At 44.0% G+C, this 273,407-nt stretch overlaps 1 protein-coding gene and 1 non-coding gene across 8 annotated transcripts; both read left to right on the top strand.

The window, feature by feature from the left end:
* Positions 1 to 32,569: 32,569 nt before the first annotated feature.
* On the top strand, positions 32,570 to 270,752 carry CLYBL (citramalyl-CoA lyase). 7 transcript variants are annotated; one of them, XR_016038854.1, is made up of 11 exons: positions 32,570 to 32,654; positions 153,774 to 153,957; positions 194,460 to 194,672; positions 225,213 to 225,401; positions 229,327 to 229,428; positions 231,130 to 231,223; positions 232,524 to 232,691; positions 237,379 to 237,503; positions 257,380 to 257,499; positions 258,517 to 259,579; positions 260,299 to 262,233. XR_016038854.1 is itself a non-coding variant. In XM_088842634.1 (10 exons), the coding sequence occupies exons 1-9, from the start codon at positions 32,593 to 32,595 to the stop codon at positions 257,473 to 257,475; spliced, it is 1,233 nt and encodes a 410-aa protein (XP_088698760.1). In that variant the 5' UTR covers positions 32,570 to 32,592; the 3' UTR covers positions 257,476 to 257,499; positions 269,816 to 270,752. The 7 variants fall into 7 exon arrangements, 6 of the variants coding, with proteins under 6 accessions (XP_088698760.1, XP_088698759.1, XP_088698757.1 ...); XM_088842634.1 differs by lacking the exons at positions 258,517 to 259,579; positions 260,299 to 262,233 and adding an exon at positions 269,816 to 270,752; XM_088842633.1 differs by lacking the exons at positions 258,517 to 259,579; positions 260,299 to 262,233 and adding an exon at positions 266,641 to 269,809.
* On the top strand, positions 108,720 to 108,792 carry TRNAG-CCC (transfer RNA glycine (anticodon CCC)). Its single transcript has one exon. It is a non-coding gene; the product is annotated as a tRNA-Gly (tRNA).
* Positions 270,753 to 273,407: the final 2,655 nt, after the last annotated feature.

The raw sequence follows: 273,407 nt of genomic DNA, 5'->3' as shown, positions 1-273,407 counted from the left end.
ACACTGGTTCTCTGTTCACTGACAGTCGTTAAAACAAATCAGCACTGGCAGAGCTTGGCCAGCTTCTCTCTGCACTTAGTTTGAACTGTTACCCATGGAACCAGCTCAGACATAAAGCTACAAAGAGGCTAATTGAAATCAGAATGCTGGGTCATTTCTCTTTCAAATAAAACAGATGGCCCTCCTTGCCACACTTCTGTCAAATCTGGGGTTGGGGGGAGGGAAAAGTGTTTTTAACTCCCACACAGGCTTACTCTGGTCCTTAAAGGCGTTACAGGCAGCTACTAAAGGAAGTGTGGTGGGAGATGCAGGAGGGAGGGCTTTTTTAAATAGCAGATCCTGTTTCCCTTTATTTTGAAGATTTAAGAAAAAGCACTTTAACAGGGATAGTCTGTATTCACAGTTTCAGTTTAGATTCTGAATATTTAATTTTTACTTACTCAGAATTTTTCTTTGGAAGAGGTAATCCACACACATGGTTAACAATTCAAAATGTATGAGAATATAGAGAGAAGTAAGTCTACTTTCAACCTCCAGTCACTGACTTCTCTTGCCTGGAGACAATCCTGGTTAACCATTTCTTTCCAGAAATTGAAACTTTGTTCTTAACGTATCGACTTGAAACCTCTATTTTGGTTTCCTATTTAACTGACAGTATTAATAGTATTAATAGTTGGTTGTGAGTTTTAAGAAAGCAGCTGTGGAGATTGTATTTTTATTGGGCAGGGTATGTTTGATTATATTAGTACAAAGCATTGCTGTTACAAAGTCACCTCATTGATATTTAATAGATTAGTAAGGTGGTATAAACCACCTCTTAGGACCTGTTTGGGAAAAGAAATTTGAGAGAAACTTGAGAAAATTCTCTTACTCCAAAGCGAGGTAGTTGCCGCAGCTCCACTGCCCAGAGACTGTACATGACAAGAGATCTCAAAAGACCCCAGCTCACAAAGGGGGTGTCTGTAAAGGGTTGAGGTTGTGTCAAGCAGGCGTACACCAGAGTGGGTCCCCGAAGCACGTGGGTGCCTTGGAGAAAATTCTCCCATCCTGGACACAGAATCTGTTCAGTTCAGTTGCTCAGTCGCATCTGACTCTGCCACTCCATGAACCACAGCACGCCAGGCCTCCCTGTCCATCATTGAGTCGGTGATGCCATCCAGCCATCTCATCCTCTGTCGTCCTCTTCTGCCCTCAGTCTTTCCCAGCATCAGGGTCTTTTCAAATGAGTCAGCTCTTTGCATCAGGTGTCCAAAGTATTGGAGTTTCAACTTCAACATCAGTCCTTCCAATGAACACCCAGGACTGATCTCCTTTAGGATGGACTGGTTGGATCCCCTTGCTGTCCAAGGGACTCTCAAGAGTCTTCTCCAACACCACAGTTCAAAAGCATCAATTCTTCGGCGCTCAGCTTTCTTTATAGTCCAACTCTCAGGTCCATACATGACCACTGGAAAAACCATAGCCTTGACCAGACGGACCTTTGCTGACAAAGTAATGTCTCTGCTTTTTAATATGAAGTCTAGGTTGGTCATAACTTTCCTTCCAAGGAGTAAGTGTCTTAATTTTATGGCTGCAATCACCATTGGCAGTGATTTTGGAGCCCAGAAAAAGTCTGCCACTGTTTCCACTGTTTCCCCATCTATTTGCCATGAAGTGATGGGACCGGATGCCATGATCTTAGTTTTCTGAATGTTGAGCTTTAAGCCAACTTTTTCACTCTCTTTCACTTTCATCAAGAGGCTCTTTAGTTCTTCAGTTTCTGCTATAAGGGTGGTGTCATCTGCATATCTGAGGTTATTGATATTTCTCCCGGCAATCTTGATTCCAGCTTGTGCTTCTTCCAGCCCAGCGTTCCTCATGATGTACTCTGCATATAAGTTAAATAAGCAGGGTGACAGTATACAGCCTTGACGTACTCCTTTTCCTATTTGGAACCAGTCTGTTGTTCCACGTCCAGTTCTAACTGTTGCTTCCTGACCTGCATACAGACACAGAATCTGTACCTAAGAGGAGATGACTTCTGAAACAAGGCGATTTTATGAGTATTTAAAGGAATCAAAAGAAAAGACCTCAGCTCCTGTGGCCCCTTGTTACTGATCTTTGGGAAAGCGACTTAAAAACAGCCTACTTCCTGGCTAAAGTGTGCAGTTGGCAGTTTGTCTTGACGCTCAGGCGCGCGTGCACATGTGCACACAGACACACACACACACTGTTTGCCTCAGGAGCTGGGTGCCCTCCCAGCCCAGTCTTGTGAAAGCTTAATTTCAGAAGAAGCCACGATGTGTTTTATTTCTGCCTCAGGTGTGAACTTTTTTTCCCCCGCATCTCTGTCAGGGTAGTGGCATTTTTAACCCTATGGTTAACAATGAAATGAGCTTTGATTCCTGGGGGCAAGAAGTCCAAGGATCAGTGGGAACAAATGGGGAGTCGTTCCTTCCCCGCACCCACATCGTCACTCCCCTGGGGTGGCCGACTTCACGCTCCCAAGCAGCCCCTCCGGGTGTGAAGGGACCCCGCTTGTTCTCGCTCACTGTCCGCAGCTTGGCTGTGGCTGCGAGCCCAGGCGCACCAGAGCCTCAGACACTCAGGGCTCAGGCTTCTTCGGGCAATCCCCCAGGCACATCCTGCTGTGTGTGCCCTGGCTGCCAGGACAGTCCCAGGAGGAGACCCCCACCAACCGAAGCCCAAGGTGCTGGTGGGGAAAGGGCTCCAAGGAAAGCAAGGAGAGACCTCATACCTGAGTGTCTGTGAGCTGCCCTCTTTCACTAGGAGATGTAGCCTACTTTCAGAACCACTAAAAATCTATAAACTTATTTCGATCCCACCTGATCGACACTTCAGTTCAGTCACAGTTGTGTCCGACTCTGCGACCCCATGAATCACAGCACACCAGGCCTCCCTGTCCATCACCAACTCCCAGAGTTCACTGAAACTCATGTCCATCAAGTCGGTGATGCCATCCAGCCATCTCATTCTCTGTCGTCCCTGTCTCCTCCCACCCCCAATCCCTCCTAGCATCAGACTCTTTTCCAGTGAGTCAACTCGTCGCATGAGGTGGCCAAAGTATTGGAGTTTCAACTTTAGCATCAGTCCTTCCAATGAACACCCAGGATTGACTGACACTTAGACTCAAATATTATTCAAGAGAGCAGCAGAGGATGAGATGGTTGGATAGCATCACCGAATCAATGGACATGAACTTGGGCGAACTCTGGAAGATGGTGAGGGACAGGGAGACCTGGTGTGCTGCAATCCATGGGGTCATGAAGAGTCAGACACGACTTCGCGACTGAACAAGTGTGAGTCAACGTGTGTGAAGTTCTCCCAGCAGGTGACAAAAGGCTAAAAGGGAGTTGGATACTGATGTCATTGTATATTAAACCACAGTTAACCTCTGATCTTCTCAATGTTCTAGTTACAAAACCCAGTGGTTTGGCATTGCAATGTTTATCGTAATTTTATCCGATTTTCTGCAGCATTTAGATATTCTATATGTGCATTTTGAAGACTAGTACATGATTCATTTTCTTAAAATCCTAGTGTGACCATACAGGAAGGAGAGGAATTGCTGGAGCATGTGAGCATTGTTGGGAGAGGGAGACGCTTCTGGCAAGAAGCAGCTAACCACTGGTGCAGGCAGAGGGTTTACATTGCTGACTGGTGGTAGAAGCAAGCCCTAGTCCCCTCCAGTCAAGGCATGGGACCAGGTGGAAACCACTGGAGGTTGACCGAGAAGTGTTTGTTGACTGCTGGTTGAGAAGCCCGGATCCACTGGCTCTCTCATGAACAGAAAACAAGAACAAAACACAGGATAGGAGGTGACAGTCAAATGGCAACTGTTCCTGAGTCAAACGGTGGGGAGTTGCAGGACAGTGACTTGATTTCAGTCTCTGAGTCTGACTCCCACCCTCCTGCCACTTGCTCTGTAAACTGCAGGGCAGCTCAAGGTGTCCTTGGCTCATGCCTTTCCTGTCCTTGCCTACATCGGGCAGGGCAGGGAGCCAAAGTTCCACCTGTCTGTGAGCACCCCGTAAGCACTCGGAGGGGCAAGCCTTAAGTGGGCAGGATGCAGGGGGAGGGAAGTTCTGGAACCCAGACCAGGCAACCAGCATCCCTCGGAGAGAGGAGCTGTGCCACAGACTCCCTCGTCTTCAAATGGGATTTGATGAGCTCCTCAGTCAAAGACCAGGCTTCCCTGGTGGCTCAGATGGTGAAGAACCTGCCCGCAGTGAGGAAGACCTGGCTTCCATCCCTGGGTCAGAAGATCCCCTGGAGAAGAAAATGGCAACCCACTCCAGCATTCTTGCCTGGAGAATCCCATGGACAGAGAAGCCTGGCGGGCTACAGTCCATGGGTCGGTCGCAAAGAGTCAGACACGACTGAGCGACTAACATTTTCACTTTTCAATCAAAGCCAGGTTCTAGAACCTGCTCAGGGCCTTGATGGACTAGGATGTGGCTACCCACTCCAGCGCTCTTGCCTGGAGAATCCCATGGACAGAGAAGCCTGGTGGGCTACAGTCCGTGGAGTTGTAACGAGTCAGACTCGATTGAGCATCCGCATATGCATGCAGGGCCTCAATTCAAGAATGGCTGAGCCAGGCCGAGCCTCCTGATGGAGTGTGACTGGAGTGTGACACCCCAGACAGACTTCTCCCACAGCCGGAAGCTGCAGATCAGGGTCCCCCAGGGCCCATCCTGCTGCCAGACAGGGCTTGTGACACACAGTGCCCACGAGGGCACAGGAGACCTACTCGGAGTTTCTTAGGATTTCTGGCAGGTTCTGAGGTTTGGCTGGGCTTTGGCGACCAGTTATTTCCTGAGGAAGGATGTACCGAGCAGTTGTCTACTTCACATAGAAACATAGGCCTTTCTAGGGAATAAATAAAACATCTCCTTTCTACCTTTTCTGATCTTCTCCCTTCCCCCTTCACATCCAGCAGAAGCACCAGAATTCCTCAACTGGCAAAGAATCCAGCACGTTTCTGTAAGGAGAACTGGGACACAGCTCGCTCGCTTTTTTTTTTTAATTAACAAGAATATGTTCTTTTTCTTTCTTTTTTTCTCTGTCTCTTCTTTTGAGAGAATTGTCAATCTATATGCAATTTTAGGGAACAACACAGATGGCCCCGGATTACATTTTGCCCGGGTCCCCTAGTAATGACATCTTGCAAAGACATCACACAATATCAAAATCAGGCCATTGACACTGATTTGTGAAGATGCAGAACGTCTCTATCACCAGGATCCCTCGGGTTGCCCTTTCATAGCTACCCCCACCTCCCTTAGCCTCCTCCCACCATTAACTCACTCTCCATCTCTAGAATTCTTCCACTTCAAGAATTTCATTTAAATGGACTCAAGCAGTATGTGATCGTTAGGACTGGCTTTCTTCACTCACCGTCAGACTTTGGAGACTCATCCCAGTTGTATCGTGCATCAGGTCACTATCTTTTATCGATGACAACTTTCCAGAGTGTGGATGTTCAGAGTTTGTTTCCCACATTGAAGGACATTGGGATCGTTCCCAGTTTGGAGCGAATATGGATAAAGCCTCTCTGTCTGAACATTTTTATGCTGATTTTTGTGAGAACATGAGTTTTCATTTCTCTGGGATAAATGCCCAAGAACGAAATCACAAGGTCAAATGGTAGTTCCACAATTAGTTTTATAAGAAGCTGCCAAACACGTCCAGAGTGGCTGTGCACCATTTTACATTCCCGCTGGGAACATGGGAAAGATCCACTTCTCCACATTCTCACCAGCCTTTGGAGACGTCACTATTTTTTATGTTCTGATAGGTATGTATTGACATTGTGGTTTTAATCGGTATTTTCCTTATGGCTACTGATACTGGGTATCTTTTCATGTGCTTAGTTGCCATCTTTGGCATAATGTCTGTTCAGGTCCGTTGCCCATTTTCTAATTGGATTGTCTGGTTTTTATTGTTGAGTTCAGCTCTCCCTTTTTAAAACAGATTGCAGGGTGGAGATGGGGAAGACCCAGTAATTCTGTTGGGTCTTTGCTCATCCCCTGGATCTCTTAGCCAAGGATTATTAGCAAGGTGGGGGTGTGGTGAGGGACTTGCATTTGAATCCCTATTTTCTGCTCTCAGTGGGGTGACAGGATGTGTATTCACAGCAGCTTAGAAGCAGGGATGCGCTCTCTCCTCCAGCCTGCTCTCTGAGGAGGGGCAATGAGGGAAGGGAGAAATGACGGGCTTCATGTTTCATGATGGGCCCCGTGATCTCCGTCTGTGACCACCAGACCCAGCGAGTCTTAAATCAGTGCCTCTCAAACTTCCACCTGCCTGTCAATCACCTGGAGATCTTAAGATACAGATTCAGATACACCTGACCTGGGATGGGTCCAGAGAGTCTGCACTTCCCATCAGCTCCAGATGGTGCAATGCTCCTGGTTCCTGGCCCAGGTTTGAGTAGGAAGGGCCTAAAGAGCCCCTCCCTCTTACAAAGGAGGAAACTGAAGCCCAGGTAAGTTAAACAATTTACCCCAAATCACAATTTACCCCAAATACAAAGTCCACAACCAGCTCTCTTCCCACTTCCATTACCACCTTCACTGGCAGCATCCCATGTACCCCCCACCACCTGCTCAGGGAGAATGACGTTCTTCTCAGGAAGCGGCCAGAAAATCCTGCCCTGGGATGCATTTGAGTCAGTGAGTTAGTGCAGTTTCCCCCCAGGGATTTCTGCAGTTTGGGTCTGGTCTTGAGTGGTTTCGTGTTCACTAAGCAGATTCCAGGCTATGTCAATACATAGTGAGCAGCTATTCCATAAACCCAATTTCATCAAATCAGCAAACTAAAAACTTACAGGGCGTGTGAGAGTGGTGTGTTTAGGGCTGACTTGTGTGCCTGTCCCCCCTCTCACCCCCCAAATTCATATGTTGAAGCCCTAACGCCCAGTGCCTCAGAATGCAACTATATTTGGATAAAGGTGTTTTAAAGAGGTAATCAATGAGGTCATTAGGGCGGGCCCTAGTCCAATGTAACTGGTGTCATATGAAGGGGAGATGATAACACAGGCACACACAGGGGGAAGACAGTCATTTGCAAGCCAAGGAGCGAGGACTCGGGAGATATCAAATCTGCCAATACCTTGAGCTTGGCTTACGGCCTCAAAACTGTAGGGAATTAATCTATGTTTTGTAAACCACCCAGTTTATGATGCTCTGTTATGGCAGCCCTACAAAACTAACATACCGGCTAATAGGAAGGGGAGAGAGGGGAGGCAGCAATATTCCTTGGCATAGCCTTCAGGAAGGTGTGCTGGAGGACGGCCATCTTTCAGCAGCAGATTACTTCCTCATCCATCCCCAACACTGCCTTGATTTTCTCCATAGTTACCAACCTCTGTGTTGAACCTTGAGACTCCAGGCATCCTCGCTGTCCCCCACTTCACCTCTATTTACTTCTTTACCTGTTAAAGTATAAAATCCTCGAAGGTAAAACATGACTCTCAGACAGACATACACTTCTAGCTTGTTAAAGATTTAACTTACTAATCAATGAGAGAATGAATGCGGTTAAAACCAGGTCAAATGAGATTTGGACTTGCAGGGATTTATATTCTCCCCTGGATAAGATTCTTTTGCATTCCTATGAACAGGACTCATTGGCATGGCTCGAAACAGAGAATGTTTACCTGACTATCCATTTTCTACACGTTTACCTCTATCTGTACAGAACTAAATACTAGTCCAATCAAAGGCAATCAGAGGTGCACACATCCTTATAGAGTCTGGTACTCCTGAATGATCTGGGGGACAGCAGACCAGCATTTTATTGGAAGGATACTAATAGTTTCTCTTGCCCATTTCCAAACCTTTGGCCATTTTCCTAGCATACCTATTTTGCAGTGTGTAAGGGGGTCCCTGGGAGAAGGCAATGGCAAGCCACTCCAGTACTCTTGCCTGGAAAATCCCATGGATGGGGGAGCCTGGTAGGCTGCGGTCCGTGGGGTCGCTACGAGTCAGACATGACTGAGTGACTTCACTTTCACTTTTCACTTTCACACATTGGAGAAGGAAATGGCAACCCACTCCAGTGTTCTTGCCTGGAGAATCCCAGGGACGGGGGAGCCTGGTGGGCTGCCGTCTATGGGGTCACACAGAGTCGGACACGACTGAAGTGACTTAGCAGCAGCAGCAGCAGCAAGGGGGTCCCTGAGAGTGAGTTCACACCCAGTTTGGTGGGTCAGGGGTGGGCGGGGAGGAAACTCACTCAATCCTGACCTCACCTGGGGTCTGGTCCAGCCTGTGTCTCATGGGCCAAGCTAGAGTCATCCTACCAGCTGACCTCCCTCCAAGGCCACTTGAGCCCCACTCGGGGCACGTCTACGTCCTTCCATGCGTCCTAAATGCATGCTAAGTGGCTTCGGTCGTTTCCGACTCTGTGCGCCCACATGGACTGCAGTCCGCCAGGCTCCTCTGTCCATGGGATTCTCCAGGCAAGAATACTGGAGTGGGTTGCCATGCCCTCCTCCAGGGGATCTTCCTGACCCAGGGATTGAACCCACGCCTCTCTCATCTACCTTCACTGGCAGGCGGGTTCTTTACCACTAGCGCCACCCGGGAAGCCTGCCATCTACAGCCCTGGGGGCCCACAGTTGCTTGCTGCCTGAGGGGGAGAACAGACCCTCTGCCACTGTTCCAGCATTCTCCTTCTCAGCATTTGCCACTCTGTCTTCTTTAATGCACTTGTGAAAGTGCTGAATGTGGTAACAGATCATCCAGAGCCGGCCCTCAAGGTCTACATCCACTTGCTTGGTTCCGAGCTGGGAAAACCAATATCTTCTCCTTTAGTAAAATACTTCTTCGTTCATTCTGACATAGGCAGATAAGAGCTCACAATGGGGCAGAAAGAGGATTTAGCAGAATAAACATTTAACCATATTTGAAACATTTATTCAACTTGAGTGCCTTTTATATGTTAGGTTTTACAGTAAGTGCTTAGATAGTTTTTTTTTTTTTTTTTAAAGGGTCAACCTTGGACTTCCATGATGGTCCAGTGGCTAAAACTCTGTACTCCCAATGCAGGGGGCCCAGTTTCAATCCCTGGCCAGGGAACTAGATCCCACACGCCATGACTAAGAGTCCTCATGCTGCAACTAAGACCCAGCACAGCCAAATAAATATATTTTTTAAAAGGGTCAACCTTCCCACTCTAATGGGGATAATAGCCAGGAAAGCAGATAACTAGCAAACTAATGATCTGCCATACATGGCCTTCTGATATCCCCATCTTTTAAAGGCTTGTCCCTTGGCCCAGATGCCTCCTAGCTAGAAGCTCTTAGCACAGTCTCTGAGTAACCCGAATACCTGTCGCCGTGCCCAGTGATGACTTGTTGGAACAGGCTATTGCCACGTGGGCAGGGTCTTCCCAGTCTCAGCCTGGAAATTCTGTGTGTCATAGTTGCGTCAGTTAATGTACTTTGGGGGAAACCTAGGTTTGATTAGGAGAGGGAAAACAGCACAGGGTCCTGGGGAGATATTATGGGTTAATCGTGTCCTCCCAGAAAGGATGTGTTGAAATCTACCCCTGCCCCTGGCCCCACCCCACAATGTGACCTGATTTGGAAATAGGGTCCTTGCAGATGGAATTAGCTAAGTTAAGGGCATACTGGCGTTAGGTGGACATGTTCCAACATGACTGGTGTCCTCATTAGAAGAGGAGAGAGCCACGTGAGGACAGACAAAACGGGAGATGCCACGTCATGACTAAGCGCGCCTGGAGTGAGGCCCCTGCTGGCCAAGGACTGCCAGCAAGTCTCGAGAAGCTGGGAGAGGCGAGGAAGGACCCATCTCCACAGGTTTCAGAGGCGCCCTAAGTTTGGATTTCTAGCCTCCAAAACTGTGAGAGAACATGTTTCTGTTGTTTTAAGCCTCCCTTCAACCCCCCTGCCCATTTTGTGGCAACTTGATCCTGCAGCTCTAGGAAACTCAAACAGCAGGCAATCAGTAATCTCCCTTATTCAGCAGGTAATAAAACATGCTCTCTGGTGTTCCAGTGGATGCAACTCTGTGCTTCCAAGGCAGAAGGTGTGGGTTCAATCCCTGGTTGGGGAACTCAGCTTCCACAGGCCAGGCAGATCCACTAAAAGATTTTTTTTTTAGTTATTAAAAAATTAAACAAAAAAAATGAAGTGGGGACAGAATTGAAATTAATATGTCCACCTGAGGGAGCTCTAGAGCCTTCGCTCCCTCGTTCCTATTTTGACTTTGGCCTAGATGAGGGATGAATAATAACTGTTTTCCGGGGGTGACTGTCTTAATCACCTTTCAAAATGATTTTGCTTATTTTCAGTTTCTGTGCTATTGAAATATGGATTCAGGCCATGAGTGCCTTTATCGCATGGAAGGCTTTTGACCTGAGGTGTTTGGTTAAAAGGGCAGGACTCTGAGGGCGACATGCTGACTGACCCGCTAACCCACTGCGACCGTCCTAGTCAGGGCTGGGCCAGTGTGATTGATGGCAGCTTTAGTGAAGAAGACTTGTCTGTCTGCCTGCAGCTTTTGACCACGGGGTATTCCCAGGGGACAGGAGGAGCTTTGGGGGGTATTTTTTCAGGGGACAGGAAGCCACCAATCTACTATTCTCTGGAAATTACTATCTGGACTGACAGCGGAGATGTTTTCTCGGTCTCTCCATTACTTCCTGCCAAGCCTCTGCGGTGTTTGATTTTTTTAGCCACTCACTTCTTCTAGAAGCTCTGATGGCTCTCAGTGTGGCTCCTCAGACCACCAGCAGCAGCAGCATCTGAAAACTTGTTAGAAGCCCACATCTTCAGGCCCAAGCCCAGACCCACTTGACTGGAAACTCTGCAGAGGGTTGGGGGCCACCCGGGAAGCTGAGGTTAAATGAACCATGGAGGTGGCTCTGAAGCTCCCTGATTGTCTGAAAACCAGAATTGAATCCGTTGCCATCTGCTTATAGCCTTGTCTTAAGGGACTTACCAATCTTTCTAGCTGTTTCTTCACTTCCGTAACATCTTACAGAGAGGCCACAATGAATTTTTTGCCAACCCAGTACATATTGACTCATTGGAAAAAAAACGTGATGATGGGAAAGATGGAGGGCAGGAGGAGAAGGGAGCGACAGAGGATGAGATGGTTGGATGGCGTCATCAAATCAATGGACATGCGTTTGAGCAAACTCTGGATAGTGAAGGACAGGGAAGCCTGGCGTACTGCGGCCGTAGGGTGGCAGAGAGTCAACTTAGCAACCGAACAACAAACAACAATACATATGCATATATATACATATACATATTCATACATATGTACATACATAGAGTCTTGGGCTCTGGATCTCCTTCTGTTTTTGTTTTTCTCTCCTCCACAGCATGACCTACTCATGCAGCTGTATGAAGCTCTTGTTCTTGCAATCTCCACAGCATGCACCCAGCACAGTTGCTCTGTCCTTCCCTTCAATAAAACTGGTCTGATTCCAACAGCCTGCTCCCACAAACTGCTAGGATGCATCCTTGTACACCTTCTCTTACAGACCGGGGTAAACTTCCTGAGTTGCATGCAGGCATGGGATTGCAGGCTCATGGGGTATACACACATAGAAGGTTTGCTGAGCTCTACTGAGCTGTTCTCCAGAAGACAGCAGAGTCTACCTGCACATCTGCATTGCGTGCTAATTTCCACCTCCTTAGATCTTTCTCAACAATTGCTATCATCTGACTTTCTAATTTGTCCTATGGTGTGGGTGTACAGGAGGAATCTCCTTTTACATAATTTGCATTTCTCTAGATGGCTGGATGGCATCACCGACTCGATGGACATGAGTTTGAGTGAACTCCGGGAGCTGGTGATGGACAGGGAGACCTGGCGTGCTGTGATTCATGGGGTCGCAAAGAGCCGGACACGACTGAGCAACTGAACTGAACTGAACTGAACAGTGAGGTTAGGTTTCCCTGGTGGCTCAGTGGCAAAGAACCTGCCCACTAATGCAGGAGATGCAGGTTCGATCCCTGGGTCAGGAAGACCCCTTAGAGTAGGAAATGGCAACCCATTCCAGTGTTCTTGCCTGGGAACTCCCATGGACATAAGAGTCTGTTGGGCCACAGTCCATGGGTTGCAAGAGTTGGACATGACTTAGGACATGACTTAGTGAGATTGAGCGTGTCTTCATATTTCCCCTTTTATATCCTTGGCCTATTGTTCTACCAGATTTTCATTTCCTTGTATATTCTAGACAAGATGTCAATACACTTTACTGTAAAGGCCCAGACAGTATTTTAGGCTTTCCCGGCCATCTGTTCTCTGCCGCACCAGTTCAACTGTGCTGCTATAGCAAGTAGCAGCCATAGATGGTGCATAGTGAATGAGTGGGGCTGTGTTCCAGTAAAGATTTACCTACAAAACAGGTGGCAAGCTGAATTTGGCCTGTGAGCCTCGGTTTTACGACCTCTGTTCTACATGTGACTTCCTTGTTGGATTTTGACATCACAGCTCTCTTCTGATGTCTGTGGTGTCCTTGGTTGATCATTTCATTTTGATGCGTTCAAATCCATCTGTTTTTGTCTCACAGTTTAGAATTCATGAAGTTCTTCTCAACCTCAAGGTAACAAATGTATCTGATTTTTTTTCTCTCTTGGTTTTATGTTTTTCATTCATTCGTTCAGGCACTAAATCATGTCTGACTCTCTACAGTCCCATGGACTGTAGCCCGCCAGGCTCCTCTGTCCGTGGGATTTCCCAGGCAGGAATACTGGAGTAGGTGGCCGTTTTGTTCTCCAGGGGATCGTCCCAGATCAGGGATCAAACCCACGTTTCCTGCATTGGCATGTGGATTCTTTACCACTCAGCCACTATGGAAGCCCTTCCTATTTTTATCTTTCACAGTTTAGACTATCCAAAATTGACCCTGTGTGTGGTGTCTATTTTTCTCTATATAGTAAACTGGTTTCCTAACGCCACAGATTTGTGGTGCTGGGAATCATACATCAGTTCCCATATGTAAATGAATCTGTCTTCATTCTGTCCCACCGGCTCACTTATCTGTTCCTCTGCCAACACCACATTGTTTTTTGGGCTTTGTCCTGTTTTGTTTTTTCACTGTGGCTTTGCAGTAGATCTTCGTATCTCACAGTGTGATTCTTGTCATGTTTCCTTTCAAAAGCCCGTGAATCCACGTCTATTTCAACAATGCAGACTTTATGCCTTTTCTGCTGCCATTTAGCTTCAAGGCCTTTATAGGAAGAAGCATGAAATATGAACTCAGGCAAGCTCTAAGAGTCAATTCCCTATTGAATGCTGTTCAGCTACTATTTCTTGAATACCTGCTGATTTAGGACTCTCAGTTTCAAGAGCCCCAAACCCAGCTCAAACTACATTAATTAAAAATGTAGACCCAGGGTTTCTCTCTCTGCAGATATTTCCCTTAGAATAATGTTTTTAATCAGATCCAAAACCTCTTCAACTTGTTTCTTGAGAGGACAAGGTTAGAATCTGGATTTCTAACACCACTTTTGAGGCTCTTACTGCTGAAAAAATAAGAAAGAAATTTTTTCTATAGTGCATTAGAACAGAGATGTTAAAACTGATTCTTGAAGCATGCTTTAAATTTATCTAAAACAATGATTATTTGAACAGTTTAAATACAAATGTGTGTTCAAATCAGTATCGATCTGTAATTATTATATTTTGTGCATATCACCCTTTTAACCTGTGCCTAACACCAGTACTTAATTTTTTTTCTAATGTGAAAATATTATTGCCTATAAAGGTTTTCCAGAGCCAAATGACGGCAGTGAAAAATTCTTTGGAGGTTACATGAGAAAATTTATTGGAGGAGATTCCCTGGAGGTCCATTGGTTGGGACTCCACGCTTTCACTGCTAATGGCACAGGTTTGATCTCTGGTTGGGGAACTAAAATTAATTGGAAAATAGGTTTGGATTATGCCAGAATCCCATGGACTGAGGAGCCTGGCGGCTACAGTTCACAGGGTCGCAAAGAGTCGGACACAACTGAAGTGACTGAGCACAAGCATATTCTATTTCTAAAGTCAACTATTACAGAATCCTCAATAATATGTTTTGAATTGACTTTGTCTCAGAACTAACTGTTACATGATAAATACATTAGCTGGAGTGGGAGAATATATATATATATACTGGTGTTTGTTCAGTTCAGTTCAGTCGCTCAGTCATGTCCGATTCTTTGCAACCCCATGGACTGCAGCACACCAGGCTTCCCTGTCTGTCACCAACTCCTGGAGCTTACTCAAACTCATGTCCATCACGTTGGTGATGCCATCCAACCATCTCATCCTCTGTCGTCCCCTTTTCCTCCCTGGTCTAGTGGTTAGAATTTGGCACTTTCACTGCAGTGGCCCAAGTTCATTTCCTGGTCAGGAAACAAAGATCCTGTAAGCTGTGCAGGCAAAAGAAAAAAAGTAAATATATATATATACTCACATAAATGTATTACACACACACACACACACATGCAAATACCAGCTTATGTGACTGGGAAGTCTAGTAGATGGCTCTGTTAGATCTAGGGGTGCAAGCAATATCCCTGGGGCTCTCTCTCCTTCTCTCTGCACCTCTCATCTTGGCTACCTGCATTCTCAGGCAATTTCTTTCCCCAGAGCAGCCTAATGGAACTGAAACATTCAGTCACTTGTGCTCAACTGTTCAGGACACCGTGGACTGGGGCCCATCATGCCCTCCTGTCCATGGGATTCTCCGAGCAAGAATACTGGAATGGGTTGCCATTCCCTTCTCCAAGGGATCTTCCCAACCCTGGTGTCCCACACTGCAGGCAGATTCTTTACCATCTGAGCCACCTTCAATATATTCGAGACTTGTAGTGTCTTTATTGTTCCTAATATTAGAAGAGACATTTTTCTCATCAAAAATTCATATCCACCCCACCAAAGTGGACTCTCATTGTCTGATTGGATGAATCATGGGGGGCAGAGAAGGTGGTCACGTGCATGACAGCCCCTTGGATTTCAAGGGAGGGGCGTTCCCCAAAGCAGAGAAGCTGGGCAGACCAAGATGTCCATCTCCTCTCTGCCTGCTCTGTTTCCATAATCCTGACAACTCTGAAGACTGAAGGCTGCTGCAAGGGAGGACACTCAGGCTCAAAGAGTTTGTGTCACTTGGAAGAGCCCCATGATCAGCAAGAAATCAAGCCAGGACTAGCGAGCCTGTCTGTCTGTCCCCATTAGTCTCTCCTCTACCCAACACGGCCTTGTGTTTAGACTTCTGTTGCTTCAAACCCACTGTGGCACCAAGTGAGCTCGTTGTTTTTCCCAAGATCACATCCAAAGTCCCCCGTAGATACTGCCATTTTCTGTCTGCAGGTGTGAGACTCTGCTGTCTCCTTCCTTGAGTCAGACTGTCCTTTCACCCTCACGGCCAGCCGTCAGTCTCATCCTGTGCCTGCCACCTCCACGCTTGCTCCGGGCTCATCGTCTGACATCCAGGTGACGATCCTGCCTCTTTCCCATCCCAGTCCGTCCTGCACACAGCCACATGTTAAACTCCCTATAGTTTCTTTTTAACAAAAAATGCTTTTAAAATATTTAATTGGATGCACCAGATCTTAGCTGAGGCACGCAGGTTCTTAGTTTCAGCATGTGGTATCTAGGTCCCTGACCAGGGAGCAAACCTGCATGGATCCCCTGCATTGGGAGCGTGGAGTCTTAACTCTGGATCACCATGGAAGTCCCTAGGTTCTTAAAAAAAAATTTTAATGATTTTTTTGGGGGGAGGGTGGTTAAAAGTGTGTCTCAGTTTGTATTACTGCAATGACAGCAGTAATACAAATACAGTAGTACATACACAGCACAGCAGAGCCCTCGAAAACTCAGGGACTTACCACATAGGTATTTATTACTGGCGAGCGTTTATCCGTCTGCTGAGGCTCAGCCACTCTGGACTGAGCTGGGGGCTCTGCTTCCTCTTGGGGCAGCTTTGTGTCTCCTGCAGGTCTGAGGGGGCAGCTCTGCCCCACAGGACCTTCCTCCCCCTGGCACCTCCTGTCCCTGGTGGACAGTGATGCAGAAACTCCTAAGACTTCCCAAGGCCTAGAGCTGGAAACTGACACACCATCACTGGCCAAGCTCAACGTCAAGGGACCAGGAGAGATACTCGACCTCCGCTGAGCCTATGGAAGGGTTTGGACGCAGAGAAAAGGGGAGACCTGCAGTCATTAACCCAGTCTGCCGCAGAGTCCACTCTAGACTCTACCATCTGGATTTCAGAGTCTTCCATTGTCTGGTCTCCCTCCAATCATCCACCCTTTGGGCTCTTCATCTGGGACATGATTCATGGACCTTGGGAATCTTATAGAAGCCAGACAAGATTGGGCAATTCCAGACAGCAAACTATATTCACACTGCAGGCCAAACTTAGCCTGCCCCCTGCTTCTTTCCCACCACACACAAAAAAGAGGGGAATTTTATGGGTCCGCTCTTTATTGGTAGGCTTTACAAAATAAACAAATGTTAACAATTTTTTCCTCTAGGAAATAAACTAAGCCAGAGATCTTCTTTATGATTTTTTTTTGGTAGTTCTTTGGGGAAAAACAAAATCTCAAGGAATTATTTTCTCAATAAACAGTGGCAACAGTTTATTTTTGTTGGCTTGACTTAAATCCTCCCCCACTTTCTTTTTTTGGATTGAGAGATTGACTGCAGAAATGAGAAAGAGACCATTTTTTTATTCTTTTTTTTGTGTGTGTGGTTTCTCTGGCTGGAAAAGAAAAAGTCTGCATTCTTTCTGTATTCAGTGTACTTCAAAGATATAAAAATTTAGATATCAGGGTTATGGTTGTTCTAGATTTCAGTCTATTTATAACTTCCTCATATTTCACATTTGTTTGACCTCAGGTTAAAGGAATGCTTTTGAAAAGTATAACGATTTGATCCTAGCAATGGATGAAGCAAAAATACTGGGGTCAATAAGTTAAATTAAAAGGCTTAAAATAAAAAAAGAAGAAGAAAAACTAAACTTTGCAAACTTTAAGCTTGGATTACATGACAAAAGGAGAATCTCCTAGCTGTGTTCCTACAAAAAGTTTATGGTGTGAAAAATATTTTTCAAAGTTAGGCAGAGTAAAGAAAAAAATTTGAATTAGAAGAGACTAATTTCCTAATACTCTGAACTCATTTTCACATCTTACATAAGACCCTTCACTAGATTTATTTTCAATATTTTTATATATGTATTTTATTTATTTTCGCTTCCACAGAAGGAAATATATGAATATTTCCATGGGTGTTGGAGTGTTATGATATAACCTTAAATATATGTTTTAGTAACTTATTGAGAGCAAAGAAAACAAGTTTTAAGGCAGTATGTATATGTGATGTGTTTGTTAAGAGTGTTGTTCCGTCGCTCAGTCGTGTCCGACCCTTTGCAACCCCATGGATACATGTGTGTGTGTGGATCATCTATCCATATATGGAGAGAGAGAGAGAGAGAAATACACACACACACAATGGAAAAATGCTTAAGAACCTATCTATAAGGAAACCATCAGAATATTAATAATTACCTTTGAATGTTAACTTTCTCCCCATGCCCCTGTTGATTTATGTCCATATGTTTCAATCAGTCTATAATGAAAATATATTGAATACTAAATGGGATTTTAAAAGAGAGAGATGGGCTTCCCTGGTGGCTCAATGGTAAAGAATCTGCCTGCCAATGCAGGAGACATGGGTTTGATCCCTGGTCTGGGAAGATCCCACATGCCAGGGAGCAGCTAAGCCCGTGCACCACAAGTGTTGAGCCTGTACTCTGGAACCTGGGAGCTAGAACCAGTGAAGTCTGCACGCCCTAGAGCCCGTGCTCCACAAGAGAAGTCACTGCAATGAGAAGCGTGCGCATTGCAAGAAAGAGTAGCCCTGGCTCATCACAACTAGAGAAAAACCCACGCAGCAGTGAAGACCCAGCACAGCCAAATATAGATAAATAAAATTATTTTTAAAAAGAGAGAGACATGTAACAGTTGGGCCTTTTCAACCTCTAGAATCCTAAAACTCCTCTAAATTTGAGAAAACTAATGACAAAACCTTCAGAAGAAGCCTTGATTTTGAATGCAGGAAATCATCTGGCTAGCTGTATTGCTTCATTAGGCAGAAAATTAGAATGAGGACTATTATACATGAAAGAGGATGAATTTGGGTACCAATGATTGTTTCTTCGCCAGACAGGTCCTCATTGATCCCTAGACTAGTGTACAAAGTACAGAAGAGTAAGTGCCCCCTTCCCCCACCCCTCAACAAAAGAAATATCGGAGCCCAGAGTTCCCTCCAAGTCTAGGTTTTTGCATCAGTTTCAGGTGCAACTTAGAGGAAAATAGTCAGAAGGCCAGAGTCACACAGATTAATATTAAGGTATATTAATTAATATCTAAGGGAGATATTAACATATGCTTGGAAATTTTCCTTATGCAGCAATACTTGAAAAAATAGCCACGTTCAATGAAACGTTATGCGTAAGATTAAATACTAATAATATGCATAGGTTAGAATTCGGCAGGGCATCTTACCTCTCAGAAATCAAGAGGAAGGACAGAGATATAATGTAAATTGCTCATTATTTGGGTTTCTAAATGTAGATCAGGAGGAACACTGGGCTGGAAGAAGCACAAGCTGGAATCAAGATTGCTGGGAGAAATATCAATCACCTCAGATACGCAGATGACACCACCCTTATGGCAGAAAGTGAAGAACTCAAAAGCCTCTTGAGGAAAGTGAAAGAGGACAGTGAAAAGGTTGGCTTGAAGCTCAACAGTCAGAAAACAAAGATCATGGCATCTGGTCCCATCACTTCATGGGAAATAGATGGAAAAACAGTGGAGACAGTGTCAGACTTTATTTTTTTGGGCTCCAAAATCACTGCGGATGCTGATTGCAGCCATGAAATTAAAAGACGCTTACTCCTTGGAAGGAAAGTTATGACCAACCTAGATAGTATATTAAAAAGTAGAGACATTACTTTGCCAACCAAGGTCCGTCTAGTCAAGGCTATGGTTTTTCCCGTGGTCATGTATGAATGTGAGAGTTGGACTGTGAAGAAAGCTGATCGCCGAAGAATTGATGCTTTTGAACTGTGGTGCTGGAGAAGACTCTTGAGAGTCCCTTGTACTGCAAGGAGATCCAACCAGTCCATTCTAAAGGAGATCAATCCTGGATGTTCATTGGAAGGACTGATGCTAAAGCTGAAACTGCAATACTTTGGCCACCTCATGTGACGAGTTGACTCGCTGGGAAAGGTTGGGGGCAGGAGGAGAAGGGGACGACAGAGAATGAGATGGCTGGATGGCATCACTAACTCTATGGACATGAGTTTGAGTGAACTCCAGGAGTTGGTGATGGACAGGGAGGCCTGGCGTGCTGTGATTTATGGGGTCGCAGAGAGTCGGACACGATTGAACTGAACTGAACTGAACTGAACTGAACTGAAATGTAGTTCACTAACATTTAGATATCGGAGAACATTTCACTGGAGAAATGATGGTAGTTTATGAACAAGGTAGTCTCACAACTGGCTTTGAGGATCTACAATGTGTGAGCTACTGTACCTATTGCAAGGAATACAGAGACGAATGAGGATATGAATGAGGTCTTTGCATTCAGAGAGCTCAGCTTATCAGACATGTAAGTTCAAGATGTGCTTTGTCCTTTTGTTTTAAGCAATTCTTAGAGCAACAAACAAAAATGAAGCACCATGACCAGTGAATGTTACCCACAAGGACAGGTTCTTTTGTTAGATGGACCATTTTTGCTCTGGATCAAGGCTGTTTATGTCATCATGAGATGGGGAGCAAAGGTTTAGAAAAGGGGATTAAGAAATCATTCAGAGCAATTACATCACATAAAATTCCAAATGCCCAGTTTATCAGGATGAATCTAAGTTTGGTTCCTGTTGCTAAAAGAAAAAAATAAAATAAAAGCGACTCACATGTTACTTACAAGCAAACCTTAGGGCATACCATCTATTATCAGCAATAAACAGATTTGATTCTTTTGTAAACGAGATTGTCAGGGCCCAGGGGATTTGTCAGAGCCTGGATAATCCTCAAATCGTCTGCCTGCCCTACCAGGGACATGAGGAAATTGTCAGTAATAAGGCTGGTTAGCAGCCTTCTTGTCTGGTGCATTAAAGATTATTCCACAAAAGCCAGAGGGTCTTAACCAACCAGCTTTCATCATAGGGTTCAATGTTACACATTTTATCAAGTCTCCTGTCCACAGAGGCTGGGAAGACTCTGTCAACTGTGTAAGTCGCTGGGCCCTGAGTCTGGGAATCAGAGGCTGGGACTTCGGGAGTTTTCAACCCAATATGGTATATGAAACAGACACAGAGCTCTGTCGCCACAGAGCTGTGGCCACAGAGACGCCAACATGCGTAAGGTACCCCGCTGTCCACATGCAACCGTGGCACAGGGGTCTCTGTCAGGCTGAGGTAGGGACCTGGGTCTAGCTGGCTAAGACTGTGGTTTCTCTTCTTCTTTTTAACTTGTTGTTCTTATGATTTAAATTTAATGTTTTGAATAAATAATACATGTAAATGGTTCAAAAGTTTTAAAATTGCCGAAGGGATACGGTGGAAACCTTCCCCATTCCCATCTCCATCTGCCTTGTCCCTGCTTCCTCCAACAGGTAACCCTATCATTTAGAAGCATTATTTTCCCTTTCGGGCTTCCCTGGTGGCTCAGATGGTAAAGAATCTGTCTGCAATGCAGGAGACCCAGGTTCCATCCCTGGGTGGGGAAGATCCCCTAGAGGAGGACATGGCAACCCACTCCAGTATTCTTGCCTGGAGAATCCCATGGGCAGAGGAGCCTGGTTGGCCACCGTCCATGGGCTTGCAAAGAGTCAAACACAACTGAGCGACTAACACACACACACATTTTTCCTTTCAGAGTTTTTTTCTTAATTATGCAGTCACAATGTTAATAACAGAAATTTAAATATAGTCAAAGATACTTGGATAACTCCAGATTTTGAAAAAACAGCCTAGCCCAACAGTATAACAATGCATCTCTGTACAGAACATTCCACAGATCAACAGAAAATACATTTAAGCACACACAAAAAGAAATATTTAAAGAGAATCTCTAAGCAGCATTTTATTTCTGCAAAACAGACATATCAGTTCAGTTCAGTTCAGTCGCTCAGTCGTGTCCGACTCTCCGCGACCCCATGAACCACAGCACGCCAGGCCTCCCTGTCCATCACCAACTCCCGGAGTTCACTCACACTCATGTCCATCGAGTCGGTAATGCCATCCAGCCATCTCCTTCTCTGTCATCCCCGTCTCCTCCCGCCCCCAACCCCCCCAGCATCATAGTACTGATTAAATATGCACAAGTGCTTTTCCTTTACAAAAATACAGCTCAAGCTCTGCACCAGGAGAAGCCCTCACAATGAGGAGCCTGCACACTGCAACTAGAGAGTTGCCCCAACCTGCTGCAACAAGAGAAAGGCCTCACATAGAAGCGAAGACACAGCGCAGCCAAAAGCAAAACAAACTGAAAAATTAATAAAATGTGAGCCGTATCTTTCAGTCTTCTTTTCACACTAAAGATAGAATATAATACAATTGTTCTGTGCCACGTCTTTTTTTCCCTTGCAATGGATTCTATTAAACATAATGAAACTGCTTCTGTATTAGTACATTCATATATTAGTAAAAAGAATAAGGACATAAACTATTAAGGAAATTCTTTTTATGGTTGCATACTTTTCTATTGTTTCATGTACGTACTTTAAAAAATTGGCCCCATGATGAGGAACATTTAGATTTTTCCCTAATATTTTGCAATAACAATCATGATACAGTGAATAACCATGCACATTAGTTCTTTCACGAGTTATTACTATTTACCTTTCATAGGGCTACCTAGTAGTGGCCAAGACAGGGGCCTCTCTCCTTGGCTCCATAAGTTAATAAACAAAATTTCCAATATATTTTTAAAAATTGAAGTATAGTTGGTTTATAATATTGTATTAGTTTCAGGTATACAGCAAAGTGATTCAGTTATACATACACACACACACATATTCTTTTTCAGATAATCTTCCCTTATTGGTTATTACAAAATATTGAGTATGGTTCCCTGCTATATCGTAAGTCCCTTTTGGTTTTCTATATATATGTAATAATGTGTATATGTTAATCTCAAACTCCTAATTTAACTCCCCACCATTCCCCTTTTGTGAAAGTGAAAGGCACTCAATCCTGTCCGACTCTTTGCGACCCCAAGGACTATACAGTTCATGGAATTCTCCAGGCCAGAATACTGGAATGGGTAGCCTTTCCCTACTCCAGGGGATCTTCCCAACCCAGGGATCAAACCCAGGTCTCCTACTTTGCAGCGCAGATTTTTTTTTACCAGCTGAGACACGAGGGAAGCCCAAGAATACTGGAGTGGGTAGCCTTTCCCTACTCCAGGGGATCTTCCCGACCCAGGAATCGAACCGGAGTCTCCTGCATTGCAGGCAGGTTCTCTACCAATGGAGCTGTCAGGGAAGCCCTTTGGTAACCACAAGTCCCTTTTGGTAACCGTAGGTTTGTTTTCTACATCTGTGGGTCTATTTCTGTTTTGTAAACAAGTTCATTTCTATCATTTTTTTAGATTTCATATATAAGCAATACATGATTTTGGTTTTTCTCTGTCTGACTTACTTCACTTAGTTTGATAATCCCTAGGTCCATCCCCATTGTGGCAAATGGCATTATTTCACTTTTCATGACTGAGTCATAGTCCATTATACGTGTGCACCACATTTTTATCCATTCCTCCGTGGATGGACATTTAGGCTGCTCCCATGTCTTGCCTGTCGTATACAGTGCTGCAGTGAACACTGTGGTGCATATATTGTTTTGAATTAGTTTTTGGCTGAAGTTGAAGCTCCAGTACTTTGGTTACCTGATGTGAAGAACTGACTCATTGGAAAAGATTCTGATGCTGGGAAAGACTGAAGGCAGGAGAAGAAGCGGATGACAGAGGATGAGATGGTTGGATGGCATCACCGATTCAACGCACATCCCTTGGACTGCAAGGAGATCCAACCAGTCCATTCTAGAGGAGATCAATCCTGGGTATTCATTGGAAGGACTGATGCTAAAACTGAAACTCCAATACTTTGGCCACCTCATGAGACGGGTTGACCCACTCTGATGCTGGGAGGGATTGGGGGTGGGAGGAGACGGGGACGACAGAGAGTGAGATGGATGGATGGCATCTCCGACTCGATGGACATGAGTTTGAGTGAACTCTGGGAGCTGGTGATGGACAGGGAGGCCTGGCGTGCTGTGATTCATGGGGTCGCAAAGAGTCAGACACGACCGAGCAACTGAACTGAACTGAACTGGGAGAGTGAAGGACAGGGAAGCCTGGCATACTGCAGTCCATGGGGTCACAAAAAGTCGAACATGACTGAATGACTGTTCCAGCAACCAGCTATTCCGCTCCAGGAATGGGATTACTGGACGTAGTAAATTCTTATAGGTAACAAACGTCCTCTTTTATTTCCTAAATGTGTGATTTGTGAAGAGTCAGGCAAGGAGTCATTTCAAGCCTGGCTATAACTCCTGTGCCTCCTCCATTCTCAACTTTTATCCTTATGTGACTCCTTCATTTCCTCCCATCACTCAAAACTAACAACCTGGCCAGGTGGCTCAGTGGTAAAGAATCCACCTGCTAATGCCGGAGATGCAAGAGATGCAGGTTTGATCCCTGGGTCAGGAGGATGTTCTGGAGGGAGGGGATGGCAACCCACTCCATTATTCTTGCCTGGAAAATTTCATGGACAGAGGACCCTGGTGGGCTGCAGTCCATGGGGTCCAAAGAGTCAGTCATGACTGAGCACGCACAGCATTTGCCCTCCCCCCTTAATCTCATCATTTTCAGCTGCATTTGAACAGCTACCATTTGTCTTCTCTCAGAGGTAGGACAAAGTGGTGCTGAAGAACTTCTTACCTCTCCTTAGCAAGTCAACTTCCCAGCTATTCACTCAACATTTATTTAGCATCTCTGGGTCTCAGACATCATTTTAGGCATTGAAAACACAGTGGCAAAAAAAAGTAAACTCAGTTTCCACCTCCATGGGGCTTACATTCTAATGGAAAGCAACAAATGAATGACAGTGATGACAGGCAATAAGCAAATAAGTGTATAATGTGACTTCAGGCAGTGATAAGTGCTTTGGGTCTCAATTTAAACAGTTCGGGAGTGGAGAGTCCTTTTCAAATGACATACAGAGCAAAGATCCCAAAATTCTGGCTTGAAAAATTACTGAGGCTGCTCTCTTTAGAAACTTTCAGTCAAGGAGGTTCTGGTCAGAGCGAGAGTTTGATGATTCTGTCCGACACTGACAGAGATGTTTGTGGTCAGCTGAACCAACTGTGCCGCTTTGGACTTGAAATTGGCTGGTTTGTACAAAGCAGTGTGCTTGGGCAGGTTTTATTTTTACTGGATGTATTCGCTTCTTCCTGCTGCTGTATTAAATGGCCACAACCTTGGTGCCTTAAAACAACACAGCTTTATTATCTTACAGTTCTGGAGGTAACAAGTCCTCCAATTGAAAAAATAAAGCAACAGGGAAAATGAAGCAAAGGATAAAAATCTTGGCAGAGGATGCCTCAAGATTGAAACTTCCCGTTTGACAAATTAATTCTAACCGTCTGTCAGGTGCCAGGCCGTGTTCCAGGGGCTTGGGATACATCAGTGAACAAAACAGGCAAAAACCTCTGTTCTCACAGGGCTCACATTCAACATAAGCATCTCAAATAATATCGAGGTATTTAGAAGTGCTTTGGCAAAAATCTGTTAGCCTTTGCCCTGCTTCATTTTGTACTCCAAGGCCAAACTTGCCTGTTAATGCAGGTATCTCTTGACTTTCTACTTTTGCATTCCAGTCCCCTAGGATGAGGCCTTCTCTGATAGTTCAGTCGGTGAAGAATCCGCCTGCAAAGCAGGAGACCTGGGTTTGATTCATGGGTTGGGAAGATCCCCTGGAGAAGGGAAGAGCCCACTCCAGTGTTCCGGCCTGGAGAATTCCACGGACAAAGAGTCAGAGATGACTGAGCGACATTTACTTTCACTTTTTCCCCTAAACTGAGAGATTGAACAACAACAAAGGGCTTTGGAAAAAAGGAAGTGGATCAGGGGAAGGGCCCAGAAGGGAGAGTCCCAGAGGCAGTGTGTGGGAGGTTTGGGGGTGGGGGTGGGGGGTCGGGAAACCATCTGCCTGAGACACTAGGGGGCGCTGCTGCACAGTTTCAGAGGCTGAGATTAGAAAACAATCTTGGTTATACAAATCAGTATTTGGGAGCCAGAAGGAATTTTATAGGTCAGCTAAGTCTAACTTCCCCACCTTATAAAGAGAAAGCTGAAGCTCAGAAAGTCCACAATGTGGTCTCTAGTTATTTTGCATTTGGCCTAAATTTGACAGACAGTCTCCTCTCTCCCCAAGAAAGCCAGACACAGTCATCACGTTATCAAAGGCAGCGCCTGCCAGGAGGTAAGGCTGGGAGGGTTTTGTATTAGAGCAGCAGGAGGCCTGGATGGTTTCAGAGTGTAGTTCTATCCATACCAGTGTTGAAAAATTATTCCACAGAACTTCTAATATGCTTCTTTCTAAGTGCAACATTCTGAAGTCTTGAATCAGTGACACTGGCCCTCCAGCCTTTGAGACGCAACTTTGGTGAAAATAACCTACATGGGCCAAAGGAAGGGGAAAATAGATTATGATAAAGAGCCTTTGGTGTTTGTAACAAAGGAATAATGCAGCTTCATTTTCCTAATCGGTACTGCTGTGAGTGGTTATTTAAGTTATTTAAGCTTGAAATGATTACTGAAAACCATGGGTTGATTATTAGTGTTATTCAGTATCTCCTGGGGTGTGACTGTTTTCCAAAAGTGTAGCTGAGCCAATACAAGAATTCAGTACCTCGAAGATTAACAGTGAGAGTTATTCGAGTTTCATGACAATTATTAAGAACAAGTGGTGGGACTTCCCCAGCAGTCCAGTGGTTAAGACTCTGCCCTTCCAATGCAGGGAAGGAGGTTTTGATCCCTTGTCAGGGGACCTAGGATCCTGCATTCTCTGCTGTCAGAACAAAACAAAAAGACCACGTGGTAACAATGTACCCTGTTTCCATTCCCTTAGGTTGGAGGGCAACGTTGCTTGAGACTTGGGCATTCCTGTGGTTTACAGTCTGGAGCAGTCCTCTCTGCTTGCTCTGTTCTTCCCCTAACGTCTCAGGCTCACTCCCCACATCCAGTTTTATCCCTTCTCTGCAGAGCCTCCTGGTTTCCCTGCCCCTCTCACACAGAAGGAATTGCAGCATCCTTTCTATTTCCGTATTCCCCTTCCCATATGCACCAGCAGACTCAGAGCTCACCTGTTTTTCCCACTTATCTGGCTGCCCCTTTCATGCTGCTTTTTAAAATCTTTTGTTTTTCTAAAGAATTAAAAACAGAACTACCATATGATCCAACTATTCCACTCCTGGGCATTTATCCAAAGAAAATGAAACATTAATTAGAAAAGATATATGCACACCGATGTTCATAGCAGCATTATTCACAATAGCTAAGACATGGACCCAACCTCAGTGTCCATTAACAGATGACTGGATAAAGAAGATGTGTACACATACAGTGGAATATTACTCAGCTACAAAAAAGGATTTTTAAAACTGCTATTTGCAACAACATAGATGGACTGGAGGGTATTATGCTTTGTGAAGTAAGTTGGATAGAGAAAGACAAGTAAATACTGGATGTTTTCACTTATATATGGAAACTAAAAAATAAAACATGAATGAATATAAGAAAACAGACTCATGGATATGAATAACTTTAAATGGCGGGTAATATATAAAAATATTGAATTACTCTGTCATACACCTGCAACTATTTAACACTGTAAATCAAGTATACTTTAAAAATAGGTAAATGAAATCTTTTTTCTTATTTGGAACAATATGAACTTCATAAAATTCACCATTTTAACCATATTACATGTGCAGCTCAGTGGCATTAAGTACAGTTACACTGTTGTACACCCATCACCATCCACCCCTAGACCTCTGTTCATCTTTCAGAAAGAGTTCATCTTTCTGAACTCTGTACCCATCAGACACTAGCTCCCTATTTCCCTTCCCTCCAGCCCCTGGCAACCCCCATTCTCTTTCTGTCTCTATGAATTTGACTACTCTGGGAAACTTCATATAAGTGAAATCGTGTGTAGTACCTATCCTTTTGTGACTGACTTATTTCATTTAGCATAATGTCCTCAAGGTCCATCCATGCTGTAGCTCGTGCCTGAATTTTGAGATCAGGAATCATGTCAATAAATGTTTGTCTGAGTTGGAAAAGAATGAGTTGGATATGAAGGTAAAGTCATGAGATCTGTTCAATTCAGTTCAGTTCAGTTGCTCAGTCGTGTCTGACTCTTTGCAACCCCATGAAGTGCAGCACGCCAGGCCACCCTGTCCATCACCAACTCCCGGAGTTTACCCCAACTCATGTCCATTGAGTCGGTGATGCCATCCAACCATCTCATCCTCTGTCATCCCCTTCTCCTCCTGCCTTCAGTCTTTCCCAGCATCAGGGTCTTTTCAAATGAGTCAGTTCTTCGCATCAGGTGGCCAAAGTATTGGAGCTTCAGCTTCAACATCAGTCCTTCCAATGAACACTCAGGAGTCTGGAGCTAATCTCAAAAGAGAGGAAATAAACACTGACTGCCCCATGTCAACAGGGTGAGTCCACAGGACCTGCTGCTTCACCTCCGTCTTCCAGAGCTCATGCGAATATCTCTTGTGAATAACCCCAGCCTGGTATCCCACAGGCAAGGAAATTCTGGGAGAAGTGGTCCCAGCCAAGCTGAACCAACACTGTAAAAACCATCACGATGCTATTAGAGTGATGGCTCTCTCCACACAGGAGAAAGCTCCCATATTGGCCAGATAGAGATAAGGACCAAACCCTCTCTCGACAATTTTACATTTCTGATGACTGGAAGAATTTTCCACAGATGGTCTCTGGCTCCATGTCCTCCAAATTCTGTTTCTCTTTTACTATGCATGCACTGCTGGGACCAGGTGCCCAAGGGGCATGTTCTTATTGGGATATGACCTCTGACCTTTGCATCTTTATGCACACGAGTCAGTACAGTGGGCAGCAGAATTCCTGAAAGTCATTCTTAAATCAGAACTGCTCATAATTAAACATGGAAGTGACTGCAAATCACACAAAAGTATTCTATTAAATCTAAGCCAAATATGTCCCACCTCAGGTTTTCCTTAGCTGACCTCCCAAAATACATGCAGCCATTCTAACATCATCCAACATCAAGGAAATCTGAGAGAGGCAACGGTTGGAGTAGATGAAGAAAGTGTCTTAACCAATGGTAGTTAAGATATCTTACTTTGGTACAGTTTACAAAAACAAATGCCCTTGTGCCCTGGTGGGCACTTGGAGGGGACCAGTGCAAGTCAGTGGCCCTGAGGTTAACTGGCTTTGTATAAATTTGCATCTGGCTCTTTCCATGCAAGGCATTATTTGAATTGATTTTTCTTTTAATTTTTTGTTAAGAATATTTTTAAGCATATGTAAACTGAGGAATACATAATAAACCCCACTCCCACCCATGTACCCATTTCTCAGCTTCAACAGTGGTCATCATTGATTGGTTATTCTGGTACCCAGCCTTATCACCCATAAGCCCATTGTGCTCTGGAGTTGTGATGCTTCTGTTAGCCTTCCCTCTTATATCACCAGATTGCTTAACTCAACAAGGTCTCACAGAATTATTCAACCTACTAAATTTCATATTTTTAGTGCCCTTGGAGCAAACACAATTTTATTTTTCTTTCAGTTTTGGAGGCTTGAGTAAAGACAAATTTGACTAGCTCCAGGAAAAGAACTAGATCCCTTTCTCTATTATATCTGGAAAAATAGTTTCCTCCAGGAATCTGTATACTAGGTAGATGAAAACAATCCTTAAAATCCACAAGTTAGTAATCTCACAAGAGCTTCAATAAAACCACAGTAGTCCTGGTTAGAATGGGCATAGCTATAATTTCTTCAAGCAGAATTTGAAAGAAATTGAAATCAGTTAGCAAAAGAGTCATTGGAGGTTGTATTTTACCTAAAAATTTCATAAGGTCTGGTGCATTTTTAGTACGGATAACAACTCACATGGCAGTTCTCAGAATTATAATGAGGCTAGAGGAACATTTTCATCTTATATTTATTAAATACCTACAGGTGGCAAGTCACTGGGCCTCATGCTGGGGGCACAAAACAGTGACAAGATATACTGGGTCCCTGCTCTCAGAGAGGTCACATTCTATGTCTATAGACAGTGTTTCTAGAGTAGAGCACTAGCAGCCTTTCTATGAGTGGGAAAGTCCAAACATCCCCTAGCCCTACTTTCTAAATGACAGCCACACACTCCACAACCCATCCGATTATGGGCATACTCCCTCCCGCCTTGAGAACCAGGGGAGGAAAGGCAACAGTAAGAAAGTAAATTCACAAGTTGGTAAAGAAACATTGTGATGAGGGCTGTGATGGAGACAATCAGGCGGCTGAGCCAATGAAACAGACCGGGAGGATGCTCCAGTGTGGGTTATTGGCTCAGGCTCTTTGAGCAGGTGGCAGGTAGGGTAAATATCCGAGAGGATGTGACAGTCTAGCCATAAGAGTTCTGGGGATTAGAAACAGCATGTGCCCTGAAGTGGGAGAGAGCTTATCAAGCTAAAAAAACAAAAAACTTCCCTGGTGGTCCCATGGTTAAGATTCAAGCTTCCAAAGCAGGAGGTGCAGGTTCCATCCCTTGTCAGGGAACTAGGTCCTTATATGCCATGGGGCTTGACCCCCCCCAAAACCCAAAACTCTCCTCCCCAAAAAACCCACAGAAAGAAGATAGGTGGGGCTGAGATGAGGTTGAAGAGACAGGCAGGGGCCAAATTAGAGTGCGGGCTTCAGAGTCATGGTGAAGAACTGGGGGTTTCATTCTAACCGCTGTCAAAGTTGATAAGTAACAGAAGTAAAACCAGCGAATGCCCGAGGTAGTAATTGGTAAAAGTTTATTGTGGACAGACCGAAAAGACGTCTTGCAAACTGGAAGCACTCAAACCAAAGCATGGAATGAGACTCAGGGATATATTGTTACAAAGCAGCTCATTTAGTGAGAAAGTAGTGATTGCTTCTTCTTCACAGTGATTAGTTATGATATTTATGGTATTAGACTTTTCTTCAATGATAAGGAATTGAGCAGCGGTTACCTCATATCAACCTTGGGAAGTAGTTCAAGTTTTGCTTGTGATTTCCAGAGGCGTAAGCAAGAAATAACCTAAGTCAAGTTATCTTGCAAAATAAGTCAAATTAGGCTTTGATTGTGCAATGAAACTGTGTTTGCCTACTTAGAATTTTCAAGGTGGGTCTTCATTTGTTTTTTAACACTTCTCATCAGATGTCACTAAGGAGTGTTAAGAAAGGAATTGGTGTGATGATAACAATAATAAGTAGTTGAGGAGAAGGGGACGACAGAGAATGAGATGGCTGGATGGCATCACTGACTCGATGGACATGAGTTTGAGTGAACTCCGGGAGTTGGTGATGGACAGGGAGGCCTGGCGTGCTGTGATTCATGGGGTCGCAAAGAGTCGGTCACAACTGAGCGACTAACTGAACTGAACTGAACAGTACTGAGAGGTCAACGGCAGCCCAGTCCAGTACTCTTGCCTGGAAAATCGCATGGGCGGAGGAGCCTGGTAGGCTGCAGTCCGTGGGGTCACTAAGAGTTGGACACGACTGAGCAACTTCACTTTCACTTTTCACTTTCATGCGTTGGAGAAGGAACTGGCAACCCACTCCAGTGTTCTTGCCTGGAGAATCCCAGGGACGGGGGAGCCTGGTGGGCTGCTGTCTATGGGGTCACACAGAGTTGGACGCGACTGAAGCAACTTAGCAGCAACATTACTGAGCATGTGTTCTGAGCCAGAAGAGGCTGTAAGCTCTTTATATACATTAATGCAACATATCCTTATAAAACCTTATAAAATCCTATGAGGTGAGTATTTCCTTTTTACAGGAGGAAACTGAAGCAGGGAGAGGTTAAATAATTTGCCCAAAGTCACACAGCTGGTAAGCCGTTTAATACCTTCGTATTCTCCTGACTGTGAAGCTAGAGTTGTATTCGCTATCTGGCAGGAAGGAGTCGGAGTGAAGGGTGGTGTGTGCCGCCCGGTGTCTTCAACAAGCATTTCCCTGGCCCAGAAAACTGCCAGCAGTAGCTATTCTGACCCTATTACTGGCATAAATGCCCCGTAAAGGATTAACTGTTAACCGAGGCACACACAAGGTGAGGCTCACAAACTTTGTTGCTGCTGCTAAGTCCCTTGAGTCGTGTCTGACTCTGTGTGACCCCATAGACGGAAGCCTACCAGGCTCCTCTGTCCCTGGGATTCTCCAGGCGAGAACCCTGGAGTGGGTTGCCATTTCCTTCTCCAATGTGTGAAAGTGAAAAGTGAAAGTGAAGTCGCTCAGTCATGTCTGACCCTTAGCGACCCCACGGACTGCAGCCTACCAGGCTCCTCCATCCATGGGATTTTCTAGGCAAGAGTACTGGAGTGGCTTGCCATTGCCTTCTCCGACAAACTTTGTTAGGTAGTATTTAAACAAAACCAACAAAGAAATCCCTTGAACATCTGGCTGTGTTGGGCTGGGAATATGCAAGGTCTCTCAAAAGCCGCCCTAAAAACCCAGAAGCGCGGGCAGGGTTGGATTCAGTCACCCAAAGACCTGCTCAAGAAGGAACCCCTCACCCACCTTGAGACTTTGCCTCGCGTTTCAGCCTGGAATCTGTTAGTATCCAACCTGAAGTGAAGTGAAAGTCGCTCAGTTGTGTCAGGCTCTTTGCGACCCCATGGACTATATAGTTCATGGAATTCTCCAGGCCGGAATACTGGAGTGGGATCCAAGAAAGAGTCCCTCCTCCAAGGGATCTTTCCAACCCAGGGATCGAACCCAGGTCTCCTACATTGCAGGCGGATTCTTCACCAGCTGAGCCACAAGGGAAGCCCAAGGGAAGACCCTTGAGAGTCCCTTGGACTGCAAGGAGATCCAACCAGTCCCTCCTAAAGGAAACCAGTCCTGAATATTCATTGGAAGGACTGATGTTGAAGCTGAAGCTCCAATACTTTGACCACCTGATGCAAATAACTGACTCATTTGAAAAGACCCTGATGCTGGGAAAGATTGAAGGCAGGAGAAGGGAAGACAGAGGACAGGATGGCTGGATGGCATCACGGACTCAATGGACATGAGTCTGAGTAAGCTCCGGGAGCTGGTGACGGACAGGGAGGTCTGGCGTGCTGCAGTCCATGGGGTCGCAAAAAGTCGGACACGACTGCGCGATTAGACTGAACTGAACTCAGCCGGGAAGCTCCGACAGCCCGAGGGAGCAGGTGCGCAGAGCGCGGGGGCGTGGCTTGCGGCGTGGGCGGGGCGTGGAGAGGGGCGGGGCTAAGCGGAGACAGACAGGGCGGGGGCGGGGCGCGCGCGTCGGGAAGATGGCGCAGCGTCTGCTGAGGAGGGCGGCGCGAGGAGCGACGGCGGCGGCGCTGCCTAGGCTGTGAGTGCAGGGCCCCGGTCCCCCGCCGCTCGGCCGCGCTCGCCGTGGTCGGCCTTCGGCTCGGGGCTGCGCAGGCGCGGCGTCCTCGGCCCCTGGCGGGAAGCCCCGCGGGCCGCGAGCGCCGTGAACCTCCCGAGCGCGCGCGCCCGACCTTCGCCGGGGCCGGCAGCGCGGCGCGGGGGTCGTCCGCGCCCGCACGGTGTCCGCGCCTCGCGCGGGGGTCCGTTGCCTGAGTCCGGAAAATGGGTGCAAACGCTCCCCCTCTCAAACCCGGAAAACAAAACTCGCGGCCCCGCACAGGGACGCCGTGAACGTAGGCCCGGGAGGCGGCTCGCCACCACCTGGATGTTCGCGCAGCGGTTCCCAAACTGTGGTCTCAGGACCCCTTTACTCGCTGAGAAATTGTTGAGGACCCCGCAGAGTTTTTGCTGATGTCTGTTGATTTTTTTTTTTTAACGGCATGAGGAATTTAAAAGTTTAGTCATTTAAAAATTACAAATCCATTTAAATTGAACGCAGATTGCATCTTTAATGAAAAATATTAAAAAAAAGAAAAGTGGCGTGGTTTTATATTTTTAAAAAAATGTCTTCAGTTTAATTAAAGACAGTTGGAGTCGCGTATCACCTGTCTTGGAGAAAGTTTACGGAGAAGTTTCCAGGCTCATGCACAAGCCAGTTGGAAAAGGGAGACCTCGAAGACCCTTTCACAGGGTCTCAGGGCGCCACCCCCTCACCCCTGTTGTCCTCAGATGACGCTTTGAGAACCGCTGGTTGAGATTTGCTTGTTTTGACCTCATTCTCTTCCCTGATCACCATGGAAAGAAGCTGGGTGACTCATTTATAAATATGAGGAAACCAAGGCTCGCAGAGGCTGACTGACTCTCAAAGCAGAGAATGGCAGAGTTGGGTTCAGAAACCAAATCAGAGGCTCCTGCTCTGGAACTTGGTTACATCTGCTTGCTCCATGCTTTCTGACTCACTGGTGTTCCATGCCAGGAGCCACCTGGCTTGTGCATCCCACCTTCCCATTTCCTAGATCCTGGCCTGGTAATGTCTCTGGGTTCTGGGTTCTGGGGTCAACAGTGAAGCCAGAGGAGCCCGTGAAGGGGTGTACGCAGACCCTTCCACAAAGTCCTTTTCTGACCTGTGAAGGGGCCAGCCTCTGTGGCCTCTTCAACAGTGGGTCCAGTGACCACAGCCGGTCACTGACTTCTAAGGCTCCTGGGGCTAAGCTCATAGCACTTCATCCCTCTTAGCACACTGGCCTGTTCTCAGCACTCTTAGACACCCCACCAAGGGCATGGCAGTGGGCTTTCACGCAGAGCTCTCCCCAGGTTAAATTCTGTGGGTCCTGGTGCCTTCAGCACACGGGGATGGGAAAAGTAAACGTGCCCAAGGTCAGCTTAAGAAGGGCTGCCTGGAGGTGTCTTACTTTCTCTCCCAGTTGTCTGGCTCTTCCGCTTCAAGCCGGCGGACTGGCTTCTGGTGGCTGCCTCTTCTGTTCCAGCGTCTGCAGCGGTGCTGACAGGCAGTGATTGACCCTCTTCCCGACCCGCCAGCGTTTCCCTCTGTTGCCGTGGCGTCCCGGGTGCTTCCCTGCCCTTGCTTTCTCCAGCCCAGCAGCTCTGTGCTGCTGCCGACCAATTTATAGAAATACCCTGCCCTCATTGGGGGCACATAACTGCCCACTGCTAGGAATGTCTTTAAATCCTCTCAGCTGGCAGGGCAAAGAAACTTGTGTAAATAGTAATCCATGCATATATATATACACATCTAGAAATATTTCTCATGTAACCATCTGTATCCATATTAAGCTACAGGTGAGTTCATACTAGATTCTAATCCATTACCACATGGAGCATTCTAGCCTCCTCACCTGGCTTGTTTGTAAATTTTCACCCCAACCCTGAGAAACCTGGCTCCCACCATAGACTATCCAGTCACTCAATTACTCAATTTCAGTGTCCATGTAGCAGTATCTGACTTGTTAGGCCATACTTCACGGGAAAAGACTTTAAAGTCCAGTGCTTAGGTACAGTTCCTTTCCCTTTAGTCGTAGAGATTCCACTCATTTCCACAGTTACTTGGGTTAGCACCTTTTCTTCCCAGCCCCTTCAGGGAGGTGGTTTCATACATTTGTAATACAGTAAGACTCTCTTTTCCCTTTTCTTGTCTAGTTGCACTAGCTAATGGTTTTACGAAGACATTAAATAGGAGTGATGAGACTCCTGTTTGCCTTGGTCCCAGTCTTAGGGAAAGCATCCAGTTTCCCACTGTTAAGTCTGATGTTAATTGTAGGTGTTCTGCAGATGGTTTTTATTCCCCATTTACTGAGGTGGTTTTTTTTTTTAGCTTTTTTTTCTTCTTCTTTAGCTTGTTGATGTGGCAGATTATATTAACTGATTTCTGAATATTGGGCTAGCCTTGTGTACCTGGTATAAATCCCACTTGGTCATGGCCTATAGTTCTTTTTATGTATACATTGTTGGATTTGATTTGTGAATATTTTTTGAGGGTTTTACATCTATATTCATGAGTGACGTTAGTCTGTAGTTTTCCTTTCTTGTATTTATTTGGTATTGGTTTCTATTAATATATGTTTCATCTCTTTTTTGTTATATTCTTTTACTGTTGCTTTCTTTTGCATTAAGTGAATATTTTCTTACATGATATTTTTTATTTCTTTAATGATTTTTTTCACTGTTTTTTTAGTGGTTGCCCTCAGGCTTGCTATATGCCTCTTTCAAAAATTGTGGTAAAATATGTATAACAAGCTTTGCCATCTTAACTATTTTAAGTGTACAGTTTAGTGGCATTATCATATTCACAGTGCTTTGCAGACATCATCATTATCCCCCCAATTTTTTCATCACTCCAAACAGAAGCTCTGTACCTGTTAACAGTAACTCCTCATTCCCCAGCACCTGGTATTCTCTAATCTACTTTCTGTCTTAAATTTGCCTCTTTTAGGTATTTCATATAAGTGGAATCACACAATATTTGTCATTTTGTTTCTGGCTTATTTCACTTCGCATAATGTTTTCAAGAGTCTTCCATGGTGTGAGCATGTATTAGAACTCCATTCCTTCCTATGGCTCGATAATATTTAATTGTTTGTATATTACCATATATATCTTATCAGAATCTACTTTTGATTTATACTGACTTAACTCCAGAAAATAAAGAAATGTTATATCTATATAGTTCTGTTCCCTTTTGTTTTTTATGATGATTGTTTTACGTATTGTATGTATATAGAAAGCTGTCTCATCAGTTGTTATCTTCTTCAATTCTGGAAAATCTTTGCTTTCAGGTCACCAGATGACACACAGTTCCAGTCAGAATTTGCACTTTCTTCAGGGGTGTCACATGAATCCAGGAGTCTGTTCCTTGAAGTTTGGTGGCACAGTGGTTGGTTAGCAGTATTTGATAGGGGCCTTTCCAGTAAGATTGAAGAGAGTTCTAGAGGTGTCTTTTCTAAAAGATGAAATCTCCAGGTTGCAATCAGTGTGTGATGCTTAAGGTCTTCATTTCCTGAGGGCACACTGTAAAAAGATTGCTCGACCAAAACATGGTTACTTTTAACAGCACCAGTTAGGCCTTTGCAATATTGGAGTATCTCTGCTTTTATCAGGTATGGGTCAAAAGAAGCAGGAGTATTGGACATTCTGTGACTGTTCCAAAGGATGCGAGTTTATGAGTTCCAAAGAGGTGGATCTGAGATTTAGAAATATCAATAGAATACTTTTGGCCAAAATAGTTGGAGAGTCTCTACAGATTTTTGCTAATTGAGTCTTAATAATGATGTTAGTGTGTTTAACTAAACAAGATGATTGAGGGTGGCAAGTACAATGAAAGTGTTGTAAAACCAGACAGACAGCACATACTTGAAGTGCCTGGCCAGTCAAAATGGATTCCTCAGTTACTATGAAGTTTGAGAGGAATTCTGCAGGGTCCAGTGGGAAACATACAGGCCGTGAGTGAAACACATTTATATCCACTAGATGGAGTAAATGTATAAAATTCACTTGCCAGACCTCAGATGGTTCATTAAACAGGTTACGCTATCAGGGAGCAGTAAGAATGGCTTCCCTGGATTGTACAGGTGAGGCAGACGCCTTTAGTGGCCGTGTTAATGTTTCCCCACCAGTATTGATTCATGAGGGCTGTCATCTGTCAATTGTTGTTGTGTAGTCGCTCACTTGTGTTCAACTCTTTGCCACCCCATGGACTGCAGCCTACGAGGCTCTGCTGTCCATGGAATTCTCCAGGCAAGAACACCAGAGTGGGTTGCCATCTCCTTCTCCATCATTTGTCAGTAGACCAGTGGTTTAATGCAGGTATGGGGGTGAGGAGTGGGGATTTTAGTATCTCTGGTAGCACTGGGTTGTTGTTTTGTCCAAACCAGAGCTTTCTCTTTTTATCAAACCAACAGTTATGTAATTTCCGTATTTGTTTTCCTTTTTCTGAGGCCAGTTGTTGGGCTTTTCTAGCCAGTTTTTCTAAATGATCATTTGTGGAAATACCCCTTTGGATCATAACAGAAGTTTGGCTGCTGTTGGTCCCTTTAAGGGCAGCATTCCTTGCATTATTATCAGCAAGGTGATTTACTGTAGCTTCTAGAAAATCAAACTTAGAATGTCCCAGAACTTTGATAACAGCAAAGAGTCGGACACGACTGAGCGACTGAACTGAACTGAAAGCAGCTGGTAAGAGTATTGTATGCAACAATTCTTGAATACAGAATTGTGCAGCCCATCCCCATGGGCCAGTTTTACATCACCCCCGAATTTCTACCATCCCCCAAGTTCTCTTGAGCCCTTTTGCAATTTAACCCTCACTCCTGCCTCCAGCCCTGTCATCCTTTTTAATGTTCATATTGTCAGTAGTGACTTGCTCTCTCTGCCTGATGTTTGTAGTCCTTTTTTCTCTGCTGTTTGCTTGATCAGTCTGGCTAGAGTTTTCAGTTTATTGATCTTTTTAAAGAACTGTTTTGGGTTTTATTGATTTTCCCTTATTTTCTGTTTTCAATTTCATTGATTTCTGTTCCAATATTTATTATTTTCTGTCTTCAACTTGCTGCTGCTAAGTCACTTCAGTCGTGTCCGACTCTGTGCGACCCCATAGACGGAAGCCCATCAGGCTCCCCTGTCCCTGGGATTCTCCCGGCAAGAACACTGGAGTGGGTTGCCATTTCCTTCTCCAATGTGTGAAAGTGAAAAGTGGAAGTGAACTCGCTCAGTCGTGTCCGACCCTTAGTGACCCCACGGACTGCAGCCTCCCAGGCTCCTCCATCCATGGGATTTTCTAGGTACCTTGGGTTTAATTTGACCTTTTAATAACCACTCGAATGGAGGATGGAGATGGGAGAAGAGTGCAGAGGGGAGAAACTGCAGGGCATAGAAGAGTGAAAGCAGTGAGCGAGCAAGGGGAAAAGCCTTCATAGAAAGAATGGTAAAAAGGAGGCCGGGGCTGAAAAGAACAAACTTGAATGAGCATTTTGAAAAGAACTCAGAATTCTAAGAATATGTGCACTTTGTCACCTGACTTGGTTTTAAAAGCTCAATGCGAAGTGTTAGGTATTTTTAAATGTTTGTTGGCATCATTAGAAATTGACTTTAGTTGCCCAAATGCATAGTGAGAAGCTAAATGGGATGCTGTAAACAAAAAATGATGTTTTGGGTTATGAGGCAGAAAGAAACTTTAGTTCAGGGAGATAGGGGGACCAACTGTCTCAACTTGCCTAGGACTACTGTCCTGGTTTTAGCATTGAAGGTCCCACATTCCAGGAAGCTCCTGTGTTTCAGGCAAAGAAGGATGGTTATTTACCCTCGAGATAAAGGAAGGGCTTTATCTCTTCATAAAGAGATAAATGAAGGATGGAGTAAAGATGATCTAAGATGGTAGACCAGAGGTCCAAGAATTGGAGCTAGAGCCTTCTAGAGTGGCCTCCTAAAAGAGTGGGAGGGGTGGACTACAGTCCATGGGTCACAGAGAGTCGGACATGACTAAGCAACTGAAGGTTGGGATGGGAAAGAGCATTTGGAATGCCTTTTTTGAGAAAAAAGAGCCTCTGCTAGGAGTAGGGCTGTAGAGAAGAGGTGAGAGACTCTGAGGAAATAGGAGATCCCATAAGAGGGTGGATAGACCAGGCAAGGCAGGGGACATGCCTGTGGCCTGGACAGAGGAGTTGGTGGGAAACGAGGTAAAACCAGAGTCAGAACTAGTGGGCAGTAACCAAGCTGGTGAGCAGGAACTGAAAGCGATAGCTCGGCCTGTGCTGGGAGATGCATGTGTGCGTGGGTGGTGCCTCCTGGAGCAGATGTCGCTGGAGGGAAATTCCCAGCCAGGGGCTGTGCGCCAGCAGGGCTGTGCCAAGTCTGCAGATTAGCATAGGCTTTGCTGGTGGACCCATTCCAGCTGTGTAGGGCTTCCACTCCCGTTGTAGCGTTTGTACATTGCCTGTAGAGTTTTGCTGTGGGCTAGAACCATCTGTGTGGGTGCAGACTGAGAGGGAGGTCACTGGGTTGGCCAAGGGAGAGGCTGAGGGTAGGGAGGAAAGGCTGGAACCTGAAGGTGAACTGAAAAACCTAAAGCTGCTCGCCTCTGGGCCCACAGATCCAGAAAGGCATGGAGGACAGTTTCATAACTTGTGCTTTTCTTTATTCTGCTCTGAATAACTAGCCACCAAAGTCTCTGTCCTCTCAGGGGACTCCCCTGAGCACCCCTGCTTCGCGGAACGTGTGAGTGGCATCAGCACTTCTTATGGCATAAGTATTCTTCCAGAAATACTCCATAATGGGGCATTGAGGGTGGGTATTCTCTGAAGTTCCATCGGAGTCTGAGAAGGTGAGCGCGCATGCGTGGTTGTAGTCGAGCCTCACACGGTCAGTGAGGTAGCGTCTGGGGTGGCTGACACTGCCGAGCATCGGCACTTTTCCTGAAGTGGTTATTTTCTCTAGCAATGGCTTTGCAACAGCCAAGGTCTGATGGATGTAATTTCTGAAAACAGCCTCTGGTCACAGTTTCCTTAACTAAATGTTGCAGTGGCGGCTCTGCAGGAGCTGCCATTTTATACATGACTGATTCCCGGTGGGGAAGCCCACCGGTGCATGTGGCTGAGAGTTTAGGAAGACAGGGAGAAGAAAGCTGGGCTCCTTGGGGAGTGGCTATTGGTGGGGCTTGATGAACATTCTTAAGACCGGAAGAGTTGTTAATTGTAAAAACAAAATGCTTTCTTGCCTCTGAATGCAGCTGGGCTGTGTTCTGTTCTTACATGTTTCTTATTTATTCCTCTGTGCATTGCTCATGATCTTGACAGTTTTAAGTTTAAAAACTTTACTAATCAGTAAAGAAAATTCCAAAGAAATAGTATTTGTGTTTTCGTATAGGTCACTTGGGTGTACATTTAAATCCATTATAATTCATAAAAGTTTTATTTTATTTCATGTTGTTACTTGAAGATACCTTATCAGTTAAATAACTCATTTGAATGATGTAGACAGTAAGTGGGTCCCAGAATTGACATTCCTTTCTTCCTTCCTTTATGTGGCTGCATTAGTTGCTGCACGCAGGCTCTTTCTTTGCGGTGCAAGGATTCTCTAATCGTGGTGTGTACGCTTAATTGTTCCGCAGCATTTAGGATCGTAGTTCCCCGACCAGGAATCGGACCCGTGTCCCCTGCGTTGCAAAGAGAATTCTTAACCACTGGACCACCAGGGAAGTCCTGCTTCCTTCCTTTTTTCTTTCCTTCCCTTCTGTGTCTCATTTTCCATTCCTTCCTCCCTCCTTTCCTTCCTTTTTCAATTATAAGCCAGATTTAAGATTTTATTTTGTTGCTTTCATTTTATGTTTTGGTTAAAGTTTAGGATCTCCTGGAGTAGGAAATGGCAACCTACCCCAGTATTCTTGCCTGGAAGATTTCATGGACAGAACAGCCCAGCAGACTACAGTCCATGGGATGGCAAAGAGTCAGACATGACTGAGCATACACACGCTAATCTTTGAGCATTGGTGTTTGCTGTTGTTCCACAGCCATCACATGTATGTTTCTCTGTATATAGCCGCAGCTGTTCATTGTGTCTATTTCCAAGTTTTTTTTTTCTTGAGAAATGCACAGATAAATGTCCCTGTATTCAGGTCTCTGTGGCTACTCTTACTGAAGTTCTTGGAGGTGATTTTCTGTGTGTGAACTTGCTGGGTGAAAGAGTATGGACATCTTAAGCCTTTTAATGCTTGTTGTCAGACTGCCCTCCAGAAATGGTGCTGGATATATCTGGATTGCAGTATGTCTTTTGGAGGCCTACTTGCACATTTTCCTTGGCATCAGTAGACTCATGCACAGTAAAATAAGCAGAGACTGTCTTTCCTGCTGGTCAGACAGCTAGTGGTGCCAGGTCTAGAGAGAACCGCATCTCCTGATTATAACCACTGGTGGCTTTTCCCTCTGTGGCCTCAATGTCATACTGACCCAGCCTACAAGTGTTTCTGTAAACCGCCACGTAGTTAAACTTCTACTAGTTCTTTTCAGAACTACACTGCATGTAACATCTTCCTCTAAGGCTTTGAGACTGACAAAAGTGCTTGATTCCATAATAAAGGAACCCAAACCAATTTCCGTGAGAAAGTAGATTCCATTTTAATAGGCTGCTTGATGTGAACAAGTCTGTCTGAACTGTTTCCCCATGCCATATTCTTTAACATAAAAAGTTTCCCACAGTAAATTGATAACTGCTAAAAAGAGTTTATAAAACTATACACATAGTATGATTTCAATCTTTTTGACAAACTTTGTATGGGATTGTATGTAATATACAAGCTATACACATAAATGCAAAGTAAAAGTTCCTAAAATTTATACTCCAAAATGTTAAATGTAACCATCATTTACCCCATGCTGTATTTCTGACCAAGAAAGCAGAGTGACCAAAATTCTCTGTAAGTATATTCAGGTCTCTTCAAATATTGATATTTAGACTCCCAAAATACTGAAAAATTGTAAAGACAGCACTTGCCACCCCTAGTAAAATTAGCGTTAAAATTTAGTGGTAGATTGTGTTTACCTTCTAGCTGAAAGTTGTACATTGCTAAAAAAAAAAATGTGTATTTTAAAAGGTGAACCTTCTAAAAGTTTATATTATAGTCATTTTACATCATTGCATACATATGTATATGTTGCACAACCTTACAAGTAGCGCAGGCTTATTTTAAAGCACTTCCACTTGACTTGTTGTCTTACTTAATCTCACAGGATTCTTTATGAGCAGGATGATATGCCCACTTTACTTTTTGGCCGAATACCAAAGTTTAGGAGGGAAAAAAAAAATCCGTGCCAGATGCTGTTTTCATACGGAGACACTGGAGGGCGCTCTAACAATGAACGATGCACGTTGTCTCCTGAGAGGCGCGCATCTTAGTAAAAGGAGAATTGGTTTTCCTGTTCATTTTAAGGTGAAGGAAAGACACATAGGTGTAGAAGGCATATTTCTTTCTATACTGACCTATAAACGGGCCCTTTGACAATTTCAGTTCAGTCGCTCAGTCGTGTCTGACTCTTTGCGACCCCATGGATATGACAGTTTATGAGACATTTATGAAGTAGCTCTGGGCTTCTTTATTGTCCCCTCCCTCCCCTTGCCCCTTCCAGCTACTCAGGGTTGTGGGTCAGCCCGCAGCACTCTGTCCCTTTAAGTCTGCTCAGATGTCACCCATCGGAGGGGTCTTTCCCAAGGAAGCACACCCTCACCCGCTACACGCCCTCCGTCTAGTGTTTTCTCCCTTGCACTCACTTCCACCTGCCGTTTTGTACGCTTATCTGTTTGTAGGTTGCCTGCCCCCACCCCAGCCGGCATGTTCCTGAGAACATGGACTTGGTCTCTTTATCCCACTGCTATGCACCTGGGCCCTGAAGCAGTACCTGGCCCACAGTAAATGCCCGATATAGATCTGCTGGATGAAAGATACTGCATCTGGAGATTAGTGCCTTTTTTATTGTGGTAAAAATATACATAACATAAATTTACCATTTTAAGCATTTTAAAGTGTACAGTTCAGTGGCATTAAGTACAGTCACCTTTTTTTTCTAACAACCTTCACCGTCATCCATCTCCAGAACTGTTTCCTCATCCGAGACTGAAACCCTGTACCCACTGAACAGTGACTCACCATCCCCCTACCCCCAGTCCCCCTAACCACTAGCCTCCTCTCTGTCTTACGAATGGCTATTCTGTATTCTCCTGTAAGTGGAATCAGGTGATGTTTGTCTTTTGCATCTGGATTATTTCACTTAGCATAATGTCCTGAAGGTTCATCCATATTATGGGGAATCAGAATTTCCTTCCTTTATAAGGCTGGATAATATCGCATTATGTGTCTCTACCACATTTTGTTTATCTACGAATCCATCAGTAGACCTTTGGGCTATTGCCACCCTTTGGCGATTGTTAGTGCCTGTTTTAGACAGAGCACAGAAAAACCCAGTGTTAAGGGTTTGAGTCTAAAGTGGGTTTCTTTGAAACAATGATAACATCTTTAAATTATACCAGTGAGTCACAGTTCACCCTTGGGTGATTTCTGTCTTCACAAAACAGTTCAGATTAAAGGAGAAAGTATTCAAGCTCCTAAAAATTGGAGTTGGTTTAATATCTCTTATTGGTGCTATTCAGGGTTTTCTTACAAATGTCAAAAAAGAAAAAGCAGTTTACAAGATCAGATTTCTAACTCTGTTATGAGCAGGAAGACCCTGGATAAATCCTCTAGGGTTCCAGCCCAGCGCTGACCCTGCTGTTAGCCCTTGACCTCATTCAAGGCCCTTGTCTAAACTGATCCTTATTTTCTCACAGTTAAAACGAAGAGGGTGGACTAGATGCCTCCTGCCTACTGACATTTGGTAATCTAGGAAGGAATTATTGACCTCAAGCAAGAGGACTTTGGAGAATTCAGAAATATGAAATACATGGCTTTTTGGAGCTATGGGTTATTTTGGTCCATTTGAGTTCAATTTGACCAGAGATTGAGGATAATAAAAGCTCTGCTTCCCCTAAATTTAGGGGCACAGCCTGCATCGGTTGATTTGTGCTCTTCCCTCCTGCCATCTTGGGAGATGTCTGTTCGTGCGTTATTCATCCTCATCCTTTAGGTCCTCAGGTCAGGAGTTGTCTTCACTGTTTCTCTCTCTCTCTCTGCAGTAGGGACCTCTGGCAGGTGCTCTGTCCAAGCCCTCAATCAAGTGACTGCTGACTGCTTCAGTACAGAGGGGCTGTGATTCTGAAGTAATTGGGGTGTAGTGGGGATACAGAGCCTAGAAGAACTCAGGAGTAAGAAGAGGCATGTGTCCTAAACTAGCGTTATCTGCAAGAATGACTCGGAAAAGTAAAGATGTGATTTCTGCTTTCATCCCATCCCGCTTGAGTTTCCTCCTGCCCACAAATGCCCCAGTGCTCAAAGCGAGGTGTTCTCGGGTCCCATGGTCCACTGGTCACCTAGTGATGCCCAGGTGAAAGTGCTAGTCCTTCAGTCGTGTTCGCCTCTTGGTGGCCCCATGAACTGTATTCCACAAGCCTCTTCTGTCCATGGAATTCTCCAGGCAAGAATACTGGGATGGGTTGCCATTTCCTTCTCTAGGGGATCTTTCCAACCCAGGGATGCAACCCAGGTGTCCTGCACTGCAGGTGGATTCTTTACCATCTGAGCCACCAGGGAAGTCCAGTGATGCTCAGAGACTGACAAAACCAGAGTGTGCAAACATTGTGTGTGTCGCCCCACCCAGGTGTTGTACATTTTAACAAATGTCCTACCTGCCAGAGTCAGCCGGTAAAGAGAATCTTTCCTCTGCCAGGGAAGCAAGTGTGGACATCAGCGAGGTGTCCCTCCCACCTCCCCCATCCTCTGGACAAAGGTCCAGCCTGTGAGTTTGGGTCATCAGTCTCTCCTGTGCTGTAGAACAGTCTGGATTCACCAGGGGCCTGCCTGAGACTGGGGAGAAGCCTTGCTGTCAGCAGCCCGACAGTCACACTCGCGTACCCGCTTCTTCCGTGGCTTCCTACAGCGGGCCTCCAGTCCTCTTACCCGCCCCCACAGATGGCATCAGTTGCCTGATGCCTTCCAGCTGTCTGCTGCCTGGACCCCTCGGTATGGCGGCACAGGCCACCTCATCCCTCACCCACCCTGCCAGTGTTCCTCCCAGCGCCGCTCGCCGGGGCCATTCGCCCAGAACCCTCACCTTCTCCACACCCGCCAGCCCCGTCCCCTCTCCGATTTGCTCTCACTCTTCCTCCCGCCTCTCACCTCAGGACCGTCAGAGATGCCACTTCCTCCTCGAAGTTGCCCTTCCACTAAGGCCGCAGCCCTCCACCCCTTCCCTCTGAAACTCAGCCCCGCTAACGGCTCTCACGCCTCAGTCCCTTCGTTAAGGGCCTCTGGGGTCCAACTCCCAGTCGTCTCGGGCGCCCTCATCTCTTCCCACCCATGCCCCTTCGGTTGCCAGGTCGATTGATTCTCTTCTTCAGCTGTCAACTCTTCCCCACTGTGGTAGTTTTATTGCTGTAACATTATCTCAAACTTAGTGGCTTAAAACAGCAGAGTTTTTACTTTACATTTCTGGAAGTCAGGAGTCTGAAGTGGGCTCCAGTGGGCTGAAACCAAGGTGTCAGTGGAGCTGCACCCTTTGTGGAGGCCTGAGGGGAGGGTCCGTTTGCTCCTCCGGCTTCTAGAGCTGCCCGGATACTTTGGCTCGTGGACCCTTCCTCCATCAAGAGTCAGCAACCGTGGGCCAAATTCTTCTCAGGCTGCCTTTTCGCTGGTTCTCTTGCCTCTGCCTCATCCTTCTACTTAAAAGGATGTTTGTGTTTATACTGAGCCTACTGGATGATCCAGGCTAATCTCCCCATCTCAGGGTCATCTGATTAGCAACCTTAATTCCACTTTGCCATGTAACCTACCACATTCCTGGGCTCCAGGGGTTAGTCCAGGGATGTCTTTGGGGGCCATTATTCTGCTTACCACATCCACTCTCCTAGCTTCAGGTTTGAGCTCGTGGAGTAGCTTTGTGATTGATTGCCTGTCTCACCACCCTCCTCACCTCCCTTGTTACATGCCGCCTGCATAGGCACTAGGATATATATTCTGTTATCAAGACTTGTTGGGTCTGCCTCCAAAAATGTCTTGTGGTTCTGTCTCTTTGTCTCCAGTGTCACCTTTCAAGTGGGCATCTCTCATCTGGACCTCTATGAAGGGGGTCTTGTACATCTACTTATACCCCTCCAACCCATTTTTTTAAATTGAGGTAAAATTTACATAATATAAAATTAACCATTTTAAAGTATACAGTGCAATACATTTAGTGTTGTACAACTATAATCTCTATTCCAAAACATTTTCATCACCCCAAAGGAAAAGCCTGTACCTGTGCGTAGTCATTCCCTATTCCTCCTCCTTCCAGCTCCAAGCAGCCACTACTCTGTCTTCTCCTCTTCTGGATATCTCATATAAATGGAGTCATGCAGTAGGTGGCCTTGTGTGACTGGATGTTTTCATCTAGAATAACATTTTTGAGATTCATCCACATCTGTATCATGTATCAGTATTCTCCTCCCCTTTATTGCTGAACAGTAGTGCTTTGTCAGTTCAGTTCAGTTCAGTCGCTCAGTCGTGTCCGACCCTTTGTGACCCCATGAATCACAGCACACCAGGCCTCCCTGTCCATTACCAACTCCTGGAGTTCACTCAAATTCATGTCCATCGAGTCGGTGATGCCATCCAGCCGTCTCATTCTCTGTCGTCCCCTTCCCCTTCCGCCCCCAGTCCTTCCCAGCATCAGAGTCTTTTCCAGTGAGTCAACTCATCGCATGAGGTGGCCAAAGTATTGGAGTTTCAGCTTTAGCATCAATCCTTCCAATGAACACCCAGGACTGATCTCCTTTAGAATGGACTGGTTGGATCTCCTTGCAGTCCAAGGGACTCTCAAGAGTCTTCTCCAGCACCACAGTTCAAAAGCATCAATTCTTCGGCGATCAGCTTTCTTCACAGTCCAACTCTCACATCCATACATGACCACGGGAAAAACCATAGCCTTGACTAGACGGACCTTGGTTGGCAAAGTAATGTCTCTGCTTTTTAACCTAGATAGTAAGCAACCCACTCCAGTGTTCTTGCCGGGAGAATCCCAGGGACAGAGGAGCCTGGTGGGCTGCCGTCTATGGGGTCGCACAGAGTCGGACACGACTGACGCGACTTAGCAGCAGCAGCAGCAGCAGCAGTAATCTAGGTTGGTCATAACTTTCCTTCCAAGGAGTAAGCGTCTTTTAATTTCATGGCTGCAATCAGCATCTGCAGTGATTTTGGAGCCCCAAAAAATAAAGTCTGACACTGTTTCTGCTGTTTTCCCATCTATTTCCCATGAAGTGATGGGACCAGATGCCGTGATCTTTGTTTTCTGAATGTTGAGCTTCAAGCCAACCTTTTCACTCTCCTCTTTCACCTTCATCAAGAGGCTTTTTAGTTCCTCTTCACTTTCTGCCATAAGGGTGGTGTTATCTGCATATCTGAGGTTATTGATATTTCTCCCAGCAATCTTGATTCCAGCTTGTGCTTCTTCCAGCCTAGCGTTCCTCATGATGTACTCTGCATATAAGTTAAATAAGCAGGGTGACAATATACAACCTTGACGTACTCCTTTTCCTATTTGGAACCAGTCTGTTGTTCCATGTACAGTTCTGACTGTTGCTTCCTGACCTGCATTGCATTGTAGGTAAATGCTAATTGTAGTATTGTAGGTATAGGCTATATTCTATTTATCCATTCATCAGTTGATGGACATTTGAGTTGTTTTAACGTTTGACAGTTGTGAACAGTGCTGTTGTAAACATTCATACATAAGTATTTGAGTACTGGCTTTCAATTCTTTTGGACGTATACCTGGGAATGTAATTGCTGGGTCACGTGATAAATCTATGTTTAACTTTTAGAGCAACCACCAAACCGTTTTCCACAGCGGCTGCCCTGGCCACTGGGCGGTTCCACTGGCGGTGCACAAGCGTTCCAGCTTCTCTGTATCCTCGCCAGCGCTTGTTATTTTCCATTGTTTTCCTTGTCGCCATCCTAGTGGAGTGGTGTCTCCACGTGGTCTCCTCCAAACTAGTTTTAAAGGCACAGGTTGGTTCATCTCACTTCACTGCTTAGCATCCTTCAGGCGCCCTCCTGTGGCCCTCCAGGGCCTGTCTGGTCTCACCCCTTCCCTGTCTCACTTCTCACCTCCTCCCACCCTTCTCACACACTCATTCCAGCATCATCGGCGTCTCCTGCTTCCTTAAGTGAGGAAGGCTTTGAGGACCAGTGGGGTTCAGACAGTTTCCCAAGACCCCAGACCTGAGACAGAGCCCTGGCCTTGCACTGACTAGCCAGCTCCTTCCAGTCCCGTCATCGGTAAGAGGGGCCCGTGATACCACAGAGCGTGGTTAGAATGAAATGAACTGGCGCTGGGCATGGCGCCTGGCTCATAAGAACACCAGTAAGCAGTGGGCATAAGAAAAAGAAACAAGATAGATGCATGGAGCCACCGCCCGCACTCCCCTCAGCCCGCGGCTGAGGCACGGCCGCCCTCACCCCCTGTCCACCTGCAGGGCCTCTAGTCCCTTGTCACGTTTTAAGTTTAGTCTCGGGATGTGATTGGGTGCACTTCTTGCTTACGTTTGGTCTCTTCCAGGAAGCTGGAATCTCTGCGTTCACCCCTCTGTGCTTGTGCCCAGCACAGCGTCTGACGCATAGTAGGTGCTTAATTTAAAATTCCTGCATGAAAAATAAAGCCATCAGATGGTCACAGTAGACAGAATTCATTACTAATTATCCACTTGACATGAGAGGGTGGAAAGACAAACTTTTTTGGTGTGAGTGTGGGTGTATGTATGTTTTCCTCGATTATAGATTTGTCTAAACATTCCTGCTAATTTAAGATGTCAAATCTGAAGGTTCTTTCTTGGCTTGAGTTTTTGAACACAGTCCAGGGCTGTTTGCAGCCTCCTCGGTATTCTCCTTTTTGGGAGAGTTTTTGAAATCATAAAGGGGGTGTCTTCTGTGTGTGTTTGTCTACAGGATTCATTTACCAGCGCGAGCTGTGGGGAGGGGGAGATGAGATCTTGCTGGTAGTACGTGGCTGTGACCCAGCACGGGGGGTCACTGGGAGAACCCCCTCAGTCTGAGTCTGTGGGGTTGAAAGCGCCTCCTCAGCCAGTGTTTCTGTCCCAGTTACATTCCGTTTATTTCAGAATTTCTCACCTGTGGAACACACTTCTTTTCTTCAACTTAGCCTCTGGAAGGTGTATTAAAGAAAAGTCCATGGTCTTTTAGCTCAATGGAGGCACTTTAGCAGCTTTCATTCGGAAATCTTTTCTGCGCTTCTGTTTTTTCCCCCTGATGCTGCTGCTAAGTCACTTCAGTCGTGTCCGACTCTGTGTGACCCCATAGACGGAAGCCCACTAGGCTTCCCCGTCCCTGGGATTCTCCAGGCAAGAACACTGGAGTGGGTTGCCATTTCCTTCTCCAACGTGTGAAAGTGAAAAGTGAAAGTGAAGTCACTCAGTCGTGTCCGACCCTTAGCGACCCCACGGACTGCAGCCCACCAGGCTCCTCCATCCATGGGATTTTCTAGGCCAGAGTACTGGAGTGGCTTGCCATTGCCTTCTCCGCTGCCCCTCATCATTCCCCTCTCCCTGCCCAGATACCCTGGGGTGTCAGTTGGAGTGGGGTGTCATAGGAAGTGTGCACCTCCCGCTTTGATTGTGGACTCCTCCTGGCCAGCACTGGAATTACTGAGTTGCTGTTGGAAAAGAGTCTCATCTTCTCCATCCAGAATTAAGGAAGTCATGGGTTGATTTGGGGCAGAATCCCCCCATTCGGGAGGCCCACTGCGCTGTACGCTTCTTGAGGACAAGGTGCCACCTTCCCGGATTCCTGTCCCAGTGCAGCGCCTCGGTGGAGTGGAGTGGCTAGCTCGCGAGTTTCGGAAACCAGCTGGATGGCTCCACACGTTCTGTTGTGTATGGGAACCACTGAGCATTAGCAACTAGCCAGTGACCAGCCGTGATGAGCAGTTTTTAGGCTCCACAAATGTCTAATGTGCTAAGTGAGGACCCCAGGCATCAGCTGAAGAAACGACTTTTAAAAATGGAAATAGGACTGTTGACACAGGTGCCCTTTACTAATTAGTGTAGTGTGTTTGAGGAATTAGTGACAATGTTAGCATTTCCAGGATTGTTGTTAATGAGGGATGAGGAAACTTATCTTTTTATTTCCACAACCATATGGTTTACTCTGCTTGATGTGCTTCTCTTGCGCTCTCTCAGTGCTTTTAAACTTGGTTTTTATTTTAGTTAGGACAAAAGCATTTTTTAGCAGGGCTCATTGATTTTATTATGCAGGTAAATGGGAATATTTTCCTCCATAGAACAGTTTTCCGACAGGAAATCCTGTAACAGATCAGTGGTATTCCTTCTACGTAAACGTCCCTTTAACACACGTGTCCTAATTATTCAGTCAGTCATTCACGCTTTCTCCTGAAAAGAACGAGAACTATGTCACTGCGAGGTCCTAGGCCGCCGCTAAGAAGGGGCAATGGGAGAAGATTTCCCAAAGGTCTTTTTGGTGTCAGGCACCTGGAGGTCCTTTATTTGGTATGTTTCATGTCAGCTAGGGACTTCATTCTAAGAAGCGTATTATTTAAATGAAAAGAGAGGGGGAGTGCCTTCAGAGGACTTGGGGTCCATTCACAGGGAAGTGGACCTCTGAGCAGCTCTGGAAGGATGACTGGGGAGGGGAAAGCCTTCCTGGCCGAGGAACTGTGTGTGCAGAGCCCAGCAGGGGACGTCAGACGGCCCCTGTGGAGTGTGGGTGCCTGTGGCAGCAGGGCTGGACGTGAAGCTAGCTGGCCAGTTGGTGTCAGGCTGTGAAGGGCTTCTAAGACCAGACCAGGATTTCAGATTTACATCCTGTCGGTAACCCGGAGGCAGTGGCGATGTTTCAGTCTCGGCCTCCGTCAAGTGAGTTCTTCACTCTGTGCTCTGGTCTAGGCGGTAGTCTCGTGTCATTTCAACTTCTTGCCTCTCTCGTTTCCTTTAATTACATTCAAAATGTGCTGGGACACCTAACAGGAATAGAGAAAAAGGGACGAGGCTCTGCAGCCTGTGAGGCAGGCCAGCCCATCCTCTCCTTCCAAGGCACTTACTATATTTAAATACTCCTAGTTACTGGGAGCCTTCAGGTGACTTCATTTCTCTGAGCACTCTACACTTCGTTTCCCACATCTGTAGTTAATTTCTTAAGAGACCTTAATGAGAAACTTCAAACAGTTTAAATGTCAATTACCAAAAAAGTGAGGTTTTCAAGTTCCAGTAATCTGCCTATATTGGTTGTTGGAACGCAATCCCAGGTGGATGTAATTTAAGACAGATGCCATTCCAGAGCTTCAGTTACAAAGAACTTATATATTTTCAGGACTAACAAACTGGGTCTGTTGTCACTACGCTTAGAGGACTGTCTACAGTTCTGGCTTATCTGGCAGGAGCTCGGTTCACTGCAGTCACTCTGGCTCTGTGTTTTGGCTGGTGCTTTTGAATCTGAAAAGATCCAAAAGCTGCTATATATATATAAATGTGTTAAGAATACAGTAGATGTTGCAATAAATCCAATTTTTAATCCTACACGTTTGAGAGGAAAAGAGTATTTGTGCTGTTCTTTATTGTAGATTTATCCTTAATGAAAGGGTTAATCTTAAATTTCTGTCTGAGAAATCCTGATCTGTTTGTTTCTTGCCACTCGCATTTTTTCCCCTCTGTGTTCCTTCCTTTGCCTCTATTTTTGATTAGGATAAAATGCCCGAAGAAAGAGTTGGATATGGTGATGAGCTTATTCTAACAGAAAGTGAAACAGAAAGCATGCAGAATAAATTAACCTTGTATTTTCTCTGCAGGTCACTTAGTGGGTGTTACATCCTTTGTCGTTTGTGCTACAAAGTAAATAATTTTTGGCAGCTGGTTTGGTTTTCACCACTTCTAAGCCCATGACAAACGATCTTAGAACTTTGGTCTTAAAAAGGGAAGCTTTTTGTGTGTGAATTTTGAGTTCAGCTGTTTTTTGAAGGCTTTTTAACATACAAGCCATTTATGTGGAATTTTGTTTTGAATGTGAAATTTTTTAAAAGTTTGGAAGTATTTAAAGCCTGCCATATTGAACTGTTTTCACATTTAGACATTTAAGTTAGTTTGCCTTTTCTATTTTTTAAAAGGTACTGAGAAACATCCTCAGCTCCCACCACTAAGCATTCATTATTTATTAGTCAGCTGCTTTTGAAAACTGCGAAATTACTCTTAATTGTATAGTTTTAGGCTTTTTAATTCCCCTAGGAGAAATAATGTTATAAATATTTTTAGATTTATTAATTCCATCTACCCATTTATCCATTTAGCCTGTCATAAATCACTTTCAGAGGTAAGAAATAGTCATACACAGTTAGATATATCTGAGCATGTGCATTTCGTGTATCTTCGGATAATCAGCCCTGTTGTGAAGGTTTCTTTCAGAATCAGCTCATTACAGCATGTGGTGTGTGGGTGAAACTTCAGGTGAGTGCAGAGGCTCTGAACTGTGTGGTGCACAGTGCCCATCCGGGCGTTTTCCTTGCATGCTGACACGACCTCTTTGCTGAGTAGAATGATTTTGGTGGTGGGAGACACTGGCATCGTATACTGGGTTGGCCAAAAAGTTCGTTTGGGTTTTTCTGTATCAGCATATGGGAAAACCCGAAGGAAGTTTTTGAACAACCCAGTATGATATGTACGAAATGGATGTCTGGCTTACCTGACTGAAATGTGAAATGGAACATTTTCCGGTAGTTATTTCCCAACACGCAGATTGACTGATAACCCCTAAATGTATAGTCATGTCAAAATGTCCGGGGTCAGTGGTTTTATCAGCTTTGTAAGTGTAAAGTTAGGAAGTGAATTTGAGTTCCCTCTCTGTCCTGAGGGACTTGGTGGTTTACTTCCGTTTTCTCTGAGTAACATAGTAGAGCCTGTTTGGGTTCATCAGCAGCCTTGGGAGTTAAAGCCATCATTTGAAACCCTGAGTGGAAAAGTTGGAAAAGTCAGGAGGCCAGGAATAAGAGACACGTCTTCATCCTTTCCCTGGTGGCCCCTCACCTGCGAGTTCACACCAGGGTGGTAATAAAATTGTAGGAGCTCATTTTATGTGAAACCATTAGCAGCCTGAGAATTTGGGGCAAGCTTCCTCTCATAGTTTAAGACACTGGAAGGTGTCATTTATAAGCACGGAGGGCCTGAAGGAAGGCAGAACAGGCTTGTAAACCTTCGCTTTAGGCTCTGGACGGCGGTCAGTCCATAATACAGCTTCTAGTCTTGGGTTATCAGAATCACAAACGTGCCTTTAAGCATTGCGGGCAAATCCCGTGAAACATCTGATTGCAAAAGCCGAGACAATGGCCACTTCTTTCCTACTTGTTGTCAAGTTGCATTTTCTGACTCTGCCTTCGTGAATGAGGGTGGAAAGGAAACGGGCCCTGCTACAAGTGAAACAAGTACAGCTGAATACTTTTCATTAAATTAAAAATAAACGTGGGCTCTGACGACGGTTGTGTCACGGCCAGTATGGGGTTTTACCTTGGAACGGGTATTCCTGTACAGTTCTGGCACCTTTGTGTGGCTGACTCTGAATTCCCAGGCTGGGGCAGGTGTGTGTGACGGGTAGAGGCCTTAGCGAATGGAGAATGGGGAATCATTTCCAGCTTCCATTGGCTCCTGAGGTGGAGAGTCACCACATGGGGATGGGATTCAGGTTCTTGGATGCTTGTGGGAATGACAGACGGCTCTCACGGTGGGCCGGCCCAGCTTCAGAATCCCTACTAATGACCCTGAGAGTAGTTCTTTAACTGAAACCACGAGGAAAAGCAGAAGCTTTGGTGAGAATTCAACAACCTGTCTATTGAGAAAAGTCTGCAGAATCCACCTGGACGTAATGATATGTGTGACTGGGGTGACCAGGGTGCTCTAGGCTTCGCCTCCCGACGCACATGTGACTTTAAGTCTCAGTGTGTCCAGTCCCCGCTGCCTCCCCTCCTCCAGGAGTAACATACTTAGTCAGTTGCTTCAGTCTGCTCAGAGCTGTCCCTGGTGCTCGGCGACGCCCTCCTGTTCTCAGGTCCTGTTACGGTGGGAGCCTCAGGTCCTCCTGCAGCTTGTCTCTTTCTCTGGCCGGTAGGAAACATCCTTTCTGATTCCCACGGGTGACCCAGAGGGACTCTGACAGTGGAAACTGTAGGCATTCGGTAGTATTTCCATCCTTCAGATCAAGCCCAGGTCTTTCCAGAGACACAGATGGGTCTGGGCTGCAGTGAGGTGGCCCCATGCCAAGAGACCAGAATTATCTGGGAGAAGCCACTGGTCCCTCTGGTTTCTGTGGCTCCAGGTTCCTGTTTTCAGTCCGGTTTCTTCTGAAGACGTCTTCCTTTCCCAAGGAGGTTTCATGCTGATCCTCTTTTGAGGCTCTCAGAATGTTGGTATGTGCCTTTCTGCTTGGAGCTTGTGTTTATGCATCTGAAGGGATCTCTGCCAGTGTGCCTGTTACGAGTCACCAGGTGGTCTTCTTCATGATGTGGCAGAAAGCATGTCCTCTCCCCACTGGCCCTTAGAGGTGCCTGGAGGTGGTTGGACGTGGCTTCTCTCCTTCGGTAGCTGTGCTTGCTGCCCCTGTGCTCCACATCACTGTGAGGTGGGGACCCCCAAAAGTGGATTGTTGCCATCAAGCTGAAACAGGCTCAGGTGCTGGCTACACAAGCCTACCGTCTCCTGCCAAAGCAGCTTGGGGCATTCCTAGTGTAAGTATCATGTGGGCTACCCAGGCACCGCCTTCCCTAGACGGAGGATGGCGGCTATTGTCCTGCTGAATCGTGCAGTGCCTCTTTCAAGACCACCCCTTCTGTTGGCCTCCTCCCCTTTCTTTACCCTTAGAGCCACTTGTAGTACACGCCTTAATGTGTTTGTGAGGATGGTCTTCTTGGGGTTGGGAATAGCTTTAGAACGGCTGATGCTTAGTATAGTCTCTGAAAAGAATTCCAAGTAATAACTCAGGTACCAGGCTGGTAGGAACCCAGAGGTTTCAGAGGAATTCTTAAAAGTGGCAGAGTTGTGGGCAGGGCTCCCACGCGTGTTGACCGAAGTGTTCTGAGTGAGGTAGGTTTGATGGAATCTTACCTGGAGCAGAGACCTGTTATTTGTGACTCCTGTTTCCTTCTCTCTTCTTTTCTTTCGCCTTCCTCGTGACCTCCCATCCCACTGGAGCGCTCATTCCCAGTATACTGTTCTCTCTTTCTTGACTCCATCTCTGCCCTCTTTTGGATCCAGGGTTTTGTTTTTTAATGTAATTTTATTTATTTTTGGCTGCACTGGGTTTTTGTGGTGGTGCATGGGCTTCTCATTGCAGTGGCTTCCTATTGAGGAGCACAGGCTCTAGGTGCGTGGGCTTCAGCATTTGGGGTGCACGGGCTTAGTTGCCCCTTATGGCATATGGAATCTTCCCCGACCAGGCTTCAAACCCGTGTCACTTGCATTGGCAGGTGGGTTCTTACATCCACTGCGCCACCAGGGAAGTCCTGGATCCAGTTCTTATTCTTGGGGAGGACTCTCAAAACTCTGTTTTGAGTTCTTTCTACAAGCAAAGACCATGCTTTTATACTGTAACATTAGCATGAGGAAAGTATTCTTTTGGCTGTTGTACAGGTGAAGAACGTGAGATACACAGAAGTAAGGTGAGTTACCCAGACTCACAGACCTACTAAAGAGTAGAGTAGGAGCCAAATGCCTGTTTCTGCAGCCTGCTTCAGTTCAGTTCAGTCGCTCAGTCATGTCCGACTGTTTGTGATCCTATGGACTATAGTCCACCAGGCTTCTCTGTCCATGGAATTCTCCAGGCAAGAATACTGGAGTGGGTTGCCGTTCCCTTCTCCAGGGGATCTTCCTGACAAGATTTAAAGGAGAACGTTTGTGGTTAACTTTCTTAACATGTATAGCATGCCTTGGATCTGGTTTTCTTGGCTAGTGCATAGGTAAAATGGTAGTTCTGCTGGCAGTTAGGAAAAATGCATGGTTCTGGATTCTCTGCATGTCCTTACCCACTTCATTATGGTCACAGTGGCAATATGGAGCATCAAACCTTTAGATATGCAGAAATCACTATGCTTTAGTCATCCATTCTTTCATAAATGTTGATAACTATAACAATAAATACTTGGCCAAATCCAGTTCTAGAACATAAGTATTTAGAATCATTCTTAAAGGAGTGCCCCAGTGCTTCTGCAGTTGTTTAAATGCATTTATGTCAATATATAACAAATGAAAGCCCAAAAGAGAAGAAGAAAACATAAAACCTATCCTTTTAGCTTATTCAAGGTGATTGTATTTTTAGAATCACAAATTGGTTCCCACAAACCACACGTGACTTGAGTACGTTTATAGAAATGGCTAATTGGACAAAATACTTAAAAATGAATTTATCTGGGAAAATTCCAGGTGTGTGATTGATGTATGCTTAGTTGAAAATTTATATTTTCTGTGTACTATAGTGTTTAATTAAACGGAACAGTGTGATTTTAATCTAGCTTTTGATACTATAAAAGTAAAATTTGAATTGGTTCATTTATTTTTGGTGTTCTTTTAATCATGAAAATAATGCTTAAAGCACCTATTAAACCAATTATTTTTTCAAAGGCAATTTAATAAACTGAACAATTGCGTGGTAAACTATTTAGTATTTTGTTTGTCTCATTATGGGTTTTAAAAATCGCTTAGCTTAGAGCTGAATATATTTCACTATTGTTTTTTATGTAAATTGTCATCTTTAATGTTTCACTAGTTTCACCATGTTAGGCTGAAGATATTTTTGGTTGTATCAAATATCCTTATATATTTAAATCCATATCTACTTGCTTTAAACAGCTTGAATTACCGCTGACTAGTGGAAAATATTTTAAGCATAAAATTGTGTTTTTTTCCCTACCATGTTCTTTTCAGTTGTTGATAGATGTGAAAAACATTGAGCAGGTTTCCTCCGTCTCCACCCTTTATTAAGCTGTGCGTCCAAAGAAATATTCATAGGAGACATGCTGCAGTGTGTCAGAAATTCTGCTGCATTACAGACGCAACATCATCTAAAAGGAAGAATTGAGTGTGGGTTTGAAGTTGACAGGTGATGAAAGGAGCCCTGAAGTTGTCAATTAGGAAGTGAAGGCCTGGAACCGATAACTTAATGGGCAGTGCCCCCTGCTATTTTGTCTTCAGGACTGTGGGATTGTTACTGCTCTGGAAATAGGTATGCACGTACCCAGACATAGACATACACACATGAATGTGTAGGAATGTATGGTGGGAGGTACAGATTCAAACTAGTCATGCTGATGTGTTTCTTAAAGATGCGTCCCTTATGAGAGGACTTAACAAAAAGAACAAGTGCCTCGCTTTACTTTGTTTCACATTTATCATCTTTTTATCATAGAATTTTCATTGGTTGGCTTTACAAACCATGTTGCCAAACAACAAATATATCATTTTTTTCCTGTGGAGTTTTCTCTGAAAATTCTTGCCTTCAATTCTGCTGAGAGTCTTTTCATAGATCACCAATGTAAGCCTATGCTGCTGCTGCTGCTAAGTCACTTCAGTTGTGTCCGACTCTGTGTGACCCCATAGACGGAAGCCCACCAGGCTCCCCCGTCCTTGGGATTCTCCAGGCAAGAACACTGGAGTGGGTTGCCATTTCCTTCTCCAATGTGTGAAAGTGAAAAGTGAAAGTGAGGTCAGTCAGTCGCGTCTGACCCTTAGCGACCCCACAGACTGCAGCCTACCAGGCTCCTCCATCCATGGGATTTTCTAGGCAAGAGGACTGGAGTGGCTTGCCATTGCCTTCTCCGAATGTAAGCCTATAATCATACATTATTTGCAGTTGATGTAACCCCAGTTGACATAGTATGCTTTGTGCTGATTTTAAAATAAGGGTACAGGGAGGAGATATATGGCTTCCCTGATAGCTCAGTTGGTAAAGAATCCAGCTCCAATGCAGGAGACCCTGGTTTGATTCCTGGGTTGGGAAGATCTGCTGGAGAAGGGATAGGCCACCCACTCCAGTATTCTTGGGCTTCCCTTGTGGCTCAGCTGTGACGAATCCACCTACAATGCGGGAGACCTGCGTTCGATCCCTGGGTTGGGAAGATCCCCTGGAGAAGGGAAAGGCTGCCCACTCCAGTGTTCTGGCCGGGAGAACTCCATGGGCTCTGTAGTCAATGGGGTCGCAAAGAGTTGGAAACGACTGAGCGACTTCCACTTTCATAGCTGATTCATGTTGTTGTACAGCAGAAACCAGCTCAACATTGTGAAGCACTCATCCTCCAACTAAACAAATTTTTTGAATGTGGGTAATTAGTCATTTATAACCTGTAGGGTAAAATGAGTTGTTAGTGGGTAAAGTTAGGAACCCAAATGAGCCGAAGCTATTTAGGGTGTGGTACTGACACCATGAACTTCCCAGGTGGTGCTAGTGGTAAGGAGCCCACCTGCCAGTGCAGGAGACCTAAGAGACTCAGTTTGGTCCCTGGGTCGGGAAGACCCCCTGGAGAAGGGCATGGCAACACACTCTAGTATTCTTGCCTGGAGAATCCCATAGACAGAGGAGCCTGGAAGGCTACCGTCCATGGGGTCGCACAGAGTCAGACACAACTCAGCTGCCTAGCACACACTGACACCTGATGCTCTGTGCATCTTAACATTACTTATTATATGCCGCTCATCACTTTATTTATTTAAAAAGCCCTACAACAGAAGAAGGAAAGACAGCACAGAAATCAAAGGTTCAAGATGAATTCAGTGGAGTGAGATGTTTCCAAGATCGGTGTATTTTCCTTTTTGAAACATTAAGTCAAATTAAACCATTTAAAATTTAATCTTGAAATAATGCTCCCCAATCTTTTGAATGGAATTTTAAAATAAAATGAGGCAGAATGCAGAAGATGCATACCTGTGGTAATGAAAATCCATAGGACATATCTCATGGAGGACCCCTCCCCCTGAGAGGAATGCCTGTAAGGGTCCCAGGGTCTCAGACACAATGCAGGATGGTTCTGACAGGTCATTGCGAAGAATCCTCAAGTTTGGTTGGAAAACTCACACTCTTTGGGGAGGGGTGGGGGCCTCACAGGCTTCCCAGGTGGAACAGTGGTAAAGAACCCACCTGCAAACGCGGGGCTCGCTCGCTGGGTGGGGAAGATCCCCTGGAGAAGGAAATGGCAACCCACTCCAGTATTCGTGCCTGGAGACTCCCGTGGACAGAGGAGCCTGGCGGGCGTCCAGTCCACAGGGTTGTAAAGAGTCGGACACGACTGAGCGGCTGAGCACACACACACAGGAACCTCACACTCTAACCCTTCAGTACCGCAGCTTTGGCTCCTGTGTACGTCTTGTGAGTGTGGCCCTGATCACTGGGAATGTCCCGTCATTCTCAGCTTCAGCCAGGTGTGGGAGGGCTGGCAGTGGTCATGGTGTTAGTTGGGGCTGGGGTCGGGGGCGTTGCTCGAATCCATCACTAGGGTGAGACCCAGAGTGCTGCCTCCTGTCTCATCCACTGAACTCAAGTGCTCACTGGGCCTTCGTGAGGACTTTGCCCCGGGACTCGTGGGCTCCTCTTGGGTACTCATGTGACCCTGGAGTCCCCAGGGTCATTCCTTCATCCAGAGTTAGTAGACTTTTTTCTAGAGAGGAAAGTAGTAGGTCTGTACCAAAAGGGCTAGAAGGCTCGGGATCCCGTGCATTGTCCAGCTTCTGAGGCAGCTCCTCGTGGGTGGTGCCGACTGGTTCCTCTGTGAGCCACAGTGTGTGCGGTGCGGTGGTGACAACAGCCCAATCATTGATTAAGTGGTAGCTCAGTGTTCTGCATGGAGAAGGCAATGGCGACCCACTCCGTTACTCTTGCCTGGAAAATCCCATGGACGGAGGAGCCTGGTAGGCTGCGGTCCATGGGGTCGCTAAGAGTCGGACACGACTGAGCGACTTAGCAGCAGCAGCAGCAGCAGTGTTCTGCATAGCCAGGTTTCTTTCTTTTAGAGTTTACAGATCTTCTGTCTTTTCGTCAGTGTGATTGGCGGTCTCTGTCCTTGTTCCCTGGTAATAATCTGTAATTATCTGTATCCTCAGCTTTTCTGCTAATACCTAACATCTTCGACAAGGTAGACAAGGAGGAGGAGAGAATTGAACAGGTGGGAGCCTGAACCAAGGGACGCATGAATTTCTGACATACTTGCAGGAAATTGTCTCATTTTAATCCTGTTACTCACAGTCACATTAGAAGTTAACCATACGATATGACAAGTTGCGGGAATATACCTCAGCACCCACCACTCTTTGCACCTTGGCTCCTCCATTTGGGCCGTTCGGGGCAGTGGTGGTTTAGACTGTTTCAACCCATCTGAGGGCTCAGTTGCTCAGTCATGTCTGACTCTTGGTGACCCTGTGGACTATAGCTCACCAGACTCCTCTGTCCATGTGATTTCCCAGGCAGGAATACTGGAGTGAGTTGCCATTTCCTTTTCCAGAGGATCTTCCTGACCTAGGTATTGAACCTGGGTCTCCTGCATTGGCAGGTGGATTCTTTACCACTGAGCCACCTGGGAAGCCCATCCCAACCCATAGCGAGCTGTAAATATATTTATTGGGTCATGATGAGCATTTGAAAAGATAAACCAGGATAATGTAGAAACTGTTCTAGTCAAAGTACATCACAGGTTAAGCTTTATTTTATAAAAATGTTTATTTCTTCTAATATGTGGGGGACATGTGTGTTTATGGGTTATCCATCAGAAATGTTTTTTCTTGAGGGCTGCAGTAAAAAGTTTTGTTTTTTAAAATGCTGCCTTAGGGAAATTTCTGGTCCAGGGAGATGGCTTTGTTTAGGGGAATGAGGCATCCATAGTCTACGAGCTGTGTCCTGGGTGTCTGTTCCTGCGGCTGTGGAGTTCCCGAGTTTACACTCAGCATGCCCTTCCCATGAGCAGGTTGTTGCAGAGAGTGGCGGGTGTCATTCAGCATTCTGGAACATTGTGGGGTCAAGTGGGCTTTTCTGAGCCCTCCTGAGTGCCTGGCCATCCTTTGTAATATCTTTACCATTGGGAAAAAGTCATTTTCAGTTCCAAAGAAGCAACCTCTTGGTGAATTTCTTTTTAAAACGGATTTGATGAATCTTTTTGAGCATAAACATGTCGTACATTAAGCTCTGCTTTTATACACTTTCTGCTTTATTTAATAGTAAAATCTGTTTGTACCTTATGTGGTCTGTCACACTTCCCTTACCTCTTTAAGTCTCACTTCTGATGAAGAGTGAGGTGTTACAGGAACTTAGGAGGGGTCTGGGGTGCATAGCGTTGCTGATGGTCACCTGAGGAGGGAGACTGCTAAATCCCAAGGTCAGAACATCTGTGTATCTGCGCCCCAAAGAAGTATTGGTAGAAGGGCATCTTCCTGCACATGAAGGATTTCCAGTCCACTTCATCAGGTTCTTTTCACTACTGAAGCCAAGGTGGCCTTATGAAGTCTCAGTATAAGGCGCTCTTTGCACTCACAGGGGATCTGCCTGCTCTTCTTTCCGTGACATTTGTTGAGCATCCTCTCTGTGCGAGGCCCTCTGCTAGTCCTTGCGCTCCAGTGGTTAGCGAGGCAGGCACGAGCCTGCTTTTGGGCCGTCGCACACTCTGGCCTCTTGTCCCCTGGGCTTGTGGGGGCCTGAAGACCACTCTGGCCTCACCTAGGTGGACCCAGGTGTCCAGTATGTGACAGGCTTATAAGAGAGAAGGGATTTCCTTTTGGGGAAATGCTGTGCATACTTTAAAGGACTAAAGCCTTAGATTCTGGGGGGCCCAGCTCAACAAAACAGTAGTTGGGGCACAGGCTTGTCCATTGACCATGTCAGAGAGGACATTGTGCATCACATCAAGATTTGTTGCTCTGGTCTCTGAAAAACCCTCTTAGGAAAGCCTTCCTCCCCACCGCTTCTGTGCCTCCCACTTCCATAGAATGTAAATGTTTGTGAAATCTATCCATGCCACACCACCGCCGCCACCACCACCACCACCAGCCCCCCACCCTGCCGAGCACAGCTCCATACTAGGAGGAACTTATTTCACTGCCCATTTTTCCTGAGGTTTATAAAAACAAAATGTGTGAAGGGAATGTATGCTCAGTCTCTTGGGACTAATTAAACAAACAGATTCAAGGAAAGAAAGCAGAGAAAATTTAGGATAGCTCAGATTAAAAAATGTAATTTTCGGGCAAACAGCCGTCAATTTTTCCACTTGAGTGTTTTTCCAAAGGGCAGAGGGCAAGAAGCATCTTCCGTCCTCTCAAAGCTGAGACACATTTCAACATGGAGATATTAGAAGCAAATTTGGTGCCCAAGACAGGTGCCAGATTTTAATTACAGTTGGCGTTTCTGAGCATGCTTTTGGCAGAGGGGGCCATCTTGTTGGAAAAGCCATTGATTTTGACACTAGCAGTATGGGTGCCCCGTTGAAAACGATTGAAAATAATTTCCCTCCTATTTTCCTCATGTTGATTGTAAGCGAAAACTTCAGTGGTTAATATTTAAAACTAGATATTCTCTGTTCAGAGAAAACAGTTGTTCATGGGAATTTTCTTGGTGACTTGGTGTGTTAGCTCTGGGGGTAATAATTTCTATCTTAGAGCCTTTGAAAAACCCTAGTTAAAACAATAAAAATGGGATGTTTCATTACAAGAAATGAAGTTGGCATGCACCAGGTTTTCCATTAAGTTCCAGGTCACAGACAAATAAAGAAAGTATGTTAGGGGGAAAAAATCCTTTTTAAAAATAATTAGGGAGCTGTCTGTTTTGTTCACCAGATGGAAAATCCGCAGTTGTGGGTGGTCCATGTTGGAGAGGGCATCTCACAATTGGCAGGACCGTGCCTTTAACTTTTCAAGTCCTAGGACAAAAACCTGAACGCCGTTGACTGTTCAGAAGACTCCAAATATGTATTAGCCCCTCTAGGCTCTGCTTCCTGAATTTTACCAGTTTTCTCAAAGAGTGTGTAGGTAAAATGATTATGGAATGCCAAAATAAGGAGTCCATTGTTCTTTGAATCCTGAAACAGCATTCTGTCAGTCCTTGTTTTCTGTGACTTCTCTCACTGTCAATATATTATGATGATAATCTGATTAGTGGAACTGCCTGTGTTACTATTTAGAAGCGCCTTTTTATTACATTAATGTATTCCAGTTCTGATAGGATGGCCAAGTGTGTCTAAGGCTTAAGAAATTAGCCGTGGGTAGTTACTTATTGAGGAAGGATATTGTACTGTCGTCTGTGTTTCAAGTCTTTTATAAACTTGCTTTGATATTCTGACAAAATTAATTCCGCAAAAAGATAGGCTTTTCTTACGGCTTTCTTGGATTGATAGTAGAAAGTTAGCCGTCTTGCTTCACAAGGAATTTTCAAAAAACTAGTCATTTTTTTACATGCATCAAAGTCCAATTTTTTTCCAGCTCAGTCATAGGTATGATGTGGCTTTACATCAGACTTTGCAATGAATGTTTTATGTTTGAACATAAGGATGTATATATGTTTATAGTAATATTCATTCATTCATGTAACCCTTCTCAAATTAAAAAAAAAAAAAACACCTGTTAATGATTACAGGAGAGTTAAATTAATAAAATCATTTCAGATGCCTAAATGCGTAAATTTTCAAATCAGGTAGAAAAAAAAGCCCTGGAACGTGAATCATTTTGCTCGGACAGCACATGTTTGGCTTTGGACAGACTCTCATGCTCTGCCTGTGCGTAGTAAAAACGGCAATGATTTATTAGCTCCATATCCCCCCAGCACAGATGCTGCACAGTCTGTCCCTTTTCTGGGCACTAAACAGTGGGTTTTAAAAAACATAATTTCACTCAAGTTTTCCGCTTGCGTTCTGTGTTGTGCTATTAATAGCACCCCTTTGTTGTTCATGCCAGCTCGCTTCTAGCATAAGACAATGATGTGCAGGAACTGGTTTTAGCCAAAATACTTCTAATTGGCACCCATTTTTCATATGATAGTCCAAATGAAGTTCTGTGAAGAATATAAACAGTCTTAAAAATTGTGTCAAAAAAGCTAAACAAATGTAACAATTAAGTAGATTTCAGTGAGATGTACCTTTACAATGTCATCCTTTCTTTGGCAAATCTTAACTTACGTGTTATTAAAGGAGATAAGGGGTGGGGGAAATTTTGAAACCATGATGAAGGATTTATGTGTTAAATGTTCTCAAATCTTCAAGAAAAAAATGTTTGAAAAGGGGAAGTAACAGAGAACAGAGTGTTGGTCCACTTTTACCATTTCTGTCTGCCTGGGAGTCAGAACCTGTATCACTGAGTTCCTACTTAGGGGTGAGGTTGAATCTTGGTTTGGCCAAAGGTAAAGGTGCCCTTCTGAGGCGTAAGGTAAGCGGGGAGGTACTGTCCTGGCCATTCCACCCCTCAAGGCCTTGGCTCTGAAGCCACGTTTCCTTGCTTTGTGGCTGATGCCTTTGGAATTACCCTTTACTGCAGCCAACCCCTTTGATTTTTTATATCTCGGCCATGGCTTCTGCCTTCTCTTCCTTGCGGCTGTCTTGGCCCCTTGCGGCTGTCTTGGCCCCTTGCTGTTGTCCTCTGGCTGGCCCCTCCTCCCTCCTGTCCGTCTTCCAGAAGGAGCTTTCTGAGCACAGAGCTCATTGCTCAACTCTCTACAAGTTCAAGTTGCTCCCAACACTGAGGACTGAAGATCTTACGTGGCCGTACCATGTCCTTTACACTCTGACCCCAAATCTCCTTTCCAGAATTATCTCCTTCCCACCCCTTGTACCAGATCCTCTAGTCACGTTAAAATTCTTACTGTAATGAAGCAGCCCCATTTCTGCCATTGCTCATGCTGTTTCTTCTGCCTGCAGGCCCCTTCTCCCCATTTTCCACCTGGTGAAATTCTGCAGATCAAATATCACATTGCTCCTGCAAAGTCTTACTGATCACCCATGCCCACCCTCCCTGGCTCACGCCCTTCCCCTGCACCCCTGTGGCTTTGCTCACGTGTGATTGTGTTCCGTGCACCCTCTCCTGTCCCCCATATCAAATTAAACCTCCTGGAGGGAGAGAGAGTCCTTTAACTGCTTTCAAAAGGCAGCTGTCTCCGTGCTGAGTGCATGGCAAGACCTGAATACTTTTTGAATGAAATGAAATTCTGGGTTTTGACTTTCTATCAGGTAAGATTCTTGGTTAAAAACTTATGGTTCCCAAGGGGGAAGGCGGGGAGGAAGAAATTGGAAGATTGGGATTGACATGTATACACTGCTATATATAAAATAGATAATAAGAGCCTACTGTGTAGCCCAGGGAACTCGACTCAATACTCTGTATCGACCTATATGAAAAAAGAATCAAAAAAAGTGGATCTATGTATATGTATAATGGTTCACTTTGTTGTACAGCAGAAATGACACAGCCTTGTAAACCAACTATACTCCAGTAAAATTTAGTTAAAAAAACAAAAAGATTCTTGGCCTTCCCTGGTGGCCCAGTGGTTAAGACTCCGTGCTTCCACTGTAGGGTGCATGAGTACACTCCCTGGTTGGGGAACTAAGATACTAAGATCCCGCATGCCTCGAGGGAGCTGTGGCCAGCGGGGGGTGGGTGGGAGGAAGAAAAGAAGAATTCTTGATTAAGCTACAGATTGAATCTGGCTTTCAGGAGAAAGGGGGATTTATCGGAAGGGTATGGGGACACTCATAAAATCAGGGGGAAGGCAGCTTAGTCATCTTGGCGTCAGCACCACCCCTCCATCTTTCCCAGCTCAGCCACCAGGGTAGATGCGCTGCCAGCAAAGGACGCAGGGCCCAGGACGGGAGTGTCTGACCGGTCTAACCGTGTCCGCCACTTGGCTCTGAGAGAGCCGGGCACCTTGATGATAATTCCAGCAGACGAAGCTATGGGGCTTCCCTGGTGGTAACTCAGATGGTAAAGAATCTGCCTGCAACGCAGGAGACCCGGGTTTGATCCCTGGGTTGGGAAAATCTCCTGGAGAAGGGAATGGCAACCCACTCCAGTATTCTTGCCTGGAGGATCCTATGGACAGAGGAGCTTGGCGGGCTACAGTCCGTGGGGCCACAGAGAGTCAGACATGACTGAGCGACTAACACTTAAGCTGTGAGCAGGATGAGGCAGATTCTCAAGAGGTGGAGTGGATCTGGGGTAGTCAGTAACCACTAAATGTTCACATGGAACTCATTTCCATTTCTAGCATTTGAGCACCCAGACTGGCCTTTTTGTGTGACTTTCTAGGGAGTCTGAGCAAGCCTTTCTTCTCCCCAAAGGGAAGTTCTTTTGAAATGCAACCCTGGGAAGGGTTGCTAACGCAGCCCCTGCCAGCCAGCATCACTTTGCCAAACATAGACACTGGGGGCGCAGGGTCGAGAAAGCAGGGAGGGCGAGGTGCGTGGGAGACTGCTCAACGGGGTCACGTCTGCTTTCCCTCTGTGTGGAGACAGTGGAGTTCTTGGCTGGGCCCTGGAGGCAAAGAGGCCCCTGAAGTTTATTTCTCCTTGTAAAGCAATCAGTTGAAACAATGGCTACCGCTCAACCAAGTGGGAAGGACTGAGGTGGCCACCTGGGGTCATGAGCTGGGGGAGACACAACTTAAAAGATGCCGAGCAGGTGGTGACAGAGTACCATCTCCAGGATAAGTAGGCTTTGAATGCACATGGAAGAAGGCAGATAACCCTGGGAGGTGGGACTCTGTGAGCACAGTCACGGAGGCCCGAGGGCGTGCCTTGTGCTGGGAGAAGATTAGGAGATGAGATCAGAAAGTCATGTTTGGGTCAAATTTGGGGAGCCTAGATCACTAGGCTAAGGATTTTATCTATGTGTCTTGAAAGATTGAAGGCAGAAGAAGAGGGTGACAGAGGGTGAGATGGTTAGACAGAATCACCGATTCAATGGACATGAATTTGAGCAAACTCTGGAAGATGGTGAAGGACAGGGGAGTCTGGCAGGCTGCAGTCCATGGGTTGCAAAGAGTCAGACACGACTTAGTGACTGAGCAGCAACAACAATCTATCATCTATCTATCTATGGTCAGAGCACGTGGGATCTTAGTTTCCCCAATCAGGGATTGAACCTGTGCCTTGTTCAGTGGAAGCGCAGACTCTTAACCGTTGGACCACCAGGGAAGTCCCTAGGCTAAGGATATCAGACGTGACTTTGTAGGCAACTAGGAGTACCTGCGAGAAGGCAATGGCAAGCCACTCCAATACTATTGCCTAGAAAATCCCATGGATGGAGGAGCCTGGTAGGCTGCAGTCTGTGGGGTCGCTAAGGGTTGGACACGACTAAGCGACTTCACTTTCACACATTGGAGAAGAAAATGGCAACCCACTCCAGTGTTCTTGCCTGGAGAATCCCGGGGACGGGGGAGCCTGGTGGGCTTCCGTCTATGGGGTCGCACAGAGTCGGACACGACTGAAGCGACTTAGCAGCAGCAGGAGTACCTGCAGGGGTTTCAGAATGCAAGCATCGTGATACGTGCTGTTTTTAAAAGAGTGGGATTCAGTAACGGGACACTGAGGAGTCTCTCTCTTGAGGCTGATAATCTAGGGACAGAAATAGATGGAAAGTAAAGTCCTCTATGGGGGAGCACCTGGAAAGCTTGGAATCTCGACTGTAAGTCGCTCACTGTTAACTCCTTTGCACGTGTCTGTGGCTCATTTACTCATCCAAGCGTAATGGCATTCCCTTGCCAATATTATAACCAACTGAAATGATAATGTTTCATTTTGAAGTTTCTTCTCAATCACGTACATATTTGAAAATTTAAAAATCCCACACATGAAGCTACTGTGATGATTTTCTCCTTTCCTTGGCTTTCCGTTTGTTTTCTAGTTTTGTGTTGGTTTTGGCCGTGCTGCACAGTGGTGGGATCTTAGTTCCCTGACCAGGGATTGAACCGGAACCACCCTGAAGTAAAAGTGCAGTCTTAACCATTGAACCACCAGGGAAGTCCCTCCTGGCTAGTTTTTGTTAGCCTGCTTGTTTACCTTGGAATCCCACAACGATCCAGTGTCCAAGGAGATCAACAGAATAGCTTTCGTTTACTTGTCCCTTCTGCTCAGAATTAGATTGAGTCAAGTGATAACATGCCAGACACAATGGGCTCAGTGCCCATTTCATTTAGACGCATCCAGTAACTGTAGAGTTTCAGTCAGGATACAGGTTTGGGTGTTGTGATTAAAAAAGGCCACAAAAAAGGGTGCCTTTATCAAGATAATTTCTCTGTCACCTCTGGGAGTAGGTGGAGGAGGACTCACACGGAGGCTCAGTGAGGACCCAGGTTCCTTTTATCCCATGGCTCTTGTATCCTCAGCACACGGCACACGTCTTACCCAAGACGGCTGCTCAGGCCCGGCTCATCACACCGGAAATGGGAGGACACACTCCTTCCTTATAGGGGGCTCCATGTTTCTGCTCACTCTGGCCAGACCTCATCAACCAGAACATCGTCCCAGAATATACCCAGACATAGGAGGGACTTGGAAATGTCATCGTCAGCTGGGCGTCTGTAGATGGTCCATCTTAGTGCGCTGACAGTGTCAGCAGTAGCCTTGGCACCCCAGACCAGAGGGTTAACTGAAGGGTGGGGCAGGCCTGGGGAATGAGGCCTGGAACTTGGGCACGCACCCCGGCGTGTCCACACACATGCAGGGCTGGGCCAGGGGCGTGAGGAGGAAGGGCTGGCTGGACTGTGCACCCTCACTCCCAACCCTGCGTGTGGCAACCCACGTCTTCTGACCCAGAGTCTTCTCCACCCATTTACGTTATGCTGCTTCCATGTCACCGCAGTCTTGCTCATTAGCAAGGTCTTCAGAGCAGTCACAGAGCAGCGGGTACAAGTGCGTGGAGCACAGAGCCTCCAGCCTCAGAGCGTGGTGAACCACACTGAGACAGTCACAGCTGTTTTAAAAAACCTTTTATTTTGGATTGGGGTAGAGCGGATTAACAATGTGGTGGTTTCAGGTGAGCAGCAAAGGGACTCAGCCGTACATATACATGGATCCATTCTCCCCCAAACTCCCCTCTCATCTAGCCTGCCACATAGTATTCAGCAGAGTTCCACGTGCTGGACAGTAGGTTCTGAGACGAGTTACAGCTTTTATTTTTAAAAGCTCCGTATCTGTTTACTTGGCTGTGTCGAGTCTTAGTTGTGGCATACGAGGTCTCCGTTGTGTCACGTGGGACCTTTCGTTGTGGCACACGGACTCTCTAGTTGGCTCACGGGCTCCAGAGTGTGAGGGCTGTCAGCAGCTGTGGTGCGCGGGCTTAGTTGTTCCACGGCTCATGGGATGTTAGTTCCCCCACCAGGGGCCGAACCTGCATCCGCTCCACTGCAAGGAGGATGTTTAACCTCTGGACCTCTAGGGAAGTCCCAAGTCACAGCTTTTAAATAGTTTGCTTTTTTTTTTTTTGGTCTGTGCCACACAGCTTATGGGATCTTAGTTCTCTGACCAGGGAGTGATTTAAACAATTTTTTTTTCGGTCCGTCCCACACAGCTTATGGGATCTTTGTTCCTGTAAGAACTAAGGGGTTGAACGTGCACCACTTGGCAGTGGAAGCACGGAGTCCTAGCTTTGAACCACCAGGGGATTCCCATAAATTAAGTAGTATTTTAATAAAAGTAAAATGTCTCAGGTCCTCCCTGTCAGTGTTCAACAAGCAAAACTGAAATGCAGGTCTTATTAAATAAAAGTGCTGACATGAATCCTACAGGATTAAACCCAATGGGTAATATATCTCAAACCTCACACTGCCACATATGCGCCAGACTTGTACTCGCTGCTCTACGTATTATACTTTTATACCTCGAACAGTCCTGGATGCTTGATGCTGTTATCAGCCCCGTTTTATAGATTAGGGAACATGTTCATTGAGGTTGAGAAACTTCAGAACCTTAATGTGTTCTTAAGCATTCAGCTGTGCTCAGCAGGCCTGCTTAGCATGGGCAGGGGGATCGTGGACAGTGCTTTGGGTCCTTTCAGTATAGCTCCCAAGGGGACTTTCCCAGGTAAAGAACCCGCCTGCCCGTGCAGGAGACACAAGAGTCATGGGTTCAATCCGGGGTCGGGAAGATCCCCTGGAGGAGGCAATGGCAACCCACTCAAGTATTGTTGCCTGGAGAATCCCATGGACAGAGGAGCCTGGTGGGCTAAACAGTCCACAGGGTCAAAGAGGCGGACATGACTGAACACACACACACGCGCGTGCGCACACACACAGACACACACCCACAGCGATGCACACCAGTGTCATCCCTTGGTGATCCCTCCCTCCTTTCTGTCAGTCAGTGAACGTGCCCTGAGTCCCACTCCTAGGCTCTGAGCTTCATGAACTCTTCATCTCATTTAAGTCTGATGCAGGACAGGTGTTGTGATCCCTCTTTCACACTGGATGGACACGAGGCCCAGAGAGTTGTATCTTGCTGGGATTACACACCAATGCTTGGCAGAACCAGACACCCGCACAGACTCACTCCAGAGCCCATTCTTTCTGTGTATTGGCTGATCTGTCTCAAGAACCCTCCTCCTTGCCAGGCCTAAGTAGATCTTAGTCCTTACCACACACACACAAATAGTAATTATGTGAAGTGATAGGTTAACTAATAACCTTATCGTGGTGATCATTCTGCCATATATATGTAAATCAAATAATTGCACTGTACGCTTTAAACATACACAGTATTATACATCAGTTATATCTCAGTAAAGCTGGGAAGGGGGTATGGCAAGTGTGCAGTATTGCATCTTGTTTCTGGGTTTCCCAGGTGGCGCAGTGGTCAAGAATCTGCCTGCCAACGCAGGGGACACAAGAGACGAGGGTTCAATCCTTAAGTCAGGAAGATCCCCTGGAGTAGGAAATGGCAACCACTCTAGTATTCTTGCCGGGATAATCCCATGGACAGAGGAATCTGGTGGGCTACAGTCCAGGGGGGTCACAAAGAGCTGGACACAACTGAGCGCGCACACACACACACACACACAGTCAGGATCGCTGTGCTCTTTGGGGGCGTGACTCACAGAATGAAGCCAGAACAGCGACCTCTAGCGATTGGGACGCGAGAGTGGGCTCTGGGCCTCCCCTCACTCGTGTAGGTCCTGCTGGAGGATTAATAACAGCACTGTTGTTTCTCATTATCATTCATAAGAAAAGCTTCCTCATTTCAGATTTGCCCAGTGGTCCTCGGGGCAGGAGGGGATGATGAAGGTAGTTCTCACCTCCTGGGTCACCTGATGTGGGCTGGTGGGGCGTCTTCACCATTCTGAGTCACTTGAACTGGAAATTGAGAGCTGAAATAGGAACTTTTCAGCTGCAACTGACTACCTTTCTTTCTCTACCTCTCAGGGACCAACGGAGGAATATTGTTGTTTATTCATAAAGCTGTTCCCCACACTCCGCTCCAGAGTGTGCATGTGTAGACAACGGGGCCGTTTATTTAGTCTGGCCCTTCAGGGCTTCCCAGGTGGCACTCAGGGTAAAGAACCTGCCTGCCAATGCTGGGGACATAAGAGACATGGGTTCAATCCCTAGGTGGGGAAGATTTCCCTAGAGAAGGGCATGGCAACACACTCAACAATTCTGGAGACTGTTGCCTGGAAAATTCCACGGACAGAAGAACCTGGTGGGCTATAGTCCATTGAGTCACAAAGAGTGGAACATGACTGAAGCAACTTAGCCCGTCAGGTGTGGCCGCAACAGTTCCTTATTGTCGAAACAGCCTCTTTAAGGATTCTCACGCGGCTTCCCCTCCTCCTTGGAGTGGGGACACCTGTGACAATACAGTTTGCTCCTGGCAGACTCAACATTTGGGATCGTCCTTTTAAAAATTGTTTTGTTCTGAAACTTTTGGGTTTTTGTTGCTGTTGTTTATATTAGGGCAGAAAAGCTACAGTTTTTGGACAGGAGGTTGGGAGTGCTGGAATGAGCCACAGTGCAGCAAGGAAATAGAGGTAGGAGCCGCAGACATAGGAGGGCACGTTTGTAGGTGTAGGTAGACCAGGGTGCAGTTCTGGGCTGACCACTAGATGGCACTCACACATTGGCGTTAGGACTGGTCCGTGCCATGTTTCTACTTCGGGCTTTTGTAAAATCTCTCTAGGGACTAGCCAAAGCTTTCTATCTGCCATCTCCACCCAAACATCTACCCATTCACCCCATTCATAACCTCTCTTGATCTTCCACAGATAGGTAGATGAGCCTGTCGGTCTTTCTAAAAACCTGCCAAAAATATGTTCAAAGCCTCCCACATTTTTAGCGGCAGTGCTGTATTTTTACTGTTCTCTTAAGCACTTATTTACATGGCAGTAAATCCATTTTTAGAGCAGTTAACAGAGGGAAACTCGTTTCTCCTCGGTCATCCTGAGGGTCTGTTCAATAAAAAGAATGGAAATTGAGAGGAAAAGAGTTATTTTTAAAAAAATACTAGGAACAAGAAATGTTTAAAATATTTCCATTAAAAATTACATGGTAGTGACTTATAATGAAATTTTAAAAGTCACTTAATTTTATGAAATTATTTTTTATTGCTGGAGAATTTTCCATAAGCCAAGATTCAAATGTAAAATATCTGGGGAGAGTGGGGAGAAGGGGTAGGCAGGAAATCACAGTTGATATTGTTATCTTTATCAAAGTGCATGTTGCAAAACCCCATCTTAAAAAATTCTGTAATCTGTTCTGATATTTAAAGAAATAAGAAAATTAATGTCTAACCTATCAACTAAAACGGATTCTGCCCGTGCCTGGCTCAGCTCTGTCTCAGCTGCGTGGACGTCTTGGGAGCATTCGGAGCGTCCATTCAGACGCACTACCTCCATGCACTTCTTAGCTGAGATAACAAGGCTCTGAGCCCCACTGTTAAGGCTCACCTCTACACTGCAGAAGGACAACAGATGGAAATTCTGGTTTGCAGCCACTGCAGAAAAATAAAAACATGTTCCAAAGGGGAAAGGATCTTGTATTTCTGCATTGGAACCTTTGATCTGCATTCACATCTGAAGGGAAGGCTAGGCCTTTTGGTGGAGACACATGGCTTTGCATCTGTGAAAACACAGCTGTATATAGCAAAACAAGACTAGTGGAAAATACAATGGTTTTGCTGTGTCAGGCTAGCCGCTAATGCTCAAATTCTATACAAATATTGTCTTTTGATAGTTCTTTCCAAAATCCGTCTTGACTTTATAATTGTTCAGGAATGTTTTATTCTTTTAAATTCACATTTTGAGCCTTTTTGAAATGAAGGCACGTGGGTCTCATTCCCTTAGATTTGCTTTTAAAAAGGCAGTAAAAGACTTGTAGTTAAATTGTAGTAACTGTTAACTAAATCTTGACTTCATTGCGGGAGGGTGGCAGGGTAGAAAAAAATTAAACCTTTCAAAAAAGGTAAAGTTCTAACTCCATCCTTGATCCTGAAAATCTTTTTTTTTTTAATATAATATTGCATGGGCTTTGTGCTGCAAGTTTACAGCTGAAAGACCTCTTAAGCGCTCTTGAAACTCAGCTGCTTTGTTTTGAGCAATTAAGATTTGTTATGGAGTGCTTTAAGCAGCTCTGCTTTCCTTCATCTTTAAATAGTCGTCTTCAGCTAGTTTCTTTATCAGTATTTCCCAGTAACTAAGCCAAATTTGTTTCATTAGGAGGCACTTGCCTTGAGCCTCCATGTTTCCTCTCAGCCCCAGACGCGGAACCCAAGCCTGTGCGCCCGCCTCATCCTGCCCCATACGGTTGGTTTCCTACTATTGAATTGGCAATCTTTTTCCGTCCCTCCCCTTTCCGCTGAATCTCTGGCCCCCCGTCGGCCCTGCCACAGGAGTGGGGTGCAGAGGGGTGGAGGACAAAAGAGGATGAGAGTTGGCCGCGCCGGCAGAAGGCCGCCTGCCTGCCCCTGCCCTGCAGAAGTATCCCTTCCATTTTTCTGAAGGGGGCCTGGCTTCTTGGGCTGTCACCCTCCCCACCCCGTCTTAACACCAACAGCTTCATCAACAAGCGGCTCAGGAGATGAAAGGTGGTCTTCTTTAAGCGAGATCATTTTTTTGTCAAAAATAATAACAACCTCTGGTGTTAATCACACCGGTGGGAAGAGCCAGAGCGAGCATCCTTCCACGCAAACCCCGGGAAAGTTTTCCCTTTGAAGTGCTGGTTCCCGCCTCACCCTTCCAGGAGGGAAGAGGGGAAAAGAAAACAAGGGTGAAGATCTGAAGCCACTGAGGAATGCTGAATTGATGTCTTCCCTCGGCATCCTGGCCCCTCTCGCGGTCCTCCCCTCCTTTCAACTCCCTGCCCTTTGAAACCATGGGCCCGGGGTGGCCGGGTCTCCCAAACAGGCCCTCCTGTAGCTGCAGGCTTCCCCCTCCAACTGGCAGCGGGGCGGTGGCCGCGCAGAGAAGCGGGCAGAGCGGGCAGAAGCCAGCCGAAGGGGTGGGAGCACCCGGCAGAGCCTGCTTAGGGTTATGGCGGGAGGCTTTGCCGTCGTGAGGGAAGAAAAAACAAACAAACCCAAAGCCCCCAAATGAACAAAAAAGCCCTCCCCCAACCCCAGACCCTCCTTCACAGCTGCATTTTGTTCCCGGGACTGTGGGTGTCACTAGAGCCTCTTTTTTTGCGACTGGAGAAGCTGTCCTATAGGACTTGTCAAGCCTGTTAATTTTTCAGGCAGAACAGATCAAGCCTGCCTTTGAAGCTGCTGTTTCCTCATTGAGGACTCAGAGGTGAAGAGTCCTACCTTCTCACTCGTTACATAATTAAAAGAGGGTGTTTTTTTTTTTTTCAGTGGCAAAGAACTTGTCATGTGTAGTATTTTTTGAAGTAAAAGGTCTAACTTTTTATATAACATCTGTTCTTATGCTCTTTCCTAAATATAACCAATATTTACTTTTTTTTTTGGCTGGTCCTGAGTTGCATACCGTACACCCTGCGTTTTAATTTTTGACAGATGGGGTTATAAACAGTATTTTCCTCCTCCAGCTCTTTCCTCTAAGTTTAAATTTCTGTATTTCTGTTCTAACCAACTAAGAGTGCAATTAAAACTAAAACTCTAGAACCGACAAACAGCCCTAACTTCTCTCTCACTCGCAATTTTATTTTACGCTTGCATATTCTAAAGTTCACTTAAGTGGACTTTCACATGTTTCCATCTGCGGCGTCTAATAGCAAACGGTGGCCCTCAATGCCACTTCAGGGCCTTTTGTGTTCTTATCTGCATTTCAGAAGTGCCTTCGGTTTCTCTGCATATGCAAAAAGCCCAGCCGAATTTGTTGACACCACTCCCCCAACTCTCTGTTTCTTGGTGGCATCTTGTTTTCCATTGTTGGGTTGTTGGTGTTGGCAAAAGTCATTCATTTAACGGTGCCAAAGATATTATGCCTTATTCTTTATTGGAACAAAACCCAAAAATATCCCCAAGTATTTTAAAAATGAATGCCTGCCATTGGAACTGTTATAAATTAGCATAGTTGTATTTTCCCATCCTAAGGTAGATAATATTTTAAAGGTACCAGGTAGTAATAGTCACCAGAAGCCAACTAAAATGGCTAGGATTCTATCAAAAACCTATTAGTAGCATAAATAGTTGATATCTGGAAATAAAGCAGCCGCTCTGTGCATATGCCACTGAACAGGCACCACCGTCCCGTACTTCCATGAGACAGAGGAAGGTTCCTGGGCGTCATGTCGCCTGGGTTTTAAAAGCTTGATAAGGCCGCACACAAACTGATTAAAAAACAAAAAACTGCCTGGGAGCGGAATAGTGACGTTATTTTCAGGTGTTTGAGCTTCTTAGAGAAAAGGAACAAGTAGCAAGACTCCTCAGGAGCCAGGTGTGAACGGAATAAATTGAGGCAGTGTCCTGACCCATCCAGCTTTTTGTAAATGATGTGATTAAAAGGGACATTTGAGAACAAATTTATGAAGTTGTTATGGCAACTGAAACACTTGGGTTGGAATATGTGTGTCTGAAACATGAAAGATGGCAGGAAGCTGGAGGAAGAAGCGGGCATTGTATGTGGGCAAGGCGATTGAACAGTGGCAGCCAAATATGATTCCTCCGCCGGTCATCATTCAGGGCTAGTGCCTTGATTTCCACTTTTCAGAACGTGTGGTGACTGATGCTTTCCCAGACTGTGTCACCCAAAGTCGCCACGCCTTGCACACAGCAGCCTCTGCACACTGCTCCCTTGACCTGTTGAGAGCACTCTCCTACGTACGAAGGTGCATTTGGAGTTGCCTCAGCATTTGCCCAGAAGTTTGCACGTCTGTGTTCTCGTATTGATGTCCTTGTTTTGTGAATTTTCTCTCCCTGTTTTCATCCACTGTCTCCCCCCACCCAAGCCCGCCAACAAACAGCAGCGCTCAAAGGAATCAAAATACTTAAATATTCCCGAGGATTCTCTGCTCTCTTCCAAAACCTGTCTATCGCTTCTCCATAATGTGACACTACCATAATTTCTCATATTTTTTGATTTTTCTCTCCCATGCTGGCAAGAGTATGAAATAATGGTTCTTTTAAATCACAGTCATGGATATTTAAAATTAACAAACCTGCATATTTTGTACTACAGAGTGTTGGAAAAATCAATACTTTGTCACATCCAGAATGCTTTAAATTTTTTTCTGTCACTAGATTTCAGATATATACAGTGCCCAAAAATTGTTTTAAAAATCACTACATTATTTCCTATATATTTGGGGCTGTTTTGCTTTGAATGAAAAGATAGTTAAATGTCAATTATAATAATTTTAGTGGTTAGACTATAAGAAATATACTATTTTAATTGAAAAAAGTTTGACCTTAAAAATAAATTTACAAAAAAAAAAATAAATTTACACCAAAAAATTCTAATGAAAATATTTTCTTTACATTTATTTTTGAATATAGATTACTGCTTAGTCTCCTTGGTTTTAAGCATAGTACTTTTCACTTTGAATAGTCTTAATTCCTAAAATTAAGTGAAGAAAAAGAGAAAAAAATTAAAATAGTTTTTAGAGAATGTTATTTTCCTTAAGTCATGAATTGGAGCTTTTCACTCTTACTGAAATGACTCAACTCTTTTTTAGTTGGACATGAAATTATACAAAATTTGCCCTTATATAATGAGGTGTTTTCCTAATTTTTTAAAGAGTGAGATCAAAACATTTTTCTATTCTGTTGCAAAATTAACTGCTGTTAATCTGAAAGACTAATTATTCATTTAAAATATTTAGTTAAACCTGTATTTTTAATCCCTTTTTGCATAAGGACAAGGAAATGGTTGTGTTTTGATCTAACTTCCTTATTTGCAAAATCCATAGATGGAAGATGATATCAAAATAATAAAGAATGTTTCAAGAGCATTAAACCTAAGAATGCGGGATCTTTACACACATTTTACAGAAATAAATTTCCTGTTTCCTTTCTTTAGTCTTTTCATCTCAAGACTTTTGGGTTTTTCTAAGAAAATATGATTTTGATACTTTCAAAGTAGATACTATTTTATTTCAGGTGGGTCATTTAATAGTTTGTTGATGTTTTCAAGGTCTCTAAACAAAGTCTGATGTGTTAACAGTCTTATTAACGATGTTAAAATAGAATTAACAGCTTGTGGATGCCTCCAGAGCACAATAGCCTGTCAACCTCGCCTGCCCCCTTATAAATTGTACCCCTGCTGTCTTCCCTTTGTTTCATGCCCAATCAGCAAACTAAACTTTTGTGGAGAGAGAAGGCAGTTCAAGTGTTTCTGCTACCGTTGAAGGGAGGAGCTAATGTGGAATTTACAGGGAGACCAATCAGTGCTGGAGGGAAGAATGACCCCAAACGGGGAAGAAGGACTTTGCTGACCTGCTTGGCTCCCTGACCTTTTCTTGCTATTTTGGCGCTTTAAAGAGGTTTGCTCTGGTTGTCCCGTACTTTACGATCCTTTTACCAAAGCCACAGAAGTTTTGGATGTTTGGGATTATTTAAAATACTTCTCCTCTCAGCTTTAATTGTGTTGTGTGTGTGTGTGTGTGTGTGTGTGTGTTTAATAATTGGACTAGATGTTAGCACTCAGCATCATTTTAAAAAGTCTGATCCAACTACTAACAGTTTTTCTTATAGGGGAATAGAATTTCATCAATTATCTTGAGCCAAAGTAGATTCTAAATCTCTTCCAGGGTCTCTTCCCCATAGCTGCTTTCACTGAGAAATGATGTTAGGCCATTCATCCTATTTTGTTGAAATTATTCTTTGAAAACTAGATTTATACTTTCTAAGTGTTTAAATCTAAGTGTTAGGCAATGATCATAATGAATAGAAAATAAAGATTTTTTTTTTTTAGGAGTAGGCTGATTTTTTTTCATTCATATTGCTAATTTGACAAATTGTCACATTTAAAAGTGCAGATTTATGGGATAACCTGACAAATGGGTCATACCGTTTTATCTTTTGCCACCATCTGACTTGATAACCTATAAAGTGCAGCACATTTATAAAATATTTCCCAATCTCATGGCACAGTTCACTGGTTTTGGTAAGGGATAACGAGATCTTATTGAGAATTAAGTATTTTTTAGGTCACTCAACCACTTGTTCATTTACTGGCATTGTTCTTTCTTGTAATGTGGGGTTTTTCTGTTTACATTACTTTTAAACAGGCTGTTCAGTCGCTCAAAATACAGTGCTGAGATCTGAGACGGTCCATGTGGGTACAAAGAAAAAACATCTCAGGCTGGATTCAGGACACTGAGCATTTTCTTTAAACCACAGTTAAATAAAATCACTCAGATACACCCAGATATGGAGAGTGAGATACATTTAAATGACCTGTGGTTTCAAAAATGATTATTTTGTCAAGGAATATGCTAGAAGAAAACAGGGCAGTACTAGCTTATCACTTCTCTTAGCTGACATTGTGCTACATAGGCCATCCCCAAGGGGAATATTTTCTTACACTTTATAAACCCTAGAAATGGCATCCTTCAATTGAACTGGAGCAAACAAGTTGTATGTCTGTGAAACCGGAGCAGGTAGGGCTTTGTTTGATACCAGCCACATATGTGGGTATAAATATCAATAATAACATTTTCTGGTTGGCATCTTTGAATGCACACAGCCTCACTAAGGTCCTTTTACCTGGCCAAGGAAGAATGTCCCTGTGGTAGTTCTCCCACAGCTGTAACTGCTGTAATTTTTACCCGAAGCACTTACTGTTGTCCACCCCCCCAGCCCACGGCCTCGTGTGTCCTAATACCCTGCAGCTGGGTAGCAGGACCAGCTCACAGCCAAGTGTAACTGAGCTCTTTGGGGGTGTGCCCGCTGAGTGAGTGCCTCAGGCCCTGGAGTTGGGGATACGCCTAGGGATGTGGGCACCTCGCAGTCATGGGGACCAGACGTCAGTACTGTGACGACCTGATTCAAGTGTCCAGTGTGTGTCTGCATGATTTGGGGATGCTGAGAAAGCCAAAGGGATTATTGACACACAAAGCGTGACACCTTTGTGCAGAAGCCAGCTGGCATCTCACGGGGACAACCTGAGCTGTTCCAGCATCAGGAAAGCTGGGTTTGACTGGATCTGGTTGGCTCCTGCTATCCCAGGAGCACGGCAGGCTTGGCCCCAACCGAGGGAGGGGAAGAATACCCTGGGGCTGATACTGCGACCCATTTCTTTTGTTTCAGGTGAGGCAGGGAGGGATAGAACTGCAAATGTAATGACATTTTAATAATCAGGGCTTTTCTCCATAAAGACTTTGTACATAGCATTTATCCTCCAAAAAGTCTCTCCTCTTTTTGTGACTTTATAAACTTGAAGGAAAAGGAGAAAAGGTCTGTGGTCCCAGCACTTGCCTTCATCTAAATGAATACCTTGACCACTGATGATCAGCAACAGAAATCCTGTTTGAGCTCTGGACCAGTACCCTCAGCCAGAAGTTTTCATATGCTTTTTAGAATTCTGAACTGGCCACAACAGCTTTTAGGAAAGTAAAGGATACAAATAGAGTTTATAATAATTTAACTGTTCACGTCTGCATTTAAAAATATGTCAATTGTAGAAATTTTTTTCTCTGAATCTTTGGAATTCCCTGAAGTGAATACTTTGAAGCCAGTTGTGAAATGCTGCTGTAGAAAGAGTTCATATACATGTGCTTCTTTATTTAATCATAAGGGAGATGTAGAGAAAGGATGTTTTATTTTTCAGTAGTTTTGTTCAATAAGAATATGGAATTATTGTGATTATGATTACTAATGATACCTTACATTTGCACAGCACTTTAGAATTTTTACAAACATGATTGCACATAATTCTTGAAAGAATTTGACAGGAAGATATTATTATCCTGGTTTTATAGACGAGGAATCAATAAATGCACACACATGTAACATACCATGTAGTGCCAGCATTATATTTCCAGAGGATTCTGTGCTTTAGGAAATATGTTTGGTATGTAAAATGGCTAAAAACTACAAATCTAGGACTGAAGAATTTATTTTGGTTTCACATAGTAGCTACAAAAGATGACAAAAACAGGAATAAAATCATGTGATAATGTGCAGCGGCCCTTTGGTTGCACAGCTCTCTGAATTTTTGTTGGATGATTGCTTTGTCTTCACATGTTTCATGTCTACTATAGAATAGCATGCTATATTATAACATAAGACTAAAGTAAAAAATAGTAAAAGTATCCCTCATATTTTTAAAGATAAAAATTATAATCACAGTATCATAGCAGAATAGTGTTTTCCCATTAAAGGATAGTCTGATTTGTAGTTGACTATAATTTCTTTCTCATGAGATCTCAAAACAGACAAAATATATCCACTCTTAATAATATTTTCCCCTGCCTGTTAAAGACTAGGTATTCAGAATATTTGTTTTGAGACGTTTATTGCTACTCTTCAGAAACAGAACTGTGTTATTGGGCAGGAAAATCTGATTAGTGTTTCTAAGAACTATTATAGCACAGCAAGACAGGCAAGCAATCCGAAGTGCAAGGTTAAAAGCAATAGATAAAAACCAGGAAAAGACATTACTTGTTAAAAAAAGAAATACATATTTCTTAAGAAAAATTAAAATTGTCTAAGTGATATTCTTAACTACTTTTTCATTATAGTACTTTCATATTATTTTCATTAAAAATATTTTCGTTGAGGGGAGCAGAGAAGGAAGAATTAAAATGAGAAAGAAGACCTCAAAATTTGCTATTCTGTAAAATCCAAAATCTTATTAATATAGTTTTCAGTGAAAAAAAATAAACTTTTTAAAAACTTCATATGATAACCCTGAGAAAAGTCTCCACATATGGTGCCAAAGTTTAAAAAAAAATTGGGAAAATAATCATTTAATGGAAAAAAGCCTATTTGGAATTTCACCAGCGCGATTCTTAGAATCAAATTAAGCTTCATTTCTTACTTTAATTGTGATAACCAAGCATGTAATTTGCTTCTAGAAGTTTAGAGGGGGAAAAAACTATTGATATTATATATCTGAGGCTTTCTTTAAACAACTCTAACATCAAAATGGCCAAACCGTTGGACTGATTCATGTTAGATAAAACAGATGGGATTCCCAGATCATGCACCATTCAGCCGTTTGATGGAATTCGCGCCACCCTGACCAGCGAGCCCAGATGGCGCTTAAATCTGTCACTCTTTAACGACCCTACTGTTTTTTAAAAATATTTTTATATTTGAGCCCATTCGGTTAATCTGAGAGATTAATCATTTCCAAGATATGTCTGGGGAGGGATTTACTGCGGGCTTCATTTGGAGGAGCTGAGGATGAGAAGAGAGAAGAGACCTCCGTATCCAGGGCTACCTGCTCCAAGGAGCTCGGGATGGGAGGCCAGGTGATGATGGACTCCGGGACGTGCTCTAGGCAGCACGGTTGACAAGGCCACGTGGAGAGCGATAGCCATGGGGATTAAGGGAAGAAGGGACAGACATTTGAGAACGGTCTAGGGGGTGGAGATAAATAGACTGTCACGCAGAGAACTCTTGCATTTTCAAGCTGAGACCCCAGCCTGGGCCGAGTGTTGACTGTGGCCATTCCAGAGTGGCTTTGAGCTGTCTGACCCTCACCAAATCCAAGGGGCACCGTGGTGCATCTAGGAGTAAACCCCAGAGATAGAGTCCAGCGTGACCAGCCACTCTTGAGATGGTTCTAGAAGGAACCTGTTCTGCACCAGCTTTGCAAATCTCACAGGGTTTTTCTTCCTTCTTTCTTCAGTTATTATTTTGAATCAGTTAGTCAACTGAAATGCTTCAGTGATTCAGGGCATGAGATGCTGGCAGGCTCCTCCCTCCAAAATCTTTAACCTTGGATATATTTGCAGAGTGGCTTGGAATTGCTTTCTATTCCTGCTGAGACAGGAAACGGAAAAATGAATGGCTTTTCATTATGCAGACTCTTTTTTTTTTTTTTTTGCATTTGAATCAGATGTAGCAGGTGTCAAAATACAGTACAGAATTCACACCATTAATGTGAAAATTTCCATTGTCCCCCAAAGCCACCGGACCCCAAAGTCACCTAGATCAACAAAATTTAAAATGACCGCTGACTTTAAGGATGTTCTTGGTGATCTTCAGGGCTATTCTGCGGTGGTTTTCCTGCTTATACTTGGGAAGTCTTGTTGGAAGGCCGTGTGTCTCACCCTTGAGAGTGGCAGAGCACATGGGATTGGCATCTCCATGTCCTGGGCCCCAACTGAGTGTCTGCACGCTGAAGACGTGTCAGAATTCTGCCTGGAGGGTTTCCAACCTAAGCTAAATGACCTTGATGTAGACCCCAAAACACGCAGAGAAGCAAGTTGTGTTGGGAGGTTTTATTGGAAGCTTTTGGATTCAGGGGTTGTCAGAAATCATTGCCCTGCCAGAATATAGTAGTGCTGACACTTGCAACTAACCCCGCACACAGTCAGTCTGTGAGTGTGAAGCTAGGTAAGTTTTGAACGGAGTGGAAGGAGGAACACTGAGCACATAATCCATTGTTTTCATCTTGGACCGACTGTGATCGTGCCCCCGTCACTGTTTCTCCCCGCTCCTCCTCCCTGTCTCTCTCACACACCCGCAGTCAGATTATGGGAAGGATTGACGTACAGTCCTGCTTAAAGGATATTGCTTTTTATAGATGGTACGCTGCCGCTGTAAGTCTGGAGAGGCCGCCCTGCGTCTAATTCTACAATAGGTTTAGGATTCGATAGTGATCAGTAAGACACAGTTTTGTGTGTATGTGTGTTGGCCTCAATTTCCTAGATGGTCTTTGGGTGTTTACAGAATAAAATTGAACATTTTAGTGAAACCAATTAATGCCCACTTGCAAAATTGTTTTTGTGAAGTCACATAATGTATTTGGTATTACCTAAAAAGTTTTTTTTTTTTAACCTTTTTGACTACAATAGATATTCCTAATAGTCACACATTTTCTCTTAAGTTTTACCAGTCAACTCTTTTCACATTCACCTGATTTCCTCTAAAGATTAAACTCTCCCTAATATTCCATTTGGCAGTCGGTCTGTTTCAGAACAAAAGGATATGAATGTAATGTGTGTGTGTGTATAATTTGAAGAATTCTGTGGCCGTCTGAGAAAGCTTTTGCCCATGATTTTTCAGTGAAAGTGAAAAGTGAAAGCGTTAGTCACTCAGTTATGTCTAAGTCTTTGCGACCCCATGGAATGTAGCCCTCCAGGCTCCTCTGTCTGTGGAATTCTCCAGGCAAGAATACTGGAGTGGGTAGCCATTCCCTTCTCCAGGAGATCTTCCCAACTCAGCGATTGAACTGGGGTTTCCCACATTGCAGGCGGATTTTTTTACTCGCTGAGCCACCAGGGAAGCCCATTTTTCAATAATGCTAGCTAAATACATATGAAACAATGAGGAACAAAAATAAAACTTCACCATTAATGAACCATCGGCTGTTTGGAGTAGACAGATGTGTCTGCAGACAGAGTGAGGACACCTGCCACTGCCTGTGATGAGACCTCCTCATGGCCTGGACATGAAGCCGGCACAGCACCCCCAGCCCAGGCTTCCTTCTGGAGAAGTGAGCTGAGGGTGGCCCAGCCAACTCCAAGGTGCTGGAGCCAAACGATGAAATAGGACTAAGGGACAAAACCAAACTCAGAGGCCATGGTGCAGTCAAATCAAGGTGGTAATTTAGGTGCAGAACTGGAGGGACAGAAGGTAGATTCAAAGCACCAGGGAGCTGGACAAGCTGGTTAAAGTCAGAAGTCAGGAGATGGAGCCCCCAGCAGCATCTCCAACTGCCAGGAAGAATGACTGGTGCCTTTATGGGCCTCAGCTTTTTTGAAATATTTACTTATTAATTTGACTATGCCGAGTCTTAGTTGTGGCCCACAGGCTCTTTTAGTTGAGGCATGTGAACTCTTGAGTTGTGACATGTGGGATCTAGTTCTCTGGTCAGGGTCTGAACCAAGGCCCCCCGCGTTGGGAGCTCAGAGTCTTAGCCACTGGGCCACCAGGGAAGTCTCAGGGCTTCAGCTTTGAAAGGGGAGTGAGGTATTAAGGGCTCAAGACACTCCAGTATCCTTGCCTGGAAAATCTCATGGACAAAGGAGCCTGGTAGGCTGCAGTTCATGGGGTTGCAAAGAGTCGGGCACAACTGAGTGACTAATACTATACTGTGAAGAACTGTGAGTTGTCCTTCCTAACTTCCTTCCAGAGTCTTCTCTGCTGCTGCTGCTGCTGCTAAGTCACTTCAATCGTGTCCGACTCTGTGTGACCCCATAGACGGAAGCCCACCAGGCTCCCCCGTCCCTGGGATTCTCTAGGCAAGAACACTGGAGTGGGTTGCCATTTCCTTCTCCAATGTGTGAAAGTGAAAAGTGCAAGTGAAGTCGCTCAGTCATGTCTGACCCTTAGCGACCCCATGGACTGCAGCCCACCAGGCTCCTCCATCCATGGGATTTTCTAGGCAAGAGTGCTGGAGTGGGTTGCCATTGCCTTCTCCGAGAGTCTTCTCTAATCATGTGCAAAAAATACAGACTCTTTTTATATTATCTTTAAGAATCAGCAGCTAGGTGGGGGAGTCATAAGCCTTGACAAAGTTGGGTATCCCCAGGAACCCTAGTTTGCAAATAGGAACTGTGAAGTTGGATGATGTTTAAAAATTATTGTTTTGTTTTCTTCACCTCTGAAAGATTTCCTAGTTCACTGAGAGCCAGCCTTTAGTTGCACGGATATTATAAACTTTCTTTTTCATTCCGCATAGAGGCCCCTATTTTTAGCTTTTAAGAGCTGTTACAACTGAGATATAAACAATATTCTGCACCCCACACAGTACACATCTCAGGATTAGAGAAAGAATTCCTGGAACTGCAGGACAAGTTTGGTCTTAGACAATCTGTTCTGTTTCCTTATAGGCTTGTTTTCTAATTCTATTATTTAATTTTAGTGAAAGATCTGTTAGAAATTTCCCTGTGTATAAATGATGCTTTAAAAGTTCTCACTATGCAAATAATTTTATGTGGAATTTCCTATGGCATTTTATTATTTCCTGAACTATAACTTGTTCACAATTTCTAGACACGTGCTCTGAAAACAGACATCCATCAGCCCCACAGTCAATGAAAAATGAAAGATTTAATGAAGGACTTTGGACTAGCACGTTGGAGGAGTTAGGTGGGGGAGCCTCTAGGAATTTTCAAACTAAGAATGTGTACAATTGCATGTTAGGAAGATTTATCCATGACAGTCAGCAAGGTAGATTCAAGGGCTTGGTGGAGGCAAGGGAAAGACTGGAGACAGAGCACCCAAGTTAGGAAGTAATTGGGAAAGCCCTATCTGTAGGTGAGAAGACCCAGGCTTGTAGGTGGAAGCCACGCTTCCTCTTCTGCCTGGAGTCACTCCCTGAATCATGCCGCCCACCCACCGGCAAGCACGCACTCCCCACCTCACCTTCTCTCCTTCACTTTCAGTCCTCAGCTGCGACTCTCAGGCTCCTGCTGACCTTTGGGTGATTCCCACACAGGCCAGCAGCCTCCAGGCCAAGGATCCCGTCCTCCTGCATTCTTCCAAGTGTCTAGTAGACTAGCTGGCACATAATAAGTGTTCAACAAATACTTCTGAATAAACCTGAGCAACTTAATATGCAAACTTTCAGTAATTTATACTGTGATCTTGGAATGATTAATGCACCAAAGAAATGATGCTTTCTAATTGTGATGCTGGAGAAGACTCTTGAGAGTCCCTTGGACAGCAAGGCGATCAAACCTGTCAATCCTAAAGGAAATCAACCCTGAATATTCAGTGGAAGGACTGATGCTGAAGCTGAAGCTCCAATACTTTGGCCACCTCACGTGAAGAGTTGACTCATTGGAAAAGACCCTAGTGCTGGGAAAGATTGGGGGCAGGAGAAGAAGGAGGTGAAAGAGCATGAGATGGCTGGATGGCATCACCAACTCAATGAACTTGAGTTTGAGCAAATTCTGGGAGATAGTGAAGGACAGCGAAGCTTGGGGGTGCTGCAGTCCCTGGGGTAACAAAGAGTGTGAAACAATTTAGCAACTGAACAACAGCAGCAACAAAGTGGTTAATGCTCATTCCTTCACTTCCTGGCTTTAATTTGAAAGCAGGAGAGCTTAATGTTTAAGAGCATAGGCCCCAGAGGTTAGTATCCTGTGTATTTGTTGTTCTGTGACCCTAAGGAAGTCATTTGATTTTTCTGAGTCTTAGTTTTCTCCTTTGAAAAATGAGGATACCTTTACCATGATCAGATGAGACTTGTGTATCTAAACTTCTAAATCATTGCCTGGCACATGGTTAGCACTCAGCCATGTAACTATTAATTATAGCTAATCATAATTTTAATTAGTATTGGGAGTAGTCATAATGAAAGCAGTTTAATACATTTAGATATGGGGGACATAACATGGTGGTACAGTGGTTAGACTCCACACTCCCAGTGCAGGGGCCCAGGTTTGATCCCTGGTGGTCCCACTAAGGTCCCATATCCAGTGCACATAGATTTGGAATACAAAATTTACTGATCATAACAGATACATTGGGACTTAGAATGATAAGCATTGTTTTATTAAATCCTTCATATTCTATGGGGCTATTCATCTTTTTTAATATTTGTGTATAAAAGTGAAGCTTCTGGGCAATATTACAGTTTGCCCAAAGGTATATTATAAAGAGTCATATGGGATATATTGAGAAATTTATAAAGAGCTAGTATAAAACTCAAAGATGTTCACGTGTGGGCCAGTTTTACCCAGCATAGACTACAGTGGCTCCTGAGAAGCCTGGGTGAATTCCTGCTCTCCTTTTGACCTAGAATTTGGGACAGGATATGGACACGACTGAGTGACTGAACTGAACTGAACTGATGGACTCTTTGTATTAAAAAAGAAGAAAAGTTTTAAAAAATGAAAAAAAAAAAAAAAAACCCGATGTTTGGAAAGAAGATGTAAGCCATGCTGAAGGTCCAGAGGTACAAATCATCATCAGTCACTAGTGTTTTTATTTTTTAACTCCAAGCACCACCTGTGCAAAGTGCGGTTGTGAGCACAGGGAAGGTGAACTGCCGCGTGCTGGAGCTGTCACCTCGGAGCAGGTGCTGCAGGCCTCCTGGGTGATGCTCGAGCATCAGATCTGTCTCATGTCTTTTAGAAGATGATGTAGCTGTATAGTATAGAGCTGTATTATTATTAGCTGTTAGCTATTATTGTTAGGAATATTATTAGTCGTAATAACTATGTTATTACTAGCCCCTGCAGAGCCCTTCTCAAGAAAAAGCAAACACACTCTAAGGAACTACTTTGCATCTTTTGCTTTGGGAGTTTTTTGTCAATTAGAAAATGCCAGAATGATAAGTTTCCTAATATATAAAATTTTGACTGAGGATATGCCAGTGCTTCCACAGTCTCATTGGAACATTTCATATAGCATTTCTAAAATCGCAAGTTGTAAGATCAATGTGTGTTTTGTTTTTTTCTAAACTCAACAACACATTTTGCTTACAAGAAGACCAGTGTTATAAACAGGATAGGTCACTAACGTTTCTCCTTTTAAATCCTGGGCCTCTATCTATTTCAAGGCCATCTCATATATCATTGCAGGGAGAAGAACCACCATAGAACTCTGAAAAGGAAGTTCCCTGGCAGTCCAGTGGCTAGGACCCAGCGCTCCCTCTGCCAGGGGCTGTGGTTCCATCTCTGGTCAGGGAGCAGAGATCCTGCAGGCTGAGCGGCATGGCCAAAATGCCACCTCTGAACACCTCAGAGATCAGATGGCCTTCTCCGTGATCTTCCCTCCTCTCTGCTCGGCCTTCTCCGTGATCTTCCCTCCTCTCTGCTCGGCCTTCTCTGTGATCTTCCCTCCTCTCTGCTCGGCCTTCTCCGTGATCTTCCCTCCTCTCTGCTCCCAGGGCTGACGCTCGCACTCTTAGGAGACCCCTCTACATTATTCTCCTTCACTGAAGACCTCAGAGATCAGATGGCCTTCTCTGTAATCTTCCCTCCTCTCTGCTCGGCCTTCTCCGTGATCTTCCCTCCTCTCTGCTCGGCCTTCTCCGTGATCTTCCCTCCTCTCTGCTCCCAGGGCTGACACTCGCGCTCTTAGGAGACCCCTCTACATTATTCTCCTTCACTGAAGACCTCAGAGATCAGATGGCCTTCTCCGTGATCTTCCCTCCTCTCTGCTCGGCCTTCTCCGTGATCTTCCCTCCTCTCTGCTCCAAGGGCTGACGCTCGCGCTCTTAGGAGACCCCTCTACATTATTCTCCTTCACCTGTGAATTTCCATTTGCTTGTTGTTGCTGTTCAGTTGCCCAGTCATGTCCGACTCTCTGCGACCCCATGGACTGCAGATTGCCAGGCCTCCCTATCCCTCACCAACTCCTGGAGTTTGCCCATGTTCATGGTCATTGCATCGGTGATGCCGTCCAACCGTCTCATCCTCTGACGCCCTCTTCTCCTGCCCTTGATCTTTCCAAGGATCAGGGACTTTTTCAACAAGTTGTCTGTTCCCATCAGATGACCAAAATATTGGAGCTTCAGCATCAGTCCTTCCAGTGAATATTCAGGGTTGATCTCTCTTAAGATTGACTGATTTGATCTCCTTGCAGTCCAAGGGACTGTCAGGAGTCTTCTCCAACACCACAGTTCAGAGGCATCAGTTCTTTGGCATTCTGCCTTCTTTATGGTTCAGCTCTCAAAACCATATGTGACCACTGGGAAGACCATAGCCTTGATTATATGGACGTTTGTCGTCAGAGTAACACCTCTGCTTTTCAACACACTGTTTATGTTTGTCATCCCTTTCCTGCCAAGAAGTGATCATCTTCTGATTTCATGGGTACGGTCACTGTCCGCAGTGATCTTGGAGCTCAAGAAGAGGGAAACTGTCACTACTTCCACCTTGTCCCCTTCTGCTTGCCCTGAGTAATGGAGCCGGATGCCAAGTTCTTAGTTTAATATTCAGTCTTAAGCCGGCTCTTTCGCTCTTCTCCTTCACCCTCATCAAGAGGCTCTTTAGTTCCTCTTCGCTTTCTGCCATTAGAGTGTATCATCCGCATATCTGAGGTTGCTGATGTTTCTCCTGCCTGTCTTGATTCTGGCTTGTAACTCATCCAGCCTGGCATTTCTCATGATGTGCTCAGCGTATAGGTTAAACAGGATGGCAGCAGACAGCCCTCTCGTACTCCTTTCTTGATCTTGAACCAATCAGTTGTTCCATACAGGGTTCTAACTAGATGAGTGTGAATATCTCATCATCCACAATTTCATTGAAGACTCATGGAGTCGAGAGAATCTCCTCTGTGTTACCTAGCATGTTTTCAGTTCAGTTCAGTTCATTTCAGTTGCTCAGTCGTGACCGACTCTTTGCGACCCCATGAATCACAGCACGCCAGGCCTCCCTGTCCATCACCAACTCCCGGAGTTCACTCAAGCTCACGTCCATCGAGTCGGTGATGCCATCCAGCCATCTCATTCTCTGTCGTCCCTGTCTCCTCCTGCCCCCAATCCCTCCCAGCATCAGAGTCTTTTCCAGTGAGTCAACTCTTCGCATGAGGTGGCCAGAGTATTAGAGTTTCAGCTTTAGCATCAGTCCTTTAGGGCGCTAATAAATATTAAACAGCAGTAGTAACTCTTTAGCTTGATTTCCCCCACTATTGTTTTGTTTAAAATTCTGTGTAGCAAAACTTTATGCCCTTAAGTCATAAAGTTACTATTAAACAAACGTGGGCTGCTGATGGGTCTGGTCGGATTTTCAACAGTCATTCGGTCATCCAACAAATATGAATTGAGAAACTACCATGTTCTAGGTACTTGAGATCCATCAGTGAACAGAGCAAAGGTCCACCCTCCTGGAACTTATGTTTTAGAGCCTGACAACAAACAGCAGAGATAATAAACAGGTAAATCGTGCAGAATTTTAGAAGATGGTGACAGAAAAGTTGCAATAGAGCAAAGGAAATAGGTCAGAGTGGAGATGGGAGTCAAATTGCCACTTAAAATAGGGTGGTAAGGGGATTTATCTGGCTGTCCAGTGGTTGGGACTCTGTGCTTTCACTGCCAAGGGCGAGGGCTCACTCCTTGGTCGGGGAACTAAGATACCGCAAGCCTTGAGGCTTAGCCAAAAATAATGATGATAATAATAAAATAGAGTGGTAAGGATAAGCCCAGCTGAGAAGGTGAAATGCTAGCAAAGGCTTGAAGGAGTGAGGGACTTAAGTATCTTATATATAAATGCTTTATTTGGGAGGACAGCACTCAAGGCAAAGGGAACAGCCCTGTGGTCCAAGGATAGCAATGAGACCTGGAGGCTTGTGGAATGAGAAGGGTTAAAAGCAATAGGAAATGAGGGGAGAGGTGACAGGGGCCAGATCATCGTAAGGATTTTCACCTTTACTTCTAGAGAAGAGGAAACCCTTGCAGTGTTGAACAAAGAAGAGATTTGATAGGACTCTTATTTTATTTATTGTATTTTTAATTTTTTTTGCTGCGTCTCATAGCCTGTGGGAGCTTAGTTCCCTGACCTGGAATCAAACCTGTGCACCCTGCAGTGGAAGCGTGGAGTCTTAACCACTGGACCCATGGGGAAATCTCAGGACTCATATTTTAAGCCGATGCCTCTGGAACCTGTGGTGAGGATTGACTGTAGGGAAAAAAGTAAAAGCAGTGAAACCAGTCAAAGGTGGCTGCCTTGAGCCAGGTGAGGGCTGATGGTGGCTGAAACCAGAGTGGGAAGTGGTGAGAGTTAGTTTAGATATATTCTGAAGCAAAAGCAACAAAATCTCCTGGTGGACTGAATATTTCTCAGTTGGAAATAAAAGAAGTGACAAGGATGACTGTCAAGATTTTTGGCTTGAAGCTGCTCTCAAGTGAGATGGGAGAGGCTATAGCATGATTTTCTTGGGTTTGGGGACAGGGAGAGGGGAGAGATCAGTTTAGCTTTGGACATGTTGAATTTGAGATTATCTGCTATGCTTTCCTGGTGGCTCAGACGGTAAAGCATCTGTCTGCAATGCAGGAGACCTGGGTTCGATCCCTGCGTTGGGAAGATCCTCTAGAGGAGGAAATGGCAGCCCACTCCAGTACTCTTGCCTGGAAAATCCCATGGGTGGAGGAGCCTGGTGGGCTACAGTCCCTGGGGTCACAAAGAGTCAGACATGACTGAGCGACTGAACAGCAGCAACAATTAAAGTCAAAGTGGAGATGCCAACTCAGCAGTTGATTATATGGACCAGGCGTTTAGAACGAGGGCTGGACTGGAGATCGACCTGTGTGCGTTGCTAGCATAGACGTGGGATTTAAAGCAGTAAGACTGGGCAGCAATGAGTGCAAGGCTGCAGACCCAGCAACACACTCCAACATTAAGGGGCAGGGTTGGGGAGGGGAGAGGGAAGCAGAAAGAGAACGATAACTAAGGAGAAGGTGTCCTGGAAATCAAGTAGGAGCAGTGTATCAAGAGAGGGTGGAGGTGGCGATTGTGCCAGATGCTGTTTGTGAGGGAAGTAACTTGGGAACTGAGAATTGGCTACTTACTGAATTTAGCAACATGGCGGGGGGGCAGTCACTGGTGGTCTCCTTGGAACAGATTTGGGGGAAGTATGGGTTTTTCATAGTCTTCTTCAGGAGAAAGTTTAAATAAAAGTGTATTTGGAACACTCATCAATGTTGATGCTTGACCCCGGAGCTTCTATTGAAACACATGTTAAAGGGGCCCAGAAACATCATGATCTCTGCTTTAAAAATATTTGTATAACAGCTCTGTACCTCCCTGGTGGCTCAGGTGGTAAAGAGTCCATCTGCAGTCCAGGAAACCAGGGTTTGATCCCTGGGTCGGAAAGATCTGTGCAGAAGGAAATGGCAACCCACTCCAGTATTCTTGTTTTGAAAATCCCATGGACAGAGGAGCCTGGTGGGCTACAGTCCACGGGGTTGCAGAGAGTTGTACATGACTGAGCAACTAACACATACCTAACAGCTTTATTGAACTATAACTTGCATGCCGTACAATTTATCCACTTAAAGTGGCTTTACAACCATCACCCCCATCAGTTTTAAAACATTTTCGTCACCCTAGAAAGAAACCTCCTACCTCTTAGTGGTCATTACCTCTGTGACCCTCAGTCCTAGCCATCCACACATTTACTTTCTGTTTCTAACGGTTTGTTTCTTCTGGATATTTCATGTAGGTGGAGTCATGTAATAATGTGTTTTGAGGGTGGCTTCTTCCCCTCAGCATAAGGTTTTCAAGGTTCACCTGCGTTCTAGCATGTGTTAGTATTGACTACGACAGAGAGTGAGATGGCTGGATGGCATCACCGACTCGATGGACATGAGTTTGAGTGAACTCCGGGAGTTGGTGATGGACAGGGAGGCCTGGCGTGCTGTGATTCATGGGGTCGCAAAGAGTCGGACACGACTGAGCGACTGAACTGAACTGAACTACTTTTTATGGCTCAAAAATATTCCATTGCGTGGATAGACCATATTGTAAATACCATTGATCGGCTGACGGACACTTGGGTTGTTTCTACTTTTTGACTGTTACGAGTAATACTGCTATGAATTTTTGAATACAAGTGTTTGTGTGGACATGTGTTTTCTGGGGTATGTTCTTAGGAGTAGAATTAAATTTCTGCTTTCCTACTAATGCTAATATTTAGCTTGTATTGGTACTGCCACATTTCAGGGCTCAAGGTGAAGAAATGAGACAGGGATAAAAAGGAGGACCTGGAATGCATCTCTTTCTTTTCCCCGTCCTAGGTTCCCAGAGCTTTTCAAACAGCAGTTACTTTGAATTATCCCAGAGCTTTTCAAACAATGAATAGATATTTTTCTTTGTTCTGTTCTGGAACATAAACCTGTAGTAAGCCACGTCAGAAAGGGTGGAGAGTGAGGGAGAGTTTACTTGTGCTGACTTACTGAAGAATGATGGTTACTCTCAGAATCCAGGTCACTGTTTCCTTTCAGCTGCATAAAAATCTTCAAGTAGATCTTCTTACGGCATCTTCAAAATAAAGATGACAGGAAAGGCAGCCGAATACATTGACTTTGAGGAGAGAAAGAAAGACTTGTAACTGCCTATCAGTCCGTGGGTTTACTTCTGGGGAGCACCAATTAAAAATCTCAAGCGTGGCATTTTCAGTGGAATTATATTAATATGAAAGTTTTATCAAATATGATTGCATGTGTGTGCACGAGTGTGTGTGCGCGTGGTTTTAAACATTTCCATAATGAGTTCCCAAGTGCTTTTTTGGCCATGGTTATTAAAGCTTCTGTGCTTGCGATTTATTTGGCAAAAAGCCTTTGGTGAAGAAAGGATATAGTGTTCTCTTGGTTCTTTGCCCAAAGTAATTTTGGAGAAGTCTGTGACTGTGTTTAGTTCATGTCATTCACTGGAGACAAGTTATTGTAATTACATTTGATCACAATCAGTTTACAGTTGTTTTATCATGTTTTCATGCTGCATATCTACTCAGACTTCATAGCAGAACTTAATGGCTACTGTTTTATTTGTACATAAAATGCTTTATAGCCCTTTTTTTGCAGTACACATCAGGTTTCAATCATCATTGCTGTGTAGTGAGAGGAAAGCAATGGATAAAGAGCTATCAAAAATCCTCAACTACATTAAGTTTTATTTCAGGTCACCTTGTCATAAAAGATATTGAATGTATTTTGTGGCTTTCCCCCTGACACGTTAGCTGTGGTAGAAGGGTTACAGTGTTTGGAGGAAACCGTGTGAAATGGGGAACTTCACCTTGCGTTTGTTTCGCACTGGAAGCGGGTCTACCAGTATTCAGAATGGCTCCTAGGTGGCCATGAAAGGCAGCGTGTTGTCATTCTCGGCATTTTCAGGAGATGATTCTTCACTGTAAGGCTACACATTTTGTCACTGTTGTGTTGCTCTAACACCTGCTTTGTGTGGCAGACGCACATCACAGGATGCCATTTACAACCACCAAACGCTGGAGGCTCCTCTCAGGCGGGCCTGGAGGCTCCTCTCAGGCGGGCCGGGATCTGCTAACTGTGGAAGCCTTGCTTCACCAGTGAATTTGGGCGGGTTCACTGCTTATCTCCAAAGTGTCCGTTCTCACTGTTCCTTCTTTTTCCCAAAAGGTTGGCCCCGAGGCCTTCTGAAAACTGCTGTCCTTCTATATGTTTGAGTCTTTGTGGTTGAAGAAGCTCCAGTTAGAAAAGTGTAATTAATGGGAAACTTTGACATCCAGCTGAGAAAATTAGTTTGCATCAAAAAAGGCAAGATAGAGGATTAAAGAAATTTTAGTCCTAATCTAATTAACACCAATTAAAAGATGCAGATAAATTTGCACCAACAAATTGTTAATTATGCACAAATTGCCTTTTCTGCAACAAAACCAAAATTAGGAAAATATTATTATCCTTTTTTTGTTTTAGGAGCAGGTTTGTTACAATCATCTTTTGTATAATTAAAGAAGAAGTAGGCAGTAAGCGTTACTGTGAAATATTTCACTCTTGATATTTTTATGTAGGTTAACTCTTTAAAAACAGAAAGTACAAGATAATTCTCCCAGGGTTCATTCACTCACCACACATCTAATGAGGATTGACCAACTGCTGGTCCTTGCTCCAGGCGGTGAAAAACCGAGTCTATCTGCAGTGATTGGTTTTTCTCATTCAGAATATTTAAACCTGTTTGTACTGCTAATATGCTGCCCCTTTAGAAAAAAAAGCTTTGTGACCTAAATTGTACAGCTAATTAAACTCTGCCCTGGGTACATGTTTTAAAGGCGAGACTGCAGTTTTTTGGGAGCATCAAGAAGTGCTCTTTAATGTCCCAGAACTCCTCTCTAACAATATAGTCTTTTGGAGTATTCTACTTACACCTTCCTCACTTGGAGGATCTGAGTGAGGAATCTGTTTACCGGAGTGTTACTCAGACGTTCACTGTGTTGGGACTTTCTGTTTACCTTTTGAGTCACTCTTAGAGCTCCTCAGATGGGGATGTGAGTAACTGTGTGTGGGGGGAGCTGGTAGTGAAGCGCAGGCCTCTTATATCTGCAAAGGGCCCATCCGTCCAGGTGTCACGTAATGAGTAACCACAGCCCATTTTATATGAACCATAATTCTACTGCTTACAAAATGGGAGGAGGACACTGAGAAGGAGATGTCTGTTCGAAATGGAAAGAAATGTTCTAAAGACAAGATTCCTCTGCTGCTGCTGCTAAGTCACTTCAGTCGTGTCCGACTCTGTGCGACCCCATAGATGGCAGCCCACCAGGCTCCCCCGTCCCCTCTAGCCATTGATTATATACAACATTCAGCAACTGCTTTCAGATTTCCAGGAGTCTGTTCAACTTCATTCGGAGAGAATACTTGACCCGTCAAGTCCTGGTGTGTGAAATGGCATCCTAAAGTGTATTACTGTCCAGTGTGCATATTTAGAATTTAAATAACAGTATCTAAATGCCCATGTTTGATTCCTGGGACAATATTTAATATAAAAATTTAGGATGCTCAGTCTGCATTTTTCGATATTTGTTTGGGAAACTTTTGCATACAGGACTGTGATGGAAACCAAAATGGTATATAGTAGCTTTCACTGGCTAATGTTTTTATGGGTAGTGGCAGCTAGAAGTTGGCCTCTAATGGGAGAATATCAATATGGCAGTGCCTCCAACAGCAAATGGAAGGCATTCTTTAAAAGTGGTGTCTTCCTCCGCATGTGTACAGGAGAATATCTGATACCAGTTCTTTTAAAGGTTAGTTTATTTTCGGCTTCCCTGGGTTCTTGTTGCTGTGCGTGGGCTCTCTCTGGTTGCAGAGCGCAGGCTTCTCACTGTGGTGGCCTCTCTCGTGGAGCACAGGCTTTGGTGGTTGTGGCACTTGAGCTTGGTGGTTGTAGCTCATGGGCTCTAGAGTGAGGGCTTGATAGCTCTGGAACACAGGCTTAGTTGCTCCATGGCTTGTGAAATCTTCCCAGACCCGGGATCCAACCCATGTCCCCTCCTTTGGCAGGTGGATTCTTATCCACTGTACTACCAAAGAGACCCTGTGAGCAATCTTTAAGAAGGACATAGTATTGCAGTTTGCTGAGTCTAAAGAGGTGTGAAAACTAAATGCAGTGACTGATTTGGGATTGGGTCACGGGCCAGGGAAAAAATGGACATAAATTACATTATTGGGACAATTTATGAGATTTAAATTATGTCTATGGAATAGATAACAGCATGGTACCAGTGTTGTTCTTGATTTTGAACGTTGTGGTGCAATTGTGTAGGAGAGTGTCCTTGATTTGGGGGAGTATTTAGGGGTAACCGGGCACAATGAATACAACTTACAAATAGTTCAGAAGAAAATATAAGCACACATATCATATATGAACATCAGTCAATCAATAGAGGAAGTCATAATAAAGCAATTGTGACAAAATGTTAACACCTGATGAATCTGGTAAGGGGTATTCAGGAGTTCTTTCGGTGCTATGATTGCAGCTTTTCTGTTAGTTTGAAATTATTTAAATAGAAATGTTGGATTCTTCCCTCAAATTAATAAAACTTCTTATGCACGATTCCAGAAAGAGGTCAGAAGTTCTCCTTACGACAGGGGTCCTCAGACAAAGGCTGCCACTATGTCACATGTGGAGGGTCAGTCGCACCGACTCAGTCAAAACAGATTCTGAAGATGAATATCCACCAGGGCAGCAGACTGGTTTTATTCAAAAGTTTAATATATTTCTTAAAAATCTATCAGCCTGGTGGAACAGTGAACTAAACGATCCCTTCTGGGTCTATAAATAACAAGGTAAAATGTTCCTAAGTCCATTTATTTCTCACACATCCCTCCCCTGTAAGACTGAGCCATGGGTTTAAGTGAACCCCAGATCGGCAGTTCACTGTATTGTATGTTCCCTTTCAGACAGGACTTCACAAAGACCCTCTTTTATAAAGAAAACAACCAGCCAATAAAACAGCATTAGAGTACATTATATATGTGACCAATCATTTTATAAAATCTGAGGTAAGCCTTCAGGCATAATTGGAGTTCTTAGCAAAATACTTTGGTTTTTAATATTTCTATGACCCTCTAAGGGGGACTTAGCAATTACTCTTAAATTTTCAAAGTGGTACATGGAGTTTTAGCTGTGTGACTTCCATTAAAGCCCATAGGAGTCTTGTTGCTAAAACATCAGACAACTCATGAAAATGTGCCCCTTCTTGTGAAATTGTTAGAGGTAATGGGTGTGGAAGTGTAGCCCAGTATTTCTGGCACATTTACAGGCTTTCTGCACTTGTTTCAAATTTTATACTTTTATAAAGACTCAACAGTTCTATAGGAATTGTGGGGGGAAGCCTATTATGTATATTCCTAAAGTGAAGGGTAGAAAACTAAAGGAGAACTGATTTTAAAAAGTTCTAAAATAATTCTTCAAAAAAATGCTAGTGTTTAAAAATATTTATCATCTTTACTTCAAAATTCATATATGAGCTCCCAGATTTTAAAAGCATGTCTTTGTTGTGGTGGTTTAGTTGCCAAGTCATATCCAACTCTTTGGGACCCCATGGACCATAACCTGCCTTGCTCCTCAGTCCATGGGATCTTCCAGGCAAGAATACCAGAGGGGGTTGCCATTTCCTCCTCCATAGGATCTTCCCGACCCAGGGTTCAAACCCACATCTCCTGCGTCCCCTGCATTGGCAGGCATATTCTTTACCACTGAACCACCTGGAAAGCCAAAGTATGCCTCAAAGTAATACTGTTAAAAATGACATTTAATGACAAGCTTTCAGTATAGTAATCACATATAAGGTTTTGGGTTTTCATCAGCCTCTTCTGTCGAGAGACCTACATGATTTAAGCATCATCTGAGCAAAACTTCAGTCCTTCAGAATGGGGGTAGGGAGCAGGGTCTTCCTAGAGGATAAGCTTTAAGGTTTGCTGAGTCCCCTTTTCTGCCAGGAACCCTCCACATATTCTCAGCTCAGGGTCCCGGCACAGCCTCAGGTGGTGGCCTTGCTGGTGACCCAGCCAAGCCCTCTCCAGGTGCACCCCAGTCCCTCTTCAGGCAGAAACACCCCTGACATTCTGTTTCCTCAGCCTTTGGGAGGACACTGGAGACCAGGAACTGGCTTCCGACATAGATATATTTGTTTTAACACATTCAAAGAGAGAAAGAGAGAAGGGAGGGTGAGAGAGGAAAGGGGGGCTCAGTGATTACTTCTTGAGTTAATTATTGTTGGCTCAGTTTCAGTGGTGCTGTGTTTTGCTGTAGATTCTTTTTACGAAGCAATATTGAATTATTTTTGTTTATGAATCAGACCTCAGAAAGATCCTATAGGGCATACTTTTCTCCTGAAATCTCTACTAATGTATGAACAGTAGATTTTAGGATGGGTTTTTTAAATGGGGGAACTTGATGTAGGACCAGTTTTTCAACAAAGCATTGAATAAGTAGCATGGCTTAGGCGTGAGCTAGGCCACTGATTTGCAGTGTCCCAGCTGGAGTCAGAATTAGGGACTGTCTAAATAAGGGAATTTCAGAAAGGCAGAGGAGAAAACCAAGGTACAAATGGGAGGAAATAAGCCATTGTTCTTTTAAAAAGCATAGTAACCTCGATAATGAGAGGCTATGAAATAAGTCTTTTTATAACAGTAACTTCTTAACTTCACAGCCCTAAGAGCTCCTAGGGTCACTTTCGGAGCGCCCCAGGGCTACACCTGCCTTGCATAGATTAGGGCCTGCTGCAGCTGTCTTCATTTGCAAGACTAAGGTGTAGCCTGATGAGGCTCTGGGTCTCTGCAGGGAGCACTCCTTCTCGATCTCAATAGGCTGGCATTTCGGATTAAGATGGCCATTGCAAGCCAGGCTCAGAAACTGCAAGATGAGGCAGTAACTATTTCCTGGGTTTTATGTATCTAACCTTACGAGGTATGAAGCGGGAACCCTTGTATGTGGCTGCCTTGAATTAGCCACGCCATTTGCAATCAGCCCTGCTGTAGGGCAGCTGCCTAACCATCTAGCACATCCAGGGGCCAAGCTTCCCTTTGGCACACAAACACGTTTGTAAGGAATGTGTGAATGTATAGGGTGATCCATTGATGAGGACAAAAGGAAACGTCTTTGGAACCCATACCCGTCAGTGTCTGTCTGTGGGTTGGATACGCCTTCTCTGCAACGTGCATTCGTTTCACAGAAAATACAATTAGGATAATTCTTGTGTGTTCTCTACAGGAAGGAAGTGGTATACTGCTTGTGAATGGTAGGCTAAATGAGGGAATCATTAAAGGGTTTTTAATAGACTTTGGAACCAGAAGACATAAGGGACTATCGTTATGTTGCTTTAATTGAGAAATATTTTGCAGTATGAGGAAGCTTAATCAAATTTTCATTACATACCTGGCCAGGGACTTGCTGAATGTTTCTTTAAGCAATCTGATAAAATGCACATGGCAGACTTGTTAGTTATGTGAGAATAGGTAGGGAGGGCTTACGTCTCTCCTGTGGGTGCCTAAGCATCAGATACTTGGTTTACTGTGTTGGGTTGACTGCTTCTGTTCTAATTTCTAATGAACTTTACCACCAGACTACTTGATCATGACTAAACCCAGGAACAATGCAAATGGAATTGCCCCCTGATGGGGAGGAATGGGCCCAGATGGCCCTTAAAAGGTGATAATTAGGAAATATAGCATATCTGAGTAGCTAGAAAGAGAGAAACTTGTTAAAGACAGTCAATCTGTTTGAAGCAATGGTCTTTCCCTTAATTATATGCATTTTCATTTAGAGTTGCTTTAAAGTAAAATTCTCCCAGGAAAATTCTTTAATAGTAGCTGAAACCTAGAAACCACACATTTTTTTGCTACTCTGTTTCAGATTATTTAAAACATTCTTTCCTTCATACATTTTTTGTTTTCTCTATCTGTGTAACAGACTTGCTGTGTGTGTTTTAAGGGGCAGTTTTAGGTTATTTTAGCTCTTATGCTAAAACAGTGGGGGAGTGATTAAAAGTGAGAAAAATATTGGTATATATTTGTAAACTGAGCTTTTAAAATTAAAATAGTTGCAGGATATTACAGTCTGTGATTTCATATACTTTGTAAGATTGCCTTAAAAGTATTGCCTTCTTGGCAACATAATCTCCAGATTCTTCTTGAATATGTCATTAAAATAATTTTACATATGACAGGTTGGACTTTTTAAGCCTTATCTTTTTATGTGAATTAGCATATTTGCATTTGCTAATGATATCATTCCCTAAGCTTTTCTTTAGTAAAAAAAAAAAAAAAATTTAAGCATACAGACTCAGCATTACCAGGAGAATAACACGTGGACTGAGAATGAGGAAGTGGTGACATAGAGAGAGAAGAAATATGCTCAGTATCTCTTCCAGCTTCAATATGGGCTGGAGTACAATGAAAATAGCTGATGCTGGAAAGGAAAGCACAGAGCAAAAAAAGCTCTAATGGCCAGAGGCAACTTTTTCCTTATTTGTAAATTCAGGAAGTAAAATGATATTAAAGTGCTAAATTACATTATTCCAAATATTTTGGCAGTTATATTTTGGCAACTGGGTTGCTTTCCTGAAATGACTCAACTCCATCATTCATCCTGACACAAGCCAGTGGTGCAGATGTACCTTTTGGGACTGTGGCCAAGGTAAGGCCTGCACTTTCCAGGTCTGCCCACTCAGGTGTTGAAGGATGCTCCATAAAGTAAGCCGCACACCCCAAGCATTGCCCCTCGCACCCTTAGCAAGTGGCTGGCTGAGCTCAACACTCTGAAGTGTAGGGGGTCTTAGCATCCAACCCTTAGGGCTTAATACAAATTCATAAAGTGTCTTGTTCTACTCAACAACTTCTGATCAAGTCTTTGACATTTTAACCCTAGTTATTGAAAAATGGATATGGTTCATTCTCAGTTTCAGAATTCAGAAGCACATATACCAAGACAGAATGGAGCAGCACCGTGCTTTCCTTCGGCAAGCTTCAGAGAGAAAAAGAAGCAAGAATGAGCCGTGAGTGCACTATTTGCAGCAAGTTTTGTATTGGATCCTTGCGATCATTGACAGGTTGTCCCAGAGGAACAGTATGGCGCAAACTTCTCTTGTTATCAGTGAAAAACAAAAATTATTTAGTGCAGGCATGCTGCAGGGGGAGAAAAAGTCAGGAGGAAAACTGGAGATAAAAATAATTTCTATCTTTAATTCCATGATTCACAGCAAGGAAGGAGTAGGGTGTACATCCCATGTGCCAGCTATATCTGCAAGTGAATGCTTTTTGAAGATTGTACTCAATTATTTCAACTTCAGTAATGCAAAAAGATCTAGCACCATTTATGAGTGGTTACGTTTATTTACTGTTACTTTCTAGATGTGACCCTACTTGAAACTTTTATAGTTGTTGAAAATTTTATCCACCACAGAACAAGTTCTGAGGAGAAAAGCAGCTGCAGCTTCAACTTATCAAGGGTTTTATTAAAGGGACTTAAATTCGACCAAAATCTAACTTGTCTTTTCTTAGGATATTGAAACATGATTTGCTGTAATGATATTTAGAATTTTGCTTAACAGCAAATAAAAAGAGCCAAGTTGAAATAGCCCAGGAGATGAATGGCGATTAACTCTGCATTCTTTTCTAGAAGGTTTTATTAACTAGCTCTCTAACTCAAATAGGTTACATCCTTTGAGCAGTAAATTGCATTCCATTTGCAAGCTTTGCAGATGAAATTTGCATGCAGCCTAAATGCTATCCACATTGTTGTGTTAAGTAGAATTTATCTCCCTAGACCTCCCCCGCATCTCCCGGTGGAAAGTGTTACCCACTTTTCTTGCTGGAAGGGCAGGTCCCATGTAGTTTGGTTATTTGGCGCCATCTTCTTTTTTATTGTTAAATCCACTGAAGCCGGTCATGCCTGGCGGTACCAAGCGAGCTCTTTCCGGTGTTCTGGTCTGCTAAGCATTTGGAGTCCTTTGCTGTTCATTTACATGGAATGTTTTCAGCTTCTGTCTTTGCTTTAAGAGCTGATTAAAAGGAACCTTTTAAAAAAATTAAAAGGAGGTAGTTTTTAGTGTAGGTTTTTCCTTTCTGGAATCTTCCCCTTGTCTCCAACCCCCTACCCCCTGTGACCACCTTCCCTGGCCGCCCTAGCCTTCCCCACAGTGTGTATTTTAAAAAATAATTATGAAGGTATTTTTGGAAGCACATTAATAATGCACAGCTTGGAGGAGAAGACAGGACTGGGTGACTTCCCCTTCACCAGTTGATCGTCAGAGTTCCAGTTCTGCTTGTCATTACTATCTGACAGTATTCCTGAACAGCTGCCCTTCAGAGAACGCTGATACTTAGACACACCCTCCTGTCCCTCATCTGACTTGCACAACTCCTTTGAAAGAATCAATATCAAACTTACATATGAGGATTTAACATTTAATGAGGTGGATTCCTTTTCCATACATACTTTTCAGCTCAACAGGGGTGGGGTGTGGAAATCCCATCTATTTTAAAAAATCATTAATCACAGACTTCTGACATTTTCCTTTTGAATTTCTTCACAGGGGAAAGTTATTTGAATAACAAACAAATAAACAAAAAACCCTCCTCACAGATAGCTGTCAGCCTCCTACTTCAACAAAAGCTTTCTGTCATCCTGAGACCTACAGTGTCCTGTTTGGTTAGAGGCAGCAGGGTGGTATAGACAGTACTGAAAGGCTTGGGTTAATAAGCACTTTCTGGATTCAATCTCTCTCCTGATTAACCCTTGGATTACTGCTTCAAGTTCTAACGCCTGTCACCACCCCATGCAGAATTTCTAGCATGGCTGTCTCTCCTGCAGATGCCTCTCCTTAGATGCTCTGTTGGTAGATAGCTTGAAAATTTGTCAGCATTATGGTTTTCAGCTGAACAGAGAGCAAAGAGCTTAAGCATTACTCCTTATTTTCTTGACCTAAAAAGGTCATTTTCTTAGTGAATAACCAAGTTGGTCTAGAGTTGTAAATAAACTGTGCAAACTAATTTTTAGACATGTGTCTTTAGGTCTTTAGTTCAAACCAACTCAATATAGAACCTCTGGTTTGTTTTTTTGGTGGAGGTAGTAGGGCAAACTCCAGGGGATAGAGGAAGACAGGGGAGCCTGGTGGGCTGCAGTCCACGGGGTCGCAGAGTCACGACTTAGCAACTGAACGGCAACAACAAGGAAAGGATCAGAGACCCTCCCCTTGCCTCTCAGTTGGTGTTCCCTAAGGAGCTTCCAGAGCCCCAGGTTCAAAACACATTTGTGTAATGAAATAGGGCTGAAATGATGTTGTTTCTTGTGACTGTGTATTAGATTGAACCATAGGGAACTGCTGCTGTTTGACCACTTTTGACATACAAAAACAGCATTCGAGTACCAAAAATTTTTAGTGTAATAACATCTCCTGATAAGAAATTGGAGAAATAAGAAAGCCTGAGAAATTAGACTGTAAGCTCATTATAAGCAAATAATGACCCCTTCGCTCCCTCCCTCCCTCCCTTCATCCTTCCTTGCTTCTTCCACAATCACTTGTTGAGTCTCCTCTATTGTATGTACTGCTGGTACTAGGGATGGAAGGGATAGTTACTGCCCCCAAATTGCTTAAAAGACAAATAAATATCAGCTGCTCCACATGATGGTGAAAACAGAGCCTGGAGGGTGGTGGGGACACAGAACAGGAGTTTCTAGAATCCTCAAAACCTGAAACTCACACTGCACAGAGCGCTGTAAATCCTTGTGTTTTTAGAGTGTTATTTCCACGGGCTGTATCACAATAACAGTAATCCAGAAAGTAGAAACTCAGTGTCCATTCTTCAAACCAGGAGGTATCCAAGTGAGCAATGAATCTAGTAACCTGTTCTCTTCCTTCATTCATGCTTTCCTGTTAAGAAAGTGCTTCGAATCCTTACTGTGTTCTTAATACAAGCAGAGGTGGCATATGTAACAGTCCTTTTCCCTTAGTCATGTTACTCCCAACCCTAAACTCCTGTAGCATTTTAAAATAAGATTTGGGAATTCTCTGGTGGTCCAGTGATTAGGACTCTGTGTTTTCACTGCTGAGGGCCTGGGGTCAATTCCTGGTCAGGAAACTAAGATCCCCTGCACGTGGTGCAGCCAAAAAAAAAGAATAAGTTTTATTGAAAATGAATGTGTTAGTCTCTCAGTCATGGCCAACTCTCTCTGGCCCTTTGGATTTTAGCCCACCCAGGCTCCTCTGTCCATGGGTTCCCCAGGCAAGAATACTGGGAGTGGGTAGCCATTCCCTTTTCCAGGGGATCTTCCAGACCCAGGGATCAAACCTGGGTCTCCTAGATTGCAGGTAGGTTCTTTACTGTCTGAGCCACCAGGGAGGTTTTATTGAGATATCATTCAAATACCATAAAATTCACCCTCTTAACAAGTATGATTCAAAGTTTTTCAGTCTATTTACAAAGTTGTGCAGTGATCAGTGCTGCTTAACCCCAGGATGTTTTCCTCGCCAGAGAAGAAACCCCATATCCATCAGCTGTCACATTCCTGTCTTCCCTTCCCTGAGAATCCCTGGGTCTTTCCCAATCTTTAGATTTGCCTATTCTGGACACTTCATATTAATTGTAATTATATGGTTGTGCCCTTTCGTGTCTGGCTGCTTTCTCTCTATCGTAATGTTTTCAAGGTTCATCCCTGTTGTGGGGCTTTCCTGGCGGCTCAGACAGTAAAGTATCTGCCTGCAATGCGGGAGACCTTACCTGGGTTGGGAAGATCCCCTGGAGAAGGAAGTAGCAACCCACTCCAGTATTCTTGCCTGGAGAATCCCATGGACAGAGGAGCCTGGCAGGCTGTAGTCCATGGGGTCACGACTCTGACACGCCTGAGCGACTAACACAACTACATTCCCTGTTGTAGCGTAGATTGATATTTCATTACTTTTTATGATGTCTCATTGCAGGAATATACTGCACTTTTTTTATCCATTCATGCATAGACATGTGGGTCATTCCCACTTTTTGGCTATTATGAATAATGCCATTGTGAACATTCACGTACATTTTGGACATATGATTTCATATCTCTTGGGCAGACCTAGGAAAAATTGCTGGGTCATACGATAACTCTGTATGTAACATGTTGAAGAGCTAGAATGCATGGCATTTTGTGCATATGTTATGAACTTGATAGAAAGCAGCTTACAGTCAGATATCATCAGGCCTGCATCTTCCACTGGCTTTTATGTTTCTTGAGGCAAGGGTTGTTGCTGTTCATCCTTGAACCCTACTCCTCCCAGTCTAATACCCACCACGGGACCCAGTAGGTTCTCAGAAAGTTCTTGAGATTGAAGCTGAGCAGTGAAATCCACCGCACCCCTGAGACACACACACTTACTCTCTCTCTTCCCTGTAACAAGTGCCAGCTTGTCAGGAATGGAAGCAACTCCCTGTCGTCCATCAAGCTTTCCAGCTGGTTCCTGACCCTCCTTATATCTGCTAGGGGCCTCACCAGGGTCTTGGGCTTCCTCCAGGCTGCCTCAGCCGCACAGCAGCAGTGGGGACCCACTCTGGCTTATGCAGATGCTTTGAAAGAGAGATTATTTTAAGCACCGCTGAGGTGCAAGCAGAGGCCCGGCTGGTAGAACCTTGCCATTCGGGGGCCCGCGCCTGTCTGACATGACTCATGCATCTACTTTATGAGGATTTGGACAAGGAGGCCCTCCAGCGCCTGCCCAGGCTTTGACTTGGCAGCTTGTGCCCGGGGTTTAAGAAAGCTTATTTTAAGACTTTCTCAGAAGGTCAGAGCAGCATCTTTATGATTCATCCTGCTACCTTTTGTCCAGAACCAGCTCTTCCTAATAGCATCTATTTCAGGTTGGATTTTAGAGACAGAGCCAACCTCTGCTGAACGGGCCACCTTTGATGTTCCAGTGCCTACCGAGGAGGGGAGGGACTGATGGAAGCAAGGCTGTAATTGCCCAAATTTACAATAGCTCCCAGCAGAAGCCAGCACAAAAGAAATGCTAATGCAATAAACTGTAAATGGAAGGAAGCTGAGTGGGAGTTATGGTGGGCGCAACCTGCACCAGGTCTCTGGGACCTCCTTCCTTTCCCGTGAGACATTTCAATAGTCAGAAGAGAACTGAGCTCTTGGAAAGCCAGCTCCCTTATCACTCTCTCACTCCCCAGACAGATTCCTGCAAAGACCTGGGGAACCTGATTAAACAGTCAAGGAGGGGGGAAAGTAATCAGTCATGGAGGGCTCAAACCTGAAATCCTGGCCGTGCCAAGAGCCCACGTCATTGGCAAGCATGTGTGTTCCAGCTGCAACCGAAGCGTGTTTGTCTTCTCCTCTGAGTTGGGGATCTCTGCAGATACAACAGATGGCCGGAGTGTTCGCGTGTCTCAGCCAGGAAGTGAGAGGGCGGCGTGTCATTTGCCAGCCAGGCACATCCCCATCCGTCAGGGCCACTGCTGTAAAGGGCTGTTTCTCACCTTCGGGTTCCTGCGGCTCTCACTCCACTCAGGCTCACACGTACCTTTACCTGGGTTGTAACGTGTGGAGTGTGCATTGTTTCCTTGCCCAGATTGCTGGCCCGTTTGGCTTTTTTAATTAGCTGAGGAGCACCAACTAAATGGAAAATTGCCTTCTGAGATCCGAGTGCTCCGGTTCCATGCTGTGAGGGGCTCCCTGTAATTAAACACATTTTAAGAGTTGTTCTCCTGCGTATGTACTGGGAAAGGACATCGGTGTGCCTTTCCCACTAGCTGGAGAGGTCTGGTTCAGGCCAGAGACTTAAATATTAATACTAGGTATAGTTAAAAGGAAACTTGTATATCAATTAAGTAAGTATGGGAGATTTTTTTTCCCCCTGCTTTGATAGTTGGGGAAAGAACTCCTTGGTGGGAAAGTCTTTTTATGCCTTTCAGGGCTAGGAAAATGGTTAAGCACCAGGAGGAAATGGGACAGAAGTCAGGAGATCAGGAGCCCAGATGTCAGCAAATTCTCGAAGCCCTCCGTCTCAGATTCCTGGTCCCCACAGTGAGAGCGGAGTGCCTTGGGTGTACCACGGTCCCCCTCAAGGATCCAGAATTCACCCCAGAATTCTCCCTTTCAAAATAACCTGTCCATATTTAGAAGTTCCTGCTAGTTTCAAATGCTATACAAGCAGCTGGTTAGAGCTCAGACACAGAGGGAGACATGTCATATGGGGATTAGCTCATCAGTAACTAACAAAGGATGAAGGAAACCTTTATGAAGTTTTTTTGCTTAGAGGCTCCAAATATACATTTAGAGTAATGGTTCCCAAGTCAGCATAGCCATTAGAGAAAGTCTGACATTCTGTGTAGAATGGCAGGCTCTCCTCTGAAAAATCTTTTTCTGAAAAAGAATTTGCAGTTTTTTCTAAGAAACATGTAAAGCAAGTTGTGGGGCATATTGAAATCTGGCACCAGAATCATGTAATGCTGATCATTCATTAGGGAAAAAAAGTATTGGAATTAAAATCTACTTTTTGTTGTTGTTTAGTCACTAAGTGGTATCTGACTCTTTCGCAATCCCATGGACTATAGCCTGCCAGGCTCCTCTGTTCACAGGATTTCCCAGGCAAGAACACTGGAGTAGGTTGCCATTTCATTCACCAGGTGATCTTCCTGACCCAAGGATGGAACCCATGTCTCTTGTGTTTCCTGGATTGGCAGGCGGATTCTTTACCACTGAGCCCTTGCTGCTGCTAAGTCACTTCAGTCGTGTCCGACTCTGTGTGACCCCATAGACGGAAGCCCACCAGGCTCCCCCATCCCTGGGATTCTCCAGGCAAGAACACTGGAGTGGGTTGCCGTTTCCTTCTCCAATGTGTGAAAGTGAAAAGTGAAAGTGAAGTCGCTCAGTCGTGTCCAACCCTTAGCGACCCCATGGACTGCAGCCTTCCAGGCTCCTCCATCCATGGGATTTTCTAGGCAAGAGTACTGGAGTGGCTTGCCATTGCCTTCTCCAACTGAGCCCTTAGGGCTTCCCTAAAATCCACGGCTCAAGTCCTAACACGGCACATGGTAAAAATCAGTTTGATCACTTCCTAGGAGGCCTGGACTTGGGAAAGAAGGAAAAAGAAAAGAATGAAAACAAAGACCCAAAAAGAACAAAATACCTGTAGACACAGAGCTGTACATACTCAGCCCTCTTATATTTTCACAAACATGCACACCTAGATCTCATGACCTACGTCTTCCTCCGACACTGTCTTCTCTCTGCTTTGCAGCAGAGCTCATGTTTTTCCTGTGTGTCTGCTGCCGGTGCTTTCCCAAAGCGTCAGCCATCGTACTCTGGTGTCCAGACCCATTTGGCCAAGGTCTTGGAGCTGGTTTCTTAGTGTTGAGTCTTGGCTGCCGTTTGGGGTGTGTGACAACAGAAAACATCTGGGATGTGGCTTTCGCCAGTCCTTGACTTAGTTTCAGCACTCCGGTTTCCTCATCTGTCAAACGGGCACCGGCAGAGTCTTGGACGACTGGTTGAAAGAGGTGTGTGGGGACTTCCCTGGTGGTCCAGTGGCTAAGACTCTGCACTCCCAATGCAGGGGGCCCAGGTTTGATCCCTGGTCAGGGAACTAGATCCCCCATGCCACAACTAAGAGTTCACATGCCACAGCTAAAGATCTTGCATGCGGCAACTAAGACCCAGCATAGCCAAAGAAATAAATAAAAATAAGTATTTTTTTTTTTTAAAAAGGAAAGAGGTGTGTGGATAGTGCAGTGGTTTGTGACAACAGCCAAATAAATGAATAAAAATCTCTCTTTTAAAAACAGAGATTTGTGGACAGTGGGGTGATTTGCAGCAGCCTTCCCATTTCCTTTCACCTGCAAACGTCACAAGTGGTTCACCAGTGAGAGTAGCACCAGCCTTCTCTTGTGCTGACGTGTTTGCCTTTGCTTTAACCCACAGACTTTCAAATCTTAAGGTGAGCAGGGCACTGGCTCAGCAGGTACATTAGGAACAATGCTTTGATTTAATGTGTAATAGGAAAGAGATTAATTAAGGGTGCTAATGTTGTCTCATCTAAATCCCATGAAGTTTCACAGGACATGCAGAAGACCCAACCGTACACCACATATATGTTCACATGCTTCTGAACATCATGAAGACAATTTTCCTGGCCGCAGTTTTTAAATTGTTGGTATCAGATGGGCTTGGGATTGTCAGGCCCTGATGGGGTTTCCAGTAAAGGGATTAGTGTCATTTCTGGGCCACCACTAGAATTCCGTTCAAGCTGTAAGTAGTCTCGTGAAGTCGTAGGTTAAATGATTTGGGAATAGAGTGTCATTTGGCGTGACAGAAATGAACCCTCGGTGGCCCTCGCTTCCCCTGGGACCCGCTCTCACTTACCGCTCTTGTGTTAAGTAATTTTATTAACTGAGGCAAAGGGGGGCATGAGGTGACAAGGGAAGTATTTTTTGCTAACATTTTAATCCTAATCACAAAATTTATTGTGTGTGGTTTTATATGCATTTGTAGCTTCAAAGGCCTGAAAGACAATGAAAGTAAAAACTGGAATGCGTTGTTTTTCTTCCCAGGTGTTATTTAAAGCACTATATGAGTTGTCAAAAAGATTAATTGTTGTTGCTTGCAGCTAAACAGATGATAAATTTTAAAATTATATTATTACTGCGTGTCAGCATAAAAGCTCTGTGTCCCAAGTGTGTCACCTTTCTCTGTTGCTGTTGACAAGGTTCACGTTTTATAGCACGCCGCCAGAAGGTGTTGACGTATATTCAGATCACTGATTAAATGTTTTTAAAACGTGCCACTCACAAACTAACCCTGATGTTCTAAGAAAGAGTCATTTTAAGGAGTAAGATTTTTTTTCCCCCTGCATCATTGACACAGAAGAGATTTTAAGCATCGCCATTATAAAGAAAAAACCCAACCCTCATGTGATGACATTTTCCAATTTTAAATTTCAGCACTGAAGACAAAGCATATTCTCCTCGCTTCTCTTCTCCACAGGAAAGGCAGGAGCGTGGTGTAAAAATACTGCAAGGAAGGTGCTAAATGGTTACTTGTAAACACCCCTTGTTGGGCACAGGACCCGCCGTGTAGGAGTGACAGTCCCGCCATCCGTCGCAGGACTGCTGTCGTAAACTCTGGAGTTGTGACTCCTTCCCTGTTCAATGCTCTGACAGCCCCCGTCTACAAGGAATCACAACAGACAACTTTTACACAGCAGCTGAGGGTGCAGAAGGCTTTATGTTCCTTTTCAACTGTGATGCTTGAAGACAGGGCTGGTCCCGGCTTTCGGCATTTTATGGATGGCCTTTCGACCAAGGTTTCCACGAACCCGGATGTGTATTTGCCACAGTAATACACTTTATGCCTCAAGAATCAACACTGTAATACTCTTCTTTTCAGTGTGAAGGTATTTGTGGGATCCTGTCAATATATTCTCTTGTCTCTGAGCACAGCACGAAGGAACTTGAAAACAAGTGATTTACTGTTCGTTATGGGGAAAGTCGGATTTTTTTTCCCACCCTGATTGTCAAGATTCCTTTGTTGATGTCAGTTTCAGAGTGTGTATTTTCCCTTCTGAGTGCAGGGGACATTGACACTGCTTCGGTGATGCTGCGGAGGATGATGTAAGACAGCCATAAGCCCGTGTCTGTGGTCACTTCAGCCCAGCGTGGTGCAAGCTTAGAGGTGTTTCAGTGACAGCCGTGGGTGCCCTTGGTGGGGGGAGGTGGGGTGCGGAAACCAAATCTCCAAATGATCTCTGTGACCATAAGTAGCTAGAGGTCGTGAATACTCATGGCAGCAATAATGATAGCAGCCTTTTATGGAGCACTTAGTGCACATGGGAAATCCTCACCAGTTCACATAGAGTGTCTCATTTAATTCCAGCTGCATAACAGCAGCTGCACAAGATTATCCCCATTTTATCAAAGGCGTGAAGCAGGACTCAGTCACACCCCTGGTAAATAGCAGCCAACACTTGGAACAAGGTCTGTTAGATTCTAAAGCCACTTTCATATTTATTCAGCAACTACTTATTGATTATCTGTTATGTGTTAGGCAGTGTTTTCATCACATCTGTCTTTTAAATTTGCTTTTTTAACTTAATTTACTCATTTGGAGCTTTTAAAAAATTGGCATTTAGAAACCTTACCACACACTGCACCTGGCACACGCTGCAAGGGACGCATCTGTTTACAACAGTTACCATGTTTACAACATTACCTGTAAGAAAAATACAACGAAGGGATTAAACATGGAATTCCAGATGATCCAGCAATTCCTTTTATGGGTATATCACCAAATAGCCCCCCAAAAATTGAAAGCAGGGACTTGAACAGTTATTTGCACACCCAGGTAATGGCAGCATTATTCACAGTAGTCAAAAGGTGGGAGCAACCCAAGTGTCCATTGAGGAATGAATGGATAAACAAAATGTGGTGTACCTGTACAACAGAGTATTATTTAGCCTTAAAAAGGAAGGAAATACTGACCAAGGCTACGACACGGATGAACCTTGAAAACATTGTGCTAAGTGAAACAAGCCAGATGGAAAAGGACAAAAACTGTATGATTCTACTTACCTGAGGTACGAACGTAGTGAAACTCATGGAAACAGAACGTAGAATAATGGTTACAGGGACTGGAAGAGGCGGAGGATGGGGAAGCACTGTTTAACAGGCAGAGTCTCAGTTTGGAATGATCGTAGATGTTCTGAAGGGGAGTGGTGGTCATGTCCGCATAACAGTGAGAGTGTTCTTAGTGCCACAGAACCATGCAGTTAGAAATGACTGAAATGGTAAATTGGATGCGAATGAAAGTGAAAGTCGCTCAGTAGTATCCGACTCTTGGCAGTCCCATGGACTGCAGCCCACCAGGCTCCTCTGTCCATGGGATTCTCCAGACAAGAATACTGGAGTGGGTTGTCATTTCCTTCTCCAGGGGATCCTCCCGATCCAGGGATCAAATCCCAGTTTCCTGCATTGCAGGTAGATTCTTTACCATCTGAGCTACCAGGGAAGCCCATGTTAAGCATATTTAACCACAGTTAAAAGAACAAGCACACAATGCAGACAAAGCCACTGGAAAATACACAGTGTGCTCCTAGGCCTAATATGCCCAGAAAAGATGAAACCATTTCAGAGCCTTGTCTACCGCCCTCCAGGTCTCTTGCCAGGTCTCATTCTGAGAGGTCCCTCATTGAATGGCTCCAGTTGTTATGAGGCTCTCGTGGGTGATGCACTGGGGCAGATGGCGGATGGATTTTGGTTTCTTAGTAGTTTTGGATGACTATGTTCTGTACTTCTGAGACAAAAACTTATCAATAGAGTATCATTGTGTGAAAGATGATTTGGAGTAATTGCACCTCTCTTGGGTATTTGGCATTAAAAACAGTTGGAAAAAGGGTAGTCATATACAGTCAAGTTCAAGTCTGTTGTGCTGTTACGTTAAATAATATGTCATTAAATTGACCACAGATTTATTTTTCCCTCTAGCACGGGGGCAGATCTCCATTCCTTCAGCTAAATGCCAGAGGGGAGGGTGGCTACATTTAGACGCAGACTCTTGGAAAAATGCATATTTTTGCAATTCAGTTTTAAACCCAGGCATCACACTTAGCCCCCAAGACATGATGAGAGGCTCAGGGGACCTGGGGGACTTTCATAGGCTGATTTACATCTTTGTTCTTAGTGAGTTAAGTGGCCGGTGGAGCCAGGCATAAATTATACTATTTAAAGTATTTCCTTTCAACTTTTTTCTTCCAAGCACATGCAGTTGAACTTGAGTACTTAAGTGCAAGCCTGAGTTGACTTTTTTAGAGAGAGATTTGGCCTTGATTTTTGGATTAATGATTTTGAGAGATCGTTTACAATAATATGATCTATGATAAAACAGATTTAGAAGTTTGAAACACTAGTTACTAAAAAAAGTTCTTTTTGTAACGGCAGTTAATCTTGTTGCTGTTGAAATGATGGTTGACCTTGAGTTAGGGGGTTGATAGAGCTGCGTGATGTGTGTACTTGCCCAAGCTGTATTTTTACCAGGCTAGCTCGTCGAAACTCATCATTTCCCTTATGTTAAAAAATCACTTCAGAATTGTTTCTTTAGAATTGAGCACACACAAATTATGAACATTTGTGTCTGCCACCACCAAACAAGTTCTGTCAAACCTCAGCCTCTGTATTCCATGCCACGTGCCACTTAGCATGTAGACGTACCATGTGGACCTAAGGAGGCTACTGGAAACGTGAGTGCTTTCAGTTCAGTTCAGTTCAGTCGCTCAGTTGTGTCCGACTCTTTGCGACCCCATGAATCACAGCACGCCAGGCCTCCCTGTCCATTACCAACTCCCGGAGTTCACTCAAACTCATGTCCACAGAGTCGGTGATGCCATCTAGCCATCTCATCCTCTGTAGTCTTCTTCTCCTCCCGCCCCCAATCCTTCCCAGCATCAGAGTCTTTTCCAGTGAGTCAACTCGTCACATGAGGTGGCCAAAGTATTGGAGTTTCAGCTTTAGCATCAGTCCTTCCAATGAACACCCAGGACTGATCTCCTTTAGAATGGACTGGTTGGATCTCCTTGCAGTCCAAGGGACTCTCAAGAGTCTTCTCCAGCACCATAGTTCAAAAGCATCGATTCTTCGGCGATCAGCTTTCTTCACAGTCCAACTCTCACATCCATACATGACCACTGGAAAAACCATAGCCTTGACTAGATGGACCTTTGTTGGGAAAGTAATGTCTCTGCTTTTTAATATACTATCTAGGTTGGTCATAACTTTCCTTCCAAGGAGTAAGTGTCTTTTAATTTCATGGCTGCAATCAGCATCCGCAGTGATTTTGGAGCCCCCAAAAATAAAGTCTGACACTGTTTCCACTGTTTCCCCATCTATTTCCCATGAAGTGATGGGACCAGATGCCATGATCTTTGTTTTCTGAATGTTGAGCTTCAAGCCAACCCTTTCACTTTCCTCTTTCACGTTCATCAAGAGGCTTTTGAGTTCCTCTTCACTTTCTGCCATAAGGGTGGTGTCATCTGCATATCTGAGGTGATTGATATTTCTCCCGGCAATCTTGATTCCAGCTTGTGCTTCTTCCAGCCCAGCGTTCCTCATGATGTACTCTGCATAGAAGTTAAATAAGCAGGGTGACAATATACAACCTTGACGTACTCCTGAACCAGTCTGTTGTTCCATGTACAGTTCTGACTGTTGCTTCCTGACCTGCATACAGGTTTCTCAAGAGGTAGGTCAGGTGGTCTGGTTGGGCGACGGCAATACTTCATCAATATTTCATCAGGCGATGGCAATGTTTCATCAGTACTCCATCGATGGCAATACCTTACTGTGTAGAAATCCTCAGCCACCCACCAATTTGTTCATCCCGCATTCATGTACTTTATTCATTCTTTTGGGCATGTATTTGTTCATTCCATCACAAAGATTTCCAAAAGGGTGAAACACTGTCTTATTAGATACAGGTAAAAGGATAATGCTTAGCATGGTGGATCCATTGGACCGGGTTCTGAAATCTTAACTTTGTTATTTACCAGTTGTGATTGGAGCTTGGGTAAATTACTTAATTTCTCTGTTCCCAATCTTCCTTGTTTATAAAATGGGGATAATAATTTCAGAGAATTACATTAAATGTGCATTGTGCAGTGCCTGGCACCCAGTAAGAACCCAATAAATACCAGCTGTTGTTATGAGCTGAATTGTGTTCCTCTCTGAAATGCATATATTGAGGTCGCAGGACTCAGAATGTGACTTTGTTTGAAAGTATGGTTGTTGTAGATGAAATAAGTTAAGGGGGTTAACTTAACTAATCTTAATTTAAGGTTATGGGGGACCCTAATGCAATATGACTGGTATCCTTAAAAGGGAAATTTGGACACAAAAAATAGCTGAGCATAGTGGGAAGACAATGTGAAGAGAGAAGGGCAGAGGATGGCCATCTCCATTCCAAGGAGAGAGGCTGGAACAGGTCCCTCCCTCCTTGACTGCAGACTTCTGGTCTCCAGAAATGTGTAAGGCACTTAGTTTGTAGAACTTTGTTATCACAGCCCTAGGCTTCCCAGGTGGCGCTAGTAACAAAGAACCTGCCTGCTAGTGCAGGAGATATAAGAGATATGGGTTTGATCCCCCGGTGGGGAAGATCCCCAGGAGGGGGGCATGGCAACCCACTCCAGTATTCTTGCCTGGAGAATCCCATGGACAGAGGAGCCTGGTGGCCTATAGTCCATGGGGTCGCAAAGAGTAGACACAACTGAAGCAACTTAGCTCATAGCACACAGCACAGCTAGCGAATACAGCGGATGTTGTCATCCTCTGCCTACTGTATTTCTCTCTGATCTGAGAACCAGCCTCTATTTCCTGGCCAATGGGGAATCCATTTGCTCCCTTTTAGCTTGTATTTTTTTCCTTTTCTGTTTCATGAAAGAGCATAAAAAAAAAAAATTCCTAGCAAGAACAGGTGTTCAAGAAAATTCCCATGCCCTTCACTCCTGCGTCTGTTCCGAAAAACCTGTCGTTGGAAAGTTTCTTTTGTCTCTTCCCACATTTCTTCTCAATGTCTCAGCTTGACTGTTCTCTCTTTGGAAAGATCACAACCTCTTATAAACTGTTAACTCCTAGAAATTGCCCCAATTCCAAACACTTAACGAGAGGTAGGAGTTCATCTGTAGGCTTTTATGTGTGTGTTCTTTCAATGAAAAGGAAATGCAGATGAGCGTCTGTATGAAATGAAGATGAAAGATCCAGTTGGAGGACAGAGGCTTCTTACTGCATTTCTGTCACCGACTTCATTCTTAACTACCTCTAAATTGGTGGCTTGGGTTTTTCTTTGTGTGTTTGTTTTTAAGAGACTTGAGATTGGACAGTGTTTCTCCTTTTCCCCTCCAGAGGCCCAGAGCAATGTGGCGGGTTGCATTCTGGACTGGGCAGTACTAACATTTGTTCTTTCCGGGGACCGTCTGCTGCTTTTCTCTGCCCCAGTGGAGCTGGGGGAATAATAAAGCTGTTATTATTTACACTGCACCACGTTTTTGTCAGTGGTCTTTGTCATTGAGACTTATGAAGTCAACACAGGACTTGAGGGAATTTGTGAATCTTTACCCACGCAGGAGAGGGAGGTAAAGGGGGGGTTATATTTCCAGGCATGTTGCTTTTCTAAACTCTGCCAGTTTTCCTGGCCCGTTTCATTGCACTTTTCCTACGCTGTTCTTTCATGTGCCATTAAGTGACCTCGGAACTCACTGGTTCTTTTTTCAGGCATATCTAATCTACTGTTTTACATATTCATTTTTTCCTTTCAAAGATGCTAAATTTGATCCTTCTGAATTAATTTTTATTTCCAATACTGTCCCAATCTTTCAATGGTTACTATTCCTTCCTGTGTCACTTTTAATAACTTCAAATATATATTTTCAGTCCAGTTCAGTCTCTCAGTCGTGACCTACTCTTTGCGACCCCATGGACTTCAGCACGCCAGGCTTCCCAGTTGGTCTATCACCAACTCCCGGAGCCTCCTCAAATTCATGTCCATCTCATTGATGATGCCATCCAGCCATCTCATCCCCTGTCGTCCCCTTCTCCTCCCACCTTCAATCTTTCCCAGCATCAGGGTCTTTTCCAATGAGTCTGTTCTTTGCATCAGGTGGCCAAAGTATTGAAGCTTCAGCATCAGTCCTTCCAACGAATATTCAGGACTGATCTCCTTTAGGATGGACTGGTTGGATCTCCTTGCAGTCCAAGGGACTCTCGCCAGATACCTATTCACCCTTACATTGTGCTTAGTGATCCTCCCTCCTGGTGGTTTATTTCCTTACTTGGTTGGGATTCTATTGTGAGCTCATCTTCAGAAGGGGTTGTTTTCGCCTCTGGGAGTTCATGTACCCTGGCCTGTGGAGATATTCTTGCTGCACTGCTTTGTATTTCTTTTCTGCAGACTAAGGCTCAGTTGTTTTAGAGTCTTAAACTCAAGTTTTTAATTTTAATTTCCCTGGTTGTGACTTCAAACCCATCCAGGTGGTATAAACTTCATGCCTGTATTTGCTGTTAACATAGGCTTGTGGTTTTGAAGACTCATAAAAGGCTTTTCATACAGCTCAAGCCAGACCTCAGACTATTTTGCTGTTTCTTTGTGGACATAGTTCTTCTCAGTTCAGTTCAGTTGCTTAGTTGTGTCTGACTCTTTGCGATCCCATGGTCTGCAGCATGCCAGGCTTCCCTGTCCTTCACCATCTCCCGGAACGTGCTCAAACTCATGTCCAATGAATCGGTGATGCCATCCAACCATCTCATCCTCTGTCATCTCCTTCTCCTCCTACCTTCAATCTTTCCCAGCATCAGGGTCTTTTCCAATGAGTTGGTTCTTTGTATCAGGTGGCCAAAGTATTGGAGTTTCAGCTTCAGCATCAATCCTTCCAATAAATTTCAGGACTGATTTCCTTTAGGATTGACTAGTTTGATCATCTTGCTGTCCAAGGGACTCTCAAGCATCTTCTCCAACACCATAGTTCAAAAGCATCAATTCTTTGGCACTCAGCTTTCTTTATAGTCCAGCTCTCACATCCATGCATGACTACTAGAAAAACCATAGCTTTGACTATTCAGACCTTTGTTGGCGAAGTAATGTCTCTGCTTTTTAATATGCGTCTAGGTTTTAGTTCCTTATTTGTGGATTAGATTGCTTTTAAAGGGGTCTAGTTTGTCCAGTTCCCTCGCCTTGAACAAGCCCAAGTTGTTGTCTTCTGTCCCACAAGGGTGTTGACACTCCAGCCCCTGGTTTTTGTTCCAGGGCTGATGCCCCTCTGTAGACACAGCATCAGCTCCAGAAACTCTGTCTCTGAAATTCTTGCTTTGTTTCAGCTTGAAGATTTCCTTTCTGTTTCAAGCTGAGATATGTATTAAACCTTTGCTTTATTTTATGTATATATTTATTCTTGGCCGTGCCTCTTATTAGCTTGTGGGATCTTAGTTCTTCAACCGGGGATTGAACCGAGGCCACAGCAGTAAAAGCACCGACTCCTAACTAGTGGACCACCAGGGAGTTCCCATTAACTTTTGCTTTAGATTATGCAATATTTCTATGCGTTCTAAGCAGGAGCAGGGTCTGCATTCACTCAGCTTGCCGTCAACCTTATTCATCTCTGTATCGCCCAGCTCAGAGGAATAACCGGGCTGTACCAGGTGCTGGATGACTGACTGATTGACTGAGTAATTTATTTTTCATGCTCAGAAGCAGATGGAAGCAACATTCTAGTGAGTAATGTTGCCTGTCTCTCCAGGGGCACCTGAGCAAGCAGGATTTATTTTTCTATGAGGACATAAGTGAAGAGAGGTCGCAGAAAACAAAATGAAGAGAGAATAGGACTTCTTAACGTGCTTTTTCTTAAATCTTGGGACAATGGGAACAGTTAGCTGGCTCATCTGCTCGACATCTGAAGGTGGACTGCAAGTGGATGGACAGGCAGTTCCCAAACTGCCTGCTGACCCCACACAGTATCCGTACCAAGAGGAAGGATTAAAGGCTCAGGACACTAGGCCTGTTTATTTCCCAGTCTCTCCCCTTTTTAAGAAAAGCGTGCCTTTGATGAGATATAGCCGCGGGCTCTTGTTTTACATTTTACGTCAACCACTTTTGTTAGAAGCTGGTTATTGATGCTGCGCCCCCCTTTAATTCACACTTCTTTGCTAATCAGTTACTACATTTGTCCATTAATCAGGCATCCTGACAGGGTCAATAACTGCTTTTGGGGTTTTGTGAGGGGCTGCACGTTATCAAGCAAGGAGTAACGCTCAGGAGCTCACTTAAAAACTGACTTCCCAGGCTGGTGGACTTCTGGAGCAGTAAGTATCATGTGAGGATTTCATATGGTGTTTTTTTTAATTGATAATATATTTGGTTGATAGGATTTTCTCACTGAACACTTTATTAGGAGGACTCAACATGTGTGAAGTATGGACAGGTATGCCTCTGTTTCTCAGGGAAAACAGAAACATCCCAAAGTAATTATTCCCATCCCATTACAAATGACACCTTTTACCTAAAAGTAGCATTCATTTGTGAGCCTCATCCATATTAGGCGTTTACAAACAATATCTTCTTAGAGGAGAACGAACAAACTTAATGCCAAAATATTTGGAGCTGCTACTGGATGAAAACCAATGCAAAATTTAGAGCAAATATGTCTGTAACGTGAGTCAAGGAGAGAACATTTTACAAACAAAAGCTGAGTTTATATACCAGTTCCTGAAGCCCATCTTTTCCATAGAGTATTTTAAACATACATGCGTACATACACATTTTCAGTACCCCTCAGCCTTTATCATCTGTTTCAACATATTCAGATGTTGTAAAGCATAATAGAAGTGAACACTTTTCATTTTAGCAAGGGTGAGAAAGAGAGGTGGTGGCGTTTAATTGGAGAGTTACAGTTTGGACAGTTGAGTTTACCGTACATAATGATGGTCACAGGTTTCAGTGATCTTTTCTATGACAGATGTACCAACATTTAATTGTTTTTCATCAAGGGTGGAGAGAAAAGACACTTATGTAGATTTTTCAATTCTCCTACGTGTCACTTAGCTGTCCTCACCATTGTCTGAGTTCCTTTCTCTCATCCTTTTTGCTGCAGTGAGTTGTGTCATTCCCTCATGATCAGCACTTTTGTTGCTTTGTTTTTTGCTGCACCTCAGAAGTCCATCTTTTCTTTCATCTCCTTCCCATTCATGCATGAGGGAACAGTTGTGCCCTGTTGTGGGGATGTTCCGCTGGGTTTCAAACAGTAGGGTTTCTTTTCATTCTCTTCTAAGCAGTACAATGGGGCTGAATGTCTGTTGCAGAATGCACACACTAATATGCCAGGTTATTTGGTTTCTAAGAAGTCAATAAAAATACTACTTTTAGGCTCAGTCCTTGGCTGGCTTTTTTTGCTGTTTTCCTTTCAAGCCTTCGGTTGTAAATCTGTTTGTTTGTTTCTGATCTTAAACCATAATCTTCCATATTAAAGCGAAGCGTGGAGTCAACAAACACTCAGAAAAAATGTTGCTGGCGGTGGACTATTTTCACACCAGCAGATTTGGCAGTCTGTGCCCTCCCTTGATAAGAGCCTCCGGACAGCCGCCAGGGCTAATTAATGGCAGCTCCAGCTCGGAGGAGATGAAAAAAGAGTGGATCCCAAGTTGGTCTTGGCAAAACTTTCTGGTGTAAGAAACTAGTGCATCTCTGCGTCTAGAGGTGTACAGCTCTGACTCCTTTCCTCCAGATCCTCTTACTTGATTCTTGTTTTAGGAGGGGGAGATGAGTGTGAGCATAAGTGTACCTAGTTATAAACAAGACCTAAAGGCCATCCCAGCAGCAAAAGGCTAAAAGACACGAAAAGCTAGAGATGTCTTAAGACACTTTGTTCTCATATTCAGGAACAGTCTTCAAAATCCTCCTTAATGAGGTCATAAAAGAAAAAAATGGAACAAGTGTTCCTTGTGTGTCTCACTAGGGCCTGCCATCAGGGTCACTTGCCACCAGTATCCTATTTAAAAAGGGATTGGGGTAGTTCAATCAAGCATTGCATTAAGAGAGAGACTGATTAATTCCTTCTCTTTTCTTTTGTGCCACAGATAATTTCAGTAAATTTGTGATACTTTCTGCTTAGCCATTGCGGAGGCTTAAAGTTCTTGATGCGTCATGCTGAGTATTAGCATTTATCGGGCCTACTTGGCTATGGTGAAGAGAAGGGACTGCTGCAGACAGCTCGCTAATCTTTGTTGAGCAGGGCCAGCCTTTCAACATGACCAGTATTTGAGATCTTGGTTCAGTGAAGAGCCCGCTCTCAGGTTGGTGGCAGAAAGAAATCTTGACATAAGAGAAGGAGAGAACTAACAGTAAGTACGATGGTGCTTTACCATGGTGAACTCTTTTAAAGGTACTGGATCTGCCTCTGATTCAGAAACTCGCATCCTGGGGAAGTTGCAGGCAGGACTCTTCAAAGGAAACAAAAGGAAGAAAGAGGCAAGTAAGGGCGGCCAATGCTTGCTTTCCCCGAGGCTGCTCTGGGAGAGTTGAAGCTTTGCCCTGGGCTGGCTGGCCAGGATCGGGTAGGAAACTGGATTCTCTTGTCATCCGCTTTCTTTTATTTACCACCTTTGTTTGCAAGAGGCCAGCAGAGCTGCAAGGGGACCTTTGAGTACTGCACTGTAGAAACCTAGTGGCAGGTATTCACTCTTTTGGCTGTTGCGATACAGAAACAGGTTAGGATGTATTTAAAGCACTTAGTTAAAAACGTAATCAGGAATTTACTGATTTTATGAGCTGATTTTGGAAAGGTGTACAATTTTCTTTATTGCAAATGCAAAGTCTGTTAGGTGTGCATGCATTTAAAGTGCCATTGAAAAGTTAGAATTTGGGTTCTGATGGACCGGAACGGCTCCCAGGGGAACATCGGTGTGATGGTTTAAATGCCCTCTCCTTTGTGGTTTACTCACTAGATACATTGGGCCGGTTCTTAGGGCTGCAGCTTCCTGTCCTGTTAATTCAGCCACTGCACATGCTCACGAAGGCAACAGGTTAACAGTCCTGACTAAAGAAGAGAGTCTGGGGTCTTGGGGGGATAGAATTGCTTGGTTTCTTGGCTTTCCATTTGAAAATGGGGTAGTTGGGCTTATTTTAATGAATTTATATGTGAGATACGCTTATGTAAAGAAGTTAAGGAAAGATTTCAGAACTAATTTTAGAGTATGTTTCATGATCATTGCTGCGATACTGCTAATGGTTAACAGCCAGTCATAAGAGTTTTAAAAATTGTTATCTGGGGTTTGTTTTGTTTTGGCCGCACCATGCGACATGTGAGATCCTAGTTCCCAGTCAGGGATCGAACCCATGCCCCCTGCATTGGAAGCGTGAAATCTTAACTACTGGACAACCAGGGAAGTCCAAAAATTATTGTTTTGGAATGAATAAGATGTTAGCTCCTTCTCATTTGTGTTTCTTTTTTGGTATTGTTCCCAGATTAAGAACTCAAAGACAAACCTGTTCATTCATCACATGTTTATTAAACCCCTGTTTTATGCTGGACTCATAGAATTGTATCAACATTATTATAATTATCAGTGTAATTGGTTTTTTTATTTATATATACAGTGATTATTATAAATACTGGAAACCCTTACGTGTCCTAATTTTTCTTTATCATAAGCTTACACTCCTTGTGAGGGTGAGTGTGTTCTTTCTGAAGCCTGTCTGTGCTGTGTGCTGTGCTTAGTCGCTCAGTCGTGTCTGACTCTTTGTGACCCCATGGACTGCAGCCTGCCAGGCTCCTCTGTCCACAGGGATTCTCTAGGCAAGAATACTGGGGTGGGTTGCCGTGCCCTCCTCCAGAGGATCTTCCCTACCCAGGAATCGAACCCAGGTCTCCCGCATTGCAGGCGGATTCTTTACTGTCTGAGCCACCAGCCTATCTCTGAATAGATTACTCAAGCCTGACCATAGCTCTTGGAATGCTAACGTTGCTTGACTGATGGATTCCTCCAGATTTGAAACTAGAGAGAGCCATGGAGGCAGAATGGTGTCATGGAAAGAACACACGCTGTCACTTACTTTCCCTCACCTGAAAGGCAGGAGCTCAGGGCTTGGTGCGTGAACAAAGTTCTCTGAATATGGTAAAGTGGCTAGCTCGGGGCTTGTCCCATGTGGAATCCTCAGGGAATCTCACTCCTAATTCCCCAGAAATAGGGGACACTGAGGTACCCACAGGGCCTCAAGCATCAGCATCCCATTCCCATCGTGCACACTCAGGAGCCAGGAACTTACCTGCTCATTCCCTCTCTATGCCCCCACCAGACAGAGAACGAGGATGTATCCTGAGAACCTCATTCAGGGGAAAAGACCGCAAAGATTTTTCAGAACCAGGGAATACCCACCTCATTTGCTTATTTGAAGCATAATTGCAGATACAGTGTTTGAAATATTTCTGTACAGTAGAAATCTTCCAAAATCAGCATGGTGATTGCTGAGAAGAAAGAGGCCACAGCCTTAATTTCTCACCAAAACCAAGCCACATTTCTTCCAGAGATACAACTTCTTTTCAGATAAAAGCCTTATCAGAGGGCAGGTGGGGTGGAAGGTCACTGGTAAAATGGGAGGATTGTGGTCATCTGGGCATCTTGTCTTCCAAAAGCAAGTGGAAAAAGAGTCAACAGAAGCACATTTCAGCCTCTGCCAAGCCACTCTCGGGTCAGATCTGGGATCCAGAAAGTAGCAGTAGGCCACCAAGCAAGTGAATCGTTTGCTCTGAAACACGGGCCTGGTAACAGATCAAGGCTTGAAAACCTCCCAGTTCTGTCTCCCACAGCTAACTGTACAAAGTGCTTGCTGAAGAAAATTGTCCTTTTACCTTATAATAGATCTCACAGAAAATGATACCTTTCGGTCTTTATTTACAGAGAACGTTAGAAGTAATATTACAGATCCCATTATACTGCTTTTCCTGTGTTTGTTGAGTGTTTCTAAAAACCCATTCAGTATAATATGGGTCTTTCTTAATACTTAATTTAAAATAGCAGTTTTTGGGTGTTTTTTTTTTAATATCCAAGACAGTTGTTGCTTCTGCTTTGTAATGCTGAAGACTTTCTGGATAAGCATGTTCTGGAAATTTTGTGTTGTTGTTGTTCAGTTGCTAAGTCTTGTCCCACTCTTTGAGACCCCATGAACTGCAGCACAGCAGGCTTTCCTGTCCTTCACCATCTCCCAGAGTTTGTTCAAACTCGTGTCGGTGATGCCATCCAACCATCTCATCCTCTGTCGTCCCCTTCTCTTTCTGCCTTCAGTCTTACCAGCATCAGAGTCTTTTCAAATGAGTTAGTTCTTCACATCAGGGAGCCCAAGTATTGGAGCTTCAGCTTCAGCATCGGTCCTTCCAGTGAATATTCAGGGTTGGTTTCCTTTAGGATGGACTGGTTTGATCTTTTTGCTGTCCAGGGGACTCTCAAGAGTCCTCCAGCACCACAGTTCAAAAGCATCAATACTTTGATGCTCAGCCTTCTTTATGGTACAGCTCTCACGTCCAAACATGACTACTGGAAAAACCATAGCTTTGACTAGACAGACCTTGTTGGCAAAGTAATGTTTCTGCTTTTTAATATGCTGTCTAGTGAGGTTTGTCATAGTTTTTCTTCCAAGGAGCAAGTGTCTTTTAATTTTGTGGCTGCAGTCACTATCTACAGTGATTTTGTAGTCCAAGAAAATAAAATCTGTCACTGTTTCCACTTTATCTCCATCTATTTGCCATGAGGTGATGGAACCGGAAGTTCTATGGAGCCTTGTTATTTTAGAGCTTGAGAAAGCTTAGTGGTAAGGGCCATCCACTTGTCTTCTTCCTGTAGATTAGGATGAAGGACTGCATTAAAAGTTCTCTCTCATCGTAAGTTCAGAACAAGTAGCACTGAGAAGAATGTTTCTGCTTGATTTCTCCTGTCTTTTAAACATGTGAGCCCTAAGTTGGGGAGGGTGTTTCTGCATGCTGCTATATTCCTTACACACTGTTGGTGACTGGCAGATGTACTCCGCTGTTTCTAAGGAAATCATGTATCTATCTTATATACGTATATATATATGTATATCTTATATATATGTCGTCTTATATCTTATATATGTATGTATATAATGTATGATCTTAGCCAAAAGGGCCTCCACTTACAAGTCAGTTGCTGAATCTTTCTTCCACGACCTTTCAGATTAGACTTCTTTGTCAGTCATCTGCTTGAGTATCAATTAGACTTAAGGAAAAGACACCGGAAGTGGAGGTTGGTGGGGCTAGCCATCAGTGTCTCTCTGAGGCCTAGTTCCATCTGGTAAGGTGTGTACTTTTGGACACCTTGCTCAGCGTGGGGCTGAGTATCTTCAGAGTTTGATGGCCTTTGGAAATGTATGTAGATGGGAAGATGGGCCAGCAGGTACATCACTACTCCTTCCCTCCCCCAGAGGGGACCAGAGAAATTACAGGTGGCCTTTGGCCCACCGGTGGGGCACTCAAGAGTTGTTGAAAGGTTCTTTCTCTTTCTCTGTCAATTAGCAAAGTGAGATTTTCGTCTGTGGATACAGTCTGCATGCGTGCTAAGCTGCTTCAGTTGTGTCTGACTCTTTGCGACTCCATGGACTGTAGTCTGTCAGGCTCCTCTGTCCATGGGATTCTCCAGGCAAGAATATCTGGAGTGGGTTGCCATGCGAGCTCCTCCAGAGGGTCTTCCTGACCCAGGGACGGAACCCGTGTCTCTAGTGGCTCCTGCTTTGCAGGTAGATTCTTTGCCGCCGAGCCACTGGGGAAGCCTGGATGCAGAATAGGGATAGAGGAAGAGGAGCGCTGCACCCTGGGCCACCTTCAGCCCGTTCTTGACTTTCAAGCGTGTGGCCGTCGTGACTGCACCCCAGTCGGTGCTGTGTTACCCCGCTGGTGCTGCTCCCAGACCAGCCCCTGGCTGGAGACGGCAGGTGCTTTCAGGCCCGTCTCTCCGAAGCTGGTCACCTTGGCCGTGGATCACAGGGTGCACCTGCGGGTGCTCAGGAAGCCAGTCTCTCAGGTGGGTGGCCCCGGCCTGTCATTCCTGTGTCAATGGACTTCATTCAGCATCTGAGTTCGCCTTTTAAAGTTTGACTAGCAGTTGTGATAGAAATAGGCTTCCCTGGTGGCTCAGACGGTGAAGAATCTGACTGCAATGCAGGAGACCCCAGGATTGATCCCCTGGAGAACGCAATGGCTACCCACTCCAGTATTCTTGCCTGGAGAATTCCATGGACAGAGGAGCCTGACGGATTACAGTCCATGAAATGATTACCACCATAGCCTACAAGTGCAAGGACAGGGTGGCAGGCCCAGTGGCAGGCAGGAGGCACGGAGAATGGGCCTTAGCAGGGACAGCCCCATTACTGGTGAAGACTGGGCAGAAAGCATTTGGCCGCCTTACTGACCTCTTTGCTAATCAGAACCCGGGACTGCCACTTCAAGTACTGGTGCTTGCCCTTCATCTTTCCTTAGGTCTGGCCGAACTGGCCCAAGAGGAAGGCCGAGGTGAGTCCCTCTCCAAGTGGAGACAGTGAGACTCAGGATCGGGGCTGCCTCTGAGAGTGGGGCACAAGGGCCCCAGAGGCCCCAGGGCAGCATTCTAGCCCCAGATGCTTCTTCAGGACACCAAGGGGCAGACCCCATGGCGGGGCGGGCCGTGGAAACCACGGCTGGAGGGCGTCCAGTGTGTGGGGGGAGCCCACCCGGAACCCAGAGAGCTTCACTGGAGGGCTTCAGGGAGGGCCGTCAAGGATTCTGTACCTTGTGCTTTGTCAATATAAGCAGGTCACACTCTGTAAAGAAACATGAATGTGGGTAGAAAAGTTAGAAGGATTGGCATGGTCAAAATAGGGCCAGCAAGCCTTGTTTATAAGCTGAAGGTGACTTTAATTACTTAAATGAAAAAGCCTCACAGCAGAATAAATGACTCTCTAGCTTGCCTTTTACACATTAATTACTAAATTTACTGGGCTTCGCTTGTGGCTCAGCTGGTAAAGAATCCACCTGCAATGCGGGAGACCTGGGTTCGATCCCTGGGTTGGGAAGATCCCGTGGAGAAGGGAAAGGCTACCCACTCCAGTATTCTGGCCTGGAGAATTCCGTGGGCTGTACAGTCCGTGGGGTCACAGAGTTGGACAGGACTGAGCGACTTTCACTTAATTTATTTGGCTGTTCGAGGTCTCAGTTGTGGCCCATGGGATCTTTGATCTTAGTTGCTGCATGTGGGATCTAGCTGCCTGACCAGGGTTTGAACCTTAGCCCCTTGCATTGGGAGCTTGGAGTCTTAACCACTGGACCACCAGGGAAGTCCTTCTCTAGCTTGCTTTTAAAAAAGGAAGAATGCCTCAAAGCATCAAACCATTGATGAGTTCACCAAAAGAACAGAACTGTTGCAGTTCTCAATGTGACGAGTGATGGAGAAGGCCGTGCACTGGTTTCAGAAGCGTGAAGAGATAGAGGCCGTGAGGTGGGAAAAGGTTGGAGGAGAGATACGTAATGGACGTGTCTAATGCACAGAGTGTAGGGAAACACAGATGGTGGTGATGCCGAGTGATGGGCATGGGGGAGCCTGGGACGCTCCTGATGTTCAGAAGGCCTGTGCTGTCACTTCTGACTTCTTTGTTTTCTAGCTGAAAAGGAAATTCCACCCCAAACTCCACCCCAAAATGGTTTCACATTGCTTTAGCATTTCAGGAACCTCTACTCGATTCTCCAGTAGAACCTGTCACTTACTTGCTTCTCTGTTGGTCTAAGGGGTTGATGCATTTTCAAACACAGAAAGTGTATGTATATTTGCATGACCAGTATCAGAAGCTTTGCATTTTTGCAGTATATTCTGCTGGGGCTTTGTTTTTGCTGGGAGTATCTATTCCTTTTTTTCTTTCTTTTCCCTTTTCTGGATGCAGTATATTATGTAAAGATGCCTACATCCTTCAGACCAAATTGTTTTAAGGATTTCCGCTTTATAGGGCAGTGTTTTAAAGAGGTCTTTTCTTTCTTCACTTTTCAGAGAGAAATCAGTTTCCTGTGTATTTTGATCTATGTCCACAGGAGGATTATGATAATGGATCACTGTTTTATAATTTTGCTATTTTAAGTGAGTTTAAAATAAAACTTGTACCCCCTGTTCTTTATCTCTGAGAACATAGCCATAAACTCAGTGCTATAAATATTTTGAGAGCTTAAAAATAGAGCTAAAATATAAAAACACAGTGTGTAGTCAAAGAGGCATTCATTACCTTCATCCACCACCCTTCAGTTTCTACAGGACAACTTTATACTTCACTCAAAGACATTTAAAAATACATTGACTTCTTTAGAAATTTCCTGACTGTGTCAGTCACTGTTTTCATTTGCATGATTAATGGAGTACATTGATTAGTAGGTCAGCAGTGTAATTGTACTTGCTCTTCTAATTTTTAGAATTCTTTACAAATAGTTATTATCACTATTAAATGATTAAGGGGCAGATATTTATATAAAGCTAGTTTAAGATTTGGGGCTTTTACAAATTCATTTTTTACTCATTTATGTGTTTAATTAGCATCTACTGTATACAAGGTATGGGCTTCCCTGACAGCTCAGTCGGTTAAGAATCCACTTGCAATACAGGAGACCCTGGTTCGATTCTTGGGTTGGGAAGCAAAACAAAGAGTTATGCTTCCTAAAATCACGACTCCGTAAAATCGTGGTTCTTAAAGTTATTTCTTTGTCTCTCTTTCCCCCTCTCAGATATTACCTCCTGTTCTTATTATTATTGTGGCCAGTCATTTAGATTAAGTCTTTAAGACGTTGGAGTCCCAGTGATGTACTGTGCAGGGGGGATAGTTAAAGAAGAGAAAATCTTTAAGAAATTTTAATTACTGGAGAGTTGGCTGTATCTGGCGAATCAACAGACTTACTGGTGTAGACAAGGAGGGCTGCTCAAGCTGAATTGAACCCTTGAAGCCCTTTCCACTTTATTGTCAAAATTACTGCCTTAACTTCCTCCCTCTCCTCCTTTGCCTATTCCCCTGGCTTTTTATCTTGGGCACTACCAGTGTGCAACACAGTGGTGTTTAACTACTTCCTGAAAGCATGATTAATCATCAGGAGCCCTCATTCCTTCTGGATGGAGATATATGGGCGTTCAGCCTATCAACTAGAAGTTGGACTAATTTGGAAAATATGGTTCCTGTCCTCAAAAGAAACAGCTCATGTTCCTTTGGACACTTTTATAAATTAGCTGTGTGCATTTCCCTGTTTGTCCTGAACAACTGGAATCAGAATGTCTGGCTTGATGCTAGAACTGCAATTTAGCTCTCAATGACGAGCAAGCTTTACCTAGAATGTCTGCCTCCTTGAAGCGGGGAAAAGCTGTACCAGCTCAGTCTCCCCTTGAGTTCTGAGTGTGTTTCCCGCTTTTCTTCTCCATGGTTGTTTCCTTAGTGGAGTCTAACCCCAAATCTCTCACCTAATATCCCGTTATCTTAAAGGGAAGAAGATAATTATAATAGGAGTTTTGAATGGGCCTGACCTTTATCTTATTCAGACCTAAAGTGAATGAGGCAGGAAGTTACAATATTTTCTTGTTCCGTCTGAGTAAGCATGCAAACCTACAATCCTTAATCCTTTCAAAGAAAAATAACCTCCTCTGTTTGTGGGATTTCTGATTCGTGTCTTCTACCCTGCTCTCATTTTTTTAGTCAAATACTCTTTGCACTTTTGTAAGCCAGTATCTTTCTTCCTCACCTCCTTCCCCTCTCCTCCCCTCCCCCTACCCTGCGGTTGCACAAACAGCAGGGGACCCACAAAGAACTAAGTTTCTTGGGTTTATATTTAAAAGGAGGACGAAATGCTGCATACACTTAGGAACAGAAAACTGATCTGTTAAAACTTTACCAAAAAGGAGATTTATTGGTGTCAGGATAAGGGGGATAAGAGAAATGGAGTCTTTTTAATGCCACAGATACAGGAACATATACACCAAACTGCTCTGTGATTTACACAAACTGACTTCTCTTTAGTGCAGCACAACCTGGCAGGTGTGGCAGTGACTCCAAAGCTCCCAAGTTCACAAGTGATGTTAAAAAAGGAGAATCCATGGGAAGGGAGCCAGGGGCCCTGGAGGCTTTCTGCTGGTTGATGTCTCTGGATAATATTAACCAGGACTGGTACCCCGGCCTGCGATTCAGAGCTGAGTACTCCTCTGTGACTTGGGCCCTGTGTCTGCAAAACTCTGAGTCTCCAGAGTATATGGGGCTTTCCAGGTGGCACTATGGTAAAGAACCCGTCTGCCAGTGCGGGAGATGTAAGAGATCCAGATTCGATCCCTGGGTCAGAAAGATTCCCCTGGAGGAGGGCATGGCAACCCACTCCATTATTCTTGCCTGGAGAATCCCATGGACAGAGGCTATAGTCCATAGGGTCACAAAGAACCGGATACGATTGAAACAACTTTGCACACATGCACCAGGGTATATGAGGTTGTCTACGGCTAAACTCTCAGAGAAATATTCTAAACCAGGGTCACTGGGCCACATTCTGCCTGCTGTCTATTTTTGTTCAGCTCTCAAACTAAGAATGGTTTTTCCAGATGAATGAATTGAGAAGAGGGAACATTGCCTTTGAACTTCGGTTGACTATATCTGCACACACACACATCTGCCCCTGGCAAAGGAGTGCCATTCTTCTCATGGGTAGAACCTTATGACCAAAAAATTGTACTCAGTTTAATTTTGGATTTTGTCATTACCAGGTGTGTGGAGATTTGGGTTCCCTCTTGTTACACAAGTCCCTATTAAATGCCCTTGAGTTCACCTCTCAGCTCACAAGTCTGAAATAATTTATCTGGCCTTTTCAGATAAAGTTTGTTGAGTCCTGTTCTGAACTGTCACACAGAGAAATTTTGAAGGGGAGAAAAAGATATCTTCACTGTCATTCTTTGCCTGAATCTCCATTTCAGTTTTCTTTTTAAGCGTGAAGCCAGTGTGGATGTGAATTAATATTCTTTGGCTTGTGCAATGCCCTGAAAAAACTGTTATCAGTTGTGAAATGTGGCATAATAGTGTCAGCTGCTGCCTGTTTGAAAATTTAAGGTTACAGGATAAAACAAACCTATTTCCTTATATAAAATAGATGGCAATAATAGTACCTATTTCATAGGATGTTTGGAAGGATTAAGTGAGATAATACAAATAAAGGACACAGCAGATGTTAAGAAAAAAGCAGGAACAAAGTCTACTATTGAGAACTTGTTTGTTTTCCTTAGTATGTATGAATCGTGGTACCTTTCATTTAAACATTTTGTATCTGTGTCAGATTTTCTGTCCCTTGTCCACAGGAAGACCCCAAATAATTTTCTCATAAGCTTCAGTTCAGTTCAGTTCAGTTCAGTCGCTCAGTCGTGTCCGACTCTAATGCAAAATACAATCTGGTCCTTTCAACATGATTCTGATTTTAAAGGAACACCCTATCTGTTTAAGAATTATTATTTAATAGTTAAATCCAGTATATTTCACAGTGATTTTTAAAGCATAAATCTCACTGGAGAGTAAAAAAAGGGAGTTTTTTAGGTCAGAAAATTTTAGAATATTGAGTGTCTCTGTTTTGGTCACCATCTGTGACAGTACAGGATTGCAAACAGGACACACTCTCTTGGTATTTCAAATAGCTGGTGTTTATACCTGAAAATCCAGCCCCCACGTGCAGGAGGGCAACTGATAAGAATTAAAGGCGGGCATGGTGTCTACAAAGAAAGAAAGTCACTGGTGACCCTTGAGGAGGTGGTCTCATTATTCCTCATTGTACTGCATCCACAAGGCACCTTTTGCCTCTGGAGTTCGTCCTCCCTTCCAAGGCCCCATTTGTTGTCACCACTTCTGAGAAGCCTTCCCAGAATCGCCCCTCCCACTGTTCCAACTAGTGTCAGAATTTGCACTCTTACCTTAGAGATCCCAGACTCCCCAGCTAGACTTCGGTTTCTCCCAGGCCAATCCTCTCCTCCGCTTTCGAATTTCTCTGCCTGGCTTACATGTTCAGTATCTATTTGTTGAATCAGACAAATTTTATTCCATGTGTCACCAGCATTAAAATAAAAAGTGGCCAAATCCTTTTGATTTTTCTTTCTTTTAGATGTAAATTAATGTGCATAATCATGAAACATTCTTGTAGAGCTGATGACAAATTTACACATAAGTCCAGATGTGTGTATAGCTTGTCCAGCTATTAAGTTCCGAAAACTTGAGGGGCATCAGAAAGGAGATATAAATCTGACATTTTTATCTTCTGTGCTGCCGAGCCTTAGCGTGGAGGTGGGCTCCCTAGTGCCCCTGGCAGGTGTGTTTCCCAGATGTGACAGAGTGCCCCGCACCATCTGTCTGTGTGGGTGTGTGAGCGGCATGCCTGTGTAGAATCCTAGGCGACAGTCTATCTTTCCAGACCCACATGTCTAACTCACGGAGGTCAGGGAAGAGACAGGGGGTGTCTTATCCTTAAGAATAGTAGCTTTTTTTTTCTTTCCTTTTCTATTTTTTGGCCGTGCCTTGTGGCATATGAGATCCTAGTTCCCCAGCCAGGGATCGAACCCATCTGCCCTGCAGTGGAAGCACGGAGTCTTAACCAATGGACCACCAGGGAAGTCTGAGTAGGAGCTATTATTGATTGGAGTTCCTGTGTGTGTGAGATACTTGACACGCTGAAGGTGTCACCAGATCCAAGTCTGCTCTGAGTTCAAGAAAAGCTGAACTCCCAGAGGAATTTTGTCCCGGTCACCACGTCCCCTAGTTGCTACTGTAACTCGAAGTAGGGGCACCACACATACATGGACGTGGCTAGGCTGCAAGCTGAGGGAGGCGAGTGAGCAAGCGGCCAAACAAGACTTCCAACGTTTAGAAAAGGCTGGTTCCTATGTACCTCAGTTCCTCCACCCATTTTGATGGCTTATGTGGAATCACATGCAAGTTAAAGCCATTGGGTACCACATGTTGGAAGTTCCCGGCAATGAGAAATGAGCTTCATGGTAATTGAGAATGAAGTTAAGGAAGAAAATTTTATTGTTAATCAAGGGCTTAATTGCCTCTGGGACACTTTAAATAAATGCCACGCTGTACTTAAGCAGCACTGTTCTGTAAGTGAGATGCAAAAATTCTTTAATTAAACCATCGTGGGTATTCCCTGATTGAAATATCTGCCTTTATTTTCATAGTTAATCCTTCATGATTCATGTAACAACTCAATCAGGGATTGAGTAAATTAAGGACTCCTTGAAAGAACAAATCAATTGTATGAAATTGATTGAAATTATTTCTGGAGCAGTCTTCATTGGACCTGTTTGTATTGATCACAGCCTGTTTTTGGTGCATTTTCTATTTAGTGAGCTTGTAGAGTAAGAGAGTAAGCTGTTTTTCAGCCTGCAGGGGACAGATTTATGCCTGTGGTATGGTAAATAGGGCACAGCGTTAGAGAAATTCGTCTGAGAAAGGGAACAAATGTACGTGTATCTTGGCCATTGAGAGACCCAGTGTTGGTGACTTGGATGGTCCCTACAATTAACCAGGAAGGAAGACGGTAAGCAAGTTGGCCCACACCCAAGAGTGTGGCCCCGAGCCACACCTTGCTGATGCTAATCAACTTGTATTAGAGTCTACAAGCCAAAGGGCCGAGTTCTTTTGTTGTTGTTGTTGAAGTATTGTTGATTTACAATGTTGTGTTAGTTTCTGGTGTACAGCAAAGTGATTTGGTTATACATATGTGTGTGTGTGTGTGTGTACACATATATTCCTTTTCAGATTCTTTTCCATTTTAAGTTATTACAAGATACTGAATATAGTTCCTTGTGCTATACAGTAAATCCTTGTTATTTACTTTGTATATAGTGGTGTGTATCTATTCATTCTGTACTCTTATTTTATTCCCCCCCTTCCCCTTTGGTAACCATGCATTTGTTTTCTGCGTCTGTGAGTCTGTTTCTGTTTTGTCAATAAGTTCATTTGTATCATTATTTAAAGATTCTACATGTAAGTGATATCATACATTTGTCTCTGACTGACTTCACTTAATATGTGATCTCTAGGTCCATCCATGTTGCTGCAAATGGCACTGTTTCATTCCTTTTCATGGCTGAGTAGTGTTCCACTGTATATATGTACCACATCTTCTTTATCCATTATCTGTTGATGGACACTTAGGTTGCTTCCATGTCTTGGCTATTGTAAATATTGCTCTAGCGAACACTGGAATGCCTGTACCTTTTTGAATTAGAGTTTTCTCTAGGTATATGTCCCAGGAGTGGGATTGCTGGATCATATGGTAGCTCTATTTTTAGTTTTTTAAGGAACCTCCATATTCTCCAAAGTGGCTGCACCAATTTACATTCCACCAACTGTGTAGGAGTGTTCCCTTTTCTCCACACCCTCTCCAGCATTTATTACCTATAGATTTTTTGATGATAGCCATTCTGACCTGTGTGAAGTGATACCTCATTGTAGTTTTGATTTGCTTTTCTCTAATGATTAGGGATGTTGAGCATTTTTTTCTTGTCTGCTGTCCCTCTGTATTTCTTTGGAGAAATGTCTATTTAGGTGTCCTGTCCACTTTTCAATTGGGTTGCTTGGTTTGTTTTTATTTTATTTTGGACATTGAGCTGTATGAGCTGTTGTGTATTTTAGAAATTAATCAAAGGACTGAGTTCTTATTGCTAACTAAACAGACCCAGATTCAGAAACAGACTAAGGAGATTTGCTGGTTCTCTCATGATACACAGAAAAAACAACAACAAAAAATGAAAACTTAAAGTATCCTCAAATTTTGACTTACAGGATTGGTCACTTTGAGTGGCCGGAGCTCCTGACATAGAGCTAAGTAAATTTTTTAAATGCAGAAATGGTTTGCTTCGCTAACACTGTGACTTCATTTAATTCTTAAGAGTAGAAAAAGTACCCATTTGAAGGTTACCAAAAATTTAAAACATGCAGTCACTTCTGTTTTTAAAATTGTATTTAGATTTAGTAATCAGCAAATAAGTCAGCAAATAATGGTGTTCTATAGAATGAGTTCATATTGAATATTTTACATTCTATCTTCAGGGTTCTTGATGTTAAACAACTGAGCCCTTTAAAAGTGGTTTCATTTCCAAATAAACACTTACAGACACACCTTGTGAACTGAGTACTTGAAAGAAGGAAATGAGGGGAGGAAAGAAAAATATTTGAAGTCACATTTTCATAAAGGCCCTGCGGTGTTTGACATGTGTTGGCTGATTCAGGGCAGGCTCGAAATGACAGTTCAGGTTTTGCCTACTGTCTTGGGACCCCAATTGCCGCCGAAGTGTCCCCTGAAAAACCTCTCTTTCTCAGAAGCCCTGCTTTGGGCACAAATCAGAAAGCCCGTGTGGTGCCTGCCAGCTGCACAAGGGCCCCCGTGATGGGTTAGAGGCGAAATCACACTCAGCTCTTTGGCAGCGTCTAGAAACCTAGCATTGTGATATCACCACAAGAATAGAAATCCCTTTAGGATTCTGCATGAGGATTCAGAGCAATTAATTCTGTTCTAATGTTCATGCCCCGGGAAGAATTCTATTTGTATACAGTTGGTCAGGGACAAGAAAGAAAAATGAGCCTCGTGGTCCAGAGAAGAACTCGCTGCCTTGCTCCCCAGCCTGTTTCCAAAGGAGTCACATGTATGTAAAGAAACGCTGGTGAGCCCAGGAAAGTGAACTGATATCTTAGCATGCTCTCACATCAACGTTTTTTTGGATTCTTTAATGTCACATAAACATCTTCATGAAATCGCTTTCTCTGACTCCACTACATCTGCCTTTGGGAGCTCAGTGGTAAATACACAACCGTCATGCATCCTAGAGTTTCAGGATTCTCAGGAGAAGTTGGGCCCTGGCTCATGGAGGACGGAGGATGCCTGTGAGCATGTTCCTTTAAGCCCACACTCACTGCCCCAGTGAGTTAAAAGAATCTCAAATCATCTCAAGAGAATCACCGTCTGAGCATCAGGTTGCAGGGCTGGTGTTTGCGATGTATGTGGCTCCGTGGCTCTGTTGGTCCTTTGCCCTCTGTGTCTCTTAAGAACACTCCGTGTTCTGGGCTTGCCTCAGTCATATATGGTGCACGAGAAGGTATCATGAACAACTTGACGCCCATATTATAACTTAACGAGTTAGAAAGTCCTCGGGTATATAGATTCCACATCTCTCAAACTGACACTTTGGATACAGAGACAGGTCTCCTGTGGACAACTTCCCAGAGGCTCTGGCTGCTTGAGACACAGACTGTAATCACAGTAATTAGCACTGAATTTTCAAGTCCTGCTCTCCAGCCTGAACCTGGTAGCATTTAGCCAGCATGCACACAGCTGGATCAATGGCAGAATCGAAGGGTCCACTTGTAGGGCTCCTCCTGGCACCCTGTGGTGGGCACCATCCCTGGGGAATTCCAGGGGAGCACCAGGGACAGGGGAGCCGTGAGCAGACCTGGGGTGTGAGGCGAAAGAAATATGATATTGATGAGCACCTGTCAGTGGGAAACGTTACAGGAGATAGATCACAGTGCAGACTTTTGCCCAATACTCATTATCAATGAATCTGTTTTTCTCCTCCTTCCTTAGTGCAGTTTTGGGTCCTAAAATGTCCCTCGTTAAAAGTTTATACTTCCTTTTCCTAAGATTAGGTTCCTGCCTGTCTTAATCCAAAGGCTAGTGAAATAAAAACTGTAGGACATGAACAGATACTTTGGTAGATCAAAAATAAAGATTTTTTGTTGGTTTTTTTCAGCTTGGTGCCTTTCAGGTACTTTCTAGTTTGTTTCAGGTGCATGCATGCATGCTAAGTCACTTCAGTCGTGTCTGACTCCTTGCGACCCCATGGACTGTAGTCCGATACGCTCCTCTGTCCATGGGATTCTCCAGGCAAGAATACTGGAATAGGTTGCCATTTCCTACTCCAGGGAATCTTCCTGACCCAGGGATTGAACCAGAGTCTCTTATGTCTCCTGCATTGGCAAGCAGTTTACCACTAGCGCCACCTGGGAAGTCCATTTCAAGTAGGGCAGTACAGTTGTGGCAAAGAAACACTTGTACCTGATTATGAAGTAAATGACCTGGGCAGTTTGGTGGTGATGGAAAGACAGGGAACCAAGCTCAGGTAAACCCAGGGCCCTTCTGTCACCCACATTTTCTTCTTATTCCCTTGGAGTGTGCCGCCTCACCAGGGCAAGTAGAAGGTAGAGGTGATGAGAATACTGCAGTGAAGAGGGTGGGTCAGACCCCCCACCCCTCACCACCCACTAAGGGTGGTGATTTTGAACGGATACTTGAGACTGAATGCTGAATAATAATAAATAGGTTTAAATTTATAGGAAATACTTAACTCACCACAGGAAACTGCTTGAGCACGTATAGCATCTTTAACACTATGATCAATACAATTGAAGAAGCATGGTCAGCAGACTTTTTTAAATGACAGATTTTTGTTTTAAAGTTCGGTTGGGGAAGCAAAATCCTTTCCATTCTGCCATTTGGCACCGGTAGCTCGTGTAAGGTTAAGCGTTGCGAAAGTACTTTCGCATTTTTCAGCTGTAGACTTCTGCACTCAAATTGGTAGAATGTTTGTGTGGAAAATGAGGTCAGTTCTACGTTTAAATGAACTGTTGTCAGATATCTTACTTGATAATCATTTTGTGATGTGAATGTTAAGTCATACGACCCTCACGTGTGCACACATAATGGTTTTCAGGCCACAATTACATTTGCCACTAAGCTGTATTTTAGTATTTATAGATGCTGCTGTGAAGTGCTGTGTTCTGGTGGTGTGGAGTACTTCCTCTAGTCATCTGTTTCCAGAATGCTCCTTATCCTGGGAGCAAACTGGTGTCTTTCATGAAAAGTTTCTTAATATCCAATAGCTCACTCTGGCACAGGCTTAGCATTTTCCCCTGAAATTCTTTCATAAATCAACAGGAAGCCTTCCTTCCCGTTTTTATTATAAAGGGGGAAATGATGGTAAAACTTAAACACACGTTGTTATTTTAACATCTAGTCTTACATCTGTTGAGGAATTGTGTTTTTACTTAAATATATTTTAGCCAAGAATCAAAACCAGAGAATTATGCCTTTTCCCAGCCTCCTGTCACTGATGGCTCTTTGTTAAAAGCACACAACAGAAAATAGTATGTTAAAGTCTTGTTGGCTTAAAAAGTCGTATATGAAGCCTTAAAAGCCAAGGCACTTAGTTTTGTTAAATGACTTAAATAAATTACTTTTTACATATCTGTGCCAAACTTTAAAAAAGTGCTTTTAACATATTGCCTTTATAAGTGACTAGCATTAGACATACTATATATTTACTTTTGTATTTTGGGTTTTCAGACAACCTCTGGTTGTTATAATATAGATCCATTTGTTACAGATCGTCAAAGGCTCTTTCATCTCAGGTTGAAGAGACCCAGCCGATATGATGACACATTTTTTCTTTTCCTTAAATACACAAGTTGAATTGAGACAGGGACTTTTGAATTTGGAAAACATAGATTCTTTTCTTTTTCCTTTTTTGGTACATTTATTTCACTTTGTAGTTGTGATTCATGGGTTTTTTTTCACTTCAGACTTTTGCTGATCTTTTTCTTTACAAATCGTACAGGACAGGGTCGTGGGCTTTTTTTGTTGTTTGTGTCTTTCAGGTTTTTTTGTTTTTTGTTTTGCATCTTCCTTCCTTTCCTTCGGATATTACTGTGGTCCAAATTTAAAACACTACAATGTTTAGGATCCCTGCAGGGCCATTTTAAGTATTTGGACCCGTAAACGGCCCCAAGCAATAAGTACCTGAATTGCTTTTAATTACACAATATAGCTGCATCATTTTACTTCAGATTCTTTTTGATTGATGCTGCAAGGCAATTGTAACCGGGGATGATGGGATTAAGTGCCTCTTGAAGTGACTTTAGCTTCTTGTGTGAACAAAGGGAAAGAGGAGAACACTTAGTCCCTTTTTGCCTGAGCTGCCTTTTTCTTCGCTTGCGTATAAAGAAATACAATTAACAAACATTATCCCCAGAGGTAAATTGAAATGTACATGCAGACGAGAACCGCTCTTGACTGCAATTAGACATATATGATCTGAGGTATTCTGACCATTCATTAGTGCTAATTGTTTGAGAAACAAGCCCAGAACAAATGATTAAAATGTAGGCGCCATAACTGGGATTATTAGCATGTGTGATCAAATGTGTGCTCTGCAGCTGTACCAATAAAACGCTTGGGGAAGTGGTTCTGATTAGACAAATGCTTGGTTTGGCTCTGCGGTGAGCTCTTGGTGTTTGCTCAAGACCTGGTGATGTTTATAACAAACAGCTTATATCTTTCTTTTGTAATTAGCGGGAATTACTATGTAAATGTTGGTGTTTTGTAATTTAATATCCTATGGGTTTTTTTCTTCTCCTGCCTCTGGGTTGTTATTGCAGTCTACTGATCTTGCAGGACATGAGATAAACTGAGTTCTTGAGTTTTCCTCCTTTGCTCTGTTTTCTTTAAAGTGCTGGATGACATGGAGGACTGTGACAAAGTTTGCTCTCTTATTTGGTTTTTGAACCGAAATAGATCCTCTTGTGTTGAGCTCCTGTGCTGCAGTTACAGAGACCTGGCAAGGGGGAACTTAGTCAAACTAAAGTAACTGGGAGCTGCTTGGCTCCTATGGACAGTCAGCATTCTGCTAAGACCCTCTAGCCTCAACCTAGCTAAGTGAGCAGAACCAGGAGGAAGACAGAAGGGACTGTTGGGGTAAGGACCAGTTTCCAGAGGTGGACTGCAGTTGAATTCCCCATGGAAGTGCATCTAGGAGTTTGGGGTTAGCAAGGAAATATGAGCTCAGCTAAATGTGACGTCAGTAAGAGAGCTGGAAGGAAGGTGACCAGGGTGCCAGGGAACTGTGCCAGGCAGGTAGAGGCCAAAATCCAGTGTCAGTTTATCTACAAATGGTGGTTTCAGGCCTCCTAACTTGTAGCTCAGAGTTCCCCTGTCCCCTGCTTGCATTTCTGAAGCCAGAATCAGAGGAAGCACCATTTGGAGACAGTCCATATGGTGCCATGATAACTTGCAACAACTTTTCAGTCTCCAGTGGTCTGTCCTTGTCACCCAGCTGACTTCTGAGCCACCTGTCCCTTAGCATATCAGTCACACATACCAATGGAGGACAAATATCGGTGTTACCCTAGATAGAAATAAGATTAAATTCGCTTTTGAAATTAGTGGATGCGTTCCAAAGACAAACGTGAAAAATGGTCTCCTTATCTTGGTCTCTGGATAACCTATTCCGTCTTTCTTCCCATTATCATAGAAAACCCCTGCATCAAGTCACAAATAAACTATAACAGATTGTTATGGGCCTACAGCTTGCGGAAAAGATTCACCTTTAATTTTAAATTTTGTTCCTTTTATATTTAAAATAAAAAGTATTACTCTCTGAGTCTGACCAGTTCATTCCACAGAAAACTAAGTCACAATACATATTCAGTAAGAGTGAATTTGGGGGGAATTAAATATAAAGGAAAAAGAGGCTGTTTTGCATTTTGGCTGGTGTATTGCAAAGTGTGGCATTGAATAAGAAAAAAAACATTAAAAAAAAACTATATTAGAGAACGCCTTCTTGATTACATCCATATGTTTAGTTTTAATTTTCATCACACTTAGCTCTGAATAATTAAGAAGGAAAAAAGCAATCTTAATCTTATTGTGGGTCCCACACAATCAAAGCCACATACACGTGATTCGTGGTCACAGCTTGTATTCACAGCTTTCGTGTGTGTGGTGTGGGTCTGGCAATTAGACTGGGATTTTTCTAAAAATTACTCAGCACTAGAGAAAGGTCAATATTAAAATTTCCCCAAATCTACAAGTCAGCATAATCAGAAGACAGTAGCTTACAAAATACCAGAATTCTAAGCTGCGTAACATTTTGGCCTCATTTCATTGTGATTGACACTTGAAAGGAATTTTTGAGAAAATTTAGGGAGAAAACGAAGATTTCTTCAACCTAAGTGATTTTCATGACAGCTACCAAAAAAATTAATAATATAAAATGCATAAGATGTGGAGAGAATGTTTTCTCAAAATTGTGATCCATTTTCTGGAGAAAAAAAATTCTCCCTTGATTACTTTCATACCAAAGAACCCGAGGCACGGGGAAGATGCCTCGTTTGACGCTTTTAGCAGCCTCTGAGCTTTTGAAGGACTCTGTAAATGAATCCATGGTTACATCTGCCAGGTTGACAGTCTTCTTTCGTGACCTTTTAAAAAAAGTTAAGGAGAAATTTATCTGTCTAGTTCACGTTTGCTCAGTTACCTCTAAAGTTCTGCCCAAGCGAGGAAATGGTCATCTCAGCTTTAAATTATTTTTTGAGATAGGATTACCTATTACTAATGGAATCCCTAAGTGGAGAAATTTTGTAAATGATCTTTTTTGTGTTGTTTTCTCATGGACCTGGTGGTAACAATATTTCATATACTCTCCATTGCCTGTTTTAATATGGATATGTTAACTATGAAATATTGTCTTTTCTGCAAGTCATTTTAGAATCAGATCACAGGTAGGAATGCCAGCAGTGAACAGTCTAAACATAAGGCTCTGCTCTTGGATGTTCAGCTTTGACCAGGAGTGGAACAAATAAGCTGTTTATTCCTTACAATCAGAGTTTCACCATCCAAAACCCCAAATCATCTCTACAGAGTTTAAGGGAAGTTGGCTGGCGTGTCCTTGAAGTTTTAATTACAATTTAGGGAAAGCTCCATGTACTGTGCTTGACAGGTGCTTCCTCTCAGGGTTCCCAACACTGGATAATCCATCTATCAAATCATTATGGGTAGAGGGTCCTGAGCATCGTTCCCGGACCAGGCTTTCAGCGACATCGACAGTTAACTATTAATAAACAACATCCTTTAGACTTCTTTGTGTTTCCCGAAGCCCTGGCTTGAAAAGCAGCCCAGAAACACAAGAGATGCTAATCGCATTGTGTTCTTAAACGTGTTCAGTGAAGGAGAGCAGGTTTCCCTCTTGACCTCAGTGTCACTCCGGGAGGAGGGGAAAAAAAAAAATCCCTCCAGCTTTCCGTTCAGATAAAACCTCTGCTCCTCCTCTTCTCACCAAAAGTAGAGCAAGAAAGTGGGATTACGGTGAATGCCCACTAGCAGGCACATGCTCTATTGTCGTCCCCTCTTCAACAGGAATCCAGGGGCTTTGCCGCAAAACAAAGCTCCTCTCCCCTCCGCTCGCCCCGTCCCCCACCCTCGGCCCACTTTCTTATCTGCCTTCTTAACCCCGATCCGTGCTTTCTCCTCCTCTCCCTCACCTCCTCTCAAACACCCTCACCCCTGCCCTTCTCTCCCTCCCTGTTGGCTGCTGCGCTGACTCAGCCTTAGCGGGCATCAGACTCTTCATCTGCCTTTCGGTGCAACGGCAGTGTTGCCCTTCGAGGTGCCTCCGGGCAAAGTGGTGCTCCCGCCACATTTATTTATAAAGACTAGCGTTCGGGATATAAACTTGGATCTCTGTTTTCATGGAAAACTTGCTCTGTTCTTTGGGACCCATTGAAAGCAGTTAGTTGCTCAATCGTGTCCGACTCTTTGCGACCCCATGGACTGCAGCCCACCAGGCTCCTCTGTCCATGGGATTCTCCAGGCAAGAATGCTGGAGTGAGTTGCCATTTCCTTCTCCAGGGGTCTTCCCGACCCAGGGATGGAATCCACGTCTCATGTCTCCAGGTGGGTTCTTTACCGCTAGTGCCACGTAGTAAGCCTTGATGGTCACCCAGTTGTATGGGGTTTTCCGTGTTTCTGGGACGTACCCCACCCATTCACCTACCTGGAGAACTACAGTTCCATGGACAAAGAAGCGGATTCAGTGAGCAGTGAGGGTCTCTGGACACATGATTTCTTGTCCATGTTTGCTCAGCCCTTGATCTAAAGGTCAGCTTGTGGTAGACTCCGAGCATTGTCAGCACTGCATTGGATCAGTCCATTTGTGGTTATGAAACAATAGCACAGATATAACACATGTTTTAAACAGATCTGTTAACTTTTCATTTTTTTTACGGTGGTAAAATGTGCATAGAGTACAATTTACCATTTTAACTATGTAAACCCTCAGTGGCGTGAAGTACGTTCTCACTGCTGTGCAGCCATCAACCACCATCCATCTCTGGAACTGTTTCATCTTCCTGAACTGAATCTCTTTACCCACCAAATGGTAACTCCACTCCCTTCTCCCCCTCAGCATTCTCCTTCCTGTCTCTGAATTATCTGCTTTCGGCACCTGGCAGAGGTGCAGTCGTACAGCCCTTGCCCTTGTGTGTCTGGCTTATTTCATGTAGGAGAGTAATCATTTTTGATTTGGATGTTTGTTTGCGTTCTTCTGTGTGAAAGAAAAAAAAAAAGACTTCCATCACCGGGGTCAGTTGCTTTTGCCCTTTGGTGTTCTGATGGTCTAAGGAGGACGAGATCTGCCCTGAAACAGAATTACACCCATTTTACCAGAGTGAGCAAAAATAAGGAATCTGCGTTTTTCTCCATTTCTGATAAGTCTGTCCCTTATTTGGCAGTCACCTCTCTCCCTGGGGTTTCCTGGGCAGGCCTGGAAGACATCCCTCACCAGCATCCCTCCTCCCCACGCACCCCACAGTGGCCCAAAGACTGAGCCGCAGCCCTTGGGGTTCCCCCACATGTGCCCTGACTCCCCTTAGAAGTTAACCCACAGCGGCTGCAAACGGCAATCCTGTGCGTGTGTGTCTGCTTCGGACACAAAAGACTATCTCTCCCTCTCAATACAAAATGGAGCACTCGATTAAGGTGTGATATGATTGCTTCGTGAGAGAGTTGTCCCTGAAAGTGTCTTGGTGTTTCTGAAGCGGGCTGCACGCTCGTGTGTGTTTGTACCCCATGCTAATCTCACGAATGGCCCTGTTCTGCTGGTGGGGGGACAGATAGCTGTTCTTTTGCTCTGGTGCCCATGCAAAGCTCCCCACTTCTCCTTGCCCTGTTGCCATAGTAACTGAAGCATCGTTCTTCAAAACAGGGAAGGAATCTCTCTGGGCAGTTGGGAACCTAGCAAAGTGAGAACGTATGTAGGCCGCAATTATTACAGATGCTGGTGTAAACACCTCATTATTATTAGTCATAAGCGTGGCTGCAGTTTGTAGCTGAATTTTACTGTCACTTGTTGGGGGGGGTTGCAGAGGATGGAGGAATGGGCTCTTGTCTTCACTGTAGTCCCACACGTTCTTCCATGAGCATCAGAATTGTCATACAAGGTCAGACCATGGGTGTTGTAAGAGAGAAAACTCAATTTTTCTGAGTTTTTTTTATTCCCAGTATATAGACTAGTCAGTGCCAGAGTGTAGGTATGCTCCTCCAGTCCCCTCAAAAGATTGAAGATATAGCCCCAAATAGAGGAATCCTTTCGGAGAAGGCAATGGCAAGCCACTCCAGTACTATTGCCTAGAAAATCCCATGGATGGAGGAGCCCGGTAGGCTGCAGTCCGTGGGGTCGCTGAGAACGACTGAGCGACTTCACTTCCACTTTTCACTTTCATACATTGGAGAAGGAAATGGCAACCCACTCCAGTGTTCTTGCCTGGAGAATCCCAGGGACGGGGGAGCCTGGTGGGCTTCCAATCTACGGGGTCACACAGAGTCGGACACGACTGAAGTGACTTAGCAGCAGCAGCAGAGGAATCCTTTAAGAATCAGGATTTGTGCATACTTTTCTGTGAGAAATTTTAATTTTCAAGCTTATCAGCTCTTAGAGTCATAATCTTTTGGAAAGAACTTGAAGGGCTGTCTGATTTCTGTGTGTTCTAAATAGAAATGTATTGATGTATTATTTCAAAGGGATGCTTTATTTGTTTTCTTATTTTTATGTTGATGAGCAATAGGGAATTTACCAAAATTTCTTAGAAATTGTGAAGATAGTTCCTAAAGGGCAAAAGTACACGAAAGAGTATTATTACTATTTTTTGCTTTTTGGTTCAAAAACACCCTTTTAGTGATAACTGGACTTGAATGCAGCATAAAATATTTTAAAATAATGTTTGAGTGGAAATGTAATATATAAATGTATTATATAAATATAGCCACTATGGAAGGCATTATGGTTTTTCCTCAAAAAGTTAAACAGAGAGTTACCATATGAGGGTCTTCCTGGTGGTTAAGGACTTCCAGCAGTTAAGACTCTGCACTTGCACTGCAGGGGTTTGATTCCTGGTCAGAGAACTAAGATCTAGCATGTCGTGTGGTATAGCCTAAAGGGAAAAAAAATGAATTACCACATGATCCAGCAGTTCCACTTCTGAGATATACCCAAAAGAATTGAGAGCAGGGCTTTGAAGAAATATTTGTTCATAGCAGTATTATTCACAGTTGTCAAAAGGTGGCAATAACCCATGTGCATCAGTGGATGAATGGATAAACAAAATCTGATATGTACATGTGATGGAGTATTAACCTAAAAAAGGAAGGAAATTCTCAAATTTGCCACAACATGGATGAACCTTGTGGCCATTATGCTAATAGAAATAAGCCAGTCTCAAAAGGACAAATTCTTTACATGAGGTACCTAGAATAGTCAAATTCATAGAGACAGAAAGTAGAATAGTGGTTTCCAGGGGCTGGGGGCAGAGAGAATGGGCGGGTTGTTGTTTCATGGACACATAAGTCTCAGTTTGGGAAGATGAGAAGTTCCAGAGATGGATGGTGGTGATGGTTACACAACATGGGAATGCACTTAATGCCATTGAATTGTAGGCTTAAAAATGGTTAAAATGGTAAATTTTATGTTGTGTTTGTTTTACCACAATAAAAAAGCAATATGTGACCAGCAGAGGTGTAAAACGATGGGATACAGATCAGTTCAAGGTGGGAAATACTGATCTTTCCTGAATACTAAATCTTGAAGATTTGACGTGATCAATAGATTGTTAGACAGCATCACTGACTCCATGGACATGCATCTGAGCAAACTCCAGCAGACAGTTGAGGAGGCATCTGGCGTGCTGCAATCCATGGCGTTGAGAAGAGTCAGACACGACTTTGTAACTGCGTGTGTGCTAGATCGCTTCAGTTGTGTCCAGCCCTTTGAGACCCTCTGGCCGATAGCCCTCCACGCTCCTCTGTCCATGGGATTCTCCATGCAACAATACCGGGGTGCATTGCCATGCCTGCCTCCAGGGGATCTTCCTGACGCAGGGATCAAGCCCACGCCTGTTACGTCTCCAGCATAGGCAGACAGGTTCTTCACCATTAGCACCGCCTGAGAAGCCTGTTTGAGTGACTGAACAACAGCAAATAGATTGTTTCATCGTTGCTCAGATAAGGCTGCGATGAAGCTTTACCCAGGGCTTCAGATCTCCAGCCCCTTTCCATGACCACCTTCACTTACTCCATCATGCCTCTTCCACTGGAACGTCCAAAGGCCTGGGGTGAGGAGTGCCAGGCTGTGCAAGAGCGCGTGGTCAGCTCAGCACCCGCATGCACTGCTGGTGGGGGAATAAATTAGTACAGCCCTTTGGGAAGACAGTCCAGGGAAGTCTGTGAAGAGCATGATGGTGACCACTTCCACCCCTTTTAGCCCTCTGAGGACAGCAGCTGATGGAAATGTGTGGCCCTCTCTCCTTAAAAGCGTGCCAGCTCACCACCCGTCTAGCCCTGAGTTCGTTTGTTCCTTCACTTTGCTCGAGAGTCCAATCCAGTGCCTCAGTGTGCTGGGCGGGCAGGGGTCTGAGAGCTACACACACAGCGGTGTCAGGTCAGGACAGGGAGGTACAGTGGGGAGGTGTGTGCAGAGCACCTGGTTACCACAGTATGTGTCAGCTCTCTAGTTAGTAATCTGTAAGTGTCTTCGTTGGGATTCTCCAGAGAGGCAGAACCAATAGGGCACATCCGTGTGTGTGTGAGTGTGTAATATATAAGAGATGTATTATAAGGCCAATGAGATTGTGGAGGCCAGCATGATTATAGACATGATTATGGAGGCTGATGAGTCCCAAGAGCGGCAGTCAGAAAGCTGGGGACCCAGGAGAGCCTTTGGCATAAGTTCCCGTCTGAAGCTGGCAAACTTGAGAACCAGGAAGAACCAATGTTTCAGTTCAAGTCGGAAGTATCAGGGGGAAAAAAGACCTCATGTCGCAGCTTTCAGGCAGGAGAACTTTCTTTTAACTGGGGGAGTAAGTCAACTTGGCTTGTATGCACCGCTGGCTTATTCAGTACCTCCAACTGTTTGGATGAGGCCCACCCACACTAGGAAATGCCGTCTGCTTTACTCAGCCTCCTAACTCACATGTTAATCTCATCCACATATATCTGCAAGACACAGCCAGAATAACGTTTCACCAAACATCTGGGCACCCGGTGGCCTGGTCAAGTTGACACATAAGATTAACCATCATGGTGTTATCTATTTAAATAATTTAGAATTAATTGTGCTGCCTAAATCATCATTGTAGTCCCAATTGCTCTTTAACTCAGCTTTGAATTTGAGTGACATTATGAAAAGTCCTGAATCAAGTTCTTTTCTGCACTTGGTTAAGTCTGGACTGCCATTGAGATAATCCAAAAGAAGTATTAGGCCAGGAACATTTTTGTTTGTGAAGTGACGCCGTCTGTGGGACAAGGGGGACTACTTGGAAGTCCCTTGGCCTCCCCGCTTCCACCTGAGCCCTCCAGCCTACGCTGCTGGCTGAGGGTCGTCCACGGGTGAGGCAAGAGCCTCTCTGAGCCCCGTGTCAAAGTCAAGGCTAAGACGTGGAGTCCTCACTTAGGGTCCCGGACTCTGATCAGCATGTTCCGCCTGGCCTTGGCTTCAGAGAGCTCTGCTGCTTGTGAAGAGAGCTCAGCCCAGGCCTCCACCCACCGTCCCACGCTGCCCACTCAACCAAGCCCCAGATCTGGATGTTTGCCTGGGCTCTGGCGAGCTGCTTCTCTATCTGTGTTTGCTGTTAGTTTGGTGGAGACCCCATCCAGGCCCTCCAGACTCTCAGCTACCTGGGCCAGAAGAGAGGAGTGGAGTCTGGCCAGAAGCTTAAGGGTGGGTAGGATTACATGCTGGCCACTTTCAAAGTCCAATGACCCCCGATTCTTTCTAGGATCAATAAGACACTTTGGTGGTAGTCTGAAACCGTGATGCAGAGGTTTTCATCCTTGGCTGCACCTTGAAATCTCCCTGGAAGCTTAAAAAAACCTGACGCCTGGGATTCACCACAAGGCTCTGATTTAATTGGGTTGGAGTGTGGCCTGGGGTTTTCTAAGTTCCCCGGTTTGTGATGTACAGCCAAAGTAGAGACCTCTGTGCTAGCAGTCTGCTAAGTAAAGAAACCACTAACTTGGGTGAGAGGTCACATACCAAGCTGCAGAGCCTCAAATGGACATTAGTTTAGTTGATAATTGCTGCTATTTCAAATACTATCATTTTTGTTTTTATCAGAAAGACTTTTCTTTAAACATGAGTGGTTTTTTTTTCAAGTTTGCTTCATTTTCAGTTATGACTTTATTACTTTCACAGCATCTACTTGTATATGTGGACTTCCCAGGTGGCTCAGTGGTAAAGAATCCACCTGCCAGTGCAGGAGAGAGACACGGGTTGGATGCCTGGCTCGGGAAAATCCCCTGGAGGAGGAAATGGCAACCCACTCCAGTATTCTTGTCTGGGAAATCCCATGGACAGAGAAGACTGGTGGGCTACAGTCCGTGGAGCTGCCAAGAGTCAGACACGACTGAGCAGGCATGCACACAATTCACTTGTATACAATGGTAGCACAGGAGTCACTTAAGAGAAGTCTTATTGGAGCAAGATTTCCTGCATTAGGGCAATGACTACACATTGGGATCATCTAGGGCCATGGTCCTCCAGCTTGGCTGTACACTGAATCACTCACAAGGCTTCTAGAAGTTCCAGAGGCCCAATCTGACTCGAGACCTATGACTTCAAACTTTCTGTGACCGCTTTAGCGTCACCGTATTTGAAAGCGCCCCAGTGATTCTACAATGCCCCTGAGTTTAAGTCAACCTCAAACAGCATTCTCAAACTCTCATGAGATAAACGTCCCTTGGAGATTGGTTCATATGCAGCTTCTGATTCACTGGGGCTGGGGTGGGGGCCCTAGACTCTGCATTTCTAACAGATTCGTACATGGTGATGGTACATGCTTCCAGGAAAGATGGAAGAGTCTCTTATCTATGGGAGAAGAGATAAGAGGCCAGTGGTGCTGGTCTGTAGCAACACTTCACTTCAGTTGCAAGAACCTTAGTCAGTTCAGTAGCTCAGTCGTGTCTGACTCTTTGCGACCCCATGAATCACAGCACGCCAGGCCTCCCTGTCCATCACCAACTCCCGGAGTTCACTCAAACTCATCTCCATCGAGTCGGTGATGCCATCCAGCCATCTCATTCTCTGTCATCCCCTTCTCCTCCCGCCCCCAATCCCTCCCAGCATCATAGTCTTTTCCAGTGAGTCAACTCTTCACATGAGGTGGCCAATGTATTGGAGTTTCAGCTTTAGCCTTAATCCTTCCAGTGAATACCCAGGACTGATGTCCTTTAGGATGGACTGGTTGGATCTCCTTGCAGTCCAAGGGACTCTCAAGAGTCTTCTCCAACACCACAGTTCAAAAGCATCAATTCTTTGACGCTCAGCTTAGGGAACTTTTAAGAAAAGATACATATTCTAAACCTGGGAATGTTACCAGTGAATTTGATTTGATCGCTCTGGATGGGGTCCAGGATTTGACAAATTTTACAAGCTCCCCAGGTGATGGTTATGTTGAATCCTAGGTGGATAACCCCAGCAGCACTGGGGCCTAGCTTATGCCTCCTGTGATATACATGGTTAATAAATGGTATCTGCTGGAGGAGGAAAAGGGAGAAGACCCAAACAAGACCAGGAGGGAGTCGCCTCCATCCAGAAGAGCCTCTGAACCTACCAAGGGATGTCTTATCTAAAATAAGGTCCCTCTGTAGAGAGAACTCACCATAAGGCCGCCAGATTTTCTCCCACTCATCTTATGCCCTTGGTTTGCATATTGTTTGAATACATTTACATGTTGACTATCAAGAGGCCCTAATTTCAAATATGTAAGATAAAATAAAATAAGCTGGATCTTGCGCCCACCACAATTGTGTTCATACGCAGTAGTCTGTGCTGAATACAACTGAAGTCAGGGACAGATTTTGAAACAGCCGGAGGTGGGGGAAGGAGAGGCTATGCCAGAAGGACAGGAGGAGGGAGGCTTGGGGAAGCCACCACAGACAGGTTCCTGCCACACCTGCCCAGCGACAGCCCCCGCTGGGACCTCAGAGTCTGCGACATAACCCAAAGTCTGAACCGTGCCCCCTACACCTCTCTCCTCCTCGTTATTCCAAACAGTCTTAATCACCTCCGATCCTTCTCCCTGAAGCTTCATTCTGTACGGGCCTTTAGTCTTCCAGAGCTGCTTGCCGTCCATCTTCTGGGTGTTCCTCCCTGGACCTCCTGAACTTGACCTGCATCTTCTGTGCCATCTCCCAGCAGTGCCCAGCACAGTGTGGGTCACGACCGCCCTGTGCGGTTGGGCAGGGTGTGCCCTGATCAAGGTGCCTACCAAACTGAGGCCACGCGTGGGGCTGAGTTTCAGCTCATCTCTATGCATCAAAGCTGCCACCTCAGGAGCAGGAGGCACCTCTTGGCCCTTCCACCTGCTGGCAGGCTCCAGGGAGCACCTTCTTCTAATTTGCACAAAGGAACCTGCCAGGGGTGCTAGCGGAGACCTGATGCAGGTCACCCAGTGTGTGCTTGCTGAGTGCTCACTGAATGTATGAACAGAAGAACAAAGTAGATGCAGGGAGGGTAAATAAGGCGCTTCCATGGCCTTCTGAGTAAAGGTGAAGAAGGTCCCAAATGAGGACGTCCGCTGTATTTATAAAAAGGAGTAAGCAGAGGAGCAGAAGCAACAGTCCATGGCTTGGGTTAAAGCTTCCAGAATGGCAAAGGAGAGAGGGAGTAAAAACTGGCCTTCTACCTGTAATCAACACTTAAGCTTGACTCTTGCCCAAGAAGAGTAAGGACAGTATGGTCACAGATCAGTCCCACTTCCTGAAGAGCTGGCTTTGGGTGGGTAATGCTGCTGCTGCTGCTAAGTCGCTTCTGTTATGTCTGACTCTGTGCGACCCCCTAGACGGCAGCCCACCAGGCTCCCCCGTCCCTGGGATTCTCCAGGCAAGAACACTGGAGTGGGTTGCCATTTCCTTCTCCAATGCATGAAAGTGAAAAGTGAAAGTGAAGTCGCTTAGTTGTGTCTGACTCTTAGCAACCCCATGGACTGCAGCCCACCAGCCTCCTCCATCTATGGGATTTTACAGGCAAGAGTACTGGAGTGGGGTGCCGTTGCCTTCTCCGGGGTGGGTAATGAGGTAACAGGAATTGTGTGCCTCTTGTAAGCAAGGCCCTGTGCTAAGCAAGGGTGGGAAGACCTAAGAATGCCCTTCCATCAGCAAGCTTGTGATCTCACTGAGGGTTTCTGGTGTCCAACCAGATTCCTGACGCGGGGCTGTGCTGACCAGTACCACCCAGGGGTGATGGGTGTCAGATAACACAATTTTTAATGATGGCATAATATGTCATTGGATGTAGGTATTATAATTTATCCTGCTGATGGACCTAAATGTTGTTTTCAGTTCTTAATATTATATATATCTAGTTTTATTTCTGATCATTAAAAAAAAATAAATTTCTGTCTTAATACATTTGGGCTGCTATAACAAGTCGCCATAGACTGGGTGGCTTATAAGCAATAGAAATTTATTTCTCCCAGTTCTAGAGGCTGGGGAGTCCAAGTTCAATGCTCTGGAAGAGTCAGTGTCTGACAAGAATGCACTTCCTGGTTCGTAGATGGCAGTCTTTTCACTATGTCTTTCCATGGCAGAATGGGCTAGGGAGCTTTCTGGTGTCTCTTTTATAAGGGCACTAATCTCCTCTATGTTCTGTCCTTCATAACTAATCGCCTCGCAAATGCCCCCCTTCCAACATATTGGGGATTATGTTTCAACATGTGAATTCTGGAGTGGGGGACACAAGAATTTAACATACAGCAATTCCCAGAAGGAATTGGGTTGAGTTACTTGAAATTACTGGATCAGAAGCAGGAACCTTTTTCAAGTCTCTTGGTTTGTATCTCTTGGTTTGATGTTTGGAAAGCATCCATTGGCTTTCCAGAAGGCACATGCTTCTTGACTAACTTCAGCCATGATGACAGAGCCAGTCCTTTGCTGATTCTGGTTTGGTTGCCAATGATAAACGCTGTTTTTGAACTTGCAAGAATTTCAAAATGAATGGTCAGAAAAGGCTCTGCAGTCAGGTGGACCCTGAGCTAAGCCAGAAGGATCCATAAGTTTCAAATAAACTTCCAGCAGAAACCCAGGTACAATGGAAATGATACAGCATGTTGTGGAGATAGTCATAACCTAATTGTCCTAGGGTAGGCAGTTGCAGCCTGGGATATAAATTCAGAAAAGGGCTGTCAGCTGAGACTGAGCTGAATCCTATAGGTAATCGGGAGCTGTTGACAGTGTTTGAGCAGGGATAAGAGGAAAACAATGTTTCAGTGATCATCAGTTCAGTTCAGTTCAGTTCATTTCAGTCGCTCAGTCGTGACCGACTCTTTGCGACCCCATGAATCACAGCACGCCAGGCCTCCCTGTCCATCACCAACTCCCGGAGTTCACTCAAACTCATGTCCATCGAGTCGGTGATGCCATCCAGCCATCTCATTCTCTGTCGTCCCCTTCTTTTCCCGTCCCCAATCCCTCCCAGATTCAGTCTTTTCCAGTGAGTCAACTCTTCGCATGAGGTGGCCAAAGTATTGGAGTTTCAGCTTTAGCATCAGTCCTTCCAATGAACACCCAGGACTGATCTCCTTTAGAATGGACTGGTTGGATCTCCTTGCAGTCCAAGGGACTCTCAAGAGTCTTCTCCAACACCACAGTTCAAAAGCATCAATTCTTTGGCACTCAGCTTTCTTCACAGTCCAACTCTCACATCCATACATGACCACTGGAAAAACCATAGCCTTGACTAGAAGGACCTTTGTTGGCAATGTAATGTCTCTGCTTTTTAATATGCTATCTAGGTTGGTTACAACTTTCCTTCCAAGGAGTGAAGTGAAGTCGCTCAGTCGTGTCTGACTCTTTGCAACCCCATGGACTGTAGCCTACCAGGCTCCTCTGTCCGTGGGATTCTCCAGGCAAGTGCCTTTTAATTTCCTGGCTGCAATCAGCATCTGCAGGGATGGTCTTTTCTTATTCTATCTTTCTACTGACTTAAGAAGTAGCTATTCCTCTTTGTTTGTTGTTAAAATTGAACACAAATCACTTGTCTACTTAGATTCTCTAGCAGGGAGAGAGCCATAGATTTTGCTTACATGTATAGTTTACTTTCTTTTTCCTTTTTAAAAATATTTATTTATTTTGGCAGCTCCAGGTCTTACTTGCCGCTCTTGGGATTTTCAATCTCTGTTATGGGCTATGGGATTATTCTAGTTGTGGCATGTGGGATCTAGTTCCCTGGCAAGGGATGGAACCCAGTCCCCCTGCATTGGGACTGTGGAGTCTTAGCCACTGGACTACCAGGGAAGTCCCTAGATTGTTTATTTTCTACTTTTTACTTTCGTATAAGTGTAGGTAGTTTTGCTGTTTGCGAGCTTTTGGATATAAATTTGCTTACTTTTTCTCCAAGGATACTACCCGGACAGTATATTAATGCTGGAAGTGTTTTTCCAACAAGAGATAGGTACACCCTCCTTCTTTTCTCAGAAGATTGTGTCAGTAAACTGTGTTATGTATTTTTTAGACCTCAGCCAAAATGACATTGTTTCTTGGTTATTTCTATTATTATTTTCCTAGTCGTTATATGTGATTATGTTCTACGGTAATTCTAAAAAATTATCCATGTTTTCTGTTTTAATTTTGCATTTAAATAAGTCTTTCAAAAGTCTGTAAGTAAATTCTATTCTGGACTAACTCCAATATGTCTCCCTCAGGAAAGCATCTCTGGCAGCCGTGTCCAGGCTTGGGTGCAGTTCCTCACCCAGCCACAAGTACATCCCCCGGAGGGCTGTCCTCTATGTACCTGGCAATGATGAAAAGAAGATAAACAAGATTCCCTCCCTGAATGTAGACTGTGCGGTGCTCGACTGTGAGGATGGTGTAGCTGTGAACAAAAAGGTAACGGCATGATTTTTCCTTACAGTGGAAAAAAGAAATGCATTGAATTCGGTAGCATTGCTCACTATTTGGAAAGAGTCTACCATATTCACTGTTTGCTGATTACTTGGAAGGAAAGTTATGACCAACCTAGATAGTATATTAAAAAGCAGAGACATTACTTTGCCAACAAAGGTCCGTCTAGTCAAGGCTATGGTTTTTCCAGTGGTCATGTATGGATGTGAGAGTTGGACTGTGAAGAAAGCTGATCGCTGAAGAATTGATGCTTTTGAACTGTGGTGCTGGAGAAGACTCTTGAGAGTCCTTTGGACTGCGAGGAGATCCAACCAGTCCATTCTAAAGGAGATCAATCCTGGGTGTTCATTGGAAGGACTGATGCTAAAGCTGAAACTGCAATACTTTGGCCACCTCATGCGACAAGTTGACTCACTGGAAAAGACTCTGATGCTGGGAGGGATTGGGGGCGGGAGGAGAAGGAGACGACAGAGAATGAGATGGCTGGATGGCATCACCAACTCGATGGAGATGAGTTTGAGTGAACTCCGGGAGTTGGTGATGGACAGGGAGGCCTGGCGTGTTGTGATTCATGGAGTCGCAAAGAGTCGGACCCGACTGAGCGACTGAACTGAACTGAATATATTCATGGGCTTCCCTGGTGGCTCAGATGGTAAAGAATCCGCCTGCAATGCAGAAGACCCAGGTTTGATCCCTGGGTCAGGAAGATCCCCTGGAGAAGGAAATGGCAGTCTGCTCCTATGTTCTTGGCTGGAGAATCCCATGGACAGAGGAGCCTGGTAGGCTACAGTCTTTGAGGTTGCAAAGAGTCGAACACGACTGAGCAACTAAGAACAATATATCAGCATGCAATATATATTTGACCAGCCCTTGTATGGTTTCTAAATGTGTATGGTTCTTTTCTCCAAGAGACAGGAGGAATCCAGCCAAAATATATTTAAAACTGTGATCTTCAGTATATATGATTATGTGTGTGTGCATAGATAAAGATATACATGCTTAAAAAGAAAGAGAATTAGGTTCTCAATCTGTTTCAGGTGTGATATTTGCTGGTTTAAGTAAATCAGTTAATCCTAGACTTGTGGTATGAATTTTTCAGATCAATAAGATGAAATTAGGAATTGATTTCTTTTTATTGCCAGGTAAAAAGTATAGAGTGACCTTATCTCTTCCGGGACAAGTGCAAATAACAAATAGTATTCAATGGATAAGTCACTGTTTTCCCTCCATAACTAAAGGGCAGCTACACACAGAACTTCAAACTTGCAGCTTCTAGCTGATTTTCTCACAACCTGATCAGAGAAATGTGTCTTAAAAAACACCCAGTTTGTAAACAGATAAAAAAGGTTCTTGCTGGCTGGTAACATGATGAATGCTTTTTGTTTCATTTTGGTTTGCTTATCTTCATTTTCTAGGCTTTTATAGTGAACACAGATTTGTTCAAATAATTGGGTAAAATACATAAATCATTATAATAACTGATGTTGACACGGAACTTTTTAAATTAAAAACATGTTTTCCCTTGACCTTCCTCTGTCCAGTCCCTAGACAGTGAGGTTGGGCTGGGAATAGACTGTGGAGGTGGAGGCGCAGAGGAGCTGACCATCTGAAGTTTTATCTATGTGGATAGTTTCTTTTCCTTGGTGGTCTGAAATAGCATGCTTGTCCTATACAACTTTTTTGATTAATTGCTTTCCCTGGAGATTCTGGCAAACCAATAGTGGCCTTATGTTTTTTTAAAGTTAATTTCTAGCATCTTTCTAATGGTGAAACCAAAGCTTTACAAGTATGTGGTAAAGGATTAGAATAAGCATGTGAAATCTAAAGCATACCCGACATCTTTGGCATGCACCAAGGAAAATACAATTAATCTTCTTTCTCCCACAGATTAAGGTAAATAGGGCTTTTCTTGAAGGATGTAATATGATTCCAGTATTCTCCCTTCCAAAACTCACATAGCACTCTAAGATTAGATACTAAATTGTAATTCTAGTTCTTTGAGACCCAGGGCAATTCACGCTCCTTCTTTGCCTCAATTTCTTATCTGTACCGTGGGATGACAAACATCTTCTTTTGTCAGGGACAGGGATTATAACAAGGAATAAGTTTGATAAAATGCCCTCAAGTAGTTTGATTTCCTATAGGAAATAGATTAGATAAATCCTGTAGTAATCATGATTAGAGGGGAATTTATTTTAGCTGAGGCACAGTGAGCCATTCGGTGCTATGATAAACTTCTAATTATATTTCTTCACAGACCTTGAGGCTATCTTCCCATTCTCACCCAAGGATGTTTCCTGCTACCCAGATGAGTTGGAAATATGGTTCATTCCTGCCTCTGTGTTTGCTTACCGTTAATCTGTGTTCGAAGCGCATCTTAATGCCTGGAGCCATTACTTAGGAGGAACCTAAGGAGGGGTGGGGGGAGAAGAGTTTAGGATGGGCAAGCTATGCCCACTACCTTGGTGAAGATGTCCAGTCAGTCAGAACACTGCAGTTCTCAGTGCACCTAAAATTTGTGTTAACTGCCAGACACACTGTTTTACACATGGAGTCAACCAAATTTCCTTTTCTTACCCACAGAGAGTTCTGGCAAGCCAGGGCAGTACTTGTAAAACACGTTTTTCCCCTTTAAATTTCTACCCAGGATTTAATTTTATCGCATAAATTTCATTTCATAACTCCAGCCTGTCAGTGTCTTTTTGAGTTTTGATTTCCTTGTCCAACATTTATGTTATCTGAGAACTTGACTAGCACACTGTACAAAAATTTGGCAAGTTTCTGATAGAGATGTTGAAGAGGTTGGAGCCAAGTGCTATGCAAGCATGCCACTAGAAAATTCTGTTCAAGTTTATTTAACAAACTTTTTTTTTTTTGGCCACACTAGGCAGAATGTGGAATCTTATTTTCCTGACCAGGGATTGAACCCGTACCCCCTGCATTGGAAGTGCAGGGCCTTAACCACTGGACCACCAGGGAAGTCCCTTAACAAACATTTATATAGTGGTGACTAAATGCTAAGCACTGTTCTAAAGGTTTCAATTTGTGTAACATCCCATTTGTGGTTTGCTAAGTGAAGTCACTCAGTCATGTCCAACTCTTTGCGACCCCATGGACTGTAGCCTACCAGGCTCCTCCCTCCATGGGATTCTCCAGGCAAAAGTACTGGAGTGGGTTGCCATTTCCTTCTCCAGGGGATCTTCCCAACCCAGGGATGGAACCTGGGTCTCCCTCATTCCAGGCAGACACTTTAACCTCTGAGCCACCAGGGAAGCCCATTGAGTTACTATTATTATACTCCATATGCAGATAAGGAAGGCTTCCCTAATGGCTCAGTGGGTAAAGAATCTACCTACAATGCAGGAGACACAGGAGACTCAGGTTCAATCCCTGGGTCGGGAAGATCCCCTGGAGAAGAGAATGGCAACCCACTCTAGTATTCTTGCCTGGGAAATCAGAGGAGCCTGGTGGACTACAGTCCATGGGGTCTCAAAGAGTTGAACACAACTGAGTGACTAAGCACAACACGTATAAGGAAACTGAAGCATGCAGAGGTCAGGTTCAGGAATGAGTTCTGTGAATATGGTTATTCAGTCCCCTGCTGCTGCTAAGTCACTCCAGTCCTGTCCGACTCTGTGCGACCCCATAGACAGCAGCCCACCAGGCTCCCCCGTCCCTGGGATTCTCCAGGCAAGAACACTGGAGTGGGTTGCCATTTCCTTCTCCAATGTGTGAAAGTGAAGTCGCTCAGTCGTGTCCGACCCTTAGCGACGCCACGGACTGCAGCCTACCAGGCTCCTCCATCCATGGGATTTTCTAGGCAATAGTACTGGAGTGGCTTGCCATTGCCTTCTCTGATTCAGTCCCCTAAGTCTCTTAAAATCCAGTCTTTTCACAAGAATAGACAAGAGATTTTTACCTAATGCTTTTCGAGATAAAGACTCCTTTCTGATCTACATGGTCTAGCAATGCCTTCTCTCTCCCTGTACCTCCATCTCTCCAGAAAAATGAGTTTAAGTAGAAGAGACTTGATCTTGAAGAACCCCTGTCAGTACTACCTCATTGTTACCACCTTCACTTTGAAGTGCTGGAGATACAAAAATGGTAATAGCTACCATGTACTGAGAATGTAAGAAGAGCTGATAATAAATCCTTTAATTATCTTGTTTCCTCCTTATATCAAAGTTTTGTCCAGGGTCCAGGGACACAGTGCCATTAAATGGCAGAACCAAGATTTGAACCTCCTGAATTTTTGCCAGGAATCAGCCTCAAGTTCACTTGTTGGCATATTACATAGCGCATATTACAGAACCTTTTTCTCCTTTCTCTGAAAGTTAGTACCTTGGCTTCTCTTTATCTTTTGTCACCTTTGTATACTCTGCAGTTTCTCAAAGATTACCGACAGAATATCATAGTCACGTCTGCAAATTCTTCCAGTCTCTTAGGATTTTAGTGCATTTAAACCTGGTGACTTAAATTCATTTGAAATGTCCAGATGAGTCTGAAACTTCTACTGTAGCTCTTATTCTTTTTCCTTTCTTGAAGTCACCTTTTAATCATATTTCTTGTTGAATATTATTCCTCTTGATGGAGGAGATAGAGACCATTTTAATGTTTACTTTTTACCATGTTAAAACTCTAATTTCAAATGATCTAGTTATGGTTTTGCTAAACTGAACTCTTATTGCCTAATTCAACTTTCTTGGCATTATTAAAGCTTAGTCACTTCATTTTATATGTTTCATTTTATTTCTTTTTTTAGTAACTGACCAATTCCGTATTTCATTTGACGGGTTCTGTGGAGTGTGGACTTGTAATGAAAACAAGAGGCACTTTGGCAGAGCAGTTTATAAGTATATAATACCTTCCAGCAGTCTCTAATCCTGTCCTGTTAATCCAATTTGTGTTTAAGCAGCTCCTTCATGTCAGGGATGGCCTACCAGCTCACCTTCCCAAGCATGGATGATGAAAAGACCATCTCCACTCCCCTTTTATCTTCTCCTTTTCCTTCTTAAATACATGAGGAGATACAAGGCATTCTAAGCCACTGCTTGCTGGGACACAGTGAAAAGAAGCCAAGTAATGCACAGATTTCTGGTGAATCTCCGTGACGCTAGGTGAGGCCAAGAAGGTAGGAGTGAAATGGATAGAGGCAGGGCTCCTGGGCTGCCCAAATATTTAAATTTGTTTAATGTTTCAGTGTGTAAACTGAAATACTCAGTAAATATTGAGTACCTACTCAACCAGGCACCATGGCAAGCAGGAGGAGAACAAAGAGAGTTGCATGGTCCCGTGTCTCTAAATATTACACGTTTTGAATTATCTTTTCAACTTCAGGCATGATATTGACTCCTTGCTATGGGAATTATTTCTCACCCCACATTGCATGGGAACCTTTCCCATCCTTCAGTTGTCTTAATACAGTTATATGTAACTTTGATGAGATTGGTGTTCAGTGTAAAAAGTATCAGAGTTGAGTCACATAGTAATAAACTGATCACCTTTCCTTTTCTGCCAGCCTATTTTCCCTGGAGTTCATATTTATCTTTTTTCCCCCTGGTTTATTTTTCTATTCAGTCATCGCTAATTCAAAACCCACCTCCTCCTAATTGTCTGAATCTCCTCTTAATATGTTTAAAAGCATCTGGTATTTTTTCAGTTTCATCTTCCTGGAGAGCTCTCTCCTTGACTCTTCTGATCCCCTCAAGTCTGAAGTAACTGTCCTTCAGGCCTGTGGCACAGTTGCAATCCCAAACACACCCTTCCCCCACCCTGGGAATTGCCTTCTCCTCTCAGCTGGGTTGGATATCCTGTTTTCTGACTTTTTATATCTGGGTACATTTGGGTGAGGACACCCTCCAGGAGTTTCTGAGAGGAGGTTCCCCTGTGAAGGACAGAAGCGACTTATGTACAGTCTGATTTTTTCCTAATTTGATTTGTAAAGAGCAGGAGTATATTTGGAGAGTAGGATCATGAGGGTCTTACATGGATCCTTCAGGAAGCCAAAGGAGGAGCTCTGGGTTGTGACTTGAGGAAGGCTTTTCTATGGGAATCTGAGCTAGTGAAATCTGGGCTGTCACTCACAGGCAACTTGATTTGAGACTAACAACCCAGTTCAGTGGAAAGGGTAGAGGGCTTGACAACAGACGACCCACTTAAAGGTCCCAGTTTCAGCATTTATCCAGGGAACTTGAGTCCTGTAATCTATGAGGCTCTGTTTCTTTACCTGTCCCAGGAGATTGGTAATAATGAATCCTGTACTACCCACCACAGGGCCAGCTGTGAGGCACAAATAGAAAAAGCATTTTGCAAACTTGCAAGTGCTCGATAAATATTGCTTTTCTAAAGAAGAAGCAGCAATGTCATTTTCAAAATAATAAAGCTTAGAATATTTAAGAGAATGGATATTTAGCATATTCCTTAAGGTGTCTCTTTCAAGTAATTTGATGGTCAAGAACAGACTATGGAACCAGACTGTTGGATTCTGGTGTCTGGAGTCTGACATCAGCTTGTCCTAACAGTGTGACCTTGGACAAATTAGCCCATCTCTCTGTGCCTCAGTTTCCTCATCTGTAAAATGAAGGCAATAATGGTAACAATAGTATCTACCCCAACAGAATTATATTAAATGGGTGGGTACTTGTAAGGTGCTTCAGACAGTGCCTGGCACATAATGTGTTGAATGTTCAGTTCAGTTCAGTTCAGTCGCTCAGTCGTGTCCGACTCTCCATGAGTAGTTGATAAATACCTTGGAGCAGTTGTCTTAGCTGCAACCCTGGCCAAGAGTCTGATGTATCAACTCAAGTCACTGATGCTTGCTTATAATGTCGAGGGTTACTGGTATTGGTTTGTACTCTAGATTCCTGACTCTCACAGGGTCATGTTTTGGCACAGGTAACTTTTTGCTCTAAATGTCTCAGAGTTTGCCAGTTTTGCTATTTTTTTTTTTTAAGCCTCTCTCTTCACTATGGTAGACAAAGAAAAACTCTAGGGCCAGCAAAACAACCACTTTTTCTTTCAAGCTACTTCACAGATTTCTTAACACTAGGGGGCTTGAAACATCTATCTTAGAAAGATCTTACTTATTGTTTTTTTCCTCAGGAAAACAAAGAGAAAATTATCTTTCGCAAGCAGCTAAGCAGTAGATTTTCACTTTGTATCTCTGTGCTGGGTCCTTGACAGAAAGGAGTAGGAGAAGGGTGGAGGAAGTTGGCCGACTCTAAAGGCCTTTCTCCCCCACTCCGCTGCCCCCCAGCAGCTCAGAGCAAGGAAGCAAGGGGCTGGGGTTGGGGCCTGAGAAGCCCCGTGCACAGCACCATTCTCAGTTCTAGGAAACAGACCAGGAGGACAGGCCCGGCTGGGGCTGGGGTGTTGGCGGAGGGGTGCCCTTAGCAGTCGAGGGGTTGTAGAAACAGCTCCCTTCCCCTCCGCTCTGCACGCGCAGCCCCTTGGGCTGCCAGGAGGGCTATCTTGTCGAAACCCTCCATTGTGAAAAGCAAGGGGAAGCTATTTGCCTCCTAAGTAACCATCAGTGCTACAGCAACCCCAGAAGATCACTGCCCCCCCCACCCGGGGCCATGTTCTTTGTTGCTTTTGTTTGTTGTAAAGACTTATTTCTTACTGGCTGTGCTGGGTCTTTGCTGTGCACAGGCTTTCTATGGTTGCAGTGATCGGGGCTGCTCTTTCGTTGTGATGCTCGGCCTTCTTGTTGCGGTGGCTTCTCTTGGTGCAGAGCATGAGCTCGAGGAAGAAAGGGCTTAGTAGCTGTGGTGCACAGGCTTAGTTGTTCTGCGGCATGTGGGCTCTTCTAGGATCAGGGGTCGAACCCATGTCCCCAGCACTGGCAGGTGGATTCTTTACCACTGGACCACCAGGGAAGCCCTCAGTTCAGTTCAGTTCAGTTGCTCAGTCGTGTCCGACTCTTAGCGACCCCATGAACCACAGCACGCCAGGCCTCCCTGTCCATCACCAACTCCCGGAGTTCACTCAAACTCATGTCCATCGAGTCGGTGATGCCATCCAGCCACCTCATTCTCTGTTGTCCCCATCTCCTCCTACCCCCAATTGCTCCCAGCATCACAGTCTTTTCCAGTGAGTCAACTCTTCGCATGAGGTGGCCAAAGTATTGGAGTTTCAGCTTTAGCATCAGTCCTTCCAATGAACACCCAGGATTGATCTCCTTTAGAATGGACTGGTTGGATCTCCTTGTAGTCCAAAGGAAGCCCTAGGCCACGTTATCTGATTGCTTCAGCTCCCTCCATCCATCCTGGATACAAGGACCTATGTAAGACCTAAAGGATTGTGGTTGCAGAGAGATAGTTGGAAATAGCACCATAGAGATGAGGGGAGTACAACTTTGTTCCCCACAATAAAGCACTTTCTAAGGACTCTGCAGAAAGAGCTCTTCTTACCAGGACTCCTACAGTTACTTGTCAGACTCTGCGGAGCCCAGGAGTCCTCGCATCTGCAAGCATGCATGCTCAGTCTCTTCAGTTGCGTCCGACTCTTTGTGACCCCACGGGCTGCACCTCCTGTACTGCAGGCTAATTCTCTACCTCTGAGCCACCAGGGGAGCCCATTTGCAAGTGTGAAAAGTGAAAGTGTTAGTCACTCAGTCATGTCTGACTCTTTGCAACCCTGTGGACTGTGTAGCCCACTGGACTCCTCCATCCATGGGATTTTCCGGACAAGAATACTAGAGTGGTTTGCCATTTCCTTCTCCAAGGGATCTTCCCAACCCAGGGATCAAACCTGGGTCTCCTGCATTGTGGGTGTATTCTTTACTGTCTGAGCCACCAGGGACGCAATCATGAGTTGCTCATTAAGAAAAACGAAATATTGGACTTCCCTGGGAGTCCAACAGTTAAGACTCTGCCCTTCCACTGCAAGGGCCATAGGTTCCATCCCTGGTCAGGAGCTAAGATCTCACATGCCGTTTGGCCAAAAAAACAGAAACAAAACACAAATATCAATATCAAATATCAATCAAGGTTGTTGACTTACGTTAATCTTCGAGTAATATAAATATGAGTTCCTGACACTCTTCATGTTAAATCAGTTAACCCTTGAGTTCCTCTGTAAAGCTTTTAATTGCTTTTCTTTTTCTAACCTTTTTCCTTCCCTGAGCTTCTGTATTCTAACTAGTGCTCTCATTGGCTCCCTTTTGTGCAAGTGTGTGTACTCTCACACATAGGTACATAGACACTGAGCCCCCATTTACACTTACTGTGTGCATACACAAATCTACTGGGTTAAATTTTAAAGACTCCAATGCTTTCACTTTGGTTGAAATAAAATAGTAGAGTAGCGAGGAGGTGTGTTGTCCCAACAGGGAGAAAGCTAACTGACATTCAGTGAATGATTCAATGTATACAGGGCATGGGGAGCCAACGCCTCTTCAATAGGGGAGTGAAATTAGGATGGGAAGGTTCCTCTCCTGGGGACCTTGCTTTTATTAAAAGACTTGAGAGCTTGGGAGATTCTTCAATCGGAATTTTGGTGTCTGTGAGTCTTTTGGGAACAGTATGGAGAGATGAAATGTGCTTAGGAACTCTGCAAGGTCTTTTTGATCCTTAAAGGTTCTGATATGAAAACCAATCCAAGTTTTCATAAAAGCAGTCAAATATTTCCAGTCTTTTATTAATCTCTTTGTACCCTTAAATAGTCTTTCCCTTTTGTGGAGTAATTGGTAAAACAGCAACAATAAAAACTCACCCCCCCCCAACCCCCATTGTTTTATTCTTCAAACTGGGCATCTCTTAGTGCAAGGATTCAAATACCTTTATTACAGTCATAATAGTCAGCAATTTCCATTTCATAAGCTCAGCAAAATCTCTTTATACAAAGTGATACAGGCTTCAAGTTGCCAGTTATATCTTTTCCAGCAATTTATAAGAATCCATTTAAGTAAGATGGAGTATCTATAACACGATATACCTGACTATGGAAAGCCCAGGTCTAAAATTAAGGTTGAAAGAAAGGAGCTTAGCTTAAATAAACCAAAACTTGATCAAAGTCGAAACTGTAGCCATTTCCTCTGAAATAAAGTAAGAAATAGCTTGGAGACTAGAGTGAAAACCAGTCGACTTATTTATTCCAACTTTGGTTACCAGTTAAAGTCTGTTCTTTTTAGTCAGGGGAACACAGGTGAGTTTCGCAAAATAAGCCCAAGATGTTTCCGTTTGCTAAATCTCAGTGACCGAAGAACCGAATGCACATAGCCACCACCAGAGTACGGGGACACTGGTGGAAAGCAGGTACAGCTGGAAATCTTGCAGTGCAAGTGCTTGCTTTCAAAGAACAGTGTTTTGTCCAGGTTTGCTTATTTAAGTGGCCATAGGTCATGTCACCCGAATACTCGTTGGAAGGACTGATGCTGAAGCTGCAACTCCAGTGTTTTGGTCATCTGATGCAAACAGCTGACTCATTGGAAAAGTCTCTGATGTGGGGAAGGATTGAGGGCAGAAGGAGAAGAGGGCATCAGAGGATGAGATGGTTGAATGGCATATTTGATGCAATGGACATGAACTTGGGCAAACTCTGGGAGATGGTAAGGGACAAAGAAACCTGGCATGCTGCAGTTCATGGGGTTGCAAAGAGTTGGACATGACTGGACAACTGAACAACAATAGCAGGTCATATCAAAGTATTAAATACCACTGTGTTTTCAGTAATGAATTAGTGGGTGTATTTTAAGGCAGAATTTAAAATTCTGATTTAGAGAGACAAGAAATAATATCCCTATACACCTGTGGACAGTTAATCATTGACAAAGGAGGCAAGAACATACAAAGGGAAAAGACATTCTCTTCAGCAAGCAGTATTGGAAAAGTTGGACAGCTGAAGGTAAATCAATGAAATTAGAACACACCCTCACACCATACACAAGAATAAGCTCAAAATGGCTTAAAGACTTAAACATAAGACATCATACCATAAAACTCCTAGAAGAGAGCATAGGCAAAATATCCTCTGACATAAAGTGTACCAATGTTTTCTTAGGTCAGTCTCCCAAGGCAATAGAAATAAAGTAAAAAGTAAACAAATGAAACCTAACCAAACTTACAAGCTTCTGTACAGCAAAGAAAACCGTGAGTGGGAGAAAATATTTGCAAGTGATGCGACCAACAACAGCTTAATTTCCAAAATATACAAACAGCTCAAATCACTTAATAGCAAACAACCCAATCGAAAAATGGACAGAAGACCTAAATAGATATTTCTCCAAAGAAGACATACATACAGATGGTCAATAGGCACATGAAAACGTGCTCATCATTGCTGCTTATTAGAGAAAAGCAAATCAAAACTACAACGAGGTACCACCTCACACCAGTCAGGATGGCCGCCATTAAAAAGTTTACAAATAATAAATGCTGGAGAGGGTATGGAGAAAAGGGAACTCTCTTACACTGCTGGTGGGGATGTAAGTTGGCACAGTCACTATGGAAGAGAATGTGGAGAGTCCTCAGAAAACTAGCAAAGTAATGCTCAAAATTTTCCAAGCTAGGCTTCAACAGTGTGTGAACCGAGAACATCCAGGTGTTCAAGCTGGATTTAGAAAAGGCAGAGGAACCAGAAATCAAATTGCCAGCATCCTCTGCATCATTGGGCTTCCCTGGTGGCTCAGAGGTTAAAGCGTCTGCCTCCAGTGCGGGAGACCCAGGTTCGATCCCTGGGTTGGGAAGATCCCTGGAGAAGGAAATGGCAACCCACTCCAGTACTCTTGCCTGGAGAATCCCATAGAAAAAGCAAGAGAATTCCAGAAAAACATCTACTTTACATTAACTACTCTAAAGCCTTTGACTGTGTGGATCACAACAAACCATGAAAAATTCTTAAAGAGATGGGAATACTAGACCATCTTACCAGCCTCCTGAGAAATCTGTATGTGGGTCAAGAAGCAACAGTTAGAACCAGACATGAAAAGACAGACTGATGCCAAATATGTATGTATGTGTCTATATCTATGTCTATGGGGCTTCTCTGGTGTCTCAGAGGATAAAGCATCTGCCTGCAATGCAGAAGACCTGGGCATATATAATGGAATATTACTCAGCCATAAAAATGAATGAAACAATGCCATTTGCAGCAACATGGATAGACCTAGAGATTATCAGGCTTTGGAAAGTAAGTCAGAAAGGCAGGCAAATACCATATGATATCACTTATATGTGGAATCTAAAGTATGATGCAAATGAACACACCTATGAAACACAAAGAGATTCACGGGCATAGGGCGCCAGGGAGGAGAGGGTGGGGGAAGGAAGGATTGGGAGCCTGAATCCGGTTCAGTTCAGTTCAGTTCAGTCCAGTCGCTCAGTCGTGTCTGACTCTCCGCGACCTCATGAATCACAGCACACCAGGCCTCCCTGTCCATCACCAACTCCCGGAGTTCACTCAAACCCATATCCATCGAGTCGGTGATGCCATCCAGCCATCTCATACTCTGTCGTCCCCTTCTCCTCCCACCCCCAATCCCTCCCAGCATCAGGGTCTTTTCAAATGAGTCAGCTCTTCGCATCAGGTGGCCAAAGTATTGGAGTTTCAGCTTTAGCATCAGTCCTTCCAATGAACACCGAGGACTGATCTCCTTTAGAAGGCACTGGTTGAATCTCCTTGCAGTCCACGGGACTCTCAAGAGTCTTCTCCAACACCACAGTTTAAAAGCATCAATTCTTCGGCATTCAGCTCTCTTCACAGTCCAACTCTCATATCCATATCCATGACCACTGGAAGAACCATAGCCTTGACTAGACAGACCTTATTGGCAAAGTAATGTCTCTGCTTTTTAATATGCTGTCTAGGTTGGTCATAACTTTCCTTCCAAGGAGTAAGTGTCTTTTAATTACATTGTTGCAATCAGCATCCGCAGTGATTTTGGAGTCCAAGAAAATAAAGTCAGCCACTGTTTCCCCATCTATTTCCCATGAAGTGATGGGACCAGATGCCATGATCTTAGTTTTCTAAATGTTGAACTTTAAGCCAACTTTTTCAGTCTCCTCTTTCACTTTCATCAAGAGGCTTTTGAGTTCCTCTTCACTTTCTGCCATAAGGGTGGTGTTATCTGCATATCTGAGGTAATTGATATCTCCCCCGGCAATCTTGATTCCAGCTTGTGCTTCTTCCAGCCCAGCGTTCCTCATGATGTACTCTGCATGTAAGTTAAATAAGCAGGGCGACAATATATAGCCTTGATGTACTCCTTTTCCTATTTGGAACCAGTCTGTTGTTCCATGTCCAGTTCTAACTGTTGCTTCCTGACCTGCATACAGGTTTCTCAAGAGGCAGGTCAGGTGGTCTGGTATTCCCATCTCTTTCAGAATTTTCCACAGTTTATTGTGATCCACACAGTCAAAGGCTTTGGCATAGTCAATGAAGCAGAAATAGATGTTTTTCTGGAACTCTCTTGCTTTTTCTATGATCCATCAGATGTTGCCAATTTGATCTCTGGTTCCTCTGGTTCCTCTGCCTTTTCTAAAACCAGCTTGAACATCTGTAAGTTCACGGTTCACGTATTGCTGAAGCCTGGCTTGGAGAATTTTAAATATTACTTTACTAGAGTGTGAGATGAGTGCAATTATGCGGTAGTTTGAGCATTCTTTGGCATTGCCTTTCTTTGGGATTGGAATGAAGACTGACCTTTTCCAGTGCGGTGGCTAGGACAGCACCCAATTGTGGCCGAGAGGAGCTACCCTGGGCCGGAGGTCAGGGGTGGCAGCTGAGAGGAGCCTGAATTAGCAGGTGCAAGCTAGTATATATAGGATGGATAAATAACAAGGTCCTACTGTTTAGCAGGGCTCTTCCCTGGTGGCTCAGCAGTAAAGAATTCTGCCTGCTGATGCACTGTATCTGGGAGATCCCCTCGAGAAGGAAATGGCAACCCATTCTAGTATTTTTGGTTGGGAAGTCCCATGGACAGAGGAGCCTGATGGGCTACAGTCCCTGGGGTCACGAAGAGTCAGATACGACTAAATAACAACAACAACTGTATAGCACAGGGGACTACATTCAATATCCTGTTATACACCAGAATGGGAAAGAATATGAAAAAAAAGTGTGTATATGCTTAACTGAGTAACTTTGCTATACAACAGAAATCAGTACAACATTGTAAATCAACTGTACTTCAATAAAAGCCAGATATAAGTACATGAGAACTTCCCGGGGTGGTCATAGTTTAATTCTTATTCTATGCCAGCTCTGTAGCTTAGGAAAGGTGGTGTTTTAAAGGGAGAAGAAAAGGAAAGTATGGATTAGTCAGGAGCAAATGTCAAGTTGTGAATTAACTCAAGGATGGCTTCTACTGAAGATATGCTGTTTGTTTCGGATGTGTTTTTACAGTTTTTTTCCCATTGATGTGACTGTGCTCGCTGTTCACTGATGAAAAATTAACCTCCGAAAGTTAGCACTTGAGTCTGAATTCTCTGCCAGATCTAGTCTAAACAGCAGCATATTCTTGGGCAAAGTATTAATTGGCTCCAGGTAACAAGGCCAAAAAGAACTCCCTAGACATTGGTCAGAAGAGCAAAAAGTCAAGAGAGGAAGATGAGCCAGGAGGCTGGCCTGAGATCAACATGGCGGACTCCTCAAGTTTTCTCAGTACATCATAGAAGAGCAAGGCTAGGGTTGAGCACCAAGAGGCTGTTCCACTAAGCCTTTTATCCACAGCATCTCACCCCCTTTCCCTAGCAGCAGGGGAAGGCTGATGGTCTGACCCACCTGGTGCAGGTGTCAGAGCACAGGGGATGCCAAGAGCTTCTCTTCCCTAGATTTGTGGATGGATAAATGCTTTGGAGAAGGCAAAATAGACAGAGTCAATAAATGCAAAAAAAAAAAAACAAAAAAAACTCACTATTCCAAATAGTCTGTGAGAGTACAGGGAGCTTGAAGTGGGTATGAAGAACCCAAGTTTGGAGTCATGAGAAGGTTAAGGGGAACCAGATCAAGAACTGCCTCTGTTCAGACCAGTCATGCTTCTCTGGACTGAGCCATGATTGGGTTTTTCCATATCTCCCCTGGAGACATACTGCATACATATTTTCAACTTTGGCCATTCCTGGGCCAAAAGGCAGTTCACCACGATCATTCTTTCCAGCTCTGCTCTAACAAGGAAGACCAGGCCTTTTGGAGCTGACCAAGGTGCTGAAGATGGTTTTAGAACAGTATTAGAGAAAGAGTGGCACTAAAGGTAAAGAATCTGCCTGCCAATGCAGAAGATGTAAGAGGCACAGGTTCAATCCCTGGCTCGGGAAGATCCCCTGGAGAAGTATATGGCAACCCACACCAGTATTCTTGCTGGGAGAATCCCATGGACAGAGGAACCTGGCAGTCTGTAGTCCATGGGGTCGCAAAAAACTAGACACAATTGAGCATCTGCGCACAGCACAGAGAAAGAGAGCATTTACTGAGTATGTATGGACTTTCCAGGTGGTTTGGTGGTATAAGAATCTACATGCCAATGCAGGAGATGCAGGAGACTTGGGTTCAATCCCTAGGTTAGGGAGATCCCCTAGAGGAGGAAATGGGAACCCACTCTCCAGTATTCTTGCCTGGATAATCCCATGGACAGAGGAGCCTGGTGGGCTACAGTCCTCGGGGTCGCAGAAGTCAGATGTGACTTAGCGATTGAGGATGCATGCACTGAGTCCATAGTGTTTTCTGTGTGCCAGCACTATTCCTAACTGCTTTGCATGGAATAACTTATTTCATGCTCTCAGAAACTCTGTGAAATAGGTGTTGTTATTATCCCCATTGATTACAAGGATAGTGAAATACAGTGAGGTTAACAAACTTAGCCAAAGGCACACAGCTAAGGAGTGAGGAAGCCAGTCTAGTTCATACCCTGTGATGCACTTTTGGTCACTGTACTTGCTAATGAGAGTTATGAACAGAGCCACAGAGAACCTGCCACATTTTCCTGAGTATTGCCCTAACAGAATTGAGGCACAGTTCCCTACCTCAAGTTGCCAAGGTAGGTGGCTGTGGGTTGTCACCTTGGAGAGCCAGGCATAGCAGTGAAGACTGCTTGGGTGCATATAAGGGTGAGTGGCTCACACCCCCTGTTATAATAGTCATCACCCCTTAATGTAATGACTCACCCCATGTCTGCTTCCCTGTCAGCCGTTGTGAAGAGGGTGCCCCGGTATCCCCTCCCCCAGCTTACCAGAGAGCCTGGTATGTGGCAAGTGCTCAGCAAACATTTCATGAATAAGTGAGTTACATGTGATCAATAGAGTAGTAACTGTTATTAACCCTTGTGTCATTAGTATTTCAACATTAGTAGAAGCATTGTTACGGGACTTGTAGTTCCTTTGTACTTTACATTCGACATGCTCTGTCTTGCAAGCTATGTGAACCTTGGAGTGTATCTTAATTTCTTTCTTTATTTAGTTAACTGTATCTTAAGTTATATCCTTCTTCCTTTAAGACCAGCGCATCTGGTCTCAGTTGCGCTATGTGGGGTCTTCGTTGCATCACACAGGGTCTCTCACTGTGGCGCATGAACTTTCTAGTTACGGTGCTTGGGCTCAGTAGTAGCTCCACAGAATGTGGGATCTTAGTTCCCAGACCAGGGATTGACCCCGCATCTCCTGCACTGTGAGGTGGATTTTTAACCACCGGATCACCAGGGAGGTCCCCTCTTAATTTCTCATAGAGCATCTATACAGACAAAATGAAACAAACATCTAAGGTCACAATTTGGGCAATTTGAACACCTAAACACATGTATGATTAAATTTTATTGCATGTTAGATTTGAGATCTTGCACTATATTTCAGATTTGGGATTTTACAGTATCTTAAGCAGGGAGCTCCACTGACATGAAAGTAACTTTGAACATCTCTTTAAAAGGGTGTACAGTGTTCTGGGGTAACAGAACTTGTAGTGGCAATTATAGCATATTCCAATCAAATTTCCCTTTTCAGAGCCTATGTGTCATTTGATATACGTCAAACCATGTTTTTGTTGTGTTGTCTTACATGTAGAAGACATCCATATCTGCCGCGCTAACTCCAGCGTGTGTGTTTTTAAACAGCATTCCGCAGCTGAGCCCTTGGAGGACCGGCCTATTTTGACAGCTCCCCTTAGTCCGTGTATCACCAAGCTTGTTCTCTGCCAATATGTTTCACATGATTCTGGGGACATGTGTAGCACGCCTGTGCAACTTGCAAACACCCATACATTATTACAATAATAATTGGGTTTTGATGCAACTGGAACTCGGTACTACCAAGCTGCCAGCATTTCCTTTTGGCTACCAGTGCTAGGCAAGAAAATTATAGTCTAACTGTCTTCCTGTTTATTGATAAACAAAGTGGCCAGCCCAGCAATGGAGCCTGATTAGCAGTTTGCACCCTTTGTGAAAGGATAAACAGAACCCTACTGTTTTCTGTGTTTGACTGCAATTTGCATCTTTAAAGAGGTTGGGTTGCCCTGAGATGCATGTTCAACTTCCCGGTGCCTGGATAGTCTTTGATATGTTACATGTCAGCCTCCTTGTTTTCCTCTCCTTCATCTTGAAACAATATTTGCCAGTGCATCTCTGGTCCCATCTGGCCTGCCATAAGCTCCCCGACAGTCACCTGTCTGAAGGAGGAGAGCGTGGGCAGGGGCAGGAGAAGAAATATGTCTCCGTTTCACTGCCCTTGAATGTTACGTTCCCAGAAAGCCCTTTAATGCTGACTCTACTGCACTTGTGAAGAGAGGATGATAGGAGAGTGAACAGCCAGAGACAAAAGGGAATCTGCTCACTGCTCTCTCTGGCCCACAGGATCATCATGTCTGGTTTCCCTCTCTTTCTCTTATCTTCACTTATCCTCCAGAAAATGCCCTCCACCTTTGTAAACTAAAACACAGTATTAGCCTTCTACCTTGAGTTTGGTACAGTGTTCTGAAATTTATTCTAACCTAATTAAGGTCTTAAACTAAATGGTAAGAGACCAAGTATTTGACTCCCTCCCTATAATTATTTTCAAATGAAATGAAGATCATTTTAACTTTAATTTGCATGATGGAAAGGGAGCATTAATACGTGTAAACATGGATTAATCTGTTTAAATAAACTTTCCCCATAATCCTCACCATATGTAAACAACATTTGTTCTGCCTTAGAGATATTGCTTGATTGGACCCACGAGACTCCCGTTATCCCACTGAACAGTTTCCTTTTATAACTTCAAAAGCAATGTTACATATTTATTGGAGGTTGTAGGGTGTTAAGTGGAGTTAGACACAAATTGTACCTCAGCTCTTTCGTTCATGCCAGTAGGGATTAAATTAGATTTTAGAGCTGTTGTAGAAGTCTATTTGGTAGCTAACAAGTGGGATTTTTAAATCCTGGAAAACATAATCCTATTATAAAACAGGCAGCTGAATTAACATTACCCAGGAAGGTTCTCTTCATGGATTAGCATTTTTTGACAATAACAAAGAAAATCATCACATTCTATGGGGATATTACATGCCTTTCTCGAAAGTCAGAACGGCGAATTGGGGAAAGGGAACAAGATAAATGACCAAACATGCTATGACTTAGACTGTTTCTTTTTTAAGAAGAGCAGTGGAGGCTGGGAGGTAAAGCTGAGCGAGGCCGTGTCTGTAATCCTGGCACGCGCCCTCAAATTGGAAATGTGGCCTTGCTGATTTCCATGTCTGTGCCCCAGCTTTGGTCGTAGATGGTTATCTGCATCAGTGACTCCCTGCTCCTGGTTTCCTTATATGAACACTAAAGGGCACAAAGAATCCATGAATTACAGCACAGATTGGTGGTGGAAGAAATATTTCGCTACTTCGCAAAATCACCAACACTTTTTCAGTTATCATTAGACCTTAAGAATCTGAGAATTTTAGAGCTGGAAAGGACCTTGACATTTATTTTATTTAATTTTTGTAGTCCTAGTCCAAGTTTTACTTTAAGCACCACAAGAAGATGGATCTTTCTCTCATACACACACACATACAAACATACACTTAATAGTGTATGAGTGGCTTTTTTATTTTTAAAGAACCTTCTGTAAGTCTTAGCCATTGGTTTTGGCTTGCTGGTGAGGGTTATTATTAGAGCTGGCAGGTTTTGCCAATTTTCATTTGCACGGGTATCATCTTAGCAGATAATCACATGGGCATCAATCAGTGGCATATCATTGTGTAAGATAATTGCACGGGCATCAATCATGTGTGTATCTGAAGCAGGTCATCACGTGGGCATCGATTCCATGTATCCGGAGAAAGGTAATTGCATTAGAAGCAGGGGAGGGCGTGTCTTCATGGCAGATAATCACACGGGTATCAATCACTTTAGGTATTGAGGTAGATAATCCCGTGCGTATCCGTCTCATGTACTAATGTGGATAATTATGTGGATATCAATCATGTCAGCGTGCTGGTTTTCTGGTAGAGGTTTACAGGCAGAGCAGTCGTGTCGTATGTTTGCTTATGTTGGCAAGGAGGACCCGTGTCCCTGGGCACACACCAGGGCTGGTGGCTTGGTGGGGTGAAGACACAGCGCCATCCACAAGGCTTGCCCAGTAGAGCACAGGAAAATCCATGGTTAGAGAGCCTTTTAAGACTCTTGTTTTAAGGTTTGTCTCCCGCAAGAGTGGAAACATTCCCCGGGAAGAATGAGAAACAGTGTAGAGGACATCTGTGGTTTACCCTTGAGCATCTATTTTTCTTTCCTCAGAGGTCAGTTCCTCTTTCTATTCCAACTCAGATTATCTAGGTGTGATCTCAGGCCCCAAGGAATCTGGGGTTCAAGACTAACCAATCAGTGACATGCCGCTGGTCACGGTGATTGGCTCAGGGCAGGACACATTAGCCAGTCCAATTCACGTTTTTAGCGGGTAGACTCCAAGCAAAGTTCAGATAAACAGTGGATGGTTAATGAGAATGAGGGGGAAAGGCTTGGCTCATTCACAGACTAATCATCTTTCAATTCAGTTCAGTTCAGTCTCTCAGTCGTGTCCGACTCTTTGCAACCCCATGAATCACAGCACGCCAGGCCTCCCTGTCCATCACCAAATCCCGGAGTTCACTCAAACTCATGTCCATCAAGTCGTGATGCCATCCAGCCATCTCATTCTGTCGTCCCCTTCTCCTCCCGCCCCCAATCCCTCCCAGCATCAGTCTTTTCCAGTGAGTCAACTCTTTCGCATGAGGTGGCCAAAGTATTGGAGTTTCAACTTTACCATCAGTCCTTCCAATGAACACCCAGGATTGATCTTTAGAATGGACTGGTTGGATCTCCTTGCAGTCCAAGGGACTCTCAAGAGTCTTCTCCAGCACCACAGTTCAAAAGCATCAATTCTTCGACGATCAGCTTTCTTCACAGTCCAACTCTCACATCCATACATGACTACTGGAAAAACCATAGCCTTGACTAGACGGACCTTGGTTGGCAAAGTAATGTCTCTGCTTTTTAATATACTATCTAGGTTGGTCATAACTTTCCTTCCAAGGAGTAAGCGTCTTTTAATTTCATGGCTGCAATCAGCATCCACAGTCATTTGGATCCCCCCCCAAAAAAGTCTGACACTGTTTCCACTGTTTCCCCATCTATTTCCCATGAAGTGATGGGACCAGACGCCATGATCTTTGTTTTCTGAATGTTGAGCTTCAAGCCAAACTTTTCACTCTCCTCTTTCACTTTCCTCAAGAGGCTTTTTAGTTCCTCTTCACTTTCTGCCATAAGGGTGGTGTCATCTGCATATCTGAGGTTATTGATATTTCTCCCGGCAATCTTGATTCCAGCTTGTGCTTCTTCCAGCCCAGCGTTCCTCGTGATGTACTCTGCATATATAAGTTAAATAAGCAGGGTGACAATATACAACCTTGACGTACTCCTTTTTCTGTTTGGAACCAGTCTGTTGTTCCATGTACAGTTCTGACTGTTGCTCCCTGACCTGCATACAGGTTTCTCAAGAGGTAAGTCCTTTTGGCCAGTGATGTACACATGTTCTCTCTCACTTGCTGCAGGTAGATATTCATGAAACGAATGCGTGTGTGAATGAAAGGCTGAACAAGCAATTGGCCCCCTGGCCGGGGGCTGTCCCTAGGACTTAAGGTCTAGGGTTAGTGCTGTACAATCTGTTCTCTGCGCCAGTCTTCACATGTGCCCTTCCTTCTGCTCAGTATCCTCTCTGAGTCTCACAGGGAGCATCTGTCCTCAGAGGCCTTCCAGGACTGCTGAGACTCAGTGATTTCCCTGGCTCCATGTGCCACCTGTGCTGCACGTACTTTTCCTTCTGTAACATGCATCCCCCCTGTAATACTTGCACAGTGCTTCTCTTTTGCTCTAGACTGGAAGCCCCAAGAGGGCAGGAATTCCGTCCGGATCCTTAGCGACCAGCGGTGTTCCTGCATGTGCTACTTTGTTGGTTTCAGTGGAGGTGGGAGAGGTATGACTGTGGTAGGCTCTCCTCTGACATTGAGCATCAGGAAGTGAGCTCGCGGAACCCATACTGACTCAAGGGCTAAACCCGACTAGGCCAGGGAAGGCTAATTAAGTCCCCTGGCCAGTGACCCCTGCTCATTGTCAGTGTGGTATGTGGAATGGTTTGCCGAAGGTTTCTAGTAAAGTTTTGCTTCCTCTTAGAAGAGAATCAGGGGACTTCCCTGGTGGTCCAGTGGCTAAGACTCCACGCTCCCCAGTGCAGCAGGCGTGGGTTCCATCTCTGGTTAGGGAACTAGATCTCACACGCAGCAACAAAGACAGAAGATCCCACATTCTGCAACTAAGGCCCAGCACAGCCAAATTAATAAATATATATATGTTTTTAAAGAGAGAGATCATTCTTTCTTCCTAATAACAACAAAGGTGTGCCACAACAGTTACTACTAAGGACCCTCTCCTTAGGGCAAAGACAACATTGTGGGTGGCAAAGGGACTACAGAAGAAACAGGCATCCTTGACGTCACTGAGCTGTTGGCTTTGCCAGCCCAGAAGCTTCCCTATGGGACTTGCCTGGCGGTCTGGTGATTAAGAATCCACCTTGCAAATATAGGGGACTAAGGAACCAAGATCCCACATGCCATGGAGATTGTAAGAAATCCCTAGAATTTCTTTCCTTCTTAAGGCTGGAATAATATCCCATTGTATATATATGCTGCATTCTGTTTATCCACTCATCTGCCATTCCGTTCCGTTCGGTTCAGTTGCTCAGTCGTGTCCCACTCTTTGCGACCCCGTGGACTGTAGCCTACCAGGCTTCTCCGTCCATGGGATTCTCCAGGCAAGAATACTGGAGTGGGTTACCATGTCCTTCTCCAGGGGATCTTCCTGACCCAGGGATTGAACCTGGGTCTCCCGCATTGGAGGCAGACGCTTTAACTTCTGAGCCACCAGGGGTTATTCCATCTTTTGTCTATTGTGAATAATGCTGCTGCTCAAGTCCCTGCTTTCACTTCTTTTCAATACATACCCAGAAGTGGAAATCCTGGATCATATGGTAACTCTATGTTTAATTTTTAGGAGAACCACCAGACTGTTAAATACTAAATACTTTTTTAAAAACCAAAAAAAACCAAAACCGTATATTAACCAAAAGAAAAGAAGTTTATTTTGATGAGAGAATCAGAAAGTGTTAAGTGACCAGATCTTATTGAGCTCTGGCAGTCACAGATAAAAGCAATAAGAAAGTGACAGAAGCGCTCATACTGAGAAAGAGAGTGCAGAGGTACCCGGAGCCCAGAGTTGATCCTGCAGCCTCAGGTCGCTGGAGCTGGAAGCAAGGAAAGGTGAGGTCAAGAGGGCGGGGAGGGAGACCTGTGGAGTGCCTGCAGGGGCTGTTCCTAGGAGCTTTTGCATCCATTAACTTATTTAGTCATCAAAACAACCCAGCAGGTGCCCTTATTTTTATGGACAAGTCTTGTCAGCTACTTCAAATTTTTAATTTTTATTGCTTTTAACAGCCATAAAGAATATTTTTAAAAGGGAAGAAATAATTTTGAATCTACTGGTCTCACGCAAAATTCACTCTAATGTTTCCCTGTTCTTTTTCAGGCTTTGCCATAATTTCTGTATGATTGAATAGTAATAATTTTATATTCTGCTTTTTTATTGCTATAGAAATCTTTGTGTTTATTATTTTAATAGATGTATATATGCATCAAGTGGTTTCATTTCAGTTCAGCTAACCATTCCCCTACTGCTGAAAATGTACATGGTCTCCAGTTCTTCACTGCAGTTTTATAATAGTTATTATAGAATTTTATTGTGTAATTATTATATAGCTTAACATCTTATAATTTTAGCAGTAAAGTGCTTCATCTATGTAAATTTTTCCTTTTAGACATTTTTTTTTTAAGACTTATTTCTTGTGGGATATTAGTTCCCTGACCAGGGATTGAACTCGGGCTACAGCTGTGAGAGCACCGAGATCTAACCACTGGATTGCTAGGGAATTTCCTGTATTTTGCTTCTTTACACCCTTTGCCCAGTTATCTCTTGTGTGACTTTAGCGGTTTTGCATTAAAATGAACACCTTAGATACCGGAAGCAAAAACAGATTCAGTTCTTACCTCGGTTACTTCTTAACCTCGGACAAGGTATATTTAACTTCATTAAGCCTCAGATTTCTCATTTTCAAAAACAAAAACACTAATGGGATCTACCTCCTTGGATTATTGCAAAGATTAAATGAGATCATGTATATGAATCACCTTAGTATAGTGCCTGGTGCATAGAATATGCTCAATTAATTTTAACCATCTTCGTTCTTACTACTTCAAGTTATCCCCCTACCTGGTTTCCTTCTCTCTTTCTTTATCATCTTATATTTCCTTTTTTCCCCAATTACCTCCCACCCTTGAGTGACTAAGCTGCTAGGAGACAGGTAGGGTGGGTGGGTTGTACAGGGCCAGCCCTGCCATCATGTTCACACGTAGACATGACCTGATCTAACTAAGCATCATTGTCACTCCGATTGTCTGTGTCTCCATTCTGAGGGATGGATGGTCAACAGAGAAACTGCAGAGTTGGAAGGATGTACAGACACCCCGTCTCAGGTGCCCTGTGCTTCTCATGAGTGCTTCCTACGAGAGCTGGCATTTGCCTGGGATTGTCGAGGTGAAAGGGAAAGTGAAAGACGCTCAGTCGTGTCTGACTCCCTGCGACCCCATGGACCCTACAGTCCATGGAATTCTCCAGGCCAGAATACTGGAGCAGGTAGCCTTTCCCTTCTCCAGGGGATCTTCCCAACCCAGAAATAGAAGCCAGGTCTCCCACATTGCAGGCGGATTCTTTACCAGCTGAGCCACAAGGGGAGCCTAAGAATACTGGAGTGGGTAGCCTATCCCTTGTCCAGAGGATCTTCCTGACCCAGGAAGCCATCTGGGTCTCCTGCATTGCAGGAGGATTCTTTACCAACTGAGCTATCAGGGAAGCCCCTATTGGCAAGGATGTTCATGGGAAAAAGTAGCTTCCTAACCTCCAGCTGGTTCAGGCTACCCTGCCACAGTTGCAAACCACAGCTGGCTGTTCTCCTCAGACAGAGCAATAAGGAGCAGAAGGTCAGTCCACGTGTCTTTAGCACCTAGTCCTCGAGAGGCACTTTATATATAAGAGGCACTTTATATATAAGCTTCCTTACTGAGACGTGAAAGAAGTTCGACAACTTTCCCCAAGACCACTGAGTGACTCCACTGCATAGCTCATCTGCATGTTAGTCATTTTTCATGTATTTAATATTTGAAGATATAGTACAGTGTATATTTTATAGTAGAAAGAAATTCCTTCTCATGTGTACTTATTTATCGTTCTTTCTGTCTCCTTTGTTTTTTATTTTTAATTTTCCATATTTTTGCCTTGAGTCCAGCCCCATTGTTTTTATGAAGACTCTGATTCTCAGTAGCTGCAGGGTTCCACTCTGATTTAGGCACTTCTCCTCTGGGCTCCCAAGAATCAGGCTCAAGCCCTGACATGAGTACGACTAAACCACAGAGGTCTGATTTGATGTAAAATCCAGTTGGGTAGCATTAAAGTGTCTCTAAGAATCAGAACCCAGCACACCCATGTTCGTGGCAGCATGATTCACAATAGCCAAACTGTAGCTGTGACCCAAGGTGTCCATGACAGATGAATAGATAAACAAAATGTGGTATATCCATACAATGGAATAGTATTCGACCTTTAAAAAGGAAGGGAATTCTGACACATGCTCAATATGTATGATTTCTGAAGTTAGGTATATTTTAGCACAATAAAATACTTTGTCAAAGAAAAAAAATTGGGACTCAGCCAAGAATGTGAGGAACATGAAAAGAGGTTCATTGAAAAAAGTTAGCAGCAACTTGAGTGAGAAGCCTACAGATCAAATGAGAGGAAAGAATTGAGTTAGATTGTAATTTAGACTCAAGAAAACCACCTCTGTTGGAAGGGTAGAAACTTGATATTCCCCATTGTCAACCCCGTTGTAACAACCCTAAGAGGGGTCAGGATCTTCTTAGCAAAGAATCGCATGGGCATCTGTGTGCACAGAGGGCATCTTTGGCCTGTGGGGAATGTCAGCCCCTACAGATAGTATCAGTAATTTAAGAGTTGCAAGCACTACTGAAGTATTTGGAAAGGTTTTGCTTGTTCAGTTCAGTTCAGTCACTCAGTCGTGTCCGACTCTTTGCAACCCCATGGACTGCAGCACACCAGGCCTCCCTGTCCATCACCAGAGTTCACTCAAACTCATGTCCATTGAGTCAGTGATGCCATTCACTCTCATCCTCTGTCTTCCCCTTCTCCTCCCGCCTTCAATCTTTCCCAGCATCAGGGTCTTTTCAAATGAGTCAGCTCTTCGCATCAGGTGGCCAAAGGCGTTTTGGCTTCAACATCAGTCCTTCCGATGGATATTCGGGACTGATCTCCTTTAGGATGGACTGGTTGGATCTCCTTGCAGTCCAAGGGACTCTCAAGAGTCTTCTCCAACACCACAGGTCAAAAGCATCAATTCTTAGGCACTCAGCTTTCCTTATAGTCCAACTCTCTCATCTCATAGCTTGTTAGGGCAAGCATTTGAATCACTTAAAAAGAAAATGAATGTATTAAATTCATGAATACGGTTTTTAAAGTTTCAGGGAATTTAATAAAGCTGTTAATGGTACCAGTTGAGGTTTGAACTTATTTAAACCTATTCAACTTGAGTTAATCCATTCTCTTTATGAATAGAATAATAAGGTTGTAGACTGAACACTACTGCCTAAAGAAGGTAGATGTTTTAAGCTGGTAATTTTAAAAACCAGAGTAACCTACCTGGTCTTTTCTGTGCACAAAAGCTACCCTCAGACATTTAAAAAATTTATACTGACTGCTCCAGTTCTAGAACTTTCTACTTTACAGCACACTTGCTGATTAATCTGTGGGTTTCTTCCACTAGTACACAAATTCCTTGAGGCCACAACCACAGTTGTGTCCTAAGCACCTAGTATGGCGCCAGGCACACAAAAGGTGCCCAACAGATGGTTGAAGGAGGTGGCTTAGGGGGAAAAGACATGCTTGAATTTATCCAACTGCTATGCTTGCTAATTTCGTACACATACAACCTACAGCAGATACCTGCAATGACTTCTGTTTTGATATCTATGTGGATGTTTGCTAGATGAATCCGCCCACTTGCTTTAATGGATTACTATAAATACATTATAACAAGTATAACTGGATAAAGAAATTATGAGGACCATTATTATTTTTTCTGTTCTTGTTCATTCACTAAGTTGTGTCCGACTCTCTGCGACCCCATGAATTGCAGCACGCCAGGCTTCCCTGTCCTTCTCTGTCTCCTGGAGTTTGCTCAGACTCATGTCCATTGAGTCAGTGATGCCATCCTCAGTTGCTCTCTTCTCATGCCCTCCATCTTTCTCAGCATCTGGGTCTCTCCCAATGACTCCACTTTTCACATCAGCTGGATTATTATTTTTATTTTCCCCCTAAGGACCATATGTAGTCATGTCTTCATAATGAGTTCCTGATCCATATTTGCCCAATACCCTCCCAAGAGAAAAATGTTGCTTCTGTGAGACTCCCTTCCTTGGATGGCCAGTGTCACACAGAAGACTGTCCTCTGCCATGCTGAACTTGTGATCACATCTCTGGATCCAGAGGCACTGTGTTTGGACAAAAGCATCAAGGATTCAGGGCTTCCCTGGTGGCTCAGTGGTAAAGAATCTGCCTGCCAGTGTAAGAAATGCTGGTTGATTTCCTGAGTCGGGAAGATTCCCTGGAGAAGGAAATGGCAACCCACTCCAGTATTCTGACCTGGGAAATTCCATGGACAGAGAAGCCTGGCAGGCTGTAGTCCATGGGGTCACAAAGAATCAGACAGGACTTAGCGACTAAACAACAATCAAGGATTCAAGCTCGGGAACAAATAGAGCGAGGGCTCCCACAGCATCTTGAGAAAGCTGGGGGCAGAAACGTCCTCTCTCCAAGGCGGGGGCCATGTCTTCACGCACAGTTTCCTCTTTTGGCACCTTTCCCCTCGTGGCGGGGCAGATCCGGGAGTGAAGAAAGGGGTGGCGGTGGGCCCTTGGCTGTCAGGCTGTTAGTGACGAGCTGTTTTCAGCAATTATGCCCTTCCAGCCAGGGTGTGACGGCTGGCACCTCTGGTAACAAGATGATTTCCAGGGCTTCGTGTTTCAGGCTCTGCCGGCTTCCTCTTGGCCTTCGCTTGCTGCTCTCCTTGGCAGCTTCAGAGTTTACTGACATTATTACCAATGTGACATGTTCCTCTTGGCCGACACAAGAACTCAGGGAAGACATGCCAGTCTGCCATGAGAGGGGGCCCTTGGAGGGAAACATGAAGCTGGGTGTAGCCACCACAGCAGACTTGTCCCCAGGGAGTAAGAGACACAGGCTCATCATGCTGCCTCTCAAGAATAACCCATCCCTGAATTTGTCGGCAAGTGGAAATTCCCATTGCCCACTCAAGTGACAAGGGAGCTTTTTTCTTAGACAGGCCTAGCATTGTTGGTAAAGTTGTCATACCGGCTAGAAAAATGATCCACTCAGTAACTCATCAGATTATTTTTTTGAATTGAGATTCTTTTTTTTTTAAATTATTTATTTATATATTTTATGGCTCTGCTGGATCTTTGTTGTTCCTATGGGCTTTCTCTCGATGCTGCTTCTCTCCAGTTACAGTACACTGGCTTCTCATTGCAGTGGCTTCTCTTGTTTCAGAGCACAGGTTCTGGAGCGAGTGGGCTTCAGTGATTGCAGCACACAGGCTCAGTAGCTGTGGCGTATGGGTTTAGTTGCTCCGCAGCATGTATGATCTTCCCGGACCAGGGATCAAACATGTGTCCCCTCCATTTCCAGGCGGATTCTCAACTACTGGACCACTAGGAAAGTTCTCATCAAGTAGTTGTTGAGAAACCACTGTTCAGCAAGGGAAGACTGATGCTAGAGGTGAACAAAGAAAATGCAGTCCCTCCTCTCACGGAGCTCACGGGCTGGAGAGAGACACGCACATCAGTCCAGTGGCCACCATGGTTGATGTGTAGTTGTGATAAACGATGGGAAGACAGAGTGCACGTGCTGTGAGCCTATAAAGCAGGACTGCAGGCTGCAGAGAAGGAGTCCTTATGGAAATGACATTTGCACTAGGATCCAACAGCGATAACTCGACCGAGAGTGGGATATGGGGCTGAGTGGAATGGAAAGCCTTGGGGGCCAGAGGAGAGTCATGTGCAAAGGCCCAGGGGCAGCAGGAAGCCTTGGAGAAGGTTGTGTGGCTGGAGTGCCCAGAGCCCAGGGGTCACGCAGGATGAGGCTTGAGGGGTAGCAGGACGGGATGATGCAGACCTGGGTACGACCATCAGATCTACACAAGTATTCTAAGGACAGAGAAAGGCCACTGAGGGCTTTAAGCAGCAGAGATGAGAGTCTTCTAAAAATATTCCGGATGCTGTGGAATGGATCGGAGTGGATGGTGAGGCCATCCGAGCGCCGTCACAATGGTCAGTGGGAAGAAAGGAGGTGATGCGGGATGCAGAGGACATGGGAGACCCAGTCCCCTACCCTCCCTCCCTCCCTCCCTCTGCCCCTCACTTCCTTCCTTCCTTTCTTCCCTCCTTCCCTTCCAAACCTATCTACGTTCTCTGCTCCAAAAGGCAGAAATGGACTCTTTTTCTTAGAAGATTTCAAGTAAAATTCCCTCCTCCTATCTTTATGGGGAACTTCCTCAAAGAAACAGGTACCTACAGTTCTCTGCCAGAGGAAGGATTTCAGGAAAGCCATGTTCAGTTCTGAAGGAGTGAAGGGCTTCCTCGTAAATGCAGTAGACCCTCCTGTGCCACCCCAAGAGCCCCCCGCCTCGGCCCATTAGAACCCCCAAAGTGATCTGATTTCCATCAGTCCCAAAGCCAGCCAAGCAAGGTCACGTTTACAGGACTCCCTCCCAGCGACCGTCCAGAAAACAATAAAAACAGATGCAGGCCCTGCTGTGGTACAGAAGCCCACTTTGGAAACCAGGGGGTCAAGTGCCCATTACCCAGGTAAGCAGGCTCTCCATGGGAGAGCAGAAGTGCACATCCATATGCCAAGAGGAGAGGTGCTGGGAACCACCGGGGCCGCCTGGGAAAGGGGGCCTCATCCAGGCAGTGCTAATCGAACCGGACAATGCCACGGAGCTGGCGTGGCTGAGCTAGGAGGGAGGCAAGGACGGGCTGGGGGAGAAGGGCCTCCCTTCCTCCAAAATCAATGTCCCTGTTAACTTGGGCAGAAGAAAATCTGACAGCTCTGGAAACCTGCCCATCTGATGAGAAGGAGAAAGCTGAGAAGCGGTTGGAGCCCGAGAAAGCCCCGGGATGCAGGCGCGATCAGTTGCCCGTTGGGGACCCGGTGGCAAGTCGGCTCTGCTGTGCTTTTACCGAAGCCCAAGAGGACAGGTGCTGCTGCTGCCCATCCCCATACGGCCTCCCCAGCTGCCTCGTAACGTGCCTGCCCCTCCGGTGATCCCAGCTGGATCTGTTTTATAAAAGATCCAAGAAACCAACGGGGCCATCGGCTTCTGAACCCAAGCTCCCTGAGGTCTGGCCAGTGTAGGGCTATTCCATTTTCTGTTAATATCTGGGATTTAACCGAGAGGCAACTGGCGTAACTGAAACTTACAGAGAAACTGAAGTCTAGCCATGGAAATTCTAGTGACAAACCACCCTGTTGTGGATAAAGTGATGCTTTTTGACTGGTCCATGATACTTATATAAGGCCACTTGTGAAGAGAATAATAGGAATCCACAACCCTATTATTCATGTTTTAATATGAATAATATTAATTTTGTGGCTAAAGCCACAACTTATATGATTCATATTTCAAAATCCATAGAGCTCCAAAAGCCAAATACTTTTATTATAAGTCTTCAGCTGATTTCACTTGTAAGCAAAACTGCCCTAAACTGACGTGGGGCAACTGGTCGACTCCATCCACTGTGTGTGACTAGTCCTACATTTTGCTCCAGGTTTCTGGGTGGGGTGACATAAGATAAACTGCCTGCTCAACCTTTTGCCTTTCCCAAAAGATTCTTCATTCTAAAATACCTTTGTCTCCCAGGCTTTCTAACCTGTGATGGTAAACTTGCATTGTTATGGGTTTGAGGACTTGTGGTCTAGTGGACAATTAGGAAACCCGAGGGCAGACTACATAGAGCCCTTTGCGCTATAAATATTTAATATCCGTAGAGATGTTTGGGGTTGATGGAATTGCGGAAATTCCCTCTTCCATAGTCTGAGTCCAAATTTCAATGGAGACTGCATGCGGTGAAAAAAGCATGGGTTTGGGAGTCAGAAGGTGCCTGGGCCATTATTAATGACCCATGTGGCCTTGGGCAAGACTTTTCTCCTCCCTGGATCTCATCCATAAAGTGAAAGACGTGGACAAGATGGTCCCTAAGGACACTTTGGGTTTTTATATTCCATAATTCTGTGAGCTACCTACAGGAGGGATGAGTGGCTGGGTAGCAAGAAGCTCAGATAAGGCCTCAAAGTGGGGAAAACAAGGACACAGGTGCCTGTTCTGGTCCATTCGTAGGGATGGAAATAACACAGTCGGTCAGCTGGGGTTGGGCAAAGCGTACCACCATGTACGGAACCGCTCATACATCCTCGGTGCTGGGTGATCGATACACCCAGGATCTGGGATGGCAACGGGCCTGGCAAGGAGTGAGGCTGAGGAGGATCCCTGTCGTGCCAGGGCTGTGACACTGCGTTCTGCTGAAATCAATTTGGCTCCGTTTCATGCGTACCTAGCAGATTTACCAGATTGTGAAGATGAATGTTTTCTATGCGCGTGGCTGATTTTCGCATGCATCTGCTCACTCATCTGAACCTTAGTTACATGCTGCTAGGAGAACGAAAGGCTATAATTTCTTCTCTTTGAAGCAGGAGTGGTAAAGGCACCATGGTTTCTGCTTTACAGATCTGCGTCAAAATGGTGCACCACTCTCCTCCTCATTGTCCCAGGAAGAAAAAAAAATGAAGTGATATGACGGTATTTTCTACTGCATTTGCAAACGATCCTGACTGACTTTAATGAAGAACCCAGCGCCTGAGAGCATGGTTTTCAGAATGTAAATATCCAGTGGAATGCAAGCATGAGTATTTAACGGTATCATTTTCATGTGACGTTAATAAGCCCTTGTTGGCTTGTCATGTTTCCATTTTAGATGACAGTGCTTCCTTCAGATGTCAGTGGTCACGCTCCAAGACAATGATACTAGTACTTATTCAGTGCTTGCCATTTCTGGGATGCTTTTATCACCCTTAATTAGTAAACCACAAATAATCTCTGCTCCATAGCCTAGTGCTGTAGTCTTCAGTGTTCACGAGGAGAGTATGCTCCAGTGACTAATAAATAGTATGGATTTTAGAATCAGTCAAACTCAGATTGGACTCTGACTTACTGAGCATCTGCCTCTCGGCAAGCCTCCAAGTCCTCCTCTGTAAAATGGGGATTTGTTGTTGCTGTTCAATCGCTCAGTCATGTCTGACTCTTTGCAACACCAAGGACTGTAGCCTGCCAGGGTCCTCTGTCCATGGAATTTCCCAGACAAGAATACTGGAGTGAGATGCCATTTCCTCCATTCAGGAGATCTTCCCGACCCAGGGATAGAACCTGCGTCTCCTGCTTTGGCTGGGGTGGCGGGGGTTCTTTACTGCTGAGCCACCAGGGAAGCCCTGGGCTTACACAGAGTAGGTTTGAAGATTAAATCAGGACATGCATGTCAGGACTTCCCTGGCAGTCCAGTGGTTAAGAATTCATGCTGCCAGTGCAGGGGATGCAGGTTTGACCCCTGGTCAGGGAACTAAGATCACACATGCGGAGTGGTATGGCCGGAAAAAGAAAAAAAAGAGCGTGCATGTTGACAGCATAACCTAGTGCCTGGCCTACAATAAGTGCTCAGTTCATCTTAACCTGAAAGTAGATGACGACCACTTTGCCGTCCCCAGGTCCGCCAGCCCCTGGGAATCGCATCACAGCACAAAATTTCCTATCACAGAAAACTCCATAGGCCGTTGTTATGGACCAAAATCACCCCACCTTTCCTACTCCCTCCCTGCTTCCTCTCCATTCTTATTTTATTTTGGAGAGAAATTGGGTTTTCCTTTCTCATTCCTAGTTCATCCCCGCCTTGCCCTGAGGCTTCTTTCTGCTAGCAAATGGCTTAACCAGTTTTTTTGTTTTGTTTTTTTGCTTGTTTTTAAACAAATAGAAATAGTTCTTTCTACCCTTAGCCTTTCTATACCAACTTTATCAAAGGCAATGATTAAAATAAAATTTTTAAAAACCATTTTCTCCTTGAAGAATTCTGACACTAGCTCTTAAGTAACCCTTTCCTCCTCCTCAGCATTTAGATATTATGGGTTACTGCAAGTCCTGGTTCAAGGGCTGGCAAATCCATTGAAAAAGTAAGGAATTTACCCAGATCTTAGAGTCCGAAGCAGAGACTGAATTCAGAGCACAGGAATTGAGACTCTTAGATGTTCCTTTATCCTAAAGGCAAGCTTTCTTTAAAACACTGAAATGAAAAAATGGGAGAGGGACTTCAGCAGCTATGACTCCACACTCCCAATGCAGGGGGCCTGGGTTCAATCCTTAGTTGGGGAACTAGATACCACATGCCTCAACTAAGAGTTCACATGCTGCAACTAAATATCTTTTATGCCTCAACTAAGACCTGGTGCAGCCAGATAAATAAATATTAAAAAAATAATTTGGGAGAGAGCCAAGGTGGGGCTTCTGAAGCACAAGTTTCTCTAGTGGCCCCAGGGTAGCATGCCTGGCCTGGGTCATCCCACTCTGCTTCTCGAGGTAACACTTCAGCCCCAGTTGCTCACCAGGAGCAGTAGAATCACCCCCATGGAACGACCTGTGACGAGTGGCATTCCCAGGAATAAAGGTTAGAAGTCACAGTTCCAAAAGAGGCCTGAAACCCTACAAGCTTCAGGGCACAACTTTTGTGTGTGGATGGGTGTGTACAGGCATGTGTGTGCATAGATGGTATTTATGTGGATGCTGTATGTAGGTGTGTTTGTGTGGATGCTGTGTGTGGATGGGTGTGTACAGTTGTATATGTGTGTGTTGTGCTCTAGGAGGATGATGTGTTTGTGTGTGGATGGCATGTATGGATGGGTGTGTCGATGTATGGGGGCGAGTATGCAGGGGTTGTTGGTGATGAGGGAATGTGTGAATGAGAGAATGGGTGAACTTTTGGTTAAGACTCTGTGATTCCAATGCAGGGGGTATGGGTTCAGTCCCTGGTTGGGGAACTAAGATCCTGCATGCTGCACAGTGCGGCCAAAAAGAAAAAAATAGTTCAGAGGAAGTCTATAAGCAGAGCAGCCTGGCAGCATTTGCTGTAGGTATGATTATCCATTCTAACTTCAATCATTTCTAAACTGTAGTCAAACAACATAACATAATAATTATGTTCATCATTATTAGCTCAGTATTTACCAAGTGCTTAAATGTTCAAAGCATTGCACTGGTGAGTCTTGGCGGGGGACAGAGGAATATAAAATAGGCATTTTATTTTTCTCATTGTCCAGTTTAAGCTCTGGCTTGTTTGACACAAACAGCACTCACCAAGCTCCACCAAGTTCCAATAAGATTTGGCAACTTGTCCTGGTTTGAACTGATTTCTCACTAAATGAAAAGATTTAATACGAAAAATGCCAAATTTCGGACTTCTCTGGTGGTCCGGTAGCTAAGGCTTCCCTCTCTCAATGCAGGGGGCCCGGGTTTGAGCCCTGATCAGGGAACTGCATCCCAAATGCCACAACGAAGACCTGGTGCAGCCAAATAAATAAAAATTTTAAATGCCAAATGTGGGGCAGAAATCTGTTTTTCAGGATGTAACCCCAAGTAATATTTTAATGTACCGTTGAAGATGTTTTTGCTTAAAAATAGCTCCCAGTGACTGTGTCCTTACGTTTGTCGGTCACAGCCACAGTGGAACAGAGCTGAAAAACTGAGCAAGGCCTAGTAAAAGAAGGCCACAAAGAAGATGAATATGCCAGCTCTTTTCTAGTGCCTTCTGGCTGGAATTCGTGGGAAGTGGCAGCGGGTCTTAATGTATGCAACAGGTAGGATTGGATTTGCTTTCTTCCCATCGACAACAGTGGGATCATGCTTATGCAAAGATGTGAGTGACACTGGAAATGTAAAGGCCACGTAATTACTTAGGCATTTGCTCATTCTTTCTCAGACCAGGTCAGCTCCTAACCAGATTCTCTTGCTCAAGGACCTGAGTTCATCCCTGGTATTTCCTTCCCAGGGATGATTTTCACTGAGAATGTAGTGTGTTTCCTAAAAAGAATTAGATTCTATATTGGTTGTACTTAAATGTGGAACAGCTGTCTTCTGCTTGGGCTTCCCTGATAGCTCAGTTGGTAAACAATCCGCCTGCAATGCAGGAGACCCCGTTTAGATTCCTGGGTTGGGAAGATCTGCTGGAGAAGGGATAGGCTACCCACTCCAGTATTCTTGGGCTTCCCTTGTGACTCAGCTGGTAAAGCATCCACCTGCAATGTGGGATACCTGGGTTCAATCCCTGGGTTGGGAAGATCTCCTGGAGAAGGGAAAGGCTACCCACTCCAGTGTTCTGGCCTGGAGAATTCCATGGGGTCACAAAGAGTTGGACACGGCTAAGCAACTTGCACCGTCTTCTGCTTAGATTTCAACACATAAGTCTTTCCCTTTGTGTGTGTGTGTGTGTGTGTGTGTCACACACACAGAATATGAATGAGAGATAAAAATGTAAGTGCTGAGCTAAGATAGGAAGACCTCGGTTCCAGTTCTTGCCCTCCCTCTTGTTAGATATGGGAATTTGTATGGTAGACATCAGCCAGTTAGTCACCAAAACCCTCTTTTACTTCCTTCTGGTACATGGATGATATTTCCCAGCCTCCTTTGCAGTGTCATATTGCCATGTGATTATCTTTGAACCCACAGAATGTGCATGGGAGTGATGTATACTTCCAGCTGTGTATACATGCTCAATCACTCAGTCGTGTCTGACTTTTTGCAACCTCATGGACTATCACCAGCCAGGCTCCTCTGTCCATGGAATTTCCCAGGCAAGAATACTGGAGTGGGTTGCCATTTCCTACTCCGACCCAAGAGTCGAACCTGAGTCTCCTGCATTACTGGAGGATTATTTACCACTGTGCCACCTCCAAAGCCCAAAAAACTCTCACCCACAAAAACTTTTCTCTATCTTCCACATAACAGCCAGATGAGAGACTTTGGTCATTGTGGATTAAGATGAGAACCACGGACAGAAGACACAGCACCCCGACTCCACCCCATCACAGATTAGTTTTGATAAGAATAAGAAAGGAACTGCTAGTGTGTAAGCCCCCGTGACTGTGCGTGTCTGTTATAGCACCTCATCCTGCTGTAGTTAAAACGTGAGGTCTGCCCTCTTCAGTCTCTATAGCTGTAAGGTAGGATTTACTTTGTTGAAAAGCTCCACTTAATCCCCTTGAGGTCAAAATGTGATGTATGTAAAAATATTTTTCTTCCTCCATGTTCTCTTCCTGCCCTTCCTCGTGCATTTTTACTTAGTTGCAGTAATAGTTTCAATATAATTTTATATTTAGCTCTTTTTCGCTTAGCACACCACAAGCATTTTTCCACATCGCTGCAGTCTTCGTAATTATAAATGTTAATGACTGTTTAATATTCCGTCAAGCTGATGTGCCATAATTGTCTAAAACAAGTGTGAGATGCTGCTGTTATACCCTGCTTTGAAACAATCCAGCTTATCCAAACAGTTAAATCAGGGGGGTGACTACTAAAGACATTTTTACTCATCAAAAGAATTCTCTGCAAGGGACTTTTAAATACTGAGTTCCCCTTGTGTTTCTTTAGTATAATTTAAACTACAAACATGTAATATACCCTCAGCCACCTACTATGCGAAGTAAGATACCTGTATTTTATTATACAAATGTTGATACGTGCATTCTTGGCTGCTATTTGCAGAGAATCCCAGGTTCCCTAAAGCAGACCTGATCCAGGTGATGTTTCCTGACTGTTGGACCTCCTCCACTTTCAGTGGTCTGACCAGGCACCGAAGATCCTGGGCTGGGGCTTGTATTCACGGGCACTCAGGCTTATCTTTGCATCCATTGTTTTTGCATGTACCCATGTTTAAAAAATTATGTCTTAACTGCAAAAACAACAATACAACAGCAAGCAGCAGTTTAACAGCAATAATAGAATAATAGAAAAGGAAACATCACTCAGAAATGCATCACAGTAACAGTGGGCGTGCTACTGCAGGACCCTTTGTTTACCATGCCCGCATGCGCACATGATATATGCCTAGTTATTTTCACCTCAGTTTTGTTTCCTACTTCCATCCGGTAACCCTTGACACCATCACATTGTTTCATAGTCTCAATATTAGTATAAAATTCCTGCACTGTCTAAACTCTCTCTTGCAAGTCATAACTTGCAGAAACTTTTAACCCCGCATTTACCATCTGTATCAAAATTCCAACATGGGTTTGTATGTGTGTACTGGCAAAGAAAGCTTGGATTTTGAATGGATTCAGATCAGAGTGTGTTCAGCTGTATCCCTGCTGGGATCACACTGCATGTCATTTAAACATGTGTGTTATCACTAACATCAAATCCATCTCATGTCAGTCTCTTCCAAGAGAGGTTCATCAGCATATAGTTACATTGTTTACGTACATTACCATACATGTTTAATATGGTATAGAAGGAAAATATAAGTTGTATCTGCTATTATATAGTCTCATGTACTGTAAAAAATACACCTATGAGTACTCATTCATTGTTAAATAATTATAATCAATGTTTTAAATCCTTTACATTGTGTAGAATGGTAGATGGTTATGTGGGCAGTTAAACTGTCAAAAATGTTTTCTAAACGTTTTCAGGTGGGCTGAAAACATAATACTTTTAATTCTATTCATAATGATGGAATATAGGCTCATGCCCTCCCAAAACTTGCTATCTGCCCATTTTCAAGAGATGGATTAGATTTTGGATGTTGAAGTATATCTCTGTTTGTCCGTATCTCTTACTAGGCTCTGAGCACCTTAAAGATAGGCACTATAATGTATTCATCTTTGGATTCCCAGCATCTAACCCTTTATCTGGCACTTACTTGGTTTAATTCACACTATTCTGTGAATAAATGAATGAGCAGATACATAAATATTAACTATAGTCCACAGTTAATTTCACCTATGGAATTTGCTTTATTTTCTACTTATCTCTTTCCTAATTCAATATCAAATTCTCCAGCAGAGTTACTATCTATTCTCCAGTCTTGAGCCGGTTGCTTACTAGATTGTTATCTGGGAATTTCCCTTCCTGTCTGGGAAGTTCTTTGGTTTAATTTCTGAGTTGACTATTCTGTTTACTGGATCTCTGTTTATTGGATCCATCCAGTTAGGGTTAGGGTTAGGGCAATCCTATTTTATTGCCCTAAAAAATCCCCTCTGCTCTATTCCACCTGTTCCCAGGGAATCCCTGGGAGTCACTGATCTGTTTCCTGCCTCCAGAATTTTGCCTTCTCCAGAATGTCATATAGTTGGAATTAGACTGGCTTCTTTCACTTAACAATATGCATTTAAGTTTCCTTCATGTCTTTTTGTGGTTTAATGGCTTTTCTTTTTATTGCTGAATAGTATTCCACTGTATGAGTGTATGACAGTTTATCCCTTCACCTATGGAATTTGCTTTATTTTCTACATTTCTCTCACGTAGTTGAATCCCAAACTCTCCAACAGAGTCACCATCTACTGCACCAGTCTTGAGCTGGTGGCTCACTAGATTGTTGTTTGGGACCTTCCCTTCCTTCCTGGGAAGTTCTTTGACTTAATTTCTGAGTTGAATATTCTGTTTTCTGGATCTCATGTCTTTTTCTTTCTTGGTTTATCCTCTTACTTTAATGGTATATCCTTTATTAACTACCTCAGATAGGATACATGAGAGAGAATTTTTTAAAAACATTTGACATGTCTGCAAGTCTATTCTAGCCTCACAAATCAGACTTTTCTAGACTTAAATCTCAAGAGGAAAACAAGTTGACTTGCTGTTGGCCTAGTATAAGCAAGTTATTTAGAGATTCCTAAATGGTTCAGTTCAGTCGCTCAGTCGTGTCCGACTCTTTGCTTCCCCATGAATCGTAGCACGCCAGACCTCCCTGTCCATCACCAACTCCCGGAGTTCACTAAAACTCATGTCCATCGAGTCAGTGATGCCATCCAGCCATTTCATTCTCTGTCGTCCCCTTCTCCTCCTGCCCCCAATCCCTCCCAGCATCAGAATCTTTTCCAGTGAGTCAACTCTTTGCATGAGATGGCCAGAGTATTGGAATTTCAGCTTTAGCATCAGTCCTTCCAATGAACACCCAGGACTGATCTCCTTTAGAATGGACTGGTTGGATCTCCTTGCAGTCCAAGGGGCTTTCAAGAGTCTTCTCCAAAACCACAGTTCAAAAGCATCAATTCTTTGACAATCAGCTTTCTTCATAGTCCTTCTATTATTTTTTGTATCTTTGGTCTAGTTTTTCTTTTCCACTGTTTCGAAGGCCTTCAAACTCATAGCCCCCTCCACTTAATTTTTTGTAAAATAGTTTGAATTAGCTACATTTGATTAATTGAGCATTTGAAACATTAACCTCTGTGCAGAGGTATATTTTATAGCATAGGAGTGGCTATGTTCACTTACTAACATTTCTTTCTCTGCTTTTGGATTGAAACAAGCACAGAATAATTAGAGACTATTTCTGGCAAATAAAGCAGCTAATACTTGGAAAGGTATGTTTTAGTGAAGATTGTTTATAAACACACCTCTTGCTGCCAAGATCTTAAAGTTTAATTAATTAGCATCACCCCAGCTTCCCCTTTCCTCTCCTGTCACTCGCTTTCATCTTCCTTCATTTATTTTATACGCACACACTCACACGCACACACTTCTCATTCTCCTACTTTCTCTTTATCTCTGTCTGCACAAGTTTGCACACAGAATTGGCTTCCCTTCTAGCATTTTTTCCCGCTGCACTCCATCAAAAAATATTTTCTGCATCTCTAATTTCATCAAGATATGCCTGACTGAGAATGTCAAAACCACTGAGCAGAAGTGTTTAATCCAAAGTTGGCTCTGCTGGTGATGATCAGCTGAGGAAACAACCTCGGATTTTTTTCTTAATTATTCATTAGGACATAAGTTTCCACTGTATGAAATAGATTCACATCCCCCTTCTCACTCCCTGCTCTTCACTGTGCCGGCTCCCACTAATTTCCAATAGAGCGTTCTGCACCCAACTGAGACACCAGGAGGGAAAGGTACCTGGCCATAGGTGGGAACACTGCTTCCAGCAACAGTTTTCCGTAGGTAAATAGTCACTTCATGATTTATCGGACAGTCAGATACTGGCCACATTTATGGAACTCCAGAAACTGAGGTCTGCGAGTTGGGCTGGTCACCAGCAACAAGCCCCAAAGTAGTCTAGGCAGCCCACCATGGAGCTCAGAGCAGAAGGTCCCAGCTCCTGTCCCTGCTTCACAGCTTGATGGCCGGGTGACATCAGGAAAGTCTGTTAACCTCTCTGAGCCTTGGTTCCATCATCTGTTAAATGGTGATAATACCATCGACCTCCCAAGGTTGCTGAAAAGATAAAAATGAAATAAATGTATGTGAAAGCACTTAACAAATGACCAAGTACCATGTAAATGTTACTTACTATGTCTGACCTCAGAGATCGAAAGGCTGCATTCTTTTAAAATCTATTATTTATTTGGCTGCACGGGTGTTGGTTGCATCATGAAGGATCTTCGCTCTTCATTGTGGCATGTGGGATCTTTAGTTGGGGCATGTGAGACCTAGTTCCCTGGCTGGGGATCGAACCCAAGCCCCCAGCATTGGGAGCTTGGAGTCTTAGCCATTGACCACCAGAGAAGTCCCAGAAGGATGTGTTCTTATTCCATGTTTTGTTTTGTTTTTTTGCTTTTGATTCAGTCCTCTTTCGATGAGGGCTTCCCTGGTGGCTCAGATGGTAAAGAATCTGCCTGCAATGCAGGAGACCTGGTTTCAATCCCTGAGTCAGGAAGATCTCCTGGAGAAGCGAATGGCTACTCACTCCAGTATCCTTGCCTGGGAGATCACATGGAGAGAGCAACCTGGTGGGCTGCAGTCCATGGGAGCCTCAAAGGGTCAGCCACGACTGAGCAAGTAAGCACACACAGATGAAGGACGTTTTGTATTTAAAGTGTTTTACAAATATAAAAATTATGACAGGAAAGATTTAGAGTATAATTAGCAGAGAAGGAAGCTTATGTTTCTCTGGGATAAGACTACCCATGGCTTGTTGACCCAATACAATATGTTCATAATCTCACACGTCAAGAGCACACCACGTTCAAAGGGCGTATTGAATGACTGTGTGAGAGTGATGGTAATGGAATGCATGGACCAGGGACCAGTCAGATGGGCAGCACAGACAACCGTTTGTCTGCTGGCTGCAGTTGGAAGAACTGCTTCAGAGATACTGGTGGAACCAAAATAGGGAGATCGTCCTCCCTCCATTTCAGCTTGCTTGCCAGTCCCGTTTCTGCACATCATCTGTACAAGGCTCAGGATCTGTGACCCTCCTCCACTGGGTATCTGGTGAGGAAAACAGTACAGCTACAGATCATGAGTGATCATACCTCATATAATGGGGTACTACTTGGACCCTTCCAGAGGGGAGAAAGAAGGCTGAATCTTCATGGACTGAAGGCAGTTATTATTTTTTTTACAGCTTGGAAGAAAGCTCCTGTGATGATCTGCCTTACGTGTCAACTTGACTAAGCTATAATACCCAGTTATTTAATCAAACACGAATATCGATGTTCCTGGGACTATGTTTTGTAGATGTGGTTAACATCTACAGTCTGTTGACTTTACACAAATTAGATTACCCTCGGTAATGTTGGTGGGCCTCATCCAATCAATTGCAGGCCTTAGAAGCAAAACTTAAGGTTTCCTGAAAAAGAAATTCTGCCTTAAGACTACAGCGTCAACTTCTGCCCAAGTTTCCAGCCCACAGCTTGCCTGATGGATTTGGAACTTGTCATTTTATGAGCTAATTCTTTAAAATAAGTCTATCTATCTATCTGCCTGTCTGTCTATCGCTTCTCTATCTTCTTTTGGTTCTGTTTCTCTGGAGAGCCCAGATTGATACAACCTTTCTGTATTTTGAGTTTGCCTTTTTTGGTTTTTATTATAAACCCAGCTGTCAGTGGTCCAAGGTACAACATGTTTTCTTTACACTAGGAAAATCAACTGCATTAGTAAAACAACAAACTATGTAAATTAATCCCAAATTACAATCCAATTCAGATCTTCCTAAAATCTACTAAACTCTGATAGAACTAAAGTACACTTAAAAAAATCCTTATTGATTGTATCTTATCAGAAGTTTGAAGTTCAAAATATCTGTGTTTGAATCCCATATCTGCCTTCCTTATCATAATTTTATAATCCCTAAGTATTCCCCTAGGTGGTTTCCCCACTTGAACACACGCCCATCACTAAAGAACCTTAGTATACCACTGAGGTGGCACTTGTTTCCAGTTGCAAAGACAGTGGGACTGAAGTAGTAAGCTTTATATTTCAATGAAGTAGTCTTGCCTTTGACATGAAACTTAAGAAGTGATAATCGCGTATTTCAAGGTTTCAGGATCACTCAGGAGTAAAAAGTGCTTCCCTGTTTTATGTAGGTATATTTATTTGCAGAACCAGTCCTAGAATCGTTTACGTACTTCCAGCTATTTGAACTCGGAGAATCACAGATGTGAGGAACCTCACCTCTGGTCATCCCCAGGCATCCTCGTCAGGGTCTGGGTTCCGTGAGATGCTTATCACAGGCTTCAGTTTTAAGCCGTTCCCAGTGGGGTTACGTGTAAGCCTTTTCAATTGTCCGTGACTGTGTTCCGTATACACATATCGATCGCCCTCTCTAATTCCCAGACCTGGTGGCCTGCCCTTCTGTCTGGCTTGGGTGAAGCCGCATGGAGGCACCGTGCTGGCCCCCGAGGGGCGGGGAAAGAACCTGGCGCCACTGAGCAGACGTCTCTTAATGGTAATCCTCTGGCGAGCCAAGGGCCTCCAAAGAGACCATGAGTGTGGCCTCGTGGAGGAGGAATGTACGCACAGTCACACGAGAAAGTCCCCAGTCTCGGCTTCAGGACCCCATGCCTGGCCCATCATGCCTGCTTCAGAGAGAAACTGGACAGGACCTCCCCTCAGGAGCCTGTCAGCCCTCGTCACCAATCAGCCCAGGGGCTACTCGGAATGACTGGAGGCACTCAGTTCTGCCCCCCACCAACGGCGTGGCCCGCTCGCAGCCCCTGCCACCTGGGGAGCCCCACACCAGGCCAGGGCAATCACGCCTGGCTTCCGCATGGTCATGCGAGGCTTGCCATCAGCCAAGCTCCTGAAATATTTATATTTATACTGGCAGGGCTCAGACTTTTTTTTTTTTTTAAACCAACAGAAACCATAGCAGGTACGGTCTGGGTATAGTTTGGTAGGGTTCATGCATCCCACACTTGGCAAACCGATCAGCGATGGCTCACCTGGCCAAAAGAGCCGGGACGTCACTTACCAAAAGAGTCCAGACAGTGGCCGTTTGTCACCGTCTAAGCACTGGGAGAAAGACACATCGGAAAATCAAACGGCTCTCCCCTCCCTTCTGTCCAGAGATTTGGTGTCACCTATGCACAGGGAAAAGTCAAGAAGCCCCTCCTCGGGACTCAGAGCCAGCACGTCGCAGGGTGAGCACCATCCATGTATTTGTTTTCAAAGATAGCACGATGTGACACCAGAGAGCTTTTGCGACTACCTTGTCTCCTGAAGAACTGTTTGAAAACTAGAGGATTGGCAAGGAAGTCTGTGGAAGGGAAGGAGGCAGGAAGATCCACATGGGTGCACTTGAGCCTGTATTACTTGTTCCCAAATACTTCAGCAAGTACACCTTAGACACGGGTTTTCTGAGAGAAAACAATGATCAAAGCCAGAGGGTTAGGTGAATGAGCCCATGTTTGTGACAGCTGTTCCCAAAGAAACAGTTGAATTTGTCTCAAAACGAAAGGTTTCACTGGCTTCTGCCTCTCATCAGATTGGTTTTGCAATGCCTCAGAATTATTTTTAAGTATTCGAAAATGGCATCATTTCCTAGTTGCAAATTATTTGGGTGTATTTGGAAGCTAATTAAAAGGGAAATGTCCTATTTTGTAAAGAGCAGCATTTCTACATTTTAAAAATCAGATGTTCTCAGCGGGGAGCCGGGTTTTATCTTTGTCAGTGTTGACTGTTGCTAAGTGCATCCCAGACTGAAAATCTAAATGAAATAACTACAAGGAAAGGCGTGGGGGAAGTTTATGTTGGAAAAGCAGGAGAGAGACACACATACATGTATAATACATAGGCAATGTATCTGGATTTCCAAAGCCTTTGCATGGCTTGTTTTTTCCTCTCTCTTGCTAGCTCCTTATTTCACTGTGAGCTCTGCAAGCATGGTGGGCCGCAGAGGTGCCAGGCACCATCATGGTGTCCAAAAACTGGCTTTGTGCATATGCTAAATTAGAGATTGGCTGGCAGAAGCAGTTCACAGATCCTGGATTGGCAGGGATTCCTCATGAAAGGAGGCAGGGCCACAAGCCCGCGGGACTCACTCTCCAGCCAGCAGCAATGCAGCATGCTCTACCCAGGCAGCCAAATTCATTTTTAAATAAATTCTGAATCCTCCTCAGGCTTAGGGTCCAGCCCAGGTAAAATACTACCCCCCCACCCTCCCCCCCAAAAGTCTAATCCCTTTTCCTGTTTCATGGGGAAGGGATTATGTTGAGTCTTGCATGGGCCAGAGCTTTGAGATTTTTCACCAAACAATCCAGCTCATTTCAGTTGCCCCCTGCTGCAGTGAACAGGGCACCCCCATGTTGAAGGAGGAAGGCAAGAATCCTACAGACAAAAATCTCTCCATTTTCATCTTCCTTGGATATAAGCACACTGCCCTGATGGTTCTGATGCAAGAATTAACACAGTGAAGAAATGTATTAGACAGCCGGAGCAGATAAGTCTGTGCCAAAAGGATCCACCATCTGGGTCTTTTTTGCTCACTGTGTCCACCAGAAAATGACTCTCTCATTTATGAGTAGCTAGTTGATGGCTTTACTATTCCCCAGAGATGATACTTTATTTTATGGACAATGGTGTCTTTTAATTAAAAAACAAAGCTTAGGCTGTTGACCTTAGGATCCTGCTTCATCTTAGAGTTGAGCCCTAGAGAGGAATGAGGAGACCTATTTTCTAGGCCAAGAAGTGCTTTTGACTCAAACAACAATACCTGACACGTTAAGAAGCAGTTCTGAGTGGGGACATAAACTCTAGGCACTTCACTTTTTCCCAAGGGTGGAGTGAAGAGTCATCCCAACACCCTCATGTGAAAGTGGCATCAGAGCCTTACAGCCCTTCAGGTGCCACCAGTCGTTCACTCACCTGAGCGTGCAAGCTCTGCCCGCAGCACACGTTCAGTAAATATTTTGGAGTATATTCACTGGGTTGTGACTTAATCAGTTCGAGCTGATATAATGAATATTGTAGACTAAGTTGCTTAAACAACAGACATTTATTTGTCACTGTCAGGAGGCTGGAAGTCCAAGATCGAGGGTTGCAGGATGGTTTGCTTCCTGGTAAGAGCTTTCATCCTGGTTCATAGATGGCTATCATCTTGCTATGCCCACACATGGGAGTAAAATCTTCTCTCGTGTCTCTTCTTGAAAGTGGAAGTGTTCGTTGCTCAGTTGTGTCCAATTCTTTGCGACCCCACGGACCTATTAGGCTCCTCTGTCTGTGGAATTCTCCAGGCAAGAATACTAGAGTGGGTTGCCATTCCCTTCTCCAGGGGATCCTCCCAACCCAGGGATCGAACCAGGATCGCTGGCATTGCAGGCAGATTCTTTACCATCTGAGCCACCAGGGAAGCCCTGTATCTCTTTTTATGAGGGCACTAATCCTATTCGAGGACTCTACCCTCATGACCTAACTACCCCCCTCTTCTGAATGCCATCATGTTTGGGGGTTAGGGCTTCACCATAATAGTTTTAGAAGAACAAACGTTCAGTCCACAGAAGGTTGATTGTCTCATTGGGTGGTACCCATGAGGCTACCAACTTGAGTAGTCTACAGAGGAGAGAGTTCTGCATCACACTCTGAATTAAGTGAAAAGATACTTAAGTAGGGATCAGAGGACTTGAATTATAGTCTTGGCTCTGCCCTGCCTTGCATTGATGACTTCCAGTGATTTATTGATTTCACTTTTGTCTCCTTGTTTCTCAAATGACTGGATAATTACTGAACTCCCTTCATCCCTAAAATTGTATTTTTTATGATTCCAGACCTTAGCCAATCATCTAAAAATGTGTTCTTTGGATGATATCTACTAGACGTACGTTTCAAAGTCAGCTTTCTTGGAGGAAAGCATTAACCCAAGCACACATCCTTAAAGCAGTGACTCAGAATTGCTACACTCTCATCCTCCTCACCTTCACCATGTGCTTTCAGTGGAAGCAAGAACCAAAGAGGACAAGAGCAGGCGGCGGTGCACAGGACAAAGGGAAGCCTGAACGTGGCTCCAGGCAGCGCTGCGATCCTTAGTGTAGAATTTGAAAAGAACGGGAAAGGGAGAACTCATCTTCATTAGCACATGATTTGGTAGTAGCTCTTTCGAAGAACCTTTCATTCCACTGTTTAAGGAACGTGCTTCCCATAGTGGATTAATTGGTGGCTTCTCAAAAGATATGTCCACATCCTAATCCCAGAACCTATAAAGGCAAACTTATGTGGAAAAGGGTTCTCCGAGATACAGTTACGGTGTCAAAATGAGACCATCCTAGATCACCCAGATGGGAACTAAGTTCCAGTGACACAGAGAAGTCCACATGGGCAGAGAGAGATTAGACTGACTCAGCCATGGGGAATGCCAGCAGCCCAAGGAAACTGGGTCCGGAAGGGTTCTCCAACTAGGGGCATGGCCCGGTTGACACCTTGATTTCAAATGTCTGGTCTTCAGAGCTGTGAGAGAAGAAGTCTCTATTGTTGTAAGCAGCCAACTTTGTGATAATTGCTTATGGCGGCCTTAGGGACTAACACACTTCAGAAAAGTATATTTCAAAGGATGGACTTCATTAATTGGGAACTATGATATCTCTTTTTCTAGTAACATGGTCAGTCTTCAGTTCAGTCGCTCAGTCGTGTCCGACTCTCCGCGACCCCGTGAATCACAGCACGCCAGGCCTCCCTGTCCATCACCAATTCCCAGAGTTCACTCAAACTCATGTCCACAGAGTCGGTGATGCCTTCCAGCCATCTCATTCTCTGTCGTCCCCTTCTCCTCCCGCCCCCAACCTTTCCCAGCATCAGAGTCTTTTCCAGTGAGTCAACTCGTCGCATGAGGTGGCCAAAGTATTGCAGTTTCAGCTTTAGCATCAGTCCTTTCAATGAACACCCAGGATTGATCTCCTTTAGAATGGACTGGTTGGATCTCCTTGCAGTCCAAGGGACTCTCAAGAGTCTTCTCCAACACCACAGTTCAAAAGCATCGATTCTTCGGCGATCAGCTTTCTTCACAGTCCAACTCTCACATCCATACATGACCACGGGAAAAACCATAGCCTTGACTAGACAGACCTTTGTTGGCAAAGTAATGTCTCTGCTTTTTAATATACTATCAAGGTTGGTCATAACTTTCCTTCCAAGGAGTAAGCGTCTTTTAATTTCCTGGCTGCAATCAGCATCTGCAGTGATTCTGGAGCCCAAAAAAATAAAGTCTGACACTGTTTCCACTGTTTTTCCATCTATTTCCCATGAAGTGATGGGACCAGATGCCATAATCTTTGTTTTCTGAATGTTGAGCTTCAAGCCAAACTTTTCACTCTCCTCTTTCACTTTCATCAAGAGGCTTTTGAGTTCCTCTTCACTTTCTGCCAAAAGGGTAGTATCATCTGCATATCTGAGATTATTGATATTTCTCCCAGCAATCTTGATTCCAGCTCGTGCTTCTTCCAGCCCAGCGTTCCTCATGATGTACTCTGCATATAAGTTAAATAAGCAAGGTGACAATATACAGCCTTGCTGCTGCTGCTAAGTCGCTTCAGTCGTGTCCGACTCTGTGTGACCCCATAGACGGAAGCCCACCAGGCTCCCCCTTCCCTGGGATTCTCCAGGCAAGAACACTGGAGTGGGTTGCCATTTCCTTCTCCAATGTGTGAAAGTGAAAAGTGACCTTTTCCTATTTGGAACCAGTCTGTTGTTCTATGTGCAGTTCTGACTGTTGCTTCCTGACTTGCATACACGTTTCTCAAGAGGCAGGTCAGGTGGTCTGGGATTCCCATCTCTTTCAGAATTTTCCACAGTTTATTGTGATTCACACAGTCAAAGGCTTTGGCATAGACAATGAAGCAGAAATAGATGTTTTTCTGGAACTCTCTTGCTTTCTCCATGATCCAGTGGATGTTGGCAATTTGATCTCTGGTGCCTCTGCCTTTTCTAAAACCTGCTTGAACATCTATGGTCAGTCTTACTATAATAAAAATCAAAGAATGCCAACTTAAAACAGCATTAATATTCATAGGATTATTGAATTGGAATATTGGATCTCTTTTGAGATCAACAGTTTTTGTTCATGTAATAGCTGTGTAAAAATACCACCTTCTGAATGAACCATTTTCTTAAGTTTTTTTGTAAGAAAGAAACACCCCAGTATCAGAGAAATCAGTTGCAGACCTCCATCCCTGGCTTGTTTTGGTATCTGCATTTCTGTACCAGATTGACGCTTTTTGTTAGTCTTTCTGTTTTAGGGTATTTCAGCTTCATGGAGTAATAGTATCAATAAAATTCTGCTGTTTTATTATACATTTATCAAACAGTTGACTCTCTGGTCTTTTGACCCAAATTTACTGACATATTCTCAGAGCTCTGTCTCAGTACATGTTTTAATAACAGTTTTCCAATACAGTTTTCATTTCAAATTTAGAATATGATGTTATATTGTTATTGTTATATTAGTCACATATGGATGTGAGAGTTGGACTATAAAGAAAGCTGAGCACTGAAGAATCGATGCTTTTAAGCTGTGGTGTTGGAAAAGATTCTTGAGAGTCCCTTGGACTTCAAGATCCAACCAGTCCTAAAGCAAATCAGTCTTGGGTGTTCATTGGAAGGACTGATGTTGAAGCTGAAACTCCAATACTTTGGCCACCTGATGTGACTTATTGGGAAAGACCCTGATGCTGGGAAAGATTGAAGGCAGGAGGAGAAGGGGATGACAGAGGATGAGATGGTTGGATGGCATCACTGACTCAATGGACGTGAGTTTGAGTGAACTCCAGGAGTTGGTGATGGATAGGGAGGCCTGGCGTGCTGTGGTTCATGGGGTTGCAAAGAGTCGGACACGACTGAGCGACTGAGCTGAACTGATTATATTATATATTATTATTATATTTATTGTTATTATAATCAATTTGCTATTTCACAATTGTGGGTGAACAGCTCACAGTGTTTGTGACAATACTGCGTGCATGCTGTCACTTTACTTGTGTCCTACTCTTTGCGACCCTATGGATTGTAGCCCCCCAGGCTTCTCTGTCCATAGAGATTCTCCAGGCAAGAATACTGGAGTGTGTTGTCATGCTCCCCTCCAGGGGATCTTCCCCACCCACGGATCAAACCTGTGTCTCCTATGGTGCCTGCGTTGCAGGCGGATTCTTTACCACTGAGTCACCAGGGAAGCCCTCTGACAAAATTTATTTCCAAACAATTGTTTTTAAATAGCAACACATTGTATGCTTATTTGTTTTTTATAATCCAGTTTTGCAACTTAGCTTTGATGGCTGACTTTTCCAGTAGGAAAAGTGTGAAAGCACTTAGGTTATACTGGTCTTGGAAATTCCTGACATTCTCTGTTACCATGGTGCCAGGCCCCAGTTTGTACCACTGGTTTCTCCTTCCATACCTCAAGAGGATCTCTTGATAGAACCCACCGTAGACCCCACCGTTACCTTACTTCTGCTTCTTTTTTTATGCAGTTTTTATTCAGTTAAATTAACACGTTAAATAGATGCAACATGCTGTAGAAAAATCCAACATATAGACAAGTCATTTCAGAAGATGACGGCAAAGACTGACAGGGGTAACTGTGTGGAGATGAATGCGAACTGGTGGGTTCAGACTTCTATAAAAACTGAGAAATACCTGGAGAGGAAGTTTACTGTCAGACGGACTTCTCTAGTCCCACAGTTATCCTCCAAGGGAGCTCCAGAATCCATTCCCTAAGTGCATGGGTAAACCAGCCATTTAGCACTGGTCACAATCAGAATTAGGAGTGTGGGTTCCACAGTAACTTTTGGGTTTTGGTCGTTAGAGAGTAGGAGCAGATTGTCAGTAAAAGCTCCATTTGACCACCAGTGGAGGTCAACAGCCAGCTGCAAGTGGGATGTGTGTGCTAAGTCACTTCAGCTGTGTCGGACTCTGTGTGACCCTATGGACCATAGCCCTGCAGGCTACTCTGTCCATGGAATTCTCCAGGCAAGAATACTGGAGTGGGTTGCCATGCCCTCCTCCAGGGAATCTTCCCGACCCAGGGATCAAACCTGCGTCTCTTATGTCTCCTGCATTAGGCATATGGATTCTTTTCCACTAGCTTGTGAGGATTCGTGTGATAAATAAAATGCTACTTGAAGATTTCTGGCAAATGCTAAGACGCTGCTGTTTTTCCTCTTCCCCAGCAGGCTTTTCTTAACCTCTACTTTGACGGCTGTGTGTCCAGCAGGCAAGATATTTGCATATGCCTTTAGGAGAGGGTTCTCAACCCCGACTGTCCATCATAATCACCAGGGGAGCCTTGAAAAATACCCATCTATGCCCCACCCAAACCAATCCACTCAAGGAAGAGCAGAGAAATACATTGTTAAATACTTAGAAAGGTTTATCACAGAGCTTCTTAACTATGACTGAAAAATGGATACTGAAAACTATTTACTGGTTTTTTCTTACTTGATATGTCTGATTTGCCTTCCACCAAATCAACTGATTTTAAGTCCTCAAAATGCCAGTGCTTCTATACCCTTTAATGCTTCTTTGTGTGTGTATTTAGCTGTTCAGTCCTGTCTGACTGTGGCCCCATGAGCAGTAGCCCTCCAGGCTCCTCTGACCATGGAATTTTCCAGGCAAGAATACTGGCGTAGTAGCCATTTCCTACTCCAGGGGATCTTCCCAACCCAGGGATAGAACCCAGGTCTCTTGCATCTCCTGTTTTGGCAGGTGGATTCTTCACCACTGAGCCACCAGGGAAGCCCAATGCTTCTTTAATACAATTTAAAGATGGCATAGTATATTAAAAAGCAGAGACATTACTTTGCCAACAAAGGTCCGTCTAGTCAAGGCTATGGTTTTTCCCATGGTCACGTATGGATGTGAGAGTTGGACTCTGAAGAAAGCTGTTCGCCGAAGAATTGATGCTTTTGAACTGTGGTGTTGGAGAAGACTCTTGAGAGTCCCTTGGACTGCAAGGAGATCCAACCAGTCCATTCTAAAGGAGATCAATCCTGGGTGTTCATTGAAAGGACTGATGCTAAAGCTGAAACTGCAATACTTTGGCCACCTCATGCAACGAGTTGACTCACTGGAAAAGACTCTGATGCTGGGAAAGGTTGGGGACGGGAGGAGAAGGGGACGACAGAGAATGAGATGGCTGGATGGCATCACTGACTCTGCAGACATGAGTTTGAGTGAACTCCGGGAGTTGGTGTTGGACAGGGAGGCCTGGCGTGCTGTGATTCATGGGGTCGCGGAGAGTCGGACACGACTGAGCGACTGAACTGAACTGAACTGAAAGATGGCAGGGCACTTCCCTAGTGGTCCAGTGGTTAAGACTCTGCACTTCCACTGCAGGAGGCATGGGTTCGATCCCTGGTTGGGGAACTAAGATCCCGCATGCCATGCAGTGTGGCCAAAAAATTTTAAAAACAAACAGTAAAGATTGATAGGCATTATCTATCTATTCTTTGATTATGGATAAATAATTATATATTAGATATATTTTAAAGGTAAATAATAAATTTCAGCAAAATTTTAAAAACCTATTCCATCTAAAATGACAAAGATTGTAAGCTTTTATATTTAAAGCAAAAGAATACTCAAACATTAGATATTTTGTGACATTAAAATATTAGGCCAGCAGTATGTTATTATTTTTATCCAAAAAGAAGTCAAAAGGGTACATATTTCTACTATTGGAGGGAGGGGATTCTCTTAGACAATTGACCAGAGTAGGACTATACAGAGAATGTTGAAGCCAGAAAGAAACTCAGAAACCAATTTTTCAGCCCTAAACACATAGAATTTTTGTTTCAGGAATGCTACCATTTGTGGCATATGTTCCATGGAAGTTAAACATTGTTGTCAAGGACTTCTCTGGCAGTCCAGTAGTCCCTGGCAGACTCTCCTTCCAATGCAAGGGGCAAGAGCTCAATCCCTGGTTAGGGAACTAAGACCCCATATGCTGCACGGTATGGCCAAAAATAGAGGAAAATCTAAACATTCTTTTTTAAAAAGGTGAAATGCCAAAAAAAAAATTCTGAATACATATGTTGTTTGGCTTTCAGTTCAGTTGCTCAGTCGTGTCTGACTCCTTGTGACCAGAGGTCAAAGCCTGACTTTTATGAAATATGGTGATTTTCTGTGATCCTATGTTATTAAACAACATTCTTAACACGCTTTTGAAAAAAACTGAAAAACTGGTATTAAGAATAGCTGGATTTAAGGAGACAACAATGGAAGCTATGGTGTTCAGCACACTGAGTAGATGAAGAATTAGTCTAATGTCGTAATCAACCAAAACTTCTTACCAGGCTTCTTATGAATCAACCACATGGCTGTCCACCTTCATCCCAACCACCTCCACTCAAAGAGGTGACCTATGCATACAGTTGGAAAAAGATAGACACCTTCATGTTCTTTACTACCTTCTTAGTCAAACCACACCAGAGTGGTACTGGTTGCCAAACCATATTGGATGTGGCTTGAGAAATCAGCTTATATACAGTCCAAATTTGAAACTTTAAAATTGTCACTCCTAGACCACAACAGATGGACAAAGGAAGAAGTGGGACATGGTCACGTTTTGGACCAACAGCATCGACCTTTTCAGATGGCAGCGAGTCATCTGTCATCTGCAACCTGTGGCCTTCCAGTGCTGCCAAGGCACCAGTTCAAGATTCCAGTTTGGAGTTGCTACATTGAAACGAAGACATTCAGCATGTTGCTATTTGTGGTTTTTATCAAGTAGCAGTGAGCACGCTAGACCTACTCGTCCTGCTGAAGAATCCAGCCAACAGAAGGCCATGGCGCCTGTAGGAAGGTAGACTTGGTATGTAAGATCTGATTTCTTACAAAAGGAAAGGTCTAAGATTCGGTAGGCAGGCTGCCCCACCATCCGTGAATATGTTGGCTTCTTTGGGGACTCTCCTCAGCACCAGGAGGCCAGCCCCCTGTGTTTCCCTTTGGTTTGAGCACTAGGGACATGAGAGCCACTGGGATGAGATCCCATCCCTGTCCTCACGTGGTTGCAGGTCTGGTGTTTGGATGCTGGGTTCTAGAAAACAGACAGGTCAAGCTAGCTTGAGCTCAGAACCAACGCAAAGTGGGTGGGCACCAGGAAACAGGAGTTTAAATTTGTACACCCCTTATTTATTTATTTTTGCAGTGCCTATGCTTCTCCTGGGGTCGCGGAGAGTCGGACACGACTGAGCAACTGAACTGAACTGAACTGAACGCTTCTCCTATTGCTGGTTTCTCTTGTTGAGGAGCATAGGCTGTAGAGTGTGGACTTCAGTAGTCGCGGCACATGAGCTTAGTTGCTCCGAAGCATGTGGGATCTTTCTGGACCAGGGATTGAACCTGTATCCCCTGCACTGGCAGTCAGACTCTTAACCACTGGACCACCAGGGGAGTCCCACCCCTTTTTTGAAAAGCAATTTTGGTGTCCATGATTAAATGAGTATGTTGGTTTTTTTTTTTTCATCTAACATTATTAGCCACTTATGTCACATCATTTTCAATCCTTACCAATTCCTGAGTCAGGCACTTTTATTGCCCCCATTTCTCAGATGAGGACACTGAAGTACGGAGATGTGCAGTGGATAGCAGCCTCTCCAGTCTCTTAGACAGCCTGGGACTGGAACCTAGACTTGCTGGATTCAAAGCCAGTTTAGAAGAGGACTGTGACAGAATTTCATGGCCTTCTTTGGGTATCTAAACGAGCCTGTGTTTTGACCTTACATTTGCACCTCTAGGATTTATCCTAAGGGACTGTTCAGACAAGTGCTCTAAGATGAATGTTCTCTGATATTCATATCCGGCTCTCCCATTACTAAATTCTGTTCTCTTACTAGATCTTTCCATAGCCTGCATTTGTTTATTAGTTTACTTGCTTATTAGTTGTTTTCTGACTGGAATGTAAGTTCTTTGTAGACAGGGAGCTGTTGTCTTCATTACCTAAAATAGTACCTGGCACATGAAGAGTGCTCAGTAAATATCTGTTGAATAAAATGAGTGAATTAATACCAAAAATTTGGGGGAAATTTAAATCTTAATCATAAGGGGATTGATTAGATAAATTATGGCATACCCATGCAATAAAAGACTCTGCAGTCATTACACATGATTATGTAGATTGTCCTGTACAAAAGGTATTCCCTACCTGTCATGTGAAAAAGACATGGGATCTTGCATGTGCATATGATCCCTGCATTGGCCAGGACTCCTGGTAGCCAACTACAGAATCAACTGAGTTTAAGCAGAACACAAATAGTTGACTATAGGCTGTTGGGTAAATCAGAGACTATAAAATATACAAAGAGGAGTTCTACACACAGAGCATAAGACTGGAAGCCTAGGATCTGAGTTCATCCTCATCTCAACTGCTGACTAGTGTAGAATCTCTGGATAAGTCCCACATTCTTCAGACACCTGCCCCGCCTACACCTCAGGAGTGCTGTGATGGCAAATGAGAGACAAGTCCTTTGAACTGTGTATGCCCATACATCATTGTTTTCAAGGGACTTTGAATGTCTGAGCACACAGACATCATTCCAAAGCCATATTGCTCACCAGTGGAACACACTGGTTCTCTCTAGTAACTCGCTGTACGTCGCTGAGCAGTAAGTTGCCCTGTGGCAGTGATCTGGACAAAAAGGCAGGTAGTTCCAGCAGTCATGTTTGCTAAATTTGTCCTAAGATTGTCTTCTGGGTGACTGCAGCCACTCTCCCTGTGGGGGCAGCCTGTGCCTCTGCTTTGAGCCTGTCCTTTCCTTGAGGTTCCCTGTGTTTGCTCTCCTCAGGGAGCTTGTTCTTCTCATCCCTGGGATCCACACTGTGCTGGCCACCAGACTTGGCTTCTTCCCTGGGAAGTGAAGTGAAGTGAAGTTGCTCAGTCTTGTCCAACTCTTTGCAACTCCGTGGACTGTAGCCTCCCAAACTCCTCCGTCCATGGAATTTTCCAGGCAAGGATACTGGAGTGGGTTGCCATTTCCTTCTCCAGGGGATCTTCCCGACCCAAGGATCAAACCCAGGTCTCCTGCACTGCAGGCAGAATCTTTACCGTATGAGCCACCAGGGAAGTTCTCTTCCCTGGGAGTCCTCCTCAATCTCCTTAAGTACTGCCATGAGAGCTGACACCTGGAGCATCAGCATTTGGAGTCAATGTCAACTGATAGACAGCAAAGGCTGGATTCAGTGAGCTTTTTTAAAAATATAAATTATTTATTATTTCCTTTATTTGGCTGTGCCAGGCCTTAGCTGTGGCATTCAGGATCTTCAGTCTTCATTGCAGCATGTCAGATCTTTAGTTGTAGCATGCAGGTTCTTTGAGTTGCGGCATGTGGGATATAGTTCCCCAACCAGGGATTTAACCCAAGCCCCTGCATTAAGAGCACAGAATCTCAACCACTAGACCACTGTAGAAGTCTCCTGCATTCAGTGAGCTTTTAAATTTCATTATAATTCTGTTTTTTGCGTATTCTCTTTATATATGAAAAACAATCTTTGGTTCTTATTGCCTGTCTGTCAGTAGAGGAAAATAGCATTGTGATTTGACAGGGGATTTGAACTGACACCGTGAAGGAGAACGTCAGTGTTCCTGAAATCAGGCATTTGTTGCAAGGGCGGGGGCGGGGAGGAGGGGTGGTTCTCCATTTCCTCTATGTCCAGAAGCCTTTCCTGGCAGGACTTCTAGCCCACGAGACTCTTCATCTTCATCTTGCACGAAGGCTGTGATTTGGTTCTGATGCACGGGTTACAGGAGCCGCTGAGCGTCCGCACAATCTGTTAGGCTAAATCACACCTGGTGTCTGCACAGAGAAGGCTCTGGCAAGCGTCCCCGCCACTGGGACCCAGGCCTCTGACTCTGACGCCAAAACATGGCAGTGTTGCAGGGGGCCTTCCGAGAGCCTGGCTCACCGGCACAGCAGATTAACCTGCTTGTTCTCACGTTAAATGCTGTATGAAAATTCACCGGGTGTAGAAAAAGGGAAGAAAACCCAAGTGGTTCCACAGTGAGCCTGCCTGGCACCAGTGAAGGAATGAAAGTCAACGTGAAGAGCTGGCAAGAGGAAAAGGTGTAAAATGCAATGAAAACCAAGTGTTGCAATGCCAGCCATTGCATTGTTTTATTAGCATTTTCTCGAGGAGAACATTTAATTATAGAAGATCTGGTGTCCGTGAGCTAGGGAAGATGATGCTGGGCTTTGCCACTCTCTCCATGGTTTCCATTTTCTGAGGAATTGCCGAGTAAAGTCAGCAGAGAGAAACCTCTGTGCAGCCTGGTCCTTGAAGAAGGGTTCTTCACTGTAACCAAAGCTTAGTTTTCATAGGGCAGAATCTACCTTTTGAAAAACAGAATATTCTGGAACTTCCCTGGTGGTCCAGTGGTTAAGAATCTGTACTTCCACTGGAGGAGGTACACCTTCAGTCCCTGGTAGACAAACTAAGATCCCACATGCCACGCAGTGTGGCACAATGATAAAAACAAAATTATAGAGATAAAAATAGAGCCTTCTGACGGCTGTCGTCAGCCTCCATGCTTCCAGCTTGCACATGTGTTTTCCTTTTCTTTTTCTTTCCTTGTTGGTTTCTCTTTTTTTTGACTGTGCCGCACAACTTTTGGAATCTTAGTTTCCCAACCAGGGACTGAACCCAGGCCCTGTCAGTGAAAATGCAGAGTCCTGACCACTGCACTGCCAGAGAATTCCCTTCCTCATTAACTTTAGAATAAAATGTATAAGGAATAAGATGGAAAAGTTCTACCCTTTAAAATATAATACTTTTACATCTGCTACCCAAAAGAAAAAAACTCTTTCTGAATTACCACTTTCTTTGGGAAATAACTAGGAAGTGAGACAAGCAACAATAACAAGCCATGAAAAATAAATGATCGGCTACTAAAAAATGAGGTTGCGAGTATACATTTGAGCAACAGAAATCAAAAGAAACACAGGTAGAACCAGTTGGTAATATTGTGTGGGGAGTTTTAAAATTTCTTTTAGCTGTGAAGCCTCACTACCTTAAAAGCAGTTTGTGAGAATAATGAGTTTAACGTACTGCGTGAAATACTTCTTTACATGCTGTTTCTGCCATCCCAGAGCTTATTCAGTTGCTTGGTTTCTTCATTCATAGTTGCCAGGAAGACTAATTAACACTATGGAATGGAAAGAATCCTGTTTGGGATGCTCTTCTGCCACAGGGGTAGAGCTTCCTGCCCAGGATAGGAGTCAAGACCTTGAACCCATAGCCAGCTCAAATTCCCGTTAGCTTAATCTGTTTAATTGCATGGTTGTTTGTGCCTTATCATTAGACTTTTATACTTCTGTCTGTAAGCTTTTATAACTTCCTACTTATGGAGACAAGATCCTTTGTGTTAGCACCTTAGCAAAGTGATATTGAAGGACTTGGCATTCAGGCAAAAGTTTTGCAGCCAAGCTCCATCCTAACCTGCCTTAGCGCAGCCTCACAGAGAAAAAGCCCCACCTGCCTCCAAAATTTGATGATAGGCAGGGAAACAAATGTTTTCTTCCATATAATTAATTGAAGAAAGTTGAAGTAGTTGAAGTTGAGTTGCTAACTCATGTCTGACTCTTGCGACCCCATGGACTGTAGCTCACCAGGCCCCTCTGTCCTTGGGATTTCCCAGGCAAGAATACTAGAGTGGTTGCCATTTCCTTCTCCAGAGGATCTTCCCGACCTAAGGATCGAACCCTGCTTTCCTGCATTGCAGGTAGATTCTTCACCAAGCCATCAGGGAAGCCCCATAAACAAAGAAGCATCGGTTTACAAGAAAAAACTGTTTTTTGTTTTTTTAAAAAGATTAAGCATTCTTCACTGAATTATCTTTTCTCCTTTGTCAAAGTTCAGTTGACTGTATTTGTTTGGATGTGGTGGGTGTTTTTCTGGACTCTTTATTCTGTTCCATTTATCCTTTTTTAAAATCTTTTTTTAAATTGGAGTATGCTTCCCTCCTAGCTCAGTTGTAACGACTCTGCCCGCAACGCAGGAGATCTGGGTTTGATCCCTGGGTCAGGAAGATCCCCTGGAGAAGGAAACAGCAACCCACTCCAGTATTCTTGCCTGGAGAATCCCATGGACAGAGGAGTCTGGCAGGCTACAGTCCATGTGGTCGCAAGAGAAGGACACGACTTAGCGACTAAACTAGCACAGTTACTTTACAATACTGTGTTAGTTTTTACAGCACAACAAAGTGGATCAACTTATGTATTACATATACCCCCTCCCTCACAAGCCTGCCTGCCTCCTCTCCCTCCCACGCCGGTAGGTCATCACAGAGCATGGAGCCGAACCCTCCGTGCAACACAGCAGCTTCCCACTAGCTATCCAGGTTACACACGGCAGCATGTATGTCAGTGCTGCTCTCTCTGTCCCGCCCTCTGCTACCGCACCATGTCCACAAGTTTGATCTCTTTGCGTCTCTATTCCTGCCCTGCAGACAGGCTCCTCAGGACCACCAAAAACTGTTTCTTGATATTTACATTAAGACCATTTGGATCCCTTTCTAACCATGGATCTCACTGTTGACTTGAGAGGTAAAGGAAGTCATCTGCCAGAATATGTTGGCATCACAGTAAAACTGTTCAGTCCAGGATTCAGGTGACATGGCTGTTACCTGGTGCGTACGTGGAACCCCGGCAAGGCTGCCTCATTAAACTATGAACCGATGGCTCTCAATTTATTGTTAAAAAGAATGAAAGACCCGCGGCCCTGCCCCGTGTGGGGAATCCGTGACACCTGTGGCAGGCAGCACGGTTTTCATCCTTACAATGAAGCCAGGTAAGGGCAGAGTCCTTTGATGACACACTCCCCTTTCGCTTGTTTACTTTTATTCTCCAACGCAGACTGCAGCCCAGCAGGAGGGCTTTTAAACCAAAACAATTACCTCCTCCAGCCCAACACAAACAGCCCCTTGAGAGGGAGAGGGCAGCTTTGCTTGGGGCTGTGCTTTGCACAAGGTGGGCCGGAGGCCACCTTCTGCGGTCGACAGAGGCCAGGTGGGGAGAGACCAATTAGAAGGGGCGGGGAGGGCGGCGGGCTGGCCCTCCCGCCCCACGTGTACTTTCCATTTCACTTTCAAGGGCTCTCAAGGTACTGCGACACCTCTCACTAAGATCCCAGAAAGGGTACCGACACCCATTCCGAAGGCAAAAACTGGCTCTGGCTTCCAAGACCCTCTCTGGAAGCGCGTGCCCCCGCCCCCCAAACCAAGCTTGCGCAGGGTGGCCTCAAGCAGGACCCTTCTCCTCTGAGGACTCAAGGGGCTGCAGGGTGGACCTTCTCACAGTCCAGGCTTGAGCACCAGACAGCTTCTGCTGTGGAAGCAGAACTGAACTCCCATGATTATTATTATTAATTTTCTTTTTTGACCCCACCACAAGGCACATGGGGATCTTAGTTCTCCAACCAGGGATGGAACACGCACCCCCTGCAGCGGAAAGCTCGGAGTCCTCACCACTGGACCACCAGGGAAGTCCCTCCTGAACTGTGACCCTTGTCCCACCACCCCATCACCCTTTCCTCCCCCGGTGGAACAGGGCCTCCTAAACCCTGGGCTCTCCTCTGCCGGCTTGGGAATCTCCTGGCTTTTTGTCCATCTCCTGGCACGGCCCCTCCCCTCCCTAGCGTCACAGGTACTGATCATCCGCCCTGTTATTCACTCACTCTTCCTGCCTCTGCCCTTTGCCAGCTCTCTAGTCACAGCCCCCTGTTCTTCCCTCCTCCCTCCGATAGTCCACTTGGAACAAATCTCATGGCTCCCTGTGCCCTGCTGCACAGCTGGAACACAGAAATACGATGGCCCTTCTGAGACTAAGAACAAGCAGTGAGCGAGAACAAAGAAAATAATGAGTGGAGAGAGCCGTGCACTTGCAGACTCCAGAGCTCCAGTCACGTGAGTGTGGTCGTTGTTCTAGACATCGAGAAAGGCTGTGCCAGCCTTTAGTAAGCAAATACTAAAGATCTTTTCAGAGTGTTGTATGCAAAGTGTACCTCAGAGCCTTGCTATTAAATCACAAAGTTAACAAGAAACGTTAGAAACACAGCTGTGCCCACGCAGGACACCTTCTCGGAACTAGCTCGACATTTCCCTATGGGTGTGGGTTTGAGGTCCCTCAGAGGCTCATGGGGCAGTCTGGCAAGGTTCTCAGAAACACACACACACACACACACACACAAGGCCTGTCACGTAGAGTTGAGGAAAATCCACTCAGAGCAGGTGGGGGGAAAAGTGAAAGTGAAGTGAAAGTCGCTCAGTCCTGTCTAACTTTTTGCGACCCCATGGACTATACAGTCCATGGAATTCTCCAGGCCAGAATACTCGAGTGGGTAGCGTTTCCCTTTTCCAGGGGATCTTCCCAACCCAGGGATCGAACCCAGGTCTCCCTCATGTCCCAGGACATGAACCGGGGTCTCCTGCATCACTGGTAGATTCTTTACTAGCTGAGCCATCAAGGAAGCCCAGGCATACTAGAGTGGGTAACCTGTCCCTTCTCCACAGATCTTCCTGACCCAGGAATCGAACTGGGGTCTCCTGCATTGCAGGCGGATTCTTTACCAACTGAGCTATCAGGTAGGGAAAGGCCAAAGTGAAAGAGAAAGAGCTAGCAGGATGGTGGTGTGGAATGGAGGGGGCCTTGGCCCTGGGAAGGCTAAACACCAGCCACTCACCAGTCAGGGGCGAGGGTAGAGCTGAGTGAAGAGTCCCAGGGGAGTTCAGTTCAGTCACTCAGTCGTGTCCGACTCTCTGCGACCCCATGAATCACAGCACGCCAGGCCCCCAGGGGAGTAAGCCCCTTCTTTGCAACTGAGTTTTCTCTTTCCAGGAAATTTTCATTGTGTTTTATTGAGCAGTGAGGACTGAAACCACAAAATAAAACTATCACAAGCCTCCCTACCTCACACTGTATACAAATGTATAGACTGAAAGTATATCAAGACTAAACGTTAAAGTAAAAACTGTAAGACTGTTAGAAGGAGTGGTGTAAATCTCCATAACCTTGGATTAGGCAATGATCACAAAATTATTATGGAAGCACAAGCTACCAAGGAAAGAAATAGATGAATTGGACTTCAGCGAGATTATAACCTTTGTGCATTATAAGACACCATCAGGAAAGTGAAATGACAACCTACAGAAGGGGAGAAAATATTTGTGAATCATAGATATCTGATATGGAATTACTATCTAGGATATATAAAGAACATTTGTAACCCGACAACCAAAAGACAACCCATTTTTTAAAATTTAAGACTAGAATAGACTTTTCTACAAAGAAGGTACAGATGGTACCTGACTTACAGTGGTCCACCCTGGTGGGAGAGCAATACACATCTAATGAAAACCATTGTCTGAATATTGAATTTTGATCTTCCCCTGGTCAAATGTTACGTGATCTAATCCTCTCTCATGATCCTGGGCAGTGACAGTGAAGCACAGCTCCCAGTCAGCAGCATGGTCTTGAGGTCGACAGTCGATATACCTGCAACCCTTCTCTACCCAGACAACCATTCGGTTTTTCACTTTTTAGGACTATAGTCAGTAAACTATATGAGATATTCATGTTTAGATGGTTTTGCCCTATTGTAGGCTAATTTAAATGTTCAGAGCACATTTAAGGCAGGCTAGGCTGACCTTTGATGTTCAGTAGGTTCAGTTCAGTTCAGTTCAGTTAAGTCCAGTCGCTCAGTCGTGTCCTACTCTTTGCGACCCCATGAATCACAGCACGCCAGGCCTCCCTGTCCATCACCAACTCCCGGAATTCACTTAAACTCATGTCCATCGAGTCAGTGATGCCATCCAGCCATCTCATTCTCTGTCATCCCCTTCTCCTCCTGCCCCCAATCCCTCCCAGCATCAGAGTCTTTTCCAGTGAGTCAACTCATTGCATGATGTGGCCAAAGTATTGGAGTTTCGTATTAAATGCATTTTCAACTGATAATATTTTCAGCTTGCAGTGGGTTTATCGGGATGTGACTCCATCATAAGTCAAGGGAGATCCGTGTGCTGATGGCCAGTAAACACATAAAAAGATGCTCAACATCATTAATCATTTAAGAAATGCAAATCAAAACCGTAATGAGATATCTTATCACATCCACTGGAATGGATATTATCAAAAACAAATAAAAATGAAAAAGAAGTGTTGGCAAGGGTGTGGAAAAATTTGGAACTCTACTACATTGCTGATGAGACTGTAAAATGTACAACCACTATGGAAAACAGTTTGGCAAAAAAGTTAAACATAAAGTTACTAAATGGTCCAGCAATTCAACTCCTAGGTATATACCCGTAAGAATTAAAAACAGAGACCTAATGAACTATTTGTATGCCAAAGTACGCCCTCATACCCATCCTGAGCCTTTTCAGTCCTTTGAATGGAAGCTGATTTGGCATTTTAATAAACCTGTGTTTTAAAGAATCTCTCATAATAAACACATCAGAAACTTTGCTGTACCAAAATCTACAGTTTCAGAGCAGAGTGCCTAGAATGTAATAACTTGTAGGATGAAATCAGTAAATGAACATTTTCCTCATTTTTTTTATTGTGATAAAGTACACATCGCTTAAATTTACTATCATACTCATTTTTTAAACCATGTGTTTCTTTCTTTTTTTTAAATATTAAAAAAAATATATTTATTTATTGGCTGTGCTGAGTCTTTGGGTGAGGGCTTTCTCTAGTTGCAGTGAGTGAGGCCTACTTGCTAGTTGCGGTGTACAGGATTCTCACTGTGGTGGCTTCTGTTTTGGAGCCCAAGCTCTGGGGCTCACAGGTTTCATTGCCTCGTGGCACCTGGGATCTTCCCAGACCAGGGATTGAACCCATGTCCCCTGCACTGACAGGCAGGTTCCTAACCATTGGACCACCAGGGAAACCCCATATAGCCATTTTTAAGTGTACCGTTAAGTGATTACTCAGTACATTCACATTGTCCTTTTGTAACTGGCTTATTTCATTTAACTCGGTGTCTTCCGGGTTTATCCATCTTGTAGCATGTGTCAGAATTTCCTTCCTGTTTAAAATTGAATAACATTCCATTGTATGTATTTAACACATTTCGCTTGTCCATTCTTCTGTCTGAGTACCTGGTAGCTCAGACAGTAAGGAATCTGCCTGCAATGCAGGAGACCCGAGTTCGATGGGTCAGGAAGATCCCCTGGAGAAGGAAATGGCAACCCACTCCAGTATTCTTGCCAGGAGAATCCCATGGACAGAGAAGCCTGGCGGGCTACAGTCCATGGGGTCGAAAAGAGTCGGATACGACTGAGTGACTAACACACACTCTTCTGTCAGTGGACTCGTGGGTTGCTTCCACATTTTAACTATTGCGAATAATGCTGCTATAAAAATGGATGTACAATAATTTCTTGGATACCTGCTTTCAATGCTTTGGGGTGTATACCTGGAAGTGAAATTGCTATACCATATGTTAATTCTATTTTTATTTTTTTTAGTAACTGCCATATTATTTTCTGTAGCAGCTGTACCATTTTATACTTCTCCCAACAATGCACCAGAGTTCCAATTTCTCCACATCCTCCCCAATACTTGTGTTTTTCTGGGGGTTTTTTGATAGTAGCCATCCTAATGGGTATGAAGTAGTATCTCAGTGTAGTTTTAATTTGCATTTCCCTAATGATTAATGGCTGTTTCAAGTCTTGAAAGATGATGCTGTGAAAGTGCTGCACTCAATATGCCAGCAGATTTGGAAAACTCAGCAGTGGCCACAGGACTGGAAGAGGTCAGTCTTCATTCCAATCCCAAAGAAAGGCAATGCCAAAGAATGCTCAAACTACTGCACAATTGCACTCATCTCACACGCTAGTAAAGTCATGCTCAAAATTCTCCAAGCCAGGCTTCAGCAGTATGTAAACCGTGAACTCCCAGATGTTCAAGCAGGTTTTAGAAAAGGCAGAGGCACCAGAGATCAAATTGCCAACATCCGCTGGATCATGGAGAAAGCAAGAGAGTTTCAGAAAAACATGTATTTCTGCTTCATTGACTATGCCAAAGCCTTTGACTGTGTGGATCACAATAAACTGTGGAACATTCTGAAAGAGATGGGAATCCCAGACCACCTGACCTGCCTCTTGAGAAACCTGTATGCAGGTCAGGAAGCAACAGTTAGAACTGGACATGGAACAACAGACTGGTTCCAAAAGGAAAGGAGTACGTCAAGGCTGTATATTGTCACCTTGCTTATTTAACTTATATGCAGAGTACATCATGAAGAACGCTGGGCTGGAAGAAGCACAAGCTGGAATCAAGATTGCTGGGAGAAATATCAGTAATCTCAGATATGCAGATGACACCACCCTTATGGCAGAAAGTGAAGAGGAACTCAAAAGCCTCTTGATGAAAGTGAAAGAGGAGAGTGAAAAGGTTGGCTTGAAGCTCAACATTCAGAAAACAAAGATCATGGCATCTGGTCCCATCACTTCATGGGAAATAGATGGAAAAACAGTGGAAACAGTGTCAGACTTTATTTTTTTGGGCTCCAAAATCACTGCAGATACTGATTGCAGCCATGAAATTAAAAGACACTTGCTCCTTGGAAGGAAAGTTATGACCAACCTTGATAATATATTAAAAAGCAGAGACATTACTTTGCCAACCAAAGTCCGCCTAGTCAAGGCAATGGTTTTTCCCATGGTCATGTATGGATGTGAGAGTTGGACTGTGAAGAAAGCTGATCACCGAAGAATCGATGCTTTTGAACTGTGGTGTTGGAGAAGACTCTTGAGAGTCCCTTGGACTGCAAGGAGATCCAACCAGTCCATTCTAAAGGAGATCAATCCTGGATGTTCATTGGAAGGACTGATGCTAAAGCTGAAACTGCAATACTTTGGCCACCTCATGCGACGAGTTGACTCACTGGAAAAGACTCTGATGCTGGGAAAGGTTGGGGGCGGGAGGAGAAGGGGACGACGGAGACTGAGATGGCTGGATGGCATCACCGACTCTGTGGACATGAGTTTGAGTGAACTCCGGGAGTTGGTGATGGACAGGGAGGCCTGGCGTGCTGTGATTCATGGGGTCGCGGAGAGTCGGACACGACTGAGCGACTGAACTGAACTGAATGATTAATGGTATGGACCATCTTTTCATGTGCTTATTGGCCATTTGTACATATTCTTAGGAGAAATGTCTGTTCAAATCCTTTGCCTATTTTTGAATTGACTTGTTTGGGTTTTTTGGGGTTGAGTTTTAGGAGTTCCATATATGTTCTGAATATGTATTCCTTTATCAGATATATAATTTGTAAATATCTTCTCCCATTCTATGGGTTGCCGTTTTTTTCTATTGATAGTATCTTTATTCTGTTAACATTGATTTTATTCTTTTGATGTACAACATCTAAAAATTTTCATGAAGTTCAACTTATTTTTTTTTTGTTACCTGTGCTTTCGGTGTTAATCAATGAATGAAATTTTAAGCCAGTTCAGTTTAGTCCAGTCACTTAGTCGTGTCCGACTCTTCAAGACCCTGTGGACTGCAGCACACCAGGCTTCCCTGTTGTGCCAGGGAACTTAGAGTATGTTCAGTATTGCTGTAGATTTTCTTTTTTTTGAAAATAGGCAAACCATGGGATTTCCCTGGCAGTCCAGTGGTTAAGATTTTGTGCTTCCATCACAGGGGGCATGAGTTCAACCCCTGATCAGGGAACTAAGATCCCACATGCTGCATGGTGCAGCTCAAAACAAACCAAAACAAAAAAACCCGGGTAAACCAAGATTTTTTTCTATGTGGGAAAAACAATGGGCCAGAAAATTCAACACTATCACCTTACCTGAAGAAACACTACCAGGTTGCAATAATCAATGAAAATTTGTCTTTTTTTCTAATACAGTCACTACAACAGTCTCTGTGATTATGATATATTTATCAGAAAAATATGATAATTTACTAATGATGACTTGTTTATGTCACAGGTACTTCTGTTTTTTAATATTAATGTTTAAAAAGAACTTACATGGAAAAGAACATCCTTAAATGGAACAATGCATCAGAACCTTTTATTTTAAACCAACTGATCTCAAAATTTTCCAAAAAGTCATTTCATATAGATGCTAATATCAGGGCCTTCTGTCCCAAATTCGTTCCAGTCCATGCTTATGACATCATTTGATGAATTAGATAAAATGGAAGTGAGGTGAACTGGACAAATTCAGAAAAGACAATTCACTAGTGTTTCTGGGTATGTGGCGTGGTGATTTGCCTTTTGTAGGATAAGCATATTAATTGCTCATTTAAAAAATTCGCACAGATTAAGCATCTCTCTGGAGCTGGGAACCCTTCTGTATTTCTTAATTCCCAAATCTCCTTTTGACCACATGGCTTTCCCTCTGCTCCTGTTGCATTCAGGGTTGTCTTGGCGATTTCCTCTGAAAACAAACTGTAGGTTAACAGACAAGGTTCAGGGGCTGGTGGAGGGCGGGTAGGAGAAGAGAAAGGTGCTAATTCAGATGTTATGAAACTGTGATAATGCTATTATTCAAGACACTTATTTGGGTATGTTTATACTTTGTAGTTTTATAAATAAGCCCAAGGGGCTCCTCCTGGTTGTCACCATCCTCCTTGCATCTTGGGTCCTGTCTGTCTCTTCCTATCCGACAGTAGAAGTGACGCCGCTCTAATCCCTGCAAGTTTGGGACTAATGAACTGACTGCTGAGCGCCGCCACGGAGCTTGGTCCCCAACTATACTGTACTTCACACTCGATTTACTCTCCAGATGGCGAGGCTGTGCCGCCCTGCCGCGAGGGACCACCTCTTCCACTGGAGTGTAAAAGTGGACGGATGTTGTTTTCTTTGCAGATTTGATCATTCTGAGCTCGAAACTTGTGAGGATGATTAGTTATTAGCTCTAATGGGTGCCAAGTGAACCAACTGCACGCATATTTTCTCCTTTCATATCGGAGTCTGCAGGTCTCGGGGACGGTTGATCTATTCGCTTTCTTGCGTCAGCAGAGCGTGTCTCTCTCTTCCCCAGGTGATAAGAACCCGGTCTCTGAAATCATAGCACGCCTTGGTTCCTGGCCCAGACAGAGTCACATAATCCGGTGGCTTATGTATAAGGACAAGTTTATTAGCCCCTGGTCCACTGCACTGAGCAGCCCATGGCACGAAATATCGATTGAAATGTGGGAACTTTGGTAACATCACCTTTTAGACCCAGGGCCTGCGAACATTCTGACCTGTGCCAACTTGCTCTGTGACCTTTGCAGACCTCACCTCTGCAGTCAGACCTACTCCAAACATACGATGCTAATTAAATCTCTGCAAAAATCTAATGTAATTGTTGAGCAAGGCCTTAAATTCATTATTCCCTCTTTTCAGGTTGTCAGGTCTTAGAAGGACAAGTTTATCCTACACTGAGAAATGCTGACCAAGGCCGTCCTGGATTGTTCACACATTTAGAATGCAGTTCCTACTAAACCTTATTTTGGAAGACCTATTTTGTTACCGGAATGTAAGACCCCCCTCCACCCTCTCCCCCAGGCCCCCAGCCCGCCAAAAATTTCATTTCTGAGTGGCCTCTTTTTGCCTCCATTTCATTTTCCTGCTTTCTCCAGGGACCACTTAACCTCCCAGTAATCTCAGCAGATCATCCAGGTAGCCCTTCTGAGAAGGTGATGTCTGCCAGGCCAAGTCTTACTAATCCCCCTAATGAGATGGAACTAGGAAGGATGGTCAGGGCCAAACAGGAAAAAGAGAGGGAAAGAGAATGAAAGTGTTAAGGGAGCAAGGTGATGGAGATGAGAGAGATGTAGGAGAGCCAGTAGCAAGAGCTAAGTTCTGTGTTAGAAAGAAAGGGGGAGAAAATAGCACAGACAAAATTTCTTTCTTTTCACAACTGGTGGACTGTGTCTCTCTCTAGCTGAACACCCAGAACTAAACCTAATTGTTCTTAGAAACTGCCTTCCTCTCACCCAACAGATGGCATGGGTGTGTTTGCTAGCACAGTAACATATTTCACCATTAAAATACCAAAAAGAAAAAAAATCCACATGCTTGTTGGTTGGTGTAAATTCAGGGAAGTTGTTGGATATTTTAGGATACATAGCAGAGGGATGCACACTTGGTTTATGTAAATTGTCACAAGCAACAGCCTGTTAATAAGGGTGTTGTGTGGCAATATACCTCCAAAGCGACCATCTTTTTTTGGAAAGGTATAGAATGATGAACTGGAAAGAGCTTGGTTTGAATTCTGAGCCAGAAAGAGGAGGAAAAAAAAAAAGAGTTTAATAAAATGCTGAGTATTCACTGCTCATTATTATAGCATGAAAAGTACTAATCAGATTATGCCTAAAATTGGAATGGCGTACTTCATTTGCAGCCAGTTTCACAAGGACCAAATTTTACTAAGTAAACCAGAATGTGCTGAAACCGTGGCAATCTGACTTTAGATAAAAATCACAGACAGGTTTAGAACACGAGCTTTGAACAAACAGTCCCCTTCAAATCCAAGTGAAATGACTGAACAGCTTAGAGGTCAGATTTTGTTTGACCCCAACATTGACGGTTTAGGAAGAGGATGTTGCCGGGGATCCTCAAGCGCACGTGCAGGTTAAACTGGGAGGATGGCAGTGATGATTCAAATTTGCACTTCATGTGATGTTTCTCCCTCTCTGTCTCATTCACTTCACTCACTATGACACTCTCTAGGTCCATGTGAAATCTAAAAAGAAATGATGCAAATGAACTTATATAACAGAAAGAAACTCACAGACTTAGAGAATGAATTTATGGTTGCCAGAAGGAAGGAAAGGGGGAAGGGATAGGGTGTTTGGGATGGACATGTACACACCGCTATATTTAAAATGGAGAACCAACAGGGACCTACTGTCTAGCACAGGGAACTCTGTTATGTGGTAGCCTGGATGGGAGGAGAGTTTGGAGGAGAATGGATCACACGTATATATACAGCTGAGTCCCTTTGCAATTCACCTGAAACTATCTCAACTGTGTTTATTAATCAACTACAGCCTGATACAAAATAAAAAGTTTAAAAAAAACCAGTGATAAATAAATAAATGAAACTCACTACAGCCTAAACAACCTGGCTAGTTCCCTTCCATTTTCCATTCACTCTGTCCCAGGAGACCCTTTCCACACCCGCCCTGCCCTTGGAAAACCTGGAAGTTGAATCGTTTCTGAGCTGGAGCCATCCTGAGTTCTAGAGCTGCACCAGACTTCACGGAGCATTAGCACACCTTGGGTTCTCTGAGGCCGTGGATCTAAATACACACAGGCATCCTTTCTCCTGACAGTCATAGACAGTCTGGGAACCATCCTAGTGAGTTGACTTCTGCTCTTTACCATCAGGATTTTCTTGTTCAGTAATCATAGCAAGAGGGCACGGTAGAGCAGGTGGAAACATTCTGTCCCTGCAGAACAGCCCACAGCGTGGTGGAGCCCAGCCACTGTGACTGCATCCTCCCCGACGGTAGCTAGTACGAGCTCTCTCTCAGCTTTCATCTAAGCCCAGCCTAATTATTAGCAGTCAGAGCTCAGTAAATCAGGACTCCACGGAGCTGTCTTAAACTGCTCCCTTAGACTTTGCTTCCGAGCTGACAACCCTAAGCTAGTTTCCTCACACTGTTTAACTCAGACCACGTTTGGAGGTCTTCCCTGCTTCCACCCAGTCGCAGACCTACATCCGTCTGGTTTAAATCTACTGTCCCGGTTGGTCTCCTTGATTGGACTTCGACTCAATATTGGCTCAAATAATTGTTTTTTTCTCTCTGCTTTGGTTTCTGATTTTCCTAGATAACTATGGCTGTTCAAATGGCCATATATTGTTAAGACTTTTTTTCCCCCCAAGCTACATTCATCAGCAGTGAGAAGCTTTAAAGTTTTATTAGTATCATAAAAACCCTTCTCAAATGAAACTACTTTTGATAAGTGTTCGTTCTGACAATGAGAATTTGTTGAGGGCTGTTGGCAAGTGGGAGGAATTTGTTTTTGAAACTGAAATTGGCAGGAAGTAATGACCCCAAGTGCTTTCTTCCTCTTGATTTCAGCCCCCCACGCCCTCAATGCGCTCCTCTCCCCCCACCCCCTACCCCACCTTCATCACCCCCAACTCAAAGTCAGTAAATAACATGTTTAATTTCGTACAGTTTTTCTGGGGACAATTGAAATGCTGAAGCAGATTTTCAACCTTTCAGCTTTACTTAACTGTGGAGCAAAGCCTGTCAAATCAAAGGGGAAAAAAATGTATTTGTCTACTGCTTCATGAAGGGATTTCTTCTCAGTGATATTACTGCCTTCCATGTGAAGAAGTTGGAGTTTTTTGTAGCGGGGAGTGTCATTTTCCTGTGAGTGCCTTCTTAGTTGAATGTCAAGATTCAACACAGTTGCAAAATAATTTTTAAGTGAATAAAAAGCATGAAGCCTATAGATAGAGAAAAACAAAACCTTATTTTTTCCCCTAATGTGAATATGCTGGCAGTCAAGACTATCATTAGTCCATAAGTTATCTAGTTTCTTGTATTTATTAAATAAGGAGATGCAGGTAGAACACTTAGTACCCTGACTAGTGCTTAGTAAATGCTCAGTAAATGTGACCTATTAATTATTTTATCTTTTCAGTGGAAAAGTAATGCTAATGAGCAAGTGTGTGTGTACATGCTCGGTCACTTCAGTCACGTCCAGCTCTTTGCGACCCCGTGGACCATAGCTCACCAGGGTCCTCTGTTCATGGGATTTCCCCAGCAAGAATACTAGAGTAGGTTGCCATGCCCGCCTCCAGGGGATCTTCTTGACCTTGAGATGGAACCTACGTCTCCTGTGTCTTCTGGTTTGCAGGCAGTTTCTTTACTGCTGAGCCACCGGGGAAGCCCTAATGAGCAGGATGAGACTACTATTAAATATTTAGAGTTTCACCAGCATGCATTACAATGGCTCTCATCTCTGCTATAGTCAACTTGAATAAAGTCTGGAAATCAATCACTTGCCCATCAGTTCAAACATCATTCACTTGGTGGCTCTAGCAGGCACTGTATTGGTGCTCAGACTCTCAACCCACATAAGGATTTCATGGATGGTTTGCTTGTTTCCTCTCAATGGCACATAAGCTAAGGAGATACATTTTATCTACACTTATAGGATGAAGCTAGATTGAGAATAGTAAAAACTCTTGAAGACTTTGACCTGGGCCCAACTGAAAAGTGTGTGAGAATCAACTCGGTGTCCAGTGGTCTGGCTGAAGAAGACCTGGAGGCCATCCTGCAGTCTCGGGTCCTTCCTTCCAGCCTCATGCTCCCAAAGGTCGAAGGTCCTGAAGAAATCCAGTGGGTAAGCAGCTCATAAACTTTGCTTTAATTAAAGACTGGGGAGTGGCTAAGAAGGAGTAGCAGAAAGGAAGGGTGTGGATGCTTCGGGGTTTGAAAATGCATACACAGAGCAGAGGAGAATGGAACCAAGAAAAAGGAACCAAAAAGACCATATCCTGCATCCAAGGAGAAGCTGGCTTTGTCCTAAGTGTTCAACAGAAAACACTCTACACTTGAAATGATGTTTCTGCTGCCAGCACAGTTATGTGGTTTAGACAGAACAGCTTCCTCTAGAGGAGCCCTGGAAACCAGCTGCCCCGGGACTAGAGACAGCTAGGCCCTACCCCTCCACCTGGAAGAGTGGAGATGTGCCTGGCTCTTAGGCAGATTGATTTGAAGTCATTGTGGATGGCGAAAGCACATTAACCGCAAAGGAAAAAATGAACCTCAAGGAAAAGAGGAAAAGGTCACTCCTTAGGGCAACTGGAGGAAGAGACAGGAAGCTTTTAACTAGTGGTTTTAATTAGCGCAGATATTATTTCCTGAACAGTTCCCTAGTTCATCCTTTTTAAATTGCTGACAGGTGTGTTTGTTTCATGACAGACTTTTCAGCCAATAAAACCCTGGCATGTCAAATTACTTAAGAAAACTTTGAAATGGGCCTAATTATACTATGATTGTTTTCATTGTTAAAGCAGGACCCGGGTTGGGGGGTTGGGTGGGGCTAGATTTTATTTAGGGGTCACTGTGATGCTGCAGATCTCTGAGGTATGTAGAGCGGTTCCATTGTGCCAGTCGGGGGTGCGGGGGTTCATGGCACCCAGGTGCTGGAGGCGTGGTAAGGGCGTGTGGACAGTGGTTTGATGCCATGTCCGAGGTGACCTCTAAGGTGGTGGCTACAACTGAGTCCTAGACGTGACACCCAGACACCGCTCACCTTTTCAGCCCTCGTAGCTGTGTCGGCTTTGTGCTTTCCAGTGCCATGGCTGCCTGCCACATGTGGATGGAAGCACTTGAAGTGTGGCCAGTCCAGATTGAGATGTGCTATATGTGTGAAATACACCCGGGACTTCGAAGACCTCACAGCACCCTCCCCACACACCCACCCCCCTGCAAAAAAGAGAATGTAAATCATCTCAATAATTTTTAATGTCGATGACATGTTGAAATGATAATATTTCAGACACACTGGGTTGAATAAACCTCGTATTAAAGTGAAACTCACCTGTTTCATCCTACTGTTTTAATGCAGCTACTGCAAAGTTTAGAATGACATACGCAGCTGCCATTATTTTTCTGTTGGACAGTTCCGCGCGGCCTCTTCTTGAAGACCTGCATTCAATGGCCCTGGTTTACTTTCCAAACTAGAGTTCTCCTTAGCCAGGTCACCCTCCAGCAGCTGGGAGGTGCTGGTGAGAGCAGGTTCACATCCTCCAGGTCGGACCGATCCGGATGTGTCCTAGGTTGATTGAAATGGAATCTGAAGTCACTGTTCCCTTTTGGATTCTGAGTTAATGCCTATTTATCACCGTTATTACCCCTCATTTGAGAGGGGAGGGCTCATCCCGGCCTTCGGCCACAGCCTCTGTTTGCTGTTTTAAATCCCTGGCTTGTGAGGAAAGTACCGAAATCTAAATAGGATTTCTGGTTAACAGAAGTCTTTGGGGCTGTTTATTTTTTGCTCTCCATTTGTATTTATGTGAAGCATAAAACCCGGAGCCTGATGCACAACTGAAAGATGGGCTTCCTTGTTTTCTTTTGTGTGAGAATCTCTTACTGGCCTTTTGTCGCTAGTGTGGGTTCTTGTTTGACTGGCACGGCTTATTGGACTATAACAAGCGTGACTCTGCCTCCTTTGTGGTGGGACAATTCTCCCACAAATCCCGAACGGGGTGCATTCTTCCAGCACACTATTGGGTGTGCACTGGAATTGAAAGAATTGCTGAGCCCGGCTACTTCATCTCCTCCCCAATCTCTTTGTGATCTTCCCCCTTCTTTCCCTCCCCCCTCCAAGTCCCCTCCACCTCGCTGAAATGAACACTTTACCAGGCCGGAAACATTTAATCGTCTCCTTTTGAAAAAATTAATTGAAACTTCTCCACTAGTTACCTTTTGTGTTAGTACTTAATGAAATTTTTTAAGAAAGAAGGGGAGGAGGAGGAGGATGGGCTAGAATATTTAATTTTTAAATGCCTCTCCTGGCTTAAAAACAAAAGGCATTAGAGATTTTTTCTCACTAGGAACCAGGGAAGAGGTTGTAAAAGATTTACCCAGTTTATTACGGGTTTGGTAGTTATAACTATTATCACCAAGAATGGGACAAGTGACGTTTCAAGGTTTTGTTCTTTTTTTAACAAGAAAAAAAATTTTTTTTTTAGCTGCACAGGTAACACCAAAGCCACTAATATTTTGTCACCCATTTTTCTAGCTTCAGTGTGACATGAATTATGTTTTCTTTCCATTCTCGTGGAATACTATACGTTTGTCCCCTGAAATTGTAGCCTTCGCTTCCTCCTTGCTATTTTGGTTGAGTTATTCCTTCCCTTGTAAAGTTGCTAAGGAGGTGATGATGATGGTGTTGGGGAAGGGAGGGGCAGTGGGTGCAACTGGGAATAATTCTTCATTACTGAAAGCTGTGATTTATTTTAGCCTAATTGTAAAGTTACTGCAAATTGCTCAAAAGCTTTTTAAAGATCCCAGTGATTAGATTTTTTTTTTGGTGGTTGTTGGGGGGAGGGACGCTGCATAGGCAAGGAGGGGGCAGCTAAAAGGGGAAATAACACCTCTAATCCTGCTTCTGGTAAATAGGCTGCCAGCTTTTAAAATGAGTTTCCTTTCTATTAGTCAGAATATTATGCTAAGCCTTAAGCATTAGTTTTTTTATGTTGCCATAGCAGCCCTGTTCCTGCAGGGCGGTGACCTGCGATGATTACAGTACAAAGCTTATAGGGTCTTGAAACCCCCTTTGAAGATGAAAAGTCTTTGATGGTTTATATTTATGCAAATCTCTTAGATATGATTTACCCAAGTGAGACTGAATGGAGAGATGATTAAAATTCCCTTTTCCTTTGATATCCATTAATGGCTGAATATCCCTAAATGTAAAATGGATATATATGTTTTTATCTTTATTTACAAAAATATCTTTATCATACCTGTGTGTGTGTGTGTGTTTATCTTCCTACATCTTATTAGATCTAGATGGACATAATAGATTTACAATTTAGAGTGTGGTGAGTTTTTTTTTTTTTTTCTTTCCCCTTTGAAAGGGGTGGGGGGAGATCTGTGTGAGAGCTTTTGTATGTTTCCAGATGATAGATTTTGGAATTTGGGCTACCCCACTGACAGCACAGAGCTAGCTGTGAACTGGTCTCATGGAAAAAATTGGCGAGCTTTGGTCTTCAAAGAATTAAACTTCCTTTTTAAGGTCTTCCTAGGTAAGCTAAAAAATTATGAAGAAAAACCTCGGAACAAAGGGTAATGTCGCTATAATGAATGATATGGATTCCACATAGAAGGCTGCTGAACAGTCACACTGACGTCCTTCTGGGTCGGAAACGAAACCAGAATGGCAGGTAGAGCGAGCCTTCGTTGTTTTAGGGGCCCGCCACTTGCACCGAACGAAATGGAGGCGGGAGGTCTTAAGTAAATATGTTTTCAAGGAAAGTGTTTAAACTCAAGGATCTCTCCTTCCACCTCTAACTCCTAGGCCTCAAATTGCTCCTTCAGGGAAAAAAAAAAAAACGATACTGTTTGGGGTTTTACTGTTTCATTTGGTGGAAACTTTATTACCTTTTTTCCTTAGTCTTTCCTCTGTTTCTTTCTTTTTTTAAATTCTTTTGTGTATTATTTCCTCAGGTCAAAGACTTAAATACTACTTCTATTCTAGAGTTCAATGATTGTACATTTTTGCCCCCACTAGTCACCTATGACACTTTTTATTTTAGTTTTCAGACAAATTTTCATTCTACTTAAAAGACCGAAAACTTGAACAACCTATGAATTTAATCCCTTTTGTGGAAACTGCAATGGGTTTGCTCAATTTTAAGGTAAGAAATCCATAATGTGGCTAATAAATCAGTATTTTATTTATTACCTGAAAAGAACTTTGGTTTTCTGTCTTGACATCTGCTTAAAATATTTTTCTAGAAAGATTTATAAAGCACACTAAACCTTGAGCACCATGTGTTATCTGTAACAAGCAAACACCAGGTAGTGAGTGTCTTAGAAAACAAAGAAACTGGCTTAGTAGCAAGAAAAAACTTCCTAGTCCTAAATATTTAAATGAAATATTTATATATTCCTGGTGTTAATTTTAATTAATCACTGTAAATTTTTGCTGTGAATTATTTCATTTTTAGAGTAAGTGTACATGAACATATGTCACCCTTATGAATTAACTTTCAATTATTCTTTTGTGACAATTGCCATCTACTGGGAAATTTTCAGGCCTGTTTGTAGCAACATTAACTGTAATGTCTAATAGCCGAGATTACTGTTTTTGAGTTAGTGTACACACTAATTTGTTCTATGTTATTTCAACTTGCCACATTAGAACGTAAAATACTTCCTAATGTACATACAAGAAGATTAGCTGAGCCAAGCTTTTTCACCATTGTATGATTGCATTGAACTATGTGCCCTAACAAATTCATAGCCAGTTTGTTTCTTCCTGTTGATCAGTGGCCATCTAAGTTGGTATCCAAAATATGCTTCATTCACGTTCCATCTGACCTGTAAACATCACTGTGGCACCCCATCTCAGAGCGCAGGAGAGGAGAAATACCTAAAAACAAAAAGAGAAAGTCCAGCTGTACTGGGGAGGTAATATGCGAATCAGTGCTCCGAGAGGAAACTTTGAGACCTGCTGGCCCGTGCAGGAGGGGCAGAGTGCAGACACTTGGGGAGCTGCATCAGCACGTTTACACCAGGAGCCACAAACTCTTCCAGCCTGCCCTAGAATTCTGAGAATATAATCGATGCATATTTCCTAGATGCAACTAGATTCATACAGTGATTTCATCTGAAGCACTGATTTGCCATTTTATTCATAATATACTTAGAAGAGCTCACAGCCCCTGAAATTGATCAACAGTGCTCTCACCCGTTCCTCATGTCTTCCCCACCCACATATATTAGCATGCTGACTCTCCACCTTTCCAGAGTCACAGCTGTGTCTAAGATGACCGCTATTCATCTTTATTTTCACCAAGAAATGTCCAAGTTGCTTATTAATACACCTTGGATGACTTACTGCGTTATTTTCTCTTCTGGAGTTGTAGAGTTTTGTCTTGTTTTTAATCCTGAGACCATTTACTGAGAAATCTTGATCCCAATGCAAATAATCCAATTAGTTTGATTTTTAAATTCTTTCCTTTTCTCCTGCGGCTTTATGTTTATTGTTGGAGGGTCTCCTAAAGCAGAAACAAATTTTGGAAGAACAGAAGTAACTTCTAGTACCATCAAAATGAGTGAACTTGAAAGTTTCTCTAAAGATTGGATGAACTAAAATGTGAACATTATATCAATATTAACATTTACAACTATATTAATATAATCCATTAAGCAAAGCAAATATGTGCAACATAACTTACGTTGGACAATATTAAGTACTTTTGAAAGGGGTGAATTGGGGCTGCATTTTTGGGACAGCTTTCAGCTAAATGGTGTTAGGAGTTGCATCTTTCTGTTACTGAAATATACCATGCTTCTCTAATGTGTGTGTATGGTTCTGTTCTGTTCTTTTACAGGCAGTGTGTGAAGAAGCAGTAAAGAACGGGCCTCGAGTGGGTCTTTTTCTAGATGCTGTAGTTTTTGGAGGAGAGGACTTTCGAGCCAGCATAGGTGTCAAAGACACGTTTCTCCTCTTGTTCTAACTGTGTTTATGTGTATATATTTTTTCTTTGCCCTTTCAAGAATGGGCCATATCGATTTGCCAACCATGACCATGGGCAACACTTCCTGATAATTTAGGGCACCTCATAGCTGTCCTGCTTCCAGAACCCTACATCAGCACTTCCATTCATTTATAAAATAACTAATAAAAAGCTTGTCGTAGCCTCAGACGTGTTCAGGTCTATATGACGTCTACATTGTTCATAATAAGTACATTATGTGAACAACTTCTCTGTTGTTTAAACTTACTGTTTTCCCATTAGTCTGAAGGCTGTCTAGACTTGTAACACAAAGTTAAGGCAATTTCACATTGCTTTAATGAATCATTTTCTACACTGTATAGAGTATGTAAATATTTAACGTAGATCTCAAATCCACCCTAAAATATATTTCTGAGCTCCTTTATTATGAAATATTTATTGAGATAGTAGGCTGATTTTCACTGATCTTCCTCCTCCCCTGGGCACTATGTCTTTGGTCTGGGCAGATGTATCACTAGAGGCTGTGAATCTGTCTGGAAAAGGGGCCTCGGCCACAAAGCATTTTCAAAACCCCAGTCCCAGTGACCTGAAAACTGGAGCATTCCCTAAGCAGTGTCATGGTTCAAATATAAACAGTGACACTTCGCCCCCCTTCCTGGGGGGGAGAGAAAGGAACTTATTTTAATACCACTCTTTCCAGGAGACTTTTGTGTATACAACAGCTCAGTGGACACTTTCTGCCTCCCTCAAAACGAGTGTCCTTTCGTTTCCCCCAGTTCCCCATCCACACCCCAAAGCTGCCGTATTTGGCTCAGAACCTCGGTTATGACACAGCATTGCAGCCACAGCACCCGAATTCTGTGCTCAGCGAAGGGAGTTAACTATTTCCACGCACAGCTATTTGGCCACCTCGTATAGTGCTGACTTTGGAGTGACACTTTCTGAGCAATGGCAAGAAGGAGAAGAATGCACCAGGAGTCCTTTGTGACCTATTGAGTCATTTGTGTCTAGCTTGTGAGATAGGGGAGGGGCCTTCTCTCAATGCATATGCAAGTAATTACTCGAAAAGATGCCTTGCACAAAAAGAGACACAAGTGAGGGTTAACTCTGCCTACGCAGAACCCTCTCTTCTTTTTTATTTGCATCATCCTTTCGCTAGGGTGAAATCCCCTAGACACAGAAGTCTTTACACACTTGAGTTTTTGTAATACTAGGTATCTAGGTCCAGTTTCCAAAGTTAATATCTGCTTTCTCTGTCAACACTTCAGGTGCAACAAGTAGTAAAGAAACCCAAGATATACTCTACGCGCGACAAAAGATTATTGTTGTAGCAAAGGCCTTCGGTCTACAGGCCATAGATCTGGTGTACATCGACTTCCGGGATGAACAGGGGCTTCTCAGGCAGTCGAGAGAAGGAGCTGCGATGGGATTTACTGGTACGAGTCTCGATAATACCCTAGAAAGCAGTATCTCGATTACGCAAACTTTCCAGAAAAGTAGAAGTGTCACCAGGAACTGGGTGTGTGTTTAATGTCGCCAGGTGACTCATATACTTATCCCACTGTATGAAGCGTGAAAAAAGTGATCCAGAACAAGAACCTGCCAGACAAAGGGTCATATCTGTCTTTGGCGCTTCAAGTCAAAAAACAAAGCACTCGTTTTAGTTTCTCCTGATAATACCTACCAGTTTTTCCTGTCCTCTTAGTAATAATTCTTCCGCAGTTTATGCTGATGTGAGGGGAAGAGCAAGGACATTACAGCAGTGTTTCTGAGTGACTGCCTTAAGAATTTGAGTTGATGGGTAGGAAAACAAAATGTACTCAAACATCCAAAATATTAATTTATTTCTGAAAAACATTTAATGATATCTTCTTTGTTTTTTTTTAAACTCATAACCAGCTTTTAATTTTTCTGCCACTTCAAGTCCCTCCTTTCCCTCCCACCACCCAGTGAGTGTCTGTGTGCCGGGTGACACCTACGGGCATTGGCTGGCATTAAGATCAGCGGGTCCTTGAAATCCGGTCCCGGAGCACAGGCAGATAGATGTCTGTTGATTGGTGTGCCCAGTCACTCATACCCAGGAGCCCAGGGAGCAACCGAAAATCGTATTTTTGCAACAAGAATCTATTTTTTGAAAAACCACAATAGAATTCTATACACAAACATGTCTGCAGTTGCACACACACAAACACACACACACACACAACTGTGGGGGGAAAGCACCATAATCTCTTTTATTCTTATTTGTTCTTCTGCTGCAAGTTCTAAGAATATCGTGATCAGAAATGCACCCCAAAAAAATAAAAGAGACAAGCATCCATGCTATTCTTTTTGTAAATATTTTTGAAATGTGTTTGGGTAGAGGTGACTGAAACATTTCATAAAATGACCTTCAATATAAAAGATACCTTAATGGATGATAATTTAACCCAAAGTAAAATGGAAAGACTGAAGAAACAATGTTAGTGTTATAGGAGAATTAAATAAAGCTCTGACCTTTGCATTTGTGTTTTCATTTATTTTTTTAGGGTTTCAGGGGCCTTTTTATTTAAAAGAGCATCATTATTTGCTTTAACTGTGGCAGTAGGAGTAATGCCAACACTTTGCATTTGAGAGAGTGCATAATATAGGCAAGGTGCCTGACCAGAGATCTTTCAGTCTAAATAAAACAAATATTCTGTGTTGGTGTTTTTAACACAAAGAGTTAAAAATGTGATTCCCCCAAATCTGCTAAATGAATAAGATTTCTGTTATAGAGAACTATTTTCTCGATCATCTGAACTATTAATAAATGAATCGCCCCTACATTTAATAGTGACCCAGAAGGAAACAGTCCCTGGCATTGATTGTCCTTGGGTCTGTACCTGTGACACCTGCCTCTTTCCAATGACCTGTTAGGATGTGACCCAAATGGAAAAGTTGGAGAAAGACTCCATGAAATCTATCCAATAGACCCTGATGTCATTGGTCTAAACTATATGGCATTGGCTGCCAAGCAGCCAGATGTTGCTCTAAAATGGGCACTAATACAATAAAAAAATAGAAAGCACCGAATTGATGGGGCCTCTCTGATCATCACTCAGGATAACCTGGGTGTCCTCTGCTTCCTCCAGGGTAAGTTTTTGCTCCAGAACTTGTAAGAAAGAGAGTTTGCGAGTTTCTCCAAGAGAGAGGACCAAATTAAATTGGTCCCTAATTTGATCGTAGCAGACAAGTTATTTCAAATCAGATTTAAATTTCTAGACTGTGCCCAACTCAGTGTGAGGAGCTTACGGACTTGGCACCATTGTTTCTCAACAACAGGGAGTATTAAATCACACACAAAAAAATGGAAGTGGGAGGGAGTGGGAGGCAGGGGAGGGTACAGTGCCCATTATACATTCAAGGGAACAAGTCAGGAAAGTAGGAAGCTAAACTTCAGGGCCATCTTGCAGTTTTTAGAAAGAAAGGTCTTTCTTGTCCCAACTTTATTTCTATACACCAATAAAAGGTGATTGGTCTGATAATAAGATAAGAGATTACTGGTAGTATTTTTAAACAACGAATGCTTTAATGAGCATTTTACACCACTCATGATCTGTTTGTCCTAATTATTTGTCATGTAATTGCCATACTTTGAGCTTTGCACAAAAAGGGAGAAAAGGAAAGAAGGAAGAAAAAGGGAAGGAAGGAGGGAGGGCAGGAAAAGAGAGCTGAATACCCTATTTGAAGCAAAAGATTGAAAGTTTTAAAATTCAATGAAGTATTGTGTTGTCTATAACACTGATAAGGATCTATGCTATGAAAATTTTCCGGGCTTTAAAAAATTAGATTTTTTTTTTAATGAGTTGTACTTTTGTGACACTTAACCATGCTTCAGACAGCAGGTTACAGTTTCTTTTCTGTAATCATTGTTTCACAGGGCCACAATCCATGTAGATTGATTTTAAATCAATGCATTAGCTGTATAAATGACTATTAACTTTAGGAATTATTTTTATAAAAAGAAACCAAAAATAAATCTTGGAATAAAGCTTTAACAGCCGACTTAGGCATCACAGTTATTCCAGTACTACATGCTGAGAAGAAAGATTATGAATATGAAGCACTATGGGTTTTCTTCTTTTTTGCAGTCTTTTGTAGAAGACAAAAATGACACCATCATACAGTTACCTAAAAGACTTGACAGGTATTGATTTAAAGCACGATATATCAAGTGGTACTGTAAAAAGGATTTCATGGTCATAAATTTTAATGTCTTCCAATTTTGCACCCTCTCAGTAACTTGTCAATAACAACTCTTCTGTATAAAATATTTGCTTCGCTCCCACATGGCATTAAAGTCTGCCGTTCAGTTGTTGGGATATATAAGATCAATGAAAGATAGCTTCACATATGGAAGTTCATAAATTTCTAAAACCTAATACATATCTTAAAATTAGCCTTATTACCAAAATATGGCTACTTGAAAGCCTCCATTAGTTTCACAGCATTGTAAATAGTTCACGTTTTGCTTCTCAATTTATGGTATCTGTACCAAGAAGTTCCCACGAAATCTGGCTTATTACCCATCAGCGTAAGTTGTGTGCATAAATTATAAAATTCAGGACTAACAATTAGTACACAGTGACGACCAGACTGACATCCTTTATTGATCACATTGTAACAACTCTTAGATTACTTAAATATAATTTCAGTATCTGATATTGAAAAAACTCATTTGTCATCACTGACGTTATTTGTTCCCAGAAATTATCCTTCAAATAATTTAAAGCATCTTTATTTACATAGGATTTTAATGTTTTATTAGTATGCTCTCAGATAAGAATGAAATAATGTGAGGATGTTTTAATTAAGCCACTCTAAAGACAAGACATTGTTATATTTATTCACTTAAACTCTTTCATGAAATGCAAAAAAATTTTTTTGTTAGAAACATTGTTCTTTTTCCTATTTGACAGAATAATGACAGTAACAGGAATGGACTTTTATAAAACATCAAGGATATAATTTGTACTTAAAATGACTATTTCAAAAGCAAAGCAAATTGATATGCCAGCAAATATACTTGGCAGAGTAAATTATCATTAAGCATACCTTCATTTTTGAAGAACCAAATATGTCTATAATTTTATCATATAATAAAATATAATCTCATCATTATTACAACATTAAATTATGTTGCAGTTTATTAATGACCTGATTAGATTTCATTCTTCTCTGATTGTTAAATGGGTTTTTTTTAATGACTGCATGATTTCATAGAATCCTGTGACTCTTGTGTAATATTTTTATTTAAGATTCTTAAAGCTTTTTTAAAGCTATTGCTATAGAAATAAGATTTCTTCTGCAGTGTCTAAGAATCTGTATAAAGGATAAATATCCAATCTTCATTCCATAAGCAGAAAGGGAGAATCTGGGGCTTTTTTTTGTTGTTAGAAAAACATTTTGTAATTTTTTATTTAAACATTTTAAAATGTGGTAATCTAGAGACCTCAGTGTTCAGCTCTGCTTTCTTTTTTACTATACTGGATAAAATTTTTTAATTGAAATCCAATTTTCTATTAGTGGCTAGACAAGATGCACCATATTCTTCTGAAAGAACGAAAATTAAGTGTATTATTGTAAGACACCATTTGATATTAATGTAGTTATAACACCTGCTTCTGTAAGCTCTATGAAAACTGACAGACCCCTTTTAAAAGAAATCACGGAAGGTGGAATAATAGTACAGAAACAACCAAAGACAACTTACAGAATTGGAAAGAATTAACATGTAATTTTTTCTACTTTAATTCAAAATAATTGTTCTAATTTGCAGACATTATCCTTTAAAATTCCAGCCAAAGCAGTCAATCAGTGAGCTGCCTGGTCAGTCCACCTGTAACTAAAAATGAGAGATTATCTGCACTAAGGTGACATTTCTATAGCATCCAAAACACAATTACTGCCATTGTTGTATTTGTTCTTCTGTGGTATTCTGGAAAGGCCTGCCTGATTGTGGTCATTTTCTTTTTAAAAAGTTCTAAACAGAGTTATATACAGTCTGTAAGGCAGGCATTCAGGAGCCTGGCATGGTTGAGACATTTTGTTTGAACATCTGTTTGTTGTTTTGTGTTTCCGGTGTTATTAATCTTCTCGTAGGTAAGCAGGTGATACACCCGAACCAAATTGCGGTGGTCCAGGAGCAGTTTTCTCCTTCTGCTGAAAAAATTAAGTGGGCTGAAGAACTGATTGCTGCCTTTAAAGAACATCAACAATTAGGAAAGGTAAACGTTGTGTTAAAATGCCCCGAAACGGTGGGTGAAACTCATGTTTAAAATACTGTGGGGAAGAATGAAAAAATATGTATTGTTTGGGTGGTTCTAAAAGAACTCCTATTTGGGGGAGGGGGATTTGTGTAGGCTTAGGCAGGGACATCATTCATCAGTGAGAAATTCATTTAAGGTAAATTTGTTGCTCGTTCCTAAATATTTCACTCACTGGCTCTCAAGTTTCCCATTTTATTCTTTTCATAAACTATACTGGCAGCCTTTGAAAAAAATAGAAGTCTGTTTAGTTTTACTCTACAGACCCCAATGTGGCATTCATATGAAAATAATTTTAGATCAAAATGAGAGCAAGTTGTAATGAAATAAACACAGTTTGATCAAATGATTCTTAGGGAGAGAAGAAATAAATTTCAAGTTATTTTAATTTGAGGGGGGAGTACAAAAATCTCCTCTGGTTTAGTCATTGAAGAGTGGGAGGTTGTCTGTGTGTTAGTACCAATTTCTGGACCTGAGATTTGGATCGAATGGAAAGCAAATTAACACTGGAGTACGGTTGTTCCTAATTTAGTGCATCATTGAGCCTCGCGTTTCCTGCTCTGTGGGTTTCTGCTGTGTAAATATTGCAGTGGTGATGCACAATCTGTCTCCACTTTGTGCCAGTAACACTTAAATGAGGTGTCGCCCGAAGGAAGATTTTATGCTAGTTGCAGCATTGTCAGTTAATTATCTTAAAGGTTATTTGCAATAATACCGTTTGCCTCTTTTTAAGGGGATGGGAGGAAAGTTGCCTTTATAAATCTATCCCAGAGGTTATATTTAAACTCGGCCTTGTTACTTACGGAAAGAGTGAAGTTTTGATGCCTAGCATGCAAAACTACTCAGGGGAGAAAGAGTGTTGAAACATTATATAGTTTCTAAGTGTTAAACAGTACCCCCTCTACCAAAAAAAAAAAAAGAACAAAATTGGTTTTCAGTGGTGAACCGGTGACATCAATGTGAAACGTGAGGCTTATACTTTTCATTGGAGTAAAAACACACACCTAAAAATCCCAAGATTTTCAAAACTAGGTAACAATATTAAATGGGTCACACTCCCTCCCTCCCATTACCTGCCTTCAATCCCAACCATGCACGCATGCTTGCCCTCACACACTTGCAGGCTCCTCTATGCACAAACTTGCACTTAAAGTCAAAAGGCAGAAAATGGGACACTAGAAACATCCAAATCAGGACTTAAACCAGTTTCAGGATACCTAGCAGCTTTTCGTTTGAAATCAATAATAACCATAAAAAAATTGCAGTTCATAAAAATAATTTTTCTATATCTTGACCCCCCCCCAATTCAGTTCCTCCATGAATAAATATAATTATCTAGAGAGAAGAGCCATGTACTTTTACATTTATGTATGCAGAATAACTCCATCCATTCCCCTCTCCTGCCTGCTTGCCTGCACACACTGACTAAATGTTCTCTACTTCAGTGTGTACCTTATGCCAGCTAAGGATATGCACCTGATAGGTCCTTCCTCCTGACATAAACTGAGGCAGGATGGGGGCCATCCAAATGCAGACCAAGTAGGCTTCCAGTCTGAGCCAAACGTGCCTCCCTTTACTGTCTACACCGGGTCTCACACTGAATAAAACCGAAGGATGCCACTGGCATTATAAGCAGCTAACGGTATGGGAGAGGCTTCCCTAAGTTTCAGTAGCCAGCAAACAAAATTCAAATTAGAAACACACTCTTTTACTGGCATTTAAGTTCTTGAATGAGGGGAAAATCAACGCTTTTCCATTGTATCGTGAAAGTGCTGTTCCCAGGGAAAATTGCCCTAAAGTATCCTTGCCTTTTGATGATGGCAACTTACATGTTAAATTATGAACTGTTGGGTTTGGGTTTTTGTTTTTAAATAAGAAATGCCCTCTTGTTGAGGCATAAGCTTTCACAACATTGTGGTAGCACAGCCTTTCTTAACAGAACCATAGAAATTAGAGCAGAAGGGAGATTTACTATTAGGTCATTTCTTCCCTGCCTCATTCGTGTAGGTTTGTTTCCTACAGCAAATTCTCCTGGTGCTTTGTCCAGCAAGGTTTAAATGATTCAAGTAATGGGGCTTCCAGTGGGGACATATGGTTATTTTATCCAGTTCGCATGTTTCTTTCGCTTTGCCTATAAATTGACTGGTCACAGAAATTGGGTCTGCCAGGTAGGTGACTCTGGGTCTTGAGGGGTCTTGGGGTTTAAATAATGTAGGTTCTGTTTGTAAAGATTTAGTATAAATAGGTCTCTCAGTTGTATAAACTACTGCTTCCAACAAACATCTAATCTGTTTTATTTCAAATGTGACTCACTGATGAAAACATAAACCCTCGGATACTTTGTCCAAAGCACAGGTGACTCTCTCAGTGAATGGGAAGCTGATGGTTTGTGTCCTAGGGAGATACTTAAAATTTCTAAAAGATCTTTTTTTTCACCCTTTGATGAAAATTTCATTCAAGCAATGCTTTCAAGTAGAAATGACCCAAGAAGGCAAAATTATGTGTCATTGCTTTTCTCTACTTCCTGCTCCTATCTTAAACTATACTTTGCCCTAAGACAAAAGGTATAGCTAAAGTTCACCATTACTGCTGAGTCATTTGTATTTTCTATAGTAGTAATAATAATATTATTAAGAAATTAAAGTTCTACATTTTTTCCTGTCCCCTCCAAATAACAAAATTAATGAGAATACTTAGATCCAAAGTAGATAAATTATTGGGGTTTAGTCTTTAGTATCATGGGAAATTTTTAAATTTTATATTAATTGAAAGTTCTAAGGAAATGAAATTTGATACCCTTCATCTTCGTGTTGGTAAAAAAATACTTTACATTAAAAATAATTTTGAAATAATAAAAATAATAATTTGCTCATATAATCTGTCACTGTAAGGCAGGTAATGATACTTATAACTGCTTCATTTAAGGAAACTAAAGATATTTTCAAGCTAACAAAATTTGTCTGGCATAGTAATAGCTCCCAGCAATAAGAATTAGGACTATAGATTAATATTAGGGACTCATTAAAATCTGTTGGAAGTAATTTAAACATTCCACATACTCTATGCTCCTGTTTTAATTCCCATAAGCTAAAATATTTCTGCTTCAGCTGACATCAGTTCTGAGGTATATATCCACACTATTAATCAAACTTGAGTCTTTCTTCTATCCTTCTAGAAAAATACATTTTGAGATACAATCTGCATGTCATTAATTATGTTAGCCTCAAATTATTTGGTGAAATATTTTAGCCAGGAAAAATCACTCCCATGTGATTTGTCTTAAATTTATATTTTCTTAAAAGTTTACATCATTTTGATGTCATTTTTCATAATAATGATTTCAATATTTGAAAATTCTCCATTTAGAACTGAATTTAGTATTGTTTATTTTAAAATATGATTTTAGCAGTTCTTTTGTTATCAACTAAGAATTATGTATAGTATGAAAATTGGATAATTGAAACCATCTCAAGCAAATAATTAGTTAATATTAATAGAAACCTTAATTTGCATATAAATAAACACATATACATATCTGTACTAAATATACATTCATATATGTATGATACTGTGTATTTTTTCATGTCTATATTCTAAACACAGTGTTAATTTCATCACTTCTTGGGCAAAAATGACAGCGAAAGGAAATAGTCGATTGCTTTTTTAAAATGATTGATAATGCCAGGAAATTCTAATTTAAGAATTTACCATTTCTTTCCAAATAGAGGCTCTTGCAGAAAAATATGAAAGAATAGCAGAAGATATTAAGAATAGCAATATGTATTAGGTGAGATCGATTTTTAAAGGTACTTTGCTAGAATATTCATATTTCTGCAGTGTCTGGCTGCCAATATGACTTTGCTACATTTTCAGTGTTCTAAGCACTCTGTTTTATTCATATGAAATCTTTAAATGCTTTGTTTGGTTTTTGGAAGGATTTTGTTTAAATTTTTCAGTATTTTTTTGTTCATTATAGCTTTGCAAGCTGGCTAAAAACCAAGGAAGAAAAAGTCTCTACCTTAAAATCTAGGTTCCTTTAGTAATTATAAAGGTCAAAAACAAGGTCACGTATGACTGAAACATTCTAACTTCACTCTGGAGAAAGCAATAATACAGATTAATATGTTTACATTAATAAGCAAATTCTCTACAGGAATATAAATGGGAACTTATATCTTAATAAAGAAAGAAAAAAGAAAGAGTTTATTTTTCTCATGTAAGTCTTCTTATCTAGAAAAATCCAAAGAATAATAAATCCCCAATATTGAAAGCAAGTTATTTTTGTAGGTATCTGATTGTGGCTCACACACCTTTCATTTGTGTTTCCAAATGCAGGGCTTTACAAAAGAAATACTGTTTGGTCCAGATGGCCTTCTAGAAGGCTCCCTGAGAGAACTCAGAAGTCTCTCTAGCCAAAAATATTGTTTCCGCTTATTCAAGTGCCAGAAATCCCACTGCCACTCTTTCACACAGATCAAATAAACCATCCAAAGATTTGGTTGTTGTCTTCGTCAAAGGAAAGAGTTGATTCCACTAATAGACAGCAGTGTGCCCTCCTACACTCATGCACCCCACCACCCACAGCCTTGCCCCACTTAATTGTAAGCAGCAACACTCAAAATCAGAACCGAGTGATTGCCAGTGAAAATGAGAGAGGAAGGGACATTACTCTTCTTTTGAGATGCTTAGTTATTGCATTTCTCCCTTTATTTCCTTGTTCATGAAAATCTTTATATGTATATAAAGTATATGCCATACTTTTGACATTTAAAAAGTCAAATTCTTAGAAAGTTGAGTCTGCCTGCGATAACTTTAAGGTTGATCTGATTAACAACAAATTGCATGTAAATCAAGGCAGTGCAGTTTTACTGTTGATCATATCCTTGTTTCACACAGGTTTAGTGGCAAGTGGCTGGCTTAGTGTTAGAGGATAAGAGATTTTGGATGTAGATTAAATCTGATGATTTTTCAAGTTGTTTCATCCTTAATTTAAAACACATTCCTAAAGATATTTTAATCAAAATACTTCTCTTCTGGCTTATATTTTCCAGGATTTTTTTTTTCCTTGCTCAATTTCAATTGAAAACAATGTAATTCTGTTGGATGAAATCTCAGAAAATCTTCTAGTTAAATCCTTTCAGTTTACAACTTAAAAAATACACCGAGACCCAACAAGGGTTTGGAAGTTACCCAAGGTCACTCACACACCCAAGGTGGTGATCCAGCCCCTACCAGAATTCGGGGCTCACTTTGTCACTAAAGATATGAGCAGAATTAACTTAAATCTGGTTTCAATTTGGTCACAATGAATCCTCACGCTAATGACCAAAAGTAGACAGAGCTTTAAAAAGTATTCACTCAGACACAAAATGTGAATTTGATTAGTTCAGATTAGAATCTTTTTCTTCATCATGCGCTCCTTTTTTTTTTTTTTTTTGCATGAGCAGTAGGTGATGAGAAAGGAAAGTGCCCTGAAAATCCATGTAACTTCCCAGCTATTATTCCCCACGCGGCCCCCTCCTTCTCAGTTCTGTCTTGGCCTGTCCACCTGCCCTGCCCCAGAAAGACATCCTGGCTCTGAGCTCTGCAAACCTCATTCTGTTTTATTAGTCATCCGATCTCCTAAGCTAGGTGGGAAACTCTGAGAGCTAGACTGGGGGCTCTTGGGTAAAGAGGCCCTGTCTGACCCCGAGCTGGGTTTCATCTCACTCAAAGGACAAGTTCCCAAAGCCCTGTTCTCAGTTACACCTGTGGTTGCAGAAGTATACCATGCCTTTCAGCTCCGTTAAGAGCAAGAACCAAGCAAGGGCCATGAAAGGGTGGCTTTCCTCTCGTTCCCTCTTACGGGACTTCTCCCTCTCAGGATGTGCGGGTCTGCGTGTGCTTCCGTGTATTTCCTTCCTCTGCCTTCCCTGCTCCCTTTCTGTGGACTCTTTTAGGTTTTCTCTTTTTCTCTATCTCTCTGTCCTCCTTTCTTGCCACATCATCTCTACCACCCTGCCCCTGTCCCCTGCTTTCTCTCCTTCTGCTGATTATACTAGAGAGGTTCAGAGCGTTCCTTTGATACTTTGTGGTGCTTCTTAAACAATTCTTTAATTCTTTTTAATATTAAAAGCAGGCAAATGAGCTTTTATTTTACTAAAAAACAGAAAGCAAGAGTTTCTAGAATTCTCTCATTTTTTTTTTCCATTTTAAGTTAGTGGACCTCAGTGGGAAAAAAAAAAACTGGGGGCATTTCTTACTACTAGCTCAGAGAGTAAAGAATTTTCCCTATTGTACATCCTCCTGCAGCATCTTGGAAATCAGTACATGATATACATTTAGTAAATACTATTTAGCTATCTGGTTTCTAAATTTCTGACAGTGCTAAAAAGAAATTATTCGTTGTACTTTTTAACAATATATATGATAATGACATTTTCCCCTTCTAGAAAAATTGAAAAAAAATTTCACTAATTATTTTATCAGTTATTATTCATCATTTATATTTTAGTAGATGCTTTAAAATTTAAAGTGCCTTCTAGTTAATGCTAGTTTGTTTAGATGTATTTTCCAAAGAAATAATAAGACTACAATATATAAAATAGAAGAAGTTTAAAATTATTGGTCTTAGCTTCAAACTGCTATAAAATGGCCTTCATTCTCTGCTTTTCTCATAGTAATATCAGCTTAAATTTGACAAAATATTCTGACATAAAATATTAAATGCAAGATATTTACACATTTATCTCAGTATTAAAAAATAAAATATTTTCCAACAAGATTTCCAGTTTCAAAAAAATCTGAGCAGTGATAGTTGCAGAATTCTATGTAGTTAGTAAAAGTCAACGAATTATATACTTAACAATGGGTGAAATTTATGGTATGCAAATTATATCTCAATAAAACTATTTTTAAAAAACAGAAAATTAAGCACACCCTCTACTTTACTGGCAAATGCGGAAACTCGTTTAGATTGCAATATGCTTATAAATCCAATTGTTTCACCTCGGTAGGTAGCCTTCCATGTGGCATAGCTGGCCTGATTTTTCCAGATTTTCTTATCAAAAGATATTTAAAGCCTTCTGGATTCCTGTCCTGATCATTCTGCCTGAATATTTTAAACGATAAAGCTTGTTGCCTACATTTAGTGGGTTCTGAGAAGAATCTTAGAAACAGAAGGTACCTTTGGTCTCCCTGTCTGTCTGTGAAGTAAAGAGGCTCTGGTCCATGGAGACACTCCATCTGGGCAAGTAGACAGCTCTGGACAGGTCACGTATTAAGATAATTGACCCAAACATTCACCTCAGCTCTCCTCCCTACTGTTCAGCCACCTCTACCTTCCCTTCCAAATTCATCTTCCAGATTTTCTTCTGCTAATTCTTCTTTACTTCACCAGTTTCCTAAAACTATGGGCAGAGTCTCAAATTAATCTTACCAATGTCCAACACATGCGTGTTTCTACTTCCTGTATAGAGCTCAAGCTAAATGATTTCATGCTTCCTTATTAAGGAGCAAAATGTTAATGATAATCTTCATTTTACATCCACTCAGTTCCCATGTTCCCAAGAACTTCCTCTTTTTATGCTATACCTTTCCTTTTCCTGCTTACCGGCTACTGAAAACTGTACTGTTTGACCGAAGCCTCAAGCTTATAAATATATGCTTAGAAATCCAGTTGTTTCACTTTGGTAGGTAGTTTTCCATGTGGTATATACTTGGCCTGATTTTGGCTCCCAACTTCTGGTCACTTTTGGCTCCCAACTTCTGGTCACTTGCCTTTGATTAGAACCTCCTCTCGCAGATATTCTAAGTTTCTTTTTTTTTTTTTTAATTCTTTAAAATGCATTTGTTTTCAAATACTGGTGCTGTGTCAAATACATAGCACCTCTGAGTCTCATTTCTTACAGGGACAAATCAATCTGTGATTTATAAGAGTTTAGAGGGAACAAGAATCTTTGGGGAGGAGGGAGTCATTCTGTACTCTTACATCTCCTGGAATGCGGATGACTCTCAGAACCCTTAAAGCTAGTCTGGAATCTTCAAATCTGGTCATAATCCGATGCTCTGCTTCTCCCTGGCCCTTTCTGGGATCAACCGGATGACACTTTCTCTGACTAACACCAGCAGTAGCAGTAACAGCAGCAGCGTGGTGGCAGTGGTCCTGGGGGTGGAAACAGCCACAGGTGGAGGAGATTGCCCTGAGAACGGGAGTGGCGGCGGCTCACTGGGGGCAGGACCACAGCCGTGGTAACAGTGATGGTCGTGGTGGAAGCAGTCTCGGCTCCCACGCACTGAGAGCCTGTCAAGTGATGTACATCCTTTTATTTAATCCTCACAACAACCCTACAAGGGGTAGGATCATCATCCCCATTTTAGAGATGAGGACATTGAGGCTCAGATCACTCAAAGCTAGGAAAAAGCAGAACCTGGATTCACTTTCAGGAGGGCTTCCCTGGTGGTTCAGTGCTTAAGAATACACTTGCCAATGCAGGGGACCCAGGTTCGATCCTGGGTCTGGAAGATCCCCTGAAGAAGGGAATGGCAACCCACGCCAGTGTTCTTGCCTGGAGAATCCCATGGACAGAGGAACCTGGCAGGCTTTGCTCATAGGGTCACATAGAGTTGCACATGACTGAAGCGACTTAGCACCCACGCACTGCCAGTGCAGGGGACACAGGCTCAATCCCTGATCGGGGAAGATCCCACATGCAGCTGCAAGGAAACTAAGCCCATGGGCTACAGCCACTGAAACCTACATGCTCTACAGCCAGGCTGCTGAAACTCGAGAGTCGCCTCTGCTGGGGGCAACTAGAGAAAGCCCCCACACTGCAAGGAAGACCCAGTGCAGGAAAAAAAACAAATCAGGTGGAGTTGAGCAGCAAGTCCTGTTCCTAGCCACTGCCCCAAGTGAGAGAGCCCTGAGAAACGGGTCCCTTCTCGTGGTGTATCTTTGTGCATGGCCGTGTGTTTCAGCCGCAGGCTCCTGAGCGCCACTGGGAATGTGCTCACCCGGGCAGCTGCCCGTTTCTGTTTGGTGGAAAGTCACAGAAAGTCTGCTTGAGTGGACGACCCGCATGTCCTCTTGGGCAGCACTGACCTTTCTGTGGGCAAGCACTGGGCGCCTACAGACCCCTTCATCCCATTCTCCAAGGAGGGTTCTGTGCTGTCTTTTTCAAGCCAGACAGCTCCAGGGGAAAAGACAGGAGGGAGGATGGGAGGGCCAAGGACGGAGCTTCTCCAGGCCCTTCCACCGTTTAGAACATAGAAGATAAACCTGACTGGCTGCTCAGGGTGCAGGATTCCCAGCTCCGGACACCCCCTCTGAGGCCATGCTCCGAGGCAGGGGCTGAAGGAATCCTCCTGCAGCAGTTCCACAGGCCTGAATGGTCACTGTGTTCCCAAATCAGGCACAAAATGAACCCCCTTCAAATATTCCAACTGTTACATTCTTACGAATCATTTAAAGGGCCTCCCCATCAAAGGCTAAGGAACATCACCCATCAGAATCTCGGTGCCAGGAGTAATGACAGATCAGCCCAATGTGAATTGCCCACGTTGAATGACTTCAGTTGAACTTTTAGAAATTTCAGGTGGAGATACACGAGCATCTGCAAATTCTCTGGTCATAGGAGAAAATGGCCATTGAATTTTAATTCAAAATATTAAAATACCTATTAAATGAGCACTCCAATTTAAAGTGTTTAAAAGAAGAAAAACATGTTTTCTATTTCCCAAGTCTTCAATAGTATTCTTTCATTGTCCAAGGCAGTTTTAAAAGATGTTTATCCATAACACAAAGGGTTACTGATATTCAGAAGCACATACAAGGATCAAATGTCACCTCCTTTAATCCTTCTTACAAATGCTTCGGGTATTTTGAGGACTTAAAATGTCATTCACATTTTTATTATTGAATTTTTTTCTCACTGAAAATACCCTTTGGTGTTTCTGCCGTCATAATAATTATAGTTGAGAGCTTTCAAGTGGGAACTCTGAATGAAAGCACATTGTATTTCAGTTGTTCCCAAGTCAGTTATTAAAATCATGTTTTCACATATTTGTTTATCTGGACCTTCTCTGTATAGCATGAATCTTTTCAGCCTCATTTCAAGTAATGATATCTCTAAAATAACAGTTTAGACATTTTTTATGTCACATCAAAATAAAATTTTAAAATATATGTAAAATAATATATATTAAAAATTTGGATATTAATTTTTCTATAATCATCTTAAGTACCACAGTTACCAGGCATAGTTTGAGGTATACTGATTAGCGGGAAGAGTTTGAGATTTGGGGTGAAAAACCCTCGATTCTAGTCCTGTCCTACTCATGTGAAAGTGAAAGTGTTAGTCACCCAGACACTTTGTGACCCCAAGGACTGTAACCCCCCAGGCTCCTCTGTCTATGGAATTCTCCAGGCAAGAATACTGGAGTGGGTTGCCATTCCCTTCGCCAGGGGATCCTCCTGACCCAGGGAGAACCCAGGTCTTCTGCACTGCAGGCAGATTCTTCACCATCTGAGCCATCAAGGAGTTCCTTTAAAAAGATATATATTTTTTACAGATACAAAGATTTACCTTTGTATCTGTAAATCAAATTATTGGATCCCCAGACTAGCCTAGAACAGAGGAAAAATTACTCAGAATAAAGGAGAAAACAAGTGCTTTAATTTCCTCCCCTTGGGGTCCAGGGATGAGTGAGTTTCAGGTCTGCCAAGGCAGGCAGCTACAACAGAGGGAGTCCTGTGGGTTGCAGTCTCGCCGCATCAAGCAGAGACTGAGTCCCGTGTGCTTTGTCCTGGGGGTAGTCTGTTTTCCCTCTTCCAGATGGCTTTCACTGATGCAAGAGTAGGCTCTGGTTCCTCAGGCCCTGGAGAAACCCCTTCATCAGCAGACTGAGCCAGTAACTTGTACTGTGGTCCTTCATATTGCTTGATCTGTTGAGTCACTGGTGACCAGAGGCACAGGGGCAGAGGACACAGAAGGCCAACCCTACTCACACATCTGGATGCACTGCTACGTTTCCCCCGCCCCTCTCTTGACCTTCAATGGGCATCCCTAACCTTCTAAAGCTGACCTTCAAAGTTCTGGTTCCCCCAAAGCCCTTCCCAGGCCAAACCACCCCATTTGATGGCCCTTTCTGTAGCTTCTAATCCCTTAAGCACCACTTACAAATGGACTCGCTTGCACTGTTAGCCGTTAAGTCATTTGCATGAGTGACCCCAACCCAGCATCACATTTGTTTCGGTCTATCCCTGTGTCCTACTGGAGGCTCAGCCAACTCACCAGGGAGTATGACCAGGCCAGGGAAGGATCACATGGAACAAAGACACTTGCAGATAAAGGAGAGCAGAAAGGTAAGGCTGATCCTGTCTTCCCACGTCATTCTCCCCTCCGTCACCCAGCTCAGGCCCCACAGAAGAGCCAAGCTTCACTCAAAACCTTGTTTTGGATGCTGGGGATTCAAAGATATAGGAGACCCTGTCTTCAAGGGCTTCTCAGTGAGAAAGAAGGCAATGTAAACAAATAATTACAGTAGAGCGTGCCGCTGCTGCTGCTAAGTCTCTTCAGTCGTGTTCAACCCTGTGCGACCCAATAGATGGCAGCCCACCAGGCTCCTCTGTCCCTGGGATTCTCCAGGCAAGAACACTGGAGTGGGTTGCCATTTCCTCCTCCACAGTAGAGCGTGACAAGGTTTATGACAAGTGGGGTTGTGAGGGAAGGAAGGAGAGAAATGAGCCCAACCAGGGAAGTCTAGAAATGCGTCACAGACATGACATCTTTCTGTCGTCTTGAAGTGTAAGCAGCAGTTTGCCGGACAGACAGGGAAAGGACCATCAGATGAGAGAGCAGAGCCTGTGGGAGGGGTGCACAAGAGCGTGTGCGTGTGTGTGTGTGTGTGTGTGTGTGTAGGGGTGCACATGAGCCTCTGTGTGTGTGTGTGTGTGAGTGTGTGGACTGGCAGGAGACAAAGCCGAGAGCAGAGGCAGGGTGTGGTCTCATCACAGGGAGCCTTGGGCTCCCTGCTAAGGAGGCTGCACTTGATTCTGTAAGTCCAAAGGGAGACAAAGCAAGGCTTAAGGAAGTGGATGATCTTATCTGATATCCTAGAAAAATAACCTCATGGTCCCAGTTAGGAAGACGTAGCTCCCCTGTGAATGTCCCAGCACTCTCTCAGTGAGACCCCTGCTAGCCAGCATGGGGGCTGACAGCCTCCCCCCTGAACTTCAGGTACCTGGTACCCAAGCTCAAATCCTTACCCATTAACCAAATTGTGAGGGGACCCAGGCCATCATAGGACCTGTCCAAGGACTCCAGGTGTGATAGGATGAAAGCTGGGGGAGAAAGAAGGAAACAGTGCCCATCAGTGTCTGTGAGAGCATCATTTCCCCCATCGAGGGGTATCAGGAACAGCTAGGTTTGGGAGTAACGGAGAGCCGTGTGACGGGACCTCAGGGCTGGGCCTAAGAGATTTTAGCAAGAAGAAGACGCAAGCAAGACCACAAATTCCATAGTGGTCAACGCTGACTGAAAGTTCTAGGAATTCACTGGGAACCATGGTGAGCTAAATAATTCACTGAACATAAGACCTAGCCTGCCATAGAAGGTATCACAGCATTGTAGAGCAACTAAGCTCCAGTAAAAGTTAATTTAAAATAGGAGACAGTATCATAGAGGAAAAAAGAGAACGTTACTCTGAAAAAAGGACTATAACAACTGTTCAAATAGTGTCATTAATTCTGACACATGCAACGCCATCACGGGAATGTGCCAAAGAGCACTCCCTGAATGCCTGAAGAAGTTATGGGAAAATACAGTGAGTAGGGAAAGAAAAAGATTCATTTCTGGATGCTAGAAAATTAATCTTTTAGTACTCTAGAGAAAAACATTTGCAAGTGCTAAGTGCCAGAAGTGCAAACTATGTGACTATTTCCTGTCCATATGATTACTGCTGTCACCACCATCGTCGCCCGTTCTTCGGCCATCACACTGTAAGTCAGATTCTCCCGCCTTGAAGATCATCAGGGTCTGATAAATTCATGTTACTTCAGTGCCTATCTCACCACAAGGCAATGACTCAGATGTTAGAAACCCTACAGCCCGATAAATAATTGTTTCCCTTCCTAAGGAAATAACAACTATGCTAAGGTGATACTGCTCTTCACTTGCAGGAGGCTGAAACTGTTTACATGTGTATAGAAAGATGTGCCAAAGTGGCTGACTAGTGATTTATTACAACAAATAACTCAATAGGTAATGGCTGAACAAAAGCTGTTGTGCACAGAGCCGAAGCCCCATGGCAGCTCTAGGGGCAAACGCATGGCACTGGGGGGAAACATTAGGGGGAGTCACTAGGTACAGAGCATCATGTCTAAATCAGCAGTGCAAACTGGCAGGTGTGGTCCTGACCGGGGAGAAGGGAGCCTTTCCAGGCCTCAGATCTCTTTGCTCACCACACTGGCTTCTTCTCTAATTTTTGCTGCGTTGTATGGCACCTGCATCTCTTCAGAACAAAGATGGAGTTGTACCCATGTCAAAGCCAGCCTAACTATTGCTACCCAGGAGAGCTAAAACATGGAGCTTCTCAAATTTCAGTGAGCATTCAAATCATCAGAGGTTTCCCTGCCAACCCCTGGACCTTCTGCATGAAACCTCATCGGATGGAGCCCAAGAGTCTGCATTTTAACAAGCGGCCTGCCCCCGAGATGATTCTGATTTGGGTGGCCAGGCAACCCACCCCGCGAACAATCCACAAACGCAGGGTGTGGGCCTGGAGCTCACACTTTGCATCAAATAGAGCGAGGTGTCATCCGAGTTCTGTACTTAAGAGCTACAGGGCAGACTCACAGAAGTTTCTTTGTGCCTCTGTTTCCTCGGTTATGATATGGGGGTGGATACATCCTCATAGAACCAGAGTGGCCAGGGGATGGAGGAAGGGTAATGGGGAGTAGCTGTTTGATGGGACTGAGTTTCATTCTTGCAAGATGAAGTTCTCAAGGTCTGTTGCACAGCAGAGTGAATCTACTTAACACTACCGGCCCGCACACTTAAAAATGGTTAAGATGGTGAACTTAGGTTATATGTTTTTACTACAAAAAGGAAAACAATTTGTTAATGGGTGTGGGTCATCGTATGTACCTCACGGGGTTGTTCAGAGCGTTACAGGAAATAAAGCATGTCAAGGGCCCAGCACAGTCCCAGCCTAGGAACTGCTCAGGAAATTAGAGCTGTTACTGTTGCTGTACCAAATCATTGGTGGCTCAGATGATAAAGCATCTGCCTGAAATGCAGGAGACCCGGGTTCGATCCATGGGTCAGGAAGATTCTCTGGAGAAGGAAATGGCAACCCACTCCGGTTCTTGCCTGGAAAATCCCATGGACGGAGGAGCCTGGTGGCTCGCAGAGTTTGACACGACTGAGCGGCTTCACTTTCACTTTCTTTCTTTCTTGTTGCTGTAGTGATGGTTATTAAGGTTTTCGACCAAGAATGTTGTTCAGTTGCTAAGTCATGCCGTACCCTTTGCAACCCCGTGGACTGTAGCACGCCAGGTTACCGTGAGTGACTCACTACTTAAAGGCATTTTTTTAAATTAATTAATTTTTTTATTGAAGGATAATTGCTTCAGAGAATTTTGTTCTTTTCTGTCAAACCTCAACATTAATCAGCCTTCAGTTCAGTTCAGTTGCTCAGTCGTGTCCAACTCTTTCTGACCCCATGAGTCACAGCACGCCAGGCCTCCCTGTCTATCACCAACTCCCGGAGTTCACTCAGACTCATGTCCATCGAGTCGGTGATGCCATCCAGCCATCTCATTCTCTGTCGTCCGCTTCTCCTCCTGCCCCCAATCCCTCCCAGCATCAGAGTCTTTTCTAATGAGTTAACTCGTTGCATGAGGTGGCCAAAGTATTGGAGTTTCAGCTTTAGCATCAGTCCTTCCAATGAACAGCCAGGACTGATCTCCTTTAGAATGGACTGGTTGGATCTCCATATATCTCCTCCCTCTTGAACCTCCCTACCACCTCCTGCCCCATCCCACCCCTCTAGGTTGATACAGAGCCCCTGTTTGAGTTTCCTGAGTCATACAGCAAATTCCCATTGGCTGTCAGTTTTACACATGGTGATGTAAGTTTCCACGTTACTCCTCCACACATCCCACCCTCTCCTCCCCTCTCCCCGTGTCCATGAGTCTATTCTTTATGTCTGCTTCTCCACTGCTGCCCTGTAAGTAAATTCTTCAGCACCATTTTTCTAGATTCCGTATATATGCGTTAGAATATGATGTTTATCTTTCTCTTTCTGACTCTTAAAGGCATTTTTAAACCAAATTATAGCCCAACTCTTCAAGCTGATGGAAGTTCCCTCTTCTTTTTATGCATTTATTTATTTATAGCTGTACTGGATCTGTGCAGGCTTTTCTCTAGTTGTGGCAACTCTAGTGTGGTGCATGGGGCTTCTCATTGCAGTGGCTTCTCTTGTTGCAGAGCTTTCAGCAGTCGCGGCAAGTGGGCTCAGTAGTTGCAGCTCCTGGGCTCTAGAGCACAGGCTCAGTAGTTGTGACGCTTGGATTTAATTGCTCCTTGGCATGTGGGAAAACAGTGGAAACAGTGTCAGACTTTATTTTTTTGGGCTCCAAAATCGCTGCAGATGCTGATTGCAGCCAGGAAATTAAAAGACGCTTGCTCCTTGGAAGGAAAGTTATGACCAACCTTGATAGTATATTAAAAAGCAGAGACATTACTTTGCCAACCAAAGTCCGTCTAGTCAAGGCAATGGTTTTTCCCGTGGTCATGTATGGATGTGAGAGTTGGACTGTGAAGAAGGCTGATCGCCGAAGAATCGATGCTTTTGAACTGTGGTGTTGGAGAAGACTCTTGAGAGTCCCTTATACTGCAAGGAGATCCAACCAGTCCATTCTAAAGGAGATCAATCCTGGATGTTCATTGGAGGGACTGATGCTAAAGCTGAAACTGCAATACTTTGGCCACCTCATGCGACGAGTTGACTCTCTGGAAAAGACTCTGATGCTGGGAAAGGTTGGGGGCGGGAGGAGAAGGGGACGACGGAGAATGAGATGGCTGGATGGCATCACCGACTCTGTGGACGTGAGTTTGAGTGTACTCCGGGAGTTGGTGATGGACAGGGAGGCCTGGCGTGCTGTGATTCATGGGGTCGCGGAGAGTCGGACACGACTGAGTGACTGAACTGAACTGAACTGAACTGGCATGTGGGATCTTCCCAGATCAGGGACTGAACCCATGTCTCCTGCACTAGCAGGCAGGTTCTTCACCACTGAGCCTCCAGGGAAGCCCCACCTCTTCTTTCCAGAATCGTCCACCAGTTTCTCAGGAATGCATTGAGCTGTGAAACCAAAACTTATCTATAATCACTCATTAAGGAGTGTTTCAAACCCTCCCCACAAATGCAAATAGCTTTTGACAATCTTCAGTTTTCTGAATCTTGATCAGTAGACTATTCAACTTCACTTGTAGATCCCTGTGTTAAAAAACCAACCATGAGCTTCTCTGGCAGTCCAGTGGTTAAGATTCCACACTTCCACTGTATGAGGCACGGGTTCAATCCCTGGTAAGGGAACTAAGATCCCACGTGCCTGCCCAGTATGCTCAAAAACAAAAGACCAACCATATTCTAGGTTGATACATGAAAGCAGGAGGATATTCATACTAGGAAGCCTGATTCTTAACACTAAAATCCTCAATTTGCAGAGATGAAGGACACAAAGAACAAAAATGTTAACTTTTGTTTTCCAGCTTAAGCTTAACAAAGGAAGTCATGTGAAATCCGCCACCATAAAAGAAAAAAAATGATCTCCCTGTCTTGAAACTCTACGTGAAATATTTTGCATCTCTGATGTGCACACGGAATTCAAAGCAGATTCAGAGAACATGGCATAGACCCAAAGCCATCACCTTGATTCTCTGTGCAGCATTATGATTTCATGTGCATCTATGCTAATTTCATCTCTCCAGCCTATTATTTAAGCGTTCACAGGACAGATGTACTGTTTTACAGGGCCGTAATCCACTCGGTAGGCGGATAACCAGGAGGCCTTTGGTCTTCATCATTTACCCCAATAAGAAAACTAGACGATTGCCTTGTAAAGCAGCATGAGCCCCACGCCCTGATTCCACCTGTCACACTAACCCACAGAGTATCTTACAACTTCTAACCAAATTCATCACGGTCACAGAGGTGATCAAAATTAGCTCTAGGTTGAATGAAATTAGGCAAAGACCAAATCTGGGGGAACAAATAGTAAAATGGGCAGGTTGGAAAATGACTTCATGGTGTAGGATTTTAGGCCACGCAGGTGTTCATCTGAATCAGATTTCTCATTCCAAGGCTGAGAAGGCTAGGCACTGGGGAGGATTCTAATCCTAATGACTTAACTCTCTCTTGATTAAAAAATAAATTTCATGACAGAAGTCAGCCAACACAATATGGTAGAGCAGTTGTCCTCCAATAATTTTTTTTTGTTATATATTTCTCAGTATTGTATGATTATAATTGTTGATCAGTAAATAAATTTCAGGGTCATTGCTAAGGATTCCCTGCCAGTTTTTTTAACTTTCATTCTGTGTATAACTCTATATTATTATAAGGGGTGAGGGTTTCCAGGGAGCCCAAGAGACCATCCCAGAAGTCTTGAATAATGACAGTATTGACTGTTGAGGGGTGGTACTTGTAAAATCCACAACTGGAGGGCAGTATATATGAATGGCAGTATATACCAATCAGAGACATTACTTTGCCAGCAAAGGTCTGTATAGTCAAAGCTATGGTTTTTCCAGTAGTTATGTATGGATGTGAGAGCTGGACCATAAAGAAGGCTGGGCACTGAAGAATTGGTGCTTTAGAACTGTGGTGTTGTAGAAAACTCTAGAATCCCTTGGACTGCAAAGAGATCAAACCAGTCAGTCCTAAAGGAGATCAACCCTAAATGTTCACTGAAAGAATTGATGCTGAAACTGAAGCTCCAATCCTTTGGCCACCTGACACAAACAGCCAACTCATTAGAAAAGCCCCTGATGCTGGGGAAGATTGAGGGCAGGAGGAGAAGGGGATGACAGAGGATGAGATGGTTGGATGGCATCACTGAGTCGATGGACATGGGCTTGAGCAAGCTCCGGGAGATGGTGAAGGCTAGAGGAGCCTGGCATGCTGCAGTCCATGGGGTCTCAAAGAGTCAGACACAACTGAGCAACAAACAACAACATTATATGAATGGACCGTTCATGAGGCTGTGATTGCTCCAACCACCTCCAGGTCCCAAAAGACCACCCCCTCCCCACTCACACTCACACACTTACCAACAGTTAGAAAGAAAAGGAATTAAAAAGAGCTACGATCACGGAACTTCCCTGCTGGTCCAGTGGCTAAAACTCTGCGCTCGCAATGCAGGGAGCCCTGGGGTTCCATCCCTGGTCAGGGAACTAGATTCCAAATGCTGCAACTAAGACCCGGCACAGCCAAATAAATAACATGAAGTGAAAGTGTTAGTTGCTCAGTCCTGTCTGACTGTCTTCAACCCCCTGGACTATAGCCCACCAGTCCATGGGATTTCCCAGGCAAGAATACTGGAGTAGGTTGCCATTTCCTCCTCCAGGGGCTCTTCCCAACCCAGGGATCAAACCCAGGTCTTCTGCATTGCAGGCAGATTCTTTACCATCAGAGCCATCGGAATATTTTTGAAAAAAGAAGAGCTGTGATTGTAAGCGGCAAAAAGAAGTGATTAAAAGAACATGGATAACGAGACAGTAACTTAAGACTCTGGGCATGCTGCTTCTGCCCACTTAATTCTTGTAAGAAACTACTTTGTCCTCTTGACGTGTGAGTCTCTAATGAAGGCTTGGGGTTCTGAGACCCGAATACTAGCCCCAGCTCTAACCTTTCCTAGTGAAGTGGACCTTGGAAAATCACGTTAACTTCTTTGGGCCTCAGAGTCCTCACCTAGAACAGGACTGAGATCATGTGATACATTCAATAAGTATTTACAAAAGGTTTTGTTTTTTTTTTTTAAAGTGAGCCTTGGGGGACTTCCCTGCTGGTCCAGTGGCTAAGACTCCACACTCCTAATGCAGGGAGTCAGGGTTTGATCCCTGGTCGGGGAACTAGATCCCACACGCCACAGCTAAGACCCGGTACATCTAAATAAATAAATAAGAATATAGATTTTAAAAAGTGAGTCTGTGAAATGGGGATAAACCAAGAGATTGCAAGTTCTTCCCAGGCTCACCATTCAACAGAGCTATGACTTCTTTGTTACAGACTCACGGCCCCTGTCACTTTAATCCTTTTCTGCAGAATGTGTACTGACGGAGGGATCTCGTTTTACCAGTGTCGTTCACCTGTGTCTTCCCATCACATGGTACTGCTACCCCTCAATTAGGTTACAGCAAGAAGGAAGCATTCTCCTGTTAACCTGACCATACAATTATTTACTCCAACAACAATCAGTTGCCAGAGTGTATTACTGTTTTCACACTTCTATGCAATATTTCAAAAAGCATATAAGGAAGTATTTACATTTTCCTTCCACCCTTGTTTTCTGCTTGATTTCAAGAGTTAAATGAACAGTTTCCAATATCTTGTGTCTGATGGCTTTTCCTCTCCATTAAAACGCTGAAGGGTTGTTTTTTTTTTCTCCCCCTCTTTAGGAGGAAGAAAAGAAGTCTGTCCCCTGTAATTTACTTTGGCTTTCTCAAAAGTTGGGTAGGAAAGTCAGTATAATTCAGGTGGAATCTGAAATGTTCTTGTCGTACAAGTGTGCGCAGAAAGGAAGCCTATAATTTCCGAGCATTCTTTCAGGAAGTTTGTATTCTCTGTCTTCCAGGGAGCCTTTACTTTCCGAGGGAGTATGATCGACATGCCATTACTGAAGCAGGCCCAGAACATTGTTACGCTTGCCACATCCATCAAGGAAAAATGATCTGCTAAATGAAGCTCTCATCAGGTGGGCCGAACATATACAGTGGTTTTTCTTAAAGACAAACCATTATACTCAAGGCAACTTCTTAGTATGCTGGGTTGGAGCCTTTCCCCGTTTACAGTTCATGTTCATCACAGTTTTTTTTTGTTGTTGTTATCTCACTGGGGCCAGTTATTCCTCTGAAAATGAACTTTCTCCTTTTTGGTTCCAAGTGTGTGATTTTACTGTTCATGGATGTGTTCCAAGTTTGGACTTCTGATTTCACAGGGAGATAAAATAGTGGGGCGAGATGGGCTGTGACTGAGTCTTTAACAAAACATATTTTTCCTGAATACGTAAACTCCCTTCACCCTGCTGATGTTAGATGTTTCCCACATTGTTCACTGTTCACACAACACCGTAAATAATTTTTAAGAAAGGCCAGCCTTTTAAAAAATAACAACTCAATGAAGGGATAGTGTTTATTTCACTAGTAACCTGGTAAAACAACAGAGATGGCATAGAAAAGGTAAGGACCATACAGGTTTATATAGATACCTTGTAAAAATAAATCGTCAAAACTGATGGCTTTCACCTCCATCCTCTCCCCCAAAATGAAACCTCCCTCTCTGCAAACTGCTAGGTGATGACTCTGAAAGCCCTCATCCTGGGTGAATGCTTTTGGGTCAACTGTTACCAGCAATTAAAATATAAATGTGCAGAAACACAAGACCATCATTCACTCTCCCTTTATTTCCCTGTTTAACTGTTTGCCATTGAGGCCATCTCCCCCCCCCCCGCCCCCGTAAATGTATGGCTGGGACAGGGCCTCCTCAGCAATAAACTTGTAGCCTCTGAGAAGACACAATGCCTCCGAGCTGGTACATATGGTCCCCTGTGAGATTTGCATCACATTAGAGATGCGGCTACAGGTCATATGGGTGGTGTGGTTAACGGGCTTAGTAAAGCTGTTTTGAAGAGGTTAACCCAGCTTGTAGTAAGGGTAAATAAACATAACAACCAGCCATTCTTCCCTATTCAGCATGTGCTCTTATATTGAAGGCTAAAGGGTATTGAAGCCGCGAAGGATCAACTTGTGTTTGCCAGAGGACGCCAATGAAATTTGAAACACCAACAATCAGAGATTTTGTTTCTGCTCCTCATTAAATCATGAGCTTTTGTGTGGAGACTCCGGACGACTGTTCTTTAAGAAATTAACAGAATGGGAAGTTTTAAACTCTACACCAACCTTTTCATGACCTACACAGCAGCAAAGCTGCCACTCTTAGACAAACACCGCGGGGAAGGCTGTTCTGTTTATTTAAATTTGTAAATAGAAAACAGTTGTTTTTTTTTTTTAATTTTCATTTTTCACCTCCTCCTACGCCCTTTTTATCTACTATGTGGCCCCTACAGTGTGCCCCAACCAGGGGTTAGCTTTTCTCCTACCTCTTCCAGCTCCTCTACGAAGCCCGAGAGGGGAGTAGGGCTGATGGTTATATACAAGGAAAGGCACCATGGAACCCAAGCGAAGTGGGAGAAGCCCACAAGCGGTCACGCAGCATCCACCACCAGGGGAGGGCCGTTGCCACAGACATGCAGAGGAACATGATCCAGGCTGGGCAAGTCCTGGGAAACACAGGCTTAAGACATGAACTAATATTCTCCCCAACATGGGATGGGAGGAGACATCATCTCTTAACTGAGATGGGGTGTGCTTGACTGGTGTCCACTTGGAAACAAACAAAAAAAGGTGGGAACCTGCTTCCTCCTCCCTCAAAGGGGCTACAAGGATGAAGGTGGGTTCTCAGCCAACTTGGAGGTGACCAACCTCCAGCCAAACTGGGCTTCAGGACTTCGGACAGTGGCAGTGGGCAGCAATCATGGAAGAAGCCATCCCCTCCAACCTATTGAGCATCTGTGCCCACCGAGGCTGGCTGTCAGTGTGCGCAGGGTAAATCACGACCTGTGGTTTAAAATCCATGGTTATTGTGCAGCTGGACCCCATTTCTCAGAACACTGAAATCCAGGAGGACTGCTTGGAGGCAGAGGGAGGCTTCTCTGATTTTGTCCTACAGTATAACACCATCAGGATATCAGAAGCATTTGTTGTTCAGTCATTCAGGTGTGTCCAACTCTTTGTGATCCCATGGACTGCAGCATGCCAGGCTTCCCTGTCCTTCCCCATCTCCTGGAGTTTGCTCAAACTCATGTCCATTGAATCGGTGATGCCATCCAACCATCTCATCCTCTGTCATCCCCTTTTCCTCTTGCCTTCTATCTTTCCCAGCATCAGGATTTTTTCCAGTGAGTCGGCTCTTAGCATCAGGTGGCCAAAGCATTGTAGTTTCAGCTTCAGCATCAGTCCTTCCAATGAATGTTCAGGATTGATTTCGTTAGGATTGACTGGTTTGATCTCCTTGCAGTCCAAGGGACTCTCAAGACTCTTTTACAACACCACAGCTCAAAAGCATCAATTCTTTGGTGCTCAGCCTTCTTTATGGTCCAGCTCTCACATCCATACGTGACTACTAGAAAAACCATAGCCTTGACTATGCGGACCTTTGTCGGCAAAGTAACGTCTTTGCTTTTTAATATGCTGTCTAGGTTTGTCATAGCTTTTCTTCCTAAGAGCAAGTGTCTTTTAATTTCACGGCTGCAGTCACCGTCCACAGTGATTTTGGAGCCCAAGAAAATAAAGTCTCTCACTGTTTCCTTTGTTTCCCCATCTATTTGCCATGAAGTGATGGGACCGGATGCCATGATCTTAGTTTTCAGAACCGTAGGCAGAGCCTGTCGTAAACAAAAGAAGGTAATAAAAGCCTTTCTTCGTTCTTTCTACAGGCAGTCCCCATTTCAATGCAGCTGCCCTGCCCGTCCTCACAGGCTGGTCCAGATTAACCTCCTCCCAGCCCCAGGTTTTGACAGCATGAAAGGGAGACGTCCTCATTTTCACCCCTATTACAGAGACAACCCCTAAACCTGACAGGTGGACCTCCTGGAAACTGGGGGTCCCTGAGAGCCAAAGCCCCCACTCTAAGGGACTCCAGAGGCCAGGGCAAAGGCATGCGGACCTCGAGAAAAGCAACGCTCTCAGCAGGATCTCCAGGTGGTCCTGCGGGCTGAGCCTGGCGAGGTCTTCCCCACTGCCATCCCCAGTGGGACCACAGGTTCCCAGACTTTGGGCCATATTGGACTAGTCACCACACCCTTCATCTCAAATCACACTTTGTTCTAACAAAACCACCTTATTGTTTAAGTCTCCCTAAGTATCAGATTTATCATCTTTCTCATAGCCCCAGGGTCCCAATCATGGTAAGCTCATGACACCAGGACCCATTCAAGTCAAAAATCTGGGCCAGGGTCCCAGCTCTCAGCACATACGTTAATGAGGGACCCAGAAGAGGGCTGAGTCAGGGTCAGAGAAGAACAAAGATGTTGGAAGGCATGAAGTATCCCCACTGTTTTCATACCCACTTCTCCTTGGTGCCTCCGTGGGTTAAGGTCATACAGGGTGGGTAACGGGAGCTGGTGAGCTCACCCAACTTGGCACATGACAACGTCCAACTTGGGAATTCCTCCCATCTAGCCTTGGACTGGCTATCAGAAGAGAACCTTGCAGTAATTTGATTAATTAAAAACCATACCTGTTTCTATTTTGTGCAGCTCATCACAAGCTGCTTTGCCATATTACCCCCCTGTTATTAATTCTTGGGGGCTAAATTATGGGTAACACTATTAAAACATTATCAGAACTAATGAGAAACAATTACTTAGAAAATGAGCCAGGACAAGATTGAGTTGAGAACATCAGTGGTGATCACCGCAGATTAGTTTAATAAATCATCAGGTGTAAGGCAAGACTGACTGTATGTATGCAAAGCCCCGTCATGGGGAAATGAAATTGAGATTTTTTTTGCATAATTTTTTCATTAATCTCAATAGGACCCGCGTGGTGTAGATTGTTTTATCCCCTAATACCTTGCCTGAGGGGGGGTGCCCAATAATGTCTTCATTGTTTTACTGAGGTCTTAATGACAGTCTGTGACAACCTCATTTTAATGTATAGAGGATTATAACAGTACGATCATGTTTTATTGAAATGGTGAGGGGGACTCCAGCGGAGTCAGGTACTGTCCTGAGTACAAGTTGGGAAGTTCCTGGACATCAGATTTACAAGTATTGAATCCCCAACCACCTGGATATCCTCTCCTCCAGGGAATGACTGGGAAAAGTGTCTTCTAGAACCAAGACTTGCCGCCTCCAGCTTGAATTTCAGAGTAACTCCTTGCCTGGCATATTTTGCTGAGTAAATGGAACAGACCATATAGGGTTTTCTTTTTCTCTTCTAAAACATGCGTGTTATTATCATGAACACCTCAGCCCGTAATAATTCTTTGGGACGTCAAGAAAATGATCTTCAACAGGGAGGATGAATTTTCTAGTGATGTCTTGAGAGCAGTTAATACACGTTTTTTCTTTTGAAGGGCATTCTGCCTTTTTATCTTGGAAGCTAAGTGTCTTCCGTTTTGATTTTGATTTTTACCTCTGGTACTTGGAAGGCAGCTGATGGTACAAAAGGGGCCCTGAGAGTAACAGCAGGATCTTGTGCCTGCTAATGCTGTGGACGGTCACGGAACCTTCTGTAACCGCAAAGCCTGAGCCCCAGGCTGGGGGACACTGTCCTCCCGGCGCGAGACCCACCCCAGCGAGGTTTCCACGTTGCAACTTCGGGGGAAAGTAATTAGCAGACTTCATCATTAAAATGTTAAAACCTTAGTCCTCCTTTCCGCACTTTATTTTAAATCGGAATGGGGTGTGGGGTTAAGAGAATGAACAAAATGGAAAATAAATGACTTGCAAAGACCTTAGTACCTGAAAGCCGGCGCGGTGGGAACGGGCAGCTTTTTACTGCTCTGTGACGAATGGTGGTGGTTGGTGGTGGTTAGTTGGTTTAAATTCCAGCAACCATTTGGCAGCATATTTCCTTACGAATCTATAAGAACTGCCAGCGACGAAAAGAAAGTGATTTGTAGGAGGAAACCGAAATCATCGTTAGCGCCTTCCGATCGCGCACAGATTTAGCTAAACGGGCTGCAGAAGGTTTCTTTACAATTTTTAATGTTTTACAAAATCTTCGAGGATTTGTTTGTTGCTCACGCCTGTTACTATTTTTTTTAATTTTGATTTTCTTCCACTCTAAGCGGCCCGCTAGGTTTTACCGTTTGCATCTTGCGACGGGAAGGGCGGCTGATCTTTGGGACCGCGCGCCCCGTCCGAAGGACCTGCGCGCGCGGGGCCACCGCGCGCTGAGTCCGCGTCCCCGCACCCGCGCTTCCCGAAGCCGGAGGTCCGGGCGCGCTGCGCGGGGCCCGGCCGGGGAGGCCCGGCCCGCGCGGGGGCCGCTCCCGGGGCTGCGCCGTCGGGCCGGCGGGCGGGGTGGGGGCGCTCAGTGGGCCGGGGCTGCGGGCCGCCCAGAGCCGGCGAGCCCGTCGCGCAGCCCCGCTGCAGTGGTGGCAGATCAAAGGCTGCCCCGTGTCCCCGCGGAGCCCGGACAATCCCGCGCCTTTGTGCGCTGTTGCTAGGAGCCCGAGAAACTAAGAGAAAGTGTCAGGAGCATGTTAATCAGACTCGTTACAGTGCAACAATAACGTCTCTCTCGGGCCTCCCAGGCCCCCGCGCACCCCCGCCGCACCCCGCGCACAGGCCCGACACCTGCGCGGGGCCCTCGCGCCCGTCCCGGGGACCCGCCGGCCCCCGTGCCCTCCTCCCAGGTCGGCGCCGCGGCCGGGCGCCAGGACGAGGCCCTGGGGGCCCTGCAAGCGCCAGGCACATCCCTGGGTCCAGGGGTCCCTGGCCGAAGCCCGAAGCCCTGAGCCTGCCCAGCGCCGAGACCGTCCCTAACCTGGGGGCCCGTGGCGGATCGGGGTCCCGTTGGTTTTCAGTCATCACAGGGAGTGGGAGGAACTGCCCTCTTATTCAAGCACGATATTAGAATCAAGAGAAAAAGGAACATTTCATTTTAGAGAGCTTTTTAGTGATTTGCTTCAAAAGCCTCTTTTTTTAAATTTTCTTATCAGATTCCATAGAGGATTCTTTAAGTGATAATTCCGAGTTTCTGGAATAAAAATAGCCCAACCTTTGCTAAAGGTAAAGATTCCTCGTAACTTTTTCGAAAGAATCACTTCATTCATTTGCTTATTCATTCAACAAACACCTCTTGAGCCGGACTGGATGCCAGACAGCTAGTCTGAAAGCCGCAGGACCGGTTCCGGACGCACTTTTCTTTTAAAATTAAAATGTCCTTCTGTGAAGTGAAAAGAGGAGTAAAGGCATAAAATAATGTCAAACGTCAAAACAAAAAGAAGTGCCACTGGCTACTGCAGCGACAGTAACCAGAGAGGTGCGAATTAAGAATCTGAAGCCTTTGAAAAACTACACGCCATATGCTTTGAAAACCAGCCCCTTTTTTTCCCCACCTATTTCATCTCCTTCTCCCCAATTCTTTTGGCCCCTACTCGTTCAGCCAGGCTGCAGTCCTGACACCAGAGTCCTGCCTGAGGTCTGAGGAATGAAGTCAGCCTTTCCGCGTGTTTGTAAACAGCCTGTCAGATTTGCTAAGAGATCAAACACACCGGGTCTTGGCCCCATTCTGCCCTTGGCCGGACACCGGGAATTGGAAAGCTGTGCTCAGTCTTAGGGCTGAATTTGGCCAACTCAGGGTGTTTTTCTCCAATACGAGTTCTTGTTCGGGAATCAGGACAGACGTTCAGGAAGGGGAGAGGGGACCAGACTTCTTGGAGTATCACTGCCAAACTCTGAGTCAAAGACAAAGCTTCCCATCATCAGGAAGAGCCACCCACGCTCAGATCACCTGTGCCTACCTATTGACCCCAGGGGGGAATCCTGCAACTGCATCAGACTTCTCGGTTGCTCAGAATCAATTTCTCTGTCACACTGTGTGCAGCGTGTAGACTAGAGAAAACGGGACATGGTCCCAGGGGTTAGTCTAAGCCCTAGAAGGAACTTCACAGATCCCCTTCATTACCTCAGTAAGAGAGCTGATATACTGATCACCAAAGAAGACCAAACACCGACTATATCCCGACTCCCGACGTTGAGGTATCTAGCTAATGCTGATGTATGGCGGAAACCAACACAATACTGTAAAGCAATTATCTTTCAAGTTAAAAATAAATACATTTCTTAAAAAAAGTACCTAGCTAAGGAGCTGAACTCAGTGAAAAGAAAGCTGGGTGTTTTTTGTTTTTGTTTTTTGTCTACATAGTGCCACAGAGCTGGTTTGGGTTTTGACTTGAAACAATGCATCCAGTTGCTTTGGTGATTCAGACACAGAAAGAGTCCAGAGAAAACGGAATGTTCCATCTGACATAGCTTTGTGGTGTGGAGACTTCCTTCAGAAGACTACCCATTCAAGGCATCTGACTTAATTTTTTTTTTCTTTTTAATGGGCTCTTTTGGGTTCTATGGAAGGAAGAACATTAAACCAGAATGAACTTCTGGCTTAGAATCTCTGGGAAAACTGTGTTAATAATGCAGACTCCCAAATTCGGAGAGGAACACATCCGTTTCCTCTGTGGAATTTCCAGGGCTGTTCTGTGATGCTCTTCCCAGCGTGGTGCGAGGGAGCGCCGGCCACCAGGAGTCTTGCCGGCATTCCCACGCCAGCCCAGTGACACGCTGCCTGCCCCTGGGGGGGGCCTGGCCACTGGGCAGCTAGACTCAGTCTGCCTGGTTTCAGGGCCTGACACTCCAGTGCAAAGGCTGTGCACGAGCCGTCACCCCCGCCTCTCTGTGGTACCCAACAATCTCCTAACCATTTTGCAAGACGCAGCTTAAAGAGCATTTCTGTGAAGTCTTCCCAGCTCCCCAGAGACAACGTGCTGGCCCTCCCCCGGTTCTCCACTGCACTGGGTCAAGAGTTCTGTTGTCACACTTTGTGTGCTGGGGTGGCTGGGTGTCCCCGAAACAGCGTGGGGCACTTAACAAAGGACACTGCCACGCATGTCCAGATCCCTCTCCTGCCCATCGCTCAGCCCCCAGCCCTCGCCACAGGAGCTCGTGAAAGATGTTTTCACTAAAAGTAGGCCCCGAGACCTTAGTTTCCTCCATTAGACATCCTGCCTTCCAGATGTGTACAAATATTAGCCCTTCCAGTGGACTTGCTCAAGGTCACACAGCTGGCAAAACCAAGACGTCGACCACAGTCTGGAAATGAAACCGCTGAACCACACGGATGCACAGCCATGAACCCCCCCTTATGCTCCCCACAAAGGAAGCGCCAGAGGAGTTTTTCGAAGCAAGGAGAACATAGCTAAAGCCTCTTTTTCAACAGCTGCCTCCCTCAGAGACGGTGCCTGACCCTGGTGAGGGTGTGCGAGGTCCTCACAGTTCAAACAGCCGGGGAGCCCTGCCACCACGCAAGCCCCTCCTCTAGTTAGGCCTCGTGCTCCCCCAAGCCCCTCCCGGACTAAAGAGCCCTACACACATTTTTGCCAGGATGGCCCCCTGGGAGGACTGGTGCAATGGCCGGATGATGTCGTGGGTGGTATCAGGAAAGGGGTTCCAGGAGAGGGCTGAAGGAGCTGGACCTAGACTCAAGGATGGGGCCACCTCTTGGCCTCCCCCCACTCCTGCAGTCCCCCCGTGGCCCCCACCTTTCTGTGCATCACCTCGCATTCCATCCAGCCCCTCCATCCACTGTTCTCCTTCTATTTCCCTTTTCCTTATAATTTTTTACCTTCCTTCTCTTTCTTGCAAATTCGCAAACCAAAAACTAATGAACGTAGGGAAGAAAACAAAAGTGGGTAAAAATTAATGTTTCCAATGACATGTCTGCGTTTGGGAAGTAAGTCTAGTGTCCTTAAGCTGTGAAGTCCCCCCAGGACCGTCTGTGGTCCTTCATTTACTGTGAACTCGGCAGGGGGAGTTTATTGGCCCATTTCACTGCAGAGGAGAGCTAATACTGTACTTTGGAAATCCATGGAGAAATGTCAGTGAGGCTGCTAATTACTCAGTAAATTAAACACTGCTGCCAAAGCTGCTATTTCTCATGTCCGGCATTTTGATCGCGCTGTCTTAAAGCAGGGCCAACATTCAGATTCTCGTTAAACGATCGAGAAGATGCGGATCTGGCAAACTGGTTACTCGTTCTTTATGTTTCAGGAGACGTCATGTGAGTGTGCAGCCTGCAACTCACGTGGGAACCCAGAAGGCTGCTTACGAATAACAGAGCTTAAAGAGATAAAAATCTGCTTTCTATCCTGTTCTTAACTTTATTTCTTCAGGAGAGGACATTAACAGAAAGATAACAGTAAATGGCGTGCTGTGATTCATGGGGTCTCAAAGAGTCGGACACGACTGAGTGACTGAACTGAACTGAACTGAACAGTAAATGATTATTTGTAAAAACAGGTATTTTCAAATTATGATAAACATTCCACTTTGGATGACTGAGGGTGGAATCCCCCCAAATCATTTTTTTTCCCCCACAACTTGGCTTTGTAAAGAGCTTTGTGAAAACCAGTCTGTCCTTGCATCATCTAAGGAATTTTAAATTGTGACATATATTTATGAGACTATTTCAGGTGCATATTTTCAAAATAAGTAGCAAATAAATGGGTCATGAATTTGCATGCACTGCCTCTGAAAATGAGCACATTTGAAAACAGTTTGCTCCAAAGGCGCCATTGGCCTTTTTCCTTCCTTCTCAGAGAGCATATGTGTTGCATTAGTACTCAGAAAAGAGCGTGTTTTCATAGCCTCCAGTGCTGCGTTTATAAAAATCGTGATGATTTTAGGACTGCACCTTCGTTTTTTGAATTTTCAAAACTTGTCCCTTTTTGCTCTTTTATTTTCTTTCAACAAAACAAAGACGGGAGAACCCCTTTAAGAAATTTTATACATTCCCACAGAGTCGCAGTTTGTTGACCTTCAGGCCACAGAGTAAAACCTTCCTTTTAAGTCAAACATTCCCCATTGGGAAGCGCTCCAGCTTTTTCTTTTTATGAGGAATTTTAACTGCTGGACTTAATTTAATTATTGTATTTTGTGCATACACCCAGAAGCCCCAGGGCATGAGCTTTACTTTTTTTTCAAAACTTTCAAATGAATATCTTTAGAAATGCACATTTCTGGTGGTAACCTTCCTTCTTCACTTGTATTTCTAAATACCAGACGTGGATGGTTCTGCCGACTTATTCGACTTATTCGTGGAGAGGCTTCAGTGTCACATGTCTTTGCAACAGACACTCTTCTCTGGTAGACATGGAATATGGTCATTTGAGTCCTGAATTTGGGACCCCAGACTTAATGGCAAGAAAATAAAAACCATCTCCAGTTGAACTACATTTCAAAACATATGGTTCTGGGGACATAGTCTTCAATGAAAAGGGTTCCTAGTTTGAAACCAGGAGCATGCTGGCCCCACGGTTGCAGTTTGCCACCACCTGTCCCTATAGTTTCTGTGACATAGTCCCCGACATCAGCTGCTCCTCCCAGATCTCTCTCTCTCTCTCTCTCACACACACACACTCACAGAATTGTCATCTCAAGCTAAGGGCAAAGATTCAATATCTTCATTTCTTCTCTCTTATCCATAAACAGTTTCACTTGAGCCTTCTGATTTCCACTTGGAAACACTTTGACCACATTCTGACTCTCAAAGACAAAAAATACTTTTTGGGGTGGGGGCGGTATTGACTTAAAACTCATATAGGAATATTGGAATCTGGAACAAACATAAACTTGCCAAGTTCAAAAGCTCCATCCAAAATATTTCATGAGGGTTGGACCACTTATTAAGTAAGTTTCATTTTAGAATTTCTGAGACTTCTGAATTTAGGAAGATGTTTTCAAGCAGAATTATCTGCTACGTGAATCTGATTCTCTTATTTATTATGACTTAAAATTGTAGAAATCATAGCATTTTGGTGCCAAAGAAGGACTTGTAAGGTCACCTTAGCCAAAGATCTGGACCCTGGCACATATTAGAATCATCAGGTGAACATTTAGTAAATACCCCAGTCAAATCCATCATTTTGCAGGTTAAAAAGAGAAACAACCAAACAGAACTCTGAAAGACACAATATGGCTTTTACAGAGGTCTAAGGTACAATCTCGTAACATGATTTGGCAACTCCTGGCCATGCTAAGCTTTAAAAAGCAAACTTTTTCCGTAATCACGTTTTGGGCCACACCGCTTGAACAGTAGTTGACTGATTCTTCCCATGATACACTTTGGAAGTTTATCCACATGCACTTCCCTGGCTGGTCACAGAACAGGTTGGAATGGTCCCAGCCTTGAGGCGTCTCCCTTTTAACTTTTGAAACAAGGCACACTGTGTGGATGTCTGCCCTCCTGGGGAACTCACTTAAGTTGGCTCTTTTCAGTGGCAGAGTCATGCTCCGTGACTGATATTCTGCGAATTTATTTTTCCTACATATATTTAAAATATCTCGGCAAAAGCAGTATTTCTCCCAGTGTCATCTGACAATCTCAAAACACTCGAACCATAGAGCTTTACAATGTACTGGTTTTATAAAAACAGCTCATCGTCTAATAACAGCTCAGAGTGAGTGCCAGGGTCCCTTGAAGGCAGCAGTGAGCTTAGCTGTCACCTCTGACGGCCTCAGGAGAGCAAGGGAAACCACGCTGACAGCAAGGGCTCCTTCTAGGAAGAAGTCTCAGCTGGGGTCTCCTCAGCCCTTTGAGCCAACCTGGTCAACGCTGGCCCTCACCCTGCCTCCCCCAAGTACCGCACCCCTTCAGCCTTCCCACACCTTAGCTGTCTCCTATTCCCCCTTCCCCATGCATCGGAGGTGGCATTCTTGCAGGTCACCAAGGGAAAAGGAGCGCTCCAGTCATTTGGACTAGAGAGCCAAAGACCTCCCAGGAGAGATCCAGGGAGCTTTGATCTCAATTATTTGCCTTGGGCTGAAAGACCTCTATTTGGCCACTCCTCAAGGATCCTAATAAGGCCAGGACCTGGGATCCCAGATGCAAACCTTTTTTCTTTTTTTTAACGAAAGGAATGCCGAGATGCAATGATTAAAGCTATAGAGTTACGGGGAGATGGCACGTTAATATGTGGCATACCTACATAGAATACACTCATTAATTCACTCCTCTGGCAGATATTAATTTAGCTTCTATGGTGTGCCTACAGTAAGTGATGTCACTGTGTCACTGATGGGCTCAGAGGGTCATCCTGAGGCTGGCCCCAAGACCCCCGAGTCCAATAGATCCATCAGAGTGAAAGAACATGGGCGGTTAAAGCCTTTCTCATTCTGGTTCCCTAGCCCCTATCCTGTTCTAATTACTCTTCCTTATCCTTTACAGCAAACGTGCACCAAGGTCATAGCTCCAGGCCTGAGACCAAAAAATAAGGAAGACATCAAGAGTATCTTAGAGGTAGATTCTCATGCAATCATAAAAAAAGAATGTTTATGAAAAGATTTTTAAAACATTTAATGACAAGAACTGCTGAAACACTTGCCCTTGCTCGGTTATTTCACTTTCTGTCCCTTTACACTTTTCTGTCCCTTTCAAATTGGCTACAATGAACTCAGATCCCTGTGATAGCCAAGAAACAAGATGAATGATAAAACTGTTGTTTAGTCACCCCAGTCATGTCCGACTCTTGCGACCCCATGGACTGTAGCCTGCGAGTCTCCTCTGTCCATGGAATTTCCTTGCCATTTCCTTCTCCAGTGGATCTTCCTTCCCCAGGGATTGAACCTGAGTCTCCTGTGTTGGCAGGCAGATTCTTTACCATCTGAGCCACCAGGGAAGCCCAAATATGGGATTTTGGGTTTTTCCTTATTTTCTAAAATGGATGTAAGTTTTATAAACAGAAAAATGTTTGTTACCATTTGATTTTGTTGTTTTAAGTAAGGATGACTAGAAGTGAGCAAAATAAATCTAGGCAAAAATCAGAATTTGTTTTTTGTTTCTTTTTGTTTGTTTGTTTTTTGTTTCCCACTGGAAGCTAATGGGATCATAGTTCCCAGACCAGGATCGAACCCAGGCCCCCACTCTATGCTGTGGAACCGTGGAATCCTAACCACTGGACTGCCAGGGAAGGCCCCCAAAATAAAAATTTGGATAAGAGTGAATGTTAATTATTATTACAAGAGTAGTCAGAAACTGGACCAGAGAAACTTAAAGCAATATTATAAGTTTTTTGACTGCTGCTGCTGCCGCGAAGTTGCTTCAGTCGTGTCTGACTCTGTGCGACCCCATAGACAGCAGCCCACCAGGCTCCCCCGTCCCTGGGATTCTCCAGGCAAGAACACTGGAGTGGGTTGCCATTTCTTGCTCCAGTGCATGAAAAGTGAAAGTGAAGTCACTCAGTCGTGTCCGACTCTTAGTGACCCCATGGACTGCAGCCTACCAGGCTCCTCCGTCCATGGGATTTTCCAGGCACGAGCACTAGAGTGGGTTGCCATGTCCTTCTCCATGTTTTTGACTAGCACACTAAATCATTTTTTGAGTGCAAACCTCCAAGGCCAGCACTTACAAGGCTGGTGGCAGTGTAACTAGGCATAGTCCTCCTGGAAAATATTTGGCAATGTGTGTTCACAGACTCACTGTTACTTACTTACTCCTTTTACATCTGGGTCTGGGGAATTCTGTGATCCTAAATGTAGAAAAAGCCTCACTCACAAACACAACTCACAGCTGTATCATTTAAATGAGAGAAGTATGGAAACCATGATGGAATATTAAGCAGCCACTTAAAGCTTGTGTTTCTGAATAAAATAAAGAAAAACTTCATTTAACAACAGATACCATGCTGTACATGTGGAGTCTGGCACTGAACTGTCTGACTTCTATCTACTTCTTACATTTGAGGAACCTTGGGCAAGAAACTAGCCTCTCTGTGCCTCAGTTTTATTCTCTGTGAAATGGGGGGAATAGTGGTACCTATCTCATAGGATGGTCATGAGACTTAACTGAAAAGATGAGTACCTGACACATAGTATGCCCTCAACAAGTGTTAGCTATTATTATTATTACAATGTGATTTCACATGTGTGTAGTCGCTAAGTCATGTCTGACTCCAGGCGAGATATACTGGAATGGGTTGCCATTTCTTTCTCCAATGGTGTTAATAAGAAATCACAACAGAAGAAAATTCACCAAAATGTTAGCAGTTACTGTGTTTGGAGGTGGAGCCTTTTGCTGATTTTCATTTTGACTTCTTTTTACATTTTTGTGTTTCCAAATATTTCATGAAATATATATCAAAAATTTAAGAAAACCAACTTGGAGCTAATTACAAACAGAATCTGTGAAACACCGCTTTTGATGGTATTGCGGTCACCTAGAAGGCCTAGAAGGCCCTGGGTAGAGAGACCCCGGCAGGAAGTTTTCATAGGATCTGAAGCCTCCTGCTGCCAGGATGTGGGCACTGGGAGGATGAGCTCAGCTGAGGCCAGCTGTGGACCATGCCCAGGACTGGCATGAAAGGAACCTGATCCCCCCACGCCCCTGCCTTGGCCACCCACTCCTGGTGGGTTCTGGAAAAAGCCTGCTCCTTCTCCATTAGGAGGATCTTAATGCCATTAGCAGCCTCAGAGAACTGGAAAAGCGGGTCGAGGGAATGTTTGAGATACTGCGGGAGGAAAAGCGATCCTGAACGCTGCTCCTTTCCAGCTGCCCACCCTCGGAATTCCCTCTCCTGGGGGGAGGGCCCGTCTGCTGTGTTTACACACCTGGACCTGGTGCGAAGGGCGGTCTGGAGGGTGGCTCCCAGACCATTTGTGGAATCATTCCTGCTTCCAGGCAGCAGGCCACAGGCAAGCCTTCAAAGAAATACCAGAAGCCAAGTGCACTCTCTGTCATCACTTAATAAGGCTTGAAGCTTTTCATATAACAAAAGGGGATGACGCCGTTCCCCTCGCCTTGTGGGAACCCAATCACTCTTCCGCCGGCTCTACACCCAAAGGGCTCGCTCTTACCTTTAAACAGTAGATCTGACTAACAGTGGGCTACCAGTGCTGCTGGTCCATAAAAGAGGAAGTAAACAACTGTTGGCGACTTGACTTCATCACACAGTGTGGAAAGGAAGGAACTGTAAGTTGCCATGACAGATAATCTAGTGTTATTTTTGGCAAAATGCACAAACGTGTCAAAGTTAAGGAATGTCAGCATCATTTTTTTAATATCTGTCCTTGTGAGGTTGGAATTAAGCCACAGAGACAGAAATTTCTTCTACTTTGTTCATTCCTAACACTGAGTATGATGCTTGCTCTTAATCAGTTATTGTTGAATGAGCTGATGGGTTGATGAACAAATGAGAGAGGGTCTCCTATCGTGTCAGATCATGGGGATATAGAAAGAAAGAACTCACAGTCCCACCCCCCGAAGCTCACTCTAGGGGTGGAACCAGACACACTAATAGAAAATGACTCAAATACAAAATGACTGATTCCCAAAATCATACCACCAATGGTAGACATGTTTCAGCTCCTCCTATGTGTCAGATACTTATACACGGTAAAATGTCATCCTAAAACAAATTAACTTTTACAAAATTAAGGGATATCCCCAGCAGTCCAGCAGTTAAGACTCTACCCTTCTACTGCGAGGGTTCAATCTCTGGTCAGGGAACTTCGATCCTGCATGCTACACAGTGTGGGGAAAAAAAAGAAATTAAATTAAATGTGATCCCTTCAAAATTCACAGTCCATTCTGGAGAACAAACATGAAGCATAGAAGGCACAACACCACAAGGAAAGCAAAACAGAAATGTGGACTCAGTTGATTTAATCATGCAGATTGGCATCAGACTGCTTGAGTTCACAAAGCTATGTGACCTTGGACAAATTGCTTAGCTTCTCTGGGCTTTAACTCTCCCATTTGTAAAATGAGGTTAATACTAGAAACTATCTTTTAGGGTTGTTATGAGGAGTAAATGAGTTAACAT

The sequence above is a fragment of the Moschus berezovskii genome, chromosome 13, assembly GCF_049115385.1.
Source record: "Moschus berezovskii isolate FMDL1 chromosome 13, NW_MosBer_1.0, whole genome shotgun sequence".
NCBI classification, from domain to species: Eukaryota; Metazoa; Chordata; class Mammalia; order Artiodactyla; family Moschidae; genus Moschus; species Moschus berezovskii.
This window is presented reverse-complemented; position numbering and strand designations above follow the sequence as displayed.

What these genes read in the sequence shown, in the direction of transcription:
- CLYBL (XM_088842634.1), top strand. Translation starts at nt 32,593, where the DNA reads ATGGCGCAGCGTCTGCTGAGGAGGGCGGCGCGAGGAGCGACGGCGGCG. An exon ending in GGTCAGCCACGACTGAGCAA is followed by an intron (nt 194,673 to 225,212) that starts GTAAGCACACAC and finishes CTACACTTATAG; the next exon opens with GATGAAGCTAGATTGAGAAT. An exon ending in GTCCTGAAGAAATCCAGTGG is followed by an intron (nt 225,402 to 229,326) that starts GTAAGCAGCTCA and finishes TTTTTATTTTAG; the next exon opens with TTTTCAGACAAATTTTCATT.